Source organism: Elephas maximus, chromosome 1 (assembly GCF_024166365.1).
Source record: "Elephas maximus indicus isolate mEleMax1 chromosome 1, mEleMax1 primary haplotype, whole genome shotgun sequence".
Classification (NCBI taxonomy): domain Eukaryota; kingdom Metazoa; phylum Chordata; class Mammalia; order Proboscidea; family Elephantidae; genus Elephas; species Elephas maximus.
In genome coordinates, this window is record NC_064819.1 from 30,961,542 (window position 1) to 31,248,750 (window position 287,209).

The 287,209-nt window shown below is 44.3% G+C and overlaps 5 protein-coding genes, 1 non-coding gene and 2 pseudogenes across 12 annotated transcripts in view; 3 read left to right on the forward strand and 5 right to left on the reverse strand.

The window, feature by feature from the left end:
• Positions 1 to 10,798: 10,798 nt before the first annotated feature.
• Positions 10,799 to 17,079, reverse strand: LOC126074826 (5-hydroxytryptamine receptor 3C-like; annotated as a pseudogene).
• A 15,010-nt stretch (positions 17,080 to 32,089) lies between these two features.
• HTR3C (5-hydroxytryptamine receptor 3C) lies at positions 32,090 to 37,833 on the reverse strand. The gene is made up of 9 exons (XM_049881469.1): positions 37,767 to 37,833; positions 36,311 to 36,477; positions 35,897 to 35,941; positions 35,298 to 35,407; positions 34,897 to 35,066; positions 33,939 to 34,099; positions 32,845 to 33,049; positions 32,449 to 32,664; positions 32,090 to 32,319 (listed from the first exon to the last, which is right to left on the reverse strand). The coding sequence occupies exons 1-9, from the start codon at positions 37,831 to 37,833 to the stop codon at positions 32,090 to 32,092; spliced, it is 1,371 nt and encodes a 456-aa protein (XP_049737426.1).
• Positions 37,834 to 44,007: 6,174 nt separating this feature from the next.
• LOC126075337 (5-hydroxytryptamine receptor 3D-like) lies at positions 44,008 to 48,970 on the reverse strand (annotated as a pseudogene).
• Positions 48,971 to 61,157: 12,187 nt separating this feature from the next.
• On the forward strand, positions 61,158 to 176,404 carry ABCC5 (ATP binding cassette subfamily C member 5). Of its 4 annotated transcripts, XM_049881471.1 has the most exons (30): positions 61,158 to 61,554; positions 65,208 to 65,389; positions 86,042 to 86,199; positions 93,703 to 93,858; positions 94,538 to 94,685; positions 99,613 to 99,846; positions 100,010 to 100,183; positions 101,429 to 101,576; positions 105,081 to 105,229; positions 105,716 to 105,823; positions 110,159 to 110,515; positions 112,995 to 113,066; positions 115,155 to 115,279; positions 115,402 to 115,474; positions 117,163 to 117,366; positions 118,215 to 118,358; positions 124,772 to 124,874; positions 127,731 to 127,915; positions 128,315 to 128,461; positions 128,740 to 128,869; positions 137,452 to 137,605; positions 137,696 to 137,824; positions 140,041 to 140,227; positions 143,583 to 143,672; positions 146,255 to 146,444; positions 150,698 to 150,857; positions 170,561 to 170,639; positions 172,020 to 172,133; positions 172,877 to 173,041; positions 174,699 to 176,387. In XM_049881471.1, exons 2-30 carry the CDS (start codon positions 65,261 to 65,263, stop codon positions 174,798 to 174,800), a joined length of 4,314 nt encoding a protein of 1,437 aa, XP_049737428.1. In that variant the 5' UTR covers positions 61,158 to 61,554; positions 65,208 to 65,260; the 3' UTR covers positions 174,801 to 176,387. The 4 variants fall into 4 exon arrangements, with proteins under 4 accessions (XP_049737428.1, XP_049737432.1, XP_049737431.1 ...); XM_049881472.1 differs by lacking the exons at positions 61,158 to 61,554; positions 86,042 to 86,199 and having other exon boundaries at positions 65,300 to 65,389; positions 174,699 to 176,404; XM_049881475.1 differs by lacking the exons at positions 99,613 to 99,846; positions 100,010 to 100,183; positions 101,429 to 101,576; ... (20 more) ...; positions 172,877 to 173,041; positions 174,699 to 176,387 and adding exons at positions 97,170 to 97,244; positions 98,543 to 98,866 and having other exon boundaries at positions 61,384 to 61,554.
• A 21,614-nt stretch (positions 176,405 to 198,018) lies between these two features.
• On the forward strand, positions 198,019 to 232,985 carry PARL (presenilin associated rhomboid like). 3 transcript variants are annotated; one of them, XM_049881478.1, is made up of 10 exons: positions 198,019 to 198,191; positions 212,297 to 212,492; positions 213,000 to 213,140; positions 215,585 to 215,633; positions 218,301 to 218,396; positions 218,987 to 219,136; positions 220,797 to 220,867; positions 228,591 to 228,692; positions 228,831 to 228,928; positions 232,665 to 232,985. In XM_049881478.1, the coding sequence occupies exons 1-10, from the start codon at positions 198,067 to 198,069 to the stop codon at positions 232,774 to 232,776; spliced, it is 1,140 nt and encodes a 379-aa protein (XP_049737435.1). In that variant the 5' UTR covers positions 198,019 to 198,066; the 3' UTR covers positions 232,777 to 232,985. The 3 variants fall into 3 exon arrangements, with proteins under 3 accessions (XP_049737435.1, XP_049737434.1, XP_049737433.1); XM_049881477.1 differs by lacking the exon at positions 198,019 to 198,191 and adding an exon at positions 211,021 to 211,295 and having other exon boundaries at positions 219,050 to 219,136; XM_049881476.1 differs by lacking the exon at positions 198,019 to 198,191 and adding an exon at positions 211,027 to 211,295.
• On the reverse strand, positions 211,535 to 211,641 carry LOC126058117 (U6 spliceosomal RNA). The gene has a single exon (XR_007513095.1). It is a non-coding gene; the product is annotated as a U6 spliceosomal RNA (small nuclear RNA).
• Positions 232,986 to 243,326: 10,341 nt separating the features above from the next.
• On the forward strand, positions 243,327 to 254,805 carry MAP6D1 (MAP6 domain containing 1). Its single transcript, XM_049881482.1, has 3 exons — positions 243,327 to 243,697; positions 252,475 to 252,592; positions 253,133 to 254,805. The coding sequence occupies exons 1-3, from the start codon at positions 243,327 to 243,329 to the stop codon at positions 253,211 to 253,213; spliced, it is 570 nt and encodes a 189-aa protein (XP_049737439.1). The 3' UTR covers positions 253,214 to 254,805.
• A 1,347-nt stretch (positions 254,806 to 256,152) lies between these two features.
• The window catches only part of YEATS2 (YEATS domain containing 2), an 84,468-nt gene continuing 53,411 nt past the window's right edge, over positions 256,153 to 287,209 (reverse strand). The window contains exons 17-31 of one of the 2 annotated variants that reach the window (XM_049881493.1): positions 285,380 to 285,541; positions 283,692 to 283,849; positions 282,274 to 282,429; positions 278,658 to 278,834; positions 276,182 to 276,365; positions 273,168 to 273,296; positions 272,603 to 272,701; positions 267,308 to 267,410; positions 266,331 to 266,404; positions 264,131 to 264,210; positions 263,097 to 263,298; positions 261,237 to 261,463; positions 260,254 to 260,328; positions 259,436 to 259,509; positions 256,153 to 257,886 (exon numbers count right to left, since the gene is read on the reverse strand). In XM_049881493.1, coding sequence (XP_049737450.1) covers positions 257,778 to 257,886; positions 259,436 to 259,509; positions 260,254 to 260,328; positions 261,237 to 261,463; positions 263,097 to 263,298; positions 264,131 to 264,210; positions 266,331 to 266,404; positions 267,308 to 267,410; positions 272,603 to 272,701; positions 273,168 to 273,296; positions 276,182 to 276,365; positions 278,658 to 278,834; positions 282,274 to 282,429; positions 283,692 to 283,849; positions 285,380 to 285,541 — 2,009 coding nt within the window. In that variant the 3' untranslated portion in view covers positions 256,153 to 257,777. Of the gene's footprint in view, positions 257,887 to 259,435; positions 259,510 to 260,253; positions 260,329 to 261,236; positions 261,464 to 263,096; positions 263,299 to 264,130; positions 264,211 to 266,330; positions 266,405 to 267,307; positions 267,411 to 272,602; positions 272,702 to 273,167; positions 273,297 to 276,181; positions 276,366 to 278,657; positions 278,835 to 282,273; positions 282,430 to 283,691; positions 283,850 to 285,379; positions 285,542 to 287,209 lie in introns of those variants that run through there. The other variant, XM_049881501.1, reaches the window with a different exon arrangement.

The window sequence follows — 287,209 nt, forward strand, 5'->3', positions numbered from 1 at the left end:
CTGTATACTGAGCAAATAATCCAAGAAGCTGGACTGTATGAAGAACGGGGCATCAGGCTTGGAGGAAGACTTATTAACAACCTGCATTATGCTGATGACCCAACCTTACTTGCTGAAAACAAAGAGGACTTGAAACACTTATTGATGAAGATCAAAGACTGCAGCCTTCAGTATGGATTGCACCTCAACATAGAGAAAACAAAAATCCTCACAACTGGATCAATAAACAATATCATGATAAACGGAGAAAAGATCGAAGTCGTCAAGGATTTCATTTTTTGGATCCACAATCAACAGCCATGGAAGCAGCAGTCAAGAAATCGAGCAATGTATTGTATTGGACAAATTTGCTGCAAAAGATCTCTTTAAAGTGTTGAAAAGCAACGGTGTCACTTTGAGGATGGAAGTGCACCTGACCCAAGCCATGGTGTTTTCAATTACCTCATATGCATGTGAAAGTTGGACAGTAAAAAAGGAAGATGAAGAAGAATTGATGCCTTTGAATTATAGTATTAGTGAAGAATGCTGACTAGAGTCAGAGTGCTCCTTAGAAACAAGAATGGCAGGACTTAGTCTCAGGTACTTTGGACATTCTATCAGAAGGGACCAGTCCCTGGAGAAGGACATGATGCTTGGTAAAGTAGAAGGCCAGGGAAAAAGAGGACGACCCTCAGTGAGATGGATTGACACAGTGGCTGCAACAATGGGCTTAAATATAGCAACAATTGTGAGGATGGCACAGGACCGGGCAGTGTTTCCTTCTGTTGTACACAGGGTCACTATGAGTTGGAGCAGACTCCATGGCGCCTAACAACAACTCTAGGTTATTGTGATAATTAAATAAGATAATCTTCTGAAGCACTTAGGACAGAGCTTGACACAAAGTAAGCAATCAATAAATGTTAGCTGTAGAAAAAAATTTTGTGTTTCAAGGGAAAACTAGTCATTCTCTGTAGTATACCCTTCAGGGCTATCAGATTCTAGCCCTGCTTATTGTCTTTGAGCTATTTCACAATCCGTTGAAAGTTGTGGGTAACTGATAAAAAAAAACTGATAGGTATGTAAATTCTGTCTGGTGTGGTAGAGATTTAAGTAGCTTCCTCTCACCCCTGGAAAATGCAGTTTTGTCTTCATTTGCAATTCTTCTCTGCATTTCTTTATTCCCTATGAACTTTTCTCTTTTCTCTGACTTTTCCTTTTAACTAGTCATAACATTTGACTGCTATTCCCATATCATGAGTAAAATCTTTAATACATCCTTATTTCATATCTTTATGCAAGTCATCTTTTAAAATAGATATTAGTGTTATATTCCTCGAGCTCAGTTTCACCTCTCCAACTTCTCTGTCCCCTTCTCCATACACACACCTATCTGCCATAACCACAACCTAGTGTGATGGGAAAAAATTCGTTTCCCCTCTTGACATCTGGGACAAGTTGGAATTCTTAAAAGTACTTTACTAAGAAAAATTGGAAAATAAGTTTTAAGATAGGAAAAAAACAAGATTGTATAAAGCATGGGTTTCTTGTCATGAGAGAAGCAAATGCTGGTCACAGAATACACTGAACGGTATAACTTCTAGGTAGAAAGACCAAAGAACCTTTGCCTTCTTAGTTTGGGGAATGCCACATCCTGAGGACCCTTAGAGTACCCAGGTGAATCTCCTTCCCTCACTCCACTGACCTCCCCCCTTGTAGGGTTGAATAAGTCTGTTAAACCTGTTGCTGTCTAGTCAATTGTGACTCATAGTGACCCTACAGGGCAGAATAGAACTGCCCCATAAGGTTTCGAAGGAGCACCTGGTAGATTTGAACTGCCCATCTTTTGGTTAGCAGCCAAGCTCTTAACTGCTGTGCCAAATGGAACACTATTTAGGTCTCATTAACATAGCAATGGGCTCTGTGCACTAGTAGATAGATAAGTAGCTGCGTCTGACTCATGGCGACCTTATGTACAACAGAACAAAACTTTGCCCAGTCCTCAAAGTGATTGTGCACCACCCTAACAATTGCCGGCATGTTTGAGTCCATTGTTAAGGATGTTGTGCCCATCCATCTCACTGAGGATCTCTCTCATCCTCGTTGGGCCTCCAATTCACCAAACACTATGTCCTCCTCCAGGGATTGTTCCCTTCTGATGACATGTCCAAAGCAAGTGAGTCAGACAATGTTCTATTGTGATCCACAAGGTTTTTACTGGCTAATTTTCAGAAGTAGATGGTGAGGACTTTCTTCCTAGTCTGTCTTAGTCTAGAAGTTTCACTGAAACCTGTTCCCCATGGGTGACCCTGCTGGTATTTGAAATGTTGGTGGCATAGCTTCCAGCATCACAGCAACATGCAAACCACAGTATGACAAATTGACAGATGGGTTAATTAGGACAACCTATCTCCCAGCTCCCCCACTCCCAGAAATGGTGAGATGGAGGAATATTGCCTTCACTGAGGTCAGCTTCTGACTTTGAATTCATGAATGATCAAGTGGCCTTTACAAATTCCAACTCCCCCGTGGGCACACTGGTTTATTATTTTCCTTTTAATCCCAACTGGAATAATTAGTGGTCACGTTACCCTATTTTCTCCTATGTTATTGGGGTCTTTAGTTAGGAAACCAAATACCGTTTTTCTGAATGTTTTTTGAAATCTGCTTTCCTAATGCATGTTGTCCATGTTTGATTCTGCCAAGTTTTATATTGATTTTGAATGTTTGAAAGCTACAAAGTGAGGGTAATAAAAGTCTCTGATGTCCAGAATGTCTCTGAAGTCCAGAGCTGATCAGTCACCGACAGCCAGGTCATTTTGTCCTCCTGTTGAACATAAACAATTTTATGAAATACCTGCCTCAGACATCAATACCCTGAGGCCATGATAAAATGAGACAAAACAAGTCGCTGCATAATTTTGTGGAAGCACAGACAAAAACAAGGTCACTATGCAATCTGCAAAATACCAAACCTTCCCCTCTTGCTAAATGAATGACAGCTACTTCTTTATCTAATCATCAAATAGACCCTATTTCTTACAGGATTCAGACTAGCACTAACTCCCACTTTCTTAGGCCTTCCCTAAATCACTCAACCAAAGCCCAGCTCCTATAATAGGTTGTTTCTAACCCTCTGTTACTGAGACATAACATAGTTTTGCATGCTGTGTGTTCTCCCTCGCTGCAATGAGTAACAAAGCCAGCTTGTATGACTACAGGTGTGTTCCTGGTAGTCTTTGGCTGAAAAACATTGGCAAATGAAATGGTCACTTTCCCCCAATTTCCTGTCATGGCCGCATCACCAACTAGTGCCGTCTTCTTTGTTGGTCTGCAGTAAGTCCAAACAATTTGAGCATCAAAATAAATACTGATAATAATGGATTGTAACCCTTTGAGTAAAATAGGAATCCACGAATCTGTACTGATATATATGAGCAAATGAATGAATAAAACAGAAGGGAAAGCTCTATCTTACCTTGGAATGCCTATGATAAATGCAGAAGGAAGAGTGGAATTAGAAAATCACCATTTTGTAAAGATCATAGACCACCACTCGTCTGTTTGTCATACTGTAGTGGCTTATGTATTACAGTGATGCCGGAAGCTGTGCTACCAATGTTTCAGATACCGGCAGAGTCCCCCATGGGGGACAGGTTTCAGGGAAACTCCCAGACTAAGACAGATTTGGAAGGAAGTCCTGGCGATCTACTCCTGAAAATTAGCCAATGGAAACTTTGTGAATCACAGCAGAACGTTGTCCAACTCACGTGGTTTGGGTACGTCCATTGCCAGGCGAGGCATCGCGTTTGGTGAGGTGGAGGGCCAGCGAGGGTGAGGGAGACCCTCGGTGAGATGGATTGGCAGAGTAGCCGCAGTGATAGACTTGAGCATGCTGACAGTTGTGAGGATGATGCCGGACAAGGCAATGTTCGTCCTGCTATGCATAAGATCACCATGAGTAAGAGTTAACCTGACAGCAGCCAACAACACAACAAAGATCATAGAATAATTGATTCAAAGATTGTAGAATAATCAATGCCCAAAGCATCAAAAGATGCTAAATCTAGTGGACCAAAGCTCAATGAGGAACAGGATAATTACAAAATCTCAAAGTATCTCTCCACGAAATACTTACTAATTACCTTCACAGTGGTGAAACCTAACAGGCATCATTTTAACCAAGTGATAACAGTTAACATCAATAGTAAAGGGACAGATGGACATTGGGCAGTTCCTGTTGTCCTAGGGTAAAATCACCACAGAGCTGTAGTAAAGCAACAGCCTTGGAAACCCTATGGGGCAGTTCTGCTCTGCCCTAGAGGGTCCCTATGAGCCAGAATTGACTTGATGGCAATGGGTTTAGTTTTGGAAGAAGCCCTGGTGGCAAAGTGGTTAAAGCAATTGGCTGCTGATCGAAAGGCTGGAGTTTGGAACGCACCAGCCACTCTGTGGGGAAAAAGATGTGGCAGTCTGCAAAAAAACAAAACAGTAAAGCAAAAAGAAAGATTTTATTCAGCATATGTTCAAAGAGGCGAAAGTGGGAAATGGACAAGCCCGAGGAATGTTACAGAATCATCAGTATATATTGCCATTAAACCAAACCAAAACCAAACCCAGTGCCATCGAGTTGATTCCGACATAGTGACCCTATAGGATAGAGTAGAACTGCCCCACAGAGTTTCCAAGCAGTGCCTGGCAGATTCGAACTGCTGACCCTTTGGTTAGCAGCCGTAGCACTTAACAACTACACCACCAGGGTTTCCATATTGGCATTACAAATGGGTAAAATCATTGAAAGCTTCACCTTTTCACAGACTGCTAAATCACCGTGAGTCTACGTTTTAAATTGTCTTTCTTAATAATTGTTGGTACAAATTTCAGTCTTCATCGGTCCAACAAATCTTGCTATTCACTAAATAGTAACAGAAAGAGGTAAGAGTGGAAAATAGGTGAGTCTTTTGTGCTTTATCTTAGTATTAGTTTATGTAAAAGTTTATCTAAAAGATGTTTTCCAAGATTACTTTAGCTATTGTTTCTATACCTCAGGGCCCAACTGCTGTGTCCTTGTGAGTGAGTCCGGCTCCAGCTGGGTCACGTTCTTTATACTCAAGGACGGAATAATGACTCCAATTTTAACTCCTAAGTCACCATGATGTACCAAGAAGATCCAGCATCATTTGTGGGGTATTCCTTCCAAAAGTGCATAAATCATGAGTAACAACTGACAGATCCAAATTGAGGGACAGCCTACAAAATAACTGGCCTGTACTCTTAAAAAATGCCAGGGTCATGAAAGACGAGAAAAAACTGAAGATATGCAACAACCAAATGCTTCATGATGACTGGACTGGATCCTGAACCTCTAAGAGACATTACTGGGACAGTGGGCAAAATTTGAGTAAGGTCTGTAGATTGTTGTTGTCAGGTACTGTCGAATCGGTTGTGACTCATAGTGACCCTAGGAACAGCAGAATGAAACACTGCCTGGTCCTGTGCCATCCTCACAGTTGTTGCTATGTTTAAACCCGTTGTTGCAGCCACTGTGTCAATCCATCTCGTTGAGGGCCTTCCTTTTTTTCGCTGATCCTCTAGCTTACCAAGCCCGATGTCCTTCTCCAGGGACTGATCCCTCCTGATAACATGCCCAAAGATTGCAAGACAAAGTCCCACCATCCTTACTTCTAAGAAGCATTCTGGCTGTACTTCTTCCCCCACGTGTCTGTCAGTTTGTTGTACTCAGGGGACTTGCGTGTTGCTGTGATACTGGAAGCTCTGCCACCAGTCACCCATGGTGGACTGATTTCATCTGAGGTTCCAGACTAAGACAGACTGGGAAGAAGGACCTTTTGGTATACTTCTGAAAAAATTTAGCTGGTGAAAACCTTGTGAATAGCAGTGGAACATTGTAGATTAGATGGTAACTTTCTGATTTCGATTGTTGTTCTCTGGTTATACAGGAGAGTGCCCTCGTTTTCAGGAAATATACACTGAATATTAAGGGTTAATATGTCATCAGTTCTGCAATTTAATCTCAAATTATTTGGAAATACAGTTGGGAAAGCTGGTGAAGAACACAGGGGAGCTCTTGTCCAATTTTTCCTACTTTTATGTACATTTTAAAACATTAAAAAAAAGAAAGTAAGCAAGAACAAATGGAAGGAAGAAGAGAAAGAAGGAAGGAAGGGAGGAAGAAAAAAGAGGTTTAGAGGCTTTGTACGTGTTCTCTCTCACCTTTGCTAGAATTCTTATGGGGCACTGGCCTTCCAGGAGAGGACAGCAGAACTCTAGTTGTGTGGTTGGAGCCTTTGGCTGTGATTTCAGTTCTTAAGATTTTTTAACCTTTCGTGCCCAGCGGTACGTATAGCGACCGTGAACTTTTTCAGCCTCTGGGGTTTATTGGGAAGCTGCTGTACCACTGACAGTGCGTGCTGCCACAAGGCAGGGACCTTAATGACTGTTTGAAACTGAAGAAATGGGCATGTGCCTCAGATTACTGTTGTTACAGGGTATCGTATGAAGTGTCTGAATTTTTGGCAAGAAAAATAGAAATTTTGAAAATTTTTATTTGATACACATATACCAATAGACCCCAGTGAGGACTCGGGGGTGTAGTTAGTGTTACTTCATATGAACCGTTAAACACTTAGGGTAGGCTTGTGGAAGAGCGCAAGAAAAAAACTCATACTATCTACGAAAAATTCGAACACAATGATCCAGCATGCTTCCATTTATGAAAACACATGATGTCAACAAAAAGTTCAAAGCAGAAAATAATTGGGTCACCAAAGGGTCAATGTTAACTCAGTTGCATTTTGACTTTAATTTGAATCTAGTATCTACTAGGCCAGTGGTTTTCAACTGGGGATTCACATCATTTACTTATATGGCTTCATTAATATTTACTCATGACTTACTAAATCTCCTTGTGAAATGTTTTACTATTTTTTTTATTATTTTAAAAATTGTACAAGTAACACTTTAAAGTTGCCTTCTTATAAAATATAGAAGCAGTACAGAAATATATGTTGTTGTTAGGTGCAATCGAGTCGATTTTGACTCATAGTGACCCCATGTGACAGACTAGAACTGCCCTATAGGGTTTTCTAGGCTGTAATTTTTTTTTTTTTTAATTATACTGTAGATGAAGGTTTACAGAACAAACTAGCTTCTCATTAAACAATTAGTACACACATTGTTTTGTGACATGGTTACCAACCACACAACGTGTCAACACTCACTCCTTCTCCACCTTGTGTTCCCTCTTATCAGCTTTCCTGTCCCCTCCTGCCTTCTAGTCCTTGCCCCTGGGCTGGTATGCCTTTAGTCTTGTATTGTTTTATGGACATGTCCAATCATTGGCTGAAGGGTGAACCTCAGGAGTGACTTTATTATTGAGTTAAAGAGTGTCCAGGGGCCATACTCTCAGGGTTTCTCCAGTTTTTGCCAGGCCAGTAAGTCTGGTTTGTTTTTTGTTTTTGTTGTTGTTGAGTTAGAATTTTGTTCTACATTTTTCTCCAGCCCTGTCTGGAACCCTCTATTGTGATCCCTGTCAGAGCAGTCAGTGGTGGTAGGCGGGCACCATTTAGTTGTGCTGGACTCAGTCTGGTGGAGGCTGTGGTAGTTGTGGTCCATTAGTTCTTTGGACTAATCTTTCCCTTACATCTTTGGTTTTCTTCATTCTCCCTTGCTCTAGATGGGGCAAGATCAGTGGAGTATCTTAAATAGCCTCTCACAGGCTTTTAAGACCCCAGACGAGAAGCTCTCATTTAAGTATGATGGTATGCTGTGTGTCCAGTAGCTGCACCTGCCAGCCGACCAGCAGCGGTTATTGGCTACCCAGCCCTGTGTTAACACCTTGCAGAGAGTGATGCAGGGCCGCTCTTATCCACTGCACTCCTCCACCCCACAGGTCCATGGGAAATAGTTGAAGGCTCAGAACCACTGTCTCAGGTAAAATGTCTGAATCTCCGTTTCCTATCAGGGAGCCCCAAGCTGGTAAAAGTTTCATATAGTTAGAGATGGTCGAAGCTGACCTGAAGCTGGGGTCATGTCAAAATCGATGAAGTTAGTGAGGCCCAGAGAGTCATCAGATGGTGGGGAGGGCTGGGACAGACACTGAGGAAAGTTGAATACAAGAAGCCAGGGTTCAGACACCTGGGGAGATGGCAGTAGGGGAGCAGCAGAATGAAATTACATGAGCAAGAGGGAAGTGATGGGCAAGGAGAATTTTGTGACGGGATTATCTCTTTTTTTTTTTGTTACTGCTTAGCAGCTTTGTCAAGATACAATTTGCATACCATAAAATTCACCCATTTAAAATATACAATTCAATGGCTTTGAGTGTAGTCACAGATATGTGCAAACATTACCTCAGTCAATTTTAGAACATTTTCATCACCCTAAAAAGAACTAGAAATCCTGGCAGTGTAGTGGTTAAGTGCTACTGCTACTAACCAAAAGGTCGGCAGTTCAAATCTACCAGGTGCTCTTTGGAAGCCCTGTGGAGCAGTTCTACTCTGTCCTTTAGGGTTGCTATGAGTCAGAATGGACTCGATGGCAATGGGTCGGTTGGGTTGTTAAAAAGAACTCTGCTATACCCTTAGCTATTACTCCCCTACTCTCTTACCCCCTCAGCCCTAAGCAACCACCAGTGTACTTTGTATAGATTTCCCTATTCAAGACTTCCATATGAATGGAATAATATAGTGTGTGGTCTTTGGTGACTGGCTTCTTTCACTCAGCATAATGTTTTTAAGGTTCATCCAGGTTGTAGCATGTATCAGGACTCCATTCCTTTTTATGATGGTATTGTACAGATAGACCATGTTTTGTCTAACAGTTCATCTGTTGATGAACATTTGGGTTGTTTCCACTTTTTGGCTCTGATTAAGAGTGGTGCTATGAACATTTATGTACAAGTTTTTGTGTGGACATATGCTTTCATTTCTCTTGGGTAGATACCTAGGAATGGAATTGCTGGATCATATGGTAACTCTGTGTTTAATCTTTTGAGGGGCTGCTGAACTGTTTTCCAAAGTGGCTGCACCATTTTATATCCCACGGTGTAGTTATTTCTGAGAAATTATTTTATGAAATTATCTAGACACTGCCACCTGAGCACCACGAGGCCGAGTGCGTTGTGATTCTACCTAGATATCACCATTGTAACTACTGCTGGAGAAACACCTGCATCCCATGAGGCTGAATCTGCTGTGATTCTGCCTCAACGTCTTTCACCCCAGGGGTGTATTGTGACCAGTCAATCCCAGCAAGCCTCTTGTTCCATTCCTCCATTTGTTCAAATACTAGTCATTCTTCAAAGCCCTAGCCAAACACCACCTCCTCCTCCACAGAAAACTCTCCTACCATCAATGGTTCCAACCCTGGCTGCATATCAATCTCATGAAGAGCTTTCAAATATACCAAAGCTGGGTCCCACACCAAAGACTCCAATTGAATTGGAGTGAGCCCTGGGCATTAGTATTATTTTAGAAGCTCCTCTGATGATTCTAATAATGAGCAACCAGGCTTGAGAACCATTGCTTCAGCTAGAAGCAGCCTTTGCTCCCTGAACTTTATTGCGGTTTCTTTTATGGCATTCAATAAAACTTTAAAAACATGGCTCTATGTTTAATTGAAATTATTTAATAAACATATTTTATTTCTCCAGCTGGGCCATAAGCTCTTGTAGCTTGTGTTGGATTCATCCTCAAGCCTCCCACAGTGCTTAGCCAATGTCATTTGTACAAGCTATCTATAACCTTTGACGATGGCACTGGGTTTCTGGGGTATCTATCACCTGCCTCAGTAGGCATTGGTATTTAAATGTATACCTAAGAAAAAACTAAAAAAAGCTATATGACCTTAGGCAAGTCACCCAACCACTGAGTCTCTTGTGAAACAGTGTTTTACAACAGACTCCACCTCCCAGGTGAGCTGGGGAATAACCATCAGGACCAGCCCCTCAGGCAGTTGTAAGGAGCCCTTCCCTGGCCGCCCTACCAAAACTTGCAACCCCATCCCCCAATTCCCTATTTCCCTCTTCCTCCACTTTTTTTTTTCCACTTCGTCTTTTCTCCTTGGCACTTAGCACATTCTGTGTCCCTGGGTGGTGCAAATTCAAGAGTTATCTTGAATGGGGCACCTTATTGTCAGTCTCTCCATCCCCATTAGAATATAAGTTTCTGGAGGGTAGAGATTCTTGTCAGTTTGGTTCACCGCTATGTTCTCAGCTCCCAGAACAGTGTCCTGCACATGTAGATGCTCAATAATTATACTCAAAAGAATAAATAAATATGCTAAAAAACTTGTTGCCTTGGAGTCGCTTCTAACTCATAGCAACCCTAGAGAAGAGAATAGAACTGCCCCCTAGGGCTTTCAAGGAGCAGCTGGTGGATTTGAACCACTGACCTCTTGGTTAGCAGCCAAACACTTAACCACTGTGCCACCAGGGCCCCAAATAAATATGTTAGCCTATTAAAAAGGAAAAGGTTTATTTTCTTCCCTCTACACCAGTAATATGAACAGTTACTTTTTGAGTTAATGTTTGTAATAATTCATTATAAAGTCTTCCTTTTCCAGCAAAAAATTATATTTTTTAAGTAACTGTGTGTATTCTAAATTAATTTTGGAGCTATAGTCTCATTTCTGGGATACTTGGCAGTGGCTCTATTGAGTACAGGGAAGGCTGGAGCAGGGGGTCATGGGTGTATTTGGGGCTGTGTATGCATGTTGGCGCAAAGGACCAGGTTCACAGGAGGTCAAATGGGGCCAAGAGAAACTGAACCGCAGGGGTGCTCTTGCACAATTAGAACTCCTAAGTGTTCCAGAGGATGATGATCATGATGGTGGATGAGGCCAGGAAGAGCAGGTAGAGGCGGAAGAGCAGGGTGCCCATCATGTGGCTGAACTGCACCTGCAAGTCAACTAGCCGGGCCCTTGTCAATCCCGAGCCCCCAGTGAGCTCTGTCTCTTTGAGTCGCAGCTGCTTCCCTACCAATTTCCCTGGCTCCTTCAGGCCTGTGGAGAGGGCAGAGACTTAGCTGCGAAGTGGCAAGGAGACGAGATTGGAGAAGTAGGGATTTGGGGAGATGGGCTGGGCGTAAAGAGTGTGGGCAGTGCTGACTTCCTTTACGAGGCAGGTGAGTGGACGTGAGGTCCCAGCCCCTGTTCTCTTTCCAGAGCTCAAAGGTGCAGCACTTCTTGGGCTGGTGTAGTGCAGCAGAAGGGAGTGGAGCCACTGAGGCAGGGTGGGGGCTAGGTGGTGGGCACATGCAGCAGGTAGGTGATGAAGATGGTCTTCAGCAGGCTGACTACCATAAGGGACAGACACAGGGCAAAGAAGACACCTGGGGTGAGGGTAAGGCTCACACCTGAGTGAGGCAGGTTCAGAGGCACCACTGAGCCCCACTTTTGTCTGTTGCACACAGAGAGCCCTTTCTAAGAATGCCTTCTTCTCCCTTCTGCCTCAGCTGCCTCTCCAGTTCACCTGCCGCCCCTTCTGCCTCCTTTTTTTTTTTCCCCCAACAGTGGGAAGGGGCGTACTGATGAGTGGGGTGCCACTAGCAGGGAGTAGTTTATCCGTCATGAGCAGGAAGAGATTGTAGCCTATGAGAAGAATAATCTTGAATGGGGTCCGAGTCTCATTCTGTCGGCAGGTAGAAGATGAGGGTGTCGATGGCTATCAGAAAACCACTGGGCACCAGAAAGTTTATGACATAGAGGATGGGCCTGTGCCTGATGGCCACCTGGTAAGGAGGAGAGAGCAGAGAACTAGGGGAAGCTAGGCCTGAAGGGAGACTGAGGGATGGTTCTGGTCCTTTCTTCCTTGTTGTCCTCACCCCACCAGGGTTTTTTTTCCAGGGCTGGGTGAGGAGCAGCTTTCATATAACTAAAAAGACTCCCCCATACCCACCAAAGAAAACCTAGGCCAGAGCTAGCAGACCCAGAAAGAGGAGGATGGTTTGGGAGACTCAGGAGGGAGGAAGCTCTGAGGGCTATGGCACTCATGGTCTTTCTGGTCTTGGGGCAAGAAGCCAGAGGCTCTGGTCCAGGACTCAGGAGGATCTGGAGAAGGAAATGTGGGAGGGTATATGGTCATGCAAAAACCTCTGAGCTCACATAGAACACGATCTGGTCAAAAAGGCTGGAGCCCACGGACATCTTCGGGGTGGCCTTGTTGATGCCCTGGAGGACCCAATCCCCTTGTGTGTAGACAATGTCATGTAAAGTGTCTGCTATCTCCCACATTTCCTTTTCCATGCCCAGCAACATCTTGTCCACTGCAGGGGTGACAGACATTCAGTCAACACATGCTGTCCGCTGCAGGGAAGATAGACATTCATTTAACACATGTCATTTACTGCAGGGGAGACAGACATTCATTCAACACAAGTCGTTCACTGCAGGAAAGCTATTCATTCAACATGTTGTCCACTGAAGAGTACACAGATGTTCATTCAACACATGTCGTCCCCCGCAGGGGCACATTCAGTCAACACACATCTACTGAATATTTACTTTGTGCAGGACTTAGAGCAACCTGATTGGAAAGCTACCTTTTTTCAAATTGCCCGATAAAATGATTTCCTTGCTACTTGATTGCCTCCTTTCTATTCTGTGCTTCCTCAGAAAGCCTTACTCCCTACTCAGCTCAGCTCCCTCTTACTACCGTTCATGCACTCTAGCGAGCAAATACCTCACTGTTCATTTTTATATATTTTTTAAAAAATGACTTTGCCTATGTGTGCTTTTTTGCTGCCCCACTGGTTGATCTCGTTTGCCCTATCCCAAAACCCCACTGCAACTCACCTATGTAGAAGAAAGAGCTAAAGGTAAGTGTGCAGTTCTGCTGGTCAAAGGAAAATAGAAGATGTCCAAGCTATAGGTGCTGGTCACCCCCACTGGTTTGTTGGATATGATGCAACCATCACGGGTCACGTATGTAGAGAGGCCTTCTGGGGTTATGATCCACATCCATGCTAAGTGGCAAAAGGGGAGGGAGGCAAGTACTCTGGATTTCACATCAGTTTGGGTTTTTCCTCTTAAGTCAGGGCTTCCCAATTTTGCTCATGATGGCAACTCTGCCATTTTCTCTGGCCACCATTTCCAATCCCTAGGGGAGAAGTTGGCCAGCTGTGATCTTAATCCTCTCTGCAGTGTTAATTGGTCCCACAGGTTGGGTCTGCTCTGCACTGCCCCTGGCCTGTGCTTTGCAGATGGAGCCTCCCCCCAGCTTTCCCCAGCCCTGATACCCATGTTTCCACAATGAAGATGTCTGGGAGCCATAGGTTCTCAGTTGTCACATTGAGTTTACTGATGTTACCACATTCCTCTGGGTCCCAGCTGATGAATGGGTTATCCCAGATCAAGAGCACAGGGCAGGGAGGGATGAGTGATGGCTGAAACTTGGAGCTAGTTTGCGTCAGCATCTTCTGCCCTTCCATTCCCTTGAATATATTTATGTATGTATGCATTTTTATAAATGTATATACTACACATATATGGTACAACTTTAACCATTCCAGAAAAGTATAGCATAAAAAGTGATATTCTTCCTAAAAATCAAACACCTATGCTCATCCAAAGACTTCATCAAAAGAGTGAAAAGACTACCTACAGACTGGGAAAAAGTTTTTAGCTATGACATTTCTGATCAGCGCCTGATCTCTAAAATCTACGTGACACTGCAAAAACTCAACTGCAAACAGACAAATAACCCAATTAAAAAATGGGCAAAAGATATGAATAGACACTTCACTAAAGAAGACATTCAGGTAGCTAACAGATATATGAGGAAATGTTCATGATCATTAGCCATTAGAGAAGTGCAGATCAAAACTACAATGAGATTTCATCTCACTCCAACAAGGCTGGCATTAATCCAAAAAACACAAAACAATAAATATTGGAGAGGCTGTGGAGAGATTGGAACACTTCTCTACTGCTGGTGGGAATGTCAAATGGTACAACCACTTTGGAAATCGATTTGGCACTTCCTTAAAAAGCTAGAAATAGAACTACCATATGATCCAGCAACCCCACTCCTTGTAATATATCCTAGAGAAATAAGAGCCTTTACACAAACAGATATATGCACACCCATGTTTATTGAAGCACTGTTTACAATAGCAAAAACATGGAAGCAACCAAGGTGCCCATCAACAGATGAATGGATAAATAAATTATGGTATATTCACACAATGGAATACTATGCATCGATAAAGAACAGTGATGAATCTGTGAAACATTGCATAACATGGAGGAACCTGGAAGGCATTATGCTGAGTGAAATTAGTTGCAAAAGGAAAAATATTGTATAAGACCACTATTACAAGAACTTGAGAAGTAAGTTTAAACTGAGAAGAAAACATTCTTTTCTGGTTACGAGAGGGGGGAGGGAGGGAGGGTGGGAGAGGAGCATTCACTAATTAGATAGTAGATAAGAACTACTTTAGGGGAAGGGAAAGACAGCACACAATACAGGGGAGGTCAGCACAATTGGACTAAACCAAAAGCAAAGAAGTTTCCTGAATAAACTGAATGCTTTGAAGGCCAGGGTAGCAGGGACAGGGGTCTGGGGACCATGGTTTCAGGGGACATCTAAGTCAACTGGCATAATAAAATCTATTAAGAAAACATTCTGCATCCCACTTTGAAGAGTGGCGTCTGGGGTCTTAAACGCTAGCAAGCAGCCATCTAAGATGCATCAATTGGTTTCAACCCACCTGGATCAAAGGAGAATGAGGAACACCAAGGACACAAGGTGATTACGAGCCCAAGAGACAGAAAGGGCCACATGAACCAGCGACTACATCATCCTGAGACCAGAAAACTAGATGGTGCCCAGCTACAACTGATGACTACTCAGACAGGGAACACAACAGAGAAGCCCTGAGGGAGCAGGAGAGCAGTGGGATGCAGACCCCAAATTCTCATAAGACTAGACGTAATGGTCTGACTGAGACTGGAAGGACCCCAGTGGTCATGGCCTCCAGACCTTCTGTTGCCCCAGGACAGGAACCATTCCCGAAGCCAACTCTTCAGACGGATTGGACTGGATAATGTGTTGGAGAGGGATGCTGGTGAGGAGTGAGCTTCTTGGATCAGGTGGACACTTGAGACTATGTTGGCATCTCCTGCCTGGAGGGTAGATGAGAGGGTGGAGGGGGTTAGAAGCTGACGAAATGGACATGAAAAGAGAGAGTGGAGGGAGAGAGCGGGCTGTCTCATTAGGGGGAGAGTAATTGGGAGTGTGTAGCAAGGTGTATATGGGTTTTTGTGTGAGAGACTGACTTGATTTGTAAACTTTCACTTAAAGCACAATAAAAATTATATATATAAAAAAGTAATACTCTTCCTTCATGATTCACTCCAATTTAAAAAACCCACTGGCGTTGAGTCGATTCGGACTCATAGCTTTCTATAAGGTGGGCTTTCAGAAAGACACAGTAATAGCAATAATAATAATAAACAAACAAAAAAAAACCAAACCCATTGCCATCGAGTTGATTCCAACTCATAGCGACCCTACAGGATAGAGCAGAACTGCCCCATAAGGCTTCCAAGGAGTGGCTGGTAGCTTTGAACTGCCGGCCTTTTGGTTAGCTGCTGAGCCCTCAACCACTGTGCCACCAGGGCCCCAACTTAGTCCCAGTACTATTAGTTTCTTGTGTACCATTCCAGAAAAAAAAAAAAAAATGCATATTCCAGCATTTGTTTTTATTTATACAGATAGACTCATACTATGCATGTTGCTTTTTGGACCTCATTTCCTTTTAAAACTCTGATTCCTCTTCACTTCTGGTGATAGCTGTCTCTCCTTCTCTAACAAATGAAGTCTTATTGGCCTTCCACTTCCCACTCAAGGGAAATCTTAAGTTTGACCTTAAGTATATATGGGCCATGAAGCTTACTTAGTAGCTTCCAACTGTACCACCTTCCTTCTCCTTGTATTTTCACCCTAAGGTTTTCAAAGTTGATTGGCAGCCCAGAAAGCTATTTGTCACCAGCATTGGCCTCATTCTGGTTTGATTTGTCTGTTCCTCCAAGCGCTGTCAATGTCAACAAATGTGATTTTTACAAGTGAAGCCAGAAAAAAAGGGAAGGAGAGAGAAGAAAGAGGAAGCTGAATCTCACATACCATATTTAGCCACAGAAATGACGTCAGCAGCTGAAGTTGTGCATCCTGACAAAAAAATTCCCATCCAGGATCATAAATGCTGTGAGATTGGGACTTAGTCTACCTCTGGCCTTTATTGTTTGCTAAGTGGCCCTGTGTGACAGTTCAGCTTGTCAATCACAACTTACATGCATAAAAAAGACAAGTCAGGAAAACTCAGGCTGTATGGAAAATGCCAGTGAAAAAACAATATTGTGGATCATTGAGAATGTATTTTTTTTTTACATTTTTAACTAAAAATTTTTTTATTACAAATTATATATACTTATTGCAAAAGATTCAAATGACACAAGATTGTATCAATTAGGAAGTGGAATTTTCCTCTCCCCTGTCAAGATAAACCAGTTGTCATTGAGTCAATTCTGACTCATGGTGACCCCATATGTGTCAGAGTAGAACTGCCCTCCAAGGGGTTTCCAATGGCTGATTTTTCCAAAGTAGATCACCAGGCCTTTCTTCCAAGGGGCCTCTGGGTAGGGGAAGGTATTTTTTTGTAGAATATTTTCATAACATTCTCAAGGACAAATGTTCCCTGCAGAAATGTCACTGCAGCCTCCTCACCTCATAGGATGAACCTTTAACTTGTACAAAATCCATTCAGGGGCCTTGTTTCTCACCATTGGACCATGCCATGTTGGGTTGACAGGGCAGAGGGTTCCTGTTCCCTACTAGAAGCCTTTGGAAAGGATGGGGGAGCCAAGTCTCGCCACTTCTAGGATGGCAGAAAGGATGAAGGAGATGTTGACATAAGTGGGGATGGTGTAGTTGATGACTGGCTGAAAGGCCTTCTGGTTAAACATGTCCTAGAAGGCAGCAGGCTCCACGCAGTGCTGGTCAAACCCTGAGCAGTTGATGGTGAAGTGTTTGCCCTTCCTGTAGAGAGGATAAAACCTGTGAGATGGAAGCTGGGTCAGCATGTTTCCTCTGTGAGAGGAGAGCCAGGGTTGGCGCCTGAGAGCCTCCCAGCAGAGAGAGAAGACCTAGACAACAAGAGAAGCAGGTGAGTCCCCCCTTCTTGTGCCAAGACCTTCCAAAGCCAAAGCCCTTCCTGCCCAGGGTGAGGGAGGATGGGCTGGTCTGGTAGGCAGATGGTGGAAGTTGATGTGGTGTGCTGAGTCAGGGCTCAGACCTTTCTTCCTGTTTTTGCTCCAGTAGAAAGCTTACCCAAATGTGTATGCAAACAGGCACTCCAGGGAGTCCAACTCCTACCAAACTCACAGCCATAAATTTTTGGGCTTCATCTGACCATACTTTTATCTCTCCAGCTCTATTTTAATTCTTCCTTATAGTCGTTGACCAAACTTTACCTCAAAAAAAAAATTTCCCACTCAACTTTCCCTTCTCACTTATAGGTTTTCCCATTTCCTGAAAGGAAGTTTGGAAAGTAGTACCTGGGAGAGTGATATAAACTATATGGTGACTTAAGGAATCTTGTATTCAACATGTATTTACTGACTACCTACTATGTGCTGTGCTCTCTACCCTTCTCAAATCTGGTGATTTCCTTAAAAACCTGTGGGAGCCATTTTCATCATTTCCATCTTGATGAGATCTCATGCATCATCTGCCGTGTGGAGCTACACAAGGATCTAAAAAGAAATGTAAAAATCCTGCTCACAGCCCTAATACAAGGCATAAAAAGAATACAAAACATTACCAAAAATGACAAAGAGAAACCAGATAACTGGGAGCTCCTAAAAATCAAACACCTATGCTCATCTGAAAAAAAGACTTCACCAAAAGAGTAAAAAGACCACCTACAGACTGGGAAAGAATTTTCAGCTATGACATCTCCGACCAGTGCCTGATCTCTAAAATCTATATGATTCTATCAAAACTCAACCACAAAAAGACAAACAACCCAATCAAGGAGTGGGCAAAGGATATGAACACGCACTTCACTAAAGAAGATATTCAGGCAGCTAACAGATACATGAGAAAATGCTCTCGATCATTAGCCATTAGAGAAATGCAAATTAAAACTACGAGGAGATGCCATCTCATTCCAACAAGGCTGGCATTAATCCAAAAAACACAAAATCATAAATGTTGGAGAGGCTGCGGAGGGATTGGAACTCTTATACACTGCTGGTGGGAATGTAAAATGGTACAACCACTTTGGAAATCTATCTGGTGTTATCTTAAACAGTTAGGAATAGAACTACCATACAACCCAGAAATCCCACTCCTCGGAATATATCCTAGAGAAATAAGAGCCTTTACACGAACAGATATATGCACACCCATGTTTATTGCAGCTCTGTTTACAATAGCAAAAAGCTGGAAGCAGCCAAGGTGTCCATCAACGGATGAATGGATAAATAAATTGTGGTATATTCACACAATGGAATACTACGCATCGATAAAGAACAGTGATGAATCTCTGAAACATTTCATAACATGGAGGAAGCTGGAAGGCATTATGCTGAGCGAAATTAATCAGAGGCAAAAGGACAAATATTGTATAAGACCACTATTATAAGATCTTGAGAAATAGTATAAACTGAGAAGCACACATACTTTTGTGGTTACAAGGGGGGAGGGACGGAGGGTGGGAGAGGGTTTTTTTTACTGATTAGTTAGTAGATAAAATCCGCTTTAGGTGAAGGGAAGGACAATACTCAATACACGGAAGGTCAGCTCAACTGGACTGGACCAAAAGCAAAGAAGTTCCCGGGATAAACTGAATGCTTAGAAGGTCAGTGGAGCAAGGGCAGGGGTTTGGGGACCATGGTTTAAGGGGACTTCTAAGTCAATTGGCAAAATAATTCTATTATGAAAACATTCTGCATCCCACTGTGAAATGTGGCGTCTGGGGTCTTAAATGCTAACAAGCGGCCATCTATGAAGCATCGATTGGTCTCAACCCACCTGGATCAAAGGAGAATGAAGAACACCAAGGTCACACGATAACTATGAGCCCAAGAGCCCAAGAGACAGAAAGGGCCACATGAACCAGAGACTTACATCCTCCTGAGACCAGAAGAACTAGTTGGTGCCCGGCCACAATCGATGACTGCCCTGACAGAGAGCACAACAGAGAACCCCTGAGGGAGCAGGAGATCAGTGGGATGCAGACCCCAAATTCTCATAAAAAAACCATACTTAATGGTCTGACTGAGACTAGAGGAATCCTGGCGGTCATGGTCCCCAAACCTTCTGTTAGCCCAGGACAGGAACCATTCCTGAAGACAACTCATCAGACATGGAAGAGACTGGACAGTGGGTAGGAGAGAGATGCTGATGAAGAGTGAGCTATTTGTGTTAGGTGGACACTTGAGACTGCGTTGGCATCTCCTGTCTGGAGGGGGGATGGGAGGATAGAGAGAGTTGGAAGCTGGCAAAATTGTCACGAAAGGAGAGACTGGAAGGGCTGACTCATTAAGGGGGAGCAAGTGGGAGTATGGAGTAAGGTGTATATAAACTTATATGTGACAGTCTGACTTGATTTGTAAACATTTACTTGAAGCTCAATAAAAGTTAAAAAAAAAAAAAGAAATCCTGCTCACACTCCAACCCCAGACAATCGTATGGTTATTTCTGTAATGATAGCTCAGCAAGTTCATTCCTAAGCCTCCTTTAGTATTGTCCCACACTAGTTAGGAGCTCTGGTGGCAAAGTGGTTAAGGGCTATGGCTGTTAACCAAGAGGTTGTCAGTTGGAATCCACCAGCCACTCCTTGGAAACCCTATGTGGCAGTTCCCAGGAGAAGCAAATATTATCCTTTTCCTCCACATCACCTCTATACAGGATTTTCCTAAGTGAATTGTGAAAGGTGATATGTTATAGTCAACAGGATCCAAGCTATCCTGCTCATAGATACCATATCTTGGTGTGCTGTATCTTGGAAAAGTTGGGCATTATCCTGTTGCTGTTGAGTCAATTCTGTCTCATAATGAGCCTATAGGAGAGAGTAGAACTGCCCCCATAGAGTTTCCAAGAAGCGGCTGGTGGATTCGAACTGCCGACCTTTTGGTTAGCAGCCTGAGTTATACAGAAGCGTGGAATTGGAGAAGTGGTAAAATGGAACGGCAGACAATTTGGTAGATGCCTATGCAGACAAATGAGAGAGGGGGTGTGTGTACTGATCAGTAAAATGGGTTTTCATCTGTCCCCAAAAGGAAGCCAAGACATAGATGTTACAGAGAAAGGGAATACTTAGCCCATTTATTTTGGATGCCCTCCAGTTCCAGAGAATGAGACAGTTTCTGGATGTTGTCCAGAACAGCATTTCCATCTTCCCCTGTCCTTGCCTATCTTACCTTGAAGCAGAAGGCTGACAGGGAGGCAGAGGAGGAAGCCCCTCATAAGAGGCTTCTGGACTCTTCTCTGCGGACTCTCAGGAGCCCCCAAATTCTTGAGCTTAAAGGAGCTCGGACCATACCTTAACTTCTGGTTTTGAATACTGCTCCTGTCAGGTGACCACTCCTGAGTGGCCAGAGAGATCAGAGGAGAGTATCTTGCTCTGCCCCTGCCTTCCAGGCTCCAAGCAGGGAGGAAGATGGGCCAAGACTAGTGGAGAAGCACTTGGTTAGCAGCCCTGTCCAGATGAATAGTTTTAAATATGCTCCAGGTACCTTTCAGGAAATGTGGGGAATTTAGGGTGGGGTTCTGGGAGCCCTGATGGCCCAGTGGTTAAGAGATTGGCTGCTAACTAAAAGCTTGGCAGTTTGAATCCACCAGCCACCCCTGGGAAACCCTACAGGGCAGTTCTACTCTGTCTTATAGGGTCGCCATGAGTCGGAATTGACTGGACAGCAACGGTTTTTTTTTTTTTTTTTTTGCAGGGTGGAATGAGTGAGGTCATTAATAAAAGCCTCATCACACCCCTGTGAAACTGTGCCTCAGAGAGAGTACATGGGTCACCAGGAAAGGGATGGTTATGCTCTCTGTGGCAGGAACACCTGCTAATTTTGGAAGACAAGATGATGTAGTTATTTTGTTGTGGACCTAGAAATGTATCTTTTGTCCAACTGCGGACATCAGCGATTGTTGTCCATATTGGATTAAGAAGCTTGATTGAGGATTTAAGCTCCTTTTTTGGTTACATAAACCTGACCAACAGGTCTCCGTCCCCAGTAGCAGCCATATCTCTTGTCTGTACTATTGCAGTAGTCTCTTGATCAGGTTTCCCCCAATCTAATCCTTTCTTCTTTTTTCCACAGAGTCCTCTGCTTACCCTTTCTCTTCTGATGTCTTTAAAAGCCTACAGCCCTGGGACCATCAGGAAGTGTGTGTGTGCAGAAAATTACAAAAACAAGGCTCTAGGAATTGACGGAATACCAACAGAGATGTTTCAACAAAGAGATGCAGAGCTAGAGGTGCTCATCGTCTATGTCAAGAAATTTGGAAGACAGCTTCCTGGCCAACTGACTGGAAGAGATCCATATTTGTACCATTCCAAAGAAAGGTGATCTAACAGAATATGGAAATTATCAAACAATATCATTAATATCACACACAAGTAAAACTTTGCTGAAGATATTTCAAAAGTGGCTGCAGTAGTACATCGACAGGGAACTGCCAGAAGTTCAAGCTGGAGTCAGAAGAAGACATGGAATGAGGGATATCATTGGTGATGTTAGATGGATCTTGGCTGAAAGCAGAGAATACCAGAAAGATGTGTTTTATTGACTATGCAAAGGCATTCGACTGTGTGGATCAAGACAAATTATGGATAACATTGAGGAAAATGGGAATTCCAAAACACTTAATTGTGCTTATGAGGAACCTGTATATAGACCAGGAGGAAGTTGTTTGAAGAGAACAAGGGGGTACTGTGTGGCTTAAAGTTAGGAAAGGTGTGTGTCAGGATTGCATTCTTTCGCCATACTTATTCAATCTGTATGCTAAACCAATAATCCAAGAAACTGGATTCTATAAAGGAGAATGCAGCATCAGGATTGGAGGAAGACTCATTAACAACCTTGGTTATGCAGATGACACAACCTTGCTTGCTGAAAGTGAAGAGGACTTGAAGCACTTAGTGATGAAGATCAAAGACCACAGCCTTGCACCTCAACATAAAACAAAAACCCTCACAATTGGACGAATAAGCAACATTGTGATAAACGGAGAAAATATTGAAGTTGTCGAGGATTTCATTTTACTTGGATCCACAATCAACGCCCATGGAAGCAGCGGTCAGGAAATCAAACAATGTGTTGCATTGGGCAAATCTGCTGTACTTTAAGTGTTGAAAAGCAAAGACGTCACTTTGAGGACTAAAGTGCACCTGACCCCAAACCATGATATTTTCAATTGCCTCATATGTATGTGAAAGCTGGACGATGAATAAGGAAAACCAAAGAAAAATTGATGCCTTTGAATTACGGTGTTCTTGAAGAATATTGAATATACCATGGACTGCCAAAAGCATGAACGAATCTATCTTGGGAGAAGTACAGCCTTCTTGGAAGTGAGGATGGTGGGCCTTCTTCTCACATACTTTGGACATGTTATCAGGAGGGACCAGTCCCTGGAGAAGGACATCATGCTAAGTAAGGTAGAACATCAGTGAAAAAGAAGACCCTCAACGAAATGGATTGACGCAGTGACTGCAACAACGGACTCAAACATAGCAATGACTGTGAGGATGGCACAGTTAGTTCTGTTATACATGAGTTCACTACAAGTCAGAGCCAATTCAGTGGCACCCAACAGCGACAACAACTTTTTATATATTATCCGTAGCTTGGATTTTCTCTGACTTTCATGACTAAAGTCAAAAGTAGGAACAACCCCCCCACCCCCCCCCCAATTTTTTTTTTAGTGATTCTTTTCTGCAATTCACCTGGTGTTCATTCCTTTCTTGCAAGTTTCAAACACACTATTTTACCTTCCAAAATGGCAAAAATCTCAGTTTGTAAACCTGTTGGGAAGCAGGCCCTTTCACACACTGCCTGCCATTTCCTGGACTATTTGGCAATATCTATCAACATTAACAATGATAGCCTCTTTGGCCCAGCATCCCACTTCTGGGAATTTTACAACCTGAATAATGAGGAATTATGATTTTTACAAGATTATTTATTAGAGCATTGTTTGTAATAACAAAAGACAAGGCAACCCGAGAGGCCTTCCGCTGAGCACTGCTTAAATAGACTGTGGCAGAGGGCACCTCATGTGGGCGGCCAAGAGGTCCTGCTGAGGCCAGAGCATAAGCCCTAGGCCACAGCCAAGACTCAGTTCAGCTGTGCTCGACTGCTTGTGGGAGGCCAGGGGACTGCCTCCAGCGAAAAGACAGGGCTGTGCCAGGTGAGGAAGAGTGAGGAAACCCCACCTGGCCTGTTTCTCAATGAACATGGCAGAGCCCAAGCAGACCGGGTGCCAATTTCCGTTTCCGGGTTGCCCAGTCCACGTGGTCATTGCCATTTCCGGGCACAATCCACCATTGTTGTACCTTTTCAAGAAGGTGTGCCGGAAACCGAGAGCTCAAAAAAAAAGGAAAGTATATCCCCCGACAGGCTTTCCTATGGTCTCCACTGACTGTTCTGCCGGGGTATATAGACGTGAACAATTTTTCCCTCATACTTGTGGTTGATTGAAGAAAAAATAAGACTTTTCCACTCCCAAGGTCATGTTCTCACTGATCCTCCATTTCAAGCATGCTGTGGAGTGCTGCGGTTTGGAGTTCCCCCAGTGGGTTTGGACCTTGAGGCATTTATTGTCAGCTTCCGGTTGAGAAGTAAGGTAGTAGATCGTTCCGGAAGGATGCGTGAGCTGATGACCTGTGCTGACCAGCACGTTTCCATCTCCCTGCTAACGAAACGGAAAACTTGGGAGTTGATGTGTCCAATATAGACACCAAATGACCTGGAAAAGGAAGGCCAAATACCTCTACTTCTAAGGTAAATTGCAAAAGATGTTACTGACATCCATTTTAGGAAGACCAGGCATGGTCAGGGGTGAGGGGGAGGAAGTAGCTGTGAGGGAACTTGAAGTAGCCCCCTCAATCTTGTAACTTATTTCAGCTGGAGTCCTCAGGATAAAGAGAAGGCAAGTGCAGATAACTGGGAAAAAAGGTGGTTCTCTTCTAAACCCTCCCTCCTTTGTGTTAAAATTTGGAAAAGAGGAAGGACCACCAGGTGAGTTGCAAGAAAGAGTCGTTAAATTTTTTTTGAGTAGGGGATGAGTTCCAACTTTCAGTGCTAGTAATGAAAGTCAGAGAAAATAGAAAATTAGTGATTTATAATACATAAAAAAGGAGCCTAGGTGGCACAACGGTTGAACACTCAGCTTCTAACCTAAAGGCTGGTGGTTCAAACCCATCCAGTGGCTCCACAGGAGAAAGACCTGGCAATCTGTTTCCATAAAGATTACAGCCAAGAAAACCCTATGGGGCAGTCACTTGGGGTTGCTAAGTCAGAAATCGACTTGACAGCACCCAAAATAACAAGAACAGTATAAAAAGAAAAAAAGTCAGTCTTAGGAAGATGAAGTGTCAATTATAAATAGTTACTACATGTTTCTGTTGTTGTTAGGTGCCATTGAGTTGATTCCGACTCATAGTGACCCTGTGTGCAACAGAACAAAACACTGCCTGGTCCTTCACCATCCTCACAATCATTGCTATGTTTGAGCCCATTGTTGGGGCCAGTATATCAATCCATCTCATTGAGGGTCTTCCTTTTTTTTGCTGACCCTTTACTTTACCAAGCATGATGTCCTTCTCTAGGGACTGGTCTCTCCAGATAACATGTCCAAAGTATGTGAGACGAAGTCTTGCTTCTCATGAGCATTCTGGCTGTACTTCTTCCAAGACAGATTGATTTCCAAACCAGGAAACTCTTGTTTCTTGGAATCTAAACGTCTGGATTACTCAGAGAACTAAATCTTTCCCCAGCATTTTTCGTTTTAGTATTTTTCTGTATTGATATTTTTGTGGTTTTCCTGTCTTAAAAAAAGTAATACATGTTAATTATAGAAAACTTAGAAACTATGGATGAGCAAAACCCATTTATATTTTAAGATTTGAGTCTAAAGAAGGATTAAGTGAACCAAAGCATCAGAAACTGATTCAGAAAATTGATTTTTGTTTTATTGTACTTTAGATGACCATTTACAGAGCAAACTAGTTTCTCATTAAACGATACACGTTTTTTTTTAACATTGGTTGCCAACCCCAGGACATGTCAACACTCTCTGCTTCTTGACCTTGGGTTCCCCATTACCAGCTTTTCTGTCCCCTCATGCCTTCTCATCCTTGCCCCTGGGCTTGTGAGAAAATCTCTTTTTAGATCATGGCACCCATAGAGTCAAGATAGATTCAACCAAGGCTTCTCAATGGTCCTATCCAGTGAGAAGTGGTGACCTGAGACCTGGACCTCCAAAAACAGAAAAAATAATGCAATATGTTGCCTCGGTGCTCAGAAGGCATTATATGTTTTCAGAATTGGTGAATAGGAATGTTTAAAAGTTATTATATATTTTTTCTGTGAACCCCAGTTTAATGATTCAAGATATTGATAAAGAATTATTGAATACTGAAATAAGAAACTGCTTAGGTGACTGAATATCTCAGGTTGGCTCAAATAATTTACGAAAGATGAAACCTGAGTGTAAGGCAAAAATGAGTGAAAGGAGAGTAGTTTGTGAACTCAAGATCTCTGAGACTGGAAATCAAATGAAATTCTTGCCTCAGCAAGTATGAGGAAATAGGTAAGAAGTGTGGTTTTAACTTTTGTCAGAAGGAAGAACTAAGCAAGCAGATAGAATTACTGATCCTTTTGTGTCTGGTGAAGATCATCTTAGAACATGGTACAGCAGGTAGGTAGGGAAACCTGGGCCTGGAAAATGTTGGCTTTGGGTAACTGAATGGAGCTGGAGAAAATGTAGAGCAAAATTCAAACTCACAAAAAAGACCAGACTTACTGGTCTGACAGAGACTGGAAAAACCCTGAAAGTGTGGCTCCCGGACACCCTTTTAACTCATTACTGAAGTCCACTCCTGAGGCTCACCCTTCAGCCAAAAATTAGACAGGCCCATAAAACAGTCAATAATACATGTAGCTCAACGTTGTATATAAGACTAAATGGGCACACCAGCCCAGGGCAAGGACAAGAAGGCAGGAGAGGATAGGAAAGCTGGACAAATGTAAAAAGGGAACCCAAGGTGGAGAATGAGAGAGTGTTGACACTCACGGGGTTGGCAACCAATGTCAGAAAACAATTTGTGTTAATTGTTTAACAAGAAACTAACTTGCTCTGTAAACTTTCACCATAAGCACAATAAAAAAAGGACAAATATTGTATGATATCAGTATTATAAAAGCCCAAGAAAAGGCTTACACAAACATACAAAAAAAAAAAAACTTTGATGGTTACGAGGGAGGGGAGGGGTGAGGAGGAGAAATCACTAACTAGGTAATAGACAAGTGTTAATTTTGGTGAAACGAAAGGCAACACACAGTATAGGGGAAGTCAGCACAACAACTTGACCAAGGCAAAGTGATAGAACCTTCCTAGACACATCCAAACTCCTATAGGGATTGAGTTACTGGGCTGAGGGCTGGGGACCATGGTCTCAGGGGATGTCTAGCTCCATTAGCATAATACAGTTCATAGAGAAAAATGTTCTCCATCCTACTTTGGTGAGTATCATCTGGGATCTTAAAAGCTTGTAAGCTGCCATCTAATATACGTGATCAGTCCCATCATGTTCAGAGCAAAGGAGAATGAAGAAAACCAAAAACACAAGGAAAATATCAGTCCAAAGGATGAATGGACCATGTGAACCACAGCCTCCACCAGCATGAGCCCAGAAGAACTAGATGATGCCTGGGTACCACCACTCATCGCTCTGACAGGGATCACAATAGAGGGTTCCAGACAGAGTGGGAGAAAAATGTAGAGCAAAATTCAGATTTCACAAAACAAGACCAAACTTACTGGTCTGACAGAGACTGGTGGAACCCATGAGACTATGGCCCCCAGACACCCTGCTAACTCAGAACTGAAGCCACTCCCAAAGTCCACCTTTTAGCCAAAGATTAGATAGGCCTATAAAACAACATATGTGAGGAACGTCCTTCTTTGTTCAATCAAGTGTAAGAGACCAAATGGGCAACACCTGCGCAAAAGCAAAGATGAGAAGAAGGAAGGGACAGGAAACCTGGACGAATGAACATGGGGAATCCAGAGTGTAAAGGAAAAGGGGAGAGTGCTGATATATTATGGGAATTGCAACCGATGTCACAAAACAATTTGTGTATAAATTTTTTGGATGAGAAACTAATTTGCACTGTAAACTTTCACCTACAACACAATAAAAATTTTTAAAAGTGCTTATTTTGCATAGATTTCTACAACTATGCTATATAAAAAAAATACACACAGAATAATCAATATTAGGGATATCAACTCTGAATTGTTGAGGATAATGATATAGACCAGTTTTCCTAAATGTTAGATATGGATGAGAGTTTTTCAAGAAAGCTGATAAAAAGATAAAGGAGAAATAATAGTGAGAGATGTTGACATTGGAAAAGGTATAAGAGAAATTATAAGAGAAGTAACAGAAGGTGAGAGAGAATGGTGGTGAAAGAGCAGACGGATGAACTTGATTTTCAGAGAGAGAAGAAGAGAAATAAGAGAGGGGATAAGTATAAAATATATAGTACTGTTGGTATTCTGGATTTCCAGAAGGTGGAAGGAATCAAAGACAGTGATGAGACTAAAACATACAATAAAAATGGTCAGGTATATAGGATACCAAAAAATAAATAGAAATTCTTCTTCCAGAAATTATTTCCAGAATTGTTAAAGAACAAGAAAATAAACAATGAGATGTGAGAACATTGTGGTTATACCCCTGGATACTACTAACGAAAGGAGAGAGTGGGAAGTTAGTAGAAACGACAACCCAAGAAGTTAGAATCATAATCAAACATTTGATGAGGGTAGTATATCCAGAGCCAATGGTCTGGTTTTCACCAAGTGTTCATAAATTCCCAGTGCACACCCTTAATGAAGGTTTGCAATATCAAATGGAGGAAAAGGAAATAAAGTTATTATCACAAGAGTTACTGCCCATGTATTTTCTTTTTTATTATTCATTGAGTGAATTCAAGTAAGTTTCTCATACAAAAACTTAGCATACATTGTTATGTGACCCTAGTTGCTCTCCCTACAATATGATAGCACACTCCTCCTCTCCACCCTGTATTCCCCATGTCCATCCAACCAGCTCCTGTCCCCCTCTGTCTTCTCATCTCGCCTCCGGACAGGAGCAGCCCACACAGTATCATGTGTCTACCTGAGGTAAGAAGCACACTCTTCACCAGTATCATTTTATGTCTTATAGCGCAGTCTAATTTTTGTGTGAAGAGTTAGCTTTGGGAATGGTTTTAGTCTTGGGCTAACAGAGAGTCTGGTGCCATGACCTCTGGGGTCCCTCCAGTCTCAGTCAGACCATTAAGTCTAGTCTTTTTACTATAATTTGAGGTCTGCATCCCACTTTTCTCCTGTTGCATCAGGGATTATCTGTTGTATTCCCTGTCAGGGCAGCCACTGGTGGTAGCTGGACACCATCTAGTTCTTCTGGTCTCAGACTGATGCAGACTCTGGTTTCTGTCTCTTGGGCTCCTATTTTCCTTGTATCTTTGGTGTTCTTCATTCTCCTTTGCTCCAGGTGGGTTGAGACCAGTTGATGCATCTTAGACGGCTGCTTGCTGGCTTTTAAGACCCCAGATGCCACTCATCAAAGTGGGATGCAGAACGTTTTCTTAATACAATTTGTTATGCCAGTTGACCTAAATGTCCCCTGAAACCATGGTCCCCAGACCATTCCCCATGCTACCCTGTCCCTCGAAGTGTTTGGTTGTATTCAGGAAACTTCTTAGCTTTTGGTTTAGTCCAGTTGTGCTGACTTCCTCTGTGTTGTGTGTTTTCCTTCCCTTTACCTAAAATAATTGTTTTTTTATCTAATTGGAAACCCTGGTGGTGTAGTGGTTAAGAGCTGTGGCTGCTAGCCAAAAGGTCAGCAGTTCGAATCCACCAGCCGCTCCTTGGAAACCCTATGGGGCAGTTCTACTCTGTCCTATAGGGTTGCTGTGAGTCAGAATCGACTCGACGGCAATGGGTTTGGTGGGCTTTACTATCTAATTAGTAAATACCCCTCTCCCACCCTCCCCAGCCTCGTAACCATTAAATAATGTTTTATTCTGTGTTTAAACCTTTTTTAAAATTCTTAGAATAGTGGTCTCTTACAATATTTTTTCTTTTGCAACTGACTAATTTCACTCAGCATAACGTCTTCCAGGCTTCTCCATGTTATGAGATACTTCGTCATGTATTTTCTTAAATCAGAAGCTGGAAGCATCCCCTCCCAAATTGTGAAATACCCCTAATTCCTGCTGAGGTTTCTATGCTAGTTCTAGTTGAAAATATTTTTATTGTCAGGTCACAAGGCTCACCTCGGCCCTCACATATCAACAGGATGTTCTTTTGCAAAGGGCAGTGTCAAATGACAGTTTTGGCAAGGAAAACTTAAAGCCACGTATGTTTGAGGTAGAAAAAAATTGCAAGATAAAGCCTAGAGAAAAGTAAATGTGGAAATGAGGGAGGAAAAAGAAATGATGCAAAACTGATCTTTAGAAATTTTGAAATTTCTCATAGGCTTGGTAAACACTCCACATTTTAAGTGGTTAGCAAAACTTAAGGGTGAATTTCTGTCTGAGAGGACATACCCCAAGCAATATGTGGAAAGGAAAAGGAATCAAGAGAATTTGATAGCAGAAATGCCTTTTGCCAATATTTCTAAGAATGCAAAGATAGTTTACACATAAAGATGGGCTGCTAATTTTGATGGTTAACTTCATGTGTCAGCTTGGCTAGGCTGTGGTGCCTAGTTTGGTCAAACACTCAGCCGAATGCTGTTAATGAAGCAGTTATGTGTGATTAAATCAGTTGACCTTAAGGAAAGCAGATGATCCTCCATAATGTAGATGGATTTCATCCAGTCAGCTGAAGGCCTTAAGAGTAAAAAGGAAGTTTTCCCAAGGGTGTGTTCTGTCTCCAGGCTATAAATAGAGATCTTGCCAGAACTCCACTCTTCTTGTTGCCTGATTTTGGGATGCAAGACTGTGGGGTTCTCAAGCCTGTTGCCTAACCTATAGATTTGGACTTGCCAGTCCCTACAATTCTGTAAGCCAGTTCCTTAAAGTCCTTCTCTCTCTCTCTCCACATGCATACCACACACATCTAACTGGTTCTGTTTCTCTAGAGAACCCTGATGAAGACACTGATTTTCCAGCGTAGATAGGAAAAAATAAAACATATAAGGAAGGGATAAAGATACTACAGTTAGAGCTAGTAAAGTACTGCTTCCTCGTTGGCTGGCATTCATTCATACATTTACTCATTCAACAAATCTGTATTAAGCACCTATCATGTGTCAGGCATGGTCCCATGTACTGAGCTATAAAGTGGATGATCTTTAGGGAAGCACACTCTCTTGGGGGGGCAGAAAAGCAAATACATCCCTAAAATGTACTTATCTACTGGAAACATGGAGTCCCCAGGTGGTGCAAACATTTAGCGTGCTTGGCTGCTAACCAAAAGGTTAGAGGTCACAGGTTACTTCTAGGTGGACATGGTGATCAACTTTGGAAAAAGCAGCCATTGAAACTCTATGGAGCACAGTTCTGCTCTGACATGTGGGGTTGCTGTGAGTTGGAATCAACTCAATGGCAACAGTTTTTTAATTGAAATGTAATTTAGAAAGTTGCCTTTAGTATTCTTCCATTTCCCCTTTAAATTTCTGTGTCTCCTCAGGAACTTGATGCCAGCTAACGAACGGGTAGAATCCTCTACATGATGATATCTCCTGATGAAGGCATAATGTATTATTATTAATAGAAAAATCTTTAAAAAATACTTTTATTATTTTTTCTGATAATAAAATTGGCACATGTCCATTGAAAACAATTCAGAAAACACAGGCAAGAATATAAAAAAATAGTAATCATTCATAATCCCATTATCCAGGACAAATTTAGCTAATGTTTTGATGACTAGGCATCTATATGTTTTTCTTTGCATATCTATCTATATATCTTACAGAAATTATGTATATATACTATTTTGTAACTTGTTTTCCATTCTTAACATGTCATGGATCTGCTTCCATAGCATTAACATAGATCTACATCCACACTTTAAATGGCTGCATAGCATTCCATTTATGTGGCTGTATGGCAATTTATTTAACCAGAACCCTTTAACTGGGGTCCTTAACTAATCTTCCTAGCCCTCCTGCAAGCATGCATATTAAGAAGGCCCACTCTGTTTGATGTTGTGAAATCAGAGGAACCTATCAGAATTAAAAAAAAAAAAAGACACTATGTATTATTGAGTTTAAAAAGCAGTTTAAGGAATGAGAGATGAAGAAAAGTGAAAGAGAAATCATTGATGAAGGAAACACCTTGCATTTGTCAGTATTTTGTAGTAATTTCTTGGAGATGAGACTTGATTTTTTTCTTTTAAAACTCTGAAAGTGCCTGAAACACGTCAAATCAAATCAGATCACACCTGTTTAGGGTGAAGTATCAAAGCTTCTACAAGGGGACTTTCTACTCCAGTGTTGATGGATCTATAATAAAACGTATTGAGGAGCCAGTGCTTCCTAGAAAGTCATTTCTTGGGATGATCAATCAAGGAGAGCCTTTACTAACCTGGATCTCCACTGATAAGGGAGTCAGAACTTAGGTGTAGGCTAAGGGACCCTAGATGCTCAGGAATGAGGAGTCTGGTTTATGGAAAGTCTGGAAATTGTCCCAGGCCATTCTGAACCTGCTTGGCAGGGCTATGTTGGAGTTTTTGGAATATAGAAGGGGGCATGGTAGTCACTGGCTGAGATTAGGAAAGGCCTGGCTGTCCCTAAGACTAGAAGAAACTTTAGGCTGTGGTTTGTAGGAAGACATCTGCCTAGGTATTCCAGAGGATGATAACCGTGATGATGGAGGAGGCCAGGAAGAGCAGGTAGAGGCGGAAGAGCAGGGAGTCCATCATGTGGCCGAACTGTATCCACAGATCAAGCAGGTGCTGTTTCTGGGCCTTGGGCTCCTGCTGGGCCCCTGTTGATTCAGGGCGCCCATTTAACTCTGCCTCTTTAGGACTGGGCATCTTCCTCACCAACTCCACTGGTTCCTTCAGGCCTGTGGAGAGGACAGAGACTCATCCATGGGCCGGGAAGATCACCTGGGGAGGGAGGGTGACAGGGAAGGAGGCAGGAGCAGAGGAGTGGAGGAGTTGGAAGAGGGAGTATAGGTGCTGACTTCCCTTACCAGGCAGATGGATGGGGGTGAGACCCGGGCTCTTATTTTCCTTCTGTGGTGCAGTGGGGCAGCACTTCTTGGGGCTGGTGTAGTGCTGCAGAAGGGAGTGGAGCCACTGAGGTATGGGTGGGTGTTGGGTGGTGGCCAGGTGCAGCAGGTAGGTGATGAAAATGGTCTCTAGCAGGCTGACCACCATCAGGGACAGACATAGGGCAAAGTAGACACCTGAGGGCAAAACAAATAATAAATCAACCAGGGCAGATTCATGTCTGAATTTTTCTTTGGCCTCTTTCCCCAAATCCCATCTTTCCTCAGAATCGTTCCCCTCCTCAAGTGGAGCAGCAGCTGGTTTTCCTGGTCCCCTTCCCTGTCCTTAGCTTCTCCAGAAAGTAGGAAAGGCCATACTGATGAGGGGGGTGCCACTGGCGGGGAGTAAGTCATTCATCGTGAGCAGGAAGACGTTGTAGCCCAGCAGAAGTGTCATCTTGAATGGGGCACGGTTCTCACTCTCTGCCGGCAGGTAGAAGCTGAGGGCGTCAATGGCAACCAGAAAGCCACTGGGCACCAAAAGGTTTATGACATAGAGGCTGGGCCTGCGCCTGATGGCCACCTGGTTGGGGAGAGAGAGTAGAGAATTTCGCAGATGAACTGATACCAAAGGGCTCGACTTACATATTTGACTATCTGATCCTTGCTAATGTGCTGTTAGGCTGGTGATGGGACAGTCTTTTTAGGTAACACATGCATTTAATTGTGTGTTTCTACAGAAGTGTCCTGATTTATTATCTAACTTTCATTTACAGTCTGCTGGGAATATAATGCGATTGTAGACTTTTAGGTGTAAGTAGAGTCCTTGGGACCATCAAATAGGTGATGCTGCATTCTGAGCAGTAGTGCTTGTAACAAACCAGCCCCTCCTCCTCTCTAGGGTGGGAAGAGCCCTTGGCAATCCGGCTTCAAAGAAGCTTGCATAGACGTTAAGTTTCCTAAGGTGGGGCAAATAGTTTACTTTCTACTACTAACCTATAGAGCCCTGGCAGTGTAGTGGTTAAGAGCTCAGCCACTAACCAAAAGTTCAACAGTTTGAATCCACCAGTACTCACTGGAAACCCTGTGGGGCAGCTCTACTCTGTTCTATAAAAAAAAAATATAGGGTCGCTATAAGTCAGAACTGACTGGATGGCATGGGTTTACTAACATATAGGTTGATGGCTTGATCCCACCCAGCAGTGCCATTAAAGAAAAGCCTGGTGATCTGCTTCCTTAAAGATTACAACCTAGAAAACCATGTGGAACAGTTCTACTGTGTAACACTTTGGGTTGCCATGAGTTGAACTGGCTTGAAAGCAGTGGGTTTGGTTCTTGGCTTGGGTAGAGGGTGGAGTGGGAAGCAGGTGCTTAACCGCCTGAAGCTTCTTTTTACTGTCCAGAGAGCCTTAGATAGAGGAAAATCACAGAGCAACTGGGACCAGAAGTCAAACAGGGACCCCTGGACTCACATAGAAGATGATCTGGTCATATACGTTGCTGCCCACCGACATCTTTGGGGTGGCTTTGTTGATGCGCAGGAGTTCCCACTCTCCCTGGGTCTGAATGACGTTACGAGATGTGTTTGATATCTCCCACACTTCCTTGTCCATGCCCAGTAGCATTCTGTCCACTGCAAGGGAGTCCCAATTAGCGCAGTCCAGAAGTGCTGCCACACCTCCCACCCATAAAATTTGATTCCTGCCCCCATCGAGCTCCTTCAACAAATTCCCCCCGTCCTTTTAAAGCAGGGCATCCAGATTTTTTCAGAAATGGCCTACAGGGCCAGCAATTCACATGTGTCTGGGCTACAGCATTGATTTTTGTTGTTGTTGAAAACAAGAGTGAATCCAGGTTAATATGGGATACGACTCAAACAAGAGTCAAAAAACATTTGGAGTCATTCCTGTTGGCCTTCTTAATTCCCCAGGTGTGTGAAGATTTTCAGTAGAATCAAACCTGAGCAGCTCGACATTTTTGTAATGACATACATGTCCATTGTAATGCTTAATTTATCCAGACCTGCCACAGGCCACCTGGTGACATTCAGTTACATTAATTTACTGGTTTAAGTTGGCTAGCTACTAAAGTTAAAAGCTTTGAGCTAAAAAGTATAGGTGTGCAGCGGATCGGAGTCAGGTGGACCTCATTTGGCGCAAGGGCCATCCAAGATCTAAAGCAACAGTTCTCAACCCCGGTTGCACATTAACATCAACTGGGGAGATACAAAAAGTCACAGTGCCTGGGCCCCACCCTGGGCCATGTAAATTGGACTCTCTCAGGGCGATATGCAGTTATGGGTGTTTTTTAAAAGATTTAGGGGGCAGCCTGACTGAGAAACTGTGACCTGACGCCCTCCCTAAGAGTGCCTCCACCACTTAAATATCTTCCCCTGAATCTTAAATCGCTACCCAAACATGTCACACTGACCGGTGTAGAGCAAAGAACTGAAGGTGAAGGTACAGTTCTGTTGGTCAAAAGGGAAGTAGAAGATGTCCAGGTTACAGATGCTGGTCACCCGCATTGGCTTGCTGTAGTGTATTTGACCTCCGCTGCTGACATAAGCGGTGAGACCTGGAGGTGTCTGATCCACATCCGTGCTGCTTGTGGAAAGGAGGGAGAGGCGAGTGCTGAGGGTGCCTTAGTCAGCTTCTGTCTGACTCTGCTCTCCCCTTTTTGGGCTCTTATTCCAATGTACTACTCCTTGCCCGTATTTTGTGGAAGTCGATTCATTGAGACCATACCCCTGTCTGAATCTTACAGTACCCCGGTGCCCTGCTGTGTTTTGCAGATGGGGCTTCATGCTGGCTTTCCCCAACCCAGATACGCACGATTCCATGATGAAGATGTCTGGGAGCCACAGGTTTTCAGCTAATAAGGTGAGTTTATTGATGTTGACACATTCTTCTGGGTTCCAGCTGATGAATGGATTGTCCCATATCTGCAGCCAGGGCAGTGAGAAAGGAAGGTGAATGATGGGGGTGCTTGTCTGGTTAGCCTCTCCCGTCCTTTCCATTCTTCTTTACTCTAAGACTCCCACTCTCACTTGTGTCTTTAATGACAACAGCTATCTCCCCCATTTTACCTAACAAGGTGTCATCAGGTAAGTCCCTCTTCATGTTTTTTTTTTTTTTTTCCAGGTAGTTCTTAAATATGGCTTAAACCCACTTGGAACCAGGCTCACCCAATATATTGGCCTGCAACCATTTGGCCTAGGCCATTTTCTTGGATCACACTTCCTCCTTGGCAGCCCAGGGAGATTTGTGTCCCTAGGACCGGTCCAGTTCTAGATGGAGTTATTTTGTCCCAGAAAGGGAGATTTATATATTTAATAAAGGTTTAAACTAAGAAAAGCTTTAAGTTACTTCTAACTCCTCCAATTTAAAATTATCATTGAAAGTGGGAAAGGGGTAGCTTGAGTCTGCCTTACCATATCCAGCCACAGGAATGATGTCAGCAGCTGGAGCTGTGCATCCTGATAAAGAAATTCCCGTCCAGGATTATCAGTGCGGAAAAATTTAGCCCAAGCCTACCTCACATTCTCAGAAACATTACTAATTTATCGAGCCAGATGTATGTCTAGAAGCTGGACTACCTTTTCCGTACTTGTTTCCCCTTGCATTTAAGGGCAATTCAGATAAAAAATTTTTCGGAATATTCTCTTTTGCGGAATATTCCAGAAAGGGAAGGACTAAAGGGTCAAATGTTTCCTGTAAAAAATTACTGCAGTGTTCCTCTTATGTCTCCCCACCCGACTTGGACCAACGTCATTTGGGGTTGACAAGGGAAAGGGTCCTTGTTCCCTATTAGAAGCCTATGGAAAGGATGGGGGGCCAGATCTCACCACTCCTAGGATGGCAGACAGGGCGAAGGAGATGTTGACCTTAGTGGGGATGCTGTAATTGATGACTGGACGGAAGGCCTTTCTGTCAAACACTGCCTGGAAGGCAGCAGGGTCCACCCCATGTTGGTCAAACCCTGAGCAGTTGATGGTGAAAGTGTCCCCTCTTCCTGTGGAGAGCAGAAAGTTTGTGAGATGGGACTGGGGCCTCTGTGTTCCCCTGTGAGAGGGGTGCTGGAATGAAGCCTGGGGAACATTTCTGCAGAGAGAGAAGACAGGAGACACTGGGAGAAGCAGGTAAGTCCCTTCATCCTGGGCCAACACTCTCCAAGGCCAACATCCTTCCTGCCAGGGCCAGGGAGGATGGACTGGGCTGGTAGGCAAATGGTGGAAGTTGATGTGGTGAGCTGAGTCAGTACTCTGTTCACTTCCATTGTTCCATCCTCATGCAAAATCTGCCCAAATCTCTATGCAAACTTGACTTTGGAGCAATGGCATCTGCTTCAAGGAGGCCTTTAATGTGCCCATCATAGAACTCTTGGGCCCGCCCACACTAGTATTGCTTGGGACTGCCCTAAACTTGTAGTCCAGGTCACTGAGAAATCTGCTCTGATGTGTTCCTTTTCTCATTCTCAGAGACCCTCATCCACTGAAAGCAAGAACTGACTTATCAAGAGAATAAGAGAAGAAAACAACTATACTTACTAGGTAGATATGGGAAGGATGTAGTAGGCGTTCTGCATGGGTGCCTACCTCGGCGCTATGCATTTATTTTGCTCTTCTCAGATTTCGTGACCTCAGATATCTTGGGGGTTACTTTCAGCATCAGGATCAAGCAGTGATAGCACTGAGCGTGGTGTTGGAATATTCTTTTTTTCTGGAATATTCCAGAAAGGGAAGGACCTGAGGGTTACCTGAGCAGATTCTTTGCTTCCTTACCATCTTTGTCTGTTTTTTCCCTTTGTTTCTTCCTCTACCTCCCCATCTCTTTCCATAATATTTAAGGTATGTACCCAGATTAGGAGCAGATATTTCATCATAGAAGCTAAGCACCCACTCCTTTCTATTTCAGACTGATCCCCAAACTATCTCAGTATTTTACTTAATCCTTTAAAGTTAGTGACTGCTCTTCTTACAGATACCATATTGATGGAAAATAGAGAGGGTTTGGTAAGGGGTGTGGTTGACGTGACATAGGAAGTCAACGACAAGATGGAATTGGAGAGGTGATGAAATGGAAGGACAGTTTGGTAGACTCCATATGCAGGCAGCAATAGAGAAGGGCTGTGTGTACTGATCAGTAAAATACCTTTCTGTCACCAAAAGGAAGTCAAGGCACAGACATTATGGAAGCAATATTTACCATAGTTATCCTGAATGCCCTTCAGGTGCTAGAGGGAAGTCCCTGGATGTCTTCCAGAACAGCATTTCCATCTTGCCCTGTTCTTGCCCATCTTACCTTGAAGCAGAAGGCTGACAGGGAGGCAGAGGAGGAAGCCCCTCATAAGAGGCCACCCCCCTTCCATCTTCCTCTTCTGGGCCCTTCTCTGGGGACTCACCAGGAGCCCCCAAACTCTTGAGCTTAAAGGAGCTCAGACCACACCTTAGCTCCTAGTTTTGAATACTCCTCTTGTCAGGTGACCACTCCTGAGTGAGAGGCTGTGGCCTGAGAGGTCAGAGGAGACTGTCCTGCTTTGCCCCGCCCAGGCATGTCTTCCGGGCTCCATGCAGGGAGGAAGACAGGCTAAGACTGAGGCGCAGAAGCATCCTGTTTGGCAGCTCGGTGCCGAGATCGATAACAAAGTAACGCCTCTTAATGAGGGTATATGGACTGGGGAAATAAGAATTATGCTCTTCCAAGGCCAGGGAATCTGCAGATTTAGAAAGGTGACCATATTTGCTTATTTGGTTATGAACACTGAAATATCTTATAGCTTGTTGACATTGGGGATTATTGAAAGAACAAATCATAAAGCTTGGTTCATACCTTCATTGTCTATTACCTATTTTTTTCCAATAGCCCCTAACAAGGTTTCCTATTTCCAGTCTCTCTTCCATTTTGATTCTTTCTCCCCAAACCAATGTTCTGCGCACATCTTTTACGATATGCATTGATTATGTGCTAATAGAAAGCCTAAGATTAGTGTAGCAGAACTGTCTTTAAGATCTTCATGTTGTCCATAGTATTATAAATTGTCCCAAACGAGTAATCTCAGCTAACATCAATATTAATCACATGTGTCAATATTATGTCCTACATCACATCTCTATGAAAAAACACAATTGAACCAAATGAGTGAATTGGAGCGTTGTTAGATTAAGTATCTTACATTTCCAGAAAGACTTGGTAATTTTCTTTTTGTAGAACAAGTGAAGTCAGGCCGAGAGTACAAAAGAAACTTTGTTCAGAAAAGAAAGTCCTGCCGGCCCTAAATAGAAAGTGCTGAGAAAGACAGGAGTGACTTAGGGACCCAGAGCAGGAAAGTAGAGGAGAGAGAGTTGCATTGCATTCCATTTGAGGTTTGCCATATTTGTAGTCCTTCAGCTCTACCAGCTCTGTAAGTAATTTCTTTGGGAACTTGGCCCGCCAGAGGCAGAGGTTGAAGGAAGTGAAAGAAAGAAGACCAGGAGAAGAAGAAGGAAGGGAACTAGAAGTACTGGGGTGGAGGGAGCAAGAAAGGGAGAAAGAGCAGGGCAAAAGGGGGTTGTTAGAAAATCTGTTTAAGGTTTAGAGCTCTCTGTTGTGTCACTATGAGTCGGATTGACTCACTGGCAATGGCTCTGGTTTTTTGTGACTTGAGGAACCCTGGCAGCGCAGTGGTTAACAGCTCGGGCTGCTAACCAAAAGGTCGGCAGTTTGAATCCACCAACCGCTCCTTGGAAACCTTATGGGCAGTTTTACTCTGTCCTATAGAGTCATTATGAGTTGGAATCAACTCAACGGCAATGGTTTTTCTTTTTTTATTGTTACTTGAAAAGGTTCAGTTGGGAGGCAAGTTAGGTTCTGGCAACATTAGGTACTAGCTAGTGCAAGGAGGAAGCTGTTGGCATGAGGACCCAGGTAACTGACCAGACTACAGGTGTTCTTCTAAGCTTGGAGGCCAAGTGGCTGGGTTGTCTTACACATACTGTACCCTAAAGCAGAGCAAACACGGGTGTGATCCAGGACAGATCTGGAAAGCCAGGCATGGCCGTGGCCTACCTAGAAAGTGGATATCCATTTGGAAGTCAGGCCAACAGCAAATGAGATCCTAGGAACTGCACTTTTGGGCTGGAATACAAGTCAGTGATTTAGGGGACAGGCCCCATAGGAAAATGGGTTATCGTTCAAGGTGGCTCTCTGCTTCAGAGGAAATGACCAAGTATAACTGAACAATCAGGCAGAAATTGAGCAGGAAGCACGACCTTTTGATTGTACCCATCATGGCATGTTGAACCAAAGTACTGTGTCTTTAGCTGCTTGAACACCCCTTTGGGACACTGAACTCCTGGTTAAGAGTGAAGGACTTTCAAGGGAGTAACACAAGTTCTGCATGTAGGCTGGGCTATCAGATCTTGGACCTAGGAAAGGAAGGTTAACTTCAAGCCCTGCTGAAGGGTGGCCGAAGGCAGTTGATGTATCTCTTGTTTTTATTGAGGTTGACTGAAAAACTGGAGTGAATCTCATTCTAGAGATTGAACTCAAAAGTAGATTCAGCTGCTAAGAGATACAGTGATGGTGGCAGGAGAAATAAGGCAACGTGATACTGGCTCACACCCTTCCTGGGGAGTCAGGGTCTCAATGCTGTGATCTGGAAATCTCAAGTGCTGTTGTGGTTGCTGCTGTTACACAGGAGCTACTGCTGCTAGTGATAGCTAACATATTGAGCACTTTACCATATCCCAGGCATTGGGATAAGCTTTCTACCTACCTTATTTTATTTCATTCTCTTCCAAATCCTAAAATACAGATATTGGATAGGAGCATGTAGAAAAAAAGAAATGGAGCCAAGAGCAGAGCATGTCCTTTGGACCCAGGGCTCCTGTGCTACACAGAAGAACCAGTGCCAACGAATCATCAAATAAAAGGTTATCAGAGGGAGAATCAGAGGTTGGAGAGAGAAAAAGACAGGCTTGAGATGGAGTCTGTGAGTTAACATCCTAGAGTGGACCCAAAGGAAGAGGAGGGGGATGCAAAGATGGCAAGGAAATAAAAATATATTAATGTCAGGTTAATAGGAGTCTCTGGGTGGCGCACACAGTTAAGTGCTTGGCTACTAAACAGAAGATCAGCTGTTTGAACCAACCCAAAGGTACTTCCGAAGAAAGGCCTGGCAGTCTGCTTCTGCAAGATCACAGCCATTGAAAACCCAATGAAGCAATGTTCTACTCTAAAACACATGGGGTCGCCATGAGTCAGAATCAACTCAACGGCAACTGGTTTGGTTTAATGCGGAGCCAAGAGAAAATGTAGAAAACACGCAGAAATACTTTTAGTGATGTTTCAAAGAACAATAAAGTGAACAAAAATATGCTTGGGCACTGCAGGATAGCACTGCAGGTGAATGCAGGTGAGGAGCTGTCAGGTGGAAACAGGCCATCAGATGCAAGGTGGCACAGGCAGGACCAGTCATCCGTCAGCGGATTTCTCTAAAGAGGGAGTAGGTTACCCTGCAAAGCCTCGCAGAGTGTTGCCACGTAACAAGAGTGATGTCATCAGCACAAAGTGATTCTCTTGTAGATGGAACAAAAATCAGCTTTCTGGGTGAGCTCCAATTTCAAAGGTTCTGTATGATTGTCAATTACGTGTTATGATCACATGCTAAGGTTTTGCTGATGGAGGAAATAAAATCACTATAATTATATCAAGTCTTTTCTTGCTAAACAGAGATATGGAATCTTAATCCATGTGCCCAAAAAGATAAATCGCAGATGCTCTATTCAAATAAGTCTAAAGGTTACATGTAAAAAAAACATGTGAAGGAAATAGGCAGAGAAGTATGTACATGGAGATGGGTAGAGAAAACCAAATGAGGCAAACTGATCTTAAATAATTCTAGAACCCCCAAAAGCTGGGTGAACGAGCTACTCAGCAAAAGCCAAGGGTGAGTTTCCAGATGAGAAGACTGTTGCAGGGTAGGGTAGAGGAGAGGAAGATTGGAAAGCATCTGAGAGTAGAATATATATCAGCGGATATGTAGGTGAATGTCAGGGCTTGTGATCTGAGCCTAGATTGTGTATACACTAGGTGGTGAACATGCCCGGAGCCCTTGAGGTGGGCAGGGAAGTGCCTGACAGAGTTCTGGAAACTGAGGAGCCCAAGAAAAACTGCATTCTGAAAGGAGAGTGGAGGAACACAAGTTTAGTTCAAAGACCCTGGGCCTGAGTGAAAGGAGTGATTCAGAGCAGAGCAGGGTAATTCTGGCCTCAATACCCCAGATTCCTGTGGACCCTTGTCTGAGTTCCAGAGCAAGTAACTGCTGATCCTGGTGACTCAGCATGTAGCTGGGAACACCTACCGCTATAGCATCCAGCCCTCCAGTGGCAGTGAACGTGGTAGATAGGACCTTTGGCAGGCACTAACAGGGAGTCCTGGTGGCATAAAGGTTAAGAGCTTGGTTGCTAACTGAAACGTTGGTGCACCATGGGAGAAAAGACCTGGTGATCTGCTCCCATAAAGATTACAGCCTTAGAAACTCAATGGGACAGTTCTGCTCTGTCCTATAGGTTCTCTGTGAATCTGAATCAACTTGATGGCACACAACAGCAGCAACACCTCTAGTGGACATTGGCAACTATATTGGATGCAGGCCACTCGCATCCAATTCGAAACTCCATTTCGACTGATTGGCTGCTCATAGCAGATCTCATCAAGGAGGAGATTTTAATTATATCAGATTTCATCATGGAGGTGATTACATCATTAAATAACTGCTAAACTTTATCATAACTGCCAAACCACTGAGAGTCATGGCCCTGCCAAGTTGACTCCCAACCTAAACTATCGCAGCAACTTTGCCACCCTTTGGGCATCTACTGTGACTGGAGGGGGCCAGAGGAGATTGAGGAAGAGCAGTGAGGAGGAGGAGCCAGAGAAATATTGCTTATTGAACAACATTGTGACTCTTTATCCCTAACCTGTTATGACATTGGAGATTTAGGTTTCAGGTAGAAAGTAGCAGAATAAACGAAAGGAAGGGAAAGAAATCGTTGCTAAAAGATTATGTTTGAGTTGTAATTCAATTGCTCTCAAATCTGGGCTTCTCTGAACCTGGTACATCCCACAAATCATGCCATATCTCCCATGTACAAAGATACTGTGGAGCCTCTGTTTGCCCCAGGCAGCTAGTTTGAGAGATGGGCCAGTAGACAAAGACTTTTAAAATAATAAGGCAAGTGCTAGGAAGGGGAATTTTCCAGTTCATATGTGGGCATTTGTGTTTCTTCCAAGTAAAGCAGATGCCATTTTCAAATGTGCTTCCCTAATTGTTTTTTTCTTAGCATGATTAAGGGTAGATTAACTCAAATTGCTATACAGACACTGTTAGTGGTAATACAGGGTTATGTTAACACTCTAAGTGTTTAATATTGAATGAGTCATATGTCAGGCTTCACTGTGACAAAAGGCTTCACTCTGTCAGCAAGAGAGGTCTAGTTCTGGCATATTACTAATTTCTGAAGCTTAAATCCAGGGTAGTTAGATTTATGAGGTTAACTCTTTAGTTACTATTGGTTTAACAGTATACTAGCCACTTTTTATGCCTCTGGAATGCGTAGGTAGTAAGTTATTCCAGTTGTAATGTATTTAACCTCAAGGTGGTTCCCTTTTGAAATACGTGAAGCTCAGCAGATTAGAGTTGGAACCTTATTATTCTGTAGGTTGAGCATTCTATTAGACGATGCTTCCTGGATGCGTTAATTTTGTAAGCTTTTGCCTTTTTCCCCTTTATTTCTGTGAGATAACATGTGCGATAGTTAGAGAGATCTGATGGGTTCGTTTTGGCTTTTCTGTGTCATATTTGGAAAACCTGAGTTTCCCCATGTAACCTGATGGAAAGGCACCCACGATAAATTCTCTATTTAGCTCTTCTTGGTATATTGTTGTACCACAGATTGGTGGTGCCAGAGTGCCACTCGCCTTTTTGGTGGCTTCTGTTACCTGATAATGTTTCTCAAAATCCATATCACCAACCAAAAGTTTAAACACACTCGATTAGTAAGCATGCATTCCAATACTGAAAACACATGCCATCAAAAAAAAATTTTTTTTTTAAATAAAAATTTGGTAATGAAAAGCTATTAATCTCTGTTTTATAATTCCTTCCACATAATAGATTTTGGTCCCTTCTCTCTCCTCCCCGCACTTACCTATATTGTCTCATAGACCTAAACAAGACAAAACCAAGGAAATCCTTCTTTGGATAATGATAAATTTCTACAATCAGACTCTCAATCCCAAGATTTTTGACTCTTATGTAATGCATGAAAGAGCCAGTGCTTTCTTCAAAGTGGTTTATTGGGTGTGATTCAATCAAGGAAGTATTCGAGTAACCTGAATCCTGACGAGTCAGGGAGGAGGACTCATGGAAGGGCTGAGGGGAGCTGATGGAATGCAGGAGTAAGATCCTAACCTTTGAAGGGCCTATGAAAATATCCAGGTCTGCTCTGAAACTGCACAAAGGGTCTGGGTTAAAAAGTAGATTGTTGCTAGGGCCCTGAGACTGAGATTTAGACAGGTGTGAGAACCTGGGTGGTCCCTGGAGGTCAGGAGAAGCTCCAGGTGGTTTGCAGGTCGGCATCTGCCTAGGTGTTCCAGAGGATGATGACAGTGATGATGGAGGAGGCCATGAAGAGCAGGTAGAGGCCGAAGAGCAGGGAGTCCATCATGTGGCTGAACTGCACCCACAGGTCAACCAGGTGCTTCTTCTGGGCCTCGGCTTCCTGCGGGGCCCTTGCTGATTCAGGGCACCCATTTAACTCTGTTTCTCCAGGGCTGGGCATCTTCCTTGCCAACACCTCTGGCTCCTTCAGGTCTGTGGGGGGGCAGAGAGTCATCCATGGGCCGGAAAGGTCACCTGGGAGGGGAGGTGACAGAGAAGGAGGCAGGAGCAGAGGAGTGGAGGTATTGGAAGAGGGAGTGTGGGTGCTGACTTCCCTTACCAGGCAGATGGGAGGGGGTGAGATCCAGGCCCTTATTTCCCTTCTGGGGTGCAGTGGGGCAGCACTTCCTGGGGCTGGTGTAGTGCAGCAGAAGGGAGTGGAGCCACAGAGGCATGGGTGGGGGCTCGGTGGTGGCTAGGTGCAGCAGGTAGGTGATGAAGACAGTCTCTAACAGGCTAACCACCATCAGGGACAGACACAGGGCAAAGAAGACACCTGGAGGGAAGGCAGGCCTGTGTGAGGGCTAGAGTGACTTCTGAGACCTTCTTGTTCCTTCTTTTCTCAGAGGACCCTTTTCCAGGATCCTTTATCACTCTGACCTGGTTCCACTGGTCCGGCTCCCCACCCTCCCACCTTGCTTTTGTTCTCCTGATGGAGGGAGGGGCCGTACTGATGAGGGGGGTTCCATTGACAGGGAGTAAGTCATTCATCATGAGCAGGAAGACATTGTAGCCCAGCAGAAGTGTCATCTTGAATGGGGCACGATTCCCACTCTCTGCGGGCAGGTAGAAGCTGAGGGCATCAATGGCAACCAGAAAGCCACTGGGCAGCAGAAGGTTTATCACATAAAGGCTGGGCCTGCGCCTGATGGCCACCTGGTGGGGGGAGAAAGCAACAAGTGAGGAGTAGATGGGAGGCTGACCAGGCAGGTAAGAGCAAGGGTTAGGATTTGTTCCAGACCAAATTGTGTAGTAAGGAAACACCACCTCTTGTCCCTTTCCCTGTCCTGTCTCTCCATCCAAAGGCATCCTACTCGCCACAGTCTGCCTTTCCTGGTTTGATTCTGCTGTGCTCTTTACCATGAAAATGTATCTTATTCCTTCTTGGCTCAAGGTGTCAACTTCTTCCACTTTAATTTTTATCTCTACCAATGTGCTCTTAATAGGACTATGGGTATCATGTGCATGCCATTCTTGTATTTCTGCAGACAAGAGCTTGCTTTCTGGCCTACATTTTGGGGTTAGAAGGGTTTGCACTCATAACACCCTTCAGACAGCATTTCAGAACTTTTTCCACCACTTTTTTTTTTTTTTTTTTTTAATAAACGTAGAAACTCCTGTCCTCTAAAAGTTCTTATAGCCCTTAGGGGATAGGAAGCTTACCCTCACTGTGAATCACTGGCATGGGATCTTTGTCTCTTCCTCAAGAGACGATTTATTCAACAAAACTTGGTGCAAACAATGTGCCAGGTACTATTCTAGGTACTGGAGATTATCAATGGGGGAAAAAAGTGAATAAAATCTCTGCCTTCATGGAACTTACTTTCTAGTGGGAGAGCTTAAATTCTAACGGAAGCCATAGCCATGAATCTTAGAGGGAAGATCACAACCAGGGCCCCTGAGCTCACATAAAAAATGATCTGGTCATACTGGCTGGTGCCCATAGTCATCTGCTGCGCACTTTGGTGGATACTTAGAAGTACCCATTCTCCTTTGCTCCGAATGAGGCTCAGTGACGTGTTTGAAATTTCCTGCGCTTCTTTCTCCATGCCCAGGACCATGTCCTCCACTGCAAAGGAGACCCAGACAACTCAGCCTCTCCCATGTTCCCAACTCCCTTGCCCAGCTGTTGGATTCCTCACCACTAGTGAGAGTTCCTCACTATTTCCATTTTCTGGCCTCTTCACACTCGAAATTCTTTTTCTGCCTCGCAACAGGCAACTATAATGAGCCTCACTCACCCGTGTAGATGAAAGAACCAAAGGTAAGCGTGCAGTTCTGTTGGTCAAAGGGGAAATAGAAGATGTCCAGATTACAGATGCTGACCACCTGCATTGGTTTATCATAGCTGATGCGACCTTCACTGTTGACATAAGCCATGAGACCTGTAGGTGTCTGATCCACATCCATGCTGTATGTGAGAAGGAAAGGGAGGTGGGTCCTGTGGGTTTCCCATCAGACTTGGCCTTCCTTCTCAGGTCACTGCGCTCCTGTGCTTTAGCTCTACTTGACTTGCCCTGTCCACCTATCATCGTATTCTAGGAGTTTTCTAAGCTAGTTAAGTCAGACCTTGCTCTTTTCTGAGTCTTTGTGTGGCCTCTGTTGGTTTCATCATGCCCTTCCCTGATGGGGTTTGCTTCTTGCTTTTTTGAGCCCTGATACTCACAACTCTTGGATGTAGATATCTGGAATCCATAGGTTCTCAGTTGTCATGCTGAGCTTCCCGATGCCCCCACATTCCTCTGGGTTCCATCTGATGAATGGGTTGTACCAGATCTAGAGGAGACCATGGCATGGAAGAAACAGAGGGAAGGAGGGAACTAGTTTTGGTCTTGCTCTGTTTCTTGCACTTCCCTAATTTTTTCCCCTTTTTTCACTCATTTCTTCATTCTTCCACTCCCTCTCTAGGGACAACTGTCACAATATCACTAACAAGATCTTACCTGCCTCCACTTCTGTCTCAGTGTTCTCAAGGGAGACCTTGAACTTGGCTTTGAATTCTTTGGAAAGGAGCCATTTGAGTATTGGCTTCCATGACCTTGGTTTATTCACCTTCTTGCTATTCCATCTCTGCCCCCCTAAGCTAGTAGCATATTCAGGAATTATTGTGTTCTCAATGTTGGCCTGACTCTGTTTGAACTTCTCTAATTTGTGGGTATTCTCAGCTTTATCCAATGTAATCTGCAAAATTGGACTCAGGAGTGGAAAAGGGAAGGCACCATAAATGAAGGAGAAACTGAGTCTATCATACCACATTTAGCCACAGGAATGATGTCATCAGCTGAAGTTGTGCATCCTGGAAAAACAATTTCCATCCAGGATCATTAACTCCATAAAGGCAGATCTGGTGCTCCCACCCTTACTCATTCCATATGACAATTATGACTTTCAATCATTAGCCACTGAAAAATGTAGGTCAAAACAATCCGAGGTACATGGAAAATGTAAATGAAAAACCAGTATGAGGGTACCCTGGGAATAGGTTTCTTGTGCTGTATTCCAAAAAAGGGCCAGATTTTACCTGTAGAAATGTCACTGCAGCATTCCTCTTCATGTCATCCTTTTCCATAGAATGAACCTCTAATTTTGCGAAATCCATTCAGGTGACCCACTGCTCATCACTAGACCATTGCAATGTTGGGTCAGGACTTACCACTTTTAGGATGGCAGACAGGGTGAAAGAGATGTTGACCTCAGTGGGGATGTTGTTGTTGATGACTGGACGGAAGGCCTTTCTGTCAAACACTGCCTGGAAGGCAGCAGGGTCCACCCCATGCTGGTCAAACCCTGAGCAGTTGATGGTGAAAGTGTCCCCTCTTCCTGTGGAGAGCAGAAAGCTTGTGAGATGGGACTGGGGCCTCTTTTTCCTCTGTGAGAGGGATGCTGGGGTGGAGCCTGGGGAATGTTTCTGCAGAGAGAGAAGACCAGGGCACTGGAAGAGGCATTTGAGCCCCTCCCTTCTGCCCCAGCGAGGATGGACTGGTCTGGTAGGCAAATGGTGGAAGTTGATGAGGTGAGCTGTGTCAGGGCTCTGTCCTCAAGTCCATTGTTTCTGTCTCCATGCAAAACATGTTCAAATGTGTATGCAAACTCAGCTCTGATCACCACTTTACATTGTCCTGTTGTGTTTCTAACAAGCTCACCACAAACCTCTCCACCTTCACTCAGTGTCCTTCCATTGCTCACCTCTTTCCTTGAGCCATCTGGGTGATGTCACTGACAAATTTTGTAATCACATTTCTCCTCGCTGTATTAATAAGTCATAAAAGATGATCATAAATTCATGAGAAGGGAAGTAATCAAGGAGGTAGTATGCAGTTTGCAGGACCCTAAGGAAGAAGTTCGGTTTTGCTATTTCATGTGTATTTACTGTGTCTCCACGATGTGCTATGACTATGTTCTTCTAAAGCTCAGTAGTATCGCCCTGGCGCTATTTTAAATAGAGTTCCTTGATACACATCTTCTATGTAACCCTTTTCTAGTCACACTTTTTTGGAGCAGAAACAGAGAATTAAGTGGTAACATCTGGTAGAGTCTCATTTTTATCTATTCTGGTCTTGTACTATCCCTCTTTGCTCATTTTCAATAATATACAAGAAAAATGCTGTGGATTGAGAAAATGATACTGGAAAAGTTTCTGTCTTTCACTATATTCTCATCCACCTCCTTCCCCTTAGTATCTTTACTGGCCATCTCATTTGGCCTCAAGAGAACTGAGAAAAAATTATTTTCCTCTTCTTAACATCGGTTGATACTCAGAAACTACAGAGATAGACTATATGCCTGGAAAGAGAGAGATGAGGGCAAGGAGAAGAGGCCAATAGAAGCACGGGAAGTGAAGAAGTAGATAAAGAGAATGGACTAGTTGTTAGATTCCTGGGAAGAGGTACAGTAATGACAGTGCCATGGAACATCTGTTTTTACTGAAAAAAGCATCCAGTCATTGGCAGTCTAGGAATAACACAACTTGGCCCAAATTTACATGGTTGCTTTGCTCTTGCTTTTGTCCCATCTTACCTTGAAGCAAAAGGTGAAGAATGAGGCAAAGGAGGAATCCTTCCTCATGAGGCCCACGTCTTTCCATCTTCCTCTCCTTGGCCCTTCTCTGGGGACTTAGTGATGCTGTTGACCTTAAAAGACCACAGGCCACACCCTAGCTTTGAATAATACAGGTGTCGGGTGGCATTACCCACCCCTCTGAAAAGCACCGCTGGTGACAAGACAATGTCACAGGAGGAATACCCCCACCCTATGCCCTGACTGGAAACTCTGGTGGCATAGTGGTTAAGTACTACGGCTACTAACCAAAAGGTTGGCAGTTTGAATTCACCAGGTGCTCCTTGGAAACTCTATGTGGCAGTTCTAGTCTGTCTGATAGGGTCGCTGTGAGTCCAAATTGACTCGATGGCAGTGGGTTTGTTTTTTTTTTTTTGTTTGTCTTATACCCTGACTAGGCCTGAAGCTAGTCTCCAAAGGGAACCTGGCAAATCCATTTGGAGAGGAGGAAGCAGAAATATTTATCACTGGAGCAGTGCTAATGGCCTCCTCATACTTTTAAAGTCACTGTGGCGTATAGTGCATCATTGAAAAGGCGCATAGTGATTGCCGTTCCCTCTAGCGGGCATGCACACTTATTTTAACCCTGCTGCCATCTTTCAAAAAAAAATCTAGGGGTCTCCTTTTTTATGATCAACTTAAGACACGGAGGTTTTAAAAAATGATTTCAATACTGGCAAGTCTTTACCCTCTTTTTTTTTCTTAATAAAAATCTAATTTTTTATCTTTTCGTGTTGTTGTTGTGTGCCATTGAGTTGATTCTGACTCATAGCCACTCCATGTGACAGAGTAGAACTCCCCCATAGGGTTTTTTTGGCTGTAATCTTTATGGAAGCACATTGCCAGGTCTTTCTCCCATACCACTGCATGTTTATATATTACAAACTGATTACTATACATCTTACGGTATGCTTTTCTAAGAAATAGACTTTATTTTTTAGAGGAGTTTTAGATTTACAGAAAAATTGAGCAGGAAGTATAGAGAATTCCCTTTTACCCGCTTACTTCAAGTTTTCACCTTTTGATGTTTTGCGCGTGTCAGAAACAATTGGAGCCGTTTCCTGAATGAAGGAAATGAATAGTGGGGTAGGAGGGACCCGTGGCAGAGGGAATACTGGTCTTAGAAGAAGTTGACATAGGATTTTAAAGAAGAGGTCACGAGCTGTTGGCCTACAAGTTTATGTTGTTTTGGGCCCTACTAATTTTTTTTTTCTTTTTAAAGGAGCCCTGGTGGCGCAAGTGGTTAAGTGCTCAGCTGCTAACTGAAAGGTCAGCAGTTCGAACCCACCACTGCTCCTCAGGAGAAAGATGTGGCAGCCTGTTTCCATAAAGATTACAGCAGCCTTGGAGACTCTATGGAGCAGTTCCTTGGAATTCACTCAACGTGAGTGGGCTTGGTTTTGATTTTGTGTTTTTAAGAAATTCGTTGGTCAACATTTAAAAATTGGGAGATTTCACATTAAAACCGTGTTTCTGGCTTCATCTGAAGAAATAAGATCTAGCAACAATGGAGCTGCATTTCTGCTTGACAGCAATCTGCCCTATTGCCTTAGACCTGACCAGCTTCCCTAATGCATGCTTCCTGCTTGGCCTTTGTAGAATTTGAGTTTGCCTTTGTATGCTAAGACTCACTTCTTGTGTGATTCTTAACCAGCCTTGGGAAGTAATTTTAAAATACCATGCCTCGCTCCAGGCAATCACAGATCTTGACAGACTCAGGGTGCACAATCATTTGCTTTGTGGTGGAAACCAGACTGGGTATGGTTAAGTGGGCCAGGGTCATCTGTGGTTTAACCTGCTTTATTCTAGAATTATTTCTGGCAAGGAAGGCTTCAGGGAGGGTGATCATGGCTTGGAGAAAGAAGACAGACCAGCTGCTTCAATGAAGAAGCTTACAGATTGCTGTGGCCTGATACAGTAAGAAACCAAAATGCTGTTTATACAAGAATCTTGTCACTGCTTACAACCTCTGTTTCCTCATCTCTAAAACCAGGAGGCTGAAACCTCACTTGCAAGGGTTTTAGTGGTTTAGAGATAGTGTACATGCAGTGCCTTGCTCATCACAAGCCATTATGTAATAAATTGCAGCAGAAATAACTGTAAAAGTGGCAGTAATCTTAGTTGTTCTTGTACTCTGGCTAGCCTCAAGTTGTCTAGGTTGCTTCAGCCTGAAAGGAATCTTCTGAACTTAATATGTCTGTGTCGAAGTCTAGCACAACTAGATGGTGCCCAGCTACCACCACTGACTGCTCTGACAGGATCACAATAGAGGGTCCCAGACAGAGCTGAAGAAAAATGTAGAACAAAATTTTAATGCGCATGTGTGCGCGCGCACACACATACACACACACACACACAAAAGACCAGACTTACTGGTCTGACAGAGACTGGAGAAACCCTGAGGGTATGGACCCTGGACACATTTATAGCTCAATAATGAAGTTACTCCTGAGGCTCACCCTTCAGCCAGAGATTAGACAGGCCCATAAAACAAAATGAGACTAAATGGGCACACCAGCCCAGGGGCAGGATGAGAAGGCAGGAGAGGACAGGAAAGCTGAAATGGGGAACTAAAGGTCAAGAAGGGGAGAGTGTTGACATGTCCTGCGGTTGGCGACCAATGTCACAAAACACTATATGTATTAATTGTTTAATGAGAAACTAGTTTGCTCTGTAAACCTTCACCTAAAGTACAATAAATAAATAAAATGTCTGGGTTGAACAAAGCAACCTCAGTTCCTGTGAGCATAAACAAGAGAAAAAAAAAAAATCGTCGCCATCAAGTCAATTCTGACTCATAGCGACCCTATAGGACAGAGTAGAACTGCTCCATAGGGTTTCCAAGGAGGGATTGGTGGATTCCAACTGCCAACCTGTTGGTTAGCAGCTGAATTCTTAACCAGAGGGCACTGGGTTTTTAGGCTACCAGGGGACCTCACGTGAGCATAAGAGCCCTTTTTCCTCAGCCTTGCTCAGCTAGGTACTGATTGGGTTAATCCCTCTACTCAGAATTACTCTTTCTCATTTGAGGATCCCTTCCTCTTTAGAAAGTTTTAGACTTTAGATGAACATTTAGACTTTAGATCAAAATTTCCCAAAGCAATTTCTGCAGAACGCTCACATTGCTGTTTCTAAAAAAATATTTTATTATTTCTGTTCAAATAAGCCTGGGAAATGCTGAATTAAAAAGGCTAAACAGGTTTCTTATTATTGTATTATTTCTCAAAGCCTTCATTAAAATGCTAATGTGATTTTTGAATATCATATACATCATTTCCCAAACTTAGGTGACCTTGGAGTCCTCCCCCACCCCTCTCCCTTCCCCGCTATCTTGCAGGACTAGAAGTCCATGGATTATATTTTGGGAAATACTGCTTTAGGTAAATAGAATGAATCTAGAAGGAAAAAAAAACTTTTTTTTTTTTTTGGAATTTGTCTGGAATTTGCTATAGATAGAATACAGAATGCACATAGTATGTGTATAAATAAACCAACAAGTTTAAAAAAAGAAACTGGATAAATATTTTACAACATAATAGAAAGTAAAATGGATATGAATTCAAGCTGTCTCTGGATCCCTTAGCAATCTACACCTTGACTGACTCAAGGAGGAATCTTTTTTCTCTCCTTTAGATCAGTGATGACCTGCCAGCTGCAGGCCATATGTCATCCACCTAGATCTAATTTTAGAATGAGAGTTTAAAAAAGATGCTTTGATCTTGCTACTTCTCAAATAAGCACAGGCAGCAACATTTTAGTAGCTGAAAAAGAATGCAGATTTTTCTCATTGGTAGTCTCATATTCAATAAAATGTATTATTTGTATTTTAAGAATTTTTTTTTCCCCTTGGGACTGAATAAAATTTTATTTTGAATGAAAAATAAATGTAACCTGCATATATTTTTAAATTTTCCTGAAATGACATTCATGCGGAAAAGATTATTATCGTAAGTGTAGACCAAAGTTATTTATATCCTCTACTGATAAAAAATTCATATTTACAAAGCAAAACACTTGAGAACTTTTGAGGGATGAATGACTGGGGGTGTCCATTCTTCTAGTCTGCCTAGCCCAGTGTTGACAATAAGGCTCCCTCTTGGCTGGGGTATGGATTCTGTCTTCTCTGGTTTAATGGGACCCTGTTGACTTCCATGCCATGGCCTGACAGATGCACAGCCAATACTTCATGATAATGTGGCAGAATTCCTCATACACACTGTCATGGATTGAATTCTGTCCCCCCAAAATGTGTGTCAACTTGGTTAGGCCATGATTCCCAGTATTGTGTGGTTGTCCTTCATTTTGTGGTTGTAATTTTATGTTAAAGAGGATTAGGGTGGGATTCTAACACCCATACTAAGGTCACATCCTTGATCCAATGTAAAGGGAGTTTCCCTGGGGTGTGGCCTGCATCACCTTTTTATCTTACAGGAGATAAAAGGACAGGGAAGCAAGCAGAGAGTGGGGACCCCATACCACCAAGGAAGCAGTGCCTGGAGCAGAGTGTGTCCAGGGGAAGATTGATGACAAGGACCTTCTTCCAGAGCAGACAGAGAAAGCCTTCCCTTGGAGCTGACGCCCTAAATTGGGACTTCTATCCTACTAGACTGTGAGAGGATAAATTTCTCTTTGTCGAAGCTATCCACTTGTGGTAGTTCTGTTATAGCAGCACTAGATAACTAACACACACATTTTCATTAGAAAACAAACAAACAAACCAAACCTGTTGTCCTTGAGTTGATTCAGACTCATAGTGACCCTATAGGACAGAGTAGAAATGCCCCTTAGGGTTTCCAAGGAGTGGCTGGTGGATTTGAACTGCCAGCCTTTGGGTTAGCAGCCAAGCTCTGAACCACTGTACCACCAGGGCCCTTTATCATTAAGAGACGTTAGAAATACTGTACCAATAACATCAATAAAATGTTATTCAATCGATCAAATAATTTCCTAATTATCATTTTGGGAGGATTAAATTCTGAAATCTGCCAATGGGCCTGGATGTTTGTTTTAGCTGAGTAGACTTAGAAGGTTGTTCTGTAAAAACATGGAAATTACAGTGCTGTTGGGACCTCAGATTTGAGTAGGAGAGTTACAGGAAGTGAAATGGGGTATTATGTGGGGCCAGGTCACGGAGGACCTTGTATATCAAGCTAAGGTTTGGTTTTATTCTATAGCCCAGTGTTCCCAAACTAAATAAGGCTCCACCCTCTTTTAAGGTAAACAATTCTCTCAAACCCCTGATGTTGACTTAATTTACATTGTTCTTGTTGTTAGGTGTGGCTGAGTCAGTTGCCTGGTCCTGCACCATTCTCACAATCCTTGCTATGCTTGAGCCCATTGTTGCAGCCACTGTGTCAGTCCACTTTGTTGAGGGTCTTCCTCTCTTTTGCTGACCCTCTACCTTACCAAGCATGATGTCCTTCTCCAGGGATTGGTCCCTCTTGATAATATGTCCAAAGTAATTGAGACAAACTTTAATAGTTTAATGTTCATCCTCACTTCTAAGGAGCATTCTGGGTGTACTTCTTCCAAGACAGTTTTGTTCATTCTTCTGACAGTCCATGGTATTCTTCACCAATACCCCAATTCAAGTATGTCAGTTTTCTTTGGTCTTGCTTATTCATTGTCCAGATTTTGCATGAATATGAGGCGATTGAAAATATCATGGCTTGAGTCAGGCACACCTTAGTCCTCAAAGTGACATCTTTGCTTTTTAATACTTTAAAGGGGTCTTTTGCAGCAGATTTGCCCAACGGAGTACATCAGATTTCTTGACTGCTGCTTTCACGGGTGTTGATTGTGGATCCAAGTAAAATGAAATCCTTGACAACTTCACTCTTTTCTCCATTTATCATGATGTTGCTTATTGGTCCAGTTGTGAGGATTTTTGTTTTATTTATTTTGAGGTATAATCCATATTGAAGGCTGTAGTCTTTCATCTTCATCAGTAAGTACTTCAAGACCTCTTCACTTTCGGCAAGCAAGGTTGTGTCATCTGCATAATGTGGATTGTTAATGAGTCTTCCTTCAATCTTCATGTTGTGTTCTTCATACAGTCCAGCTTCTCAGATCATTTGCTCAGCATACAGCTTGAATAAATATGGTTGAAAGGATATTATATATTACTTAAATATGTGTATTCATAAAGTCATGTACAAAGTCCTTATAGGTACAGCTCTCACACCAGTATAAAATTAAAATAAATTTGCAAATTATACACAAGCAAGACTATAAAATGAATGCAACACTAATGTGGTAAATAGTATTGGTTTGCTAAAATTAGATCACTGCTGCCATTCCCCCCTCTCTTTTTTAACAAGGAGCTAGTTTTTGACCACTTATCAGTTATTCTGAAGAACCAATCAAGTTGATTGTGCATCTCAAGATACAGTACTTAGAAACTTAAAAAAGACAATTGTTTATTGCATACTAACTACTACTCTTATTGCTAGTGAACACTGGCAAGTTGTTTCTACAGAAGTAGGAACTGCATAATACTTCCCTTCATAATGTGAATATGGGACGTGACTCATCATAACATGCCTGGACTTCTGTGTGCCCTTTGCAGACTCAGCTTCCCGTCACAGTTCTCTATTTCAAGTACTGTGAAACCTGTGTTATATAACATGTCATTGTGTCATTTGGGCCCTGGGGGTTGCAAATAGTTTGCACTTGACTACAAACTTAAAGGTTGTCAGTTCAAACCCACCCAGCGGCACCTTGGAAGAAAGAGCTGGTGATCCGCTTCCGTAAACAGTACGGCCACGCAAACACTATGGAGCAGTTCTCCTGGCAAACAGGTTTTGTTTTTCTGTGTTGTCATATGACTTTCATTTGGCATTGTTTACATATTAAATCATCTCCCCTTCTTTTCAAATTTGCCTGAGACCATTAAAGACATGGTTTACTCTGCCACACTATTCTGTTTCCATGATGTCAGGTAAAAAATTAGATTTATTAACCCAGTTTTAAAAAACGAAGTCTCATTCCATGAAAATGGCTTTCATTGCAAAATTGATCTGCAAAAGAGAAATTTTGTCTTTATTACTGTCTTGGAAGAAGTACAGCCACAATGCTCCTTAGAAGCAAGGATGACAAGACTTCGTCTCACATATTTTGGACATGTTATCAGGAAAGACCAGTCCCTGGAGAAGGACATCATGCTTGGTAAAGTACAGGGTCAGCAAGAAAGAGGAAGACCCTCAACGAGATGGATTGACACAGCGGCTGCAACAATGGGCTCAAGCATAACAACAACTGTGAGGATGGTGCAGGCCAGGCAGTGTTTCCTCCTGTTGTATACGGATAGGGTCCCTATGAGTTGGAACCGACTCCATGGCACCTAACAACACCACCAACTGACAGAAGTGTTCAGTGCGAGTGCTACAGTGGAGTGATCATTAACATTTCCATTAGTTCCTGACAAGCTGGGTAGGGGACGGTGTCGGGAGGCTATTTCAGTAGAGCACTTTTCTTGTTGATGAATGGTACCACCAACTATCTACGCCTTCAACCAGGAACCCAGGCACTGCCCTTGACACCTCTTTCTCTCACCCTGATATCTAATTGGTCACCAAGTTCTATGGATTTTACCTCTTACAGTTCTCTCAAGTTCATCCACTTCTCTTCATCCCTGCCACCACAACCCACATCCCAGCCACCGTCATCTGTTCCCTGGACTGCAGTGGTCACTCCCAGCTGGACTCTTCTCTTCCATTCTGGCTGATTCTAATTCTTTCTCCATATTGCCAGCCACAGCGCAGTTTTCAAAGGCAAATTTGATCATCTCAACCCTTAGCCCAGTCACCCTTTAAGACCTTTCAATGGCAGGTATTATGGATTGAATCCCCAACCCCAGTGCCGTGGAGTCGATTCCGACTCATAATGTCCCCCCCAAAACGTATGTTGTAAATCCTAACCTGTATGCCTATGGTTATAATCCCATTTAGGAATGGGTTGCCTTAGTGGCATCACTAGGGGGATATGGACTGCACCCCCGACACTGTCAGAAAGGATGACACCAAAATGACCCTAGGGCCTGCAGGGGTGGGGCCAGCGCTGCTGTGGGAGGGGCTGCCAAGGTAGTGGTGTCACTAGGGTTGGTGTCACCCATCACCCAGTGTGGTAACTCATCAACACCACACCCAACCCCCCACTGTCACCTGCTCGTCAGGTTGCTGGTGGGGTTGAAGCGCCCACCATTGGGCAGAGAGGAGGGTCTCCACCTTGGCTAGTGGGAGAGGGGAGGAGCTGTGGCGAGTGGTGGTGGGCGGGCCTAGGAGCAGCAGGCTGCGTGATGCCAGGCTGCTCTGCCCGTGGTGGGGGGGTTCCTGCTGGCCAGCCCTGCCCACTATGGGGGGGTGACACCATGAGTTACCACACTGAGTGACACCAACCCTAATGATGCAACTGGGTTGTCTTTGTTGTGTTAACGAGAAAGGATTAGTGTAGGGTGTATCTTGAGTCAATCTCTTTTGAGATATAAAAGAGATTAAACAAGCAAGCAGAGCAGAGTTGGGGGAAGACAGATGCCAAGGCACATAAAGATTGCCCAGGAGTAGGAGGTCAGAAGAGACAAGGACCTCACTACCTGCCAAGTTTCCTATCTAACCTTTGGAATAGCTGTTGTCAGTTTGATCCCATATAGACAGTTCTTTAAAAGAGCATAATGCTTAAGACAGTCTTTACTAATTAAGTTAAACTATCATTTGTTTTGGAAACTCTGGTGGCACAGGGGTTAAGTGTTATGGCTGCTAACCAAAGGGACGGCAGTTCAGATCTACCAGGCGCTCCTTGGAAACTCTATGGGGCAGTTCTATTCTGTCCTGTAGGGTCGCTGTGAGTTGGAATTGACTTGATGGCACTGGTTTTTTTTTTTTTTTTTATTGTTTGTTTTAAAGAAAACTTCAGGGGGATATTTTTGGTTTAAGGTTTAGAGATCATCTCAGGGCAGTAGTTTCCGGGGTTCATCCAGGCTCAGTGGCTCCAGAAAGTCTGAATTCCCTGAGAATTTGAAATTCTATTCTGCATTTCCCCCACTTTTGATCAGGGTTCTTTTATAGAATCTTTGATCAAAACGTTCAGTAATGGTAGCTGGGCACCATCCAGTTCTTCTGGTCTCGTGGCAAAGGAGGCAATGGAGGCAATTAACCAAACATTCCATTTCCTCCTCCTATTCCTGACTCCTTCTTCCTCTGTTGCTCTAGGCTAATAGAGACCAATTGTTGTACCTTGGATGGCTGCTGGCAAACTTTTAAGACCCCAGACACTACATGCAATGAACTAGGAAGTGGAACAGAAGCAATAGGACGTTAGGCCAATCAACTGGGATGACACATAAAACCATGACCCTAAACCTCCAAACCAAGAAAACATGTTCCATGACGTGTTTGGTTATACATAAGCAGCATCAGCAGCTGCTCCTCTTTTGCTGATGATGTTGTTGTAGAAATATACATCACAAAACAATTGCCAATTCAACTTTTTACAGATGTACAGCTTGGTGATATTAATTACATTAATTGTAAGCCACTGAATTTTAGGGGTCTATTTGAGGTTTAGGAGCTATGGTGGTACATTGGTTAAGCATTTGGCTGCTAACTGTAAGGTCAGTGGTTCAAACCAACCCAGCGGCTCCATGGGAGAAGAGACCTGGCGATCTGCTCCTGTAAAGATTTCAGCCTAGGAAATACTGTGGGCGCAGTGCTACTCTGTCCTATAGGGTCGCTATGAGTCAGAATTGACTCAATGGGACACAACAACACTATTGGAGGTCTAACAAGACAGCCTATTTTCGACGCACAAATTTGGCCAAATTGCTCTTTAATGTGATTTTATCAATTTATACTCACTCTACCAGCAATGTATGAGGCATCCTGTTTCTCCCAATCTTTGACATGGTATCCTAGTAACCAAAAAAAAAAAAAAAAAACCCATTGCCATCAAAGTCAATTCTGGCTCATAGCAACGTTGTAGGACAGAGTAGAGCTGCCCCATAGATATCCAAGGAGCGGCTGGTGGATTTGAACTGCCGACCTTTTGGTTAGCAGCTGAGCTCTTAACCACTGTGCCACCAGGGCTCCCATTAGGTGAGTATAAAATGACACTTATTTGCTTATTGCTGTTTTCATATTCATTTCCATGGTTATTAGTGACATTGAGTGACTTTTCATAATTAAGTGGCTTTTCAGAGTTCCTTTTCTGTGAACTGTTTATATCATTTTCCTATTGGGTTATTTTCCATTTTCTTACTGAGTTGTGTTGTGAATTTGGGAGTGATATATTCCAACTCTCAGGCAAAGAGCTAGAGAATTTATTTTGTAATACAGAATTGTATGCATTTAAAGTAATATTTATGTTTTATAATGTTTTTAAAATTGTGCTTTAGGTGAAAGTTTACAGAGTAAATTAGTTTCTCATTAAACAATTAATATACAAATTGCTCTGACAGGGATCACAGTAGAGGGTCCCAGAGAGAGTTGGAGAAAAATGTAGAACAAAATTTTTACTCACACACACAGACACACACACACATACACACACACACACACACAAAGAGACCAGACTTACTGGTCTGACAGAGACTGGAGAAACTCCAAGAGTATGGCCCCAGGACACCCTTTTAGGTCAGTAATGAAGTCACTCCTGAAGCTCACCCTTCAGCCAAAGAGTAGACAGGCACATAAAACAAGACTAAATGGACACACCAGCCCAGGGGCAAGGAGGAGAAGGCAGGAGGGGACAGGAAAGCTGGTAATGGGAAACCCAAGGTCGAGAAGGGGAGAGTGTTGACATATCATGGGATTGGCAACCAATGTCACAAAACAATATGCATATTAATTGTTTAATGAGAAACTAGTTTGGTCTGTAAACCTTCATCTAAAGTACAATAAAAAAATTAAAATTAAAAAGCAAATAAATATAAGCAAAATTTATCTTTATTATTTGTTCCTGTATCTTGTTTAAGAAGTTCTTCCCTACTTCCAAGCTCATAACTAAAAGTTTCAAAGTTTTCCCTTCCACAGTGAGGCTTTTGATCTACCTGGAATTGATGTTTCTGTGTAGTATGAAGTAGGAATCTCTGAGTTTTTTTTTTTCCCATATGAATAACCAATTTTCCCAGCACTATTTGTTGAATCGTTTTCCCTTCCCTACTGATTTGTTAGGATTTGTCATAAATCAAGTTTACATATATATGTGTTTTTAGGTTTTTTTCAATTGCATTGGTCTATTAATCCATCCTTGAGCAAGAGTGGAGCCCTGGTGGCGCAGCAGTTAAGAGCTCAGCTACTAACCAAGAGGTCGGCAGTTGGAATCCACCAGCTGTTTCTTGGAAACCCTACAGGGCAGTTCTACTCTGTCCTATAGGGGTGGTATGAGTCGGAATCAACTTGGGGGCAGTGGGTTTGGTTTATAATTGGTTTTGTGCAAGAGAACAGTGAGTTAACTAACTACTTCACCCTTCTGACAGGTTAGTGTCTTCACACTAACTCGTTCTCTCTCTTTTCATCTCTGAAATGGATAACCATAATACCTGCCCACAGAGTTGTTATGGAGATTAAATGAAACTAGAAACGTATGGAAAGCACCAGGCACACGGTAGGTCAAGACCCTGCGTGGTGCAAAGGGTTAATTCACTCTCACTCTCAGCTCCGCTGCTAACAGAAAGGTTGGATGTTTGAGTCCCACCCAGAAGCACCTTGGAAGAAAGGCCTGGTGATCCACTTCTGAAAAATAAGCCACTGAAAACCCTGTGCAGTACAGTTCTAGTCTGACACACATGGGGCTGCCATTAGAATCAACTCAAGGGCAACGGGATTTTACTGGTACATCGTAACTGTGGTAATGTTTTGATGTTGAAGGCACAGATGAAGGACAGAGAGAAATAGGGTAACTTCTCTGGGTACCTCCGATTCATTTACAAAAAAAAAAAAAGGATGGGTTAGCAAGCATACCATTTCTAAGGCTCTTGCCACTTCTAAGCCTGTGATCCTAACATTTCATTATCCAGAAACCAGGCAGCACAATGTTACAGGACGGGCAGTTGCGATAAAGTGAGAGAGGCAGTATCTGCCTAGAACGCAGGGTCTAACCACCAGCAAGCGAAACGTTAACAGCAGGTGAGATCTGGGGCTGGCCGGTCGTGTTGACGACTCTGCAAGGCAGACGCAGATGCAGCTGCAATGACCTTCACGGCGTTTTCCGCTGCATAAGCGCCGCGCACCGCCAGGGCGGCTCTGCCCAAGATCACAGGGCTACAGTCCACCCTCCCGGGTGCGCACTGGGGCACTCGTCCTCACAGAAGGTTCCAGACCCAGTCGCAGAGGCACCGGGAAGGACAGCGCACGGCCGGGAGCGCGGTGGAAAGGAGAAACAGTCTGCACCTCCTCCAGGGCCCCATCAGCGCTTCCGGGAAATGTAGTCCTCTGTCGCGCGCAGAGCCGCGGACGCCTGGAAGGCGAACTACAATTCCCATTCGCCTTGGGGAGTCTTTGTGTTGCGCGCCTGCGCGCTGTGGCGCCCATGCTGCTATAAAGGCTTGTTTTGCTCAGGGGCTGATGCTCGGGAGCGTGGTTGAGTGGCCGGCGCGGCCTTGCAGGAGCTGGGGCGCAGGTAGGTGGAGGCCTCCGCAGCACCCCTTCCTTCCCTCTCGGCTGTCACTGGGGTCACCTCCGCGTGTATCCTGGGGATGTGCTCGGGGCTCTGATCTGCTCGGGGGAGCTAGGGATCTGAGAAGTGGAGCTTGGCCTCGCTCTGCTCTTGGTCCTCCCTCTGGTCTCCCGACGCCTCCTCCTCGGGATGCAACCCCGGGGGCTCGTGGCGAGCTTCTTGCGTGGAAGGCAGCGGGCTCGGCTGAGACAAGCGGTCAGGGGTGCTGGCTCCATCCCCGGATCCGGCCACCAGGGGGTGCTGCGCCCGCGCCCGGCTGTGTGGGTCGGCATCGCCTGGCCAGGCTCCAGCTGGCCGTGGGAACGCCCTAGGAGCGGGTCATCCCGGGCTAAGCGGGCCCTCGAGAAGCCCCCATCCTCCAGGTTCCGGGGAGGGAGACCCGGAGCGCCCCTGCTCAAGCCGCAGGCCGGAGACTCTGAGCTGCCATCGACCTGAGAAGTCATCCTCCTGTTGTCGCAGATGCGTAAATGGTTGTGCGTGACATAAACACGCACCGCAAACTCGCGGCAGAGCCGGGAACCGAACCTACACGTACTGTCCCCCAATGCCCTTCCCACATTCATCACGCAACTGCATGCTGCTCTGTGTTCGTTATAAGCGGTCATTAGGTTTCTGCACAGACGGCAGGGGGCGGATGGGCTCAGGAATGACTTCTCAATTCCAGAAGGTTTTGAAGGTGATACAGGGGTCCTCAGCGAGAGTAAATGAAAGGTGCAGAAGCCGGGAGGGCGCAACAAGTGGGTTACAGGAGGAGTGGTAAATAGGACCGAGTCCCTCGTGTTACGGTGTGATCTTTTAGTTCCAGGATCCCGTGCAGCTCAGGGCCCAGGGCGAGATTCCTGAGGTCTCAGAAACCTACTGAGGAATGCTGTCATGAAGGCAATTTGGAAACACCAGTCTGGCCAGTTGCAGTTCTTGGAATCCTGTGCGCCCTCTGCCCGGTGCAGTTTTGTCTGCATTACCGTGCAGGGAGAATATGTGTGCTCTTATCACTGGGTGGTTAAGTGCTACGGCTGCTAACCAAAGGGTCAGCAGTTCGAATCCGCCAGGCGCTCCTTGGAAACTCTATGGGGCAGTTCTACTCTGTCCTATAGGGTCGCTATGAGTTGGAATCGACTCGATGGCACTGGGTTTTTTTTTTTTTTTTTTTGATTTATCGCTGGAAAGAGTCTTGATAAAAAGGTGGCTAAGCCGGTGGCCTCAACTCTCAATTTCAGAGCACTTCATTGAGAGTTCTCCTACTTTGATTATTCTTGATAGCTGGGGCAATCTAGCATTTTTAAGAGACTTTTTTTTTTTTTTTTTTAAACAACTTTAAGGGAGAACAGAAGAAAATAGGAAAATACAAATAGAATCCAAAAAAGTCTGGCTTGTTTCAGATTTGGGCCTTGTGTCTGTTCAAGTCCTAATTCTTCGCTGGTCTCTGTGTGGGGTGTCCTGTCTTATACCCCTGATACACAAGAAGATGGTATCCTTATGTTCAAAGCCAAGAGACAGTTCTTTTGTACCTACTCAGGTCCGGGAACCCTCATGGCTTTGCCTCTTTCCCCAGGAAATTAAAGAGACAGGGTGTTAGAGACAAAGGAAAACTGTCCCCTATACCTATACCTTTCATACGTGGACTAGCTTGGTCTCTTGGGCCCAAATGTTTAGCACTATCTTACCGTAGCAGCCACAACGGGCACAAACCAGTGATTATTTGTATCCTAACAGGGAAGTCATTTCATCCCTGGTGCTCTGCTCATAGGCTGTTCTGATACTGCTTTATCCTTTGACATAAAGTGATTGAAAGAAACCATGGTTATCAAAGGGTCTTAGATGACTGGGACAGTGTCCATCTTTTTCCTGATGTGGCATTTGGTATTGTGATCTCGCTTCCTCTCTTGCAAACCCCCTCCCCCACATTTTTTTAAAGTAGGACTAGTCTTTTCCTCTTCCAGAAAACCAGCTAGGCTAGAGAACTTTTGGAGAGGAAGGTCAGGCTTTCCTGATCCCTGTAACAAGAAGGGTTACGCAGGGTGTTTGGGGACACTGGCAGATGCCAGATCTGTTTATAGTTGGGGCTTAACGAGGTCTCACTGATGTGGTTGCTCTGCTCTGGCTTGGTAAGCTGCTGTTCTTTATGGTGCAGTTTGTCATTGGACAAGGTGACCTTTTTTTTTTTTTTTGAGATAAGTAACTTAGCTATATCCACTTACCATACTTGAAGCAGACTTCTGAAAGACAAGACACCAAGCTTTCTTTGTGCTGGAAATACGTCTCTTGTGGAGGAGATTTAGTCCTTTTTATTTTGTAGTCAGTGTTCTTTTTTTTCTTTTGATACCTTAAAGAATAAATTGTAGCTGTCAGGATTCTGTGCTGCAGAAGTAGTGCTTTTAAGTCAGTGACAGGGATTCGTGGGATCCGAAAGGCAGGGCAGCTACACTTCTTTAATTTCCAGTGAGGCTGGTGTGAAAGTGGATCTGTTTTATCTGGGAAGCTTTGCCCCATCTTAGAGTGCAGGGAGGTGGGGAATGTTTTAGAGAGGTATGGAGCCCTGGTGGTATAGTGGTTAAGAGCCTGACTGCTAACCAAAAAGTCGGCAGTTTGAATCCACCAGCCCTTCTTGGAAGCCCTAGGGGGCAGTTCTATTCTGTCCTGTAGGGTCGCTATGAGCTGGAATTGGCAATGGGTTTTTTTTTTTTTGTGTGTGTGCGTATTTTTTAAAAGCGACCAGTATTGATACAGGATAGGGATTAGAGTTAGCTAGGCAGGCACTGGGCTAGGCAGGCAGTGGTTTAGAGCAAGAGTTTCAAGTAGACACTAAGTAAGACATGGGAACTTAGGGTGGAAACTATTTAGTTTTTGTTTTCAAGTAACAACTTGATTGAGTTATAATTTACATACCATAAAAGTCACCCCTTTAAACAGTGTAGGATTCAGTGTTTTTCTGGACATCCTCAGAGTTGTGCAAACCCTCACTGCTATCTAGTTTTAGGACATCTTCAGCGGGGAAATTTAATTTTAATGCTAAGATACAACCCTTTTTTTGTATTTTAGCTTCGTAACTTTGTGGAGGCGGAATCACCTCGATGGCAGTGGGTTTTTTTTAACTTCACGGAGCTAATTGTAAAAATGCAGAAAATGTATATATCTTTGGTAGAATAAGTGTTTTGTAAGTAAGTTTTCATTTAATAAAATTGAGTGGGGGAAATGGTGTCCATTTTAAAATTGTGGTGTTTGTAATGTTGGGAACAAATTTAAATTGTTTCCAGGAAGCCTTTTCTTTTTTTTAAACACCTGTCTAAATGCTGTGTACACTGAATTTGAGCATAGTTTTTTAAAGAGGATGGCTGCCCATTCATTTTTTCTAATCTTTTTTTTTTTTCCTTTAGAGATTGTTGAAGGTAATTCTTCTTTACTGTATTGTACTGAATGTTTTTTTCTTTAAAAAAATGGTACTGAAGTTTTTTTTTTTTTGGGGAAAAATTACAATTTTATGGATACAGCAGTGGAAAATTTTAGATATTTTTACCTTTTTTTCCTACTTTAAAACACGTTAGCATATGACTAAGCAGTTTAGGTAATACCTGGTCTTAATGAATTTTTAATTTCAGAAATTCTGACGTGAAACCAAGAGTCTGAACCCTGGCCCCTTCACTCCGAGAAGATGAAGGATATTGACATTGGAAAAGAGTATATCATCCCCAGCCCTGGGTTTAGAAATGTGAGTGAAAGGACCGGCGCTTCCGGGCAGCAGAGAGAACGGGAGGAATCCAAGTTCAAGAGAACTCGTCCGGTCAGTTTTCCCTTTTCTAAGAGTCCCTTTTCTTATCTGCTTGTTGTACTAGGCCACACCTCTTATTTTTTGTATGATGTGCAATTCAAAAAGGAATTTATTTTTCCTGAGCGACTTTATTGTATTGCTGTGTGCCGTGGAGTCTCTTCTGACTCATAGCAACCCTATAGGACAGAGTAGAACGGCCCCATAGAGTTTCCAGGGAGCAGCTGGTGGATTTGAACTACTGAGCTTTTGGTTAGCAGCCTGAGCTCTTAACCACTTTGCCACCAGGGCTCCTTAGCGAATTTTGATCATCACTTTTATGAATTTATGGTAACTCATGAACGAGTCACTGGTTCATCAAAAACCCCAAACAAAACTTGATTCCAACTTGTAGTGACCCTGTCGAACAGAGTAGAACTTCCCCGTAGGGTCTCCAAGGAGTGGCTGGTGGATTTGAACTGCCGACCTTTTGGTTAGCAGCCAGGCTCTTAACCACTGCACCACCAGGGCTCCACTGGTTCATAGTAAACAATAAATGAAAGGAGAAGGTGGCTGAGCCTCCCATGTATCGCTTCCTTTGCATTCTCCATTTTTCCGTTTTTACCCCTCTTTGGTGCCTTCAGAGCCCTGGTTCAGAGCTAGGGCTGCTAACCAAAAGGTCGGCAGTTCAAATCCGCCAGCCACTCTTTGGAAACCCTACAGGGCAGTTCTGCTCTGTCCCATAGTGTTGCTATGAGTTGGAATTGATTGAACAGCAGTGGGTTGTACGATTTGGTGCCTTCAGGAGCCCTGGTGGTGCAGTGGTTAAGTGCTCAGCTGCTAATAGAAAGTTCAGTGATTCAAACCCACCAGCTGCTCCTCCAGAGAATTGTGGTTGTCTGCTTCTGTAAAGATTTACAGCCTTAAGAGCTGGAGAAAAATGTGGAACAAAATAGTAACTCAAAAAAAAAAGACCAGACTTGCTGTCCTGACAGAGACTGGACAAACCCTGAGAGAATGGATCCTGGATACCCTTTTAGCTCAGTGATGATGTCACTCCTGAGGTTCACCCTTCAGCCAAAGATTAGACAGGCCCATAAAATAAAACAAGACTAAATGGGCACACCAGGCCAAGGCAGGAGGGGACAAGAAAGCTGGTGATAGGAAACCCAAGGTCGAGAAGGGAGAGTGTTGACATGTCATGGGGTTGTTAACCAATGTCATAAAACGATATGTGTACTAACTCTTTAATGAGAAGCTGGTTTGTTCTGTAAACCATCTAAAATACAATTAAAAAAAAAAATGTTGTAAAAAAAAAAAAGAAAAGATTTACAGCCTTAGAAACCCTATTGGGCAGTTCTGCTCTGTCCTATAGGGTTGCTATGAGTTGGGATCAACTCAATGGCAACGGTACAAGTTGGTGCCTTCTGAAAAGGCTTTATGTAAGAGAAGACAAGTTAGGGCATGGGGAAGAGAGGACGTATAAGCCATTAAGCTTTGTTTGTGTACTTAAACAAAACTGTCTTTTTCCTCTGCCTCTCTTGTCTGTGTTTACAGTGTCAATCCTTTGAAGAGATTCATTTATATTTCAGATGGTTCTTGGAGCAATTTTAGATAGTTGTAAGATAATCAAGTTTTTTTCAGGTAAATCCGTGAATGTAAAGGGGTCTTTAAATAATGATCTAGTTTCCACCAGGGGAAATAAAAAGAAACCCGAGCCTGTTGCTGTAGAGTTGATTCTGGCTCATAGTGACCCTATAGGACAGAGTAGAATTGCCCCACGGGGTTTCCAAGGAGTGGCTGGTGGATTGGAACTGCCGACCTTTTGGTTAGCAGCTGGGCACTTAACCGCTGCGCCACCAGGGCTCCAGGGGACGTAATAGAGGTGCATTTTAAACTGGAGGAAATATTTTTATTTATTTTTTTATTGTACTTTAGATGAAGGTTTACAGAACAAACTAGCTTCTCATTAAACAGTTAGTATGCATATTGTTTTATGACATTGGTTAACAACCCCATGACATGTCAACACTCTCCCTTCTCAAACTTGCATTCCCTATTACCAGTTTTCCTGTCCCCTCCTGCCTTCTAGTCCTTGCCCCTGAGCTGGTGTGCCCCTTTAGTCTCATTTTGTTTTATACCCACTACCACTGCCATCGAGTCAATTCTGACTCATAGCGACCCTATAGGACAGAGTAGAACTGCCTGATAGAGTTCCCAAGGAGTGCCTGGTGGATTCGAACTGCCGACCTCTAGGTTAGCAGCCGTAGCACTTAACCACTATGCCACCAGGTCTTCCGTGGGCCTGTTAAATCTTTGACTGAAGGATGAACCTCAGGAGTGACTACATTACTGAGCTGAAAGCGTGCCCACAGACCATACTCTCAGGGTTAATCCAGTCTCTGTCAGGCCAGCAAGTCTGGTCTTTCTTTATGAGTTAGAATTTTGCACATTTTTCTTCAGCTCTGTCCGGGACCCTCTATTATGATCTCTGTCAGAGCAGTCAGTGGTGGTAGCTGGGCACCATCTAGTTGTTCTGGACTCAGACTGGTGGAGGCTGTGGTAGATGTGGTCCGTTAGCCCTTTGGACTAATCTTTCCTTTGTATCCTTAGTTTTCTTCATTTGTCCTTGCTCCTGAAGGGGTGAGACCCATGGAGTATCCTAGATGGCTGCTCACAGGCTTTTAAGACCCCAGATGCTGCTCACCAAAGTAGAATGTAAAACATTTTCCTTATAAACTACGTTATGCCAGTTGAGCTAGGTGTTCCCCGAGACAGACCATGGTTCCCACAGCCCTCAGCCCAGCAATTCAGTGCCTCAGGGAGAAAATATTTTTCTTTTGAGGAAAAGAAAAATGTACCTTTTCTTGAAATGCAAAGATAACTAAAAAGACAGAATGGGGGGCTGGGTAACTGGGTTTAGGAGGTTGAGGTTTGTGTTCATGTATTTGTTATGTGAAAACTGGAAAAAGATACGGACTTCGCAGCTGACACTGGCCCTGATGTTACGTGTCCATCTTTGGTGTGTGAAAGCTGTTTGCTTACTGATCGCCATCTTCTCACTGCTGGGTCTTTTCTGCTCCCACTGTATCGTGGAATACTTTCTCACTCTGGCTTACCTTTGAAGAAAGATTTGTTGTGATCAGCGTCAGATCCTTCTTCGCTGTCAGTTTTACACTTTTCTTCATGTCCTTCGGACTAAACCTGAAGTTAGTTGAACTTTCATTTACATTTCAGATTCTGAGTGTAACAGTTAAATCTGGAAAAAGTCACAAGGTAACATTGGAGCCAGGCCTTGAAGGATGATTAAACGTTCACTGTTAGGAGGTTTAGCATGAGGAGATTTTCCAGGCATTAGAAGTAAAGGCCCAGAAGTACAGGGAAAGTATATGAGCATGTTTAGGCCTAGGGTAGTTACTTAACCTCATCTTTGCCTAAGTGATTTTTTGGTAAACTGGTGATCGTACTAGTACCTAAGCCGTGGGGTCACTGAGGATTGAGTGAGGGAATACATACGAAGCATTCAGAATGGTGCCTAGCACATAACCAGCGCTCAGTTAATATTAGCTCTTAGAGTAACTAATATATATGAAGGGTGTGGTTAGGGTGTATTCTGCACACCTTGCTAAGGATTTTTTACTATGGGTGTTGGAGACCTGTTTGAAATTATTGAGGAGGGGTTTTGTTTTTAACTTTTTATTTAGAGATAATTGTAGATTCACATGCAGTTGTAAAAAATAATACAGAGACATGCCATATACCCTCCCTCAGTCCTCCCCCCGCCCCGTGGTGACATCTTGTAAAAGTCTAGGACAGTGTCACATCCGGGGTACTGACATCAGTACCATCCTTTGGCCTTGTTGAGATTTCACCAGTTTTTTTTAAATAATTTTTATTGTGCTTTAAGTGAAAGTTTACGAATCAAGTCAGTCTCTCACGTATAAACTTACATACACCTTACTACATACTCCCATTTCCTCTCCCCTAATGAGTCAGCCCACTCCCTCCTTCCAGCATCTCCTTTCGTGACCGTTTTGCCAGATTCTAACCCTCTGTACCCTCCCCTCTCCCTTCTAGACAGGAGATGCCACACAGTCTCAAGTGTCTACCTGATACAAGTAGCTCATTCCTCATCGGCATCTCTCTCCAACCCATTTCCAGTCCAATCCATATCTGATGAGTTGTCTTCGGGAATGGTTCCTGTCCTGGGCCAACAGAAGGTTTGGGAACCGTGACCGCCGGGATTCTTCTAGTCTCAGTCAGACTATTAAGTCTGGTCTTTTTATGAGAATTTGGGGTCTGCATCCCACTGATCTCCTGCTCCCTCAGGGGTTCTCTGTTGTGCTCCCTGTCAGGGCAGTCATCGGTTGTGGCCGGGCACCATCTAGTTCTTCTGGTCTCAGGATGATGTAAGTCTCTAGTTCATGTGGCCCTTTCTGTTTCTTGGGCTCATAATTATCTTGTGACCTTGATGTTCTTCATTCTCCTTTGATCCAGGTGGGTTGAGACTAATTGATGCACCTTAGATGGCCGCTTGTTAGCATTTAAGACCCCAGATGCCACACTTCAAAGTGGGATGCAGAATGTTTTCTTAATAGAATTTATTTTGCCAATTGACTTAGATGTCCCCTGAAGCCGTAGTCCCCAAACCCCTGCCCTTGCTCTGCTGACCTTCGAAGCATTCAGTTTATTCAGGAAACTTCTTTGCTTTTGGTCCATTCCAGTTGAGCTGACCTTCCATGTATTGAGTGTTGTCCTTCCCTTCACCTAAAGTAGTTCTTATTTACTATCTAATCAGTAAATAACCCTCTCCCACCCTCCCTCCTTTTGTAACCACAAAAGAATGTGTTCTTCTCAGTTTAAACTATTTCTCAAGATCTTACAATAGTGGTCTTATACAATATTTGTCCTTTTGCCTCTGACTAATTTCACTCAGCATAATGCCTTCCAGGTTCCTCCATGCTATGAAATGTTTCACAGATTCATCACTGTTCTTTATCGATGCATAGTATTCCATTGTGTGAATATACCATAATTTATCCAACCGTGGTTGCTTCCATGTTTTTGCTATTGTAAACAGTGCTACAGTAAACATGGGTGTGCATATATCTGTTTGTGTAAAGGCTCTTATTTCTCTAGGATATATTCCAAGGAGTGGGATTTCTGGGTTGTATGGTAGTTCTATTTTTAACTTTTTAAGGAAATGCCAGGTAGATTTCCAAAGTGGTTGTACCATTTTACATTCCCACCAGCAGTATATAAGAGTTCCAATCTCTCCACGGCCTCTCCAACATTTATTACTCTGTGTTTTTTGGATTAATGCCAGCCTTGTTGGAGTGAGATGGAATCTCATCGTAGTTTTAATTTGCATTTCTCTAATGGCTAATGATAGAGAGCATTTTCTCATGTATCTGTTAGCTGCCTGAATATCTTCTTTAGTGAAGTGTGTGTTCATATCCTTTGCTCAATTTTTAATTGGGTTGTTTGTCTTTTTGTGGTTGAGTTTTAACAGAATCATATAGATTTTAGAGATCAGGTGCTGGTTGGAGATGTCATAGCTGAAAATTTTTTCCCAATCTGTAGGTGGTCTTTTTATTCTTTTGGTGAAGTCTTTAGATGAGCATAGGTGTTTGATTTTTAGGAGCTCCCAGTTATCTGGTTTCTCTTTGTCATTTTTAGTAATGTTTTGTATTCTGTTTATGCCTTGTATTAGGGCTCCTAACATTGTCCCTATTTTTTCTTCCATGATCTTTATCGTTTTAGTCTTTATGTTTAGGTCTTTGGTCCACTTGGAGTTAGTTTTTGTGCACGATGTGAGGTATGGGTCCTGTTTCATTTTTTTGCAAATGGATATCCAGTTATGCCAGCACCATTTGTTAAAAAGACTATCTTTTCCCCAATTAACTGACACTGGGCCTTTGTCAAATATCAGCCGCTTATGGGTTTATATCTGAGATTTCACCAGTTTTACAGGCATTTTTGTGTGTGTGTGTGTGTGTGTGTATTCTATGCAACTTTTTAACATGTGTAGATTTATGTCTTAGTCACTTAGTGCTGCTAAAACAGAAATACGAGAAGTGGATGGCTTTAACAAAGAGAAGTTTATTTCCTCCCAGTCAAATAGGCTAAACGTCCACATTCAGGGCATCAGCTCCAGGGGAAGGCTTTCTCTGTCAGCTTTCTCATCAGTCTTCCCCCCAACTAGGAACTTCTCCATGTAAGAACCCTGGGCCCAAAGGACATGCTCTGCTCCTGGCACTGCTTTCTTGTTGGTATGAGATCTCCCCTCTCTGCTCTCTACCCTTTCCTTTTTATCTCTTGAGAAATAAAAGATGGTTTAGGCCACACCCCAGGGAAACTCCCTTTACATTGGATCAGGGATGTGACCTGGGTAAGGGTCTTAACAATCCCACCCTAATCCTCTTTAACATAAAATTACAATCACAAAATGGAGGACAAGCACACAAACTGGGAATCATGGCCTAACCAAATTGACACATATTTTTGGGGGACACAAGCCAATCCATGACAATTCATATGACCACTGCCACACTCAGCGTACAGAACTGTTCCATCACAAAAATCTCCCCTTTTATGGAGACAGCCACCTTCCTCCCCACCTTCACACCCACTAATCTGTTCTCCCTCTCTGTAATTTTGTCATTTTAAGAGTGCTACATATATGGACGCTATGCTTGTTAGTCTAGTGGTGAGTATCCCTGCCTGTCACGCGGGAAATCAGGGTTCAATTCCCCAGTGATGCCCTTTTAACTGGAGTCCTGGTGGTGCAGTGGTTAAGAACTCAGCTGCTAACCAAAAGGCTGGCAGTTAAAATCCACCAGCTGCTCCTTGGAAACCCTGTGGGGCATTTCTGCTCCATCCTGTAGGGTAACTATGAGTTGGAATTGACTCAACAGCAATGGGTTATATATATGGAATCATACAGTGTCCCACCTTTTGAGATTGGCTCTTTTCACTCCACATAATTCCCTTGAAATCCATCCAATTTGTTGCATGTACCAATAGTTCACTTTTTTTTATTGCTGAGTAGATCTATTCCATGTTTCAGATGTACCAGTTTCATTTAACCATTTGTCCATGAAGGACATTTGGGTTATTTCCAGTTTTGGGCTGTTACAAATAAAGCTGCTTTGAATATTCAGGTACAGGATTTTGTGTGGACGTAAGTTTTCTTTTCTCTGATATGGATACCCAAGAGAGCAATTGCTGGGTTGTATGGTAAGTGCCTTTAGGGCAACCCTATGGGGCAGGTCTACTCTGTCCTATAGCGTTGCTATGGGTTGGAATCAACTTGATGGCAACTTTTTTTTTTTTTGTGGTAAGTGCATGTTGAGTTTTCTAAGAAACTGCAGTGTTTTTTCCAGAGGGGCTGTACCATTTTCCAGCCCTGCCAGCCATGTGTGAGTGACCCAGTTTCTCCACATCGTCACCAGCATTGGGCCTTGTCACTGTGTTTTACTGCAGCAGCTCTGATTGGTTTGTGGCGCTGTCTTAGTTTGCATTTCTCAGATGGCTAACTTCTCAGATGGCTAACAGAGGAGGAATTTTTAAGACTAGATTCTTATCTTAGAAAGATTAGTCTTGAAGCAATGGAGTACAATCTGGAAGCAGGGAGGTGGTAAGCAAGCTGCAGTGCCTGTCCAGAAGGGAGAGGCCAGGGGTCTGTTTCAGAGCACAGTAGTGGGGCGGAGGGGGAGAGGGAAAGGATCAAGGGGCATCTCTGGAAGGGGAGGGAGACATTAGGGGCCTAGCATGGGTGGTAATGATTTTAAACTATTAGTGGGCATATGGGAAGAGAAGGAGAAGGTTTGGGAGGTAAGAATGAGTTTGATTTTAAATATGTTGAATTTGAAGTACATCCAGGTAAAATTATTAGTGGATAGATAGAGTGTTGGTGAGAATTATGAAGGGAAACATTTTTGGAGGCGTTGCTGAGTCCATGTAGATGAATGAAGTCTTGAGAGCAAGCAAGCTTGCCCAAGGATGGCTGTAGAGCAGGAAGGGGTTGGAACCTGGCCAGCTAGAGTGTGCTCCTGTTAAATTTCAGGGGACAGGGTCCCTGTCCCGTTGGTTAGAGCAGACTTGGCATTCAAATGTGCAGCGGCCGCAGCAAGCTTTTCCTGCATAGGCGGAGAAGGACTGGAAATAGTCATAGCTGTGGCTTTTGTACCCTAAATTATGAGGTCTGCCACCACGACAGGTTTCCTCCATGTAATGGAATCCTTATCCCGAAGAAACAGGATGGCTAATACCAGTTGTATAAAATTTCAGGAGTCCACTTGAATTTTATTTTCATTACTCATTTATATTTCTGACACTTTTAAATTTACACACCATTTTTCTTGACTCCTGCTGTATCCTTGTACCCTCTGTACTTTTTTTTACTTAAAATATTGACTTTAATCTAGTCACTTTTTTTTTTTTTTGCTCAGCGTTCACCTAAGCAATAAAATCACAGGTTTATGTAACGTATTTTTATACACATTGAAGTGAACGCATAGATGTGAAAATTTTTTTTTTTAAATCCACATACCACCTAGAATCTTCTTGCATCCAAGCTGCCAAAAAACAAAATTTCTTGAATAAATTTATCTTAAACTTGGGTCAGATGTTTTCAGTGTGCTGACAAAGGGAACTAATAGGGTAGGGATTGCAATCACATATCACATGATCATAACCATCATTTCTGTATCAGTTGTCGTAGAGGAAGTCTCTCAGTACAGGGCCTCCCAGATGCCAGGTATGCCTGTTATCTACCAGAGATTAAAAAAACAGTATCTCCAAGGAACAAAAGGTAAGGATACATCTGTAGCTCTTAACTGAAAAACAAGATTTCATTCACCACCGTTCGTATCCCTGTACCTGTTGCCATCAGTGGATTCCCACTCACAGCAACCACTCTGCAGTTAGATGAAACTGTGTAAGACAGAAGTCAGAAGCAAAGCACCAAGAGCAAGTTCTGATTTTAGACAGACTAAGCTAGTACTTCCTTTCCTACCCCTCACCCCCTGAAAGTTGTAAGCAAAGATGCCCAGTACACGGTTTGCCCATTACTTAGTATTGGGACAAATTTTTTCTTCTGACATACTCTTTGAAAAACATGTTTTTACCAGTCAGGTTTTCAAATATTTGTAGTACCCAAAACCCTGGTGTCTCAGTGGTTAAGAGCTACAGCTGGTAACCAAAAGGTCAGCAGTTTGAATCCACCAGGCGCTCCTTGGAAACTCTGTGGGGCAGTTCTATTCTGTACTATAGGGTCGCTATAAGTCGGAATCGACTTGGCAACAATGCGTTTTCTTTTTTACATCTGCTTGGAGTCAATTAGGGTTAAACTTATGCATTTGCACATCCACCCCTTGGGTCTTTTAATTTAATGCTTATAGCCACACACAGTTTGATGCTTAGCAGGTATTCTGTAATCCTGAAGTGCTAACAGGGGTGCCTTCTGTTGCTGTTAGTTCTTTGAGCCTGAGGTCTAAGCCTGGCAGGAATTAGGCTGGCGTTGTGTCAGTGAACATGAAGATTTACGTCTCTGACTGTGCCTGAGGCATGATTGTCCAGGCACAGCTCCCCAGCTTCTCACTGCATTGGTATCAGTTCATATCAGCACGTGGAGATCCTGTGACTCTGCCAAGCCTGTTTGTTTGTTTTCAAAGATGCAAACTTTATTTATTTATTCAGCAGTCATTTTAGCATTTTTTTATTTTTAAGATGCAACATTTATTGATTTTAGCATTCTCTGCGGAGCATTCTTCACCAGCATGAGAAGCACCAAGCTAAGTGGTCTGGGGCAATAAAGATAAACTGAGGCTAGGCCTGCCCGCCCTACCACCCCTACCCCAACAGAAGCTTAAACTCATGTATACAGATTCTGCAATTAAGGTATAATGGAAATTAATAAGAAGGAGAGAGTGCTCACATCTTTGGGATCAGGCAAGACCTTAGGAGGAGGTAGTAGTTGACTGGAGACTTGAAGAATGGGTAATTTGGAGAGCTGAAGAACGTGCTAGGCAGAAGAGTTGTGATACAGACAAGTAGGCCCTGTTGGCTTTGAGCATAACCAGCCAGCCAACCAACCAACCCTGCTGTCAAGTCGATTCCAACTCATAGCCACCCTATAGGAAGAGCAGAACTGCCCCATAGTGTTTCCAAGGAGTGGCTGGTGTATTCAAACTGCTGACCTTTTGGTTAGCAGCTGTAGCTCTTAACCACTGTGCCACCAGGGCTTTGAGCGTAAAGGATGTAAAATCGGAGCTATAAGGGGATAGGTAAGTGAGTTGTAGATGATGCGTGTTTTTGGGTAATAGGCTAAGGAGTTTGGATTTTAGTCGCTTTAAATTAATATTTTATAAAAAAAGACAAAGCTATCTGATGATTTTATAAGCTTTTTCATTGTGATGACTTGTTTTCTGCGTGTTGTTGGTAGGTGCCATCGAGTCGGTTTGACTCATGGCGTCCTGCTCTATCCTCACAGTTGTTGCTATGCTTGAGCCTATTGTTGCAGCCAGTGTGTCAATCTGTATCACTGAGGGTCTTCCTCTCTTTCACTGACCGTCTACTTTACCAAGGATGATGTCCTTCTCCAGGGACTGGTCCCTCCTGAAAACATGTCCGAAGTACATGAGACGAAATCTCACCATCTTCACTTCTGAGGAGCACTCTGGCTGTACTTCTTCCACTGGCATGCCTGGCCTAGTGCGCAGCAAAGGAGGAAGAATGAACAATAAGCAGAAGTCAGCTGAAGTTCATGTGTCGTTATATCCGCTCTTGCTTTTTTCCCGTCTCTCAGAAGTGTACCATTGGGGGAATTTTCTTTCTACCCAGTTAGACCATTTTGCCTCCAGGAAAGGTAACAAAGCAAGTGTTCATAAAACTCAGTGACCTTTACTTAGTGTTTAGTATTCTGTGTTAGACTGACCATTGAACCTTGGTTGGAGTTTTCCTCATTATTGACTTGAGCTGTTTTGGTGAGCGGAGGCATATAGCATATGTATCCTACCTAGCCATCAAGGGTGTGGGTCTCATCTCTTACCAGGATATAGGATTCTAAGGTATGTTATTATTATGAAGGAAATGTGGGCTTATTATAGAAAATTTACAGAATGCAGAAGATGAGAGCTGGAAAAAAAAAAAATCATCCTTAAAATGATCCCTTCTACCCAGAGACAACTATGTTATAGAAAATAATTTTGCCTAGTACATTGCACTGCTAGAGAATTTGACTCTAAAAGTATTTCTTTAAGGACTAAGGGTATGTGGTATGTCTGTGCCCCTGTGTTTCCAAAGTCAAAAATACGAACCTGGGTTGGCCATGCTGTTAGGAAGGAGAGCCGATGAAGGAGACTCATATTTGCAGCCTCTGCATTATTTTTCTCTTGATTGGTGCTCAGTGACTCAGCAGATTTTCTGGACAGTCAGTGTAAGGCTGAGTAAGAACACCTACCTATTTTTTTTTCTCTGTAGGCATCCATAAAGCTTTATAGGGCTCAGCCCGTCTGTTAGGCGGTGCTGGGTGTGATGCAGCACCTGGCCCGGCACCAGGTATTGGGCTCCAATAGCAGCCCCGTACTTTCTGGCAGAACCGACAACAGTGCTGCCATTGGTGCAGTGCCCAGGTGGTTTTCCTGCCTGGCGATGCACTCCCCCGAGGGATGGGTCTCCTGAGGTTGGCTGCTGCCTTGGCCATGAGCCCTCACGCTGTCAGCAGCAAGGTTGCTGCCATCTTCCTGGGAAATGCTACTTCAGGGAAATAAATGTCTGTTGGCACAAGTTGCAGGGGCTTTCTGTCAAAAGGGAAGCAAAGTGTTGGAACTAGCTTCCTATTTTTTAAGCAGTTTTAAGTATGTCTTTGGAAACTCTATGGGGCAGTTCTGCTCTGTCCTGTAGGGTCACTATGAATTGGAATTGACTTGACGGCAGTGGGTTTGATTTATTTCATTAGGGTATGTAACTTGGAAGTTACACATGGTTTCTTGGTACCACTTTAGGTAGCCTTGTGCTAGTGCATTCTTTAATCTCACCGTTCTTCCCTTCTCCCCTGATCAGAAATAAACAGGTAAATGCCAGGGACAGAAAGCGGGGCCTCTGGAAGTCTTTGCAAAGGCTAAAACTATCAGTATCAAAATTACAGATTAATGTGAAGTTAATTTGGTCCACTGAAGTCCACTAATTAGCAGAATTAAGTTGTCTGTCCCTTCCTTCCCTGCCCCCCTTTTAGAGTTAGCCTAATTGGATAGTTAGACGCTATATATACTTTAATTATTTTATTTTCTGTAATAGCTGTTCACAGAATCCAAGTTAACTCAGTTATGAGATATCAGAAGAAAACTTTAGTTTTGTCCTGGCAAAGCCTGCTTATAGAGGCAAAAAAGCAAAACAGATTCATACATGTGTGTACTTTAAAAGATGGGTGGGAGCTTGCAGGCCATGCTGCTGGGTTCCCATAGTCTCACCTCCCTGTAGGTGAGGCTGAGAGAGAAGTTTATTCAACAGGCTGGGATAGGCTGACACTCTTCCCAGGGATTTATTTCTAGAGTTAGGGGGCTCATAATAAAGCTCTTGACTTCCCTTGGAAGCATCATGGCTCTGTTGCCCACTATCCTGGCTTTCTCAGTAATCTAGTGCTGCTGTAACAGAAATACCTCAAGTGGATGGCTTTAACAAACAGAAATTTATTCCCTCAGAGTCTAGGAGGCTAGTCCAAATTCAGAGCACCAGCTCCAGGGGAAGGCTTTCTCTGTCGGCTCTAGGGGAAGGTCCTTGTTATCAATCTTCCCCTGGGCCTAGGAGCTTCTCAGCCCAGGGACACTGGATCCAAAGGATGCACCCAGCTCCTGGTTCTTCTTGCTTGGTGGTATGAAGTCCCTCTCCTCTTCGCTCACTGCTCTCTTTTATATCTTAAAAGAGATTGAAAGTACAACCTAATCCTGCAGATTACGCCCTGCATTGTTAACATAACAGCTTCTAATCCTGCCTCAATAACATCACAGAGGTTAGGATTTATAACACTTGGAAAATCACATCAGATCACAAAAGAGCAGACAGCCACATAGTACTGGCAATCATGGCCTAGCCAAGTTGACACATATTTTCAGGGGACATAATTCAGTCCATGGCACCGGCCCAGTGTGTTGGGCTGCAGAAAGACGCATGCACCAGCCGTCAGACATAAACAGTACTGACTAGTGTAGAGCTGTTGTTTGTACCCAACCTTGGGTTCAGGATATGGTTAGATTGTTTTCAGCAGTGAAACGTGCCCAAAACAATTCATGTGTTGTTGTTAGGAAGTCTATTATATATCATACAAATAGACACGCTTAGGCTTTTAGAGATAAATGCCACAGAATGGGTTAGAATAAGTGGTTATGATTGCTTGGCTTTTTTAAAAATCCCAGGAGCCTTACAATCTTCTGTTTGCTTTTGGTATTAGATAAGTATGGTGCTGAGATGCCACTTCGTTTTCTTAAGTGTTGCGTTCTCATAGTAGAAAAACAGCTAAACTGCCCAACCGTTTGTGTTTGCTTCTCGCTGTTGTCAGTGGTTCCAGCCCGTTGTCCGGTGGAGGGGGCGCATGGTGGAACCACTATGTCTTGTACTGATGCTGTGGCTATAGCCATTGGTTTTGTGTATTTTCCCCACGTGAATTGTGTCAGTAGCTGATCCTCGGCATGAGGGAAACTAAACAGCACAGCTACAGATGTGTGGTGAGATCCACATGTTCATTCACCTGCCCAAGGTGAACTCCAGATGAGTGATGGGCTCCACAAACTCATTCACCTGGCCAAGGTAAACTCCAGATGAGTGATGGGCTCCACGAACTCATTCACCTGCCCAGGGTAAACTCCAGATGAGTGATGGGCTCCACAGACTCATTCACCTGCCCAGGGTAAACTCCAGATGAGTGATGGGCTCCACAGACTCATTCACCTGCCCAGGGTAAACTCCAGATGAGTGATGGGCTCCACAGACTCATTCACCTGCCCAGGGTAAACTCCAGATGAGTGATGGGCTCCACAGACTCATTCACCTGCCCAGGGTAAACTCCAGATGAGTGATGGGCTCCACAGACTCATTCACTTGCCCAGGGTAGCAGAACTACCGCATGGTAGGGCTGAGATTAGCTGCCTCCCTGACTCCGAATAGTGGGTTCTTTTTACTGTGTTCTGTTTCCTCCCCATGACAGTTACACTCTACAATCTTGCTGACCATCTTGACTGACATGGCCACCCTTTGAAAGTTCTTAGGGAAGAGTTTGAGAAGGTTGGGATTATGTTAATAACCCTTTGGGGTCTAAGAATGTGGTGTGGACTTGGAGAGGAAATGTCCTTAATTTAATGGGGGAAAGGGCCTTGGAAGATTTTGATGTCAACTGGTCTTGGGAGGGCATAAGCTTTTAAATTTCTTTTTTAATTTAAAAGTAAATTCTAACTTCTTTTTCACTTAATTTTTAATATCTCAAGTTTCTTGAGACCTGCATCTGCTTATACAACCAGTTACCAATTGCTGTTGAGTCAATCATACAACCAAAAAAAAAAAAACAAAACCAAACCTATTTCCGACCCATAGCAACCCTAGAAGGTAGAGTAGAACTGCCCCCATCGAGTTTCCAAGGAGCAGCTGGTGGATTTAATCTGCCGACCTTTTGGTTAGCAGCCTGATCACTTAACCACTGTGCCATCAGGGCTCCGATTTTACAACAGTTCTCTTAAAAAATTTGTCTTTCTAGATGTTTGCAGAAGAGGTTTTACTTGGGCCAGAGGGGTTTCTAAGAAGAGGCTGCCTGTTCTGTATTTGCTTTAAGGTCTTGTGAAGTAGGCAGAGGGGAGGCAGAATACACCACAGGATCTGAGGCCTGTCAGTTCTGATTATGCCCCGGATGTGGCTCCCTTTGAGGGGAGCGCCAGACAGGAGAACTGCACCTTTAATCCCCTTGGAAGCTGAGAAAGACACCTCTGTTGCCAGTGGATGTCTGCTACCTCTGCGCTCAGGAACAACTTGGATGGGTCCTCAGCCCTGAGGCTTAGGGAGGCTACCCTGCTATAGCGTTTCTACCAGGGAGGGAGTGTTCAGCCTTGGGAGTGGTTTCTGGCACCTGGTATCTTGTCCCAGTGGCCTGCGGTCGCCTGATCAGCAAACATTCCCCTCTGGCAGCCTGTTAGAATGAGATAGGGCAAACTGGGGAAACAGGGACCAGCCAGTGTGGTAGGTATACAGATCCCCACCTACGGGAGGAGGATGTTAGTTAGCATGCTCGGCGGAAGGAGTACCCTCACAGGAAGTCTCTTGTGAAAGAATCCCTGTTTGCTTGTGGATTGAATATTCTCTGTTTTCCTCATTGGGTGACACATGCGTGAGTGTGTATGTGTTCCCTCACCCTCATTGGAAACTTTCTTGACAGAATCTGAATTTAATTGTCCCATATAGCTCCCCAGTGCACCCCCCCCCCACCCCGCCTCAATTGCCAGCCTCTTGGTAGGAAAAAAAAGGCTCATGTCTCTTAGCCACATAGTCCTGGGAAGGTATCAACAGCAGTGGTGTCTCATTGCTTAATGTTTTCTCAGCTCCTGAATCACACCAGTCTTTCTGCCTTGGGAATGAATCAGCTGCCACAGTGCCTTCCTGTGTGGCCATAGCTGTCTGGCCCTGGGGAGCCTTCCAGGTCACCGTGTCCTGAAAGAGCTGTAGTACGGAGACATGTATGTTCTCAGCCTGTCTCGGGAGATGCTTTATTTAAAAAGTTATTTATAAAACAGATTTGAAGCATCACAGAGTGCAAAACAATAGGGTTAGGGCATTTGGCCTCCTCAAACACATCCCCCTAGGTCAGCATATGTGAATTACTATGCTGATAACTATTTAGCTCTCTAGGGCCACCTCAGCATTATTGACATTTGGGGGCAGTTAATTCTTTGTTGTGGGGCTGTCCTGTGTGTTGAAGGATGTTTAGCAGTGTCCTTGGCCTCGCCCCTAGAAGCACCCCTTCAGTAGTGGCAACCAAAAATGTTTCCAAACATTGCCAGGTGTCCCCTAGGGGGACAGAATCACTCCCAGTTGAGAACCACTGAACTACACTTTGCAGCCTGGCAGCCACTAGCCACATGTACCTATTGAGCATTTGAAACATGGACTGTTGGTAAAGAATATTGAATATACCGTAGACTGCCAAAGAATGATCAAATAAGTCTTAGAAGAAATACAACCAGAGTGCTCCTTAGAAGCATGGATGGTAACACTTTGTCATGTTTGGTTAAGTAGAGGGGTCGGCAAAAACAAAGGAAACCCTCAATGAGATGGATTGACACAATAGCTACAACAATGGACTCAAACATACTAATGATCATGAAGGTGGCACAGGACCAGGCAATATTTCATCTGTTATACATAAGGTCACTACGAGTTGGAGCTGACTCAGTGGCAACTGTGATGGTTAAGGTTGTGTGTCATCTTGGCTGGGCCATGAGTCTCAGTGGTTTGGAAGTTGTGATGTAATTTGGCAGTTATGTAATGATATAGTCATCCTCCATTTTGTGATCTGATGTAGTCATCCCCCATTTTGTGATCTGATGTAGTCATCCTCCATTTTGTGATCTGATGTAGTCATCCCCCATTTTGTGATCTGATGTAGTCATCCCCCATTTTGTGATCTGATGTAGTCATCCCCCATTTTGTGATCTGATGTAAGCAGCCCATCAGTTGAAAACGGATTTTCCTTGCAGGGGGGGTGGCCTGCATCCAGTATGTATACAGATACATATCTTAAGGACGCATAGCATTGTGATGAGGAGCATAAACTTTTGAGCCTGGATTTAAATCCCTGCTCCTTACTCAATATTTCTTTGATTCAGTTTCCTCAGCTGTAAAATTGAGATAATAGCAGTAACTACCTCATAGGGTTGTTTTCAGGATTAAATGAGTTCACATCTGTAACACATTTGAAACAGTGCCTGGCACATAGTAAGTGCTATGTAAGTTTGCTTATAAAATTAATTTGCACAAATGTTTGTCTTACAGATAATTCTAGTTATGAGATTTGGCTATAAACAAGGAAGATTGTCCCAGCTCCCTCTGTTTATTGCTAACATCACAGGGTAGCCAGATAGAGGCGGCTTAGGTCAACAAAATAGAACTGAACTACTAAAGCTAATAGAAGTTCTCTTTTGCAACGATACTGGAGTACATATTCTATATTAAAGGTTTATTGCGCCAACTGGTGGGTATTGACTTGCTAGGAGCTTGTTGTTAGTTGTCGAATTGGCCGTGACTCATGGTGACCTTATATATAACAGATTGAAACAGTGTCTGGTCCTGTGCCATCTTCATGATTGTTGATGTTTGAGTCCGTAGCTAGGAGCTATACTTCTTAATTCCGTAATTCCAATGATAGGAATTTATCTTCAATAATCCAGAAAGTGCAGGAAAAGCCCTCTAATTGTTTATTATACTATTATTAATAAGCAAGACAACTGCAGCATCTAAACAGAGGTAGAATAGTTAAGAAGGCTCCTCAGTGGTTCATCTTGAAGCGTCTATGTGATAATGATGCAGATTGTGAGATGACATGAAGGTATTTTAGTTGACATTTAAATAATAGGTGCCAAGCCCTATAATATGCTAGGGACCAAGGATGTAAACAAGGGTAAGTCACCCTGCCCTCCAGGAGCCCTTACCAGAAGCATCCCACTGCAGTGTACAGGTGTAGGGGAACATAAACTAAACAAAACCCGTTGCCGTCCAGTCGATTCTGACTCATAGCAAACCTAGAGGGCAGAGTAAAACTGCCCCATGGGTTTTCAAGGCTGTAATCTTTACAGAAACAGACTGCCACATCTTTTTCCCTTGGAGCAGCTAGTGGGTTCGAACCGCCAACCTTTCAGTTAGCAGCTGAGCTCTTAACCACTGTGGTGAAAATATATATACCAAAATATTTGCCAGCACAATAGCTTCCACATTTACAATTCGGTGATATTGATTATATTTTTCATGTTCTGCCACCATTATCATTATCCTTTTCTGAAATATTCCACCACCATTAACATAAACTCAATGCCCCAGACAAAACTTCCCCCTTCCCCCCTCTCTCCCATGCCGGTAACTATTAATAATCTCTGGTTTCTGTACATTTGCTTATTTCATATATGTGAGATCATACGGTATTTCCCGTTTGTGATTGGCTTATTTTGTTCACATAATGATTTCAGTGTTCATCCATGTCGTGACATGCATCAAAGATTCATTTCTCTTTAAAACCGTATAATTTTCAGTCGTATGGGTATACTGTATGTTGTTATCCATTCCTCTGTTGATGGGCGTTTTGGTTGTTTCCACCTTTCGGCTATGGTGAGAAGTACTGCAGTGAACGGCGGTGTACAAGTTTCTGTGTGTGCCCCTGCCTTCACTTGCTCTGGGTGTACGCCTTTACCTCGGCTTGCTGGGTCATAGGGTAGGTCTGTGTTCAACTTTTTGAGGGGCTGCTGAGTTGTTTTCATCCACGGCTGAACCAGTTTCCATTCCCACCAGTAATGGATGAGGATTCTAGTAGAGACAACGTGTCCAATACTTGTTATTTCCTGTTTTTTTGATTATTGCCCTTCTAACTGGGGTGAGTTGATACCTCACTGTGATTTTGATTTGTTGTTAGGTGCTGTTGAATAGCTTCCAACTTACAGCTACCCAGTGTACAATAGAACAAAACACTGCTCAGTCCTCCGCCATCCTCACAATTGTTGCTATGTTTGAGCCCATTGTTGCGGCCACTGTGTCAGTCTGTCTTGTTAAGAGTCTTCCTCTTTTTTGATGATCTTCTACTTTACTAAGCATGATGTCCTTCTCCAGGGACTGGTCCCTCCTGATAATATGTCTAAAGTATGTGAGACGAAGTCTCACCATTCTTGTTTCTAAGGAGCATTCTGGCTGTACTTCTTCCAAGGCAGATTTGCTCATTTTTCTGGCAGTCCGTGGCATATTGGTTTTGATTTACGTCTCCCTCACGACTAATGAGGAAACCCTGGTGGCACAGCAGTCAGATACTAAGGCTGCTAACCAAAAGGTGGTCAGTTCGAATCCACCAGGCACTCGTTGAAAACTCTATAGGGCAGTTCTAGTCTGTCCTATAGGGTTGCTATGAAGTAGTAGGTTTAATGACTAATGAAGGAACCTTGGTGGCGCAGTGGTTAAGTTCCTGCCTGCTAACCGAAAGCTTGGCAGTTCAAACCTACTAGCCGCTCCAAGGAAGAAAGATGTGGCTGTCTGCTTTCTCTAAAGTTTTACAGCTAAATGAATAATGAAAAGATTTACAGCCTTGGAAACCCTATGGGGCAGTTCTGCTCGGTTCTATAGGATCTCTATGAGTCTGAATTGACTTGATGGCAATGGTATTATTATTATTATTTTAACGGCTAATGATGTTGAGCATCTTTTCATCTGCTTTTTGGCCATTTGGATGTCCCTGTTTGGGTATTCAAGTCTGTTTAGGTCCTTTGCCCATTTTTTGATTGGGTTATTTGTCTTTTTGTTGTTAAGTGGTAGAGGTTTTGTGTCTATTTTAGATATTAGGCCGTTATCAGATATATGATTCCCTAAAACTATTTCCCAATTTATAGGTTCTTTTCACTTTGTTGATAGAAATAACTAGTTTTTAATGTTTTATTCTGAACTCAGGAACAGTACAAAGAATTCCCGTCTACCTTTCACCCAGATTTCCCAGTTAACATTTTGCCTCATTCACTCTACCACTCTCTCTCAATGTAGGCATATATAAACCTTTTTTTTCCCCAACCCTTTGCTAGTAGGTTGGAGATACGATGCCCCTTTGCTCCTAAAGGCTTATGTGTGTTTTTCTGTGTGTTATGTACTGCACCACTTAGCTTTTCCTTGATTTGGAGATCTATTTTTTCTTGCTCTTTCACAATAATTGCTGGAAGTATTTGTGACCATGTAAATGTCACAAAGGTAATGAATGCACTTATCATTCTTACTTGAGGGAAATGAAGCTTCTGCTGCTTCTCCAACAGGAAGGCATAAACTCTGAGTTACTTTTGGAATAAACAGGGGTAGATGTGTCCAGAGTCTTGGGCCACCCTCCTTCGCCACGGTAAACCTCAAATTGCATGAGTTTTTTGTTAATTTAATTGACATTTGTGAGCTTCATAGTAAATATGTGTGACTGTGCTTCAACTAACTCATGAGCCCCTCTGCTTCAAACTGCAGGGAATTCTGGGTGTTGGAGCACTTTAGCCGGCAGCCAGGGGGAGGACCCATGTTCCTCTCTCCCAATTACTGCTAAGGCAGAGAGACAGGAACTGTGTGTACATCTTGGCTCTCTCTGCATAACCCGGCTGTTTAGCTGGGGGTGGTTGTGAACTCTTTGTCACAGAAAACAGGGAATAGAATTTGCAGTTGGCAGCAAAGTAATTGACTCTCAGTCCACACTGGGAAATCAAAGCTAAAACACATTGGTGATAAAAATATAAATTTTAAATATCTTGTTTAATGTTCCTTAGCAAGTTCCTGGTATACGAAGCTAGTGTTTCACCTCCTGACCCCTGAGAGTTCTCAGTTAAGATGAACCTGCTTTGCAGTCTGAGCTGTTCTGTCATTTAGACTCATCTCTCCCCTGTTTTTCTAACGTTCATTCACTGTTTTTGCCTCTGTTCCTATCCGTTAAAACAGTTGGAATGCCAGGATGCCTTGGAAACAGCGGCCCGAGCCGAGGGTCTTTCTCTGGATGTCTCTGTGCATTCTCAGCTGAGAATCTTGGATGAGGAACACCCCAAGGGAAAGTACCATCATGGCTTAAGTACGCTGAAGCCCATCCGGACCACCTCCAAGTAAGAGGCTCTGCTGGCTCACAACTCATCTGTGAAGCATCAAAAGCATTTTCTTTTTTTTAAATTGAACTTTAGATGAAGATTTACAGAACAAACTATTTTCTTATCGAACAGGTAGTACACACATTGTTCTATGACATTGGTTCACAACCCCACAACATGTCAACACTCTCCCTTCTCAACCCTGGGTTCCCTATTACCAGCTTTTCTGTTCCCTCCTGCCTTGTGCGCCCCTTTAGTCTTGTTTCATTCCATGCCTGTTCAGTCTTTGGCTGAAGGATGAACCTCAGAAGTGACCTCATTACTGAGCTGAAAGTGTGTCTGGGGGCCATGCTCTCAGGGTTTCTCCAGTCAGTCTCTGTCAGGCCAGCAAGTCTGGTCTTCCCTTTTGAGTTAGAATTTTGTTCTACATTTTTCTCCAGCTCCATCTGGGACCCTCTATTGTGATCCCTGTCAGAACAGTCAGTGGTGGTAGCCGGGCACCATCTCATTGTACTGGACTCAGTCTGGTGGAGTAGATGTGGTCTGTTAGTCCTTTGGACTGATCTTTCCCTTGTATCTTTACTTCTCTTGATTTTTTCTTGCTCCCTCAGCAGTCTCCCTGCAGCCTCTCCCACATTTGTTACTTCCTGTTTTATTGATTTGTGCCAGTAATGCCAGGGTGAGATGGTATCTCCTTGTGGTTTTAATTTGTATTTCTCTAATGGCTAGAGATAAGTGAGAGCATTTCCTCATGTGTCTGTTGGCCAGTTGAATGTCTTCTTTGGTGAAGGATCTGTTCATTTCCTTTGCAAATTTTTTAATTGGATTATTTGTCTTTTTGTTGTAGAGATGTTGGATTTTCTTGTAGATTTTAGAGATTAGACCTCTGTCTGATTTGTAACAGCCAAAACTTTTTTCCCAGTCTGTATGTTCTTTTTTTACTCTTTTGGTGAAGTCTTTTGATGAGCTAAGTGTTTAATTTTTAGAAGATCCCGGTTATCTAGCTTATCCTCTGGAGCTTGTGTGTTGTTGGTTGCCCTTTGTATCCTGTTAATGCTGTGTATTAGGGCCTCTAGCATTGACCCTATTTTTTCTTCTATGAACTTCATGGTTTTTGGCTTTATATTTAGGTCTTTCATTCATTTTCAGTTAGTTTTTGCACATGGTGTGAGGTATGGGTCCTGTTTCATTTTTTTGCAAATGGACATCCAGTTTTGCCAGCACCATTTGTTAAAAAGACTGCCTTTTCCCCATTTGATGGACTTTGGGCCCTTGTCGAAGATCAGGTGACCATAGGTGGATGGATTTACATCTGGGTTCTCAATTCTGTTCTGTTGGTCAATGTATCTGTTGTTGTACCAGCACCAGGCTGTTTTGACTACCGTAGCTGTATAGTAGGTTCTGAGGTTAGATAGTGCAAGTCCTCCTATTTTATTCTTTTTCTTTAACAGTGCTTTACTTATCCAGGGCTTCTTCCCTTTCCATATAAAGTTAATGATAAGTTTTTCCATCTCTTTAAAGGATGTTGTTGGTATTTGGATTGGTACTTCATTGTATTTGTAAATTGCTTTAGGTAGAATTGTCATTTTCACAATGTTAAGTCTACCTATCCACGAGCATGGTATGTTTTTCCATTTATGTAGATCTCTTTTGGTTTCTTGCAGTAGCATTTTGTAGTTTTCTTTGTATAGATCTTTTATATCCCTGGTTAGATTTATTCCCAAGTATTTTATTTTTTTAGGGGCTATTATAAATGGTATTGTTTTCTTGATTTCCTTTTCATCGTTCTCTTTATTGATGTAGAGGAATCCAACTGATTTTTGTATGTTGCTCTTGAATCCTGCTACTCTGCTGAATCTTTCTATTAGTTCCAGTGGTTTTCTTGTGGAATCTTTTGGATTTTCTGTGTACAGTATCATTTCATCTGCAAATAGTGACAGTTTAACTTCTCCATTACCAATTTGGATGCCCTTTATTTCTGTTTCTTGCCTTATTGCTGTAGCTAGGACATCCAGCACAACGTTAAATAGGAGTGGTGATAAAGGACATCCTTGTTCCTGCTCTCAAGGGTAATGTTTTCAGCCTCTCTCCGTTAAGAATGATGTTGGCTATTGGTTTTGCATAGATGCCCTTAATTATGTTGAGAAATTTTCCTTCTATACCTATTTTATTGAGAGTTTTTATCATGAATGGGTATTGGACTTTGTCAAATGCCTTTTCTACGTCAATTGAGGTGATCATGTGATTCTTTTCTTTCTTTTTATTTATGTGATGGATTACGTTGATTGATTTTCTAATGTTGAACCATCCTTGCATACCTGGTATGAATCCGACTTGGTCGTGGTGTTTTGTTTTTTTTTTTTTTTTGAGATGATGCTGAATTCTACTGGCTAGAATTTTGTTGAGAGTTTTTGCATCTATATTCATGAGAGATATTGGTCTGTAATTTTCTTTTTTGTGTGTATCTTTGCCTGGTTTTGGTATCAGGCTTACGCTGGCTTCATAGAATGAATTTGGAAGTATTGATTCCTTTTCTATGTTCTGAATTAGCTTGAGTAGTACTGGTGTAAACTCTTCTCCAAATGTTTGGTAGAGTTCTCCAGTAAAGCCACCTGGGCCAGGGTTTTTTTTGTTGGGAATTTTTTTTTATTACCTCTTCAATTTCTGTTCAGATTTTCAACAGCATTTTGTGTTAGTTTGTGTAAGTAGTATGTTTCTAGGAATTTGGTCCATTTCCTCTAGGTTTTTCAAATTTGTTGGAGTATAGTTTTTCATAATACTCTGTTATGATCGTTTTTATCTCAGTTGGGTCTATTGTAACATCTCCCATTTCATTTCTTATTTGGGTTATTTGCGTTCTCTCCTGTTTTTCTTTTGTCAGTTTCGCCAGTGGTTTGTCGATTTCGTTGATCTTTTCAATGAACGAACTTTTGGTTTTGTTGATTCTTTCTATTATTTTTCTATTCTCTGTTTCATTTATTTCTGCACTGATCGTTATTATTTTCTTTCTTCTGTTGGCTGTGGGCTTCTTTTGCTGTTGTTTTTGGTTTGTTCAAGTTGTGTAGCTAATGTTTTGATTTTGTCCCTTTCTTTTTTGATGTGTGCATCTATTGCTATAAATTGACCTCTGAGGATGGCCTTTACTGTGTCCCAAAGGTTTTGGTATGATGTGTTTTCATTCTCGTTTGATTCTAGGAATTTTTTGATTCTATCTCTGATTTCTTCTCCTACCCAGTGGTTTTTAAGCAGGGTGTTATTCAGTTTCCATGTAATTGATTTTTTTTTCCTTACTCTTCCTGTTGTTAATTTCTACTTTGATGGCATGTGGTCAGAGAAGATACTTTGTATTATCTCAGTGTTTTGGATTTTGTTGAGGGTTGCTCTGTGGCCTAAGATGTCTATACTGGAGAATGTTCCATGTGCTTTGGAAAAGAATGTGTACTTTGCATCTGTTGGGTGGAGTGTTCTATATATGTCTATGAGGTCAATTTGGCTGATGGTGCTCTTTAGCTCTTCTGTGTCTTTATAGATATTGTCCTTTACCAAGAGTGATGTGTTGAAGTCTCCTACTATTATTGTGGAACTGTCATTTTCTGTTTTCAGTGCTGTCAGGGTTTGTTTTATGTATTTTGGAGTCCTGTCATTGGGTGTGTAGATGTTTACTATGGTTAAGTCTTCATGATGGATTGTCTCTTTAATGATATACTGCCCTTCTTTGTCTTTTATGGTGGATTTTGCTTTAAAGTCTTTTTTTTCTGAGATTAGTATTGCCACTCTACCGTTTTGTGGTAGTTATTTGCTTGATATATTTTTTCTATCCTTTGATTTTTAATAAATTTACATCTTTGTTTCTAAGGCATGTCTCTTGTAGACAGCATATTGATGGATCCTGTTTTTCCATCCATTCTGTCACTCTGTGTCTCTTTATGGGTGCATTTAGGGCATTTACATTCAGTGCAATTATTGGCAGGTGTGAGTTTATTGCTGTCGTTTTGTGGTGCTTTTTCTTGTGGTGCTAATGTTTTCTTTGTTCCTCTTACTCTCCTGTGGTGACTTCCTTTTGTTTGTGGATTTCTTTTGTTTTTGTAGATTTTGTTTTTACTGAGACTTTGTTTTTCTTTATTTTGATAAGTAGGTTTGTTAACTTTCTTTGTGGTTACCTTGAAATTTACCCTTATCTTCCTAGGTTTGAACCAGTGTGTTATTACTTGGTATCACCTTGCCTTCCTCCCCATTAGAAAGTTCTGTACCTACACCGTTTATTCTTTCTTTTATTGTTCTGACATTGTTGTCATTTACAGATTAACCTCTCTGTTTCTCTGTTGCGATTCTTTTGGTTTTGGATACTCCTTGAGAGTTTATTTCCTATGTTGGTATCTGGCTGGTACAATCGTGCATCCTAGATTCAGGCTGTAGTCTGATGTTGTTTGTTCTCAGACCAAGGGACTCTGTTTAATAATTCTTGTAGGTTTGGTTTGGTTATTAGATATTTCCTTAATTCCTGATTATCTGGAAATGTCCTAATTTCACTATCATATTGGAATGAAAGTTTTTCAGGATATATTATTTGTGGTTGGCAGTGATTTTCTTTCAAGGTTTTATATATATTGTTCCATTGCCTTCTTGCCTGCATGGTTTCTGTCGAATAATCAGAGCTTAGTCTTAATTTTTAGTCTTATTGTTTCTCCTCTGTATGTGACTTTTTATTTTTCTTGAGCTGCTTGCAGGATTTTTTGTCTTTGGTTTTAGCTAGTGTGATTATGATATGCCTTGGTATTTTTTATTTTGGGGGTTTGTTGAGCCTCTTGGATGATCAGCTTTTCATTATTCATGATATTAGGGAAGTTTTCTATCAGCAATTCTTCAGTTATTCTCTGTTTTCCATTTTCTCTCCCTGTTCTCAAACTTCAATCACTCGCAGATTTTTGCTTTTGATTGTATTCCACGTAATTCTCAGGGTTTCCTCATTGTTCTGTGTTCTTTTTTCTGATTTTTTCTCAGAGTTGTATCCAAGTGTTTGTCTTCAATTTCACGATCTCGTCTTCTTGCTCCTCAGTCCTTCTTTGACACTGTCCATTTCTGAAATCTTGTTTATCTTTTGGATTTCTAATTGTTGTTTTTGTATATTTCTAGTTGTGAATTTATTTTGGTATTTTGTTCCTGTATTATTTTCCCGAATTCTTCCATTTTCTTTGTCTGTATTTTCCACGAACTTGTCTGCCTTTTCCATAAATTAATCTATTTTTTCCTCATTTTTGTCTGCTTTTTGGTTCAACTCTTGGACAGCTCTTGGACAGATTTGAATTCCCCATCAGGTAGTTCTAGTGCCTTTTCTACTGTTTGTTGGAAAGTCATCTAGTGTTTTATTTTAGACACCTACTGGAACCATCCTCTCCTGTTTTTTATGTTTTGATATTGTCTGCTGTCTTTGGGACATTCAGTAGTTATTTTTTTCATTTCTTGATTATAGATTTGTTTGTTTCATCCTGCTTTTTTTGGTTTATTTGGTTATGTCTGCGCAGGTAGGCTGTGTATTCTTTGTTGTTTGCTCATCTGTAGTCGTGATACTTTTCACCTCCTTGTCCTATGGGCAGGGCCAGTTACTCAACTATGGTGCAGCAGGGCAGGTCCAGCTGAAGGGGAGGGCCTGGGATGGGTTGTTTGTGGCGTGTACTAGGGCTGACAGGGCAGGCCAGGAATCAGCACCAGGCAGATTCCAGTAGACTGTGCCCATGCTGCTCAGAGGTGTGATGTTCAGTGCACAGTGCAGGTAGGCAGGAAAGAGGGGGGATGTTGTGATGTATGGAGCTAGTATGGTATGGGAAAGGGGAAAGAGAAACAGGAGCCAAAAACAAACAAAGGGGAAAAAAAAAAAAAGACAAAGGGAGCTTGCTATTGGAGCGGAGAGATGAGAACCCGAGAAATGGAGAGAAGTAAAAAGAAAAAAAAAAAGAAGATAAAAATTTGGAAAAGAAAAAGCCCCAGGGGTCCCACCAGTGTAAGACCTGGGAAGTCTCCCAGCTTGTGCAGTATAGCCTGGCTAGAGTGGGTGTAGATGTCACACAGCACCAGGTATTCAGGAGACAGGAAAAGAATGTAAATATAGACAGACAAGAACTGGGAAATGAAGAAAGACAGAAAGGGAAAAAGAAAGAAGAAAAAAATTCCCCCGGGGATCCCACCTACGTGGCTGTGCAGATTGGAGGAGTGGCTCCCAGGCTGTGCAGTGCAGCCTGGCTAGAAGGGGCTCCCAAGTGAGAAAGGAGAAAGAAAACAAACAAAACAGAACAAAGCAAAACAAAACAAGCAAAAAAAAAAAAAAAGCCCCTGGGATCTGACCAGCGTATTGTCATGGGCCTCCAGTCAAGCAGAGCTTCACGGCCTTTCAAGAAGAAGCAAAGATGGCACACAGAGCCAGGTGTTCAAGAGAAAGGAGGAGGAGGTGGTGGGAGGCACAGAAGAAACCAAAAGAGATGGAAAGAAGCAACACTAGCTCAAGGACATAGCCAGTGTGGACTGGGCGAATCCAAGCGGCCCCGGGGCAGAAGTGGTTGCCTCCTGGCCGAGAGACTGTGGCTCGCTGGAAGCAGAGGAGGCCAAAGCGGGAGGGGAAAAAGGGTGGGGTTTAGGAAAGCATATATTGCTCATTACTGGGTGCTCTGTCTCCCTGCTGGGAACTTTGTGAAGCTGCTTTCCCGTACTCCTTGTCCACCGATCGGCGATGTGAATGGGGCGAATCCAAGTGGCACGGACGCTGTACGTTCCCGCCGTCCGGGCCACTGCAGCCAGCCAGGAAGCTCGGAGGTAGGGCAGCGGGGAGAAGATGGGGGATGGGAAAGCATGTATCGCTGGTTACCGGGTGCTCTGTCTCCCACTGGGAACTTCACGAAGCTGCTTTCCCGTACTCCCTGTCCGCCGATCTGTGATGTGGGTGGGACAAATCCAAACGGCATGGATGCTGCACTTCCTGGCTGGCTGAGCCACCGCAGCCAGCCAGGAAGCTCAGAGGTAGAGCAGCAGAGAGAAGATGGGGTGTGGGAAAGCGTGTATTGCTGGTTACTAGGTGCTCTGTCTCCTGCTGGGAGCTCCGTGAAGCTGCTTTCCCATGCTCCCTGTCAGCCCATCTCCAACAGGAGTCCAAGATGGCGAATCCTTGCTGCGTTAGCTGATAAAGAACCTCGGCACATATCTCTCCTCGCTCTCAGTTCTCTGCAGTTTCTTATTCCATTCGGTGTATGGCCGAGTTCTTTATCTCTTTATTTGACACTTTGGGTTCCAGGAACATTGTTTGTCTCTGTTTTACTTAGTTTTTTGGGTCTTTGCTGTGGAGGGATGGTGTGGTGCTTCTGTGTATGGCTCCATGTTGGCCGAAAGTCAGTCAAAAGCCTTTCTGAAACTTTGGGGCTAAGATGAGACCACTTGGGGAGACCTGTTTTTATTCAGGAGCTCTGTTTTCTAAATAATATAAATACTGGGCAGCCTGTGTGTTGAAAGTTTCATAATTGGGTTTTCTCTCCTTAGGCATCAGCACCCAGTGGACAATGCTGGGCTCTTCTCCTGTATGACTTTCTCTTGGCTAACTCCTCTGGCCCGCATAGCCTACAAGAAGGGGGAGCTCTTAATGGAGGACGTGTGGCCTCTGTCCAAGCATGAGTCTTCCGATGTGAACTACAGAAGGTAGGCGTCTCCGATCCACCCTCTCCTACTACTGGATACGTAGGGCCTAAGCTAGGCATGTGGGTCCAGCAGTGTGAAGTCCACAGCTCAGTGTCCTTTTAAGATCTGAGCTATCCTGTGGAGGGAGGGATGCCTGGGGATGATTTTCTCTTTGCTCTTCTTGATCTCCTATATCCGCTTTAATCCTGTTTTAACCACGGGCTTTCTCTCTCTCTCTCAGCCCCGCTTCTCTTCCTGAGTCTGCAGGGAGATTATGTTGCTGCCTTGTGACAGAATACATTTTTGTGGTAGCTAAATGTCATGATTAAGCTCTAGTTTACAACCTATGTTTTACTGCAGGATCCTTCAGAAAGGGTTGGGGACCCTTGAGAAAGGAAGTTCTTATCCACAAACAAATTTTATTGAGAGACAGTTTTTCTGGGTGGAATAAAAGACCTTTGCTCTTACCCATTTCCAAATCCTGAGAGGCTCCCTATTTATCCAGAGTAAATACCCAGCTATCCAAGAAAGGCATTTGTTTCCAGGCCTGTGGAGGTGGTGACTGTGTATGTAATTTTAGAGGAGAGACTTGTATGAATGGCTTCAAAGCCTGGAGACCAAAAGCAATGGCAGGAGGGAAGCTAGGGCATGCCTTTTCACCTGTGGAGATGTATAATGGAGGACATATGCCCTTGTTAAGACTAGAGAGACTGTGGCAAGAAGAACTGAATGAAGTTGGGCCAGACGCTGCTTCCCTCCGGAGGGTTGTGTGGAACTTCTGTCGAACCAGGCTGATCCTGTCCATCGTGTGCCTGATGATCACGCAGCTGGCTGGCTTCAGTGGACCAGTAAGTTCTAACCATCCTTTCCGACAGTCTCCAGGGGCCCGGCCATGGCCAGCTCTAATACTCTTGTTTTGTTGCAGGGGTTTTGTGCTCACCTTTGGGCTAGTTAGCAGCCTTAGCGATGCCTCTGGGTCTGTTGAAAGGGAACAATTGACTTTGGAGTTTTGGTGGTTTGCCAACAGCTAGAAGGAGATTTTTAGAAGGAGAAGGGGGCCGCGTTGCCAGTGGAGAAATGGAACTGGCTTGCTTTTCCGGGGCGGAGGTGAAACTGAGCTGATTCTGGTTCTGAGCAGGATTGTGCTTCTTCCTGGTGTGTTGACGTGAGACGACAGTCTCGGTTGGGGACAGCTGCGTCTCGGCAGTGCCGTGAGTGGGCAAGAGCAGCGTTGTACGGCAAGGGTGGCAGGCTGGCTGTGGCCATGTACGGAATGACAGCGTGGCCCATGGAGGCAGAGTGACCGCATGTTGTTTGATGGTTCTGCGGCGAGTGAGCCCTGAAGAATTTAGAGGGCTGTTGAGGGTTTTAGAGCCTGACCTGAAGTCAGTTAAGTTTTGGTTTATAGTGTAAACTGTGTGGTGAGAGTGGGAGTGGCGGTGTGGTTTTTTCCTAGTCTGTGCTGAAGCAGAGTAGGTAAGAGAGTCTTTGACATTCATGCTGCTTTCTGGGCACTTGTTTCTCACACCTGCTGTGCTGCCTCACACTCGAGACTTTGATTAAACCTGTTGTCTACACATTTGCCTTGAGGCATTGGAGCAGTAGCACAACTTACACTGTGCATTTTTCTTGTGTGGGTAAGCTGGAGGTACATGGTTTTGGTAAGTATATACCTAAGAGGCATGGTAATGAGGTTAAACTAATGTACAGGGTTTTATTTTTTGTTGTCTTTTTTTTGTGTGTTTTTTCGAGGTTTGATGCCTTTTCAAAGTTTTTATCTTTTTTTCTGAAGCAGAGAACACTACTTACTTTTCTGGTATTGGGTTTCTATATTAATTGACTAACTAACATACTTTTATATAACTTTTAAGCAAGAGGGACCTTGTAACAGTGCTATGTAATGTTATGTTATTGTCCAAAATAGCAAATGTTTTCATAGGATCAGCTTCCCCCAAGAAGAGCTTCTGTCATTGTTTCACTACAGGGCTGGTGGCTGCTCTGATCATCCATAGAATTCTTTCAGCTGGGTAGCAAGGTAGAAGGCTTTCTTGATATGGTGATCAGGGGCTTTCTTGATTCCATTTGGTCAGTGCAAGAAATTCACTGACTCCTTCCCCCCTTCAAAAAAAGTCTATGGATTGTTGGGATTTTGATTTTTTTCTTGGGGAAAAAAAAAAGTTAGCTATGCATGTTCAGCTTGGTGGCTTTCCAGTCACTCCCTTGAGCATCTCCATATTCCTTACTGACTCTTTTAAGGTGCAATACACTGGGATACTAATCTCTAGGAAGTTCCTCTAGATTCCAGGGAAAGCTGAGAGCCTTCCTTTAACAGGAAAACAGCAGCATGCTTTTGCTTCTCTTGCCCTTGGGGGAAGAGCACCTTAAGGCCAGTGTTCTTTCATGAGATCCTGTCCTAGAACAATCACGAAGGCGATGAAAGCAATGAGCCTGTCCACAGTCTCTTTTTATTGATAAAAGCCTTAACAGTGTAACCAGTGCAGACTTTTTTTTTTTTTTGGGAGCTCTGAATCTAATGAATTTCATCTTAACTGGAAATTGAAGAGCCAGTCTGGTTTAGAGATTAGTACTGGCAATGAATGATCATACCTTCTATCTCTGATTTGAATCTTTTAGAGGGACATCCATCTTAGATTTTTGCACATTTTCTCACCTGGCTTAGTCCGTTCTTACAGAAATGTACGAAAGGACGGAGACTCCCCAGAAATGGGCTCCCCAAAAATGGCATCAATTTTCTTATCCCTTCTCAGAACTCACTGAACTTTGGTAGCCATACCCACAACAAATGAAACACAATCAAGTTATTGTTTTGGTTTTTTGTTTGTTTTTTAAACTGTCCAGCTGAGGCTGAGCATTGAAGCATCAAAGTGATCCCAAGGTTGCTCTGATGCCAGAGGACCAAGCCCTCTGTTTAGGGCACCCAGGGGTCACGGTAACGTTCACAGAGCACCAGAATGAATGGGTATGGTCCCAACCCAAGATGAGCAGCCAAATGGCTAAACTTGCAGAGAGGTGCTTTGGAACCTTCTTGGATTAAGACAGTTTTAAAGGACCAGGCCTGACCTCTGATTTGTGTGTAGAAAATTAGCACCTGCCTGTAGCTCTGCAAGAGAGGGCTGCCCCTGCGGTGCTCTCTCTTGGTGAATGCTAACTTTCCCAGAGGGCCTTTTGGGGAAAGGACAGTGAAAAGCCCTTTAGAGAGGTAAGTTTCCCACCCTTCCGACCTCTCTCCAGCTGCAGCTTGCTTGTGCTGTCAGGATCTGGATTTGGGGGGAGTCTCTGTAGTGGAACCAGTGACAGAAGCTGTTCTTTAGAATTTTCAGGATGGCTGTATTCTGCGGTCAGAATGAGAGAGTCAAGCTGGGCAGAATCTCTCGCCAAGAGTTCAGGTAAGGTAAAGTTTCTTCACTGGGAATGCATTCCACAGCCAGACAGATATGCTGACGGTCTCAAGTTTTCTCCCAGTTTGTTTACATTGAAATGGTTAAACTTGTAACTTTTTAAAAACTAAGTTTTGGTTGGATTTTTTATGCAAACCTCTTTTTTTTCCCCCCTTCTTTTCTTTCTCCCAGACAAAATGGTTTGAAATGTGATTGTTTTCTTAAAACCCTGTGTGTTGGAAATTCTTTAATCTGCTGTTTGCTCTTTCCCCCCTTTGAAAGTTTTACCTAGTATAAGCATTCATTCTGTTTGTCACCTCCCCGGCCTGCTCCTCCTGTCTGGGAGGGGCTAACGCCATTACCCCGTGCTGAAAAAATGGCACTATAAAGAAAGGTCTGGGAAGGAAGGAACCCAAACCAACAACCTGCTGTCCTTTCACGCCTTCCTTTGGAGACTGGTCCATCAGAGCCGTGGTGTGTGAGAAAATGCTTTACTGCACCTCCATCTTACTGAGTTGCTTCACGTGAGGAAAAGAGGGCTTTGACCCTGCCGTTCAGTGACTCAGTGCCACATTTTGGATTGCATACTGGAAAAGAAGCCAACCTTCTTGCTAGTAGACAACAACCCAGCTGCATACAGTTGTGACCCACACAATGGATACACACCTAAAAGTCTGAGGCGGGGGGAAAGGTGGAATGCGATAGTTCTTTAAGTCGGAAATCTGTTCAATCAGGTTATTTACTGGGACTTGACATAAATCTGATTGGTGGGGGTCTCCTAGAATCCAGTGGACATCTGGTATTACTTTACTCTCAGGAAAAAGGAGAATAGGCAAAGCAACCCAGAGAGAATCTGTGTTCTGGAATGCAGCGTTAGCTACCTCAGGACACTTGGCATCTGGCCACCAGTTTTGTCTGTCATTCAGCACTGGCTTACAGCTGCGGTAACCTTTGCTATACGGAACCGGGGTAGATGGGATGGATGGGTTTCTTACTGAGTTAATTTTTTTTTTTTTTCCTTCCTTCAGGGTGGGGGATCAGTTTGGCTTTCTTTTGTTGTGGTTTGTTTTGTTTTATTTTTGGCGGAATCAATCTTAGCTGCAAGGACTTGCAAAGACTGTGAAGGATGCTGCAAGTTTTTCCTTGGGGGCTAGATTTTTGTATTCTGTCCGGAGCAGAGGCAACTCCTCACAGCCTAGCAAACCCCTAGAGCCAGTGATTTTAAACCGAGTACTTCTTTGCGGGGGGGGTTTCCGTTTTGTTTTATTTTTTTTTATAATTCTCTTTCTTTTATACTACTTCTTTAGCTCGAGGTCTTTATTCCTAGAGAATATCGACTCCATTGCAGAATCGTTGCGACTCCAGGAACCCTAAACCGATTAAGTGCTCTCAGCTTGATGTACTACTTCGGACTCTGGAAATAGATGTTGGCTCTGTTCTGTATTTCCACTGTGTGTAGTTAAAACGGAGGCCAGATGACCTGTTAGATGGCCGGCCGTGTATAACTCGACTCTGTACGATTCCATTGTATGTTAACCACAATGCTCCTGCTCTTGTATAGTGTTTGTGAGATGCTCTTTGAAGATGGTATTTTATTTTTTTGATTTTCAATAAAACTACGTTACCGCCCACCTCCTGGTATTTAATGCTGTTGCTGAATGTGCCTTGTGTGAGTGTCTGCCCTGGCGTTGCAGGACCTCAGAGCTGGAGGTGCCACTTGGTGGTTCTTGGGGGCTGGCTGCCTCCCCTCTCTGCAGGTGGTGGTAGACCTATGAGGTAAAATGTTTTTGTTTTGGGGAGGGAGCGGGGGGTGGGGTGGGCCCATGGGGAGGGTGTCTGTATTCCTGATAGTCTGCTTTGTTTGCTGTCTTCTGTGCCATTAAACTGCCGATGTTTATTTTCAGGAATATTTTGCAAATGCACTTCTCACCCTTCCCCAGTACAACTGTAGGTACACTGTTCGTTTTTCTCAAATAAGCACGTTTGAAACGATCTGAAAAAAAAAGGTCTTAATTTCACTTAAAGAAATGTATCAGTGTGTGGACATACCGAAATATGTCAGATATAGACTTTTGATGACCAAGCGTTTAAAATTAACCTCAGCTCACGGACAGGTTTATGTTACGTTAGAAAGAGTCATGGTCTTGACAGTGTCCTTCAGGAATAGAGGCTCAGATAAGCCCCACCTCCTGCGAAATGCCCTAAGTAAACCACAGCAGGCAGGTTGTCAGTACTGTCTGGTCCTCCAAGGAGGCTTTGCTTGCACGCTTATCACTGTACAGTGGAGCGGCCTGCTCTTTCTAACTTAACACAAAACTGTGGCGCTGTGTGTGGGTGCTGTGGAGATGTTGACAGTGGTGTGTGTTTCTCCCTGTAGGCCTTCGTGGTGAAACACCTCTTGGAGTACACCCAGGCAACAGAATCTAACCTGCGGTACAGCTTGCTGTTAGTCCTGGGCCTCTTTCTGACAGAAATTGTGCGGTCTTGGTCGCTTGCTCTGACCTGGGCGTTGAATTACCGAACTGGTGTCCGTTTGCGGGGGGCCATCCTAACCATGGCATTTAAGAAGATCCTTAAGTTAAAGAACATTAAAGAGAAGTCTGTGGGAGAGGTGAGTGAGGGAGGAATGTTTGCTTTAGAGCAAAAAGCAAGTTGCCAGCTTGAGCTCCTTCTTTCCTTTGGTGGGTGGGAGGGCCCTGCTTTGTCCTTCATCCTCTTGAGACAAGTGACCTGCATCCTTGCAGGGCCGACTCACTGCGTTTTGTGTCCCGCAGCTCATCAACATTTGCTCCAACGATGGGCAGAGGATGTTTGAAGCAGCCGCTGTTGGCAGCTTGCTGGCTGGAGGACCTGTTGTTGCCATCTTAGGCATGATTTATAATGTAATTATTCTGGGACCAACAGGCTTCCTGGGATCAGCTGTTTTTATCCTCTTTTATCCAGCAATGGTAAGTAAGCCTCCTGTCTTTATCTTGGCAGCTTCTCTTGGGAGATGAGTTCCTTCCATTGAGTTCTAGTAGGCATCACTGAGGTATCACATCTCTGATTGGAAATTTCCTCAAAGCAGGTACCAGGTTTGGAAAAGTCTGGAAAGAGGACTCAGTGCTCAGTTCATACAGGCAGAAGTTTGACTTGAGAGGAAGTGAGTAAATAAAAGCGGTGGCTCCTAATGAGATGAAAAAAGAGAGTCCACATGAGGGAGAAGGCCACCAAGTACTCCCAAGTAGCACAGGAGTGTTTGAGTTACTCCATCTTGATATTATTATTTTTTAATTTTTTTTTATCATACTTTAGATGAAGGTTTACAGAGCAAACTAGTTTCTCATTAAACAGTTAATACACATATTGTTTTGTGACATTGGCTGCTAACCCATGACATGTCAATACTCTCCCTTCTCGACCTTGGGTTCCCCATTACCAGCTTTCCTGTCCCCTCCTGCCTTTTCGTCCTTGCCCCTGGGCTTGTGTTCCTGTTTAGTGTTGTTTTGTTTTATGGCGCTGTCTGATCTTTGGCTGAAGGGTAAACCTCAGAAGGGGCTTCATTACTGAGTTATAATGGTGCCCAAGGGCCTACTCTTGGGGTTTTTCCAGTCTTTGTCCAACAAGTAAGTCTAGTTTTTTTTTTTTTTTAAGTTAGAATTTTGTTCTACATTTTTCTCCAGCCCTGTCCAGGATCCTCTATTGTGATCCCTGTCAGAGCAGTCGGTGGTGATAGCTGGGCACCACCTAGTTGTGCTGGACTCAGTCTAGTGGAGGTTGTGGTAGTTGTGGTCCATTAGTCCTTTGGGCTAATCTTTCCCTTGTGCCTTTGGTTTTCTTCATTGAGTTACTCCGTCTTGAGTTGATGATGCTAACCAATATGGCCCTGCCGCATCCCCTTTGGGAACACTCAATATCTGCAATTAATATGACAACAAACATTTATTTGTTTTAATTACCTTACAAGGGGTTTTGAATTAAATAATCTTTGACTATTTCGGTTACTGGGTTTTTGACTTTTTATTAAAAAAGCAGCACAATTTTATTTAAAAAAAAAAAAAAAAACAGCACGGTTACATGAAACCTGGCCTGACCCAGAAAACAGGATTATATGCTCAATTTATTTAGAGTAACCAATGTATTTCCTAGAAAGGCTAGGCAGTTCATAAGTCTGAATGAGCTCTAATTTGGCAGGACTTCGCTTTTCTTTTCAGATGTTTGCATCACGGCTCACTGCATATTTCAGGAGAAAATGCGTGGCCGCCACAGATGATCGTGTCCAGAAGATGAATGAAGTCCTCACCTACATTAAGTTTATTAAAATGTATGCCTGGGTCAAAGCATTTTCTCAGAGCGTTCAAAGTGAGTGTCAAGATTTCATATGTGCATGCGGTGAAGGTTTTGGGATTCTTTGGGTCTGATCATCCATCCACACATTTTGATTTCTGGGCACATTAGATCCTAGGAATCCTAATGTCCTGGGATCATAATATCATAGAATGTTTGATTTCTGGGCACATTAGATCCTAGGAATCCTAATGTCCTGGGATCATAATATCATAGAATATTTACATTGAAAGGGAACTTAGAGATTTGAACCCATATCCTCTTTTCACAAATGACCTAAGACAGTCCCGAGATAACACAACTTAGGAGTAGTTCATTAGGTTTCAAAACCCTAACTATCTATGCTGTAATTCTGCCCATGATTTTCCAGTCCAGCTGCAAGGACATCACAGAACATGGTATCAAATGACTCAAGGGGGTCAACCTTTGCCCCCAGTCCTCCATGGTTATGTTGCCCCCAGTCCTCCATGGTTATGTTGCCCCCAGTCCTCCATGGTTGTGTTGCCCCCAGTCCTCCATGGTTGTGTTGCCCCCAGTCCTCCATGGTTGTGTTGCCCCCAGTCCTCCATGGTTGTGTTGCCCCCAGTCCTCCATGGTTGTGTTGCCCCCAGTCCTCCATGGTTGTGTTGCCCCCAGTCCTCCATGGTTGTGTTGCCCCCAGTCCTCCATGGTTGTGTTGCCCCCAGTCCTCCATGGTTGTGTTGCCCCCAGTCCTCCATGGTTGTGTATGCACAAAAGGTAGTTCTGTTGCCTGACTGGGCTGTGTGCTGGAAGAAGCACCAGACAGTTGGACCGTGGTCCCAGCTCTGCTGCCCATTAGGGGCTGTTGTTCGTTTGCTTAAGTAACTGATTTCCGCTGAGTCACGAGGCTCTCAGTACCTGGCCCTGTTCTGATGAGTAAATTTGATGCAGATGTAGACATGTCAAATGTGTAAGCGCCACAAAACCGGCAGGAATAACTAGCATGGATTGGACATTTGAAAAGATCTCAATAAAGATGGGCCTGAAAAAAAGGTAAAGTTTAGATTAAGAAGGGCATATTTAAAGGAACTTTAGAGTTAAAAAAAAATACATATATACTTTTTACCTTAACCATAGAACCAAACCCACTGCTGTCGAGTTGATTCTGACTCACAGTGACCCTGAAGGACACAGTGGAACTGCCCCGTAGGATTTCCAAGGCTGTAAACCTTTACAGAAGCAGACTGCCATAGCTTTGTCTTGCGGAGCAGCTGGTGGGTTTGAACCACCAAGCTTTTGGTTAGCAGCCGAGGCCTTAACCACTGTTCCACCAGGGCTCTTTCATTTGACCTTAATTTAGATAAAAAACATCTCGGCTGTTAATTGACCGTAACCTCATAGTGAGCCAACCAGATACATTGCCGTTAAAAAGTTCATGCACAGAATGTGGAAAACAGCCAAGTGTCCATCAGCAGATGAATGGATAAACAAAATGTGGTATGTCTATGCAGTGGAATATTAGCCAGCCCTTAAAAGGAATGAAGTTCTGATACATGCTATGACATGAATGATCTTTGAAAACAAACCCATTGCCGTCGGGTTGATTCTGACTTACAGTGACCCTATAGGACAGAGTAAAGCTGCCCCATAGGGTTTCCAAGGAGCATCTGGTGGGTTCAAACTGCTGTCCTTTTGGTTTGCAGCCATAGCTCTTAATCCCTGTGCCACCAGGGCTCCTCAAAAACATTAGGCTAGGTGAAATAAGTCAGACACAGAAGGAAAAATATCGCATGGTTCCATTCATATGATAGATCCTAGAACAAGCAGATTCATGGAGGCTACCAAGGGCTGGGGGGAGAGTTTTTGTTTAACGGATACGGAATTTCTGTCTGGAGTGACGACAAAGTTTTGAAACTAGATGGAGGTAATGGTTGCACAGCTTTGCGAACATAATTCAAGCCACTGAAATGTATACTTAAAAATGGTTCAAGTGGTAAATGTTATATGTATTTTACCATGATAAAACTAAAGAAACAAGTTATTGCAACCTGAGGTTGCATAGAAATACAATATTTGGATCAAGGATGCTGTTTCTGTTTCCCTGCTTGTTTTGCTGATTAAACCTTCAGGAGCATCATGTCCAGTTTTAGGCTGTTTGTCAGGGCTGTGGAGCTTAGGTTGTTTGTCAAGGCTTTGGAGGTAAGGCTGTTTGTCAAGGCTGTTTGTCAGGGCTGTGGAGCTAAGACTGTTTGTCAGGGCTGTGGAGCTAAGGCTGTTTGTCAGGGCCGTGGAGCTAAGACTGTCAGGGCTGTGGAGCTAAGGCTGTTTGTCAGGGCCATAGAGCTAATGCTGTTTGTCAGGGCCGTGGAGCTAAGACTGTCAGGGCTGTGGAGCTAAGACTGTCAGGGCCATGGAGCTAAGACTGTCAAGGCCGTGGAGCTAAGGCACATCCGGAGGGGGTGACCTGCAGATGTCCAAGCGTGCATAGGGCTGCTTCCGAGGGAGTGACTGAGTTGCCGCTATGGTGGAACAGATGGTTGCTAAATGGGCTTTTGCCAAGAGTGCTGTTGACAGGGTGACTGCGGATGGTCCCTTCTGGCTCTCAGAGTCTGTGGTTTTATGACCTTTCTGAGATTCTACTCATCCTTCAGCCCCTGACTTTGGCATCTTTACCTGTGTGTGTAAATTTGAAAAGAGTATCCTTGCTCCTTGTAGACATGAATGTGTAGGATGCATTTTAAATCAATGAGTTCGTTTTTATATATATATATATATATATATGACTTAGAAACTAGCTCTGAAGAGAGTTCCCAGTGTCCTGGGCAGTGGCAGTACACGCAAGGGCAGTGCATAGCCTCTCAGAAGAATTACTTTTAGGTTTAAAAATGTGTTGGAAAATACCTCCCCATGTTAATGGTTGTGCCTCCCACTTCATGGTGTTTAGTACTCTGTTGTTGCTGTTAGTAAGGGTGTCAGGTTTGCAAATGTTTAACATCGTTCTGCCTACTGAAATTGTATTTCACCCACCTTTTCCCAAACACCCTTACCGCTTTTTGTGTGAAAGCCTCCACCCTGGTGCCATCCTACAGTAGATGTTCCAGGAAACGCGAGCTCCTCCTTTGTCCTCCGTTGCTCTTGTGTAGTCTATCCTAGAATCCCCCAGGTGGAAAATAAGCAACAACCAGGTAAACAAACAAACTGCCAATTGTAGTTAGAATCAATGTGCTTTAATAAAAAAAAAAATTGCGAGAGGAATTAGAAAGAGTCAAATGACCATTGTGTTGATATGGAGTGACTGCTTTTTGTTAGTGTCTGCCTTGATTCATTTAAAGCCCCAGGCTTGTGTACTTCTTTCATGTGTGTATTTCATGTTAGTGTGTATTTCTTTCATGGTAGACGTTAATAGTCATATTGCCCTGGTTTTTGCATCACAGGTGTTCAAGGGTTGTTTTAGAACTTCTCTGTGGCTGAAGACCTACAGAGTCCTCTTTGGTGGCAAGAGCAGCAATGTCCCAACGTTTCATTTGACTTGCTTTGAAATTGTCTTGCTTTTCTTAGAAATCCGGGAGGAGGAGCGTCGGATACTGGAAAAGGCTGGGTACTTTCAGAGCATCACTGTTGGTGTGGCTCCCATAGTGGTGGTGATCGCCAGTGTGGTGACCTTCTCAGTCCACATGACCCTTGGCTTCGATCTGACGGCAGCACAGGTCAGTGAGTCCTCAGGGCTGGGGTATGTGTTAGAAATACCACTCACGGAGATGCCCTGTCTGTCCTCTTCGCAATGAATTTGGAGGTTCCCCCAAGAATTAGAAGGGTTTTTTTTTTTTTTTTCATTCATGTGATTGAGCCAAAGAATGGAAGAGGGGGATTCAGTCCTTATGTACAGTGTACAAATTGTTTTTAGTCAGAGTTTAGATTTAATTCTGGAAATACAGATCACCTTTCAGTTTAGATTTACTAAGAATTTTAATCGAAGGTCTCATATAAACTCTGGAAGCCCTCGTGGCACAGTGGTTAAGAGCTTGACTGCTAACCAAAAGGTCAGCAGTTTGAATCCACCAGCCACCCCCTGGAAACCCTATGGGACAGTTCTACTCTGTCCTATACAGTCGCTGTGAGTTGGAATTGACAGCGATGGGTTTTGTGTTTTTAGCCTAATCAGACTCAATTTCCTCCTTTTTCCTTATTTCCAGGCTTTCACAGTGGTGACTGTCTTCAATTCCATGACTTTTGCTTTGAAAGTGACACCGTTCTCAGTAAAATCCCTCTCGGAAGCATCTATTGCTATTGATAGATTTAAGGTAAGTGGCTCCTTCCCCCTCCCCAGTGTCAGGAGTGTCCCTAGCAGAACTCATCCTGCCTCTGTCCCAGTGGCCCCCTCAAGACTGGCTGCCCTTTGGTTTGTTTGCCCTTAAACTTTCGGCAAGTTGGTGAGAAAAAGAGGGCAGTGGAGGAGGCAGAATTAAGGAACAAGCCTGGTTACCTTTTTAATAAATATACACGTTTACCCTTGGTAGATGGCCTGGGTCTGGGCTCCCAGGGGTTCAGTGGTCCCCACTAGTGGCAGCCCCTTCAGCCTGGGTCTGATGTGGACACACATCTGAACTTACTGGCCCTTTACGTGCTTTGAACCTAGCTGATCAGAACTATCAGGTGACTATCAGCTTCCCCTCCCCTTGATCTCTGTGACTGTCATTTGATTGGTCTCTATGCTAAGTCCTTTTTGACACTTTCTTTTTCCTGCCCTGTGGTTGCCACTCATGATGCAGTGACATGGGGATAGTCATAAATCTAGATCTTGTTGAGGAGTGCAGTTAAGTAAGTATCAGTTTTTTTTTTTTCTTTGCAGGTGGTTAGTTGATTATATACCTCCAGAAAAACACAAATCCGTGATACAAGAGGGAGATATATTTGGGAGGGTGGAGGGAGACAGATATTTAAAAAATGGTTAATACTTTAAAAAAAAAAAAAAACAAAATGACAAAGGAGCACTACCTGTGTGGGCCGGAATTTCCACTGCTCAGATTTGCTTCTGCTAACCCTTCTGTCTTTAGCCAATAAAACCAAGACAAAAGCACTTTGGTCACCTGCAGCTTTGAAACTCAGGTGTTTGAGGGATTAATGTCATCACCTTAGAGATTCAGAAAAAAACGAATTGGGTTTTCCTTTTAAGATGAATGGAGAATCGCTTCCGGGAATTTATTTACATTCTGCTTGTGTTACCTTGGAGCCCTGGTGGCACAGTGCTTTAAGCGTTTGGCTGCTAACCAAAATGTCAGCAGTTCAAATCCACCAGCTGCTCCTTGGAAACCCTATAGGGCAGTTCTACTCTGTCCTGTAGTGTCTCTATAAGTTGGAATCGACTTGACGGCAATGAGTTTGGTGTTTTGTTTTGTTTTTGTTTACAGTTCGCCAGTTGAATTTTGGTCAAGAAAGTTAATCAATAATCTTCCATACCCACCACCCCCCTCCCGTCCCCTAAGTTCCTGGCTGCTAGGAGGCCAAGAACCAGAGTCATTTGAAAAGAAATGCTAATTGGAATCAAAGCTTTGTTCTGACTCTCAGTATCCTGTTGTAGAAGTAAGAAAGCCGTGAGTCCCCTCCACCCCCTGGTGTTAGCCTGTTTGTTTCTCTGTCCTTGTTAGTGAATGGAGTTGGTGTTTTGGATGAAACAGTAAGAGTGAATAGTATAGGTCTGTTCTGTCTTGTTTCTTGAGGATGCTTCGCTTCACTTCTCAGAACAGTCTTGAGGACTTGTTCTAGCAGGTGAACAGTTCACATCATAGCTCCTCCATCCAGGGAGCTTCAGAGGTAACAACAGAAGAAAAATCACCCAAGGCTCTATTACACGCCCCATGAGACTTCACGCCCTTTCTATCATATTCCTCTTGGCACCCTTTTTTTTTTAAAAGTAGGTGCTTAGCCCAACACAACAAGTGTTATCACTCAGTCCTTCCCCAACTCTAAGCATTTGTTCTCATTATCTTTAGGTGTTTATTAACTAGAATTATATTGGCTTTGTTAGATTTTGGGGGGACTGTTTATTATGAAGGTTTCTGAGTTCATTAAAAGCAATCGGCCTCAGTCCTGGGGGATCATCTAAGGAAAGATAGCCTTTTGGGGGAGGAAAAAAACCATCCTCAAGATTGTATGTCCTAGGAGGTGGGTGAGAGACTAACAAGGATAGGGAATTGCTTCTTTGATTTATTTTACGGACCTTGAAATTCAGTGAAAATGCTGTGGAACCTCACATTTTACCCCTTGCCGTCTCGTTGTGTGCAAGTTCCTTTCTGTTTTTTAACTGGAGTTGGGGATCTGATAGATAACGCAAGTAAAGTCTTTCTTCTATTTGACCTACCCTGGAAGTGTGTCTTGCAGAAGAACTTGATGCTTCCTGTAGTATCTTATGGATCAAGGGTAGAAAAGGGAATATAAAATTACTAAGAAGATGATAACCTGCAGATGGGCAGTAAGAAGCTACGTCTAACGCAGAGTTGCCCAATTTAGCAAACAAAAGCACAGGATGCCCAGTTAAATCCCTTGTGGGACATGCTTATACTAAAGAGTCACTCATTTATCTGGAATTCAGATTTAACTGGGCCTCCTGTATTTCACCTGTCAACCCTTGTCTGCTCAGCAAATCCATTCTGATTTGATTCTTCTAGTGAATGAGTGGAGCGTTTGGATCACCAGTGTCCTGTAGTAAAAGTTGAGGTTGATGGCCAATGGACCTCCAAGATTCTATTGTCCTGGCACGTGCAAATCCACGTAGATATAAATTCAAGTGTTTTGGGGCCTTGTCTGCCTCAGCATCTCAGGGCAGTGCTACCTGAAGCTAAAATCCTTCTGGGAGGAGTGCAGGGCTGTAGGGAGCCAGTGAGAAGGAAACGCGGAGAAAGAGCCTTGCAAACTAGTAGGCATGAGCACATTTTTTAAGGGTGTTGAGAACTAGAAGATCTCGGTCCTTTTACTGATGCTTTAAGGGGGAGAGAAATGATGGGAACCCTGTCGGGATATGGTTTTACTCTGTGATATACACATCGCCGTTGAGTCGATTCTGACTCACAGAGTAGAACTACCCGACAGGGTTTCCAAGGAGCACCTGGTGGATTTGAACTGCCAGCCTTTTGGTTAGCAGCTGTAGCTCTTAACCATTACGCCACCGGTGTTTCCATAGACTCTGTGAAGGTGGTCAAAATATTTGGCATGTTATTCTCAGCTCAGTCTCCCAGGAGGGCTCAGAGCAAATGAAACCAACAACTGTTTTCAAAAGCAGGAACTAAACCTAGGGTTTATCAGTAGTGGAGATTATCTAGGAAACTGAGAAATATGCCACTTCTGAGAAGTCTGAGGATTAGGAATGGATAGGATGTGGTGACTTAATTGAGGAAAAGAGCAAGCTTAGAAATGTAGAATCCAGGAGGTAGGGCTTGCTCTTAGGGAAAAAAAAGGGATTATTTTTTCTTGTTCATAATTACATTTAATAGCACCTGAAAACTTTAGAATAATTGGAGGTTCTTGGTAAATAAGCAAAAAAATCCTGACTTTCTAATCGAGGTGGTACAGTGGTTAAGAGCTCAGCTGATAACTAAAAGGTTTGAATCCACCAACCACTTTTTGGAAAGCCTATGAGATCACTGAGTCGGAATTGACTCGACAGCAATGAGTTAATGTTTGCAATTTTGTATTAAAAAAATTTTTTTTTTTAAATCATCTTGAGATACCATCTGGGATAGCAGTGTGTGGAGAAGATCACTAGTTGGAGAGAGCTGTTAGATGTGGGTTCAAAGTCTTCATGGGAGAGTTGTGGGCTGTGATTTGTTGTGGCTGACGTTTCAGAGCTGATTTTAGAAATACTTACCTCTTCAAGCGTTCCATGTTTTGTCCCCTGACATAACTCAGCAGGGCTCTAGGAGTGAGTGGGAGGAAACAGTCTTGTTCTCTTCCTGAGGGATGTTTCTCAGGGAGATACCATTCACTCTTACACAAGTTGGTTCCCATGGTGGTTTGAATTCTCACAAGTTCCAAGGCAGGACTTTGAAGGCATGAGGATTTGTTGGAAAGGTGTACTCTAGTGTAGATAAAACCTTAGATACTCTTTTTGAATCCTAGCTCATCCTAGCAATCTAAGCCTGGTTACATTTCAGGTCAGCCTCTCCCCAACCCAGACACATACTGTAGTGTGGGTGAGGGATGTGGACAGGCTTTGGGGTTCTGCAGGAGTGGCCTGGAAGGAAAACGGGGTGATGAGGGTCTGCAGGAGCTCAGCATGCCATGTTTTTTTACCCCCTGCTACTCAGCAACTCAGAAGTGGAAATAGGGGCCATGTACCATTAGTTCAGCATCCATTGGCCCATTTTAGGCTGGTAACCCAACCGAAAAAAACCCAGTGCGTAGGAAAGGAAAATATAATTGAGTGTGTAGTTTGTAGTGTGGAGTGTTGGGCATGTGTTGACAAGGCCCCTGTAGTCGATGGGCCTGAGGCCAGGCTGCACTAATGTCCTCCCTTTTGCCCTTCAGCTTCCTTCCACTGTATAGCCTGATGTGTTTTGCTTCGTGAGTGTACGCCCTAGGCTTGTCTTCCCTGGTCTTGATCCAGTGTCTCATCTTTGCACCTCTCTCACAACTCCTATCAGAGTTTGTTTCTAATGGAAGAGGTTCACATGATAAAGAAAAAACCAGCCAGCCCTCACATCAAGATAGAGATGAAAAATGCCACCTTGGCATGGGACTCCTCCCACTCCAGTATCCTCAACTCGCCCAAGCTGACCCCCAAAGTGAAAAAAGACAAGAGGGCCGCCAGGGCCAAGAAAGAGAAGGTGAGGCAGCTGCAGCGCATCGAACACCAGACAGTGCTGGCGGAGCAGAAGGGCCACCTCCTGCTGGATAGTGAGGAACGGCCGAGTCCTGAGGAGGAAGAGGGCAGGCACATCCACCTGGGCTACCTCCGCTTACAGAGGACTCTGTACAACATCGACCTGGACGTCGAAGAGGTAATGTGTCCCCTGCACCCCAGCCTCACCCCGTCTACTGTGCTCCCCCACCCTGATCCTGCACCCTCGTGGTGAGACTAGGCAGGTGCTGACCTTTTTCCCAGAGTTCCTTGGGACCATGAGTGATATTGAACTCCACAGCCAATCTGGCCAGCTGCAACTCTAAAAGGAGTAGTTAAGCATTTAACAAGGGAAATTAATAGACTGATCTCACGGGGTGCTCATTTGACAAGCAGGGAAATGAAGCATTTGAGAGAGGTTTCCGAGATTTTGACCTGAATCGGGTTCTGATGGTTACGGTTGTGTGCAGTGTGCCCAGGCGTGGACCTGGCACGTAAATAGGTGCTCACCATGCTGCTGGTACCAACAGTTGTGTTGTCATTATCTATTTTTAATATAATTAAGGATCATCGCGGAACATGATGTCACAACCCAGGTAGCACAGAACCAGAGTCTCTCAGAGGACCTGTCAGAGAAGCTGTTGGAGGGTTTTGAGCAGAATAACATGAGCTGACTTCCGTTTGCAGAGATTTGGTCTAGCTGCTGGTTTCAGACTAGTGCATAGGGAGACAAGAAGGACAGCAAGAATAGTTCAGAGTCTGTTACTGAGGTAACCTAGGCGAAATAAGAGTGTCTTGGACCAAGGTGGTAGTGGTAGAGGTGGGAAGAAATGTCTCTCTCCGTAACTAGAAGGAGGAAATAGGAAGCTCTAATTCAGTACGCATCAAAGGCAGGAGCTGGCTAGAGGCAGGTGAGGTGGATGCAGAGCTTGACTGAAGAGAGAACACAAAGGTTCCAGCTATTGAAAGCTGTACACAAGCAGGAGACCTGACTTTGTAAAGTCAGTCCTCAGACCATCGGAAGTGATGCACGTAGTGTGTCGTTTGAAGGGCACTCAAGTCAGTGTTTTACTCTAGTTCACTCTGAATAGGCTTCTGATTTAACAACTACTGTCTTGATTATTGGAGCCTTGGGGGCACAGTGGTTGAGAGCTCAGCTGGAACTAAAAGGTCAGCAATTGGAATTCGCCAGCTGTTCCTTGGAAACCCTATGGGGCAGTTCCACTCTGTCCTCTAGGGTCTCTGTGAGCCAGAATCGACTCCACAGCAACGAGTTTGGTTTGGTTTTGGTCTTGATTATGGTGGCATAGTGGTTAAGAGCTCAGCTGCTAACCAAAAGGTGGGCAGTTCAAATCCACCAGCCGCTCCTTAGAAGCCCTATTGGGCAGTTCTACTCTTTCCAGAAGGGTTGCCGTGGGTTGGTGTCAACTCAGTGGCAACGGGTTTGGTTTTTTGGTTTTAGTGGAATTGGAGAAGCCCTGGTGGCACAGTGGTTAAAGTGCCCAGCTGCTAACTATTAAGGTTGGCAATTTGAACCCACCAGAGGCTCTGTGGGCGACAGATGTGGCCATTTGCTTCTGTAAAGATTACAGCCTTGGAAACCCTATGGGGGCAGTTCTACTCTGTTCTGAACGGTTGCTATGAGAATTGACTCAAAGACGATGGGGCAGCAGAGATGGAATTCTGACTCCAGACTCCATGCTCTTGCTACGACCTCACCCTTCCTTCCTTCCTTCCTTCCTTCCTTCCTTCCTTCCTTCCTTCCTTCCTTCCTTCCTTCCTTCCTTCCTTCCTTCCTTCCTTCCTTCCTTCCTTCCTTCCTTCCTTCCTTCCTTCCTTCCTTCCTCCCTCCCTCCCTCCCTCCCTCCCTCCCTCCCTCCCTCCCTCCCTCCCTCCCTCCCTCCCTCCCTCCCTCCCTCCCTCCCTCCCTCCCTCCCTCTCCCCCTTCCCCCTCCCCCTCCCCCTCCCTCCCTCCCTTCCTTCCTTCCTTGCCTGGAACCAGCACAGGGTTGGTAAACAGGGGGCTGTTGTTAAATCATCTAGTATGCCCTTGAAAACTTTTAACATTACCTGTTTGAGCATTCACGATCTTGCCTGAGGATACTCAGTTAATCACAGGCTTGGTTTTGTACTTTCATGTGGGATTGAGGGTATAAATATTCCTCAGACTCTTTGAAATATTTTGTAGAAGAGTGGAGGCAACGGTGCACATGGTTTTTATTGAAAACTTCATTAAAGTTTATTTTAAAAACCTGGAGAAAAAGCATAAAATAATTTTCAAGAGTCCTGCCCTCCCTTCCAAAACACAACAAAAATAAACAAAGAAACATGGGTTGCCAACGAGGTAGGAAAGGGGCTGGGCCTTTCTATAAGTGATTGGGGAATACCTTATACCTTAGTGTGTGTGGCAAAGGGCTTACACATCTTTTACCTCAGAGTGTCCTCACTGAAACCCTCTGAAGTAAAGCAGGTGGTAACCAGTGAGAAAACCGAGGTAAGTGATTTGTTGGGTCATCAGGATGATGGTTCCCATGTTGATGGATTGTGGTTAATGTGTTTTACCTCAAAGAAATCAGATGCATCTAGAGCTGAGCAGTCAATATTAGCCGGATGATCTTCTCTCTCTGTGCTTTGTCCAGGGTAAACTGGTTGGAATCTGTGGCAGTGTGGGAAGTGGAAAAACCTCTCTCATTTCAGCCATTTTAGGCCAGGTAAGATTTTGTTATTACCTGCTTCTTTTTCTGGACTCTGGTTAGCAAAAGTCTCAGGCAAGATGATCCCATTTCTAGAAGAGAGTCAGGACAGGTGGAAATAGAATGAACCCTTGGTCTCATCAGGTTCCCTCCTCCACGCTTCTACCCCGTTAACAGCACTGTGTCTGAAGGGGCTCAGTGAACCCCTGATGAAAGCTGGAGCTGTTTGCTCCCTGTGCCTTCTTTTACTCAGCATGTATTTATTGAGCACTATATGTGTTCTAGACAGTGTGTTGAGAGGGGATGAAGCAGAGTGTGCTCCGGGAGTTATGCTCTAGTTGGGGAGCTCGGCCTTCTAGATACCCAAGCACAGCTCCAGGCAGTGAGTGAAAAGTGCACAGAGGGGCCCAGCAGAGGGGTCTGAGTGTAGAGTTGGGGGGCAGGGACGAGGAATATCCAGCTAAGATAGATTATTTTTAACTATGTTTTTGGCCTAAATAACCAGAAAAAAAAAAATAATAAGACACTTCCAGCTGCTTTTAAACGTGACTTAAACCAGCTTGACTTAGATGGTTGAGGTGAGGATAAATGTGAGATTGTTCCTACCTCCTGACGGATGGAGTCCTTAGAATCTTTTATCCATATTGAGAAAATTAAAATGGGGAGGTGGGGGGTTAGGAAGGTACTTCTAGATCGTTCATGCTATGGAATATTTGCTTGTCTTGTTTTATATCAGCTGTCACATTGATAGAGTTGCAGCTCTCCTTGAGAGCAGTGGTGACTGAGGTGGTCTGAGGAGGCTGCATCCGGTCATCTGGGGGGCAGGCCCCACCACCTACTTCATGAGACTCAGCAGTGGTGGGGCCCAGGCACTGACTGGTCTTTTTAAAAAAGCAAGAATCTTGGTGATTTCTGACCATCAGCCAGATTCCAGAACCAGTGATAAGGCAGAAAGAGAGAGAAAGAGACTAGGGGGAGGGGAGGAGAAGAAAAAAGTCTATTTTTAAGTGCTACTCAGCTCAGCTATCTAGCAGGATGCTCCTTTTTTTCAAGGGTTGACTGGGAAATGGGTGGGTTGAAAACTGAAAACCGAGTGGGGCTTTGCTTCTGTTTCCAATCATGACAAGGAGCTGCTGGTCCATCTGCTTCTTCAGAGTTTAACTCTTTGTGGGCAGTGCTACAGGATGTGGAGTTTGTGCAGCAGCTGCCAGGAGAGTTGGATTTCCGCCATAGGCCCTCTATGAATACTTTGAAATGCATCACCAGAGGGCTGACCAGGTTGTGGGTGGGTCAGTACTGCTGAGTTATGGCCTGCGCCGCGGCAGGTATTACTGTGTGTGTGTACACCGTGTGTTATGCTGTTTGAGAGGACAAGCTTGTACATGCAAGTACTACACAAGCTGGTTAATGAAACCTTGTTTCAAAGCTGTAGATCACTTCCCTAACCCAAGACAAATGTCTACTGTTGGTCCCAGATGGAACCATGAAAGAGGATAACAGGGATAACTCAGTTCATATCAATTGCAGGGACTGAAAAGCCAACTCAAAGCTCATCAGTCATGAAGTCCTTTGTGTTAGAGTGGGGGCCCATCATCATTACATGGATACTGTAAAATACTAGTTGATGTTTAACCTGGCGTTTTTTTTCCCCCTTTGGTCCTCATTTTACAGAAGCCAACAGCCTGGATTAATTCTGTAGATGAGTTGGCCTGCCCTCATCTTGAGGCCGTGGCTAGCTCTAAATCCTTACAGCATCCTCTCCAAGGGGATCCTGAAAGGGTCTTCTTGTTTGTGGTTTCCTTAGTTAAAACAGTTTGCCGTTAGGAAGAAAGGATGTCAGCTAGCAAATGGGCCACTGAATAAAGTGTTCATTCATTCTTGTGTAGGTCGATCTGGCTCCCACCACACAAGAACCAGGAGAATTTTGATTTTCTCTGTACCTGCTATAGCTCTCTTCGGAACAAAAGTAGGGTCTGGATTTGGGTCCAAAAAGTATCCAAGGAAATTGCCAAAACTCTAGACTCCATTGTGGAATGCGGAGGGCTGTGTTGGCTTAGGGCAATGGTTGTGAGTTCTGATACCATTGGATGGTGTCTGTCTCCCTAGATGACACTTCTAGAGGGCAGCATTGCAGTCAGTGGAACCTTCGCTTATGTGGCCCAGCAGGCCTGGATCCTCAATGCCACTCTGAGAGACAACATCCTCTTTGGGAAGGAATTTGATGAAGAAAGGCAAGGAATGTTTGGTTTCTATCATGCTTCCCATCTTGGCCGTGTGAGACGCAAGGCAGCCCAAGTCAGCAGGCTCTGCTCCCACCATGTCCCTGACACTGAGTCTCTTTGTGTCCTTCCAGATACAACGCTGTGCTGAACAGCTGCTGCCTGAGGCCTGACCTGGCCATTCTTCCCAACAGCGACCTGACCGAGGTACAGGCCTTCCACCCCAGGTGGGGCAATGCGTTTAGCAGAGAGGGTTCTGGGAGGTGGGTGGCAGGACTGTGCCTGAGCGCCTCCTCGGAGCACCTTAAATGCTTTGAAGAAGAATCCATACAGGGGATTTTACTTTCATTGGGACTTTATGTTAGAAATGCATTTGTTCCTCAGGGCAGGAATAGTAACACTGCCTGTTTTATGCATATAAAAAAAATATGTTATTTGTCTAGTGAGTTTAAATAAAATCCCACTGTTGGTTCAGAGCTGATACTTCACTATCTTCATTTTTCAAACCATTGCATCAAGCATGCGCACGTTGAGCTTCTTCCCTGGATTTCTTTCTGCTGGCCTCCAGGTTTGGTAGGAGCACTCTTCATTAGAAAGAAAGAAGCCTTAGAACAGAACCATCTCTCTTTAGTTCTCGCCGTGCTGCAGTTTCCAGGGGCGTGTCTTTGGAACTAGTTTGTGCTCTTCAATGTTGAGGCTTGTCTCCCTCGAGGTCCCCTTGGGGTCTCTGAGGCTGGCATTTTTTTAGCTGACTTAGGTTAAATCCCTCACCAAATTTGGTGAATGCTTTAATTAGCTCAGAGGCTCTCAAACTGTAGTCCCCAGATCAGCGGTGTCACCATCACCTGGGAACTTGTTAGAAATGCAGATTCTTAGGCCCTATCCCAGGTGTATTGAATCGGGAACTCTAGGGGCGAGAGGGGAAGCAGCAGCCTGTTTTAACAAGCCCTGGAGGTAATTCTGCTGCCCATAAAGTTTGAAAATTAATTGAATAGATTTTAAGGACAAGATTTTTTTTTTTTTTTATTGTGCTGTAAGTGAAAGTTTACAAATCAAGTCAGTCTCTCACACAAAAAACTTACATACACCTTGCTTTGTACTCCCAATTACTCTCCCCCTAATGAGAGGACACGATTTAAAAAAAAATACAGAGCCGGTTTCCATTTGACGATTAACTTATTCCTTCATTTAGTAAACATTTATCAGGTGTTTACTCCATGCCAGAAACTGCCTGGCCCTGGGAATATAAAGAATGGGGGATTAGTATACACCCTCAAGAAGCTTACAGTGAAGAGGAGGAAACACCCAAACAAATAGGCACAAAATAATGGCATGAAAAAGAGTCCTTTTTCCCTTGAATGGTGAGGGCTTCACAGAGGAGATGGTGCCAGAACTGAGCAGACATGGGGCAGGAAGTGGCAAGGCAGGCGGTGGTGTGTGTTCCGTGGTATACACACAGTTTTACATGGCGTAGATCCCAGGGTGTGAAGGGGCCGTGCAATGGAGGCTGAGAACTGCTGGGGAGACCAAGTGGGAAAGGGGTGCCTTGTTGGCTGTGTTTGGGTGTTTGGGTTCCAGCCTTTAGGGGACTCTTGAACCAGAGTTTTAAGCAAGGGTGGCACACAGTCAGCTTTGTGCTTTGGAAAGTTCTTTCTGCTGTGTGGAGAATGGGTTGGAGGGAAGCACCAAGGGTTACTGGCAAGGCCAAATGTAGGATTGCTTGGTAACTAGATGGTTGAGTGGGGGAGAGTCTGGACTGGCTACCACAGTTCTGGAGTGGGCCCTGGAAGGGTCATAGTGGCAGAATGCCCAGGCTGAGAATCCTGTTTGGGTTGGGGAGGGGAGAGTTTCAGATGTGAGCTGGCAGCTTCACTGTGCTTTCTGGGCTCCTGTAGATTGGTGAGCGAGGAGCCAACCTGAGTGGTGGGCAGCGCCAAAGAATCAGCCTTGCCAGGGCCTTGTACAGCGACAGGAACATCTACATCCTGGATGACCCCCTCAGTGCCTTAGATGCCCACGTGGGCAACCACATCTTCAACAGTGCTATCCGGAAGCACCTCAAGTCCAAGACGGTTCTGTTTGTTACCCACCAATTACAGGTATGGTGCTTTCTTCTCCAGGTTACCCACCGTGGCTTGGAAAGTCAGAAAGAGGAAGGTGGGCTTGGTCCAGGTACCTACCTTCTTGGGACTCCTAGAGGTACCTGGATTCATGAGTTTCATTTCCTCAGCACATAGCCTCCTGGCTCATTGTGTCAGTATACCAGATGGCCATCTGAATCAGAGATTCATGGAGCCTGCTAGCTTCTGCACATGAGTCTGCAAGTAGAAGGGCTGAGAAGAGTAGGCTGAAAATGGAGTTTGGGTTTGAAGTAATTTGGAAAGCATTGTGTTAATATCTGAGTAAGCGGGAACTGTTTTGAGAAAACAATCTCTTCTCCCTTCTGTCACTCCATGTCAAGCAGCTCAAGGAGGGTACTATCTGTCTGTGTATGTTGTCAAGTTTGGGGGACTAACCCCCCATTCTGCCACAGAAAGTCTGTAATTTCGTGCACTTCTGAGTGTGAAAGGATGTGACGTTTGATGCAAGGCCAGTGTGGCTTCATGAGTGGATTCATCTGAGACTCTGGAGGAACTGCCCTTTGAACCACCATCACAGGCGCAGTCAACTAAAGCAGGCGTTCTGTCTCGGCACTACTGACAATGTGGGCTGGCTAATTCTCTGTCAAAGGGGGCTGTCCTGTGCATTGTTAGGATGGTTAGCACCCCTGGCCTCCTCCCAGCAGTGTCCACTCCCAAGTTGCAACAACCAAGAATGTTTCCAGATTTTGCCAGATGTCCCCGTAGGCTCAGTCGCCCCAGTTGGGAACAGCTGAGCTAACTAAGGGGTAAGTGTTTGAACGTGTCTGCATAGACGACAACACTGTTGTCCCTGCCTTTGTCTCTAGTACCTGGTGGATTGCGATAAAGTGATCTTCATGAAGGAGGGCTGTATTACAGAAAGAGGCACCCATGATGAACTGATGAATTTAAATGGTGACTATGCTACCATTTTTAATAACCTGTTGCTGGGAGAGACACCCCCGGTTGAGGTAAGATTTAAGTGGTGTTTGTGTTTGTCTCCCCTTTCTAAGCGCAGGACACATGCCCGGAGTGAGTGGTAGAGAGAGACGAGTTTTCCTTCTTGCTCTCCTGCCCAGTGTTTAACGCTTTACCCTGTGGTCACCTGAGGTCCTGGGAGTGCATCCAGGCCAGGCTAAATGCCATTTTCATGGCTATCAGGGCATTTTGGAAACTGAAAGGGATGAAAGCAGAACGTTATTGGGACCTTTTCTGGAACTCTTACTTCAGTCTATGGGTGTCATCCTGTTTGATTTCAGGTAGAGTACAACTAACTGTCCCACTACTGATGTGTCTTAGGCCTTTTGCTAGAACTCAAACATTCCACGTGTCCTCAAGAACTTCTGCAGATTCACCCTGATCTCTGTTTAGGACCTCTCCCTAGGATTCTCAGGGTACTTTGGACTCTTCAGGAGGGAGAAATGAGAGGTATGCGAGGAACAAAAGAATACAAAGAGTCAGTGTGTGGTAGTGAAGGGAGCTGGCTTTCAGGATGTCCCTTAATTTTTCTGAGCTTGGTTTCCTCATCTTAAAAATGGGGGTGGTTTTGATCAAATTGACAACAGCAACTTGAAAGATCAGGAAAGGAAACTTGGGGGGCAGTGACTTTATGTTAATGGGAGAGGAACAATTTGGATAAAGAGGGTGAGAATGGCACTGAGTTGCACATGTGAAAGCAGGTGTATGTGCTCCTATGTATTTTCTCAGCAACAATAACAAAATAAACTTTTAAAAAATGGGGGTGGTTTCTTGAAAGACAAAAACAACATTATCTTAATAAGTGTGCATAACCTATAAAAAAAACAAGGTATCGCGCCTGCCTCTGTATAATTTTCTTACTCTAATAAGTGGTCAAAAAACGGTAATTTTCCCTTTAATGGTGCATTTATTTCCACAAAGCAGTAAATAATATAAACATTAGAGCCCTTTCATGTATCCCAGATGCGACTTTAAATTCTATGATTTTCTTTTTTTTTTTTACTGTCAATTAAAATTACTGTTGGGGGGCTGCAAAGTATAATTTTTTTTTCTAGAGCACATGGAACATTCTCTAGAATAAACCACATATTAGGTCATAAAACAAACCTTTGCAGAATCCAAAACATCGAAATATTACAAAGCATCTTCCCAGACCACAAGGCCTTTAAAGTGGAAATCAATAACAGAAAAATCAGGGAAAAGAAATCAAATACTTGGAAACTGAACAATACCCTACTCAAAAAAGACTGGGTTATAGAAGGCATTAAGGAGGGAATACAGAAATTCATAGAATGCAACGAGAATGAAAACACTTCCTATCAAAACCTCTGATACACAGCAAAAGCAGTGCTCAGAGGTCAATTTATATCGATAAATGCACACATACATAAAGAAGAGCCAAAATCAGAGAACTGTCCCTACAACTTGAACAAATAGAAAGCGAGCAACAAAAGAATCCATCAGGCACCAGAAGAAAACAAATAATAAAAATTAGAGCTGAACTAAATGAATTAGAGAACAGAAAAACAATTGAAAGAATTAACAAAGCCAAAAGCTGGTTCTTTGAAAAGATTAACAAAATTGATAAACCATTGGCCAGACTGACTAAAGAAATACAGGAAAGGAAACAAATAACCGGAATAAGAAACGAGATGGGCCACATCACAACAGACCCAACTGAAATTAAAAGAATCATATCAGATTATTATGAAAAATTGTACTCTAACAAATTTGCAAGCCTAGAAGAAATGGATGAATTCCTAGAAAAACACTACCTACCTAAACTAACACAATCAGAAGTAGAACAACTAAATAGACCCATAACAAAAAAAAAGAGATTGAAAAGGTAATCAAAAAACTCCCAACAAAAAAAAGCCCTGGCCCAGACGGCTTCACTGCAGAGTTCTACCAAACTTTCAGAGAAGAGTTAACACCGCTACTACTAAAGGTATTTCAAAGCATAGAAAATGATGGAATACTACCTAACTCATTCTATGAAGCCACCATATCCCTGATACCAAAACCAGGTAAAGACACCCCAAAAAAAGAAAATTACAGACCTATATCCCTCATGAACATAGATGCAAAAATCCTCAACAAAATTCTAGCCAATAGAATTCAACAACATATCAAAAAAAATAATCCACCACGACCAAGTGGGATTTATACCAGGTATGCAAGGCTGGTTTAATATTGGAAAAGCCATTAATGTAATCCACCATATAAATCAAACAAAAGACAAAAACCACATGATCTTATCAATTGATGCAGAAAAGGCATTTGACAAAGTGCAACCCCCATTCATGATAAAAACTCTCAGCCAAATAGGAATTGAAGGAAAATTCCTCAACATAATAAAGGGCATCTACACAAAGCCAACAGCCAACATCACTCTAAATGGAGAGAGCCTGAAAGCATTTCCCTTGAGAACGGGAACCAGACAAGGATGCCCTTTATCACCGCTCTTCTTCAACATTGTGCTAGAGGTCCTAGCCAGAGCAATTAGGCTAGACAAAGAAATAAAGCGCATCCGGACTGGCAAGGAAGAAGTCAAATTATCTCTATTTGCAGATGACATGATCTTATACACAGAAAACCCTAAGGAATCCTCCAGAAAACTACTGAAACTAATAGAAGGGTTTGGCAGAGTCTCAGGTTGTAAGATAAACATACAAAAATCACTTGGATTCCTCTACATCAACAAAAAGAACATCGAAGAGGAAATCACCAAATCAATACCATTCACAGTAGCCCCCAAGAAGACAAAATACTTAGGAATAAATCTTACCAAAGATGTAAAAGACCTATACAAAGAAAACTACAAAGTACTAGTGCAAGAAACTAAAAAGGACCTACATAAGTGGAAAAACATACCTTGCTCATGGATAGGAAGACTTAACATAGTAAAAATGTCTATTCTACCAAAAGCCATCTATACATACAATGCACTTCTGATCCAAATTCCAATGAGATTTTTTAACATGATGGAGAAACAAATCACCAACTTCACATGGAAGGGAAAGAAGCCCCGGATAAGTAAAGCATTACCGAAAAAGGAGAAGAAAATGGGAGACCTCACTCTACCTGATTTTAGAATCTATTATACAGCCACAGTAGTCAAAATAGCCTGGTACTGGTACAACAACAGGCACATAGACCAATGGAACAGAATTGAGAACCCAGATATAAATCCATCCACATATGAGCAGCTGATATTTAACAAAGGCCCAGTGTCAGTTAATTGGGGAAAAGATAGTCTTTTTAACAAATGGTGCTGGCATAACTGGATATCCATTTGCAAAAAAATGAAACAGGACCCATACCTCACACCGTGCACAAAAACTAACTCCAAGTGGATCAAAGACCTAAGCATAAAGACTAAAACGATAAAGATCATGGAAGAAAAAATAGGGACAACGTTAGGAGCCCTAATACAAGGCATAAACACAATACAAAACATTACCAAAAATGATGAAGAGAAACCAGATAACTGGGAGCTCCTAAAAATCAAACACCTATGCTCATCTAAAGACTTCACCAAAAGAATAAAAAGACCACCTACAGATTGGGAAAGAATTTTCAGCTATGACATCTCTGACCAGCGCCTGGTCTCTAAAATCTATATGATTCTGTTAAAACTCAACCACAAAAGGACAAAAAACCCAATCAAAAAGTGGGCAAAGGATATGAACACGCACTTCACTAAAGAAGATACTCAGGCAGGTAACAGATAATGAGAAAATGCTCTCGGTCATTAGCCATTAGAGAAATGCAAATTAAAACTACGATGAGATTCCATCTCACTCCAACAAGGCTGGCATTAATCCAAAAAACACAAAGTAATAAATGTTGGAGAGGCTGCGGAGAGATTGGAACTCTTATACACTGCTGGTGGGAATGTAAAATGGTACAACCACTTTGGAAATCTATCTGGCGTTTTCTTAAAAAGTTAGAAATAGAACTACCATGCAACCCAGAAATCCCACTCCTCGGAATATATCCTAGAGAAGTAAGAGCCTTGACACGAACAGATACATGCACACCCATGTTTATTGCAGCTCTGTTTACAATAGCAAAAAGCTGGAAGCAACCGAGGTGTCCATCAACGGATGAATGGTTAAATAAATTATGGTATATTCACACAATGGAATACTACGCACTGATAAAGAACAGTGATGAATCTGTGAAACATTTCATAACATGGAGGAACCTGGAAGGCATTATGCTGAGTGAAATTAGTCAGATGCAAAAGGACAAATATTGTATAAGACCACTATTATAAGATCTTGAGAAATAGTATAAACTGAGAAGCACACGTACTTGAGGGAGGGAGGGTGGGAGAGGGTTATTTACTGATTAGTTAGTAGATAAGAACTACTTTAGGTGAAGGGAAAGACAATACTCAATACACGGAAGGTCAGCTCAACTGGACTGGACCAAAAGCAAAGAAGTTTTCAGGATAAACTGAAAGCTTCGAAGGTCAGCAGAGCAAGGGCAGGGGTTTGGGGACTATGGCTTAAGGGGACTTCTAAGTCAATTGGCAAAATAATTCTATTATGAAAACATTCTGCATCCCACTTTGAAGTGTGGTGTCTGGGGTCTTAAACGCTAACAAGCAGCCATCTAAGATGCATCAGTTGGCCTCAATCCACCTGGATCAAAGGAGAACGAAGAACACCAAGGTCACACGATAACTATGAGCCCAAGAGACAGAAAGGGCCACATGAACCAGAGACTACATCATTCTGAGACCAGAAGAACTAGATGGTGCCCGGCCACAACCGATGACTGCCCTGACAGGGAGCACAACAGAGAACCCCTGAGGGAGCAGGAGAACAGTGGGATGCAGATCCCAAATTCTCATAAAAAGACCAGACTTAATGGTCTGATTGAGACTAGAAGAATCCTGGCGGTCATGGTCCCGAAACCTTCTGTTGGCCCAGGACAGGAACCATTCCCGAAGACAACTCATCAGACAGGGAAGGAACTGGACAATGGGTTGGAGAGAGATGCTGACGAAGAGTGAGCTACTTGTATCAGGTGGACACTTGAGACTGTGTTGGCATCTCCCGTCTGGAGGGGAGATAGGAGGGTAGAGAGGGTTAGAAACTGGCAAAATTGTCACGAAAGGAGAGACTGGAAAGAGGGAGCAGGCTGACTCATTAGGGGGAGAGTAAGTGGGAGTATGGGGTAGGGTGTATATAAGCTTATATGTAACAGGCTGATTTGATTTGTAAACTTTCACTTAAAGCACAATAAAAATTATTAAAAAAAAAAATTACTGTTGGGGGGAAGGAGTCTTATTTGGAAAGCCCAATGGGAGCCTGAGGCTGGCTATGATGCAGAGTTAAACGTAGTGAACACTCTTAAGGGAATTTACCATTATAAAGATGTAAGGGGAAACTTGGCAAGGACAGCATTAGGTAGTTTCTGTCATCTCAGGTTCAATTTGATGACTGCTGGGATCAAGTCCCTGTTGCAGGCAGCTCTCCGTGCTAGACCCTGTGTGGGTTATAGCCAGGAGTGAGAGTTCACCCTGCCCTTGAGGGGCTCTCAGCCTTCTAGAGGAGATGATGCTCCTACAGGTAAGTGTACCCCAGGCCGTATGTATAGCTGTGTGCTGTGGTAGAGGCTCTAACAAAGTGCCGTGGAAGCAGAGAGGAGTGAGCTTTACTCTAGGGCAGTCTAAGTCACCTCACAGAGACTGTAAGATATGAATCCATCTGAATGGTGGCAATCGCCACTGAGATTGGGATGATACTGAGATTGAGATGACTGAGATTGAGATGCACGGAGCGAAGCTGAGAAGTGGGAGGTTGCCAGGTGCAAGGAATGGTGTGAAAGGCAGCGTGGCTGGAGAGTAGGAGCTGGGAGTGACAGTAAAGTCAGAGAAACTTGCAGAGTTAGGGTAGGGCCAGGACGTGGGAGTCCTGCAAAACCAAGCTGAGAAGTTTAGGTTTATCCTGGGGTAGCACTGGGACATGATCAGCTCTGTGGATTAGTGATGTGGGGGATCAGGGCCGGGGAGAATGGCAATGACCCAACCCTCATGGTTTGGACCAGTTACAGTGGATGAGAACAGAATAAAGGCCACTGTATTTGGGTATAGAAAGTCTTTAGCAACTTTGTGGGAGAACAGTGTCAGTGGAATAGGGGTAGGAACTCAGGTCTCAAAGATTTAAGGAAGTATAGGGTCGCTATGAGTCTGAATTGACTTGATGGCAGTGGGTTTTTTGGTTTGGGGGAAGTAGAAGGAATGAGTATAGGTGGCGCTTTGAGGAAGTAGGATGTGCATCTCTTCGATAACAGCGGCAGCATCTATTGCTGGTTCTCTAATTCATCCTGTGGACCTTCACTCGATGACTGTGTCGTGATGGGATGCACTTTGTTTTTCTTTTTTTATTAGATTAACTCAAAAAAGGAAACTAGTGGTTCACAGAAGAAATCACAAGAAAAGGGTCCTAAAACAGGATCAGTAAAGAAGGAGAAAGCAGTGAAGGCAGAGGAAGGTAATGACCATTAAATTTTATCAGCAACCATGCTGCATGGTAACTCACGGTGTTCCGTATGTAGCCTTATGTCTTCTAGAGTCCGTGGCCTGATATTTCTGGAATAACAGAATTCTTCCATAATATCGGGAGACCAGGAGGCACCTTCTGTTTGCTTAGACTGACCAGGCCCACAAGAATGACCTTTAATCCTAGGCTCTTTGGATCCCACGGGGTGGGGTGGGGTCCTGGGTAGTTCTGGCTGAGTCATCTTGAGTAAGAAAAGACTGAATGGTGGTGAACGTTATACCTTCCCTTCCTATGACTCACCTTTGCTCTTTAAAAGTCTGCCCAAAGCAAAGCACAGGTGTTACAGCTCCAAGAGTGCCCCTGTGACAGAATCCTACAGGCGTGGGCTTGTCCTGATGAGACTGGAGCCAGGACTGTAACCAAGACTTATAGCAGGCTGTTTCCTGCTTGGCCTCCCACATCAGAGTCCTTGGTCCTGTTTCTCAATCCCTTTATCTTATCAGCAGAAACAAATCTTAGAAGTTAGAGAAGCTATTTGAATCACCTTGGGCATTTCCACCTTTAAGAAGGTTAAGCTGCAGGTCAGTTTACCAAAAACAAAGGAATGTAGTCCTGCTCACAAACCTTCCTTTCTATTGAGTTACTTCCTTGTTGGACTGTTTTTTTTTTTTCCTGTCCAGAGCCTTGCTTGGGTGTGCGGGTGCTGTGGGGTGGGCCTGTTTTCACTTCCTTGTTCTGCAAACAGACACTTAGCGCTAGGGGTAGACCATTCCCCTTGACCACTGCCTGTCTCTTTTCTTTCTTTAAAAAAAAAAAAGGTGATATTTTTAATTCAGGTGTGATTTAAGAAAACTTACTCCAGCAGCAAAGGCAGACACAGCGCAGGTGGAGACACCTGTCAGTTCCTGCTGCAGGCAGCATAAAGAATAGAATGTCACTAGGAAAACATTTGTTCTTATCTGTATAGCAAGGAGCCCTGTGGAACAATTGTTAAGAGGCCAGCTGTTAACCAGAAGGTCAGCAGTTCCAGCCTGCCTGTAGTGCCTGGGAGATAAGACCTGGGGATCTGCTCCACAGCCTTGGAAACCCTATGGGGCATTTCTACTCTGTGCTATAGAGTCACTCTGTGTCTAAATCGACTTCAGTGGCACACAACAACATCTGTGTAGCCATGAACCTGGATACTCACAATTCTTAAAATGCTCAAGGTGTGTGTGGCTTATTCCAAGATTGTTGTTGTGTGCTGTCAAATCAGTTCCGATTCATAGTGACCCTGTAGGACAGAGTAGAACTGCCCCATAGGGCTTCCCAGTCTGTATTCTTTACCGGAGCAGATTGCCAGGTCTTTTCTCCCATAGAGCAGCTGGTGGGTTCGAACCCCTGACCTCCCAGTTAGCAGCCAAGCACTTAACCATTGTGCCACCAGGGCCCATTATTCCAAGATGATTAAACATCATCTGTGAGGGAGAGACAGAGGCTCTCTCTGCTGCTGTTTCTCTGTCTTGTCATGTCAGCACCAATCACCTGGCCACACCCGGGACACCCTGGCAGATACCTTGAACCTGGAGCCCAAGTGGCACAATAGTTAAAAGCTCGGCTGCTAACCAAAAGGTTGGCAGTTCAAATCCACCACCTACTCCTTGGAAATCCTATGGGACAGTTCTACTCTGTCCTGTAGGGTCACTACCAGTCAGAATCAACTTGACGGCAGTGGGTTTGGTCTGGTTAGCTAGTTACTCACCACGTCCTGCTACATTTATGTCTTGACTGCTCCTCTAACCTGTCACCTTTTAAATCTGTCCTCCGCACAGGGAGCTGAGAGAGCTAGTTAAAGACAGACCATCCACCTCACTCTCCCATACGAAACCTTTCTGATTTTCAAAGCCAGGCTTTCTTGTCTTTTCCTAATACAGCACACATACAAAATGCTGCTGAGTATGTGGGACCCTGGGGTAAATGCAAGAGGCTGCACGCAGAGGCACTTGGTGTGGGCATTCTGGCCATCCCAGGTCACCTTGTCCAGCAGGGCTGAGAGAGATGGATCTCGACACCCCGTCACCTGTTCTCTTGAGACATTCTCATGTGGAGGACGGACTTCAAGTGCTTTTCTACTGACCGCAGCCTGTTTATCCCCCTTGTCCCTTGCCACACCCTGCACTCACATAACTCACCTTGAGCTCAGCAGTGCTAAGGTGCTGTGTTTACCTGTACATACCTTCCTGTTTCCCCACCTCTGGGCCTGAGCTCATGTTAGTCTCCTGCCTATTGTTGCTCCACCTGGCCAACTCTGACTTACCTCTCACAGTACAATGCAGACTACACAGAAAAGCTCCCTTGAAACCTCGCCGCTAATGGCTACTCACCTCCCCCAGGTGGGTCAGGTGCTCTTCCTGGATGTTCCCACGCTGCCCTGCTTATACTGTATCATCACATTTAGCCCGTTTCATTGTAATAATACGTGTATTCATCCGCCTGCCCTACTAGACTCTGAGCTGCCCCAGGCAGGGACCTGGTCCTCCTCCTCCTCTTACTGCTCTAGGGCCTCATTCTGGACCTGGCGCTCAGTAAATATTGAATGAATGCTTCTGATAAAGAGGAAATGATTCTAATCTAGAGCCTCCTAAACTGTAGGTTCTCTTCCATTCTGTTGCTTGATAAAACCTATTGCCCCAGAGTCTATTCCAACTCATAGCGACCCTACAGGACAGAGAAGAACTGCCCCATAGGTTTCCAAGGAGCATCTGGTGGATTCGAACTGCTGACCAGGGCCGCTGTTATCTGTAGATGGTTTAATTTGTGGAGAGTAGCTTTTCTCTTCTGAGTTCGTGTTTCTCTCTTCCTACCTAGGGCAGCTGGTACAAGTGGAAGAGAAGGGGCAGGGCTCCGTGCCCTGGTCAGTGTATGGTGTCTACATCCAGGCCGCTGGGGGCCCCTTGGCGTTCCTGGTCATTATGGCCCTTTTCATGCTGAATGTGGGCAGCACTGCCTTCAGCACCTGGTGGTTGAGTTACTGGATCAAGCAAGGAAGTGGGGTAAGCTACTCCTTAATGAGAAAATTGTTTGTCTGAGCATGTGGCCATGTCGCCATATTGTCTGGTGATTTTTAGGGAAACTGCTCTAGTTTTCAAAGAAAAGGAGCAATGCCCAAGGATGACCCAGGATGGAAAAGATGAGTCCCTGATGTAACATCACGAGACAAGAAAACCCTTGGCCAACTCATGGGGTGGTAGAGCTTGTCACTAGGGCATCAGCAGACTGTCTGCCCTTGTCCATGAGAAAAGAGAGGAGGAGGTAGGCAAAGCCAGCCTTGTGTTTGCCACAGCCAGGTCCTGGGGCCATTATCCTGACACCCCTGGAGCTGAGCGTGGCACAGGCAGGGGCTGCTGGCGCTCCTTCAGAGCCCTGCCTCAGAGTGCCTTACCTTCCAATAGAACACCACAGTGACCCGAGGGAACAGGACTGTGGTGAGTGACAGCATGAAGGACAACCCCTCCATGCAGTACTACGCCAGCATCTACGCCCTGTCCATGGCCGTCATCCTCTTCCTGAAAGCTGTCCGAGGAGTCGTCTTTGTCAAGGTGTGTGGTGCGGCCTCCACTCCCATCTCCCTGCGTGCTTTCTCCTGGGCTGATTCTGAATCTGGGGACTCCCTGGGAGCACAGTGGCCCTAGCTGAAATGACTTGTATCTGTTTGCCTCAGACTTCCCTGTCAGCTACCTCCTTCCTCCCTGAGGGTTTACTGTGAGGCCAGGCCTGCTGCCCTCCCGCAGCGTTGGGAGTGGCCTGGACGAGTAAGGGCTGAGCTGCCCGACTCTGTAGGTCTCTGGCCCTGATCCCTGTGTGCTCCGCTCCTCAGGGGACCCTGCGAGCCTCATCCCGGCTTCACGACGAGCTGTTTCGAAGGATTCTTCGAAGCCCCATGAAGTTCTTCGACACTACCCCCACGGGGAGGATTCTCAACAGGTTTTCCAAAGACATGGATGAAGGTACTTCTGACTCATCCTTTCTTTTACGCTTTGGAAGGCACACTGGACCTCACTCTTTGCTCTAGATGACTCCCCAAATGTGCAGGCTTCCATATCCTTAGATTCTGAGAACACACTGCCTATAGGTTTCCTCACAGGAGCATTTTAGTTTTAGCATCTTCTCCATGCTTCAGCGTATACCAGGCTAAAGACCTGTCTGATTTTTTACCTTTCATTTAAGTTCCCATTCAGTCTTATTGGACCTGAAAACAAATTCAGAGGGTTGAGTTGGCATAAAGGCTCTGGAGAGGGGCCTCTGGAATTCCACAGCACATACTTGCTTTGAGGTAATGCTTTGGTTCCTGGAGACCCACAGCCTCTGACAAGTTCTGTAGTTTCCCTGATGTTGCATGGGCAGTGCCCGGCACCAGAACTTACATATTCCCATAACCCAGAATTAGAGTAATGCCACCTGATATTTATTAAGGGCTTACTGTGTCAAAAGTGGTATGCTGAGTGTTTTACAAGCATTATCCTAATCCTCAGAGTCCCAGTGGCTCGGTCATTAAGAACTACAGCTGCTAACCAAAAGGTCAGCAGTTCAAGTCCACCAGCCACTCCTTGGAAACCCTATGAGACAGGTTAACTCTGTCTTGTAGGGTCACTATGAGTCAGAATCTACTCAAAGGCAGCGGATTTTTGGTCTTAATCCTCACAGCAACCTTATGAAGTGGGTATTGTTTCACCCATTAAATACATGAGGAAGCTGATGTCTGGAGAGGTTAAGTAACTTGCCCAAGGTCACACAGCTATTAGGTAACAAAGCTGGGTGTTGAGCCCATCTTTTTGTCTACAAAGCTGATGTTTTTAACTACTGCACTATGCTGCCTCCATAAAAGGCGTTTTTTTTTCCAGACATTGATAGGTTAATGTAAAGCCATGCTGGAAGTAAGGAGGGATCAAAACAAACCATCACTGATAGGCACAATCAGTGTATAATAGCATGATCCCACTTATGTTAAACACAAGTACACACACATATACGTACACACAAGAATGGAAAAAAAGACTCCACTCAACAATTAAACAAGTAACCCAGTTACAAAATGGGCAAAAGATCTGAACAGACACCTCACCAGGGAGGATACACAGTTGGTAAATAAGCATACGAAAAAATGCTCCACATCATATGTCTTTGCAAATCAAAACAACAGTTGGATTCCACTGTTAAACAAAAACCAAACCAGTTGCCATCCAAATAATTCCAACTCATGGCAGGCGACCCCATGTGGATCAGAGAAGAACTCTGCTCTATAGGATTTCCAATGGCTGATGTATCAGAAGTACATCACCAGGCCTTTTTTTTGAGGTGCCTCTCGGTGGACTCGAACCACCAACCTTTCAGTTAGCAGCCAAGTAATTAACCATTCATGCCACCCAGAAACTCCACATACCTGTTGGAATGGCTGAAATCCAAAGCACTGACAATACCAAATGCTGGTGAGTCTGTAGGGCAACAGAAACCCTCATTCATTGCTGGGGGGAATACAAAGTGGTACAGCGCTTTGGCAAGACAGTCTGGTAGTTTCTTATTAAGCTAAACACAGGCTTGCCATATGATCCGGCAACCATGCTCCTAGATATTTACCCAAATGAGATGAAGACATGCCCAGATAAAAACCTGTACATGGATATTTATTGCAGTTTTATTCATAATTGCCAAAAATTGTGGAAGGACCCAAGATGTCCTTCAATAAAACCAAACCAGTGAGTTGATTCCGACTCATAATGACCCTATAGGACAGAGTAGAACTGCCCCATAGAGTTTCCAAGGAGCAACTGGTGGATTTGAACTGCTGACCTTTTGGTTAGCAGCCAAACGCTTGATCATTGTGCAATCAGGACCTGTCCTTCAAACTGTGGTGCGTTCATACACGGGAGCATTATTCATTGCATTATTCCTTGATAAATGATCTATGAAACTACAAAAAGACATAGAGGGATTGGAATAGAAGGGAGGTTCCTCAGTATGTTTCAGGGCATATGTGAAAAGCCAACTGCCAACATTATACTTAATGGAGACAGACTGAGAGCTTTCCCTTGAAATTGGAAACAAGAAAAGGGTGCGCACTCTTAGCACTTCTATTCAATATTGTATTAGAAGTCCTACCCGTAGTAATAAAACAAGAAAAAGAAATAAAAAGTATCCAGATTGAAAAAGAAAAAGTAAGATTATCTCTATTCATGGATGGTATGATCCTATGTATAGAAAATCCCAAAAAGTCCACAAGAAAACTTGTAGAGCTAATAGAGAAATTTGGCAAAGTTGTAGGGTACAAGGTCAACAAACAAAAATCAGTTGGGTTTTTATATACCAACATTGAGAAATCTGAAAGAGAAATTAGGGGAACAATTCCATTTACATTAGCATATGAGGTAATAAAATACCAGAAGTCTCACCAGGGCTGTGAAGGACTTATACAATGAAAACTATAAAACACTGCTGAAACCAAGAGACAGAAAGGGCCACATGAACCAGCGACTACATCATCCTGAGATCAGAAGAACTAGATGGTGCCTGGCTACAACCAATGACTGCCCTGACAGGGAACACAACACAGAACCCCTGAGGGAGCAGGAGAGCAGTAGGATGCAGACCCCAAATTCTCATAAGACCAGACTTAATGGTCTGACTGAGACTAGAAGGACCCCGGTGGTTATGGCCCCCGGACCTTCTGATGGCCCAGAACAGGAACCATTCCCGAAGCCAACTCTTCAGACAGGGATTGGACTGGACAATGGGTTGGAGAGGGATGCTGGTGAGGAGTGAGCTTCTTGTATCAGGTGGACACTTGAGACTACGTTGGCATCTCCTGCCTGGAAAGGAGATGAGAGGGTGGAGGGGGTTAGAAGCTGGCGAAAAGGACATGAAAAGAGAGAGTGGAGGGAGAGAGCAGGCTGTCTCATTAGGGGGAGAGTAATTGGGAGTGTGTAGCAAGGTGTATATGGGTTTTTGTGTAAGAGACTGACTTGATTTGTAAACTTTCACTTAAAGCACAATAAAAATTATTTTAAAAAAAGAAAACACTGCTGAAAGAGATTAAAGAAGACATAAATAAATTGAAAGATGTTCAATGTTCATGGATTGGAAGACTTAATATTGTTAGGATGTTCACCCAGTGCCCTCGAATCGATTCCTTAGGATGTTATTACTGCCCAGATTGACCTGGAGTATTAAAAGCTTGGAAGCAGACATGCAAGGCACAATAATTGGTCTGTATTCTCCTGGAACAACACAGGAAAAAGGAGAGGGAGGATATGGAATGTATGGCTAATTGCCTTCATGAACAACTGCTCCTTTGCCATAAGACCAGAAGAACTGGATGGTGCCTGGCTACCATTACTGAACATTTTGATCAAGGATTCCATAGAAAAATCCTGATCAAAAGGGAGAAATTACAGAACAGGATTTCAAATTCTGAGGGACTCCAGACTTCCTGGAACCATAAAGTTTGAATGAACTCCTGAAACTATTGCCTTGAGATAATCTTTAAACCTTAAACCCAGAAGTATCCCCTGAAGTCTTCTTAAAACCAAACAATAGTTTAGCTTAACTTGTAAAAAATGTCTATCTTGAACATTAATGCTCTTTTAAGAGCTATCTATATGGAATCAGGGAACCTAGTGACATAGGGGTTAAGTGCTACAGCTGCAAATCAAGAGGTCGGCAGTTTGAATCCACCAGGCGCTCCTTGGAAAGTCTATGGAGCAGTTCTACTCTGCCCTATAGGGTCACTATGAGTCAGAATCAACTCGATGGCAACGGGTTTGGTTTTTTTTTTTAATATGGGATCAAGTTGACAGCAGCAACTTGAAAGATGACATAGGAATCTCAGGGGGCAGTAAATTTAATGGGGGAGGAACAACTTAGAAAGGAAGGTGAGAATGGTTGCACAACTTGAAGAATGTAATCACTGTCACTAAATGGTACATGTAGAACCTGTTGAATTGGTGTATGGTTTGCTGTGTATATTCTCAGCAACAGCAACATTTTTTTTTTAAATCATCTTTTTATATGAGATAGCACTATAAAAAAAAAAATATGAGACCAAATGGTCAACGTTTACTCTAAAGCAAAGATGAAAGGGCAAAGGAACAGGAATACTAGATTACTGGAATTGAAACATCCAGAATGGAAATAATGAGAGTGTTAACACGTTGTTAAAAATGTAATCAATGTCTCTGAACAATTTGCATAGTAATTGTTAAATGGGAACCAAATTTGCTGTGTAAACTTTCACCAAAAACAGTGAAATATTATATAAAAGGGGGGAAAAAAGGATATTACTCAGAACAAATCAATGAATGGAAAGGTATTTACAATATTATATTAAGTCAAAAAGCAGGCTGCAAAAATGTAAATATGTATAGGGACTTTGTTTTTAAAAATTATTTAAAGCTGGAAAGAACACCAAAATGTTTACAGTAGAATTATGGATGCTTTCCATTTATTTCTGTCTTTATACTTCTCTGCATTTTCTGACATTCTACAATGAAGCACAAAGAATAATACAATAAAAAACCATGTACTTTCCCCCTTAAAAAAGTGGCAGAACCTTGAGTTCATATTACTGAGTGAAAGAAGGAATGCCAAAGATGAGGAAATTGAAGATTTTTATCAACTTCTGCAGTCTGAAAGTGATCAAACATGCAATCAAAATGCATCACTGGTGATCACTGGTGATCGGAATGCAAAAGTTGGAAACAAAGAAAGAAGGATCGGTAGTTGGAAAATAATGGCTTTGGTATTAGAAGCAATGCCAGAGATTGCATGATACAATTTTGCAAGACCAACAATTTATTCATTGCAAATACCCTTTTTCAACAACATAAATGATGACTATACACGTGAATCTTGCAGGATCAACTATGTCTGTGGAAAAAATGTAGGAAAGCTCAGTATCATCTGTCAGAACAAGGCCAGGGGCCAACTGCAGAACAGGTCATCAATTACTTGTATGCAAGTTCAAGTTGAAGCCGATGAAAATTAAAGCAAATCCATGAGAGCCAGAGTAGGACCTTGAGTATATCCCACCTGAATTTAGAGACCATCTCAAGAATAGATTTGATGGGTTGAACACTAATGATCAAAGACCAGATGAGTTGTGAGGTGAAATGAAGGACATCGTACATGAAGAAAGCAAAAAACGTCATTAAAAATACAGGAAAGAAAGGAAAGACTAAAGCGGAAGTCAGAAGAGACTCTGAAAATTGCTCTTAAATGTAGAGTAGCTAAAGCAAAAGGAAGAAATGCTGAAGTAAAAGAGCCAAACAGAAGATTTCAAAGGGCAACTCAAGAAGAGAGAGTAACGTATTATAATGAAATGTGCAAAGACGTGGAGTTAGAAAACCAAAAGGTAAGAACATGGTTGGCATTTCTCAAGCTGAAAGAACTGAGGAGAAAATTCAAGCCTCGGGTTGTAATATTGAAGGATTCTACGAGGAAAGTATTTAATGACACAGGAAGCATCAGAAGAAGATGAAAGGAATACACAGAGTCACTGTACCAAAAAGAATTGGTCAATGTTCAGCCATTTCAGAAGGTAACACATGATCAGGAACCACTGGTACTGAAGGAAGGAGTCCAAGCTGCACTGAACGCACTGGTGAAAAACAAGGCTCCAGGAACTGACGAAATACTGATTGAGATGTTTCAACAAGCAGATGCAATGCTGGAAGCACTCACTTGTCTACCTATGCCAAGAAATTTGGAAGACAGTTTCCTGGCCAACTGACTGGAAGAGATTCATATTTGTCCCCATTCCAAAGAAAGGTGATCCAACAGAACGCGGAAGTTATCAAACAATGTCATTAATATCACACCCAAGTAAAATTTTCTGAAGATAATTCAAAAACAGTTGTAGCAGCACATTGACAGGGAACTGCCAGAAATTTAAGCTGTATTCAAAAGAGAACATGGAACGAGGGATATCATCGCTGATGTCGGGTGGATCTGGGCTGAAAGCAGAGAATGCCGGAAAGATGTTTACCTGTGTTTTATTGACTATGCAAAGGCATTCAGTTATATGGATAGCAAATTATGGACAGCATTGTGATGAATGGGAATTCCACTGGGATGGGAATTCCAAGGGAATGTGCTCTTGAGGGGCCTGTACATAGACCAAGTGGCAGTTGTGCTAACAGGTTTAAAATCAGGAAAGGTGTGCATGAGGGCTGTATCCTTTCACCATACTTATTCAATCTGTATGCTGAGCAAATAATTCAAGAAGCTGGACTTTATGAAGAAGAACACAGCATCAGGATTGGAGAAAGACTCATTAACAACCTGCGTTATGCAGATGACACAACCTTGCTCGCTGAAAGTGAAGAGGGCTTGAAGCACTTACTGATGGAGGTCAAAGCCTTCAGTATGTATGATTACACCTCAACATAAACAAAAATCCTCACAACTGGTACAATAAGCAACATCATGATAGATGGAGAAAAGATTGAAGTTGTCAAGAATTTCATTTTACTTGGATCTACAAGCAGCAATCAAAAAATCAAACATGTTGTATTGGGCAAATTTTCTGCAAAAAGACCTCTTTAAAGTGCTAAAGAGCAAAGGTGTCACTTTGAGAACTGAGGTGTCCCTGATCTAAGCCATAGTATTTTCAGTCGCTTCATATGCAGGCAAAAGCTGGACAATGGATAAGGAAGACAGAAGAAGAACTGATACCTTTGAATTATGGTGTTGGCGAAGAATATTGAGTATACTATGGACTGCCAGAAGAACAAACAAATCTGTCCTGGAAAGAGCACAGCCCAAATCTTCGGCAAGGACGATGAGACTGTCTCAGGTACTTTGGACATGTCAGGAGGGAGCAGTCCCTGGAGAAGGACATCATGCTTAGAGGGTCAGCAAAAAAGAGGAACACCCTCAACGAGGTGGATCGACACAGTAGCTGCAACAGTGGGCTCAAGCATAGCAATGATTGCGAGGATGGTGCAGAACCGGGCAGTGTTTCGTTCTGTTGTACACAGGGTCACTCTGAGTCGGAACCGACTTTATGGCACCTAACAACAAGTGAATGAAGCCACTCTGAAAAAGCTACATACTGTATAATTACAACTATATTAAATTCTGGAAAAGGCAAAAATATAGAGACAGTGGAAAGATCCGGGGTTGCCAGGGATTCGGGGGAAGAGAGGAAGGATGTGCAGTTGGAGCAAGGGCGTGTTAGGGCAGTGAACTATTCTATATGATACTGTAATGCATTTGTTAAAACCCACAGGACTGTACAGCACAAACAGTGAACCCTAGTGTAAACTATGGGCTGTACTTAATGATAATATATCAACATTAGTTCATTTGTAGCAAACATACCACAGGAGTACAAGTTGCTAGTATGAGGAGACATAGCTGGCAAAGAGGAGGGAGTTAGACACCAAGTCTCTGTACTTTCTGCACCATTTTTCTGTAAACCTAAAACTGCTGTAAAAAATAAAGCTTATTAAAAGGATTTTTTTTAAAAATCAGTGTTATCAGCACGTGTGGAATTTGCGTGAAAATATCTCAGCCAAAAAGGGGGGCGGGCGTGAGAGGGAAGGTTGTAGAAAGGAGATGAAGAAAAAGTCAATAACTGGAAGGTTCTGTCTTCTTGTTTCATCGTTTGTATCTGTTTAAAAATTTCCAGGAAGAAAGCTTCTTAAATCAGTTCATCGGGATTGGCAATCGTATAGGTGATTTTTGTCTTTTTTGCACATTTATTTCCCAGGTATTTGATAACAACCATAGGTTACTTTGTAAAAGAAGAAAACATTAAAAGAGGGCTTACGGGATAGTGAGCCAAAAGAGTCGGGGTCAAGATTACTTGGGTTTTTATTGGGATAACAAAAGTGAGACTAACCAGGATTCCAGATTTGCCTTTGATCCAACTGTTCAAAGTACAAAATCATCAACTTCAGGTAGGGATTTTGGTAGAGTCTCTCTTTTTTTCTAATATTTAATTTAATTTATTTTTTGTCGTTGAAAATATACACAGCAGAACATACACCAATTCAACAATTTTTACATGTACAATTCAGTGACATTGATTGTATTCTTCAGGTTGTGCAACCGTTCTCACCGTCCTTTTCTGAGTTGTTCCTCCTCCATTAGCATAAAGTCATTGTGCCCTCAGCTTCCTGTCTGTCCTTTCAAGTTGCTATTGTCAATTTGATCCCCTATAGATAGTTTTTTTTAAAAAAGCACAATGCTCAAGGCAGACATGCTTTACTAATTAAACTGAACTATTGTTGGGTTGAAAGAAGACTTCAGGGAATATTTTTGGTTTAAAGTTTAAAGATTACCTTAGGGCAATAAATAGTTTTGGGTGGGTCATGTAGCCTCAGTGGCTCCAGAAAGTCTGACTTCCATCGGAATTTGAAATTCTGTTTTGCATTTTTCCCCTTTTGGTCAGGATTTTTCTAGAAAGCCTTTGATCAAAATGTTCTGTAATAATAGTAGCCACGGTGGAGCCTCTTTTTTGTTTTAGCTTTTGGTTCCGTTTTCCTTGTTTGTGGATCCCAGTAGTCTAACACTTATCCTTTATGGTCCCCAGTTGATGTACGCCTGCCATTCCAGGCTGAGATGTTCATCCAAAACGTCATCCTGGTGTTCTTCTGTCTTGGGATGATCGCAGGTGTTTTTCCTTGGTTCCTTGTGGCAGTGGGGCCCCTCGTCATCCTCTTCGCCATTCTCCACGTTGTCTCCAGGTAAACAGGAAGTTTCCACATCTGTAAGGCAGAAGATGAAGCCAGAGTTGCTAGTCGACCACTCTGACACAGAACTCATTTCCTCTCCAGGGTTTTAATTCGAGAACTGAAGCGTCTGGACAATATCACACAGTCACCTTTCCTGTCCCACATCACATCCAGCATTCAGGGCCTGGCCACCATCCATGCCTACGACAAAGGGCAGGAATTTCTGCACAGGTCAGTGCTGATGGGGGCCGGAAGGCAAAAACGGGAGCCAGCATTCCAGGCATTTAGTAAGAGTCTGTAAGTCCCTGCAAAGCCAGAGTTGGAGATTCTACAGGTTGTTACTCAGGGTACTAGTGATTTAAGGGGGAATGGTCTCTGGTAAAAATTTATTTGCTTGGTGGGACTCCCTTCTGAGCAAATGGGAAGACAGAAACATAGGTTTGGAGTCTGTTGCCTCTTGGTCTTGAATGGCTATATTTGATGAAGTTTTGCTCTTTTTGAATAGTAAAAGGTAGGCATTGGCACTAGACTGGCATTTTATTTAGCCATTGAATATTATTTGTAACATGTACATACACAGATAGTCCTTTGGAGATTTTGTATTAACAAGAGATTGAAAATAACCCCAATGTCCTTCAGTAGAGGACTGGTTAGGTAAACTGGTATGCCCATGCAGTGGTATTCTCTGTGGCCTTTAAAACATTGAGTCCGCTCTAGGGGTACAAAAACTCATTGCCATCAAGTCAGTTTTGACTCATAGCGACCCTGAGAGCATAATCTCCGCAGTGGAGTAGTGGAAGCGCAAGGTACAGATGGGTGTGTGTGGCATGTTGCCCTTGAAGTCTGTGTCACATGTGTAACCTTCAGACCATCTCTGAAAGGAGACACAAGGAACTAGCTAAGCGTTGCCTTGTGTAGGGGGGAACGGAGAGCTCAAGAGTGGGTGGGAGAGAGACTGAGTTTCATGATAAAACCCTCTGAGCCTTTAAGTAATGTTTTGTATTCTGTGTATGCCTTGTATTAGGGCTCCTAACGTAGTCCCTATTTTTTCTTCCATGATCTTTATCGTTTTAGTCTTTATGTTTAGATCTTTGATCCACTTGGAGTTAGTTTTTGTGCACGGTGTGAGGTATGGGTCCTGTTTCATTTTTTGCAAATGGATATCCAGTTATGCCAGCACCATTTGTTAAAAAGACTATCTTTTCCCCAATTAACTGACACTGGGCCTTTGTTAAATATCAGCTGCTCATATGTGGATGGATTTATATCTGGGTTCTCCTCTGAACCTTTTAAATTTTCTGTTCTGTGCATATGTCAGCTGTGCCAAAAATTGATTAATTTAAAAAGAAAACATAGACTAGGAAGGCTAGGAAAAAAAAATAGTTTTATAGAAAGTGTTAAACCACTCAGTAAGATACATTTTTACTTTAAGGGAAACTAAGTGAAGCCCCTCCTTGAAAACCCTATGAGGCAGTTCTGCTCTGTCCTGTAGGGTCGCTATGAGTTGGAATCGACTCAACAGCAACAGGATTTTAGGTGCAGTATGCTGTGTGATAGGTGTGTTACATATATACACAGGAAATACAAGTGCGTTGAAGAAACAGTGCTGGAAGAAAATGGTTTTAACTGGGTGATGAGATTACTGGAATTTTACATTTTTTAAATCTTTTTTAGTGCATTTTCTATTTCTAAATTTTCTCTAAAGGACACACATTTTCTTTTAAGAAGAAAAGATGGGTTTTTTTTTTTTTTAAAAAAAAAAAAAAACAAAGAACATTTGCTTGTCAGGACTTCCTGCTCGGGGAATTCCATTTGCGCATGGTGCCCTGAGCCTTCAGATGGTCTGCTCTCCTGTCCAGGGCCCCTGGTGACAGCGGGGTCCCCTTCTCAGAAGGCCTCTCTGGTGCCTTGTCTCAGCCTCTTCAGCTCTGGTTTAGCTCACGGCTCCTAGTTCTGTGCCCCACGGCCCCAGGAAACAAGTACCATTCTGCCCAGCTGTGGTGTGTCAGCAGATCCTTTCAGCTCTCTCACGTTCAGCCTAAAAGAGTTTTTTCCTCTAGACCTGGACCTTTTCTGCTGTTTGCCTACATGACTTCTCTTTCTCAGGGAAAATAACCCCCTGACCTAAGACATTTTTCTAAAGCTTAGCTTTTTGGTCACCTTTCCCATACTCCCCTTACATTGTTAAATTAAACATTTTTCCCAAATACCTTTAATGTGTTTCTTTGGGTAAAACTAGGAAACCCCATGTGTGAGGAGAAAGCCTCCTGTAGGTGGGACCTGGAATAACCTACCCTCCTGAAGTTGCCTGTTGTATTCCCATTTCAAGCAGGAAGTACTTAAATATCTGCCCTCCACTCCAAAATCCGCTGAAGCCTGGACATCATTCTCCACGAGAGGGTTGTGTGGTGCCATGTTGGCCTATCAGGTGCCTGTCTTCCTCATAGGTACCAGGAGCTACTGGATAACAACCAAGCCCCTTTCTTCTTGTTCACGTGTGCCATGAGATGGCTGGCTGTGCGGCTGGACCTGATCAGCATTGCCCTGATCACCACCACTGGGCTGATGATTGTCCTCATGCACGGACAGATCCCCCCGGCCTACGCGGGGCTCGCCATCTCTTACGCTGTCCAGGTCAGTGTCTGGGATCAGAGCATCACCCCTGCTCCCCTGAGCCCTTCCTGTGTTGCCCTAGAAGACTGAGATGGGGGCCCCACCCTAAGGCATCGCTTTACCTCCGGACCTCTGGAGCACCTCTTGCTCTCATTTGGCCATGCAGTCTGTATTTGCTTGGGGCAGGGAGGGATGAGCGAGAGGCAGGGGTGGTGTCTAGGAAAGAAGGGATTTAATTCAGTTGCTTGTGCTTAAGAAACAGGGGCTGTTTTCTTCATAAAGAAACATGACATTGAAAGTTGTTCCTTAACTATGAGTGTTTGCTAACCTCTCATCTCTGGCCTCTTCCTAGCCCCTGATTTTCCCAGTACTGTTAAATATATGGAAACCCTGGTGGTGTAGTGGTTAAGAGTTACAGCTTTAAGCAAAAGGCCAGCAGTTCACATCCACCAGGTGCTACTTGGAAACCCTATGGGGCAGTTCTACTTCGTCCTATAAGGTCGCTATGAGCCGGAATCAACTCAGCAGCAATCGGTTGGGTTTTGGTTTGGATTAAATATATAAACCCTTCTAGGGATTACAGATGGAGTCCTGGTGGCACAGTGGTTAAGAGCTCAGCTGCTAACCAAGGGGTCGGCAGTTTGAATCCACCAGCCGTTCCTTGGAAACCCTATAGGGCAGTTCTACTCTGTCCTATAGGGTCGCTATGAGTTGGCATCAACTTAACGACAACAGATTTGGGGTTTTTTTTTGGTTTGTGGTTGCTTGAAGTTCTTGAAATAGCTTAGACAATAATTGAGAACTGAAACACTGACTACTTATTTGAAGATAAGATTTTAAGGAGTTTTTTGTTTTTTTTTTAGGTGTGCTAACATTATTGAATTGTATTTTTATAGAGTCTTTATACTTTAGGGAATCCTGGGGATACAGTGGTTAAGAGCTCAGCTGCTAACCAAAAGGTCGGCAGTTTGAATCCACCAGCTGCTCCTTGCAAACGCTGTGGGGCAGTTCTCCTCCGTCCTATAGGGTCACTATGAGTCAGAATCAACTTGACGGCAATGAGTTTGGGGTTTTTTTTTGGTTAGGGTTGCTTGAAGGTCTTCAAATAGCTTAGACAATAATTGGGAACTCAAACAATGATTACTTATTTGAAGATAAGATTTTAAGGAATTACTATTATTTTTAGGCATGCTAACATTATTACATTATATTTTTAAAGAGTCTTTAATATACTTGAGGGAATCCTGGTGACACAGTGATTAAGAGCTCAGCTGCTAACCAAAAGGTCAGCAGTTCAAATCCACTAGCCGCTCCTTGCGAATCCTAGGGGGCAGTTCTACTCTGTCCTATAGAGTTGCTATGAGTCAGAATCCATGGCAATGGTTTTGGTTTGTACTTTAGAGAGATACAAGCTGAAATATTCATGGATGAAATGATAGGATATCAGGAGTTTGCTTCCAAACAGTACAGGAGAGGGGAAGCGAGTAAGGGTGTAGATGAAATAGTACTGGCTATAAGTGGATAACTTTTTAAACTGAGGGATTGGCACGTGGGGGTTCATTATACTATTCTCTCTACTCTTGTGTATATTTGATGTGTTTCTATGTTAAAAAGATAAAAATAAGTAGCCAGAGGAACCCTTGAGATGTGTGTCTTCACAGATACTCAGAGACGTCTGTCCAGGTTACACAGACTTCCTTATGGGTTGGGGAAGACTACGTGCTGTATATGCTGTGTTCCAGAATCTTCCGTCTGGGGTACACAGGGTTTGCTCAGCCCCAGGTTGAGTATGACCTTCCTGGAAGCACCCTCACTAGTTGCTCATAGGTTGTTGTCTCCATTTGTTGTGACTGCGCAGCAGGTACAGGTCCCGGTATGAACCCCAGAAGTTACTGCACGTGTGTGTTATTGAAAATGGAAAGATGGATAGAGAGCCTTTGGACACAGGAAAGTTGGTGCCGGCAGTACCACGGTGCTACCTGTGTTCGTTGGGAACTACAGTTGATTGGGGGTGATAGGCATTGTCTTAAATGTTAAGGGAACTACACGGTCCCTAAAACCAGCTACTGCATGTGCCCAGTGAGTTCCTGTACCAATAACTCCAAATATAAGAATCGGCACAAAGCCAGTTTCTGTGAGGTGGAGATCAAGTATATCGCAGATTTCCACATTCTCCAGGCTGCTGCACCACTCCATCTCTGACACCAGCTACTCTCCGCTCCCTCAGCACTCTTCTCTTCCCCATTTGGATTCAACATTTCACTGAACTCATGAAGTGTACTTACAGTTAATCGGTTTATTAAGGAACCGGGTACCACTTGGGATCAGGATCAACAGACAACAACTCAGGATCAGGAAGCATGCAGGCAAAGTCTGAAAGGCTCCCCCAAAGTGAAATTCACGTCCTTCCCTTGTTCAGCACAGGACAGCTCTCTCAGCTTCTCTTGGCTGCGCGGGCCTCCTCTTGGCCCTCTGAGGACAGGCTCCTCTCGGCCCCCTCAGGACAGGCTCCTCTTGGCTCTGCTGTCTGTCACTGCTTGCTCTGCCACTGGGCCCCTTCCAGGCTTCTCGCTTCATCAGTGTTACAGCCCTTAACCCGTGTTATAGTTCTTTTAGGAGGTTCCTTGCCTCCTGTCTGTCTCTCATTGCTTCTTCTCTTTTCTTTCTTCCTTCTGCTTCTTTTCCTGCTTCTGCCTCTAAAACACCTCTGTGGGGTTGGCTGCTTATGTACACAACTCCTTGTCAATTTCAAGCCATGGTATCTCCCAGCGAGGAAACCACAAACTGACCAAACCTTTCTCAGTAGGCCACAAACACTTCATTTGCATCGTAGGCTACAGCTCACCTCATTTGCATAGTCTACTGACCATTCCCCACAAGCTGCATACCAATCACAGGGCAGCCCAGGACCAGACAAAAAGTTTCAAACCAAATTGTTTACATTTACCCAGGAAATGTCAATCAACTTGGATGAAAGTCACAAACCTTCAGAGTAGAAACTAGGGCAAAGGTAACTCCTCAGGGCCTGGAGGAAATCTCTCAAGTTGTTTTTCCAAAGAACCAAGGCAAAAGGACACATGAAAGAACTCATTTCACTGCCAAAAAACTGAAAACCAAACCCATTTCCATCGAATAGATTCTGACTCATAGTGACCCCATAAGACAGAGTATGGTTTCTGAGGAATGGCTGGTAGATTCGAACTGCTGACTTTTTGGTTAGCAGCTAAGCTCTTAACCACTGCGCCACCAGGACTTCTCATGTCACCACAGTTCCTATAATCGAGTTATGGTTCCCTAGAAGAAGGAAGTTCTCTAGCATTGACCTGGCACGTATTCATAATGAATTCGCTCTTGGATTTTCACTTTCCGTTGTCAGTTAACGGGGTTGTTCCAGTTCACTGTTAGACTGGCATCTGAGACGGAAGCTCGATTCACTTCGGTGGAGAGGATCAACCACTACATTAAGGTCAGTCTGCGCACAGTCCCGTGACTCATCGGCCCTCACGGGGTCGTTTTTACCCTCAGTGGCTCCAGTGGATGTGCAAGGAGGAGACCCATCGTCTCTGCCTTATCTCACCCCATGGTCTCTCGAGCATGCATGGGCTGGAGAAGAGACCATCATTAGGGTTTCTGGATGTATTTGTGAATTGTGTCTGGTTGAGAGTTTACGTTCATTGGCTTCATATCCAGTGTTGAGGAGCTTGTCTGTTCACTTCAGTTGACTAAGGTGCCATTTTCCTTACATGATTTAAGACCACGGACTGCCTTCTTTCTTTGTATAGTTCAGTTGTTATTAATTGGGGGTGGCCTTCAGAGTCCCCTACTGTGCATTAGACAAAAGCACAAACGTGAGCCTCATCTCTGGGAAGTCTGATTTGGGAGGTTGGGGGGCGGGGTGACGGAGATGATGAGAAAGAGGAGGGGCGGGCTTCCATGTTCCGAAATGACCCACGCTCCATAGCTAATTCTAAACTGCATCCACAGCTCAGAAACTGGTTAACTTAGTTGATACCGAGGTTGTCTGGCCCGTCCCACCTTCCTCCAGGAGCCTCTGCAGCCTTGCTGTGAGCAGCGTCTTGCTAGTGTCGTAGTTGGGACCCTGAAAGCAATTTTCTGCAGGAAGAAGCAGAGTCTTTTTTTTTTTTTTTTTGTGCTTTAAGTGAAAGTTTACAAATCAAGTCAGTCTCTCACACAAAAACCCATATACACCTTGCTACACACTCCCAATTACTCTCTCCCTAATGAGACAACCCGCCCTCTCCCTCCACTCTCTCTTTTCGTGTCCATTTCGCCAGCTTCTAACCCCCTCCACCCTCTCCTCTGCCCTCCAGGCAGGAGATGCCAACATAGTCTCAAGTGTCTACCTGATCCAAGAAGCTCACTCCTCACCAGCATCCCTCTCCAACCCATTGTCCAGTCCAATCCCTGTCTGAAGAGTTGGCTTCGGGAATGGTTCCTGTCCTGGGCCATCAGAAGGTCTGGGGGCCATGACCACCCGGGTCCTTCTATACAGTCTCAGCCAGACCATTAAGTCTGGTCTTATGAGAATTTGGGTTCTGCATCCCACTGCTCTCCTGCTCCCTCAGGGGTTCTGTGTTGTGTTCCCTGTCAGGGCAGTCATTGGTTGTAGCCGGGCACCATCTAGTTCTTCTGGTCTCAGGATGATGTAGTCTCTGGTTCGTGTGGCCCTTTCTGTCTCTTGGGCTTGTAATCACCTTGTGTCAAGAAGCAGAGTCTTCAGTAGTTAGGATTTTCAAGTTGAACTCCGTTCTCAGGAGTTATGTATTTTGTGAACTGCCCTGAGACTTGGCCAGCATTCATAACATTGTTTACATGGGAAGAATACATCCCAAGTAATTGACTTACAAACATAGCTTTGACAAACTGCTCTTTCAGTTGAGAGCTAAGTGTATGTAAACTGTTTTCTGGCAGAGACCTGCTTCACTGAACATTTGGTTTTGACAAAGAACATCATTAGTTGTAGGATATATCTTAAACTTACAAGTGATTCCTTTCAGAAAGAATGGCAGCTAGCTGTCCAATGTATCTGCTAATAGCTATTCTTTATGTTTGTATATTAGCCTTGCTGCCCACTGGTCTGGTCTGTGGAAGATAAGTGTGTGAACATGTGTTCGTAGAGTGTTTAGTGTCGCCATTGGTGAGCGTGTCAGGGTGATGTCAGAGGTGCTGTAAAGTAGATCCTGCAAACCAGTCACATCTCCAAGGACTAGCTTCCTGCTCCCTGTCCCCAACCTGGATGCCTGTCCCAGCACAGAGTCCTTCCAGCTTGGAGTCCTAGCCTTTTATACCACCCCCAGAGCACTGCAGTCTTTGGCCCTTACTCCTTTGTGAGGCTATGAGCCCTGTAGCTCGTTGCCAGAGAGTTTTAAAACCTTGTTAGGTGTGACCATCGGTGACAGAAATTACCCAAGCAGTTATATAATGTCAGTATTTTAAAGCTGGAATGATTTCCAAGATTATCTAACCCAGTCCCCACAGTTTACAGCTGAGATGTTAAGTCCCAGAGAGGGAAAATCACTTGTCCAGGTCACACAGCTCCTAGTGGCAGAGCTGAGGTGGGAGTCTGTGTCTCCTGAATGGACGGAGATGTCAGAATGCCAGGATCCGATTAGGTGTTCAGTCAATGTCTGTTTCCTTCCTTCTGGCCTAGGCCAGTGTTTTCAAACGGTGGGATCCCATTTCGAGTGGAATGTTTCCGAGGAATCTCAATAAAAACTGCCACTCTTTAGGTTTTCCCTCGGCCACCAAGGCTGTGACACAGAAGGATTCCTGAGGACAAAAGGCAGTGTGAAAACCACCGCACGGCCCCAAGCTGCTGCTTAGTAGCCATTGGTACTTAGTAGCCACTGTACTCTGTCTCTGTCTAGTTTAGTGGTGATGAGGTCACTGCAAACGGGACTTTCCATAGCAAAGGACAGGGTGGCCGCTGCCTCTGTGATTGTCCTGCCATTACTCCTCCGTGACAAAGTCTTGCCGGCTCCCTCAGAATCTATGTGGTCAGTCTGAACCAGCCTCTTATGTCCCCAGACTCTCTCCTTGGAAGCACCTGCCAGAATCAAGAACAAGGCTCCCTCTCCTGACTGGCCCCAGCAAGGAGAGGTGACCTTCGAGAATGCAGAGATGAGATACAGAGAAAATCTCCCTCTGGTCCTGAAGAAAGTGTCCTTCACCATCAAACCTAAGGAGAAGATAGGCATCGTGGGGCGGACGGGATCCGGTAAGGACCGGTGGAGTCCTCTTCGGGGAAACATTTGGACCTGTGTGAATGTAGTTTGAGGTTCATGATTTGCTCTTCACTTCATACCTCTTTTATCCCTTTCAGCCAGATCTTTGTTAGATGAGTGGTGAGTACTTCAGACCCCTCTGAAGCCAATTGTCTAGGTTTGTTGTTAACCCTGTTTTTATAACCTGTCAAGCTTTTTCTAATTATAAAAGTTCCAGAATACTTGGAACATATAGGAAATCACAAAGTGGAAAAGTCACCCAAAGTTCCAGCACTCAGAGGTAACAGCTGTTAACATCTGAGTGAGTATTTTCTTAGACTTTTCCTATTAGCACATGTTTTTACAAAAATAAGATTATTTTACACACAGTTTCTTGGCCTGCTGTCTATCATTAATATTTCTCCACTCCAATTAATATTCTGTGACATGATTTTTATGTGGCATCATTTCATACTCTATTTTGTGGACGTACTGTAATTTGTATTTAACCCATCCCCAATTGGAGGGCGCTGAGGTTGTTGACAGTTTTTACAAGTACAGAGCCGTGCAGCGAACATCCTTGTTTATGTTCAGTCAAGACTCACGAACATTTTTCAGTACTTTGCGATGTGTTCCCAGTTCAGCCCATATTTGTCAGAAGCTGGGAAAAAAAAAAAAAAAAAAAAACCCACTGCCGTCGAGTCAATTCCAACTCGCAGCAACTCTATAGATCACAGTGGAACTGCCCCATAAAGTTTCCAAGGAGTACCTGGTGGATTTGAACTGCCGACCTTTTGGTTAGCAGCGATGGCTCTTAACCACTATGCCACCAGGGTTTGCTGACACAGCTCTAAATAAGGAGCTTCTGTTCCTTTGAAGGCAGAAATCATTTTATTGGGTTGACATCAGTTGCGAACAGAGAATTGACCTTTGTATCACTTCATTCGTATTCATAGAAATGTGTTACTATATGCCCTTTAGATTTCTAGGGTCTGGGCTTGAGTAATTCCTTTCTTTCTCTCTTTCTTCCCAGAATAGCATTTCAAAGATGGAATCTTCTTTTACTATCCTGTTTAACCTAGTGTGAACGAGAGATCTCCCTGGTTCCATTGTCATTAGCTTTCTGGGCTCTGAGCTTCCTCGGTATCAGAGCTCCTGCTTTTTTTCTTCCTGTAAAAAGAAAAGAGGAGGGAAAAAAAAAACGGCCTTTTTTTTTCTGGGTAATTTACTTTAAAGAAACTGCTAAGAAGGAAAAGGCCATTTCCTGTTTCTTTCCTGCGTTATTTCATGCGAAGACAAGACTACCTCCAGGTTTTTCATGCTGGAAAGAGAATCTTAGCCAAGGGGGGTGGCTGTCCCAGCTCTTACTTTGCTCCCTCAAATTTTCTCCATGACGTTGGCTTCCATGAATTCAGTGTTCTCTTGAAGGACCTGGCTGTGTCCCTTCCTAGGATTTCCCCTTAACATGGGTAAGACAGTCCAGAGCATTTGCCAAGACTTTATTAAACCCTGAGCAGTGACAGAAGAAAAATAAAGTACTTATAAATAGCCTGCCTTACAAAATCTAAATTCTAATCCTAACACAGCTTCTTCCAAGGCTCACAGGCCCTGGCTCTGCCATGGTCATGGTCAAAGACATCACCATGAGGATGTTCTTGCCATTTTTGCCAGCACATTCCATCAGTTCAAAGGTCTTTCAGTCCAGACGACCCAAACCTGGGCATCTTTTGTTAAAGTGGAACAACTTGGCCAATCAAGTCCAGTACCATTCCTTCCTTAGCTTGGATCTTAAAACACAGAATGCCTTGATGCTGAGGGAGTGTCACCCTCAGATTGAATTGAGTCCCCCCAAAGACGTATGTCAACTTGGCTAGGCCATGATTCCCAGTGTTGTGTGGTTGTCTGCAGTTTTGTCATCTGACGTAATTACTGATGTGTTGTAAATCCTAACCTCTGTGATGTTAATGAGCCAGGATTAGAGGCAGTCATGTTAATGAGGAAGGACTCAATCTACAGTATTAGGTTGTATCTTGAGTCAATCTCTTTTGAGATATAAAAGAGAGAAGCCAGCAGAGAGGAAAGGGACCTCATACCACCATGAAAGAAGCGCCAGGAGTGGATCACATCCTTTGGACGCAGGGTCCCTGGGCTGAGAACCTCCTAGACCAAGGGAGGATTAATGACAAGAACCTTCCCCCAGAGCTGACAGAGAGAGAAAGCCTTCCCCCGGAGCTGGCACCCCAAATTCGAACTTCTAGCCTCCCAAACAGATAAATCTCTTGTTTGTTAAAGCCATCCGCTTGAGGTATTTCTGTTATAGTAGCACTAGATGATTGAGAGGGGACGAAGAACAAACCCCGAATCCCGAATGAAGTCACTTGCTTCTAGGAGGAGAAGGCCTCATTTACGAACAGTCCTGATACATGGACTCAGGTTTCCCAACTCTTTTCTGGTAGATAGACTTGAGGATTGCTGCAGTAGGAGATAAGATGCTTCCAGATTCTCGTTAGTTGTTTGGCACAAGTATGTCCAGGGGACAAATCTCAACAGCTGGGAGATGGCTGCAGACACTGGGACAAGGCAGGGTGTTTGCACCCTTAGTGACCACTGAATAGATGACATCATGGTGATCTCAGTGAGGCACTCGTGAGAGATCTTTCAGAAATGGTGGCAGGAGGTTAGTAGGAGGGTCAAGAACCAGGCATCTGTGATCAAAAGGGGAAAATGTGGAAGAGAATTTCAAATTCTCATGAAACCCAGATTTTCTGAGGCTGGATGAACCCCCACAACTATTGTCCTGGGGTAATCTTTAACCCTTAAATCTTAAACAAAAATACCCCTGAAGTCTTCTTATACAAAAATTATAGTTTAGCTTAACTAGTAAAGAATGTCTGCCTTGAGCATCGTGCCCTTTTAAGAGCTGTCTCTATGGGATCAAATTGACAACAGCAACTTGAAAGAATGGATGGGAAGCTTAAGGGTCAGTGAGTTTATGTTAATGAGGAAGGAACAACTCAGTAAAGGAGGGTGAGAATGGTTGCACAACCTGAATGTAATCAGTGTCACTGAATTGTACATGTAGCAACAGTTGAATCAGTGTGTGTTTTGCTGTGTATATTCTCAACAACAACAAAAAGAAAAGAAAATAACCAGGCATCAGGCTAAGACAAAGAACTGCAGTTCTAAATCTAAACCATGAATCCAGTTTACAGAAAGGTAGACAAGACTATGTCAGACCTTTTCCTTTTTTTTTTTTTTTTTTTATTAATTTGACACTGTAGAGAGAAACATGTTTTAAATGTCTGTACCCTTTGACTCAGTAATTTCATTTCTGGGAATCTATCCTAAGGAAGCCATCTGAGGTAGGAGAAAAATCTGAGCGCTGAGATATGTTACAACTTTATGATAATAAGTTTTAAGTAAACCACATGTCCAGCATCAAGGTGCCTGTCTAATGGTTAAGAAGAGTACACCCACATGATAAAATACATTGCAACCACTAAAATTTTATCTTAAAAAATTTTTTAATAGGGTTGGGCACTTGTTACATAATGTTAAGTGAAAAGGAAAGTAATTACAATGTTGTATCTGGTATGATCTCAGCTGGGGCGGGCTAAGACTGAAAGAAAATATGTTAAAAAATAACAGTGGTAAGATGATGGGAGATTGATACTGTGTTCTTGTATATGTTAAAAAAATAACAGTAATAAGATGATGGGAGATTGATACTGTCTTCTTGTATTACATAGATAACTTTTAAAATGAAGGTTCCATTAAGAAACACTGTTCTACTTATCACCATACTACTGAAAGTATTATTTGCAATCCCCAAACCCACTTCAGTGAGATGCCTTCTCTTAGTTCTCTCTCAGCTACAATGAGAGGACAGAAGAGAGGAGAGACCTTGTCCTGTGGTTTGCCCCTAGCTCCCTCCTGTAAGATCTTTCCTCTTAATTGCCTGAGAGGCATTAACCCCTGGGTACCTGCTCCTAAGGTGAGAAGCAGGTATTTTTCTGTTTTACTGTCATGCCGGTGTGACTGTCCCTTGCACTCCTCAGGCTGAAGCTGTGTGATATAAACACATATGCTTGATAGCTGAGGAAAGGCCCTCACTTTCTTCTCTTTCTGGCTATCTTACGCATTATCTCAGTTAAGCAGCTGAATCAATGGTTGAACAGAAATAGAAAAATAGAAGATTTTGGCCTGAGAGTAAACTGGTTTTTTCTTTGCTGGTTAAACTACTTTTCTGCATCTTCTGCCCGGTCAGGGAAGTCCTCTCTGGGGATGGCCCTCTTCCGCCTGGTGGAGCTGTCTGGAGGCTGCATCAGAATTGATGGAGTACGAATCAGCGACATTGGCCTTGCTGACCTACGAAGCAAGCTCTCCATTATCCCTCAGGAGCCGGTGCTGTTCAGTGGCACTGTCAGGTGAGGCTGTGGGCACCAGGTGGCACATGCCTTCATCCGGAGGCCTGGTGGGACCACGATGGTGGAGCCTCCCTCTCCGACTAAGACCGAGTGGTGTCTAGGGCAGGGTTTTCCTACTGCTCCGCATGCTTCCCTCAACAGAAGTGAGCAGCCGCTCCACTGCCCACACCGCCTTGTTAGCTAACCGGGGCAGGTGGGCTTTGCAGCCAGGTGGTAAAGAAGTCACCTAGATTTGGGCTCAGATCTCTGCTCTGTGACTTGGGACAGCTACTTAACCACTCTAAGCCTATTTCCTCATCTGTAAAATGGGGATAATATTGAATCTAGATCCAGCCCCAGAGCTGAATGCAAAGAGGTTCAGCCCTTTCTTCTTCTTCTTCTTTTTTTTAACTGTGCCTTAGGTGAAAGTTAATAGCTTAAGTTAATTTCTCATACAAAAATTTATACACATATTGTTATGTGACACTCTTTGCAATCGCTATAATATGTCAGCACACTCCTCCTTTCCACCCTGCATTTCCCATGTCCATCCAATCAGTCCCTGTCCCTTCCTGCCTTCTCATCCTGCCTCCAGACAGGAGCTGCCCGTTTGGTCTCGTGTATCTGCTTGAACTAAAAAGTACACTATTCACGTGTATTATTTTTTGTTCTATAGCCTTGTCTAATCTTTGTCTGAAGAGTGGGCTTCAGGAATGGTTTTAGTTCTGGGTTAACAGAGCATATGGGAGCCAGGGCTTCGGGAGTTCCTCCAGTCAATCAGACCATTAAGTCTGGTCTTTTTATGTGAGTGTGTATTCTTCTGATCTCAAGCTGATGGAGCCTCTGGTTTATGTGCCCTTTTGTCTCCTGAGCTAATATTTTCCTTGTGTCTTTAGTGTTCTTCATTCTCCTTTGCTCCAGGTGGGTTCGGACCAGTTGATGCATTTTAGATCCCTTCCTCTTCTTAACAAAGTTGATAAGAATTAAAAAAAGAAAAGCATGTCCATACAAACAGAATCTTGGGTGAGTCCTTGTGAAGACCGAATTGAATAAGCTGATATAAGTGATACAAGCATAAGCCCAAACACTAAACTTGTTGCCATTGAGTCAAATCCATTCTGACTCAGGACGACCCCATGTTTCAGAGCTAGAAACCGTGCTCCATAGGGTTTTCAATGGCAGTGATCTTACGGAAGCAGATCACCAGGCCTTTCTTCCATGGTGCCACGGGGTGGATTTGAACCACCAACCTTTCAGTGTAATAACAGACCACAAACTGTACCATATACAAGCGCAGAGCCTGACAACGAGTAACCATTCAGTAAACGGTAGCTGCTCTCATCATCTTCATCACCCATTCTCCATCTTCCTTCTGCCCCATGCTCTTCTCTCTCCTAAAAAACAAAAACCAAACCCTATAGGACAGTGTAGAACTGCCCCATAGGGTTTCCAAGGAGCGACTGGTGAATTTGAACAGCCAAACTTTTAGTTTTCAACATGATTACGGCTTGTGTTTTTTTTTTTTTTTTTTTTCATTTTCCAGCATCTTCCCCTACCTTTGATATTTAATCTGGCATGATTCCTTTTTCTGAAAGTATGCCAAGGACAAAATTCCTCTTCTTGGCCTGTTAAAATAGTAACTAAGAAGGAAACATATTTAATCTTATTATCTTTCCTATACCTTAACCTACCTTTAGGACTCCCTGGGTGATGCAGATGCTTAATAGCCTGACTACCAGCTGACAGGTTTGTGGTTTGAACCCACCCAGAGGCACCTTGGAAGACAGGTCTGGTGATCTACTTTAAAAAATCAGCTATTGAAAACCCTATAAAACACAGTTCTACTCTGCACACACGAGGTCACCATGAGTTGGAATTGACTTGTGGGCAACTGGCTTGATGGGGGTTTATCCCACCTTTAGTCTACCTTTAGACCAGTCCCGGGATATGGACATGACGCTTGGTAAAGTAGAGCATTAGTGAAAAATAGGAAGACCCTCAACAAGATGGATTGACATAGTGGCTGCAACAGTGGGCTTATGCATAAAAAGGATTGCGAGAAGGCGTGGGACTGGGCAGTGTCTCGTTCTGTTGTACATAGGGTCACCATAAATCGGAACCAGAAGCGACTCAACAGCACCTAACAACAGCACAACGGCCTTTAGCCTGAAGCCTCTGCCTCCTAGAAACAACGGATTTCCATACTTGGTGTCCATGTCTATTCAAGCTGCCTCCCTATGACAGTAAAAGCAGCTTTAACTATGTCCAAATGAAACCAAACCCACTGCCCTTGAGTTGATTCTGACTCATAGCGACCCTATAGGACACAGTAGAACTGCCCTGTAGAGTTTCCAGCTTTTTGGTTAGCAGCCATAGCTCTTAACCACTACGCCACCAGGGTTTCCCTTTAACTATGTAGTTTACCTAAGTAGGACTTTTTATTTTTTTAATCACTCTAAAAGTAGTATTGTCATTTCTTCTGTATTTTTTGTAGGGGTTTCCAAAAAATACTGGTGCCAACATAATTTCAAATAACCATAAGCAGTGCTCAAACGAATCTTTAAAACTAGCCCCCCGTCCCCTTTTCTTAGGAAATAGCGTTTGAGCTCATTGATTCAAGGAGGTTTGTAGATAAACAGAATTCTCACCTACATTCATTCTCGAAGGCTCAGCGCTCTTGGGTGTGTTTATTTTGGCATTTCTCTAAAGCACCAATGGGTTTGGACAGCACAGACTAGATCCGCCCATGATAACACGTTATTCCCTCTGGGTACTGAAGTAACACGGTCAGACAAGTGGCAACAGAAGAGAATTACAATTAACTGAAGGCTCAGGTCTAAAATTAAGAAATTACTACATGTTGCCAAATCTGCTCTTCTTCCCATAAATTGCCCTATTTTTAGATTCCACAGAAATGCCTTTGAGAATAAAATCCGCTTTGTAATTCTTAACTTGAGACAAAAGAATGATACATATTTTTTGTTTGTTTGTTTTTAATCATCATTTGGAGGAGAATCAAGAAATAAGTCATGCCGAACTTTAGAATGCCCTTGGAAACGCTGCCATTAGAAAGCCTCAATTTTAAGGTTAAAATTCTCAGAGGGCTTCTTTTGGGTTTGTGAATCAGGGACTTTCAGAGGAAGTGGTTAAGAATTGACCAGCAGGCATATGCAGACGGTGTTTGTAGAACATCACAGAAGTGAAGCTTCCATGGGCATAGGGACCATTTGTTCTCACCTCCAGAGAAGTCTGCTGCTTTGTGGACAAGCTGTGTAGGTGATGGGCCACCGGCCTTGGCTCTCACGTACTGGGCACAGAGTGCTGTACGGGCAGACGCTATGCAAGCTTAGGGAATCACACCAGTGTAATTTTCTGCCAGCTGCAATTTTGGCTTCTTCAGTCAGTAGTAGACATTGATTTACTAAATACTAAATCCCAGACCTTCTACCCTCCTTCTCCCTTTGTCCTGGAAGGGTTCTTACAGATGCCAAAGAACAATCAACTTTGGGTGTTCTTTTGCTTTTCTTAGGAAATTAGAAAATCTGTAATGAATTTCCTAAGGCAAGAGCAGGATAGATGGGCTGTATTCAGCTACCTCCTGCAGACTCTTAAGTGTGGAACTTAATCTCCACAGCCATTAACCAGTATTCGGAGTGGGCAGTCTTCTCCTTGAGATACTAACAAACAATGAAAACTTGAGAGAAACTCTCAGAGGGAAAGCAGGTTAAGCCAAAATCAACCAAAACTCAGAGAAAGTTACAAGATACGGATTTCTGAATTATTCTGCGTACACATATAATCTAAATCACATTGTTGTTAGGTGCAGTGAAGTCAGATTTGACTCACAGCAACCCTGTGTACAACAGAACAAAACACTGCCCAGTCTTGTACCAGCTTCACAACCCTTGCTATGTTTGAGCCCATCTCATTGAGGGTCTTCCTCATTTTTGCTGACATTGTACTTTACCAAGCATGATGTCCTTCTCTGGGCACTGGTCCCTCCTGATAACACGTCCAAAGTATGTGAGACAAAGCCTCACTATCCGTGCTTCTAAGGACGTACTTCTTCCAAGACAGATTTGTTGGTTCTCCTGTCAGTACACAGTATATTCAGTATGCGTCACCAACGCCCTGATACAAAGTCATCAGTTCTTCTTCAGTCTTCCTTACTCGTTGCCCAGCCTTTGTGTGCATGTGAAGCAATTGAAAATGGAGTCAGTTGGACATTTTTCCTCAAAATGACATCTTTGCCTTTTCATACTTTGAAAGGGGTCCTTTCCAGCAGATTTACCCAATGCAATGCGTCCTTTGATTTCTTGACTGCTGCTTCCATGGGCGTTGATTGTGGATCCAAGTAAAATGAAATCCTTTACAACTTTAATCGTTTCTCCATTTATCATGATGTTGCTTATTGGTCCAGTTGTAAGGATTTTTGTTTCCTCTCTGTTGAGGTGTAATCCATACTGAAGGCTGTGGTCTGTGATCTTCATCAGTAAGTGCTTCAAGTCCTCTTCACTTTCAGCAAGCAACGTTGTGTCATCTGCATAATGCAGGTTATTATGAGTCTTCCTCCAATCCTGATGCCATGTTCTTTTTCAGTCCAGCTTCTTGGATTAGTTGCTCAGCATATACACTGAATACATTTGGTGAAAGGATACAACCCTGATGCACACTTTTCCTCTTTTTTTTTATTTTAAATAATTTTTATTGTGCTTTAAGTGAAAGTTTACAAATCAAGTCAGTCTGTCACGTATAAGCTTATATACACCTTACTCCATACGCCCACTTACTCTCCCCATAATGAGTCAGCCTGCTCCCTCCTTCAAGTCTCTCCTTTTGTGACGATTTTGCCAGCTTCTAACCCTCTCTACCCTCCCATCTCCCCTCCAGACAGGAGATGCCAACACAGTCTCAAGTGTCCACCTGATACAAGTGGCTCACTCTTCATCAGCATCTCTCTCCAACCCATTTCCAGTCCAATCCATGTCTGATGAGTTGTCTTTGGGAATGGTTCCTGTCCTGGGCCAACAGAAGGTTTGGGGACCATGACCGCCAGGATTCTTCTAGTCTCAATCAGACCATTAAGTCTGGTCTTTTTATGAGAATTTGGGATCTGCATCCCACTGTTCTCCTGCTCCCTCAGGGGTTCTCTGTTGTGCTCCCTGTCAGGGCAGTCATCGGTTGTGGCCGGGCACCATCTAGTTCTTCTGGTCTCAAGATGATGTAGTGTCTCCGGTTCGTGTGGCCCTTTCTGTCTCTTGGGCTCATAGTTACTGTGTGACCTTGGTGTTCTTCATTCTCCTTTGATCCAGGTGGGTTGAAACCAATTGATGCATCTTAGATGGCCGCTTGTTAGCATTTAAGACCCCAGATGCCACAATTCAAAGTGGGATGCAGAATGTTTCCTTAATAGAATTATTTTGCCAATTGACTTAGAAGTCCCCTTAAGCCATAGTCCCCAAACCCCTGACCTTGCTCCGCTGACCTTCGAAGCATTCAGTTTATCCCAGAAACTTCTTTGCTTTTGGTCCAGTCCAGTTGAGCTGACCTTCCGTGTATTGAGTATTGTCCTTCCCTTCACCTAAAGTAGTTCTTATCTACTAACTAATCAGTAAATAACCCTCTCCCACCCTCCCTCCCTCGTAACCACAAAAGTATGTGTTCTCAGTTTATACTATTTCTCAAGATCTTATAATAGTGGTCTTATACAATATTTGTCCTTTTGCATCTGACTAATTTCACTCAGCATAATGCCTTCCAGGTTCCTCCACATTATGAAATGTTTCACAGATTCGTCACTGTTCTTTATCGATGCGTAGTATTCCATTGTGTGAATATGCCATAATTTATTTAACCATTCCTCCATTGATGGACACCTTGGTTGCTTCCAGCTTTTTGCTATTGTAAACAGTGCTGCAATAAACATGGGTGTGCATATAGCTGTTCGTGTAAAGGCTCTTATTTCTCTAGGGTGTATTCCAAGGAGTGGGATTTCTGAGTTCTATGGTAGTTCTATTTCTCACTTTTTAAGAAAACGCCAGATAGATTTCCAAAGTGGTTGTACCATTTTACATTCCCACCAGCAGTATATAAGAGTTCCAATCTATCTGCAGCATCTCCAACATTTATTGTTTTGTGTTTTTTGGATTAGTGCCAGCCTTGTTGGAGTGAGATGGAATCTCATCGTAGTTTTAGTTTGCATTTCTCTAATGGCTAATGATCGAGAGCATTTTCTCATGTATCTGTTAGCTGCCTGAATATCTTCTTTAGTGAAGTGTGTGTTCATATCCTTTGCTCACTTTTTGATTGGGTTGTTTGTCTTTTTGTGGTTGAGTTTTAATAGAATCATATACATTTTAGAGATCAGGTGCTGGTAGAAGATGTCATAGCTGAAATTTTTTTCCCAATCTGTAGGTGGTCTTTTTACTCTTCTGGTGAAGAGTATAGGTGTTTGATTTTTAGGAGCTCCCAGTTATCTGGTTTCTCTTCATCATTTTTGGTAATGTTTTGTATTGTGTTTATGCCTTGTATTAGGGCTCCTAACATTGTCCCTATTTTTTCTTCCATGATCTTTATTGTTTTAGTCTTTATGTTTAGATCTTTGATCCACTTGGAGTTAGTTTTTGTGCACGGTGTGAGGTATGGGTCCTGTTTCATTTTTTTGCAAATGGATATCCAGTTATGCCAGCACCATTTGTTAAAAAGACTATCTTTTCCCCAATTAACTGACACTGGGCCTTTGTTAAATATCAGCTGCTCATATGTGGATGGATTTATATCTGGGTTCTCAATTCTGTTCCATTGGTCTGTGTGCCTGTTGTTGTACCAGTACCAGGCTATTTTGACTACTGTGGCTGTATAATAGATTCTAAAATCAGGTAGAGTGAGGTCTCCCATTTTCTTCTCCTTTTTCAGTAATGCTTTACTTATCCGGGGCTTCTTTCCCTTCCATGTGAAGTTGGTGATTTGTTTCTCCATCACGTTAAAAAATCTCATTGGAATTTGGATCAGAAGTGCATTGTATGTATAGATGGCTTTTGGTAGAATAGACATTTTTACTATGTTAAGTCTTCCTATCCATGAGCAAGGTATGTTTTTCCACTTATGTAGGTCCTTTTTAGTTTCTTGCACTAGTACTTTGTAGTTTTCTTTGTATAGGTCTTTTACATCTTTGATAAGATTTATTCCTAAGTATTTTGTCTTCTTGGGGGCTACTGTGAATGGTATTGATTTGGTGATTTCCTCTTCGATGTTCTTTTTGTTGATGTAGAGGAATCCAAGTGATTTTTGTATGTTTATCTTACAACCTGAGACTCTGCCAAACCCTTCTATTAGTTTCAGTAGTTTTCTGGAGGATTCCTTAGGGTTTTCTGTGTATAAGATCATGTCATCTGCAAATAGAGATAATTTGACTTCTTCCTTGCCAGTCCGGATGCGCTTTATTTCTTTGTCTAGCCTAATTGCTCTGGCTAGGACCTCTAGCACAATGTTGAAGAAGAGCGGTGATAAAGGGCATCCTTGTCTGGTTCCCGTTCTCAAGGGAAATGCTTTCAGGCTCTCTCCATTTAGAGTGATGTTGGCTGTTGGCTTTGTATAGATGCCCTTTATTATGTTGAGGAATTTTCCTTCAATTCCTATTTGGCTGAGAGTTTTTATCATGAATGGGGGTTGCACTTTGTCAAATGCCTTTTCTGCATCAATTGATAAGATCATGTGGTTTTTGTCTTTTGTTTGATTTATATGGTGGATTACATTAATGGCTTTTCCAATATTAAACCAGCCTTGCATACCTGGTATAAATCCCACTTGGTCGTGGTGGATTATTTTTTTTGATATGTTGTTGAATTCTATTGGCTAGAATTTTGTTGAGGATTTTTGCATCTATGTTCATGAGGGATATAGGTCTGTAATTTTCTTTTTTTGGGGTGTCTTTACCTGGTTTTGGTATCAGGGATATGGTGGCTTCATAGAATGAGTTAGGTAGTATTCCATCATTTTCTATGCTTTGAAATACCTTTAGTAGTAGTGGTGGTAACTCTTCTCTGAAAGTTTGGTAGAACTCTGCAGTGAAGCCGTCTGGGCCAGGGCTTTTTTTTGTTGGGAGTTTTTTGATTACCTTTTCAATCTCTTTTTTTTTGTTATGGGTCTATTTAGTTGTTCTACTTCTGATTGTGTTAGTTTAGGTAGGTAGTGTTTTTCTAGGAATTCATCCATTTCTTCTAGGCTTGCAAATTTGTTAGAGTACAATTTTTCATAATAATCTGATATGATTCTTTTAATTTCAGTTGGGTCTGTTGTGATGTGGCCCATCTCGTTTCTTATTCCGGTTATTTGTTTCCTTTCCTGTATTTCTTTAGTCAGTCTGGCCAATGGTTTATCAATTTTGTTAATCTTTTCAAAGAACCAGCTTTTGGCTTTGTTAATTCTTTCAATTGTTTTTCTGTTCTCTAATTCATTTAGTTCAGCTCTAATTTTTATTATTTGTTTTCTTCTGGTGCCTGATGGATTCTTTTGTTGCTCGCTTTCTATTTGTTCAAGTTGTAGGGACAGTTCTCTGATTTTGGCTCTTTCTTCTTTATGTATGTGTGCATTTATCGATATAAATTGACCTCTGAGCACTGCTTTTGCTGTGTCTCAGAGGTTTTGATAGGAAGTGTTTTCATTCTCGTTGCATTCTATGAATTTCTGTATTCCCTCCTTAATGTCTTCTATAACCCAGTCTTTTTTGAGTAGGGTATTGTTCAGTTTCCAAGTATTTGATTTCTTTTCCCTGATTTTTCTGTTATTGATTTCCACTTTAAAGGCCTTGTGGTCTGGGAAGATGCTTTGTAATATTTCGATATTTTGGATTCTGCAAAGGTTTGTTTTATGACCTAATATGTGGTCTATTCTAGAGAATGTTCCATGTGCCCTAGAAGAAAAAGTATACTTTGCAGCAGTTGGGTGGAGTGTTCTGTATAAGTCTATGAGGTCAATTTGGTTGATTGTAGCAATTAGGTCTTCTGTGTCTCTATTGAGCTTCTTTCTGGAAGTCCTGTCCGTCTCCGAAAGTGGTGTGTTGAAGTCTCCTGCTATAATTGTGGAGGTGTCTATCTCACTTTTCAGTTCTGTTAAAGTTTGTTTTATGTATCTTGCAGCCCTGTCACTGGGTGCATAAATATTTAATATGGTTATATCTTCCTGGTCAATTGTCCCTTTAATCATTATGTAGTGTCCTTCTTTATCCTTTTTGGTGGATTTAACTTTAAAGTCTGTTTTGTCAGAAATTAATATTGCTACTCCTGCTCTTTTTTGCTTGTTGTTTGCTTGATATATTTTTTTCCATCCTTTGAGTTTTGGTTTGTTTGTGTCTCTAAGTCTAAGGTGTGTCTCTTGTAGGCAGCATATAGACTGATCGTGTTTCTTTATCCAGCCTGAGACTCCCTGTCTCTTTATTGGTGCATTTAGTCCATTTACATTCAGCATAATTATCGATAAGTATGTGTTTAGTGCTGTCATTTTGATGCCTTTTGTGTGTGTTGACAATTTCATTTTTCCACTTACTTTTTTGTGCTGAGACGTTTTTCTTTGTAAATTGTGTGTTCCTCATTTTTATAGTAGTTGAATTTATGTTTGCTGAGTCATTATGTTTCTCTTGGTTTTTGTTTTGAGTTGTGGAATTGTTAGACCTCTTTGTGGTTACTTTAATATTTACCCCTATTTTTCTAAGTAAAAACCTGACTTGAATTGTCCTATATCGCCTTGATTTCCTCTCCATATGGCAGTTCTATGCCTCCTGTATTTAGTCCCTCTTTTTGATTATTGTGATCTTTTACATATTGACTTCAATGATTCCCTATTTTGAGCATTTTTTTTTTCTTTTTAAAATTAATCTTAATTTGTTTTTGTGATTTCCCTGAGTTGATATCAGGATGTTCTGTTCTGTGACTTGTGTTGTGCTGGTATCTGATGTTATTGGTTTTCTGACCAAACAATTTCCTTTAGTATTTCTTGTAGCTTTGGTTTGGTTTTTGCAAATTCTCTAAACTTGTGTTTATCTGCAAATGTTTTAATTTCACCTTCATATTTGAGAGAGAGTTTTGCTGGGTATATGATTCTTGGCTGGCAGTTTTTCTCCTTCAGTGCTCTGTATATGTCATCCCATTCCCTTCTTGACTGCATGGTTTCTGCTGAGTAGTCTGAACTTTTTCTTATTCATTCCCCTTTGTAGGAGACCTTTCTTTTCTCCCTGGCTGCTTTTAAAATTTTCTCTTTATGTTTGGTTTTGGCAAGTTTGATGATAATATATCTTGGTGATTTTCTTTTTGGATCAATGTTATATGGGGTTCGATGAGCATCTTGGATAGATATCCTTTTGTCTTTCATGATGTCAGGGAAGTTTTCTGCCAGCAGATCTTCAACTATTCTCTCTGTATTTTCTGTTATCCCTCCCTGTTCTGGAACTCCAATCACATGCAAGTTATTCGTCTTGATAGAGTCCCACATGATTCTTAGGGTTTCTTCATTTTTTTAAATTCTTTTATCTGATTTTTTTTCAGCTATATTGGTGTCGATTCCCTTATCCTCCACCTCCCCTACTCTGCATTCCAGTTGCTCGATTCTGCTCCTCTGACTTCCTACTGAGTTGTCTAATTCTGTAATTTTACTGTTAATCTTTTGGATTTCTGAATGCTGTCTCTCTATGGATTCTTGCAGCTTATTAATTTTTCCACTATATTCTTGAATGATCTTTTTGATTTCTTCAACTGCTTTATCAGTGTGTTCCTTGGCTTTTTCTGTGGATTGCCGTATTTCATTTCTGAGGTCATCCCTGATGTCTTGAAGCATTCTGTAAATTAGTTTTTTATATTCTGCATCTGGCAATTCCAGGATTGTATCTTCATCTGGGAACGATTTTGATTCTTTAATTTGGGGAGTTGTAGACGCAATCATGGTCTGCTTCTTTATGTGGTTTGAGATCGACTGCTATCTCTGAGCCGTCTATAAGATATTGTAATGATTTATTTTATATTTGCTCACTGAGTCTTATCTTGTTTTGTTTTCTTTCAATATACATAGATGGGCTACTAGATTGCGCTGTCTTGATTGTTGTAGCCCTTGAATCACTTATGTCCTCTTACCAGCTGGTTTGGGCTGTTACCAGATATATAAGCCTAAGAGTCCATTCACTATTCTTGAGTAGAATCTGATTTTGGGTCACCGAGTATGTGGTGCAGACTGTCACCTATCCACCTAGAGAAGCAGTGGTGATGGTTGTGCGCACCAGATTCTAGTAGCATCAGGGTTTCACACTCGGGGGGGTGGGGGCAGGATGCTGACAGGCTTCCCCCAAGTGCCAGTGAGGTAGGTGTGTCTCTATTCCTAAAGCACTTCGGTGGGTGTGCTCTGCAGCTGTACCTTAGGCACCGAATGCATGTACCTCTATAGATTGGTAGGTGTCACTATCCTCAGACCCCTAAGGCAGGAGCCTAGGTGGTCTGGGGGTAGCTTCAGCCCTCAGTGCCCCGTTGCGGGTCAGTGAGCACTCTGTTTAATACGCAGAGATATCAGACCTGGGAAACTTATCTTTCCAGTAATCCGCTAAAACAATTACAGTCAGATCACTATCAGAATTGCCTTTGCATTATAATAGCCACCTTGTTCCCTGTAGGGATGAAAGCCCAAGACTGTGGATCTCATATGCTTGGCTGGAGCTGGTTCTGTATTTTCAGTCCAATTTCAGGAAGTCAGGGAAGGATTTTTGGTCCCTGGGTTTTTTGTAGCTGCTTCTCTCAGGCCAAGAGAATGGGTTAGGAAAAGACAAAAAAAAAAAAACTGCAGAGCACTTCACCCTCTGGCTCAGGAAATTCTAATGTTAATGAAGCTGGGAAGGGGAGGGGAGGGATCAGATAGATAGGAGAGTGTAGCACCCCGGGATATAGACAAAGTTACTTATCTTGCTTGGTGATGACTGTTTTATCTGAGATTTCTGAGGGGTGTGTAGCCTGTGTGCTGTTGGCTGGCTCTAGATTGCCCCTGAGGGTCAGGCCCGCGTCCTGTGCTTGTGCTGTCTCAGAAGCCGTGGTCAGTTCCTCCGCTCCCAGTCCAAAGCCCAGCGCCAAGGTTCCCCGGCTGGGACGCTGCACTCCAGGCTCCAAAACCAGTCGCTGCCTCCCGATGACTTCCACTCTTGTCAGCCGCTGCGTCGCTGCGCTGCCTGCGTGCATTGGCCGGACTTCCCCTGAGGTCACTTCTGGGGGCTAGGACTGCATGCCGTGTTTGCGCCATCTCAGGGTTCGGTGCTCAGCTCCCCTGCGCCCAGTCCAAAGCCCAGTGCCAAGGTTTTCTGACTGGGATGCTTGCTCCAGGCTCTGAAAACAGTTGCTGCTTCCCCGTGGTTGCTCGTTCTCAGGTCGACTCTTTAGATCTGTGTTTCATGGTCAGGGTTCACAGATTGTCATGTATGTGATCGATTCACTTGTTTTTCCGAGTCTTTGTTAAGAGGGATCCGAGGTAGCTTCTACCTAGTCAGCCATCTTGGCTCCCACTTTTCCTCTTTTTAATCCACGCAGTATCCCCTTGTTCTGTTCAAACGACTGCATCTTGAACTATCTACAGGCTCCTCATGAGCACAATTAAGCGTTCTGGAATTCCCATTCTTCTCAAAGTTCTCCATAAGTTGTTATGATCCACACAGTTGAATGTCTTTGCATAGTCAATAAAACACAGGTAAACATCTTTCTGGTATTCTTTTCTTTTTGCCAGGATCCATCTGAGATTAGCAATAATATCACTTGTTCCATGTCCTCTTCTGAATCCAAATTGAATTTTTGGCAGTTCACTGTTGATGTACCACTGTAACTGTTTTTCAGTGCTGTTCAGTAAAATTTTACTTGCATGTGATATTAATGATGTTGTTGTTGTTGTGAGGTGCTGTCGAGTCATTTCCAACTCATAGCGACCCTGTGCACAACAGAATGAAACACTGCCCGGTCCTGCGCCATCCTTACAATTGTTGTTATGCTTGAGTTCATCGTTGCGGCCACTGTGTCAATCCACCTCGTTGAGGGTCTTCCTCTTTTCCGCTGACCTTGTATTCTGCCAAGCATGATGTCCTTCTCCAGGGACTGATCCCTCCTGACAACATGTCCAAAGTATGTAAGATGTAGTCTCGCCATCCTTGCCTCTAAGGAGCCTTCTGGCCACACTTCTTCCAAGACAGATTTGTTCGTTCTTTTGGCAGTCCATGATACATTCAATATTCTTCACCAATTCAAAAGCGTCAACTCTTCTTCGGTCTTTCTTATTCATTGTCCAGCTTTCACATGCATATGATGTGATTGAAAATACCATGGCTTGGGTCAGGCGCACCTTAGTCTTCAGGGTCACATCTTAGCTCTTCAACACTTTGAAGAGGTCCTTTGCAGTAGATTTGCCCAATGCAATGCATCTTTTGATTTCTTGACTGCTGCTTCCATGGCTGTTGATTGTGGATCCAAGGAAAATGAAATGCTTGACAACTTCAATCTTTTCTCCATTTATCATGATGTTGCTCATTGGTCCAGTTGTGAGGATTTTTGTTTTCTTTATGTTGAGGTGCGGTCCATACTGAAGGCTGTGGTCTTTGATCTTCATTAGTAAGTGCTTCAGGTCCTCTTCACTTTCAGAAAGCAAGGTTGTATCATCTGCACAACGCAGGTTATTAATGAGCCTTCCTCTAATCCTGATGCCCCGTTCTTCTTCCTATAGTCCAGCTTCTTGTATTATTTGTTCAGCATACAGATTAAATAGGTATGGTGAAAGAATACAACCCTGACGCACACCTTTCCTGACTTTGAACCAATCAGTATCCCCTTGTTCTGTCCGAATAACTGCCTCTTGATGTATGTAAAGGTTCCTCATGAGCACAATTAATTGTTCTGGAATTCCCGTTCTTCGAAGTGTTATCCATAGTTCGTCATGATCCACACAGTCAAATGCCTTTGCATAGTGAATAAAACACAGGAAAACATCCTTCTGGTATTTTCTGCTTTCAGCCAGGATCCATCTGACATCAGCAATGATATCCCTGGTTCCACATCCTCTTCTGAAACCGGCCTGAATTTCTGGCAGTTCCCTGTTGATATACTGCTGCAGCCACTTTTGAATGATCTTCAAAAGAATTTTGCTTGCATGTGATATTAATGATATTGTTCTATAATTTCCACATTCGGTTGGATCACCTTTTTTGGGAATAGGCATCAATACGGATCTCTTCTAGTCAGTTGGCCAGGAAGCTATCTTCCATATTTCTTGGCATAGACGAGTGAGCACCTCCAGTGCTGCATCTGTTTGCTGAAACATCTCAGTTGATATTCCATCAATTCCTGGAGCCTTCTTTTTCACCAATGCCTTCAGAGCAGCTTGGACTTCTTCCTTCAGTACCATTGGTTCCTAATCATATGCCACTTCTTGAAATGGTTGAATATCGACTAATTCTTTTTGATATAATGACTCTGCGTATTCCTTCCGTCTTCTTTTGATGCATCCTGCATCGTTTAATATTTTCCCCATGGATTCCTTCACTATTGCAACTCAAGGCTTGAATTTTTTCTTCAGTTCTTTCAGCTTGAGAAATGCCAAGCGTGTTCTTCCCTTTTGGTTTTCCATCTCCAGCTCTTTGCATATGTCATTATAATACTTTACTTTGTCTTCTCGAGAATCCCTTTGAAATCTTCTGTTCAGTTCTTTTACTTCATCAATTCTTCCTTTTGCTTTAGCTGCTCGACGCTCAAGAGCAAGTCTCAGAGTCTCCTCTGACATCCATCTTGGTCCTTTCTTTCTTTCCTGTCTTTTCAGTGACCTCTGGCTTTCTTCATGGATGACGTCCTTGATGTCATTCCACAACTCGTCTGGTCTGCGGTCACTAGTGTTCAGTGTGTCAAATCTATTCTTCAGTGGTTGGTAAATTCAGGTGGGATATACTCAAGGTCATATTTTGGCTCTTGTGGACTTGCTCTGGTTTTCTTCAGTTTCAAGTTGAACTTGCATATGAGCAATTGATGGTCTGTTCCACAGTTGGCCCCTGGCCTTGTTCTGACTGATGTTGAGCTTTTCCATCGTCTCTTTCCACAGATGTAGGCAATTTGATTTCTGTGCATTCCATCTGGCGAGGTCCATGTGTACAGTCACCATTTATGTTGGTGAAAGAAGGTATTTGCAATGAAGAAGTCATTGGTCTTGCAAAATTCTATCATTCAATCTCCGGCATTGTTTCTATCACCAAGGCCATATTTTCCATCTAGTGATCCTTCTTCTTTGTTTCCAACTTTTGCATTCCAGTCACAAGTAATTATCGATGCATCTTGGTTACATGTTCCATCAATTTCAGACTGCAGCAGCTGGTAAAAATCTTCTATTTCTTCATCTTTGGCCCTAGTGGTTGGTGTATAAATTTGAATAATAGTCGTATTAACTGGTCTTGCTTGTAGGCGTATGGATGTTATCCTATCACTGACAGCGTTGTACTTCAGGATAGATCTCGAAACGTTCTTTTTGACAATGAACGCGACACCATTCCTCTTTGAGTTGTCATTCCCAGCATAGTAGACTATATGATTGTCCAATTCAAAATGGCCAATACCAGTCCATTTCAGCTCACTAATGCCTAGGATATCGATGTTTGTGTGTTCCATTTCATTTTTGACAATTTCCAATTTTCCTAGATTCATACTTCGTACGTTCCAGGTTCCAATTATTAATGGATTTTTGTAGCTGTTTCTTCTCATTTTGAGTTGTGCCACATCAGCAAATGAAGGTCCCAAAAGCTTTACTCCATCCACGTCATTAAGGCCGACTCTACTTTGAGGAGGCAGCTCTTCCCCAGTCATCTTTTGAGTGCCTTCCAACCTGGGTGACTCATCTTCCAGCAGTATATCAGACAATGTTCTGCTGCTATTCATAAGGTTTTCACTGACTAATGCTTTTCAGAAGTAGACTGCCGGGTCCTTCTCCTAGTCTGTCTTAGTCTGGAAGCTCAGCTGAAACCTGTCCTCCATGGGTGACCCTGCTGGTATCTGAATACCGGTGGCATAGCTTCCAGCATCACAGCAACACACAAGCCCCCACAGTACGACAAACTGACAGACATGTGGGGGGATATTAATGATATTGTTCAATAATTTCCATATTCGGTTGGATCACCTTTCTTGGGAATAAGCATAAATGTGGATCTCTTCCAGTCAGTCGGCCAGAAAGCTGTCTTCTAAATTCCTGGCGTATTAGATCATATGATTGTCTGATTTAAAATGACCAATATCAGTTTTTTTTTTTTTTTCAGCTCACTAATGGCTAGGCTATCTATCTTTAAAATTATATATAAAAAAAAAAACATAATTTGGGGCCACTACCTGCCTTTGTCTGAGTCCATTCCAGTGCCTCCCCATTTGTCTACCTGCATCTGAGCTCTAGGGCCTGCGGGCCTGGGGCCAGTCCCTCCCCTCTGTCTTTTGCCGTGAAAGTTAGCCTCAAGAAGAGAGCCCCTTCCTCATCCAGAGCTTAAACACTGGCAGAACTTTCCCTTTCCCCAGAGGTCCAGGGAAATCCACCCCTTGCCTCTTCCCTAACCAGCCCCCTGCTGGAGTGAGTCCGGTCCTGTGGATTATCTGAAGCCTGGCATGGCTGGGGGTCACTCTGCTCCTCAGTGAGACTGGTCACCCTCACCTGTCACTCAGTAGTCTGTCTCTGATTCTAGATCTCCCTATGAATGATGGGTACCTTCTCCCCACTGGGGGGTTTCCGCTTGGCATCTGCTTACTAGCCAGAAGCAGTGTTCTCTTTCCTTCCTATTCAGAAGCTCTCTCTCTCTTTGGATCTGCCCATAAAAATTCTTCTCTTTCACTTGAGAACTATTTCTAACTTTCAACTCCCAGTCACAGCAAAAATGACCAAGTCTACATGCTGCCTTATACTGTTTGGTTCGTTCTGGGCCTGAAGTACTGTCAGATGGAAGCAGCTAGCACTCTAAAAAAAAAAAATGGGACATAATTGCAGAAGCCGGCTCTTAGAATCTCAAGCTCTGAATTATTCTATCGTTCATTTCCTTTTTTGAAAGTTTTAGTCCCTATGGAATTTGGGAATCCCCAAAACTTCTAGTTTCTATGTCGGAAAGTAATCCTAAGCCTAGACTTAACTGTATAAAGAGCTCTAGATAGAAACTAGCATTTGTTGAAAATCACTCTAGATAGAAACTAGCATTTGTTGAAAATCACTCATGCCAGACACTAGTGCTCTAGAAAGTAACAACAGCAACAACGATAATAGAAGCTAAGCTTAAGGGGCCCTGGGGGTGCAGTGGTTGAGTGCTTGGCTGCTAACTGAAAGGCTGATGGTTCTAACCCACCCAGCTGCTTCGGGGGAAAAAGCCCTGTGAATGTGCTCCCATTAAGATGACAGTCTAGAACATCCCACAGGGCCGTTCTGCTGTCACATGGGGTCACTACGAGTTGGAATCGACTTGAGGGCACCTAACAACAGCAACAACCTTATTGGGAATTTACTGTGTGCCAGGTACTGATCTAAGCATTTTACATGTGTTAATCCATCAAGTATTCAGAACCACATGTGGATTGGTCCTACTATGATGCCTGCCTTGTAGATGAAGTGACCGAAGCACAGAGAGGTTAAGTAGAATACAGTGCTGGAATGTAAGCCTGGCCGGCTGGCTGCAAAGTATAGGCTCTTAGTCACTGCACTCAGTACATCGCCCCCGGGAGCCTGTATCACAACACCGCTGCCAACAGCCTCAAGAGATACTCCGTCTCCAGAAACCAGAGTTCCACCTGCCGCCTGAAGTCTTTTCTTTTTCTAACTTCTTCACAACTTCTCCTGTGCTTTCAGATTTGTGCAGGCCTCTGCCATCTTAAAAGAAGTCTCACACCCTCAATGCTGCTCTTTAGCCTTTTGCATTTACTCTTTTTTCACTTCTAACTTTTGTGTTTGTTTTTGCCAATTTTGCTCTTAACAGCTAAGGCCAAATATCGGTCTTTATTTTTGAATAACTATTTTGAGCCTTCCCTTATCTTCCTGAGTCCCAAAGCCTCCTACTCTCAGGACCTAGGCCTCTAGGGAGGTGCCCACCGTGGATGAGAGACAGCGTGAACAGCTGCTTCATGTTACTCCAGGAGCTGTTCTTGGCCTCATTTAGCAATGACCAACAGGCTTAAAAAAAAAAAAAAAAGAAGCAAAGGTGAAAATGTATTTTTGGCGATGGTAGGACCCCAAAAGCTCTGACTATTAGAAAACAAGTGCCCTCAAGTTCAGGGCTCAGACATCTTTCCCCCCCATCCTACCGGCTGACGGCTTCTGATGCGGTGGATGCGTGACTTTGCTTTCAGTTCCGTCTGTGGGTCAGACCCAGGGCCATCTGGCTTCTCTAATGAGGGCTTATTTTTTCTATTCCAGATTGAGCTCCCTGCTGAGACCAGTCTCCTCTGCCTTAATGTATATGTTTACCACCTGCTGGTGATCATAAGGCACTCTGGTGGCTCAGTGGTTAAGAGCTACAGTGAGCTACAACTGCTAACCAAGAGGTGGGCAGTTCGAATCCACCAGCCCCTCCTTGGAAACCCTTTGGGGCAGGTCTGTTTTGCCATGCCCAGAATGAGTAACTCCAGACATGGAACACATGTGGCTCCAGTGATTCTGTTAGCTGGGCCCCCGAGTGCCGTCCCAGTCTCCCAGCCCCCGGGGTCGTCCCCTGACAGAGCAGGTCACCAACCCCTTATGCAGCTCCAGTTTTCACACATGACCTCAGCAGCACTTTTGAGTTCAAATTTACGTTGTATTTCTTAAAGCTCATGTTTCTCCCAAAGAGTTTCCTTTTTCACAGATACCAAGCATAATTGTGTGAACCAAGCAAATTATACCTAATGGCTTTCCAATTACTAGACCTACAAATGTTATGTTTAGATGAAACAACACGCACACAAAAAGACTATAATATTCCCATTTTCCACCAGAAAATCTGTCTCCCCACCACCCTTCACCCTCACCCTCGTGACAGATACGTTTTCCTCCTGTCTTTGAACATTTGCAGAAATGTCTCATCTTGCTCTTTTGGTATGAGCAGCAGTGGTCTCCAGATTGGTCCTCTGTACCAGGAAAATCCCTTCCTCTCGAGGCGCCCCTCACTGTCTCCTTTCTCCCCTGCAGATCCGTTCCTTCCCTGAGCAGGCTAGCTGCCACCGAGCCCCTGCTCAGGGCCAGGGCTTGCACCCAGTGCGTTAAGAACAGAGAGGTCGCTTTTGTAAGTTTGTGGTATATCTACAGAGATGTATTTTAACCTCTATATGCATAGAAAAATCTAGAAGGCTAATATGACAAAATGCTAACAGAGCTTATTTCTAGGGGTATGATTGTAGGTGATTTAATATGTTTCGAGTTTTGTGGTTTGCTTGTTTGTATTTCCTAATTTTTCTATAACTAACTTTTATTACCCACATAATAAACATGAAATAAAGCTTTGTAGAGAAGAAAGGGGGCCGGATCCTGTCCTCAGAGATATTCCTGTGAGGAGCAGACACCAGCACCTCCACCTCAGCTTCCACCCGTGGCTGGCTGGGGATTGAACCATCTGTGACAACCTTACGGGTTTTGAGTCCTCCTTGTCCCTGAATGTTTGAACTTTTACCAAAGACAGCTAGCGCCACACAGTTGCTTAAATGCTGGGCCTCTGAGAGGTTCCTGTTATGTTTTCCTCTCCCCAGATCAAACCTGGATCCCTTCAACCAGTACACAGAGGACCAGATTTGGGATGCCTTAGAAAGGACACACATGAAGGAATGTGTAAGTGAAGCCTGGAGGAGGGCTGTGCTGGGCACTCAAAGGCAGCCTGTCCCTCCACCCCAAGGATGTCCATGGAAGAGCCCTGTAGAGAGGCATTTCAGATATGTCGGAGAAGTTGATGTCACCCAACCCCCACACCACGACCACCATGGTCATTTTGGCCTTCTAATATCCACTGGAGGTCCCTGGGTTGTACAGGTTCTTTGTGCTCAATTACTACCCTGAAGGTTGATGGTTTGAACCCACTCAGTGGCATCATGGAAGAAAGGCCTGGTGATCTACTTTTGTAAAGATTACAGCCTTGAAAACCCTATAGAACAGTTCTGCTGTAACACATGGGGGGGGCCACCATGAGTCAGAACTGACTTGACACAACAGGTTTTAATACCTATTGATTGAGAAGGTGTTAATGACAATTTCTCAGAATTCAATAATGCTCTTAATTCTGTTTTATTAATCATAGTATAACAAACTGTTGAAACTTTCATAAATGTGCAAAAGATATATAACGTATTAAGTCTGCAGGCAACGTGCACCCATAGATCCGCTCTTAGGGAAGCCCAGCAGGCCCTAGACAGCCCACAGGGTGCAGATTGATGCCATTGGTCTGCAGGGACAATCTGTGAGCCGTGGACCTGCAGCTTTGAACTTAAAGAGAAGAGGAATTTTGATCACCCTGTCTCCTATTGCATGGTCATAATTTCAGAACTAAAACCTGACACAAGTTTTGGAGATGCCATTTTGGTGGCATGAGGCTAACCAAACCCACTGCCAGGCAGTCAATTCTGACTCATAGTGACCCTATAGGACAGAGTAGAACTACCCTATAGGGTTTCCAAGGCTGAAGTCTTTACGGAAGCAGACTGCCACAGCTTTCTCCTGCAGAGCAGCTGATGAGTTCCCACCACTCACCTTTAGGTTAGCAGCCAAGTGCTTAACCACTGCACCACCAGGGCTCCTATGAGGCTAACGGGACAGTATATTTGAAATAGGGACTCTCTTATAAAATGTGGGTCCCAGGACAGAGTCAGGATCCCTGGGTGGCGCAAATGGTTAAGCACTGGACTACTAGTCAAAAGACTGATGGTTCGAACTCACCCAGAGGCACCTGGGAAGACAGGCCTAGCAGTCTGCTTCCAAAAGGTCACAGCCTTGGAAGCCATATGGAGCACAATTCTACTCTGCACACATGGGGCCACCATGATTCAGAATTAACCTGACAGCAACTAACAACAACAGTGCACAGCTGTCACCTCTGTGCCTTCTTTCTGTTTGAGCCAGGGTCTTAGCTGGGAATTCAGTCATCTGTTTAAGAGTAATTCATTTATGCCCCAAAATTCAGTTCTGTGTCCTTCTAATCTCTGCTCTCCCCCTCCCTAGATTGTTCAGCTACCTCTGAAACTCGAATCTGAAGTGATGGAGAACGGGGATAACTTCTCTGTGGGGGAACGGCAGCTGTTGTGCGTCGCGAGGGCCTTGCTGCGGCACTGTAAGGTGAGGTGGACAGGGGTGAACAGAGGAACGGAAGCGTAGCCTGCCCTGTGGTACTGGGTCCATGGGTATACCTGGCTCTGAGCCAGGCGGCACTTGCTGAGAACAGGCCCGGGACATGCTAAGTTGGCTCCAACAGGATTTGGGTGTAAGGGTTTTCTTTTTTTGTTTTTAACTTCCTGGAGCCGTTGGTTTCCAGGGACTTCCTTTGTTTCTCGAGAGTGAACAGTTATACTGGAGACCACAGACTTAGGAGATCTTAAAATGGTTAGAGACATCCAGGTCATCTACACCAATCTCCTTACTGTACAGACAGGAAAAGAGACATCCAGAAAGATTAGCATACATGTTCAGAGTTTCGGAGCAAATAGGGGCAAGTATTTTAATACATCAGTATTATACGTGGACTTTTTTTTTTTTTTGTAGAAATCAAGGCAAACATGGGTTTAAAGCTGTATCAATTCTAAGCACAACAGTATTTTTACATATGTGTGTATTTATGTAGAAAAAAACAACATGCAGTATTAAAATCTAAGTAATGAAATACCTAGTAAGACCTAGAGTAACCAGAATGCTTAAGGAACTTATTGGATCCCTCCTCCTTTTCTGAGTATTGTCTGACTAACCTCAAATGTGAAATGGTGTAAGACCTGGCAGCGTTTCATTCTGTTACATATAGGGTCGCCGTGAGCTAGAGCCGACTCCTTGGCAGCTAACAGCAACTTTCTCCTCTGCTTTCCTGGCAGATACTGATTCTAGATGAGGCCACAGCGGCCATGGACACAGAGACAGACTTACTGATTCAGGAGACCATCCGAGAGGCATTTGCAGATTGTACCATGCTGACAATTGCTCACCGCCTGCACACGGTGCTCGGCTCTGACAGGATCATGGTGCTGGCCCAGGGACAGGTACTGAGCCCGTCAGGGACCATGGCTCAGCATGTACAGGCCTTGTACAGGAGGATAGCTGGCCCTGACAGGGACAAGCTGATTGCCATCTTAACGCCATTTCTGAACATTCAGATAAGTGCCCACAGCGGCTGTGCTCCTGACAGGAGATTAGGTCAGAGGTGCTCACACCAGCTCCTCATTTTGCTTTACTACTTGTCCATTCATCGCCTGTAAACAATGACACTGTGATTTCTGTCTGAGATCACACATACTCAGTGATCCATTCTCTCACAAGACCAGCCCGCGGCGGCTCGGAGACCAGCCACCCTGTGTTTGCTGTCCGCAATCATGCCGTGGTGCTGAACTTCCCAGCCTACAGCTCCAGGCTGTCCATACTCTGGCCCTAGCCCAGTCTTCTTGATTTCCCACTCCGCCCTTGCAGGTGCTGTTGGCTGTAGACAGTCTTGCATCCTCTAACCTTGATCTGAAGTGCTTTCTTGTAGCACGTCTGTCTCATCTGATAGAATTGGTGTACGTACCCTAGCTCTCCTATCTGACTATAAACTCCCTGCAGGCTGGCGTCATAGCTCAGTCATCTTTGGATCTTCGGCAGTGGTCAGTACTACAGTTTTTCACACATAATAGACATTAAGTAAATATATGTGGAATAACTTCTTTGTGTGTCTCTGGGATGGAAGTAAATTAAGGAATATGTGGAACTAACAAGTTGTTTATAACAAATAACTTGTCTTCTGTTATTAAAAATAACGGCTACCATAATACCCACTAGTGTCAAGTCAATTCCAACTCATAGCGACCCTATAGGACAGAGTAGAACTGCCCCATAGGGTTTCTAAGGAGCGGCTGGTGGATTTGAACTGCCGACTTTGGTTAGCAGTCAAGTTCTTAACCACTGTGTCACCAGGGCTCTGACTACCATACTAGTAGTTATTATTGAATGTTTATTATGTGCCAGACACTGTGCCAACTGCTATACATATAATCAATCATCACAACAGCTGAGAAAGATAACAGTCACCTTTAGCTTTGCTTTACAGATGGAAAGAAAAGGGATTTCTCCCCTGCAGTTTATAGAACCTTTTTGATTGATTCCTTTACAGTGAAAATGCTCAAGGCTGACCTTTCCCTTAGATCCTGGTTTGCTCGTTGCCGTCTAGTCCATTCCAACTCCTGGTGACCCTATAGGACAGAGTAGAACTGCCCCATAGGGTTTCCAAGGAGTGCCTGGTGGATTCCAACTGCCGACCTTTGAGTTAGCAGCTAAACACTTAACCACTGTTTCCCCAGAGTTTCCAGATCCTGGTTCCCACCAAAACCCAGTGCCGTTGAGTCGATTCCGATCCTGGTTAGTGGGAAGAAAAATTTAAAAAAGGGAAATCATTTGGGCATGGCAGGGTCAATTGACTTGTCACCCTGATTCTGTCCTCAGGGGCTTTGGGGGTGCCCTCCTTTCTTGGATAGAGGACCCTCCAAGACTCCCCAGTACCCTAGAACCTCGCCCTCACAGAAGCCAGGACCCCAGGTGGGAGCCACGCCCCCACACAGGCACCATGCCCCCAGGTGGTAGCCACGCCCTCACGTGGGCACCACTCACCCACGCGAGCCATGCCTCCATGTGGGAACCACACCCTCACGTGGTCACCTTCTCTTACAGGTAGTGGAGTTTGACACCCCATCGGTCCTTCTGTCCAACGACAGCTCCCGGTTCTATGCCATGTTCGCAGCTGCAGAGAACAAGGTTGCCGTAAAGGGCTAAGTTGTCCCCCACGATGGTCTTCTTTCTCTGGAGCATCGCCATTCCCTGCCTGGGGCGGGCCCCTCACCTCCTCCTGCGGAAACCTGGCCTTTCCCGAGCCTATCTTTCGCACGGCAGTTCAGGATTGGCTTGTGTGTTTCGCTTTTAGGAAGAGTCCTATTTTGATTATTGTATTTATTCCATATTCATGTAGACGGAATTTAGTTTTTGTTCTTAATTGCACTCTAAACGGTTCAGGGAACCATTATTATAAATGTATCAGAGGCCTCTAATGAAGCTTTATACGTGTAGCTGTATCTATATATAAGTCTGTACATAGGCTGTATTTACAGTGAAAAATGTCAGCCGTTTATTTTATATTAAAATGGGCACTGTGCTGATAGCAGTGCATATTCCTTTTATCATCGTTGTACAGTTTGCTGTACCGGAGATCTGGTTTTGCTATTAGACCATAGGGAGGGTAGCATTTGTTCTTCTCTAGGTGGTGGTTTTCACGGTGCCAGGTGGGTGCTCTGGGTGTCCAAAAGGAAGGTGTGTGGCCCTAGCTGGCCCCTCAGCAGCCCCCTCTGCTGCCTCCTCACAGCCCCTCTGGGGCCGGGGCCAGCAAAGACCATGCAGAGCACCATGAATTCTCAGGGCCCCTGCCTTCTGTCCTGGGCCACTTCACTGTTTGCCAGGAGAGCAGCGGGGCGAGGCCGCAGACCCCTCCTCTCTCCCTCCGTCGGGAATGAGAAGCACAAAAACATTCCTGGGAGACGGAGTTCCCTCCCTGCCTTCCTCCTCTTGCTATCGTTTCTGAACAAGAATCAGTGTGTCCACAGTGTCCCACTGCCTCAGGTCCTCACGCTGGCCACTGCACAGAGCTCTCCGGCTCCTAGACCTTGGGCTCCAAAGCCTGGAGCCAGCCGCTGCTTTTGTCGGTGGTACTTCTTCATTTGCCTGCGCCCACCCCTCCATAGTCCAGGACAGGGCTCAGGACTTTGTGGGTCTGTCTGTCCTTCTCACTGCGGTGTCGTACAGTCTGTCTCTCTCTCTCCCCAAAGTCTGTGACTTCAAGTAGCCCTTGCTGATCAGTGTCTCACACTGGTGTGGAAGTTTTTACTGTAAAGAGACCTACCTCAGGTTGCTGATTGCCGTGTGGTTCCCTGTGTTCCCGCAACCCTGCTCGTGCTGTGGGGCCAGTAGCTGAGGTGGGCGTGGTTGCTGCTGTCATCAGTCCAGTGGTCAGTGTTGCATGTGGTGACCAACTAGACATTTTGTCGCCTTAGCATGTTTGCTAAACACCTTGTAGAAGTGAAAATCTGAAGAAGTGAATAAAATTATTTTGGATTTTGTAAAACTCTCGGTGTGTAAGATAGTTCTCTGGGAGGGGAGCCACGTGTCTGAATGGCTGGGGAAGACCCAAGCCTTGGATTTGAACATCCAACAACGGCATTCCAGCTGTGAGGAGCAGCAGCAGAGCTGGGTGGTGGCAAGGAGCATGGGGCCCAGAATGCCTTGGAACGTCATGTTGGGCCTTAGTGCCCACGGCCTGTGTTCCAGGCATGGCCACCAGGAGAGGTCTTGTGCTACATCAGAGTGGGAGTGGGAAAGGGGGGTGGCTGCAGCGAGGTGGGTGGTCGTGGTGAAATATATTTAAAACGAATAGTTTGTTAAGGGTTCTTAGCAATTCAAACAATATAACTATCCTTTCTGGTGCAGATGATTAAGTGCTCAGCTATTACTGAAAGGCTGGCATTTGAATTCACCCAGAGGCGCCTCAGAAGAAAGGATTGGCAATCTACTTCCTAAAGAGCACAGCCATTGAAAACCCTGTGGAACAGTTCTACCCTGAAACACATGGGGTCAGACTGACAAGAGCAACTCGGAAGGTTAGATAGGAAACTTAGGAGGCAGTGAGTTTACACTGATGGAGGAGGAACAGTTTGGAAAAGGAGGGTGAGAATGATTGTAACAACTTGAAGAATGTCATCAACATAATTACTCAGATTAACCCATTGAAAACTAAGTACCCGTTCAAAAAGATCTTCATTCTAAAGTTTCTTACCTATTCAAAAAGATCTGCATTCTAAAATTTCTGAATATATTGTGTTGCATGTAGCCAGGAAAGCTTTTAAATTTTGATATCGGCTCTACTGACCAGCAGCGGAAATCGCCTTTTAAGCCCAGCCTTTTTGTAAACTGCTGTCTTGAAAATTCAGAAGACTTCTCTCTGAAGTGAAAAATTCAGTTCCTCAAATGTTGATTTCAACTGCTCAGTGAGCACACGTGGCCTGTGGCTACTGTATTGGACAGCACAGATGCAGAACGTTACCACCATTAAAGGAACCTCTGCTGGCCAGCACCGATCCAAACAAAGAATGCCTTTTACTGATGCACTGGGTCCACCTGCCAAGAAGGGTACCAAGGTCATAGGAGGAGCTGCTTCTCAGTCTAACTGTTCAAGCTCTATTGCAGGTGACACCAATGTCCCCTTTTTTCAGTTCTGTTTTCTCATATCTGTTGGCCCCTCTCTTAGTTATCTAGCGCTGCAATAACAAATACCACAAGTGGATGGCTTTAACAACAAAAAAAAAAATTTATCCTCTCACAGTCCACAAGGCTAGAAGTCTAAATTCAGGGTGCCAGCTCCAGAGAAAGGCTCTCTTTCTGTGTTAGCTCTGGGGGAAAGTTCCTGTCATCAGTCTTCCTCTGGTCTAGAGTTTCTCAGCGCAGGAACCCTGGGTCCAAAGGACGTGCTCCGCTCCTGGCTCTTCTTGCTTGGTGGTAATAAGGTCCCTCTCCTCTCTGCTGGCTTCTCTCTTTTATATCTCAAAAGAGATTGACTCAAGATACAACATAATCCTATAGTTTGAGTCCTACCTCATTAACATAACTGCCTCTAATCCTGCCTCATTAACATCATAGAGGTTAGGGTTTATAACACATAGGATAATTACATTAGATCACAAAATGGAGGATAACCACACAATACCAGGAATCATAGCCTAGCCAAGTTGACACGTATTTTGGGTGGGACATAATTCAACCCATGATATTCCCCCTACCACCTCTCTCAACCTGCCATGCCCCCTTAAAAGAAAATGTTTCCCTCCCTTTTCTCTCCCTGATTGGGTCTTTCACTCCCACCTGCACAGCGACAATGTGGGCTGGGCCTCTCAGCACCAGCCCCCACCTGATGCAAACATTGGGCATCTTCTAGGTGCCTCGAACACGGCCTCGAAAATCAACCTCTGCTCCTTGTCTTCGTTGACAGTGACACTGACCTCCTAGTCTTACAGGCTAGAACGTTGAATTCATCTGCCCCTCCCCACAAATTCAATGCATCACCGTCCTCCGTACTCTGCCTTCTCTCTCCTCTGCCCTCTTTCAGGCCCACTTCCTTCTTTTTGATACTGTAGTTACAGCCTCTTAACCTGCCTTCCCGCCTCATTGTTCATCTCTGATCCATTGTACATAGTTCTGCAAAATGCAGAGCAAAAATGCAAGTTGGGTCAAGTACTTCACCCTCCAAAAGTCTTTAGGACACGGTTGCATTTAGATAGTCTGTATTCCTTAGCTTCTTTGCTATGCAATATTCTAAAAACGGACCATGTATTTGCACAGCTTGGAATTCTTTGACTCTTGTCAAACAAAGCCGCGCTTTTTCTGGGTTCCTGCAATGCTTTGGTTACACCTCTAGTTTAATGTTTATTTCCTTTGACTTTGTGTATGACAGTTATTTTCCTGTTTCTCACCATGAAGATAACCTTCCTGAAGGCAGTAAACCACCTAAATTTTGTATATCGCATAATCCCCGGCATAAGTATTAGGCTCAACACATAAGGTGCTTAGTAAGTATCACACTATTCAGCTGACTCTTGAATAAAACCCAAGCCCATTGCTGTGAAGTTGATTCCAGGTCACAGCAACCCTATAGGACAGAGTAGAAGCTTCCAAGGAGCGGCTGGTGGATTAGAACTGCAGACCTTTTGGTTAGCAGCTGAACACTTAACCACTGCACCACCAGGGCTCCCAGCTTGAATAGTGCCTTATAAATAGATGTTCAGTGAATATTTGTTAATATAAATCAATGTTGTAAACTTTCATGATGGCCCATGGCAAAAAGAAGTTTGGTTGCTTTAAAGAAACACAAAAAAAGTGACATTGAGGAAAAAAGCCCTTTGCATGGAGTGACTTCAGGAAAGCCAGAGAATGAGGGTGCCAGGTATTTGGGGAGCAGCTTAGTGATGTGACAGCTTCTTTCCTGTCCCTTTTCTGTCTGATCACCTAGAAACAGTGCATAGCATTGAAAGTAATTAAGCCACAAAAAGGCTCAACTAACTGGAACAATATATATATATTTTTTAGTTTATTTTTGTTGTCACCATTGAATATATATACACAGCAGAACCTACACCAACTAATTCAACAGCTTCTACACGTAAAATTCAGTGACATTGATTACATTCTTCAAGTTGTGCAACCATTCTCATTCTCCTTTTCCTGATTGTTCTTCCCCCACTAACATACACTCACTGCCCCCATCTTCCTGTCTAACCTTTGAAGTTGCTGTTGTCAGTTTGATCCCATAGAGATGGTTCTTTTAAAAAGCACAATGCTCAAGGCAGACATTCTTTACTAATTAAGCTAAATTGTTTTAAAGATGACTTCAGGGAATATTTTGGGTTTGAGGTTTAAAGATTACCTCAGGGCAATAATTTCGAGTTTCATCTAGCCTCAATGGCTCCAGAAAGTCTGGATTCTGTGAGAATTTGGAATTCTGTGGAACCATAATCTTACACTGATGGCTATCTGTACTGTTGCATACCATATTCTTGTCTTTTTTTTTTTTTTTAATTGTGCTTTAGGTGAAAGTTTACAGAGCAAATTAGTTTCTCATTAAACAGTCAATACACAAATTGTTTTGTGACAAGGGTTGCCAACCCCATGACATGTCAACACCCTCCCGTTCTCGACCTTGGGTTCACCATTACCAGCTTTCCTGTCTGCTCCTGCCTTCTCTTTCTTGCTCCTGGGCTGGTGTGCCTGTTCAGTCTCATATACATGGTTGAGCTATGTGTATTATCGTATGTTTTATGGGCCTGTCTAATCTTTGGCTGAAGGGTGAGCCTCGGGAGTGACTTCAGCACTGAGTTAAAAGGGTGTCTGGGGGGGGGTCCATACTCTCAGGGTTTCTCCAGTCTCTGTCAGAGCAGCAAGCCTGGTACCACATTTCTTTTAATAACTTTTTTCTGATGATAAAAGTAATGTATGCTTATGTACAAATTTTGGAAAATGCAGAAAAGTGCAAATAAACCAAAACTGCCTGTACCCCTGCTGTGGCGGAGCATATTTTCCAAAGATGGCTGAAACTCTGTCTTCCATCTCACATGCTCTTCTGCATTATGACCTTGCCACTCTCCCATCAAAACGTGGAGTCTATTTCTATACCACACCCCTTAAGTCTGGGTGGGCCCTGTGACTACTTTGACCAATAGAATATGGTGGAAGTGATACTTGGCAGTTCTATGCAAAGCCTTCATGTGGCCTGGCAGCTCACACTTTCTGCCTCTTGGAAGCCAGCACCATGTACGAATGCAAGTATCCTGAGAACACCATACTGTGAGACATACAAAGCACATGGGGAGACCCTGGAATATGACGTAACATGGAGATAGGATAAGGCTAAAGAGTACCAGGGCATCAAACATAGGAGTGAAGAAGCCATTTTGGAAGTAGAACCTCCAGCCATCCCAGCTGATGCCACATAGATCAGAGATGAACCACCCAGCGGAGCCCTTCCTAAATCTCTGAACAAAATAAAAGATTCAGGCACTATATTTTGAATACATCTTTGGAGTCCCTGGGTGGTGCAAATGGAACATAACAGGCTGCAAACTGAAAGGTTGGCAGTTCAAATCCACCCAGGGGGCCTCGGAAGAAAGGCCTGGTGGTCTACTCCTGAAAAATCAGCCACTGAAAACCTTACGGAGCACAGTTCTACTCCGACACACAGGAGTCACCGTGAGTGGGAGTCAGCTCAGTGGCAGCTGGTACACAGAACCACTGAAACACACATTGGCTACGAAGAGCCAGTGTTATATCATTGTATTTTTATAGCCTTTCTTAAGCATATGTATTTTGCTTTGCATTGTATGTTTTCATTATCAAAGTTAACACTTCCTTGTAGGGACTCATTTATTTGTTTCATTCAGCAACTATTTATTGAATATCTAGTGTGTGACTGGCCCTGTGCGGTGAACTGACAGGTTGGAGGTTCCAGTCCACCAGAGGCACCTAAGAAGAAGGGCCTGGCAATCTACTCCCAATAAACCAGCCATTGAAAACCTTATGGAGCACAGTTCTACTCTGACATACATGGGGTCACCATGTGTCAGGGTTGACTCGATGGCAACTGGTTTATTGGTTGGTTCTAGCAACTGATATTACAGTAGTGAATAGAAGAGCGAAACATCGCTGTCCTCACGAAGCTTACGGTCTAGTGGGAGAACAGGCAATATGCAAGACACGTTGTAAGATACACAGTATGTTAGATTGTGAGAAGTGCCAGGAGGAAAAAAAAAAAGCAGAGAAGAGGGTATGAGATGTTGGGGGCTAGAGGCTGAAATTTTAGCAGCTGGCCAGGGAAAGCCTCATTGAGAACATGATTTTTGATGTACTATTTATATGAACAATCCACTTTTTTTTTTTTAACAATCCACTCTTGATGGACGTTTAAGTTGTTTCTGTTTTTCTTTTTTGCACGTTGTCATTACATTTAATTTTTTTTTAAGGCACTTTCCTCATCACCCACATTTCTGTGCTCTTCCCAGCTCTTAGTACTGTATGTCCAAGTAGATAAAGTAGGCTGACTGCTGTAACAAACAGCCCCAACCTCCCTTTCTGCAGTTTATCACAATAACCCCCTTCTATCACAGCAAGAGCCCTGGTGGTGCTATGGTTAAGAGCTATGGCTGCTAACCAAAAGGTCAGCAGTTTGAATCCACCAGCTGCTCCTTGGAAACCCTATGGGGCAGTTCTGCCCTGTCCCATAGAGTCACTATGAGTCGATTCTCGACAGCAACAAGTTTGCTTTTTTTTTTTTTTGGTTTTTATCACAGAGCAATGCAGTATGGGGCCCTTCTTCTGCAGTCATTCAGGAGCCTGGGCTCTCCCCCGCTGGATGCTCTGACAACCTCTAGATTTGAGGTCCTTCACTGAGTCCCCTGCATTGGGAAGAGACAGGGTGGGGTGTTAAACGGGTAGTACTTATGAGCCAGGCCCAAAGATGGGCTACATGGCTTCCATCCAAATTCTCTCAGCTAGAACTCAGTAAGTGGCAGCAGCTAACTCTAGCTGTGTGCCCAGGAAGAAAACCAAATGGCTTTGGAGAACATCCAGCCATCTGTGCCACAAGTCATTAGTGACTTCTTGGAGTCTGTTTAGAGGTGTAGGAAATAGATATTAGCCTCATAAAATCCTCATGCCTATTTTATGCTGATTTGTTGCATTTTAATTAAAATTTCAAACATAATAAGCTTTATAACCTACCAGTGGTTCCACCTTCAACTAGGAAAGAGAGTATTCATTTTCTGAGTCCTTGTGTGCTGGTACTGTGCTAGGCATTTTTAACACGACCTTATTTAATTTTCTCGTTACACAAGGTAAACCACTGCTGTCGAGTCAAAGCGACCCTATAGGACAGAGTAGAGCTGCACCATAGAGCTTCCAAGCAGCACCTGGTGGATTCAAACTGCCCACCTCTTGGTTAGCAGCTGTAGCCCTTAACCACTATGCCACCAGGGTTTCCATTACACAAGGTAGATATTATTAAACACATTCTGCTGATGAGGAGATAGTTTCATGGGGGGTCATACATCTAAATCTGAGGTAGATCATACAGAATTCAAACCCAGACAGTCTGATTCCAGAGTTCAAGAGGTTTGTGTCACATCTCACACCTTATCTCCAGTTTCTTCAGGAATACACCCACGTGCTGGACCAGATGGTCTTCAGGCATTTTTCCAGCTCCAATTCTAGGAGGAGTAACGTGAATCTATAAATATGTCTTGAAAAACCTGGATCTTGACAACCTCATTTGGAACCTAGATCCAGATGTATGCCCGTTCTTCATTGGGAGAGGGTCACCTCTCTTCCTGGAATCCTCTCCCTGCCTCACTGCTGTCTCTGGCCTGAGTTCAGCATTCTTCCTTGGCTCAGGCAAGCTCCCCCTACCCCTCAGGGTACTTAGCTCAGGGGACCACAACAGCTGCTGCCTGAGGGAGAACCATTAGACCAACTCATTGGCCTCCTACAGCCCTGTCCAGCCATCTTCCTTCAGGGAAGCCCATCACCTGGCTGGGACTGGCCACCGCTGCCAGGCGAGACCCTTTGGGGCAAACACTGACCTCACCCAGAGAGGTTGGGTCCCAGGGACCTTCTGTGTCCTTGACAAAGAACTGGTGGTGTCTGCCATGAGGAAAAAGCTGTGGTCATGGGCCAGCCTGACCACTGGTGACAGAAAATGAGCCAACAGGCCCCCCACAGGGTCCTCCCTGACCTCATCCCCATGGGCTACGAGAGTGGTCGTTCCTCTCAGCCCCCTCCTTTAGCCACCCATTTCTTCTTCCAGTCTTGCTGACCCAACCAGTCTCTTCCCTTCCCTTCAACAAATCCTTGTTAAGCATCAATCAGTTAACGTGCCCAGCGACTATCCTGGGCACTGGAAACCAAAAGCAGACACATGGAGCTTACGGCCCAAGAAGGGAGACTTTGAATAATCTATTTTCTGTCTCTGCCTCTTCTTCTGTCCCTTGCTCCTTCTCCATGTCTCTGTCTCTTGTTCCACTCAACCAGCATGCTAAGATCTTTCCTCCTGACCCACAAGGGGTGGGATGGTGGCCTGGACCAGTTCTTGTCCTTAGTGTTCCCTACCTGGGGCTCACCCCTCCTTCTGGTGTGGTAAGATCTAAGGGTCAAGGGGCCCAGGGACTGTTGCCAAGGAGCTCTTGGCCCTGGTCCTCTGCCAGCCCACCACAGGAGCCTTCAGGCCCAGGCTGTCCAGACTAGCCCACCAAGCTGCCTCACGGGGCATGGGTCAAGGCCTTGAAGTAATAAACAGAAGGGTTTTGTCTTGAGTAGCCTCTGCTTGCATTTGGGGGCAGGGGCGCTCAGCAGCTGGTCAAGAACGCAGGTGCTTACACCAGCCAACACCAGGTGAGGCAGAGACAGGCCATCCCCACTGAGTTCTGCCTGGACTCCTGGCCCATGAGATCCTGAGTAATAAACATGGCCGCTGTTTTAACAAGCCACTGTTTTAGCACCATTTGCAACAATAGCAATATATAACTAGAAGAGTGCTCCAAATTGCTCCTAAAAGAGCAGAGAATAGGGATGCTGAGAACTCTGAAATGGGCCACCTGGAACCACTTTACAAAAAACTGCTACAAAATTTACATCTGAAGTAAAGTACATTTTGTATTAACACATTTAAAAGGATAAGCACAAAAAAGTTTCAGATAAAACGGGATCAGACCTCCCAGTATTTCTTGTCTAAACTTGAATATGTGGCTACAAATTTTGTTCACTTTAACATTGTTAGAAAAAAGTCAGCAAGATGCCAGAGCATTTTAAACATCGTGTGATACAAATGATATACTGTATGTACATTGTATATTCTAATTTTAAAAGTTTCTACTTTTATATAAACAATCTTTGTACCATTAAAAAAAAAAATGCAGGTACTGTATAGCTGCACTTTTTTATTTTTAATTTTCTGTGAATTCTATTATGGTTTATTATTGCATGATTCATATTAACCTGCTTATACTCATGAATAAGTAATTCTATTCTTTGTAAGATTCAAAATAAAGCCAGGGAAATTTGAAAAAAAAGAATGCAGGTGCTGGGTCTTGGCCACACACCATTTACCCTGACATACCCTTGATCCATGTTTAGATGAGCAAACATGATGCCATGCTGAGAGAAGTGACACCTCAGGAAGATACATGCTATCCACCCATGTGTAGGTACGATAGGGTTCTGCTTCAAATCACCCCCAACTCAACTGAGCCATGTTGTACTTACGGAAAGGCCACCACCCCCCTGGTTTCAGTACTTTGTCCTTGGCCGTACTAGAGTGACTCTCAGATATGGATGCTGTGTCTTTCCTAAAATCTCTGCTGACGACCCACACGACTGCTCCGGTTCAGAATGTGTTACCAGGAAAATGCTTCTCAAAGAAGATTCTAGAACACATGCTTCTCTCTTCTTGCTTTGGCTGACAGGAAGCCAAGGACTATAAGTAGGTTTGTCTTGGTTTTTTCCCGTATCCTTCCTAAGAGAGGGGACCTTTCCTTTTGACCATCTTGAATGTATGTAATATTTTCAGTAAAAACTACCACAGATCATTGCTGGGTGAGAAGGCTGTACCGTGCCTCACAGAGACGTAATTCTGGTCTGATGGATAATTCTGCTTCCCCTGGAGCTCTTCGAAGGCAGAATGCATGGGGTGTGGGTGTGTCTGGGTGTGAGGGTGTTTGCTGCCCATTGCCACACTCTGTCATAGTCTTTTCAGACACCAAGACTTTTCCTGAGCCCTGAGATAAAACTCTTCAGGCACAGCAACTTCAGGGGACCGTCTTGCTGCCTCATCCCTCCTCAGCAACACTGAGGTAGAGAGAAAACGCCTCTTTATGGGAACCCTACCAGGGCACACAGCAGAATTCTAGATGCAGAGATCATTGTCAATGGTCAGGCTTCCCATCGTCATTTTCCCATCAACAAAACCTGGATACTACAGAGATGCTGGCACAGAGCGGTCACAGGGAATCCAGGGGCTGTATCATTCATTAGCCAACCTGGGATACTTCAGAGAGTGAAACCAGCACCAGTTACCGTGGAGTCAGCTCTCATGGCGCCCCCATGTGTATCAGAGTGGAACTGTGCTCCACAGGGTTTTCAATGGCTGATTTTTCAAAAGTAGCTCACACCAGTCCTTACTTCTGAGGCACCTCTGGGTGGACTTGAACCTCTAACCTTTTGGTCAGCAGCCAAGTGTGTTAACTGCACCACTCAGGGACTCCTTTGAGAGTGAAAAAAACAAAAACCAAACCTGTTGCCATTCCAATCGATTCCAACTCAGCATGAAAAGGGACACTTAATAATGTTGTTGTTAGGTGCTAAAACGTCCTCTAGAGCTGGCCCTTGTCCTGGCTGCCTGTCAGAGACCCCTGGGTCTCCCAGTCCTTTGGGGACTTCACCCAACTGCCCAGGGGCTGTCAGGCCACCTATGCTCATTCCTACCCACCTCATGAGGCGCTGAGGTACACAATGCAGATAAGACACAAATATAAACAGGTGTATGGGATGGGTTTGGGATCCATCTTGACTCACCTGTCCTCATTTCTTCCTTATTTACTTGTCCCTTATTTTTACCTCCTCTCCCTCTGTAGTAGAGGGTGATGTCTCTGTTCCAGGACCTGTGTCCCACCCTCAGCAGCTGGAAATCTGTGACCCTTGGGCAAGTGTTGGCAGAGGGAGTTTGTCAAAGCTCAGCACCCTTGGTAATGTTGAGCAGGCAAGTCTCCCACTAAATCTAAACCAAACCCATTGCTGACGAGTTGATTCTGACTCATAGCCACCCTATAGGTCAGAGTAGAACTGCCCTGTAAGGTTTCCAAACAGCAGGAGGTGGATATGAACTACTGACCTTTTGGTTAGCAGCTGAACTCTTAACCACTGTGCCACCAGGGATCCAGTCTCCCACTAGGGTAATCAATTTCTCTTCCTTAAAGAATGGCCTTAAATGCTGTGTCTGATTTGAGGAGGCTCTGAGAAACATCCCTGGCCAAGGGACCCAGTTGACAGTGGGCCACAAAGCAGATGACAGGCTCCTTTTTCTATCTGACCACCATCATCAGAACTGCCAGCAATAACATCAAACCTAATAGCCTCAAACCCACCTCTACCACCAACCCCCATAAAAGCAACAATTATTCTTACCAACGCTAACAATGTCAAACGTCCGCTGCCAAAATTGCAAACTCAAAACCACGATCATCAAAATCATCACCCTCACTGCCACTGCCCAACTACCTTCCATCATGCTAAACCCAAAAACCGCCTCCATTAAAACCCGCATTACCACGAGAACCACCCCATCAAAACCACCCTCAAGACTACCATCCTCAAATGCCAAAACCGCTACTGCCTGAATTAAATTGGATACCACAAGGATGTTCTGGGTTAAAAAAAAAAAAAATGTTGCTGTCTAGTGAGTTCTGACGGCGACCCCATGTGTGTCAGAGTAGAACTGTGCTCTGTAGGGTTTTCAATGACTGATTTTTCATAAGTAGATAGCCAGGCCTTTCTTCCAAGGCACCTCTGGGTGGACTCCAACTGCCAACCTTTCAGTTAGCATTGGAGCATGTTAACCACTGGACTGAGCAGCTCACATTGTGGTCGGGAGAGAAGGAGGTCTAAGAAGACTCTGGTCATGGATTGCTATAGTGTCGCTATGAGTTGGAATCGACTCGATAGCAGTGGGTTTGGTTTTTTTTGGGGGGGTCGTGGATGAAAGGAGCACCATGAAATGGCTCTTAGAAGGTGGTCACTGGTGTGTTCAGACAGTGGAACCTCGAGCACCGTGGGGCAGGGACTTGTCAGTGAGTCTACAACATGAAGTAGCAACTCAGGGTTCCAAGAAATTGGTGGATGCCGTGGGAAAACTCAAAGAAAGGGAGGCCTGGCGCCTGCCCCGGGGAGCTGGGCATGTGGAGAAGATCAGGCCACACACAACTTAGTTAACAGAGTCAGTGACTCGACCCCGAGTAAGGCAAGCAGGGCCTCTGTGGAAGGTGGGTGGCTTGTTTGGAGGTAACGGTCAGAGGTTTTCAGAGGTGGGTAGTCTCTTACGTAATGTTTTGAGAAGGAGGAACATGACTTGGAAAGAAGGCAATTGAAAAGTGAAGTCGTGATGAAGTTGACTTCTATGTAATGAGCCTTTTAATATATCCAGACTATTCTATGCCAGTAGTTCTCAAACTTCAAGGTATATCAGACTCACCTGGAGGGACTGTATCCATGAGAAGGGAATCACCAGATGCAGCCCACACTCAAGGGAAGGAAATTACACAAGAACATGAACATCAGGAGTCAAGGATCATCCCAGAGTTTGGCCCTGATAGAGGTAGCCTGCCACAGGTGTATAGGTGTTGAGGTTGCCATTTTAATGGGAATGAAGCAGAATCACTCATCTTGGTGTGCAGGGGCAGGACGATCCCACTGTACACAGAGGTAGTGGCCGGGGCCCCAAGGCTCCTCCGAAAGGGGCCTTGGCTCTTCACTGATGCTCCAGCTCGTAATTGGTGGATGCCATGATGACACCATGTCCACTCTGAATACCTTGTGGAGAGAAAATGTGGGGGTCCTGTCTCCTCCACCAGGACAGTCTTGGTTCAGCACTTACAGATCCTGGTGTGGGGCAGACTTGACCCCAAGGGCCTGCCAGGAAGTGATTATTAATTTAATGATCAGACTTAAGACCCCACCTCCATGCATTTCTTCCTCACAACAACCCTATCCTATAGGTGGTGTCGTTGTTACTCCTTTTTTACAGGCAGGGAAACTTTGATTTAGAGAGCTCAAGTAACTACCCCCAAACACACAAATACTGTGGTAAATGAGTTTCAGATTCATGTCCTCCTGACTCCAGAGTTCTTGCTCTTTCCACCAACTCCCAGCCTCTCATACCGCTCCAAAAGGGCCTCTCTAGGTAAATAAATGAGCTGGCATGTAAAGCAGAGATGTTTTGCATTGTTCACTGACATGCTGGGTTGGCTGGGCATTCACTTGGAAGTGAATGACCAGCAGGGCCATAACTCAGTCAAGAAAGTGTGGGCAGGACCATGTCATTAGCTCATCTTGCTGTTGGCAGTGGCAGGAGGGCCTGGGTCCAGGTCTTCTAAAAGCTTTGCCAAATTATGTCAAGTTAAACAAGAAGGGAACCAGAGTTCAGCTCTGTCTTACACCGTTTAGAATTAGAAATTTCCCTGTTATGAGCCCATTTCCGCCAATCTGCTTCTAGGAATTGCTGTGTGGTATGGGCTCTGGGGAACCACTAACAGCCTGGAATCAATATTGAACTCTTGCAGCTTGGGCAAGAGATGCCTCCTGAAATGAGAATCACGATCTGACGGTAGATCATTAAATACTGCAAATAAAACTGTGCCTTAACCATGTCCCCAGCTGAGTGATAGCAACAACAGCAATGGTCCCTCAGACAGCTGTTGGGCATCAAGCCTCTCTCTTCAGATGGGCTGTTCCATTATGCACCCCAAGCCTGCCATTTACTGAGAATGTGTCCTAGAGTCTTCAGGGGGCACCCAGCAGGCAGACTGCTCTGTAATTTGGAGAGGGGGAGAGTTGTCCTTTTTGTATACCGGACAGGCTGTGTTCTGAGCCTACTCCAGGAATTAAGACCAGTCCGTCACTTCGTGAGAAGTCCAGGACATCACCCAGGGCAGGATATAAACATTTTTGGGAGGAAAAGAGCTTCTTGCCAGGAACCTCTTCATCTGAAGGTGATTGTTAAGGGCAGTTGTAATGCACAGGGTTACTCAACCCCAGTAGGGAAGACGGGGAAGTTTCCAGGGCTGTAACTGGGGAATGTAGCTCACTCGGGCAAGAATGCAAGCCTCCTCAATGCCTCTGCTTAAAGCCACAGAATGACCAGGTCGGTGTACCTTGTTGGTCCAGGTGGCTAGGGTCAGACCCCTCCTGTAAGCCTGCAGTTCTGCAACTAAGAAAAAAAAAAGTGCCTTCTGAAAGTATTGACATTGGCTGAATTTCTGCATTTTTTTTTTAACAATGATTCGTTTTATTTTTGTTGTTGTTGTTGAGAATATGCACAGAACATACGCCAATTCAACAATTTCTACATGTATGATTCGGTGACATTGCTTACATTCTTTGAGTTGTGCAACAAGTCTCACCCTCCTTTTCTGAGTCGTTCCTCCCCCATTAACATAAACTCACTGCCCACTAAGTTTCCTGTTTAACCTTCCGAGTTGCTGTTGTTAATTTGATTGCATATAGCCGTTGACGTTGAGTGGTAGATTTGAACTGCTGACCTTTTGGTTAGCTGCCGAACTCCTAACCACTTTGCCACCAGGTCTCCTGATCCCATATAGATAGATCTTAAAAGAGCACAGTGGTCAAGGCAGACATTCTTAACTAGCTAAGCTAAACTATTGTGAATTTACACATTCTTTATTGTCTTCTGGAAACCCAGGTGGTGTAGTGGTTAAGTGCTACGGCTGCTAACAGTTTGAATCCGCCAGGCGCTCCTTGGAAACTCCACGGGGCAGTTGTACTCTGTCCTATAGGCTCGCTGTGAGTCGGAATCGACTCGAAGGCACTGGGTTTGGTTTGGTTTTGGTTTTATTGTCTCCTGGTTGGGATGCAGTCTTTTAACTCTGCTGGGCTTGTTTGGGATTTCCAGCTACCTTTGTTAAAATCAGGGAAGCCTGGTGGCCTAGTGGTTAAGAGCTACAGCTGCTAACCAAAAGGTCAGCAGCTTGAATCTACCTGATGCTCCATGGAAACCCTATGGGGGCAGTTCTACTCTGTCCTATAGGGTTGCTATAAGTCGGAATCAACTGATTCCATGACAATGTGTTTTGTCAAAATCAAGAATCCTTGGCCAGCCCTCTGGCCCCCACAGGAGTGGCTGGTTTAATTCTGTGGCATTTGGTAAGTGAGCCATGGGGTATGAGGCCTTCTCCAGGATGCCCGAAGCTGAGTGTCTGGAACCTTGACAAACTGCATCCTTGCTCCACTTGTCTTCCTTCTGCTGTTTCTGGCCAGCCCAGGGCCCATGTGGAAAGGGGTAGAAGTTATCCTGACAGGTGACTGCCTTTGACACCTTTCCTCTCCCATCTGATCAGTCTGATTCCAGTTCCTCATTTCTCCTTTGAGGTAAAGTAAGGCGTAGATTAGGGTTAGGGTTAGAGTCAGGGTTAGGGTCAGGGTCAGAGTCAGGGTCAGGGTCAGGGTCAGGGTTAGGGTTTATGCTTTCCTCTCCCCAACCCTAAAGCTCCCTATCTCTCTCTCTCACACACACACACATACATACACACAGTTTTTGTTGCCCGGTGCAGTACTTGGTCCCCTTCATTCATGCCCAACAGCCTTGTATCTTCTTCACATGAGGCAGTGACTCTGTGTTTCTAGACCTGGGTTGGGAGTCTTCAGGGCAAAGTTGGGTCACCTTTAGCCAAGAAGGTGTAATACTCAGCCCCTTCACTGATGTGAGCCTGGAGGGAGGGAACCCAGGGAAAGCCTGGGGATCCCTGGCTTATCCCACCAGCACACTGGGTGTTCTCCGAGCTCCTTTTGGCCCCTGAGCCACACCAGCTACTCTTCTGCAGGCACCATCATCTTGCCCAGCCTGGCCTCCGTGCTCTGGGACCCCAGGTGCTGGGAGATGCCCCGACAGCTCCACCCTGGTCCCTTTCTGGGCAAGGAAGGAAACTTCATGGTCAATGAGGCCTTCCTGCCATTCTCTGCAGGTACTGGGAACTGAGCTGGGTTCTGGATGGTGGGTGGAGGGCATGGTGGGGCAGACACAGGAACAGCCTCCACCCTCTGATCTTTCCCTCTGTTTCCTGGCTCCCGGATGTGCCTGGGAACCAGCTGGCCCGGATGGAGCTCTTCCTGACATTTGTCACCCTGCTTAGGGTCTTTGAGTTTTGAATGCCAGGGAAGCCCGGGGCTCAGGCTGGATTATATCTTTGGGGGCACTCTGCAGCCCCAGCCCCAGAAGACCCCTGTGGCGCCCTGCCCAGTTAGCCCCAGTTGGGATTCCAGGGAGGATGGCCTGAAGCCAGCTAGGTCAGGAGGCCTGTTCCCCATGAGGTCCTTCCTCAGTCTCCCTTGGCTCCTGCAAAGTTGGGGAAGAGGGGAAATAGGGGTTCACCCAGCTCAGCTACTCATGGCTCCCCTAACGCAAGCATGGTGGCACGGAGGGCAGACTTATTAAGGATTCTACAAAAGTTGCTTAGTTTGGGCTGCTCAGCTTTGGCAGGGAAGGATTTTACAAGTTAAGATTTGGCATTAGGTCATTTCACAAGGTTAATTTGAGGCAGAAGGTTTCCAGCAGGTTTTGTGCTGTTGATGATGGTTCTGGATACACCAAAGATGGCAGCTTATTTCCTGCCCTCTCCTGCCCTCTTCTGACCAGAGGGAAGAAGTGCAGCCCTTGCAGGCCTCTGACAGGGAAAGAGCCCCTGCAGAGTTTCCCAACAAATTCTCCATCAAGGACTCCTTTTGCCTGTCCCCAGAGGTCCCCAAGTTTTGAACCATTTGTCTCCAGACAACCCTTGTTTATTTAAACAATTCACGACTTACATTAGGGAAACACAATGAAAATAAAAACGAGATACCACTGTACACCTTGCAGTCAAGTCAATTCCAACTCATAGTGACCCTATAGGACAGAGTAGAACTGCCCCATAGGGTTTCCAAGGGGTGGCTCGTGGATTCAAACTGCTGACGTTTTGGTTAGCAGCCATAGCTCTTAACCACTGTGCCACCAGGGCTCCATACACCTGTTTGAACTTCTAAAAACCAACCAACCAACCCTGACAACCCCAAGTACTGGCAAGGAAGCAGAGCAGCTGAAACTCTCATATACCGCTGGTGGGAATAGAAAATGATACATCTGTGTTGGAGAATGTTTTGGCAATTTCTTATGACATTAAACATATATACCACATGACCCAGCAATCCCACTTCAAGAGAAATGAATATATGTTTGCACAAAAGCATACTGTATGGTTCCATTTTTATGACATTCTTGAAAAGGCAAAGCTATAGGAACAGAAAACAGGTGGTTGCCAGGGGCTGGGAGTGGGGGCAAGGGCTGAGTATAAAGGAACTTTCTGGGGTAATATAAATCTTTTGTATCTTGGTTGTGGTGATGATTGTATGTGTTTGTCAAAACTCATAAAACTGTACACTTAAAAAGGGAAAATACTACTGTATATAAGTCGTATCTCAACAAATCTGATTTTTAAAGAATTACTTTCTCCTTTGTGTTTTTTTAAAAAATATACATAACAAGAAAACAAATGTTTCTAATTAGTAGAATTATCAGTCATTATTGCTGGGCTGGGAGAATTCCAGCCAGAAGTAAGGAGACTTGACATATCAGTTGGAGCCCTGGTGGCACAGTGGTTAAGAGCTCAGCTGCTAACCAAAGGTCGGCAGTTCCAATTCACCACCTGCTCCTTGGAAACCCTATGGGACAGTTCTACTCTATCCTATACAGGTTGCTATGAGCTGGAGTTGATTCAACGGCAATGGGTTTGGTTTATTTGGTCTGACATGTTAATTAGCCTCTGACCTGTCTGCAGGCAAATATACAAATTCCTCTAGGTTTTTTGAAATCTTGAAGCTTATTCACAGATACTCTTACTTTTTTTCTGTGGAATCCTTCCCAGGGCCTGGGGAGTCCAAAACAGGACCCAATGGATTAATGGGGCCCTGGAAGGGCAGTAGAAATCCTAGGACTCTCTTGATTGATTGGTCCCCATACCAGGCCTGTAGCTGAGCTGTTTGTGCCCCAGGCAGGCCCTGGGGTGGAGAAAACAAAGCCAGGCCCTAACTCAAGGGCTTCCTGCCTCACCCTCTGTTGTAGATTGAATTGTGTCCCCACAAAACGGGTATCAATTTGGCTAGGCCCTGACTCCCAGTATTGTATGGTTGTCTGCCATTTCGTAATCTGATTTGATTTTCCAATGTGTTGTAAATTATAACCTCTATGATGTCGATGCTGGGGTCCTGGTGGTGCAGTGGTTAAGAGCTCAGCTGGTAACCAAAAGTTCCGCAGTTTAAATCCACCAGCCACTCCTTGGAAACTCTAGGGCACAGGTCATTATGAGTCAGAATGGAAGGTTTGGTTTATGATGTTAATGAGGCAGGATTAGAGGCAGTTTTTTTTTTTTATGTTAATGAGGCAGGGCTCAGTCTACAAGATTAGGTTGTTTTGGGTCAATCTCTTTTGAAATATAAAACAGAGAAGCTAGCAGAAAGGAGAGGAGCCTCATGCCACCAAGAAAGAAGCACCAGGAGTGGAGCATGTCCTTTGGACCCAGGGCCCCTGTGTTGAGAAGCTCCTAGACCAGGGGAGGATTGATGACAAGGACTTTCTCCAAGAGCCGACAGAGAGAGAGAGAGCCTTCCCTTGGAGCTGGCACCCTGAATTTGGACTTCTAGCATCCTAGACTGTGAGAGAGTAAATTTCTGTTTGTTAAAGCCATCCACTTGAGGTATTTCTGTTGTAGCAGCACTAGATAACTGAGACACACTCCTAGCCCTCTCCGTTAGAGCCCCTGTCTGGCACCTGCAGTATGCTCTTATCCGCCGCTCTACCACCATCCGGCACCCTGTCTTTGATCCTGCCTGGCCTTCAGCATGTTACTAGGAATCGACTGGACGACAATGGGTTTAATGACAATGACCACAGCAGCCATGTGTTGAGTGCGAGCAACCGAACTGGGTACTTGACACACATGAAGTCATTTAATCACCAGAGTGACAAGGTAGGTACCATCATCTGCCTTTATAGGAATAAGAGTCTTGCCCATGAACAATGAGTTAGAAAGTATTAGAATATCAATAAACCTCAGTTTCTTCAACTGCAAATTGGGGCTAATAATGGTAATTCATTTGATCGGTATGAAGACTAAATACCTAGTACAGTATCTGGCACATATTAAGTGCTCAATAAATAGCAAATAATAATAACAACAAATACTTCTATATCTGGAGCATTACCAGCACACCCTCATAGATCCTTCCCCTCATTGTTTCAGCTGACTGAGCCCTGGCTGTTCCCTGAGGACTCTGCTTCTCCTGTAGCCTCTGAATAGAGGCTGCTTGTCCTTCCTATGTCGGTTCAGGGTCTGGTAGGAAACGGCACCCTCGCTCAAACTGAGCAATGAGGAGGGCTTACTAACAGAGAACACAGAAGCCAACCCGTGTGGATGGAGGAGGAATGGAGCCGGGGATTGTTGTTATTGAGTGCCGTTGAGTCGATTGTGACTCACAGAGACCTGTTTGTGACAGAGTAGAATTCGCCAGGTCTTTCACAGTGGGGAAAATAATAATAAACCCACTGCCCTTCATTTGATTCTGACTCATAGCAACCCTATGGGACAGAGTAGAACTGCCTCATAGGGTCTCCAGGGAGCGGCTGGTAGATTCAAACTGCTGACCTGTGGTTAGCAGCTGAGCTCTTAACCACTGCACCGCCAGGGCTCCATTGGGGGGAATAAGTGCCCTAAACTCATTCTCCTCCCACCCTCCAATCTCCTGTTGGTGCCTGCAATTGGCTGGGCTCAGCTGGAAGCCAGAGGGCAAAGGAGCCCATTGACTTGCTCCACAAAAGTCAGCCTCAAGAGGGCTGGAGCAGCATAGGAGAGGAATCTGGAGGGGATGCAGAGAACACCCAGCACATCCCAGCCCTAGATCCCCTGGGTTCTGGAGGTGGGCCACATCCTCTCCTTGCCCTAATGATTCCTCCAGACACTTGTCTGCAGATCACCGTGAGTATGCAGTTCTGTTTTGTTGAGACTTTATCCTTGATCTCTAGCACTTCTTCAGAACTATTACCCACCTTCCCCTTCTTCACTGAAGTCTTGGGATTCCATTCAAATCCTACCATCATCCTGGTGACTCCAGGTCCATATGAGCAACCCAGCCCACACTCAGGGTGCTCAGTTTCTGGGCTTCCTTATCTTTGGTGGCCCCCAGCTTCATTCCTCTCTGGCCATCAGTCCTATGACCACACCTAAGTTCTCATCAGCACCTAGAGAAGCCCTCCCTCTGAAACGGTAAATTCATAGGTCCCGGTTAAGAACTGTGCTCACCAAGTCTCCCTATCAGGAATTCACTGACCATCTTGTAAAGACCCACATCAGAGTCCCCATGCAGAGAACCCAGGCTCCAGCTGTGGCAGTTTTTATACAAGAAAAATAAAGTGAATTAGTTAAGCCTGAAAAAACAAAAAAGGCAGTAGATTCCCTGAGCTTAGTATTCTTCAGTTGAGATGCAAACCACCACATGTAACACATCCACCTGGCCTGTGGCATTGCTACTGTGGCACTTAGGGGTGAAGGGGAACCCACAGAATCATGATGCTAATGCTGCTTGCTGTGTTCTGGCATCTTAGCTTCCTAGTGCTGCTGTAATAAAAATACCACAAAGTGGATGGTTTGAAAGTACAGAAATTTATTTTCTTACAGCTCAGGAAGCTAGAAGTCCAAATTCAGGGCATCAACTCTCTTTCAACTTCTAGTAGTTGCCAACAACCCTTGGGATCCTTGGTGTTTCTGGGTAGATGCATCTGCTTCCATCATCATCCATTGTCATGTGGCGTCTCTCTTTTGCCTGTGTCTGTTTTCCTTTTTTATAAAACACACTTCTCAGAAGGGATTAGGTCTAGGACTCACCCTACCCCAATATGACCTCATTTGACCCAGTGATAACAAAAGAAAACTGTATTTCTGCAAACAAGATCACATTCACAGAGACAGGGTTAGGACTTCAACATAACTTTTTAGGGGACACAATTCAGTCTATAACATGTGGGTAATAAAGTCTTTGTCTCTGACCCAGGAGTCTCCTGTTTTCTGCTATCATCCATGAAACAATCACAGTGTTACTTAATAGCTTATAAGTAGAGGAAAACCGAATCCCAGATTTAATAACTATGTCATAGCCAAAGTGAACTCACTTTTATTTCTCGAATAAGTTGTGCCCTGGTGGACATCACAAATGTTATTCTCTCTGCCTAGAACATTCCAGCCCTTTTCTTCTTTTGGTAACCTCTATCAGTTTCTCTGGGAAGCCTTCTCTCCTGCCTGCCAGCCCTGTCCCCCGACTGGGTTATGTCTCCCTTCTCTGAAGTCTCACAGCTTCCTACGCTTCTCTGATCACAGCACATCTCACAATTGTAATCACCTGGTTATTATCTTGCTCCCCTCTCCCCCCTCAGTAGGAGATCAGAGATGGTGTCTATCAAAATTATACTCCTAGATTTAACACATTGCCTGGCCTACTGTAGGTGCTTAATGAGTATTTATGAATGAGATGCTGTTATAGAGCTACGCATAAAACCAAACCCAACCTGTTTCTGTTGAGTCGGTTCTGACTCAGTGACCCTACAGGGACCGTACAGTACAGAACAGAACTGCCCCATAGGGTTTCCAAGAGCAGCTGGTGGATCTGAACTGCTGATCTTGAGCTCTTAACCACTGTGCCACCAGGGCTCTGAGCTATGCATAAAGTAGTATAGAAGCACGTAGGAAGGGCATCTAAATCAGAGTGGAGGTCTGCGGAAGGCCTCCTAGAAAAGGTGACGCTTGAAGTTGTCCCGAAGGACATGTTGGTTAGGCAAGTGGAGAGGGAGAGAAGGGAATGCATTTAGGGCAGTGAGAGTGATATATGAATGCACAGATGGGAACTAGCCTGGTGCCTTTGAGAAACTGCAAGCGATTTAATATGGCTGGGGGTAGGGGTGGAAGGGGAAACCCTGGTGGTGTAGTGGTTAACTGCTACAGCTGCTAACCATAAGGGTTGGCAGTTCAAATCCACCAGACGCTCCTTGGAAACGACATGGAACGGTTCTACTCTGTCCTATAGACTCGCTATGAATCGGAATGGACAGGATGGCAGCAGGTTTGGTTTTTGGTTTAGGAATGGAGGGATGGAGTGGCAGGAAATAAGGCTGCCTGACAGGCAAGGGCTGAATCACGAAGTTTGAATTTTATCTAGAAAGCCGAATTTTCATTTCCAGCTTGGGTTTCTTGTTAAAGGTATGAGGCATCATATCCTCTTAAGCTTCACAGCCTAACATGAAATGGTAGGATTCAGTAGAGAGAGCAGTAATTTAAGAAAATTCTGTATCTTTGGCCAAGTCTCTTCACCCCTCTGAGCCTCTGAGCCACTGTAACTCAGTGACGATAGTATCTACCTCAAGGGGTGTTTTGTATTCAATGCCATAACTTAGATAAAATGCCTGGTACACGGATTTACTCAATAAATATTCTTTTTCCCTTCTCTTTCTTCTTTCAGCTTCCTGATAGGCCCAGTCCTCCGCTCGGCCGCACGGGGGCGCTCCAGGCCGCTCTTTAGCGCTCCATGGTCCTTCCTGCGCCCCGGAAGTGGTTCCGTGGCGGGGCTGGCCGGGTCGGGCCATGGTGGAGCCGAAGAGGGGAAGATGGCGTGGCGAGGCTGGGCGCAGAGAGGCTGGGGCTGCGGTCAGGCGTGGGCTGCGCTCGTGGGCAGCCGTAGCTGCGAGGAGCTCAGTGCGGCCCTGACCCCGCCACGGCTGCTCGGACGCAGGTAATGGGCGCCGCGCTCGGCTTCTGGCCGCGCATCCTCAGGACGGAGGCCGCCCGGCGTTCGCCGGTGGCTCCCGGCTTTCCGGCTTCTCGGCCGCCCCGAGCCTTCTCTTCCTCACCTTTCGCTGCGTCCGTCCCGGTCAGGGCACAGTGAGCGGCCCAGCTCCCCGCGAGCCCTTTCCCTGGGGAGGGACGTGATCGGAGGGGAACGGCGTCTGGGGGTTAAGTGCGTGCCAGGCCTCCTTATCCTCAGAGGAAAATACTGAACTCGTTTTTCAGAAATGGTGTTTTAGGTGCAAGTTTACAGCGCGAATTATTTCCCTTTCAGAAATTTATACACACATTGTTTTGTGGCATTGACCGCAGTCCCCGCAGTGTGTCAGCACTCTCCCCCGTTCCCTTTATACCCCGGGTCCCGGTGTCCCCTCGCCCAGGTTTCCTGGCCTGCCGTCTTGTCGTCGCTTTTGGGCAGGTGTTGCCCGTCTGGTCTCCTAGACTTCACTGAAGCACGTCCCTCAGGTGTGTTTTATAGTCTAATCTTTGGCTGGAAGGAGTGGCTTCAGTTCTGAGTTAGGGTGTCCGGGGGCCACTCAGGTTTTTTTTTTTTTAAGTCAAGCACCTGAGCTTTCCTTGAAGTTGCACAGCTGGTAAAACGGGAGAGCTGAGATTTTTTTTTTTACTCTTACGGCCTAGTCAGTTATAAAGCCTGTTTCCCTTTGGCAAGTTACCTTCTTTAGCTAAGGTATGCAGGGTGGGAAGAGGACAGCACTTTGCCTCTTGCTGGTATCACTGTCGTAGGAAAGGCTTTTCTTGAAGAATTGAGACAGTGGAATATTTGGTTTCCAGATGATTTGGAAAGAAGACTTGTACTTGCATCTTCCCCCGTAGAAGATGGGTGAGGGGTTCAGTGTATCAGTATTTGCAGCTTTTGCATTAGAATAATGCCATTCTAAATATCACACTGAGGAGTGAAATCTCTCAGTTGTCTACACATCTTAGGTATATCTGACTGCACATTTGTTCCTCATCATTCATCCAGAGTACCCACCCTCCCACTTTTTCACTGAGGGTAGCAAGGACCAGGAGGTGTTTATTAACAGGTGGGCTAGGCTGCAGTAAATTGAGCCTTCAGTATAGAGGAGCCATTGCCTGATCTTAATCACCTGGAGTGCTTGTAGACTATGTTATTTCCTAGATCTGTGCCAGTCCTACCAAATGAGAATCACCAGGGAAGAGTGGAAGAACCTGTATTTCTAACAGGCATTCCAGATGACTCATATCAGGGAATTTGTGAAAAGCTGGGGTGAGCTGTATCTTTAATTTAGTGATGCATCGTAACCTGGGGCTTCCAGCACAATTCTTAAACCCCTGGGGAGGTGGAGAATGAGGAGATTCAAGGTTAACTGTGGAGGTGGTGATAGATTTCAGTGGTCTTAATTCCCTAGTACTCTAAACTGCAAGGTTTGAAGGAGGTGAAAAGCTGAATGTTTATTAGGAAGCAATAGGTGTGTTAAATATTTTTAAGACTTGAGTATACCTCACTGTATTTGATTAATGAAGAGCCGCCAGTAAAAACTGGGGTTGAAGATCACTTGAAAGAACAAATGGAGAATAAAACACCAGCCATTGTATAGCTACTGTGTGACATACGTGCTTCTTACCTGTGGAGGGAAGCCAGAGCAAATAAGTGGTCTCAAAAGAAAATGACTCGTTTCAGGATGACTTCTTGGAGACAGTGAGTTTTGAATACCATCTCAGTTTCTCAGGTATCTGGGTAGAAGAGAAGGGATGGTGTGGCGGTAGGAAATGGAGCCATGGGATGTTGAATAAACAACAGCAAAAAACATTCCTGTCGAGTTGATTCTGACTTGTGGTGACCCTGTGTGTCACAGAATGGAACTGCTCCATAGGCTTTTCTTGGGTGTAATCTTTACAGAAGCAGATGGCTAGGCCTTCCGCAGAGTCGCTGGGTGGGTATGAACCACCAACCTTTAGGTTAGCAGCCAGGTGCAAACTGCCTGCGTCATTTTAAAAAGTTTACCATGGATACTGGAAGTTTGAAAATGACATTTCTGTGATTAAACAGGAAAATGTGCATTACACAAGAATTTAGGTAAGCTTGAAATAGTGCATCTGCCGCCTTCTCTCTGAAGAGAAGCACCTGCAGTTATAGGAAGCAGGAGGTATGTCTTGTACGTAACCTTTATTAGGTCTGTTTTGACTTCCTATAGCTCTTAAAATTAGTACGCAGAAGAGCGATATCAGAGATGCAGTAAAAAGCAGAAGTCTGGCCTAGTCTATCCAATTCTGGTGTAATAGGTCTGAAGTGGGACCAGGAATTTGCATATTTAACAAGCACTGTAGATGGTAGTACAGGGGTCTGCAAACTAGGACCCACTAGCCAAGAATGGTTTTTACTTTTTTTTATTCTTTTAAAGGGTTGTGGGGGAAAAAGAACCCAGTAATATATGACAGAGATGTTAAGTGGGTCCACAAAGTCTGAATATTTACTGTCTGTCCCTTTTACAGGAAAAGGAGAAAGTGTAGGTTCTTCAAAAATTTCACTGTTATCAGATTTCTGGCAACACTTCTGAAGGACGCGGTGTAGGACTGAAAGTAGGAATCCGCCCAGTCTGTCAGGTGTGTGGGACTATCCAAAGGAAGAAAATAGCACTTACACGGCTTAGTTTTCTGGATTGAGGTGACAGTCTTAATATATCTTTAGGCAAACACTTGAAAACTAAGCAAACCAAGCATATTAAGTTATTTTCTCTGTATAACTCACTGTCTGTTAACTCCAGGTGAATTTTAAGAGAATAATTTTGAAGTACGTAATTTTGCATAGTTTATGTAGACCCCCCCCCCCCACCGCATACATCTGTTTTCTTTTCCGTGGCATGAATCTTTGTGTTCTTGGACACGTCTTGTGTCCGTGTGAACAGGAGACCATTTCTGCTCCTAAGCTGTTGTATGTCCGTCCGTTCACACAGGTCCTTAGTGATATAGACGTTAGTGCTGGCCTGTTTGTACTCCTTTCCAAGTTGCATTGTCTTTCTCCTCATACTCTGAAGACAATTCACTTCATGAGACCATGTGTTACCTCACTTTGCATTAAGCCAACAAATATTGGGATATGACTTTTTCTTTTAAAAGTTATGGGATCACATTTAAAAGACTGAGCTGTAACAGTTGTGTGGCAAGTTTAGTAAGTCAGGTGTTCATGAGCTCGTCCCGCTCAGTGTGTTAAACTGCTTCCACTCCCCTAGTTACTGCCCGAGGAACCGAAGCAGCAAAGCTGAAATGCAGGCCTGCCTTCGTGAAGTTATTTCTAAGCTTCAGGGGACCCTCTGGTCTCCCTGTGTCTGTTTATTTGTGTTGCTTCACTTTGTTTTCCAAAGTTTTCTTAGGTAAGTCACAAGTCATGTATCGTTCCATCTTATATGTCCATCTGAAATGGGTAGAGCTAAAGAACCTAAACCTGTGAATAAGATCTCAAAATTTGCTACTAGAGACATTTATGCTTTTCCAGGTTTGCTCTGCGTTTTAAGAACTTTAAAACAGGAGAGAGAACGTGTCTTATCACAAAATGTGTGACCAGTGTACTATTACCTTTAAAATAGAAGGAGAGAGAACGTGTCTCATCACAAAATGTGTAACCACTGTACTCTAACCTTTAAAACAGGAGAGAGAGTGTCCTTCATCACAAAATGTGTGACCATTGTACTTATTACCTTTAAAACAGAAGGAGAGAGAATGTGCCTCGTTGCAAAATGTGTGACCAGTATACTATTACCTTTAAAAGTGCTTTGGAAAAAAAAATTTTTTTAAATTTTATTTTGTTGAGAATATACACAGCAAAACATACAGCAGTTCAACAGTTCCTTTATGTACCATTTAGTGACATTGATATTCTCACCCCCTTTTTTGAGTTGTTCCTCCCCATTGACAAATTCACTGCCCCCAAGGTTCCTATCTAATCTTTTCGGTTTGATCCTATATAGACCTTAAAAGAGCATAATGGTCAAGGCAGACATTTTTTGATAGCTAAGATAAACCGTTATTTGGTTTTAAGAAGACTTCAGGGGATTTTTTTTTTTTTACGGTTTAAAGATGGTCTCGGCAATAATTTCAGGGGTTTGTCCAACCTTCATATCTCCAGGAAGTCTGGAGCCTGTAAGAATTTGAAATTCTGTTTTGCATTTTTCCTTTTTTGATCAGGATTTTTCTATAGAATCTTGGCTCAAAATGTTCAGTAATGGCAGTTCTTCTGATCTCATAGCAAAGGAGGCAGTTGTCGATGGAGGCAGTGAGCCACACATTCCATAGCCTCGTGCTATCCCTGATTGTCCTTCCTCTTGCTCCAGGGGAATAGAGACCAGTTGTATTAGTCAGAATCGACTCAATGGCAATGGGCTTTTTGATTGTGCCTTGGATGGCCACTTGCAGACTGTCTAAAACTGTTCTTAAGCCAACAGAAAACCCAATTCAGACCAACCTAAGCAGTTAAGGGAATTTATTAGTTTGTACAGTAGAAAAGTCCAGAGGTAGTACTGGCTTCCGGTGAGGTAAGATCCCATGTCTCAAATTGTCACCAGGATCCCATTTTTCTCCAGGGCTTGGTTCTGCTTCCTAAATGTTGACTTTATTCTCTCAGCATGCTGCTGCCTCCTTGTGGTTGTAGGATAGCTGCCAGCAGCATGTGGGGCTATGTATTTCTATGTTCAAATCCAGCAGAAAAACTTGTCTTCTCCAATATCACAAACAAAATCTTGAATTTTCAGCAGATCTGATTGGCTGACATTGGACACACCCACCCTTGAATCCCTTGAAGTTGCCAGGGCATGGGATGTGCAGGTTGGTTTAAGCCTGTCAGGAGCTTTGCCGGAATGGCTGGAAATTCCAGGGTACTGTTAGGAAGGGAAAGGAGACCTGTGGCACAGTGGTTAAAGCGCTCGGCTGCTAACCAGAAGGTTGGCCATTTGAACCTACTAGCCACTCTGGGAGAAAGATGTGGCAGTCTACTTCCATAAAGATTAGAAATAAAGATTACAGCCCTGGAAACACTGAGGCATTTCCACTCTGTCCCACAGGGTTGCTATGAGTCAGAATCGACTCGATAGCAATGGGTTCGGTTTGGGGTTGGTTAGGAAGGAGAGAAGGAGCTGCTAACAGAAAGATCAGCTATTTGAACCCACCAGCTGCTCCGTGGGAGAAAGATGTGGCAGTCAGCTTCCCTAAAGATTTACAGCCTTGGAAACCCTATGGGGCAGTTCTGCTCTGGCCTATAGTGTTGCGATGAGTTGGAATTGACTTGGCAGCAATGGGTTCGGTTTGGGGTTGGTTAGGAAGGGGAGAGAGAGCATGGATGCTGGGAGTCAGCCAGTAAATGCTCAGCAGAGTCTGCCCCAGTGCAGCTTTTGTACTGGAGCTTTTTGCTTTGTTACCTAGTTGAACAAGATTAATTTGCAGATAACAAACTTTTCTAGTTCAAGTAGAAATTGAGTGGATTGCAAACTTGTTTGACTATGGGGGGGCGGGGTTCAGCTTCTAGCTCCCCATTAAAAATGTAAAAACCATTCTTAGCTGGAGGGCCTTCAGGCCATAGTTTGTCAACCTCTAATCTAGGAGTTTGTTAGAAAAGCACAATCTCAGACCTACTGAATTAAAATCTGGTTTAACAAGATCTTCAGGTAATTTGTATGTAGATTAAAGTTTTTCCCAGACCTGTGGTGAGAATCACCTGGGAGCTCTTGAATTACTGCTGTTTAGGCCCCACCCTGGGGTTTAGAATTTATTGGTATGAGTGGCACTGTGGTGTGGTGTTCTTAAGAGCTCACCAGGGAATTCTGATGTGTAGCCAGGGTGGAGAAATAACTGCCACAACTGGTGTGGTAGGTTAAAGCCATGGCCACAGTATTTTGCAGCTCTTCTCATCCAGAATGGAGTCTGTTTCCCACCCACTGAAGCTGCGTTGCCCTTGTGACTGCCTTTGACCAGTAGCATGTGGCAGAAGTAATGTGTGAACTCCAGAGCCTGGGCCTCACGAGGCCTTGCAGCCTTTGCCTTTGCCTTCTTGGAACACTCCCGCTGCGTGGTAGGAAGTCCCCGCCAGACTACTGAATGCCCAGAGGCCATGTGCAGGGAGATGTCCAGCCCAGCCGACAGCCAGCAGCACAAAGGCTGCAGATCCGTGAAGCCATCTACACTCCAGCTCCAGTCGAGCAGTCAGATGACAGTGGCTGCATGAGTGAGTCCAGCAGAAGAGCCCAGCTGAGTGCAGATAATCTACAGGATACATTCATGTGCCACATAATGTCCTTTCGGGCAGCACCCGACCTCACGTATGTCCTTGGTACCATAATGTTATAATAGAGTTCAGAAGCCCTGACCAAAGAATGGGACAAATATCGGAGAAGGACCTGTAAAAATGACAGAGGGCGGCATCTGACCCCTCTGACTCACAAGGGGGAGGGAGAATCGATCAGCAGCCCAAGGTTGATTCCTATGAGAGGAGCCCTGGTGGTGCAGTGGTGAAAGCGATTGCTAACTGAAAGTTCAGTGGTGGAAACCACCAGCGGCTTTGCTGGGGATAGACGTGGCAATCTGCTAACGTGGACGTTTACAGCGTTGGAAACTCTATGGGGCGCTGTGAGTCGGAATCAGATGGCAGTGGGTTTGGTTTTTTGGGTTATCAGCAATAAATGAGATAACCGGGAAACTGCTGCCAAATCAGGATCTGCTGAGCCAAGAAGGAACGGAGCTACCTCCACTGTTCTTGTTAGAAAACTGAGGCACCACTCCCGCCTTCCCCTCTCAAACTTGGGTCTCAATTCATGGCCTTGCGCCATTGTATCCGGTTAGCTGATTGATCACCTAACTGCACGGAGACCTGGGAAAAAAGTTTTTAGCTTTTCACTCCCTGCAGCGCATGAATGCTCACTAGGTAATGGATTTAGATGTTCGATGAGCCAGTACAGTATCTAATTCTGTCCAACAAGGTCTGTATGCCTAACTGTTGTTAGGTGCCTTCTCAGTATATATACTGTATCTGATAGTTCTGAACTTGACTTGGGGCCAACTTGATATTTAACATGCTGTCAGTGTCCCCCACACTTAATCTCTGGTGCAATTTTCAAGGTAGATAATTATCCTAGGCAAAAGGTCAGGCCTTGCTTCAAAGCCAGACTCTCCACCTGGTGTGGTTTGTGTTCCTTTTCAGGCATTGTGCTTCAGAACTTAGAGTTGATTAGATGTGGAAGAAAGAGTCTTTGATTAGAACCTGATAGTATTAAGCTGTTGGAAATATAAAGGAGTCTCATCCTTCATATTTCTCAGCCTAACAGGAAAGAAGTAAAGGTAGAAACGATACTGGATTATAACTTGTGGTCTTTATAGTAAATGTATTCCCATTACTTTATATCACACCTTTGTTTTGGCCTTTATAAAGTGGTGTCTTGATTACCTGTTACTTTTATTTAGCAGATGTAGCTTGAAGTTACTTTGGAATATTTAATAAAAAATCAATTTCTGTTGTGCAGGATTAACATCTGTTACTTTAAGGATTATATCAGTTGGGAATGCCTTTGGCTGTAAGTAAACTGATGGTTGTTTAAATAAATGGGGGGGTATTTATTCACAGTGGTTAAGAGCTTAGCTGTTAACCAAAAGGTCGGCAGTTCTAATCCACTGGCTGCTTCTTGGAAACCCTATGGGACGCTTCTACTCTGTCTTGTAGGGTTGCCATGAGTTGGAATCAACTCGGCTGCATTAGGTAGGTAGGGTAGGAAGATGATTGGAGGTAGGTGGCTACTGTCTTTGGCTTAGTGGCTCAAACATGTCAAGGCTAGTATCTAAAGCCTTCGTCTCTTGGCATTTGAGATGACTGCCTCAGCTCTGGGGATTACATTCATATTTGAGGCAGAATGAGGAGGGTTGACATCATTTTTATCAGGTAAACAAAACCTTTCCAGGAGGCTCCCTGGAGTCTCATTTGGCCAGAACTGTGTGACATGGCCAACTCGGGCCATAAGGGAGACTGGAAAAGTGAATATGTTTATTTTTCCCAACCTCTACAGAAAAAAGCAGGCAAGGAAAAGGGATTGGAAATAGATTTGGAATTAGCTATTCAACAGTGTTTGCCAAAGGACATTCAGAAAGCTGTTAACAGTGAGTTCAGAGTCATTTAGGGCAACGTTAGCATTGTTTGAATAAGTACATAGTTTCCAAATAGATTATTTTAAAAGGAGTAGAACTTATTTGAAAGTATAAATTCTGGATTATTAAAAGTGTCAGGTCAAATTACTTTATCGCCCTCCAGCCCCATGGAGTTTCTGAGAAGTTGAGCAGAGGAATGGAGTTGGTTTTAAAGAGAGAGCAGGATTCTAGGCAAATAATAGTAATAATGGTTACATGATTTTTCTGAGCTACATTTGTTTCCAAATGCCTACTAGAAAATTCCATGTGCATATTCTCCAAGCATCTTTTTTAATGCTAAAAATAGTTTATTGAGGTATAATTTACATATGGTAAAACGTATAGGTCTTAAGTACACCATCTCTTCACTTATCGACTGTCTCATCTGACATCTTTTATTTACGACAATAGTAAGAAGTCTACTGTTCGACTATTCTGTACATTAACGACATACATCTGGCAGTGACAAATGCTGAGGTACAAGGCAAGAGTAGCGAGAGTAATGCTGGCTGTGATGGTTAAGGTTATGTGTCAGCCTGGCTGGGCCATGATTTCAGTGGTTTGGCAGTTATGTAAGGATGTAGTCATCTTCCATTCTGTGATCTGATGTGGTCATCCTCCATTTTTGCGTAACGACCTGGTCTTTGGAACCTAACCGTGTTAATATGTGAGGAGTGGGTGTATGTTGTTGTGTGCCTTTGAATTGATTCCAACTCATAGTTGGACCCTATATGACAGAATAGAACTGCCCCATAGGGTTTCCTACACTGAAATCTTTTTTTAAACATGTTTGAATGTATCTGAGGAGAATCAGGAGACAGGTTAAAGATTGAGAAGAAAGAAAGAATAATTGATACAGTTAAGTCCCAGTGGAAAGTGATTGGCTTTAGACAGAAGGGAGCCCCCTTCTGGTTTAACAGTGAAGGGGCAAAAAAAAAAAAAAAAGAAAAACCTGTTGCCATAGAGTTGATTCCAACTCATAGCATCCTACAGGACAGAGTAGAACTACCCCCGTAGGGTTTTCAGGGAGCTGCTGGTGGGTTTGAACTGCTGACCTTTAGGTTAGCAGCTCTAGCTCCTAACCACTGTGCCACCAGGGCTAACAATGGAGAAAGTTGAGTGTTAATAAAACCAGAAGTTGAAGAAGTTCCTGTTGATAGCTTCCATTTCCTTTGGGAAGCAGAAGGCAGGATCATTCCAAAGAGAAAAAGAGTTCAGGGAAGGGGTAGAGTTGAGGGCTTGAAGTATTGAAGATTGACATTAGCTCTTGGGCCCTTTCCTAGAGAGCTTCCTAGGGGAATGTGTAAGGAAGCCCTGAAAACTCACTGAAGGTTGAGATGATGCATTTGTAGCAGCACCATTCCATGCAGTTGTGTAATAAAAACCAAACGCGTTGATGTCGAGTCAATTCCGACCCCATAGGGCAGAGCAGAACTGCTCCGTGGGGTTTCCAAGGAGTGGCTGGTGGAGTAGAACTGCTGATCTTTTGGTTAGCAGCTGTAGGGTTTCCAAGGAGCGGCTGGTGGATTGGAACTGCTGATCTTTTGGTTAGCAGCCAAGCTCTTAACCACTGTGCCACCAGGGCTCCAAACAAAGATCTAAGGCTGTAGTATTCCCTTAAAACTTTTCAGTGGTTCCTAGCGCCTGGTGAAAAAGTCCAAAACTCATTAAAATGATATAGGTAGTGTTGGCGCTAGCTAACCTACCTTTAAGGAGTTGTCTGTACTCAATCTTTTCCTCCCCTTCATGACACAGACACCATGTTGCCCAGCCATACTGGGCTATTGGCTGTTTTAACCTTCTGCCTGCATGTGGGGGCCTGCTCTGGCCCACTGGAGGGTCTGCATAGAAAAGTATAAAACAATATGAGCTTCTTGTAACCAGGAAGAGAGCATTTGAGATGATGAGAGGTTCTTGCAGCCTCTAAGAGGGCACTTGGGGACTACTGAGTGAGAGAGCTGCAGCTTATTAAAACAAAGTGCTCGAAGTTAAGTAAACTGTTGTTGTAACCCAGACACGAGGAAAAGGACCAGACCAGGAAGGAAAAAGGTTTTTGCAGGGTTGGTTTTTCATAGCGTGAGAAGAATAAAGGAGAGAGCTCCGATGACCACTTCTGGGTTTTCAACCTCAGTGACAGAACTGTCAGACCACTGATAGAATGAAGTCAGAATAGAACTGTTTGTAGAGAAGGATGAGTTAGTTCCTTTTTTTTTTTTTGTTTAAATAGGTTTGAAATAATTTGGAACCTATCCAAACGGAAACTCTCAATATATAGTTGGAAATATAGCGCTAGAAAACCGAGGTTAGGAACGAAGACATATATTTTGAATCATTTACCTGCTTAGAAGTCATTCAAGCCACGAAAACGAATTTATTCTTTTATTCAGTGAAAACGTAAGCAGCATCTTTTTTCAGGGACTGGGTCATAAAGATGAAAAGGCCTGGTGAAGCTCTGCTTTCCAGGAGCTTTGAGTCTAGTGGAAGAATAGTATGTTCAGGATATAGTGCAAACAAACAGGAAGGGGCCTCTACGTGATTGATCTAGGAAGCTAGTTTTACAAAAGAAAAATAAAAATGCTTCAAGAATTTATGTGAGTCGAGTGTGAAGGAGAGTGCATAAAGGAACTCTTGGAACCTCTGAGGCATCAGGTGAATTAAAGATCAATTCAAAGATGAAGAGGAGGGATTGCCATCTTACAGAATCTAAGCTAGGAGTTGTGATCAGTAGTTTCAAAATTTTTTTTTTAATTGTGCTTTAAGTGAAAGTTTACAAATCAAGTCAGTCTCACACAAAAACCCATCGCACCTTGCTACACACTCCCAATTACTCTCCCCCTAATGAGACAGCCTGCTCTCTCCCTCCACTCTCACTTTTTGTGTCCTTATCGCCAGCTTCTAACCCCCTCCACCCGCTCATGTCCCCTTCAGGCAGGAGATGCCAACATAGTCTCAAGTGTCCACCTGATCCAAGAAGCTCACTCCTTACCAGCATCCCTCTCCAACCCATTGTCCAGCCCAATCCATGTCTGAAGAGTTGGCTTTGGGAATGGTTCCTGTCCTGGGCCAACAGAAGGTCTGGGGGCCATGATCACCGGGGTCCTTCCAGTCTCAGACCATTACGTCTGGTCTTATGAGAATTTGGGGTCTGCAACCCACTGCTCTCCTGTTCCCTCAGGGGCTTTCTGTTGTGTTCCCTGTCAGGGCAGTCATCGGTTGTAGCTGGGCACCATCTAGTTCTTCTGGTCTCAGGATGATGTAGTCCCTGGTTCATGTGGCCCCTTCTGTCTCTTGGGCTCGTAATTGCCTTGTGTCCTTGGGTGTTCTTCATTCTCCTTTGATCCAGGTGGGTTGAGACCAATTGGTGCATCTTAGATGGCTGCTTGCTAGCGTTTAAGACCCCAGACGCCACTCTTCAAAGTGGGATGCACAATGTTTTCTTAAAAGATTTTATTATGCCAATTGACTTAGATATCCCCTGAAACCGTGGTCCCCAGACCCCTGCCTCTGCTACGCTGGCCTTCGAAGCATTCAGTTTATTCAGGAAATCTTTGCTTTTGGTTTAGTCCAATTGTGCTGACCTCCCCTGTATTGTGTGCTGTCTTTCCCTTCACCTAAAATAGTTCTTATCTACTATCTAATTAGTGAATACCCCTCTCCCACCCTCCCTCCCTCCCCCCCTTGTAACCACAAAAGAATATTTTCTTCTCAGTTTAAACTATTTCTCAAGTTCTCATAATAGTGGTCTTATACAATATTTGTCATTTTGCAACTGACTGATTTCACTCAGCATAATGCCTTCCAGGTTCCTTCATGTTATGAAATGTTTCACAGATTCCTCACTGTTTGTCAATGCGTAGTATTCCATTGTGTGAATATACCATAATTTATTTATCCATTCATCCGTTGATGGGCACCTTGGTTGCTTCCATGTTTTTGCTGTTGTAAACAGTGCTGCAGTAAACATGGGTGTGCATATATCTGTTCATGTAAAGGCTCTTATTTTTCTAGCATATATTCCAAGGAGTGGGATTGCTGGATCGTATGGTAGTTCTATTTCTAACTTTTTAAGGAAGCGCCAAATCGATTTCCAAAGTGGTTGTACCATTTGACATTCCCACCAGCAATGTAGAAGTGTTCCAACCTCTCCACAGCCTCTCCAACATTTATTCTTTTGTGTTTTTTGGATTAATGCCAGCCTTGTTGGAGTGAGATGAAATCTCATTGTGGTTTTGATCTGCATTTCTCTAATGGCTAATGATTGTGAACATTTCCTCATATATCTGTTAGCTACCTGAATGTCTTCTTTAGTGAAGTGTCTATTCATACCTTTTGCCCATTTTTTAATTGGGTTGTCTTTTTGCAGTTGAGTTTTTGCAGTATCATGTAGATCTTAGAGATCAGGTGCTGATCAGAAATGTCATAGCTAAAAACTTTTTCCCAGTCTGTAGGTAGTCTTTTTACTCTTTTGGTGAAGTCTTTGGATGAGCAAAAGTATTTGATTTTTAGGAGCTCCCAGTTATCTAGTTTTTCTTCTACATTCTTTATAATGTTTTGTATACTGTTTATTCCATGTATTAGGGCTCCCTATTTTTTCTTCCATGATCTTTATTGTTTTGGATTTTATGTTAATGTTTTTGATCCATTTTGAGTTAGTTTTTGTGCATGGAGTTGAGGTATGGGTCTTGTTTCATTTTTTTGCAGATGGATATCCAGTTATGCCAGCACCATTTGTTAAAAAGACTGTCTTTTCCCCATTTAACTGTTTTGGGGCTTTTGTCAAATATCAACTGCTCACATGTGGACGGATTTATGTCTGGATTCTCAATTCTGTTCCATTGGGCCATGTATCTGTTGTTGTACCGGTACCAGGCTGTTTTGACTACTGTGGCGGTATAATAGGTTCTAAAATCAGGTAAAGTAAGGCCTCCCACTTTGTAGTTCTTTTTCAGTAATGTCTTGTTTATCCGGGGCCTCTTTCCCTTCCATATGAAATTGGTGATTTGTTTCTCCATCTCATTAAAGAATGTCGTTGGGATTTGGATCGGAATTGCGTTAAATGTATAGATCGCTTTTGGTAGAATAGACATTTTTATAACGTTAAGTCTTCGTATCCATGAGCAAGGTATGTTCTTCCACTTATGTAAGTGTCTTAAAAATATGGAACGCTTCACGCATTTGCGTGTGATCCTTGCACAGGGGCCATGCTAATCTTCTCTGTATCATTCCAATTTTAGTATATGTGCTGCCGAAGCAAGCACAGTTTCAAATGTTTTGAGGAGGTCAAGCTATAAGGACTCAAACAAGAAAGCCTCTTACAGATAGATTTGGTGAATGGCCCCCAAAACTGGTAGTGAAATAAATGGGAAGTGAGGTGGGAGGAATCCATCAATTTATAATGATCAGGACTTACAAAAGGGAATACTTATTTGAATTTGGGATAGGGTCAAGGATAGTACTTACACTTAAATTTTTTTTTCCTGGAAATTGACCAAACTTCAAACAGTAACAAAGCCATTCAGTGCTGAATCAAACTGACAAGAGTTCTTCAGCTTATTTTAGGGGACTGCTTTGATTCTTTCTGTGTGGAGGGTGGGTACAAATTATTTAGTTGATGGATGCAGAGTAACAGCCTGAGCGCTCCTCCATGGCTGTAGATGGTGTTGCACCTTTTCCAGAAAAGTACAGTTGGATGTTTTGTCTTTGGCTCCTACCCGGGATGGGGGCTCCTGGGCAGCTCCTACCCAGGACGGGGGCTCCTGGGCGGCTCCTACCCGGGACCGGGCTCCTGGCTCTTTTGGGGGCACAGAGTGAGAAGACACTGAGAGGGTGGAGATGCAGACCAAGTGGGGAGGCTCATGGAGGCTGATACTTGGAGGATGCAGCTCTATTTCTAATCTGTTATTTCCTCCATAGGTTTAACCTCTTTATTCAGCAAAAATGTGGATTCAGAAAAGCACCCAGGAGGGTTGAACCTCGAAGATCAGACACAGGGACAAGTGGGGAAGCGTACAAGAGAAGTTCTTTGATTCCTCCTGTAGAAGAAACAGTCTTTTCTCCGTCTCCCTATTCTATAAGGACTCTTGTAAAGCCTTTATTTTTTACTGTTGGGGTAAGAGCTTATGTCACTGAGACTTACCTACCTTGCTACAGGTGCGGTGTTAAAGTACCATTTGCCCTAATAGGATCCCTTAAAGTAAGGACGCATGGGATCAAAAGGGTCTAGGCAGCCAGGGTCATGAATTCTGATTATAGGAGAACATGAATTTAATAATTGCTATTAGAATCCAGCTAAGTTATGTACACCCTAGAGAAACAACTTACTGGTCCCTTATTTGGTATAACATCTGAAGTAATACTAAGTTGGTATTTTGAATTTTATCTGGAAACCCCTAGCTTTAAACAGGCCCGGAGGGTATTGTGAGGTTAGTAAATGGGAAGTGGCTAAATGTCCTTTTCACCTGATAGGTGGTGGTTGACACATGCCTGATACACATCAGTGCTGTGCTGGGTGCTGCTGTTCTCGGTTGTTCAACGTCGTGAAAATGAAATGTTGTCCTTGGAAACATGTAGAGATCTACTTGTAAATTTATTTTGTAATGTGTGTAATTTTATATAGTTCACAGGCTGCGCATTTGGGTCAGCTGCTATCTGGCAATATGAATCCCTGAAATCCAGGGTCCAGAGCTATTTTGATGGTTTAAAAGCTGATTGGTTGGACAGCATAAGACCACAGAAGGAAGGGGACTTCAGAAAGGAGGTAAAGATAAATATGCCTTTCTTCTCGTTGATCACATTTTTATTTTTTATGTTTAACTCTGTGTGTGTGTGTGTGTGTGTGTGTGTGTGTGTGAGTTTTAGGTGAAAGTTTTACAGCTCAGGTTAATTTCTCATTCAAAAATTTATACCCATTGTTTTGTGACAGATCAGTGTTTGAAGTCTGATTCTTTTTGAAGAGTTTTAAGTTAATAGCAACATTAGATGCTATTATTCACAGCGGTAGGTAGGAAGTCAGGCACTTAATACTGCCCTCCAGAATCATTTGATCACAAAACCCAAACCAAACCCACCGCAGTTGAGTCAACTCCAACTCATAGTGGCCCTATAGGACAGAGCAGAACTGCCCCAAGGAGTGGCTGGTGGATTGGAACCACTGAATTTTTGGTGAGCAGCCGAGCTCTTAACCACTGTGCCACCAGGGCTCAAATTTGATCACAGTGTTTATTTGCTGTTTTGTATGTTTGGTAGTGTGGTACTCGACCAAAAACCACTAGGGATAATTATTAAAAATCAGTATTCTGAGATCCCATGCCAGCCCTACTCAAGCATAAGGAGCCATTGTTTGACTTAACATCTTCTTGCTGGGTTATTTTAGAGTACATATTGAGAACCAGAGAGAGACTTTCCCAAAAACTTTATGCCTAAGGGTGGGGTTATGCTGTTGATTTTAAAGAGCTTCTCAGTGGCATGATGTCTGTGTCTCCACACACCACTGTTCCTGTATTTCTGACTGTGCCCCAGGAACGGGCGTGCAGAAACAGGGACAAGTATAGTTAGAGCTTTTCACTTAACTCAGATGCAAGTTATGTCCCCCCTTCTTCTGAACTGACTTCTTAAAAGTGTTGCTTTTTAGATGAAATATGTAAGTATTTTATTCATTTCACTTGGCAGTATGTATTGAGCACTGAGATCATAAGCTAATATTTGGATCCAGTTCCATTTGGTTTTCAAGTACCTTTGTTTGTTTGTCTTTAAAGCGCTTTTTTGGAATTGAGTATTTTTTACAGCAGTTTTAGGTTTGCAGAAAATCCTGGAGTTCCATGTACCCCCTCCAGTCCTATAAGCTGTCCCTCCTCTTATTATCAGCTTTCATTTGTGTGGTAGATTTGTTACAGTTGGACAAACATTGATACGTTATCAAGTACAGTCCATAGTTGACCTTAGGGTTAATTCTTTGTGCGCTACGGCCCTGTGGGTTTTGACAAATGCATACGGTCACGTGTCTACCATTACAGTATCCTGTAGAGCAGCTCACTGCCCTGAAAGGCCCCGTGCTCCACCTGTTCATCCTTCCTCCCTTCCCGCTGAGGCCCTGGCAACTGCCAATCTTCCCACTGTCTCTGGATCAGCCCTTTCCCCATTGTCGTCATCGCTGGAATCATAACAGTATGGAGCTTTTTCAGACTGACTTCTCTCACCTAACAGTATGCATTTAAGGTTCCTCCATGTCCTCCTAGCTTGAGAGCCGGTTTCTTTTTATTGCTGAGTAACACTCTGTCATGTAGACATACCACAGCCCTCTCTGTACCTCCGAGCTGTAGAGAGGGTTGTAAATATAAAAACATAACCACATACATACTGTTCTGCAGCTTTTTTTCTTAACTTTGGATTTTTCTCCATGTCAGTATGCAAAATCTGGTTCAATTCTATAATTAGAGTTTTTTCTTTTTTTTTTTTTTTAATTTAAAACCTTAATCGTGGAAAATTTCAAGCAGATACAGAAGTAGAGAGAACAGTGTAAATGAGCTCCCTGGACATGTGGCCTGTGGTGTTTTCTGTGCCTCCCCAGCTCTCCTCCCACCACCGGGCGCGTCTCATCCATGGGAATTTCAGCATGTATCCCTGAAAGATTAGACTCCCCTTCTCTCTTCCCTTGAATAGTTTTTTCCTAAACCTCAGTACTTATTATTACACCTAAAAAATTTAACAATTTTAGTAGAAAATATCATCAGAATTTTAAAACCAGATTGAACTTTGGTGAACGTGGTGTGGTTGGTACCTGTATATATCTGATAATAGTGATATGGTTATGACAACACTGCTACCAAAAAATCCATGGCTGTCGAGTCGATTCCAACTCACAGTCACCCTACAGGACAAAGTAAAACTGTCCCACGGGGTTTCCTAGGCTGTAATCTTTATGGAAGCAAATTGCCACATCTTTCTCCCCATTTCACAGATCAGGAAACTGAAGTTTAGAAATAGCTTGTGCGAGGTCCCAGAGCTGCTTGTTGACTCCGTGTGGAGAACGTAGGTCTGCGTGACTCTGAAGCACACATTTCCTCTCTACCACATGTTTATGATGCCTGTTGTTCACCGTGATTTTACAGACGCAGAGTCCCGCTTTTACACACAAGGTGTTTTCCCTTTTCTAGCCTGAAAGTGTTTCACATAGGGTGATGTGCAATTTTCCTTTTGTTTTAGATTAACAAGTGGTGGAATAACCTAAGTGATGGCCAGCGGACTGTGACAGGTTTGTGTTAGCTTACACGTTTTAGCCATTCAAGGGAAGAGAAATCAAACCAAAAGGTACAGTATGTCATAGGCAATGGCTTTTGTACTGTGTTCACTGGTGGTTTAGAAGACAGCCTTTGTATCTACAGGCTGATGTAATACAATAAAAGCAGTGTGGTGTAAAGTTGACATGACGCTCTGGGTCAGTGATTGTCTAACTTTTATCTAGTATGTTGCTGACCAAGTGGTCTGTCTTTGTTTTAGAATCCCAGCTTGTGAAATAGGTTAGAGGTAATTATTATTTCCCTTATTGAAGAAACTAAAGACAACATTGATTTAAGTACCCTCTGTGTAACCAAAGAAAAACCCAACCTGTTTCCGTCGAGTCAGTTCCAACTCATAGCAACCCTAGAGCACAGAGTAGAATTGCTCCATAGGGTTTTCAAGGTTGTAATCTTTATGGAAGTGGACTGCCACATCTTCCTCCTGCAGAGCCGCTGGTGGGTTCAAACCCCTGACCTTTCGGTTAGCAGCCCAGTGCTTAACCATTGCGCCACGAGGGCTCCTTGGTAAAATGTATATAATATAAAATTTCCCATTTTAAGTGTACAATTGAATGCTGTTGGTTACATTCATAGTGTTCTACAACCATAAAAAATAGCTGTTATCTATTTCCAGACCTTTTCATCACCCCAAACAGAAACTCTGTACCCATTAGTATTAACTCCCCCACCCCCCCGCCCCCCCGGCACTCTAAATTTGCCTCTTCTAGGTACTTCATGTAAGTGGAGTCCTACAGTAATTACTTTCTGTGTCTAGCTCATTTCACTTAACAGAATGTCTTCAGGATTCATCCATGTTGTAGCGTTTATCAGGACTTCATTTCTTTTTCTGGCTGAGTAGTATTCCATTGTATGTACGTACCACATTTTATGTGTCCGTTCATTTGTTGATGGGCATTTAGGCTGTTTTCTACCTTTTGACTGTTGTGAATAGTGCTACAGTGAACACTGGTGTACAAGTACGCATAACACTTTAGACGTAGGGGTGGGAAAGGATGGTTATTTCTCCCAAAAGAAGGTAAAGAACCCCAGGCAACACCAGTTGCTGGTCACTTCCTTTGGGTAAACACCCTGAGGTTCTGTTCTCCTTCTGGTCAGCAAGCTCTGCCCTTCCTCTGTCCACATCCCGTCCCCGAGTTCCAGGCTCCTCACTGGGAGGACAGCAGTGCTTTTACTTGCCTTGCTTGTGACCTCTTTTCTAATCCTTTTGTAAATACTGTGACTCTGACTGTCTTTGAGAGATACCTAGTTAGCTCTGGTTAATTATTTACCAAAGATAGTATAACATCTGTCAAACTCTCCACTAGTCTGATACAGTCGATGGAATCAATTCAATGAAATGCAGTAAACCACCGTTTAGTGTGCCGTGGAGAAGGAAAAGACCCGTTACACCCACCAATCATAAGATACATCCAGATCTCAGATATTAATGGGAAAAATATCTTAGGATCTGTGAAAAATGGTAGCTTCCTTTTCTACCTAACCCTCAAGTGGGAGAGAAAAACTATAGACAGACTGAGGATGCCGGGAGATGGCTGAGAGCCTTACGGAAGAAGGGGAGCCCCAAGCTACAGCAGCTAGCAGGGACTGTGTAACGTGTTTCTCCTTAAACAAATCCTCTTAGCAGAATATTGCTGGAATCAGTCTTTATTGTCATTGAAGAAGGGAAAGTACTAGTTGCCTGTTGCCTAAAGAGACTGGGAAGGATGAATACATTCCTTTAATTTAACAAGTAAGATGAGTGTCTACCGTCTGCAAATACAAATAATGGAATTTTTAAAGATTGTTTTCAAGAACAACTTAATTTTTTCTTAAATGTGACTAGCTAATTCTATTAATTAATAAAACGACTCACTTTAGTAGTAGTACTAACAATGTCAGCTCGAGAAAAGTGAAAAAGCCATAAATATATTTTCAAAAACAATTGCAAAATTCTTCTAAATTTTTCCTGAATTCTTATCAAATGAGTATTTTTCTCAAGCATGTGGACCTTCATCTGCTCAGATGGTCCATAGATGTTTCCATTAGCTTTCCATAAGTTTCAGAAGCATACCATACCCCCCCGAAAAAGAAGTGCTCAGTTTTACAGCTTTTATACTCTTGGCCAGAAGACCTAATTCTGTAAATTACTTCTATCTTGGGGTCCTGACTACTGTTTATTGGGAAGAATAAACTTTTTACAGAGCAGACTATGAACCTGGGTGAAGGAAGCTCTTGGAGCATTTGCCCTTTGTCCAGTGAATTCTCTGACTTTACCAACTAGTGGCTGTTTGATTCTTTCAAAGTATTGATTTCAGTTACTTTCCTCAGCTCATTTGAATACTTTCCCACCTCCGCAAGTACTTGTTGCTGTTAGGTGCCGTTGAGTCGATTCCAACTCATAGCAACCCTATAGGACAGAGTAGAATTGCCCCATAGGGTTCCCAAGAAGCAGCTGGTGGATTTGAACTGCCGACCTTTTGGTTAGCAGCCGAGTTCTTAACCACTGCGCCACCAAGGCTCCAATCCCAGGTACTTAATACTCTTACATAAATGTGGTAGAAACTCTTTCCAGGTGGACTTTAGACCAGACTTTCTCTGCCCTCACGTTTAACCTCCTTAAATTGTAAATATTTATTTTGTAGGTATCATAGCTGCAAATGTCATTGTATTCTGTTTATGGAGAGTACCTTCCCTCCAGCGGACAATGATCAGATATTTCACATCCAATCCAGCATCCAGTAAGTCTAAACCACTGTGATTTTATTTTAAGGTAGAGGTAACACTATGCTATATGTTAATTCATGTGCTGTAGAAAAAAGACGAGTTCCTTGTCCACAGTTACAAGCAACATCCAGAGGCCAGGCTGTGAGCTCCAGAATGACAGGCACCTCATTCTCTGACTGCTGTGTCTCAGGTGCCTAAAGTAGTGCCTCCTGCATAGTAGGCGTGTACACGTTAATGAATTGAGATCTGTGGTCACTGCGGATTTGGAGAATATTATATGTAACTTCATGTCCGTAACTGAAATAAATTTCACTTACTCTTTTTTTCTAACTAATTTTTGCCCTAAGGACAAGTAGCTTTCACTGAATTGAGAACTTTTATTGGTTGGTTAGTATGTTTTTTTTTATACGCATTAGAAAAGAAATTTAAGATTGTTTTGACCCCTTTGAAAAATGCCATCTTTTATTTGGCCTTTGACTGACTGTTTTTATTTCCTCTGTTTGATTTGTTGTATTAATAATAATGAAAAGACACTAAAACAAATAGTGATTTTTACTGGCTTGGCCATGTGTTCTGCCATCACCAGATTGTTTTTCTCTCGTAGAGGTCCTTTGCTCTCCAATGTTGCTGTCAACGTTCAGTCATTTCTCCTTGTTTCACATGGCAGCCAACATGTATGTTTTGTGGAGCTTCTCCTCCAGCATAGTAAACATCCTCGGTCAAGAGCAGTTCATGGCAGTGTACCTGTCGGCAGGTAAGGTCGCTTTACCTCGGGGACCTTTCAGAGTACAAGCCCTCTCACCTATCTGGAGAAGGGCCAGAGGGAATGACCACAGCTTGGTCTGCACACAGTACGTGCTCAACATGTACTTGTTTCTCAGGTTGCATGTAGAGAAGCGTACCATAGGCTGGTGGGGCTCTTGTCTTTCCTGCTTCTCATTTTGCTGAGTTCCTTATGGATTATTTGAGTGTGCCCAGTTTTCAGTTAGTCGGGATAGACGGGGGTTAAGAGTTAGTGTGGGATTTAAGCACACCCTTTTTATCTCCCTGGGCCTTGGTTTCTTCAGTCCAGTCCCACTGTTTTACAGATTGATGATTCCCAGACTTCCCAACTCTCTCAGACATCTGGGTCTTTGTTAAACAACCTTAATTTAAGCACGCTCGTTTCCCCCATGAGCTGAGTTTCCAGGAGGGTTTAACACAGAGCTGACCAAGGTATTGTCAGGAATGAGTTTACTCTGCCATTTCTGCAAGCATGTATGACTGGCACAGACCACTCCTCGGTCTTGGTCCTAGAGATGGCTTCATTTCTTTATTTCAAGTAGAGTGCACAATTCCAGGTCCTTACATGCTGCCAAATGAGTTAACTGGTCAATTTTTACTTACTTATGTAAGTAAAGTAAATCCTAGCATTTTTAACCTGAGATCCTTCAGGTAAAAGGTGCATACAGACGTACTTTAATACAAAAGGAAAACTTCAGGTGCCTTGACGAATCACCGATTCAGATAATCTGTTTGCAAAGTGACTTACAGCAGAAAACTATAAAAACTTATCCCTGAAACCTCTGCATTTAAAAACAGCATGTCTGGCATCATGTTGTTGAGAAGTAAGTCTGAGCTTGGAGACGGCAGACCTAGGTCAGAGCCTGTTTCTGCACCCGCTGTTTGTTGTGGCAGAAGAGAGCAGACCCCTCTGGGTAATGGTATCTACCTCCTCATGATGAGGGGTTATAGAAGGGACTGAATGAAAGCCTCACACACAGGCCCAGAGTGGGTACTCAGTGTTCATGGACACCCTTGAGTAGTGCCTCACAAGCAGGAGCTGAACAGTATCTTTGGCCTGTAAGCTGAGTGTGGAATTCCGTCCCAAGCATTGTTAAATGTTTTTTTGGGTACAAAGTGTCTGTTCTCCAATGTCATTAGCCCTGAAACACAGGAAGTTGTTTTTTTAAAATGAGCCGCTTTAGGTGGAGGTCCAGCTCTAATGACACCGGTGCTGAGGGGGCATGTCAGGGCTCACCTAGTGCAGCTTCTCACAGAACGGTCAGCTGGGAGCTGGGCAAAATATAGATTCCCAGGTCCCACCCAGAGATTCCAGTTTAGTGTGTCAGGAGTGTAGCCTGGAGCATTTGGAGACAGCTGGCACGTTTGGGAACAGGTCTCCTTTCTTCATCTTATAGATGAGAGAAGTGGTACCTGAGAGACAGTGAATGACCTCCGTCACCCAGCAGGTCATGCCGTGCCAGGCTTTCCTTTCTCTGTAAGATAACTGAGGCGGCAGCAGGATGAGTGTTGGTGCCTGCACCTCGTGGTGACCAGATAGCAGCCTGACACTGTTGGTCTGTGGGGGTGGAGATCAGGAGTGGAAATCATCTTAAACCTCACTGCTCACTGACATGCGACTTCCTTCTCAGGTGTTATTTCCAATTTTGTCAGCTACATGTGTAAAGTTGCCACAGGAAGATACGGACCATCACTTGGTGCGGTAAGTATATGTTGTTCAAATTTTTTAATTTAATTTTTAACTTGGTTTTGAAATAATTTCAGATTTACAAAAAAAGTTGGAGAAATAGAGTTCCCGTATGCCCTTCACGTAACTTCTCCGACTGCTAACCAGCATCTCATAGGACCACGTTGCAGTGATCAAAACCAGCGAGTTCGCACTGAAACCATACCACTAAGTAATCTACACCAAATTTAGAATTTATGTTTGTAAAGCTTTGTAAATTTCAGGCTTTAGCTTTTTTTTTTAGTTAAACATATATTCACTCATTTTTATTTAAAATATTAACATTAAACCCATTACTCATTAACATAAATGTATTTATAAGCCAGGAATAACCACGGGAAGGGCCAGCATTGTTTTACATTTTTGCAGATCTTTTCAATGTTCAGTTTGTAGAAGACAGCTAGATTCTTGTGTCTGCTTCTGTATTCAGTCTGTTTTAGTTTGTTGTTTCGGTGTGAAGAAAATCTGTCCTTACACAGCAGGCTGTATCCTTTCATAGCTGGTCATTTGTAATCACTTCCCGAACAGAGCACACATCGAGAAGATGAACTCAGATCAGTGACTTTCCAATCCCCTAGCGAGCCTAACCCGGCTTTGGTAAATTCTAATCTTGGATTTGAATGTTTGTCAACCCTGTGCCAGGCACTATGCAGGGAACTGGGGATGCAGCCAGAGAGCAAGTTGGCCAAGATTTCTGCCCTCAAGGGTTTATGTTTTGGATGCTTTAAAAAAGGAGGCTTTTGAGTTTAATGGCAGATTTCTATGCACATGGAAATCCTTATGTACTATTTTTTTAAAGACACTCTACATTCCATTTGTGCATATTTAAATACTGGAATACTTAATTGCTTTCAAATAGGGGATTTCATATTTAAAGAAACTCAAAAGGTTTGTTTTGGAAAAACAATCCTTATGTAAGAGCTTGGCTGCTAACCGGAAGGTCAGCGAGGTGAACCCACCAGTGAGTGGCTCTTCGGAAGAAAAGACCCGACAGTCTGTTCCCATAAAGATTACAACCTAGGAAACCCAGTGGAGCAGTTCCACTCTGTCCTAGGGGTCACTATGAGCTGACCTGGTGGCACATAGCAGTTTTCCTGCAGTGGCCTGTATCTTGTCCTGTGACCTACATTCTTTCTTAAACTTTTTTTTCCTTCATGGAATGTGTTTTCTCTTTATTTCATTCACCAACTAAGTGCCTGTTATATGAAGGCAGCGGCCACTAGGGTAAAGCAGAAGTGGACTCTGCCTTCAAGTTGAGTTGGGGAGAAAACCTTGTACCCACATCTAGCACACACTGAAAGGATGAGCGTTCTTGAGAGGCCTTGAGGGGCTCTGAGGACAGGGAGATTTTAGTCATAAGCTGAGAGGATCTGAGGAAACCCTGGTGGCATGGTGGTTAAGTGCTATGGCTGCTAACGAAAGGGTCAGCAGTTCGAATCCACCGGGTGCTCCTTGGAAGCTCTATGGGGCAGTTCTACTCTGTCCTGTAGGGTCACTGTGAGTCAGAATCAACTGGACAGCAACGGGTTTGTTTTTGTTTCATTTGTGAGAAGATCTGCGAGGACGTTTTGATGTGTCCCAGGACACCTGCTGTTTCCATTGTACGGGGTAACGAAGCTGAAGTGCATAGTGAGTAGAGCATGGTGGTTGTATGGTATTGGGAATTAGGCTGGGTTTGAATCCCAGCTCTGCTGCTTTCCTGTGATTTCCAGGACATCCTGTTTAACATCTCTGAGCCTCCGTTTCCTGTATAAAACGGGGATAACACCTGTTTCTGCTTTGCCACTCAAGCACTCTATAGATTGCTCGTACAGTGAGGAGCATGCCGTAAGAAAAGTGGAAATGGTAGTTACTCTTCATCATCAACATAGTCTCGTATGTTTGTTTGATGGGTCATGTCCAAGGTCTTAGCTGTAGGTAGCTTCTGGGAGCAGGAGGTCTCCTAGAGCGGAGTCACTTAAAGTCACAATGGAGGAGAGCTTTTGCGTCTGGGGCACTGAGCTTATGTTAACAGTGCTGGAATCATTTGGAAAAGGGTAGTGGTGACAGTTAACATGGCATGGAGAGTCATCGGTCTGAATTATACATGTGGAAACTGTTGAAAAAAATCACCCTGGAAGAATATCTCAATTAAACAGCATTAATACTATTGATAAGAAGATTATGGAAATTGTTTATAAAATAAGTAAACAATTATATGTGCATATTGACGTCAAGTTTATAGTCAATGTACGTGAACAGATTATTGATGGAGAACAGTGGGTCTTCACCAAGGATCTGGGCTTCTTGGGTCTACACGTGTCATACCCTGAAACTATATGTAAAATACCTATAAATGTGACATTTTCCTGAGGAGAGGGCCCATTTTCACAAGATTCTTAAGAGCCTCTGACTAGACAAAATGAAGAATTTCTCTGCATGGGGGAGGGCCCAGACATTTCTCAAAAAAGCAAGTTCTGATTTATTCAGACACAAATATGTTTGAATTTGTGTGGATAAAGGTCACATTAGGAAAATTCTGGAAGGATAATGGAACTGCCTCCTATCTTTAAAATAATGTACACTGAGTACCACAGCCTGCAGTCACAAAGAAACCGGCTTTGCATAGACATGCACAGCTCATGAGAATTTTCTTGAAATACCTGTAGTGAGTTTTAGATGGAGAATATGATCATCTATGGAAAAGTAACTTAGGGGAAATTCACAGAACTTGAATGCCCTTTTTCATATCTAATATAAAATTTGTTTTATTTGGGGAAAAGACTCTTTTTATAGTGCTTTTTCTTCTCAGCAAATAAGGCTTCAACTTGAATTCTGTTGGGCTTCGTTAGGTATTGTTTAAAAATAAACCTAGGGTATTAACGTTTGATACATGCCGTAAAGCCCGGAGGATGATGGGCTGCTGCTCACTCTTACTTCCAGATTCTTAGTGACATTGACGTGTGCTCTGCTTAACACAGTGTATGCTGATAGATTTGGGGGCAGATGTTGAAGTACCAGCCAGAACAGATCTTCAGAATTAATATCAACATGGCCAGTGTTACATGTTGTACCCCAGGGCAACATGACCCAGCAAGTTTTGTAGGGAAACAGGCCAGCCACCTTCTGAGATGGGTCTGAGGTCCTTTCAAGGGAAAGTTGCTGTGACCCATTCAGGGCATACAGAACTGGGAGAAAGTTGAACTAATCATGGAGGTGGTGTGTGTGTGTGTTCCCACACAAGCAGTGATCACCCTGTTAGGGGCCATCAGGATTTCCAAAGAGCGGTGTGTGTTACAAGTTTAGACTCTCGCATGGAAGCCACCTTGGCCACCATATAGGTGCAGACAATTGCTCTTCATGTAGAATATAGAATTTATTTTCACTCGTAATCCCCAGTCCAAAGCTGGCAGGTACGACCACCCCCTTTGATGTAGCAGAGGTTATCCTTGCCATGTTGTTCTACCTTCTCAGCCTAGGCACTGGGCTGTCTTTGTCCACTTAGCTTACTGTACTTCCGGGCGGGTATTTGTGCTGTCCATCCAGTGTACAGTCACCTGACCCATCCCTAGGAATGCAGCTTGAACCGGTGTCAGGTCAGCTGACAACTGTGTTATGTGCTGGGGACACCTGGGATCCCTGGGACTTTGTTTGAAGTATTAGTAATTCCTGAAACATAAGATAATTCTATATTCTGAAACAATCTTTCATGTAGAAGACACTAAGAGAACCATTGGTGATTAAGGGATGTATGTGCCATTTTCCAGGAATATCTTTAAATTACAAACCTAAAACCAAACCTGTTGATGTCGGGTCAGTTCTGACTCATGGTGATCCTACAGGACAGTAGAACTGCCCCATAGGATTTCCAAGGAGCGGCTGACCTTTTGGTTAGCAGCCAAACTCTTAACCCCTGTGTCAACAGGGCTCCTTTTAATTCTCGGAGCTTCTTTTAAAAATCACTTTGTTCTTTAGTGCCTTTTTTTAAATATACTATTTGGAAATTACAGGAAAGTAGTAGGAATAGTACAAAGGACTCCCCATAAAAATGACCTAAATAACCCAAAACGAGGTTTACTGAGGTATAGTTGACATACAAAAAACTACATATTTAAAGTTCACACTCTGGTCAGTTTTGATGTGCGGACACCCACGGAGCCCTCACTCCACTTCAGATAGTGAACAGATTCCTCATCCCCCACAGTTCCCTGGTGCTCCCTGATCCACTCTCCTGCCCTTCTTCCCACCTCCTACTTTCCAACAAGAAAGAGGAGTTTGTATTTCTTTTCTAGAGTTTCATATTAATGGGATCATATAGCATATACTCTTTTCTTTTTTTGGTTCTGGTTTCATTTACTTTACATAATTATTTTGAGATTTTATCCATGTTGTTGTATCAGTAATTTTATTCCTTTATATTGCTGAATAGTATTCCACTGTGTGGATATACCACAGTGTTTATCCATTCACCTGTTGATGGGCATTTGGGTAGTTGCAGTTCTGGCTATTAACACAAAAAGCTGCTGTGAACGTTAGTGTACAAATCTTTGTGTGGACGTATGCATTCACACCTGGAGTGGAAAGCTGTATCATATGGTAGACGGGTGTTTCACCTCTAAGGACCTACCAAACTATTCTCCAGAGTGGTTTACACACTGTTTATTTTCTCACCAGGAGTAGGTGACAGTTCCAGCTGCTCCACATCCTTGCCAGCACTTAGCATGGTCAGTTCTTTGAATTGCAGGTATTCTAACAGGTGTGTAAGGAGCCCTGGTGACTCAGATGGTTAAGTGCTTGGCTGCTAACCAAAAGGTCGGCAGTTTGAACCCACCCAGCAGCTCCGAGGGAGACGGACCTGGGATCTACTCCTGTAATGATTACAGCCTAGAAAACCATACGGGCCAGTTCTACTCTGTCACATGGGGTCGCTTTGAGTTACAATCACCTTGATGGCGCACAACAGCAACAATAGGTGTGTAATGACGTCTTGATGCAGTTTGCATTTTCATTTCCCTAATGCCTAGTGATTTTGAGCATCTTTTTGTGTGCCTGTTGCTCTTCATATATCTTCTTTGAAGTATCTGTTCAATCTTTTGCACATTTTTAGGAAATTGTTTATTTTCTTAGTGAGTTTGAAGAGTTCTTTATATATTCTGGATCCAAGTCCTTCCTCAGAGTTATGATATGCAAATATTTTCTCAGCCTATGGCTTACCTTCTCTCATTGTCTTTCAAAGAGTATAACTTTTTAATTTGGAGAAAGTCCAGTGTATTTTTTTTATGGATCATGTTTCTGGTGTCATTAGCTGGGAAATGTTTGCCTAACCCAGACTCACAAAGACTTTTCTCCTGTGTTTTCTTGTATGTGTCATGCCCTTTTCCCCTAAATACTTTCAGTGTGTTATTTCCTAAGAGCGTGGATATCCCTACATGTCTCATTGTACAGTTATTAAATTCTGGAAATTTAGCACTTTACATATTTATTTAATCTACAGTCCACATTCTGTCAGTTGTCCCAATAATGCCATTGATAACTGTTTTCTCCCCAGTCTAGTATCATGTATTACATTTTACTTGCCATGTCTCTCTGGTCTCCTTTAAGCTGGAATGTTTTCGTAGCCTGCCTTTGTTTTTCACGCCATCTACAGTGTTGACAGTGCAGGCCAGTGATTTCATAGAGTGTCTATCAATTGGGTTTGTGTATTCCTCACAATTAGATTTGTTTTTGGTTGGAATCCTCCATGAGTGATGTTGTGGACTTCATTTTTCCTTCTGTGTTTGTCAGCATTATACTTCTGCCTCATTTATTTATTATCAGGATGGCCTCATGGAAGTTTAATTTTTTATCTTTATTTTGAGATGATTTTAGATTTTCAGAAAAATCGCGAGGATTGTACAGTTTCTGTGCACCCTTCCCCCAGCTTTCCCTCCCATTCACATCTTCCATAACCACGTTCTTACTCTCAGCAAGACTAGGTAGTTAAGATTGGTACCACACTACCAACTACAGACTTCATTTGGATTTCCCTGTTTCTCCATGGTGCCCCTTTTTTGTTCCCAGATACCATAATGTGTTTGGTTGTCATGTCTCCTTAGTCTCTTCCAGTCTGTGACAGCTTCACGGTCCCTTGTCATCTTTCATGGCCTTGATGCTTTTGAAGACCAGTGGGCAGGCATTTTATAGACGTATGTTGTGGGAGTTTCATTATTTTAGTAAGTCACTAAGATTTGTCTCTACTAAGAAGATTGTTGACAACAAACTTAAGTGCCTGCCTCTGGAGCCGCCTCCTGCCTCCCTTTGCTCTCCGCCCGTTCTCTACCCCCATCTAGTCAGCCACACAGCTGCTCCTCACTCCACCGTGCTGTGCCCCCTGGCCTCCAGGCTTGGCTCCTGCTGTCTTCTGCCTAGAACATTCTTCTCACTCTTCCTCTTTTACAGGCCAACACCTGGCCAGCCCTCAGCACAAAGCTTCCTACCACATTCTTCACCCTGAGCCTGCACCAGCTCCCCCTTCCACGTGCTGCCATAGGGTGCTGTTTCCCCAGCAAAGCCCAGCTTGTTGTTTTTCCCCGTCTGTCTGTCTGTCTCCCTGCCATGCTGTAGCTCCATTCAGGCAGCACTCTTAAGTGTTACTCACCTCTGTACTCCTAGTAGCTACCACAGCACCTGGTACATAGAGGATTGGCGTATCTGAGTAATTAGCCTGAGATTTCATGTAAACTGGAGACTGGGATCCACATCCACAAGTATTCTGCCAGTTAGAGGAATGGGGAACATTTCTGACATAAGCGCGATTAGTTACTTTAACATGATTTATCCAGCAGATACGTTACAGCAGTTACCCGTTGAAATTATGAAGACTATTTTTTATATAAAACTAGCAAACACATGTCCATAAGAAGAAACTAAACATCTACGTAATGATTGTAACTGCTCAAATACAGTATGAAATGATTGATTTATGGGTCAAGGGTTTTAGATTTTTCGTCTGTAATACAGAGATTTTTGGGGCAAGTGCTTCCCAAACAGGCGTGTGCATGCGTGTCCTGTGCGTGTGTGTCCCTGGGAGGTGCTGTGAGGGGTGGGACACGAGGCGCCACGGAGAGCGAGCCTGGTATTTGCTCAGAGGCTTTAAGGAAAACGTTTAGTTTTATTATGAAATGGGATGCAAATACCACATGAATTTGTAAGATACACTGGGAAGAAATTCCATGCCTGTGGGCTTCTTTGGGCGAATTCGTGCTGTCTGTGGCTGAGGGAACATTGTTGGGGAAGTTTGAGGAAGTGCTTTCTCAGGCCTTAGGGGAAATGGTGAACGTCCCTGATGGGCACTCAACACTTACATGCTGGTGGCTGCACATTTTACTGTCTCGTGAAACCTCCTGAGTGATCCCTGTGTGACAGGCCTGGGCACCTTTGCTTGATACCAGGTGGCACAGTGGTTAAGAGCTCGACTGCTGACCAAAAGGTCGGCAGTTTGAATCCATCAGCTGCTCCTTGGAAACCCTATGGGCCAATTCTACTCTGTCCTATAGGGCCGCTTATGAGTCAGTCGACTCAGTGGCAGTGAGTTCGCTTGCTACTTTGTACATTGCTAAATGAAAGTTTTTAAGCTTTGTGCTCAGCTGGAAGTTTGTGGCATATAAACGTTCTGTATTTTCGTCACTGAGTAGTAGCACACCCAGAGGATTCACGTTTTCACCCATGTGTTCACTTGCAGTCGGGTGCCATCATGACTGTCCTGGCAGCCGTCTGCACCAAGATCCCAGAAGGCAGGCTGGCCATTATCCTCCTCCCGATGTTCACATTCACGGCAGGGAACGTGAGTATTTTCACGAGGCCAAGTTCTGGGAATGTGGGGGTGTGTTTACATTGATTGATCTACTGCCATTATGTTAGAAAGGTCAGTGCTGCAGGAATCAAGGCCGTACCAGTGCTGTTCTTTCTTGTTGACTTTAAGGCCCTGAAAGCCATTATTGCCATGGATACCGCAGGACTGATCCTGGGATGGAGGTTCTTTGACCACGCAGCACATCTCGGGGGAGCGCTCTTTGGAATGTAAGTCTCCGTGTACTGATTGCTGAAACTGCCTCCTCAAGTTACCGTCTCCCTGTCCTGGCCCCCAAAGATGGCTGAGGGAGGCCTGAGCTCTGTGAGGGAAGCAGAGCAGGCGCGGTAGGGTTGGGAGGGCGGGCATGCTGTGACACACTTTGCTTTGGCCTTCCCCAGTTTGACCAAGTGCGGTGGAATGTGAGCAGTCAGCGCTGCCCTCATTGCAGAGTCTGTGCCTTTACCTTCCCCTGACCCTCGCCACCCAGCTCCTGACCATTGTCTGGTCCAGCCCCGTCGGGACTGCTCTCCAGCCCCATTGGGACTTATCCCCAGCCTGTCTGCTGCTGTCCTCCTTTCCCCACTCTTGGGTCTCCCTGCCCTCATCCCCCCGTCCAGCTCCTGCCTGCTATCGCTGACCTCCACCTGACCAGTGCTGGGCAGGCCTGCTGAGCTGGCAGAGCACTTCCTACCTGCAGTAAGTGTGCAGTGAGCAGAAAACAACACTGACAGCTTACTGAGCTGTTACGTGGCCCACACTGAGCTAGTTACCGTATGTTACACTATTATTATCTCCATTTTATGATGGGAAACTGAGGCTCAGAAGTGACCATCCCCAGGTCAGACAGCGCTTCAGGAGCAGAGCAGAGACCAAGCCCTTCCTGCCTCTCACACCGTATGCATTACAGCTGGCATTGTGGCTGCAGCATGTTCTACCTGTGCCTCAGATACTGGGCTTCTGCCTAAAACAGAGTTCGTTAACAGCCCTGTCACGGAAACTTCCTTACAGGAAGCTCGGGATGCCCCTGGCCTTTCCTTTCAGCAGAGTAGTCTTCTGAGGTTCTGGGTCCCCTGATGGCCTGTCCTTTCTTGCATAAATGTTGCTTTTGGCCCCAATTTGGATTTTACTTTGTTTCACGACAGTGGAAAACATAAGGTTTTTTTTCATTAAAGAAAAATCGATTCTAAGTGGAACAGTTTAGCCCAGTAGGCGGTGGAACTAAGTGCCATTATGCCATTTATAATCCTCGGTGATGATTAACGAATAGCACATGTGTGCTCTAGCTTTAAAAGCATCACGTTATAAATAGTAGAAACTGATCTGGTATTACAGTATGAAACACACAATAGCTTATGGAAAAGGGTTATGTTTAGTGAGCGTTAAATCTGCATCCTTCCATGATTACTTAAAGGGGCTTCATCCCAGCAGGTTTTATTCGTCTGAACTGTAATCAGATGGCCTTTTTCTTCCATCCTGAAAATAACCAGATCAAATGCATTTTAAACTCCAAGATCTGAAAGGCAGAGGACCCCTTTCTCTGTGCTGTTTCTAATTTCAACAGCTCTTCATTTATTAGATCTCAGTCATATCTGGAATTCATCTTTTGTAACCTCTTTAGATTTAGAAACCTAAATTTTTTAAAGTTAAACCTCTCTGTTTTGTTGATGGAAAAGATTCCATTAGTATCCAGCCACACACTTCCTTGCCATCCTTTGCCTAGTGAGATGCTCTAGTCAGGTCCTGCTGCTGCAATAATAATACATGCTGAGTATCTGCTGTGTGCCTCAGCTAGGGAGCTGGTTCTCAAAGAATCCTGAGCTGAGGGCTAGCCAGTACTCTTAAAATCCTGCAAGGTCTTCATTCACAGATAAGGGAGCTGCTTGAGGACGAAAGGCACCAGCTGCGCCCAGGCCAGGATGCTGGTCACTGCAGGAGTTCCCCCACCAAGCATACCTGTTAGAAAGGACACCTCAGAAATCAGCTTTTCTTCCAGTATTTCTCTAATTTTATTTTAGCCATATGACTAATTACATTTGGTCTTGAGTGTCATCAGAAACAGTGTACCTGTAAGATGACAGCATTTGACTCTCTGAAGTAATTAGGTTAAAAAGGTTAAAAATAGTACATAAAATGTGCTTTATTAATCAATTAATCAAGAGCTTCTGACAAGTGACTCCTTTCAAGGGTTTACAGTTCCATCTGAAGCAGAGGGTGATCCTTACTCTCGCGTTCTAAGTTCACAGAATTTGACTTTAAGCCCCCCCAAATTTTTGATACACACGTATTTTGTAAATGCCCTTTTTTCTTTCTGTAGATTTAACCAGTTATTCTCTTTGGGCTTGTCTCTATTTTCCAAAATTTTAATGGTAACTAGTTTCATAATCAGACTTTATTGAGTATTAAGTATACATTATAGCTACTGATTACTGTAAAAATAAGATTTAGGTATAATTCAAGCCCTTTAAAAAATACGTGCTAAGAACAATAAAAAATGATAAAACATTAACGGCTTTATTTCTGATTAAAGTTAAATTCTGAGTCCAGTTGGAGTTAAAAGGACATTTTACAATCAGGTGTTTGGGAGATACAGGCATCAGTAAATTCTGGTCTCTGCCTCAGGGAACATGGAATCTTTTGGGGAAACCAGGGCAAAAACAAGGCCTTAGTAGTCAAAGCTTTCATTAACATCCATTCCATCGACCCCATCCAGCCCCGGAGGGGAGCGAGGGACCTCCCTGACACTGGGCCTGTGCTGCCCTCTCAGGCCGTCTGCACCTGCTCGGCACTGAGTTCCTCAGCTCCTGGTCAGTGCTCACCAGGTGCTGCGGTGCCACCCAGTAGTTAGGAGCATGGGCTCCAGGGTCAGCTTTGAGCTCCGGCCTGGGTTCTGGTGATGGCTAGTTGTGGAGCCTGAGCAAGCCAAGTCACGAAGCCTCAGTGCTTCAGCTTCTCAGCCACCTGCTGCAGACAGGTTTTAACAGGCACTGGAACTGTACCCTAAAGGGTGGACAGAGAGGGAAAGAGGGCCTTCTGGGTGCTGCTAGCACCTTGGGTAAATTACTTTTCTCTCAGACTTGTTCTACAGCCCCTAGGTGGAACAAATAGCTAACACAGCTGTTAACTGAAAGGTGGAAGGTTTGAGTTCACCCTGAGGTACCCCAGAAGAAAGGCCTGGTGATCTGAAAAATCAGCCACTGAAAACCCTATGGAGCACAGCTGTACTGTGACACACATGGGGTCACCATGAGAACTGACAGCAACCGGTAGACTTGGTGCCCTCGTGTCTGAAATGGGGAAATGGCACTTAACCTAACTTGCAGGGCTGTGGTGACCATAAGTAGTGTATGTGAACTGCTCGTACTCTGCAGAGCGTTCACACATACTCCCGTCCTACTGTGACCTTTCAGCATACTCTAAGGTGCCTGGTGGCACAGTGGTGAAGCACTTGGCTGCTCACTGAAAGCTCAGTGGTTTGAACCCAACAGCTACTCTGCGGGAGAAAGATGTGGCCGTCGGCTTCTGTAAAGACTACAGCCTTGGAAACCCTATGGTGGGGCAGTTCTACTCTGTCCTACAGGGTCACTGTCAGTAGGAACCCACCCAACGGTACTGGGTATATACTGAGCTAAATCACTAAAATCAAACCAAACCCAGTGCCGTCGAGTCGATTCCGACTCATAGTGACCCTATAGGACAGACTAGAACTGCCCCATAGAGTTTCCAAGGGGCGCCTGGCGGATTCGAACTACCGACCCTTTGGTTAGCAGCCATAGCACCTAACCACTACGCCACCAGGGTTTCCACTAAATCACTACATTAAATAATCAGTTGTTTTAATAAACTAGATGGTAAACAACAGTGGCGTTAGGTTTAAAAAAATGCCAACTTGGTAACTTCATGCTGCTTACCAGCTGTATGTCATACCGTTTGAATGCTGGACCTGGTTTGTTTTCTTTTCTCCAGATGGTATATTACTTATGGTCATGAACTCATTTGGAAGAACAGGGAGCCTCTGGTGAAAATTTGGCATGAAATGAGAACTAACGGCCCCAAAAAAGGAGGTGGCTCTAAGTAAGACCAGGGGCACAAGACTGCATCTTGTGGGTGCTGCCTGAGACCCAGGATCGTGCCAGCCCTGGAGTCCCCACGTCTCTGGTCCTGCTGGGAAGACACCCAGCATCTCGCATTCCCAGGGTTTTAAGTGATGTCCCCAGTACGTGTCTTTATTAAAAAGTGAATTATTACAGAGTTGGTGAAATAAAGGTTTATATCTCTAGTTTGTAATCAGAGGCTGTGTGTTCTCTTTTTAAGACCACTCAGCTGCTCTGGAAATTTTGCTTTCAGTTGTTGTACTTGACATGGGTTGGTGAGCCAGAAACCTGGGTAGAGTGCACGTTTTCAAGACTGGATGTAGACTTGCGCCTTCTAGCCCCTCGCTATGCATTTAATCTTACCTGCCCCTTCCCTGGTCAGTTGACAAAGGTTAAGAGTCTCTTCTCTCTGGCATGGTCAGAAATAACAGCTACAGTATTTTGTGTGTATGTGTGTGCTTTATGTGACATCTTAGCAAATCTTCTCATTCAAAAATTTATAAATTGTTTCATGACATGGGTTGCAATCCCTGTAATGTGTCAGCATTTTCCCCCTTTCCACCCCCCAGTTCCTCGTTTCCATTTGTCCAGTTTTCCTGTGCCTTCCTACCTTCTCATCTTTGCTTTTGGGCAGGTGTTACCCATTTGTTCTTGTATATTTGATTGATCTAAGCAGTAGTTCCTCACGTGTGTTTGTTTCACAGGCCTGTTTAATTTTTGGCTGAAAGCTAATCTTTGGGAGTGGCTTCAGTTCTGAGTTAGAAGGATATCTGGCAGCCATAGTCTTGGGGATTCCTCCAGTCTGTCAGAGCAGTGAGTCTGGTCTTATGAAATTTGAATGTTGTTCTGCATTTTCTCCTGCTTTGTCGAGGACCCTCTATCGTGATCCCTATCAGAGCAGTCGCTGGTGGTAGTCAAGCACCATCTAGTTCTTCTGGGCTCAGGTTTATGATGGTCATAGTCCTCTCAACTAACATTTTCCTTGTGACATTGGTTTTCTTCATTCTCCTTTGCTCTGGGTGGAATAGGACCAATAGGTGTATCTCAGATGGCTGCTCATAAGCTTTTAAGACCTCAGACGCTATTTACCCAAGTAGGATGTAGAACATTTTCTTTATGAACTACGTTATGCCAGTTGACCTAGATGTCTCCTGAGACTGTGATCCCCAGCCCTCAGCGCCATTAACTTGATCCCTCAAGGTGCTTGATGTGTCCAGGAGGCATCTATGACTCTGCCCCCTTTGGGCTCTCATATATATATATATATATATATATATATATATATATATATATATGAATATACATGTTGTACATACAAATACATATATAAAAATATCCATAGCCTAACCTATATATGTGTGTACGTATATTCCTATATGCCCTCCTTCCTCTGTTCAGCATATGTATGTGCTTGAGACTCAATATATTATCCTTATTATGTATGGAAGGACAATACTGAATATACATACCATGGACTGCCAAAAGAATGAACAAATCTGTCTTGGAAGAAACACAATCAGAATGCTCCTCAGAAGGATGGCGAGACTACATCTCACATACTTTGGACATGTTATATCAGGAGGGACCAGTCCTTGGAGAAGGACATCATGCTTGGTAAAGTAGAAGGTCAGCGAAAAAGAGGAAGACCTTCAACGAGATGGATTGACACAGTGGCTGCAACAAGGGACTCAAACGTAGCAACGACTGTGAGGATGGCATAGGATGGGGTGCTGTTTCGTTCTGTTGTACATAAGGTCGCTATGAGTCAGAACCAACTTGATTACACCTAACAAACAACAACTTAGAGATATTGTTCGGCAGCTTAATTGTGATGAAATCATTGAATTCGTAAGAACAAAGGATAGATGTTTTTATAACGTTTTAGAGATGAAGGATCCATGTAAAAATAAAATACAGTAATTTGTTCTAATATTTGTTTTCTGGTCATTAAATTTTCTTACAACATCTTTTAATTTGTTCATTTATAATTATAGCATTTGTTACAAACCAAGCATCAAAACTGAAGTATGAGCTGTTTAAAGCAAAACTGATAAATTTTTTTTGTTCTGGGAGATCAACACAATTTTACACTGATTGTTGAAACAACTAAGTTCACTGACTCATTTTCTTGTTGAATACGTGGAATACTCTTTGTAGAAAATGTGATATACAGTAAATATATTCTTTTTTGTTAAAAATGTAGTATATAGTAAATAAAATCTTAGTACCTTGCATCCGCTAAAAATTTTATAATCCAGTTCATCTCATTCTGCTAAGATGGAATATGCTACTTTGGCGTTCAATTTCTAATATAGTCGCCATTAAAAAGTTACATCAGTGATAGCTAAGACAAACACATACATATACAGCTCACATATTCTGTTCAAATGCATGAGTAAGCACAGGAGGGAGCACCACAGGTTGTCAGTGTTTAGGGCCTTCACATGCCTTAATCCGGCCTGCCTGTGTGACTATGACAAACTTAAAACTCCTCAGTGTGGCAACCAAGTCCCTCTGCAGTCAGTCTCTGCTACTTCCGGCTGAGCCCTTATCCCCCATATCTGCCATTTCTGCCCCACCTGCTTGCCTGCCCTCACTACAGGAGCAAGTCTAGACTTCCATGTCCCTCTTTACGCTATTCCTGACATTGTCTCATTCTCTTGTGCTTTCCACCACTCTTCTGTCAGTTTGTCATACTGTGGTGGCTTGCATGTGCTGTGATGCTGGAAGCTATGCCACTTGTATTTCAAATACCAGCAGGGTCACCCATGGTGGACAGGTTTCGACGGAGCTTCCGGGTTTAGACAGAATAGGAAGAAGGACCTGGTGGTTTCTTTCTGAAAAACTGGCCAGTGAAGACATTATGAATAGCAGCAAAACACTGTCTGAAACGGTGCCAGAAGAGCCCCACATGTTGGAAGGCACTCAAAATACACCAGGGGAAGAGCTACCTCCTTAGAATTAACCTTAATGACATGGATGGAATAAAGCTTTCAAGGCCCTCATTTGCTGATGTGGCATAACTCAAAATGAGAACAGCTGTAAATATCCATTGGTAATTAGAACGTGGAATGTACAAAGTATGAAGCTAGGAAAACTGAAGTCCTCAAAAATGATATGAAACACAAAGATTGATATCCTAGGCATTAGTGAGCTGAAATGAACTAGAATTGGCCACTCTCACTCAGACAATCATGGTTTACTATGCCGGGAATGGACAAATTGAAGAGGAACAACATTGCATTCATCAAAAAGAACATTTTGAATGGCCCCCAGACACACTTTTAACTCAGTACTGAAGTCACTCCTGAGGATCACCCTTCAGCTAAAGATTAGACAGGACCATAAAACAAAACTAAATGGGCACACCAGCCCAGGGGCAAGGCCAAGAAGGCAAGAGGGGACAGGAAAGCTGGTAATGGGGAACCCAGAGTCAAGAAGGAGTGTTGACATGTTGCAGGGTTGACAGTGTCACAAAACAATATGTGTATAAATTGTTTAATGAGTAACTAATTTGCTCTGTAAACCTTCACCTAAAGCACAATTAAAAAAACAACATTTCAAGATCTATCCTGAAATACAGTGCTGCCAATGATAGGATAATACCCATACGCCTACAAGGAAAACCAGTTAATTGAACTATTATTCAAATTTATGCACCAACCGCTGAGGCCAAAGATGAAGAAACTGAAGATTTTTACCAACTTCTGCAGTCTGAAATTGATCAAACATGCAATCAAGATGCATCGATAATTACTGGTGACTGGAATGTGAAAGATGGAAACGAAGAAGAATCAGTAGCTGGAAAATACGGCCTTGGTGATAGAAATGACACTGGAAATTGCAGGACAGAATTTCGCAAGATCAGCGACATTAATTGCAAATACCTTTTTCAACAACAGTGACTATACACATGGGCCTCACCAGATGAAATACACAGGAATCAACTACATGTGTGGAAAAAGACAATGGAGAAGCTCAATATCATCAGAATAAGGCCAGGGGCTGACTGTGGAATAGACTGTCAATTGCTCATATGCACGCTCAAGTTGAAGCTGAAGGAAATTACAGCAAGTCCACGAGAGCCAAAATACGACCTTGAATATATCCCACCTGAATTTAGAGACCATTTCAAGAACAGATTTGATGCATCAAACACTAATGACCAAAGACCAGACATCAAGGACATTCATACATGAAGAAAGCAAAAAGTCATTAAAAAGACACGAAAGAAAGAAGACCAAAAGGATGTCAGTCAAAAGAGACTCTGAAACTTGCTCTTGTAGAGCAGCTAAAGAAAGTGGAAGAAATGATGAAGTAAAAAGAGCTGAACAGAAGATTTTAAAGGGTGACTTGAGAGGACAAAGTGTTTGTCATGGATTGAATTGTGTCCCCCCAAAAATCTGTCAACTTAACTAGGCCATGATTCCCGATATTGTGTGACTCCACCATTTTGCCATCTGATGTGATTTTTCTGTGTGTTGTAAATCCTATCTCTAGGATTTGAAAAAGCTGAAAACACAACAAATATGGCCAAATATTATCAAACAGTTCAGCATCGCAGAACCTTTAGATGATTCTAGACGGCAGTTATGTTAATGGGCAGGACTCAATCTACAAGATTAGGTTGTGTTTTAAGTCAACATCTTTTTGAAATATAAAAGAAGTGAGCAGAGAGACATGGAGACCTCATACTACCAAGAAATGAGAGCCAGGAGAATAGTGTGTCCTTTGAACCCAGGGTCCCTGTGCTGAGAACCTTCTTGACTGGGGAAGACTTATGACAAAGACCTTTTCCCAGAGTGGACAGAGAAAACCTTCCCCTGGAGCTGACACCCTGAACCCGGACTTCTAGCCTACTAGATTGTGAGAGAATAAATGTCTGTTGAAACCATCCACTTGTGGTATTTCTGTTATAGCAGCCCTAGGTAACTAAGAATTTGGTACCGAGAGAGTGGGGTGCTGCTCTAACAAAAAAAAAAAAAAAAAAATTTTTTTTTCTTTTTTTTTTTTTTTTTTGCTCTAACAGATACCCAAAATGTGGAAGCGGTTTTGAAACTGAATGGGTAGAGGGTAGAAGAGTTCTAAGATTGTCTTGAGACTGTTAGTCGAATTATGGACATCAAAGACAATTCTGGTGAGGACTCAAAAGGACGTGAGGGGAGTTGTTACACTGGAGATGGTGCAGACAGCAAGAAGTGGCAGCAGCAGAACCCAGGAGAGTGGGAGGTGGTGCTGGAGCCGACTCATGGAGCGAGAGAGCTGAGTGCCTTTGGCAGGAGGATTCCTGGAGGAGTAGGGTGCTCTGGGTGCTTATCCTTGGAGCTACAGAGCCTTGGAACACTTGCTCCAGCAGGGCAGACCTGGCAGAGAGGCCCAAGAGGCCAAGTAACCAGGAAGCAGGAGCTGAAGAGACAAGGAACACAGGAAGCTGAGATGCCTCAGTCTCAAAGGGTATGGCCACAATCTCTGAGGCCAAAAAGGGTGCAGTCTCCACTCAGATGGACTAGGAGAATGGGGTTGCCCAAAGCCAAAGGAGGATAGTTGCTGTCCCAGTGGGCCTGGGTGGCAGAACTGAAGCCCAGGGCCAAGAGGCCTCTACTCAGAATCTGTAGAGTGTGGCCAATACCTACAGTCTGGAGGACAGGGCCATTGCCTAAATGTTCTCAGAGAACAGAGGATTATTTTCAAGTCTTGAGGATTAATGTAATATGTTCTGTTGACTTGCTTGGTGCCTGTTATCCCTTTTTTACCCTCCAATTTCTCCCATTTGTAAGGGAAATGTCTAGCTTGCACCTGCATGTTGCACTATTGTACTTTGGAAGCAGATAACTTGTATTCTAGATTTCACAGATGAAAAGGAATTTTTGGATTTTGGACTTGGAGTTGAATTAAGACTTTTGCTATGATATGATAGGGTGAATGTGTTTTACATGCGGCAAGAATATTTTGGGGGGCTAAAATGTGGGATGTCATGGGTTGAATTGTGTCCCCCCATAGTATCTGTCAACTAGACTAGGCCACGATTCCCAGTATTGTGTGACTGTCCAACATTTCCTCACCTGATTTGATTTTCCTATGTGTTGTAAATCCTATCTCTGCGATGTTAATGAGATGGGATTAGGGGCAGTTATGTTAATGAGGCAGTACTCAATCTACAAGACTGTCTCTTAAACCAATCTCTTTTGAGATACAAAAGAGTGAAGCCAGCAGAGACATGGGGACCTCAAACCACCAAGAAACGAGCCAGGAGAACAGCATGTCCTCTGGACCCAGGGTCCCTGTGCTGAGAAGCTCCTCGACCGGGAAGATTGATGACAAGGATCTTCTTCCAGAACCAACAGAGAAAGCAAGCCTTCCTCTGGATCTGGCACCCTGAATTGGACTTCTAGCTTACTAGATTGTGAGAGAATATGTTTGTTAAAGCCATCCACTTGTGGTATTTCTGTTATAGCAGCCATAGATAATACAAAATTATAATAAAATTTACAGACCTGGAGTTAGAAAACGAGAAAGGAACGACACACTCGGCATTTCTCAAGCTGAGAGAACTGAAGAAAATATTTAAGCCTCCAGTTGCAGTACTGAAAGATTCTATAGGCTAAATGTTTTGAATGATGCAGGAAACATCAAAAGAAGATTGAAGGAATAGACAGAATCACTGTACCAAAAAGAATCAGTCGCCATTCAACCATTTGAGAAGGTGGTTTATGATCAAGAACTGATGGTACTGAAGGAAGTAGTCCAAGATACACTGAAGGCATTGGCGAAAACAGAACTCCAGGAATCAAAGGAATACCAGGTAAGGTGTTTCGGCAAAACTGGTACAGTGTTGGAGGTGCTTACTCTTCTACTATTTCAAGAAATTTGGAAGACAGTTACCTGGCCAACTGACTGGAAGAGATCCATATTTGTGCCCATTCCAAAGAAAGGTGATCCAACAGAATGTGGAAATTATCATTAGTATCACATACGAGGAAAACTTTGCTAAAAATAATTGAAAAGCAATTCCAGCAGTACATCAATGGAGAACTGCCAGAAATTCAAGCTGGATTCAGAAGAGGATACGGAAGGAGGCCTGTCATTGCTGATGTTAGATGGATCTTGGCTGAACGCAGAGAATACCAAAAAGATGTTTACATGTGTTTTCCTTACTATGCAAAGGCATTCAACTGTGTGGATCATAACAAATTATGGATAAGATTGCAAAGAATGGGAATTCCAGAACACTTAGTTGTGCTTGTGCGGAACCTGTACATAGACAAAGAGGCAGTTGTTTGAACACAAAAAGGGGATACTATGTGGATTGCACCTCAACATAAAACAAAAATGCTCACAACTGGACCAATGAGCAACATCATGATAAACGGAGAAAAGACTGAAGTTGTCAAGGATTTCATTTTACTTGGATCCACAATCAACGGCCATGGAAGCTGCAGTCAGGAAATCAAAAGACGCATTGCATTGGGTAAATCTGCAAAGGACCTCTTCAAAGTGTTGAAGAGCTAAGATGTCACCCTGAAGACTAAGGTGCGCCTGATCCAAGCCATGGTATTTTCAGTCACGTCATATGCATGTGAAAGCTAGACAATGAAAAAGGAAGACTGAAGAAGAGTTGACGCCTTCGAATTGTGGTGTTGGCGAAGAATATTGAATATACCATGGACTGCCAAAAGAACGAACAAATCTGCCTTGGAAGAAGTGCGGCCAGAATGCTCCTTAGAGGCAAGGATGGCGAGACTGCGTCTTACATACTTTGGACATGTTGTCAGGAGGGATCAGTCTCTGGAGAGGGACATCATGCTTGGCAGAGTACAGGGTCAGGGGAAAAGAGGAAGACCCTCAACGAGGTGGATTGACACAGTGGCTGCAACAATGAGCTCAAGCATAACAACGATTGTAAGGATGGCTCAGGACTGGGCAGTGTTCCGTTCCGTTGTGCATAGGGTCGCTATGAGTCGGAACCGACTCGAAGGCACCTAACAACAACAACATGGCTTACCATCAGGAAAGGTGTGCATTAGGGTTGTATCTTTTCACCATACCTGTTCAATCTGTATGCTGAGCAAATAATCCAAGAAGGTGGACTGTATGAAGAAAAATGCAGCATCAGAACTGGAGAAAGACTCCTTAACAACCTCTGACATGGAGATGAAACAACCTTGCTTTTGGAAAGTGAAGAGAACTGAAGCACTTACTGATGAAGATCAACAACTACAGCCTAAGCTATGGATTACACCTCAACATAAAAATCCTGACAACTGGACCAATAAGCAACATGATAATAAATGGAGAAGAGATTGAAAGTGTCAGGGCTTTCGTTTTACTTGAATCCACAATCAACGCCAGTGGAAGCAGCAGTCAAGAAATCAAACAACATATTGTTTTGGGCAAATCTGCAGCAAACGACCACTTTAAAGTGTTAAAAGTACTAAAGTGCACCTGATCCAAGCCGTAGTATTTTCAAGTACCGCATATGCATGTGAAAGCTGAACAATGAATAAGGAAGACTTGAGAAAAATTGATGCCTCTGAATTATGGTGTTGGCGGAGAATACCGACTATACCTTGGACTGCCAGGAAAACAAACAAATCTGTCTTGGAAGAAGTACAGCCAGAGTGCTCCTTGGAAGCGAGGATGGTGAGACTTCCTCTCACATACTTTGGCCATGTTATCGAGGAGGAACCAGTCCCTGGAGAAGAACATCATGCTTGATAAAGCATAAAACCCAAACCAAACCCACTGCCGTTGAGTCAATTCCAACTCATAGCGACCCTATAGAACAGAGTAGAACTGCCTTATAGAGTTTCCAAGGAGCACCTGGCAGATTCAAACTGCAGACCTTTTGGTTAGCAGCCGTAGCGCTTAACCACTACGCCACCAGGGTTTCCTGATAAAAGGCCACTGAAAAAGAGGAAGATGCTTAACAAGATGGACTGACTCAGTAGCTGCAACGATGGGCTCAGGTATAGCAACAGTTATGAGCATGGCACAAGGCCAGTGCTTTGTTCTGTTGTACAAAGGGTCGCTGTGAGTCGGACTGTCTTCACAGCACCTAAGAGCGATGACAATATTGTGCTGTACACTTTTGTTATCTACTACACTGTCAACTTGTTGAAGACTCCCAGCATTATTCCTACCAGATAAATGAGTGCTCTTTAGCTGTTGTTTGATGAATGAAAAAATAAAAAACAAAAGCTTCTTTTTCTACAGGGGGGAGTATTTCAGTCACCAAACAATCTCCTAGGGTACCTAACCCAGAGTCCTGGCACACTGACTCCACAGACAGGCAGCCTGCTCTGATTCTGAGATGGTGTGTAGCCTTCCAGTACCTTTACTGCAGCAAGAGCAGCCAGTGGGCTTTGACATGGTCTGCTCAGCTTAACTGCCACTTAAGAGCAGCTGTTTTGTTACCTTGCTGTGACTTCAGTCTAAGGCAGTGATTTGGGAGATGAATCTATATTCTGACCGGCCAGGGCTGCACTGCAGGCGTCTCCCCTGAGATGCAGACTGGATGCCTTCCAAGTACAGCCCTGAGATGTAGCTCTGGGTAATCAGTGCTGTTTCAGTAGTGTTGTTAGTAACAGGTCTGCAGTGCACACCCAGAGCGTATGTAAAACATTCAAGAAGCCTTTTGAGTGTGACCAGGAAGTTGCTTCTGATACACTCTTCTGAATCCAACAGTGACCTTATCTGGGACAATTACCCAAACTCAGCCTGACAAAAAAATAATGCAAGGGAGTGTGTGTGTGTGTGTGTATGGGGGGGGGGTTAATAAGACAATAACCCAAGTTTTGTGACAGCTTTATAAATCTAAAGCCTTTGTGGGGTGCTTTGAAATTGCGGGTTTTAGAACCCCAAGAAAAGTCACTGGATGGCTAATGCCAGTTTTTCATGAAACTGGATAGGTTGTTGGTGCCTTAGCCAAGCCTAAAGGCACACACGCAGTGCCTCACAGGATGATTCAAACACGTTCTCTGGGAAGCATGGCCCCAAGCCCTCCCTTGACCGCCTCGTTATTGGACCTCCCTCTGCGTGTGAGCCCAGGGGTGCTGCTCACCCCAAATGCGGCAGCAGACCTGTGTCTGAGACCAAATGTAGATACGTTGCGCCTGGAGCTGCCAAGGGGCATCAGCAAGGAAGTGCCGCCACCCGGCCCTCGGTTTTTGCGAAGCTAGGTCCCATTTATAAAATAACATTTAGAAAACTTTGGATTAAATTACTAGACATTCTTCAAATGGGACACTTGTGAATGACTCCAGGAGGTTTCAGGTGCCTCCCTGCCCCCTGCTCGGCGCCTCCCAACCGCACTCGCTGGCTCCGCACCCCCATGGGGGGGGGGTCCGGGCAGTGCTGTGGTGGGGCGTGACAGGAGTGGGGGTCCCACAGGGGAGGTGAACGCAGACTGCGGTATGGGGCAGGAGGGGAGGGAGGAAAGCCATGAGGCAGGAGGGAGAGGAGCGTGGGGCGGGGAACCCGCGCACACGCTGGGGCGTGGAGCGGGGCGCGGGGACCGAGCTGCGCGCCGGGCGGCATGGCGTGGCCCTGCATCAGCCGCCTGTGCTGCCTGGCACGGCGCTGGAACCAGCTGGACCGCTCCGACGTGGCGGTGCCGCTGACCCTGCACAGCTACTCGGACCTCGAGGGCGAGGAGCCGGGTCCTGGCGGCGCTGCCTTGCGCAGGGGCCCAAGCGCCCGGGAGCCGAGCCGGGACGTTCCGCTCACGCAGTACCAGTGGGACTTTGGCGTGCGGACAGCGCCTGCGGGGCCCAGCGAGGGGCCGCAGGGGCGCAGGGCGGGGGCTGGCAGCCGCAGGGACAAGCCCCCGGCTCCTGGCGACCGGTCGGTCTACGTGCTCCCCATCGGCGACACGGACGGTACCGCAGCAGTGACCACGTCGTACAGGTATTAGGCGGGGACAGGGGAAAGAATCTTGTCCAGCCCCCCTGGTCGGGGGAAACCGAGGCACGGAGCCGAAAGGGCGGCGGGTGGGTGGGGAGCGAGAAGGCTGCAAGCGACCTCGGAGGTTATTCCCTTTGGTCCCCGGGCACTGCAGCCGTCGCTCTCACTGCCCCCTGACCAGACTCAGTGAACGGGCACTAGCACGGATGCGGAGTTCACTACCTCCACTGGGCAGGCCTCTCCCCTCCCGGGCAGGCCTCTCCCCTCCCGGGCAGCCCGGGCAGCCCAGCCAGCGATTACCGAGTTGGAATCTGCTTGCCTGGGAGAGGTGGGCGCAGGCCAGCTGCCGAGCTCCCGTGGATCAGCGCGCGGGGGGGGGGGGGGCGGGGAACCGCTGGTGTTGAGAACTAAGCATAGGATCCCGAGTGGGTGGTCCCCACGTGGGTCCTCCCACCCCTCAGCTCTGCACCCGAACCACAGAGAGCTTTCTCTTACTACAAAATACTAGCTAGAAAAATCGAAAACTACAGAAATTACAAATACCCCCTAGCCCCAAAGCAAACTGGCATTTCTAATCCCAACGTGCATTTGAGTACACACCCACTGACACATTCTTAGATGATTCTTACTGCACACATTTTTTCACCTGTTGTGGATGTCTGTCCCTGTTACAAGGTGTTCTTCTACAACAGGAATTCTAACAGATGTGTGTATCAGGTATATAGACAGTTCATCTACTCTCTTACAGAATATTCCCAGCTCTGGTATCACAGTGGTTAAGCACTTGGCTGCTAATTGAAAGGTTGGCAGTTAGAACCCAGCAGCTGCTCTGCAGGAGAAAGATGTGGCAGTTTGCTTCCATAAAGCTTACAGCCTTGGAAACCCTGTGGGGAAGTTCTGTAGGGCTGGTATGAGTCAGGATTTGATTCGACAGCAATGGGTGGTCTTATGGAATATTTAGGGTGTTTTAATTTGAGGCTATTAAGAAACTACTGTTCCTTTGACTCAGCTATCTGACTTCTAGGAACGTTTCCCTCAGCACCCTTGAGCATTGGGTGGGGTGTAAGGGGCCCAGGGTACACTGCCACTGTGTACACAAGATGGACACACCTCAGTGTCCTGCTGATGTGGGGCATGGCCAAGGCCAATTAGATGACAGCGTATCCACGGGACACGATGAAGCCCTCTGTGACGGAGCTTCACTCTGTGTCCAAACGAGGTGCAGGGCAGCAGGTACAATACGCCACTGTCTGTTTTCAAAGGGGACGTTAATATCCATGTAAGTGCCAAAGCAGCCTAGAGCTTTTCTGAACGGACATGTGAGAAAATGCCCACCTCTGAGGGGCGGGAGGAGGGGTGGGTCTGCTAGGGATGCAAGGGAGACTGCTCTTTTCAACTGTTTCCTTTTTTAAAAAACACGTACACGTGTCATCTATTTAAAAAAAGAAAACAGCAAATTAAAAAAGTAACTTCAGTGATGAACATCCTTGTAGCTAAATCTCTGGCCAGGTCATCATTTCTTTGGGCTAAATCCCCACCTGTGGAATTTAAGGGCCAAAAGGTATGAACTCCCCCTCCCCCAATTTGTTGTTTAAAAATCAACTATGTTGAGGCATAATTTCCAGACGATAAAATCTGCCCATGACAAATGTATAGATGGATGACTTCTGAAAAATGTATGCACCCAAGTAACAGCAGCATTATCAGGACATGTAGAACATTCTCAGGCCCCAGAAGGTTCCTAGGGAGGCCTGCATTTCTTAAGAAGCTTGCAGGGAGTGTTGCAGGGTGGGTCTTGTGCTCACTAACCACGTACTCAACCCCATGGGAATGTGGGTGGCAGGCAGACCCTGAGCAGTGGAACTGTGGCTGGTCTGACTGCTGCACAAAGGGGCCCTGGACCAGCTAGAGAGGCCAGGTGAGTGGTCTGGAAAAGACACCTCTTGGTGGCCAGGGGTCTGGGTGTCTGCAGCGGACCTCAGAGAGCTGAGAGGAGGAGGAAGGAGCAGGGCGTTCCAGGCACTAGGACCAGGGGCGAGGGGTGGAGCTTGCAGGGAGGTAACTCCAGCTTGGGGAGGGAAGGGCTTTCTAATAATGAGAACTGTCTACAGTGGAGGCACCAGGCTCAGGACTGTCCATGGATCATTTCCCTGAGGCCTCAAGAGCCCAGTGGGTCTGGTTCCATCATCACTGTCCCCATCTTATGGGTGAGGAACCTCAGCAACTGGCACAAGGTCACAGAGCTCCTCACAGCAGGGCAAGGAGCAGACCCGAAGTCTGCCAGCCTCAGAGCCCAAAATTTGTATGCTTCACAAGTTGTCAGAAAAAATACCGACGCTATCATGGATTTCATTTTACTTGGATCCAAAATCAACACCCATGGAAGCAGCAGCCAAGAAATTAAACAACACATTGCATTGGGCAAATCTGCTGCAAAAGACCTCTTTAAAGTGTTAAAAAGCAAAGATGTCACCTTGAGGACTAAGGTGCGCCTGACCCAAGCCATGGTATTTTCAATTGCCTTATATGCATGTGAAAGCTGGACAATGGGATAAGGAAGACCATAGAAAAACCGGTGCATTTGAATTATGGTGTTGGCAAAAAATACTAAATATACTATGGATGGATATCAGAAGAGACTCTGAAACTTGCTCTCCAACATTGAGCAGCTAAAGCCAATGGAAGAAATGATGAAGTAAAAGAACTGGACAGAAGATTTCAAAGGGCGGCTCGAGAAGAAAAAGTATTACGATGACATGTGCAAAGAGCTGGAGATGGAAAACCAAAAGGGAAGAACATGCTCAGCATTTCTCAAGCTGAAAGAACTGAAGAAAAAATTCAGGCCTCAAGTTGCAATAGTGAAGGATTCTATGGGGAAAATACTATATGATGCAAGAAGCATCAAAAGAAGATGGAAGGAATACAGAGTGTCATTATACCAAAAAGAATTAGTTGATGTTCAACCATTTCAAGAGGTGGCATATGACCAGGAACCAATGGTACTGAAGGAAGAAGTCCAAGCCGCTCTGAAGGCATTGGCAAAAAACAAGGCTCTAGGAGCTGATGGAGTATCAATTGAGATGCTTCAACAAACAGATGCAGCACTGGAGGTGCTCACTCGTCTATGCCAAGAAATATAGAAGACAGCTTCCTGGCCAACTGACTGGAAGAGATCCATATTTATGCTTATTCCCAAGAAAGGTGATCCAACTGAATGTGGAAATTATAGAACAATATCGTTAATGTCACTCGCAAGCAAAATTTTGCTGAAGATCATTCAAAAACGGCTGCAGCAGTATATCGACAGGGAACTGCCAGAAATTCAGGCCGGTTTCAGAAGAGGACGTGGAACCAGGGATATCATTGCTGATGTCAGATGGATCCTGGCTGAGAGCAGAGAATACCAGAGGGATGTTTACCTGTGTTTTACTGACTATGCAAAGGCATTCGACAAATTATGGATAACATTGCGAAGAATGGGAATTCCAGAACACTAAATTGTGCTCATGAGGAACCTATACGTAGATCGAGAGACAGTTGTTCGAACAGAACGAGGTGATGCTGAGTGGTTTAAAGTCAGGCGTGTGTCAGGGTTGTATCCTTTCACCATGCCTATTCAGTCTGTATGCTGATAAGTAATCTGAGAAGCTGGACTATTTGAAGAAGAACGGGGCAGGCATCAGGATTGGAGGAAGACTCATTAACAACCTGTGCTATGCAGATGACACAACCTTGCTTGCTGAAAGCAAAGAGGACTTGAAGTACTTACTGATGAAGATCAAAGACCACAGCCTTCAGTATGGATTACACCTCAACATAAAACAAAAATCCTCCCAAGTGGACCAATGGGCAACATGGTAAATGAAGAAACGACTGAAGTTGTCAAGGATTTCATTTTACTTGGATCCACAATCAACAGCCATGGAAGCAGCAGTCAGAAGATCAAAAGACGCATTGCATTGGGCAAATCTGCTGCAAAGGACCTCTTTAAGTGTTGAAAAGCAAAGATGTCACTTTGAAGACTAAGGTATAACTGACCCAAGCCATGGTACTGTCAATTGCATCATATGCATGTGAAAGCTGGACAATGAATAAGGAAGACCAAAGAAGAATTGACGCCTTCGAATTGTGGTGCTGGTGAATACCGAATATACCATGGACTGCCAGAAAGAACAAATCTCTCTTGGAAGAAATACAACCAGAATGCTCCTTAGAAGCAAGGATGGCGAGCCTGCATCTTACATACTTTGGACATGTTGTCAGGAGGGATCAGTCCCTGGAGAAGGACATTATGATTGGTAGAGTACAGGGTCAGCCAAAAAAAGGAAGACCCTCAACAATGTGGGCTGACACAGTGGCTGCAACAGTGGGCTCAAGCGTAACAACGATTTTAAGGATGGTGCAGGACCAGGCAGTGTTTCGTTCTGCTGTACACAAGGTCACTATGAGTCGGAAACAACCTGACAGCACCTAACAGCAACAAGAACCGTGGACTGCCATAAGAACAAACAAATCTGTCTTGGAGGAAGTACAGCCAGAATGCTCCTTAGAATCGAGGATGTCGAGACTTCGTCTCACGTGCTTTGGACACATTATCAGGAGAGACCAGTCCCTGGAGAAGGACATCATGGCTGAGGAAGACCCTCAAGGAGATGGGCTGACACAGTGGCTGCAACAACGGGGTCAAACATAGCAACAACTGTGAGAATGGCACGGGACAGGGCAGTGTTTCGTTCTGTTGTATATGGGGTCGCTATGAGCTGGAACTGACTCAATGGCACCTAACAACAACATGTTGTCCCCCCTAAGCCACCACCTCCCCTCTATCACTTAGCTTTTGCACGCTCTGCTGTGGCAGAAAAGGACCCACAGACCCGAATGGGAACTCACGGTGCTGCTCACTGCCTGGTGTGTAAACGTGGTGGGTCCCTGGGCCTCGACCACGTCCTCACTGTACAACAGAACAGTAAGAGCTTGGCTGTGCGGACTCCACACTCCGCCCCTGGGAGAGACACAGGATCACTGCTCAAACCTGGCTCCCCACCATTATGCTGCCAGCCCCGGGGCCCCCGCCTCTACAGCCTGGCACGAGCAGTCCCATCCTGCCTGCCTTCTCGCAAGATGCCCACCATCTGAGCCAACTGTTCAAAGGAACCCAAAAAACAGAAGTAACAGACCCAGGGAACCCAAGGCCATCATAGACACGTGGCCACTTCTACCCCAGGGCCCCTGAGTGGCTGCCCAGAGACCCCTGGGCCTCAACCTCCCCACCCAGCAGGTCCAGCCTTGCCTGGCCTCTGGTTGCACATGAGAACTAGCCTGCCTCACCTGCCTGGCCAGCCTGGGCTCCTCCACCTGTCAGGCCTCCCCCCTGCACTCTGCTCTGGGCTGTTCAGCACCTTTGGCCAAGCTCTGCCCCCTCCTGAAGAACAGTCCTGACTCCGTCCTCAGTCATTCCTTCTTCCTTCCTGGGGGGTCAGCTAAAGGCCAAGCACTAAGTCCATGATAACTGACCCCACCTTTCCAAGTGCCCATCACCAAGGCTCACGGTAACCCCGCAAACACACAGGTGCGGGGGGGTTATGGCCCCATTTCTCAGCAGAGGAAACCCAGGCTCAGAGAGGTTAAGGAATTTGTCTGAAGCCGCTTTGGGCTGAACCCAGGCAGCCCCTGTCCTGCAGGGAGGAACTGTACCCTCAGGGCCCCCTGGCGCAGACAAGGTGGACGTGGCTAGAGCACCGTAAGGGGAGGCACACAGTGGGCGCTGTTAAAAACCCAAGAACCCACTGCCATCCATTCCAACTCTTATCGACCCTATAGGACAGAGTAGAACTGCCCCATAGGGTTTCCAAGGAGCAGCTAGTAGATTCAAACAGTCGATCTTTTGGTTAGCATGCTTAACCACAGTGCCACCAGGGCCCCCCTATAGGCGCGGTCAGTCCTGTGTCTGGCTGTTTTCTCTCCTGGGTGGTCACCAGGCCCTGCTGGCTGCATCTTTGCCCTCCTTTCTCCATCCCCCTGCAGCCCTCTCTGACCTCTGACCTGGGCTCCAGCACTAGTCCCTCCTCCAAGGGCTCCCCCAGCTGCCAGGCTGCCAAAGGGATGCTGTAGCCGAGGCTCTGGGGCCCTGTAGCCACTTGGGGTGGCGGGCTCATGCTGCCAAGCCTGAGACTCAGCTCAGGCTCGGGAAGCAGTTTGGGGACAGAAGGGCAGTGCCCAGGAGAGGACCTGCTTCCCCAGGAGAAACAGAGCAGCAGATGGTGTGGGCAGCTGGCCTTTGGAACCTCACAGCTTCAGAAGGAAAAATTCTCTGATAGAGCCTTGGCCCTACTCACCTCCTGGCACCCCCAGCATCCGAGCGCTGCCTGTGGACAGACAGCGCCCCTGTCACCTGGCCTGCCCGGCTGTGTTGCCACCCAGGAGGACAGCGGCTCTGTTGAGCTGGGGTCTGGAACACAGCAAGGCCACATCCACCCTGGGATCCCAGCCTGCATGTGGGTATCGCATCCGGCCAGCTGGCCCCTTTTCCACAGAACATGGCCTCGGCCAGGCTCCTGGGGTCAGAGGGCTCTCTGCCTCCCTGAGCTCACCGTCTAAAAGGGGCCTGAGAGAGTCAGGTTAAAATAAACAGGTCTTCTTGGTTCGGAAGAATTGGGGAATTAAATCTTTTCTTCGAGAAAGCTACTCCCTGGGGGTGAGGAAGGCGGTGCCGGCCTTGCTCCTTCCCTCCCAGAAGTCAGCTTTCTCCAAGCAGAAACCTCCCCTCCCAGCTCACGCTGGCACATGTGCAGTGCCACATGCACAGGGTCACACACTGGCACACACATAGTGTCACTCTGGCACACACGCAGTGTCACACACTGGCACACACCCAGTGCCACATGCAGTGCCACACGCACAACGCAGTATCACGCTGGCAGAGTGTCACACACTGGCACAGTGTCACACGCTGGCACAGTGTCACGCCGGCACACACGCTGTGTCATGCTGGCACACGCAGTGTTACATGCTGGCACACATGCAGTGTCATGCTGGTGCACAGTGTCATGCTGGCACACGCAGTGTCATGCTGGCACACATGCAGTGTCACGCTGGCACATGCTGGCAGTGTTATACACACACAGTGTCACATGCTGGCAGTGTCACACCGGCACACACGTAGTGTCACACGCTGGCACAGTGTCACACACTGGCACACATGCAGTGTCACACGCTGGCACATCATATCACTGGCACACGCAGTGTCACATTGGCACATGCAGTGTCACGTTGGCACATGGTGTCACGCTGGCACACAGTGTCACACGGTGTCACATGCAGTGCCACATGGATATGCTCCTTCCACATACACCAACCAAGAAACCAAACCAGCTGCCACTGAGCTGCCACTGACTCAGGGTGACCCCATGTGTGTTTGTCAGAGTAAAACTGCGCTCCTGTTTCCAATGGCTGGTCTTTGGAAGTAGATTGCTAGACCTTTCTTCAGAGGTGCCGCTGGGTGGACTAGAACCCCCAACCTTTCAGCAGCTGACTTGCCAACTGTTTGCACCAAGCAGGGGCTCCTTACCCCCACATGCATTTAAAACACCAAACTCCCTGCTGTCACGTTGATTCCAACTCATAGTGACCCTGTATAACAGAGCAGAACCGCCCTATAGAGTCTCCAAGGCTGTAAATCTTTATGGAAACAGCCTACCACATCTTTCTCCAGCGGAGCAGCTCGAAGATTTCAACCACCCACCTTTTGGTCAGCAGTCTACCGCTATAACGATTGCACCACCAGGGCTCCATATGCATAAACCAAAAAACCAACTCTGCTGTCGTTGATTCCAACTCGTAGCGACACTATAGGACAGAGTAGAACTGCCCCATACAGTTTCCAAGGAGCGCATGGTGGATTCGAACTGCCGACCTTTTGGTTAGCAGCTGTAGCACTTAACCACTACACCAACCAGGGTTCCCTCCATATGCATACAGCCATGTAAAATCCAGACTCTCTTAGGTTTTTAAAACAGTCATTAACAGTTAGCTCTCTTTGCAGGTGTTAACAAAGAAATTATAGTGCTTATATCAGATTAAAAAAAAAAAGATACTATTTAACATTCTTTTTTCCTTGTTATTCGTAACCATGGCTACCAGGTGTGGGTGGCCGGTGCTACCTCTGGACATAAATGGCCACCATTAACCTGGGCTGGAGGCCACTGGCCTTCATCGGTTCTGGACCTCTTGAAGTGACCGGTTTCTGGACAGGCAGGAGAGCTCCCAGACAGGAGACAAGAGCCCTGGCGGGAAGGGCTGGGCCTTGCTGTCTCCGAAGCCTAGTGCGCTCCAGGTGCTCGTATTTGCTGGATGAGTAACAGCCAAGTGCTAACTAAGCTCTGCTCCTAACTCCCTGAGCTCCAGAACCGTCTGTCATGAACGTGGCAATAGCAGTTTCTGCTCCTGCTTCCTCAGGGGACCAGGTTGACAGTCAGGTGGAAGTCATTGTCAAACATGGAGCCTCTAAGTTGCTGACAGCAGGTGGCCAGTTCTCGGTGGAGCAGAGGTGAAGGGCGGCCAGGTCAGGTCTGCTTTCCCCCAGAATGGGTCTGACCGGGGAGTTGTTTTGCAGGTTATGCCTCTGTAAGGGGCGGGTGGTGCTAAAGGCCCATCTGGAGCTGAGGCAGTAGAGAGAACTGGGGTGTTCCAGGAAGAACGGGGACACAGCAGGGGCTCCTGGGGGGTCCTGGGGAGGGATGGCGGGCCCTGTGCAAAGTTGTAAACTGTGCTCTGTGTTTCAGACAGGAATTCCAGGCCTGGACGGGAGTGAAGCCTTCAAGAGTTACAAAGGCAAAACCAACCACGGTCATCAGCACTCACAGCTCTGGGTGGGACAGCGGCCCTGGGACCAGCTTCCAGGTCAGCCTGAAGCGGTTCCGCAGGGGACCAGGCTCCTGGCTGCCGGGCTGTGAGAGCAGGCGTTTTCTGGCTTAGGGACCAGAAATCAGGTGCTGCTGCTGTGAGATGGCAGTACAGCCACCGTCAGCAGTGGCGGAGTCCCCAACCTGCTGTCCCTTGACATACAGAAAGCCAGGGAGGTTTGTCATTAGCCAGGGGTACCCTCAGTGCTGGCCTTTCTGGTGAGCAAGACTTTCCCTCCTTAACCCCAGTCTCGCCCTTGGTGACCACTGAGGGCTAGCGCTGAGCCCTGGGGTACCTGAGCATGTGTGTAAGAGGGAAGAGACTGTGCGGGGAGGTGGCCACACTTCAGCTTCCTGACTTCCTGACTCTGCCTGAGCAGAAGGGAAGGCCATGGCCTATGTGAGCCTGCCTGCTGAGGGTGTTTCCCCGTCTGGACAGGGGGAGGCTGGGAAGAGGGATACTTCCCTACTCCTCCCTGGAGCTGGTGGGTTGGGGGAAGTGGAGGAAAAGGCCTGCTGACCCCATCTCATTTTTCAGGATCCAGAGGTGAGGAGGAAGTTCATCCCCAACCCCTCGGCCATCTTCCAGGCTCCAGCGCCACGGATCCTCAATGTGTGACTGGCCATGCCCTGGAGGTCAGCAGCAGCTGTGCTTTCTTCAGGCCACCGGAGGACTGCGTGGACCCTGGCTTGGTCCTCCTGCCTTCAGAGGGAATGGGCCCGGCTCACTCTACAGACCCCTCTCAGGCTGCCCCTGGGCTGCTGGGCCGGGCTCGGGGCTGACAAGAGACAGATGGAATCAGTACCCCAGTTCAACTCTGGGCCCCAACCACTCCTCCCTTGAGGATTTTGTGGAAGGCGTCACATCTTTTAATAGCTCTTTTTGACCACCCTTCAGTTTTTAAATCTGAAGAACATGGTGGCAGCGTCACAGAACTTGAAGATCAATTCTGTTGTGACCTGAACTGGCCCACGGGGGCTGAAGAATATTGACTTAGGAGGTCCTTGAAGAACCAGCAGTGTGTACTTCTAGTTGTTTTCCAGGATGCATGATGATTTATTAATTTTATAACCTGTGGTAGTCCAAGGTGATGTCCTTGGACGGTCCTACAAATGGCTCCACAATGTAGAAGCAGGTCAGGTTATCACTTGCACGTGGTTCATGGTGATGCTGCGAGACGGGGAAAGGCTTTCAAAAGAAACAATGTCAATCAAAGACATTTCTTTATGGCCACGATGATCCTTGTTTTAACAAAGGTTTCTTGGGACGAATTCCTGAAGCCCTGCACGAATGACGGACACCTTGTGGGAGGTTTCTAATGACTGGGCCCCCCATTTTACTACCAGTTTCTGTTTTTCCCCTAACACAGCAATGATTAGAATGGGAATACCAAACACACTAAGAATTGGGACCTCCTTTTCTGGAAGGTGGCACTTGCCTCAGTCCCTGAAAGACCTTAAAACATCACATGAAACCAACCCCACCACCCACCCCTGCCCTGCTCTCTCACTGTTGGTGGCTGAGGCTCACGGCTTCCTCTGGAGGCTGTTCATGTGTCTGGAAAGCAAACGGAGGGAAATCTCCAATTTTCTCCATAAATCCCAGCCACTATGGCCATGTGGGCATGCTGGTTTACATCTCAGAGACTGGAGGCTTGGGGTTTTTTAGATCAGGACACGTGAAGATTTTCCTTTGGGTCTTTGCAGGCTCTCGTATGTGAGCCTTTGCTGTCAACCATGGGCCGTGCCATCAGACTTTACAAGCACCCAAGATGGGGCAGAGGCACGTGCTCCCAGCTCAGGCCACAAAGGGAGCTGCCCTCAGCTGTGGCCTTCACCCTCCAGCTGTGACAGGCACGGCCCCTCCCTCCAGCTGAGGAACCGCCCTCTCCTTTACAGAGAGAACCAAACCCGTACAAAGGATTCTTTCATTTCAGACTTAATCGGTTTGCATGTTAGATGTCTCTGAGAAGAGCCTGCCTGCTGGGCACTCTGTAGGAAATAAACAGATTAACCACACAATCTGAGATTTTACTAAAATGAAAAAATATAGTTTCAGTTTCTTTAAATTAATTATAAACACAGGTGATTTCTCATACTTCTTGTCTCTTGATAACAGGGATTTTAATGTGCCGTGGTTACTACCAGGGTCCCTGGGAACCCAGTGATCCTGAGGAGTATCCACCTCGGGGGCTGCAGGGTATACACCGGTGTTGTGTGCGCTGCTTGAGTCTGCCAACCTCCCCTTTCATGTCTGTCCCTCCCTCCACCCCCAGCCCCCATCGGGGACCCTAGGGCAAAAGGAGTCTTTGAAGCTAGTCTTGGGCTCAGACCCTGGCTTCTCCACTGGCTGTAAGCAACGTGTAAGGTGATAGTAACCCTAGCACCTTGCTAAGAGAATGTGTCCCGTGTGGGGTGTTTGGGGCAGCGCCTGGCACTCAGCGAATGGCTGGTAAGCACAGCTGTGCAATTCCTTCCTGCCGAAGCACCCCTCCCCACCCTGGAAGCCAGCTCTACTTCCATCTGACGCCACTAACATGCTACAATGTACGCCCTGGGGTGCTTGCACCCCCTTACGGACACTGCTTGTGTCACGCTGCACAGCTCACAGCTTCCCCCACCCAGACCTGGCTGGAAAGCCCACTCATGCCCCTCACAGGCCTTCAGTCCCACCTCTCTGTGTGCCGGGGTGCAATGCCAGGACCTTAGGCCAAATTCCATACAGCAGTGCTTAAGCAACACTTGGCCCTGCTGTAGAGTGCCCCCCACCCCGGCCCCAGGCAGAAGAAAGAACATGCCTGCTCAGCAAGGTCCACGCTGAAGAGGCCTCAGCACCGACTCTGCCAGCTCCATTCCCACAGGGAGGCCATCCTCACTCAGGCCCTGCCTGCGACGCTGATCCGTCTGCTCGGGGCTCCTGGCTGAGGCCGTTCACTTTCAGGAAGGCAAGCCCAGGGATCACCCCAAATCCCAATTCTCCAGGTGAGGCGGCCCCTCAGTCCTGACCCTAAAAGAAGTCTGGTCCCAAGAAAGCTGCCTTCTTGGGATGTTACACAGGCCTCCCTGCCAGAAGTCTTGCTTTTCAAGAACCAAATCTTTCAAAGCCTTTTAGCTCATTCAAGGGTTGACATGAAAGTGGACATTTTTGAAATCTTACTGCAAATTTTGTCATTTTAGCCATTATGATACAAGATGGTTACAGCCTAAGGACTCCTGGGAGAAGGTCCTTTCGATCTCAGCAGAGACCAATTTTACCGCGCCAGGTAAACCAGGCGTTTCTGTTTGACAACAGGAGCTGCCTCCCCCTTTGCCTGGCCAGAGGAGGCTCTGAGTTCTAACAGGCAGTCTTCCTTAGCCCCATGCTGTCAGAAATGATTACTCCCAGGGTCAACACGTCCCTTCCATTTTTTGCTTTTAGACTTTTACGCAACTGTAATCTTTTACCTTGCCAGGCTACAAGTTCTTTTTGGAAAGGAATTAAACACAAATAAATACCTACTCTTTCCCCGACCCCAGCTCTTTCTGACATAATCCAACAAGATTACAGACGTCAACATAGTGATTCAAACTCAGAAAAACTCATCAAACACTAGAAGATTTATTGCAGACATTTTTGTTACACAATTATGTTACATATGATACACTACAATGGAAACATTAACATGCATGGGGGTTGTTGAATTATTTAATATTTCTTTTGCAAAAAGGTTAACTTCGTTAGGCTGTCACACCTGTAATAAACGAGTCTGTTCTCATCTGATTCAAACCTTCCGTCCTATAGACCTGACAGTCCAATGAATGAATCTACACACCTGCCTACCTTGCCTGGGGTAGTTCAGACATACAGTACTTGAGCCTTTACATCCTAAACAACTTGTTATTAGGTCAGGGCACGTCCTAGAGCCTACTGAATACATCCCTTCTGCACCTGCAATGCTTAGATGCTGGATAATCACCCGGTCACCTTCCCGCCTTATTTTCCAGGCTCAAACATCTAACTCATGAAAACCACAACGATGTTGCTCAGACAAATTTCTCTGATTCGAAGTTTCAAATTTTCTTCAAGCAGAATAAGAGCCGATTGTTGAGTATAAATTCTTGTCCTTAACTTCCACACAGGGCACGTCAGAAAGGCCGGGACACCTTCAGTGGCCTGGGCCATCACACAGTGGCCCTGCTGACTTTTGTGCTTGTGGACACTATCGCACTCCTGGCCCTGCTGACTTTTGTGCTTGTGGACACTATCGCACTCCTGCCGAGCACTGCTGTCTGTCTGCTGGCTGGGCGGCTACCTCTCTGTCTCTAAGGCACTGACTGGTGTTTCCTTTAAACACCTTTCTTCTCAGCAAACACCCCCTTGACAGAGAAGATGAGGACACTGGGTCCCAGCAGAGCCGGTGCCCAGGGCTGCTCACTCACGGCCACTCCTATGGATTAGGCAGAATGTCCTGCAGGCCACGAAGACGGTGCCAGCCAGTGACCTGCCCAACACACAGGTGCTCAAAGCCGTTAACGACTCTGCTGAGGCTCGGGATCTGTGGATGCTGCCTGTTACAGCAAGTTTAGAGCTTCTTGGGTTATAGCCGAACCTTCGCTCATCTAGGCTGGGCCCTGCAGCCCTGGATGTTGCCACAGTGACGCTCCTGCGCTCCATGAAGACAGAATTCTGCTTGGTCTGCAGCCTGTGGCACTCTGCACAGCGTTACCTCCTCCCGTAGCTGACTGGCCTGGGCTGACAGGGTGGGCCCTCCACACCAAGGCCGGCCAGGAGCAGCGCTGAGTGCGGAAGCTGATCCGTCTTTAGAGGTTACCAGAGTAGTTGTGGGGGCTGCCTGTAACCCCAGTGGGTGAGACCTCGAGCACATCAGGCTCCCTGGAGGGCACCCAGACAGAGAAGGACCTGACCCCACGGCCTGGTCCAGCTCCGAGATCCTCTTGTGGAGCCTTTAGAGCAAGTGGACAGATGCGAGCTGACAGGGCTTCACTCCAGAACCGGGAAACAAGCTTCCATCCTAAAGGGATTTTATCTGGTGTTACACTGGATCAGGTGGAGGCGGTCGTCTGGCAGCCATGCTGCTCTGATGCTCACGGAAAGTCGCCTTTCCCCCACAGAAGAGGCATCACAGTTCCGCACGTTTCGGATTGGCGCCAGAGCCTGCTTTTCCGGGGCGGCTTCAGCCTGTTCACTGATCCTCATTCAGTATCCCCATGTGTTTGTTCGTAAGGAAGTCCAAGAAAGGGTTGTTGCAAATGGCCTGGTGAATATTACTCACTGTGATTTCTTTGGGAATCCTGGTCCAAAAAACAAAGGGTGTTATCAGGTGTAACTATCAGGCATCTAATAATTTAATCAACTCACCAAAGGGATCACCCCTGAATGGAAGAGACAATGATGAATGGGAAGACATGGCTTAGGGTCACCCAGGAAGGGGCGGGGTAGATGAGTGCCTTCTTTCTCTCTTCTCCATTAAATCCTTTCAACGTGGGTGGAAGATCTGACCTGCTTTCAACCATGGTCAGCCCCACTTGGGGCTCAGATATGACTGCCTGGTCACAGGCATGAAAAGGGTTTCTAGAAGTTGGCTGAATGGTTAGGAAAAGATTGACGAATGAGAAAAGAACAGAATGATATTTTTGTAATTTCAGTCTCAGCAGATGGAAAGCTGAGTCAAGGCACCACAGAACTCCGGGTTCGTACGTCCTGTCTCGTGAAAAGACGGGAAGTGGAGCTATGCCAAGTGTCCTGTTAAATGTTTTCACTGAAGCACCCCATCACCCGACCCAGGGTCAGGACCACGAGGTGAGCAGCCCCAGATGGCAGTCAGCTCACTCTGGATTTCAAGCAGGACAAGCAGTAGCGTTACCCAACCTCTTCCCCTCCCACTTCCTTTTCCTTAAGCCTCTTGTGCTTTGAGGATGTATCGTATTTCTCTAAGTCTGACCTAATGTTGCTGTTTTAGGCCTCTTCATGTCTTCAGGCGCTTTTTTCTGATTTTATAAATTTATGACGGCCCTTACCAGAGTGGGATAAAATATGTTTCCTCTGAAAGCAATGCCAAGTTATGGAAAACAGGCCTACCTATCATTCTTTCAGGGCCTAGGGAAAGAGCAAAATCCAGTGTCCCAAACAATTATACGGAGGGAGCAGCCAAGAGTAAGTGGTAGGCAGTGTGCTTTAGAGCCAATGAGACCTGGGTTTGAATCTAGATTCTGTTGTATATTTGCTTGGAAAACCAGATAAAATTACCTTCCACCACTTGGTTTCCTCATTTCTAAAAGGAGTAACAGTTGAGCAATGAAAAATAAATTGGGTAATACAGTAAAACCCGTGGAAGGCCAGAACCTGTGTAAGGCGGAAACCTGTCAGAGAAGGAAAACTCAAATATTTTTCACTAACAGAGAACAGAAAAGTGGTTAAGACCGTATCCTGTCAAAGACGGAAAACTTGCAAGACCCAGAAAAACAAGGCAGTCCCACTGAGTTCCGGCTCCCACAGGTGTCACTGTATGTGTTGTGCCTGTCCCCAACGTCTGACACATAACGGGTGCTACTGTCAGCTTTTATTCCACACAGCTCAATCTTGTAACATAAAAGCCTGCAGGGTCTACGGAGTCATGACTAGGAAGACACACACCTCTAGGCAAAGCTGAGCGTGTACAACCAAGAGAGCCTCTCAACAAGACAGAGCAGACCCTGGGTCTACTTGTCTCTGAGAATGCCCCAAGAGCTCACAGTGTCATCTCTTACTGGCTGGATCTGAATATAAAACATTTTGGAGGGGGGAGCAAGTGAACTCCCAAGAGATGTAAGCCTGAAACCACGGACTAAGAGAGGACGGTACCTGTTGGGAGCTGCCGTCTGGTATCCAACTGCCAGAGCCTGCCGCAGGATATCACTCGCCAGCTGCTCTGTAGCCTGCGATGGAAGACACGTTACTCTTCAAACCCACCAACTGCCTGCTGCTCGACAGGACGAATCTGACCCCAGACTTGAAACACCTGCGTCTAAGGGTCAGCAAGTCCTCAGGGAAAAAGTAAAGGTCTGGATGATAGATTACAAGTGATAGAGGCCATGATTCTGAGAAACCACCAGCAGGGAGACTGTCACTCATCAGATGCTGTTTTTAGGGAAAACAGAGAGGCAACGGCTGCTGGGAGGTATCACTGTAATGGAGGGGGTCCACCTGGAAGGAACTCCCAAGCTAGGATCAGACAGGCAAGGAAATGGGTTAATTATCTCCTTGCGCAAGGACAGGACAGGTGTGGCTGTCTCGCTGCAGCTGTGATATGCAGGGAAAACCCGAGGTCTTGCCTCTGCCACCTCCCTGAAGCAGTGAGAGCACTGGCTGTCACCCCAGGACCCTTCTTAAAAGGCACTTGAAACGGCACGAAACAGAACGTCTTCAGAGTGGCGTCAGCACAGAAGCCCCTGTAGATGCTTCAACGCTCAGATGGGGCCATGATTTACTTCATTTAAAAGTCAGAAGGAAAAATAGAAAGAACTCAGCCCAAGGTGAGAAGTCGGAAGTCCGGCCATCTGTTCCTTCTCTGCCCGCCCCTCGCTGAAAACCGCCAACTGTGACTGCCCGCCCAGCCGGCTGCCCCCAGTGCTTCCTCCCCAGCAGCACTCACGGCCTCACTGCCACCAACAGTCACCCACCTTTAAAATCATGTCCTCCACGACCGACGCGTACACGTTCCTGTGGAGTGCCACAGGCTGCAGCGTGATTCCAATCTGGGGGAAAAAAAAAAGGTCTTTGTCCCTATTTCTACATTAAAAACGTTTCTCTCTAAACAAGCAGTGTTCTGACTGCAATGGCAAGCCTGGTGGGAAGAAGGGCGAGACAAACACTCTGGGCAAACGCACGGGAGGTGACACACAATACAGCAACTGAAGAATGTTTTATCTTATTTTTCCATTTTCTGGCTGATGGTTAAAAATGCTATCATAACCCTGTTTTGACCCCCAAATCTTCTTCGTGGGAGAACACGATCAGGGTGTGTCTTGAATTCCACCGTGGAGGCTTGAAATCAGATCCTAAGGCCCTGTTTACAAGAGGTGAGGAAGATATACTTGGAGAAGCCATCTTGCCCCATTTTTCATTTCTTCCTGTAAGCGGAAGCAAACACTGTCTTTCACCTTGGTCGTAGACAGCTGTGCCATGGCAGATGCTAAGAAGCAGTTAGGTTTCATCCAGGGTGGAGAAATAATTCTCTCCTGTACAATGAGGGTGGGGTGTGCCATAGGCACCACAAGCAGGGCCCTTGGGAGCTAGAAAACTGTCAAGAAAAGGTTACCCCCGAAAGATAACTTGGAAACATCATGACATGCCTCATGAGAGACAGGTGCTTTTCCTGAGGCAGATGAGAAAAGAGGAAAAGTAAAAAATCACCTTTATCTAGCTGCCTTTGCCCCAATTCCATGCTCAACAAGCAACTTATTCACATGTAATTAATTTTCCAGCCCAAAGGCCCTGAGGTAGGAGGGAGGGCATTCAGACAGTTGCTGGGATTTACCAGGCCTAAGTAATCACACATTTACTGACCAGAAGAGTCTGGAGCCTACGTGAGAGGGCTGTCTCTGACCACCTCGTACCTGGCCTGGTTGGCGACCTACCACCACCACAAGCCGCAGCCGCCTACCTTCTGTGTGACGTCCCCGATGAATTCAGACCCTGGTGTTGGTGGCAAGTAGAATTTCCTCTCCTCCTGCTTCTCCTCCTGCTCTTTTTTGACGCTTATCTTTAAGGGCTCTGTGAGGCTGAGGATGTCCACCTCCTCCTCATTCTCGGGTTCTCTCTTCTGAAACTGCTGAAGGTCCTCCAGCTTCCGGCAGAGGTTGTCCGCAGAGGTCAAGGACGACAGGCACTCTAAACGAGAGGTAATCAGTCTGAGGACACCTGTGGTGGCCAAGTAAGAGGACTTTCAGCCTCCACAAAACCAAGAGCCTGAGACCCGGAGAGAAAGGGGGATGAGTCCCCAGGCAGCTGACCTTCTTTCTAGCTCTAAGTCTACGAATCTATAATTAATTCTGAGAACCAATAACTCATGAGGGAGAAAGGCAGACAGAGAGACATCCTTCATTAAGATACGTGTGATGTAACTGCAATCTGAGACAAAACAGATGGTACGTAATTCTGACTTCTGTCACCGAAATCTAGGCCATCCCTTCGCCCTACCCCCAGGTCATGACTAAACCAAATTCTTCTCATATTTTAAAAGTAATCTTTCTGATTATAAAGATATTGTTCAATGCAGAACATCTGGAAAATGTAGAAAATAGCAGTGACGGCAATAAAAATCACCCACATCCTCACCACTTGGAGATAAGAACTGTTAACACCATAGTGTAGACCGAGCACACCGTCTTCAATGAGTCAACTGATACAAAGCCTAACAAAGAGCCTTAGAACTTTAAAGCCCTGGGAATCTTCCGGTCCATCCCTGTCATCGTGCAGATGCATAAGTGAAGTCTGGCCCAGGTACATGATGGATTTAAGGATACCTAGAAGACCAGAGAGCATCCAGTCCCGGCCTCTTCTGTTATTGACTGGGCTCTCACAAATTAACCAGTCATCTGGACAGGACATACACCACCAGGAAACACAGAACTAGTCTGTAGTCTATTCTCCAAAAACTCAGCTGTAAGACGGCAGGTCAGACAAGCTCTCCAGGCACCAACAGTAAAAGTGCTGCAGGAAAGCAGAGAAAGGCAGCCAGCCAGGTCAGAGCTCTCAGGAAAGCTTCCTGGAGGAGGTGGCTGTGCGGTCTCAAAGGCCCCTCTGTGCCCAGGTTCCCTCAGACTGGGAGGTGGAGCTCCTGTTTTCCATACAAATGAGGGTGGGGCTAGGAAACAACCCTTCTTACTCTTTAAGGTGAAACCCCAAAAACTTCTCTTCAAATACCCTTTATGCCCTGTCCCTAGGCTGCCACCATACAGCACAGTCTGCATGTCTGTTATAAAACCCTTGATTCATTTCACCTGCAACAAGACTAACTGTTTACATCTGAGCCTCCAACAATGAGCACACTTCCTAGCCAGGTGTTGGAGATAAAATAAGACATAAGACACAGTCCCACCCTTCTTCAAAGAGACAGGTAAGATTTGTAACTGGGGAGTTTCATAAGGTCACAGGGGAAGAAGTTACTTCTACCTGGAGGTAAAAAGGTGGATGAGGAAATGATGTAAGGAGGGGCTCCTGAGGAACTAGTGGGCCTGTGGGGTGGCTCGGTCAGGAGCATGACCAGCTGGGGCACCAAAGGAGCAGAGCTCAAAGCCTGAGGCACAGACAGGTCTGTAGGGGCTACGGGGCACTTGGGGCTTGGGGTATGGCAAGGGCTAAGCAGAGGCTCTTTCATCTCTTCATGTCCCTTCATAGTTACAGGGAGAGCACAGAAACTCGCTGGGGCAAGGTGGTCCGAGGACTGTGGGTGCCGAGCGCAGGCAGGACGAAATGCCTCTTGGCTGTCCACGAGGCTCGGTGCAGTTCCACCGAGGGCTACCTGGCTCGCTGTCGATCTGGGTCAGCACGTCCTCGATCGTGTCCCCATCATTCCTCAGGCTCTCGGGGTCCGGGGGGGTGTAGCCATGGCAGCGACACCAGTGAGCAACGTGCTTGGTTTTCAGGGGCGTCAGGTGGTGAAACCTGGGGTTCTTCTCCAGGATTTCTTGTAAGACTTTTCGTATTGTCATTGCTCTTTGCCACTTAAAAAAAGACATTTTTTTTGAGCCATAATCAAATCCTTCAACTTAACAGCAGTCTGCTGAAACCAATCACCCGCTCGTAACTACCCATGCTAACTTGTTACTCATTTTTTTCTAAAGAAAAAAATCTGATTGTGATACTCCTCAGTATTTTGTTTTTTAAAGTAAACCGGTGTCTACTGGCTCCCTAATGCTTATAAAACTGAAATTCCTAGGTTTGGCCTCGAAGGCTTTTCACTGGGTGCTAACCTGTAATCTCCCACTTCCCCTCCGTCCCCAGCTTCCCCCATATACACCGACTGTCTCACAGCTTCTTAAACACACCTCTGTACACGCCGTTGTCACTTCTTACTGCCCCACTGTAACTGACAGAGTAGTCGGCACACTGCGCACACTCAATAGATGCTAAATTGCCAGGTTCATATGAAATTTTAGAAAATGTAATACTTCTACCAATGCAGGAAGATAAAGTAGGCCTTTCAAAGGCTAGCTACACGTCTTTGAAGAATGAGACTTTTAACTGGGAAAAAACGTTGTGATTATTATATTAAGAAAACATGCTAAGCATTTTATCACTTCACGTTCCGTAGGACAAGGATTAAGCAGGCGGCCCTGGTGGCACAACAGTTAAACACTCGGCTGCTAACTGAAAGGTTTGCAGTTAGAGCCCACCCGGCGTCTCCACAGGAGAAAGGCCTGGGATCTGCTTCCATATAAGATTACAGCCCAGGAAACCTGACGGGGCAGTTCTCTGTCACATGGGGTCACTATGAGTCAAAATTGACTTGATGGCACAGCAGCCTGCGTATCAAACAGGCAGACGTGGGATTACCTCAGCGGCTCTGCGTTTCCCAATATTCCAGCCGTAATACTGCGCCACAGACTTCGCAGAAAAACAGCTGGCATCTTCACCTAGAACGCACACAGCCAGCAAACTCTGAATAAGGTGCTATGACTCACACCAAATCTTATCTGCTGGAGATGCGTTCAGTGGTTTCTCCAGATCTCTTTACTGGACACGTGTTCCTTGTGGAGCAAGCTCAGATGCAGCGTAACAGCAGGGTTAAGTCGATTTCTTTGGCAGAGAAAAGTAATCTCCTGCCATGAAGCTATTAAAATGCGGGGAAATGGCACTACACTAGCGGCAAGGAGACCTGACACCTAGACCTGGCCTTGCCATGAACTCACTGGGCCGCCTTGGACAACCCACATCACCTCTCTGAGCTTTGGTTTCCTTATCTGTAAAAGGAGAAAGCTGGGGAAGACAGTTTCTCAAGTCTCTTCCAGCACTAAGATTCTGCATTTGTAGCTAAATTAAAAAAAAAAAAAGGTGGCGGCGGTGGTGGGGCGGGGGGGGGAGCGCTTCTGAATCTTAGTTTGCAATGCCGGGGTTAAAGCGGTCCAAGGACTGTTGCTGCTGAGGGTGTGCAAGTATACTCAACAGAAGACGCCTCTCAGCCGTCAACCAGGCTCAGGGCATACACAACCACCTCAGAATGGTCCCTTGAGGTTAGTTTTCTTGATTCAAAGGTTTAGGGTCATGGTTTTGTGTATCTGTCCAATCTGGCCTAATACTTTTTTGGAGCTTCTGCTCTACCTCTTAGCTCAGTGAGTAGCACCCTGGGGTCTTAAAAGCTTGCCAGCAGCCATTCGAGATACAGCAACTGTTCTCTATTTGCCTGGAGCAACAGAGGAAGAAGGAGACCCAGGAATCAGAGAAGGAAATGGACTGTAGGTCTAATTGCTTCCATGAACTACAGTCTCCTTTGCTACGAGACCAGAAGAAATGGATGGTGCCTGGCAACCATTACTTAACGGAAACATGTAGAACAGAACTTCAAATTCTTATGAAAACCAGACGTACTGGGTACACTGCGACTGGAGGAACCCCTGAATCTACTGCCTGTAACCAACTTTTAAACCTTGAACTGAAACTACCTCACGAAGTCATCGTTAAACAACAGTTTAGCTCAGTTAAAGAATGTTTGCCTTCAGCATTGCTCTCTTTTAAGGAATGTGACAACAGTAACCGTAAAGCATGGATGAGAACTCCAAGGGGCAGAGGGCCTACATGAAACAATAAGGGCAGAGACACTGAGAATGGTGACACCTTGTAACCGCTGTCACTGAACTGTTCCTGCAAAAACTGTTGGATGTGGTTTGTGTTTTGCTGTGTATATTTTCACACGCACAAAGATCCCTTGACCTTCAACTAAGGTAAACAAAGATGACTGCTTTTACAGCTGGTCTGTACCTCTCCTACCCCTCTCATTTTTCCATAAATATAGGTGATATGACGATCTGCTTCATCCCTTCTGTCTCAATGTCCAGGCGATCCTGCCCGCCTGTGGGCTTAAATCTGAGTACCCAGTGTGTCTGCTCCCCAGTAAGGGCTGCTTGTTCTGTCGGGACAGCCGGGGCTGGGAAGGAAGCAAACTGTGCAGCAAACTGCACCTCTGGAGGTCTCGGAAATCATGTATTTCTACAAAGTGAGTGACAGTGAGTGTTTGAGGCAAGATTACGGGGTTGTCTGCTGCCTCTCTGCCCACAGCTATGTGAGTTTGAGCAAGTTACTGAACCTGGCTTCATCTTCAGGTTTCTTGTCTGTAAACTGGAGAGGATGCCGGCTACCGAGCAGACTGTAATTAAGTGAGACGGTAAATGTAACCAACTGCATGGGGTCTGGCACACTGCAGGCAAATGATCATCTTTCCTTACTAATAAACATCAGAAACGCTGGAGTTTTAATTATATACACAACAGGTGTATGACCTGTATATACAGCAATAAATGTAAAAAATTCCTTTTTCAGATCAAACACAGTGAAAACAATAAAAGACTAACTAGTTGGCCAAGATCCTGTGAATTCTAAAACTCTCGAAAATGAGCTATCTATAGATCTAAAATCTCAGCAGATAGTAACTACTGTATTCATATGAATTTATAATACCAAGTGGTTTCAAGTTGAATCAGTATCATTAGCTCACGGTTTTAAAAAAAGCTCATCCACAGATTCAGTACAACTGTCTTACTTTTTGCAGTGATTAACGGGATCTTCTTTACCACTGCTGTTAAGAGTTGCTGGATCGTTTCTAAATGGTCTATCCTGGGAAGAATAAAAGAAAATTACAGTAAATGCACATGGCAGCGTCTAGCCACATGTATGTGTAGTTATGTACGTGTTTCCCATTCCAGGGAATTACACAACTTTAACCAATTCTACCATGTGTCCTTCCTTTCACAGGCAGTCTTCTTTATAAACGAAGAGCATTCTAAGCTTAAAATGAAACGCCACAACTTAACAGACTGACTCTAGGAATGAATGACAGACTACCCAAACTTCACAGGCATTTTATCTGTATTTTCAAATTAAACAGCCACGTGAACTTCTCACAGAGTGACTGTAACTGGAGCAGAAAATTCTATCACACAAATGCCTATTTTAGGGTCACTCCGGCTCATGCCTCCATCTAACACGCTCAAGTGGCTGAGTGTCTACTGTTCCCAGCAGTCTGAGAAGTCCGTGGTCAGAGGGGAGTTCTCTATTTGGAAATTAGAAAACGTCAGGAGGCATTTCTCATAAGAAGCAATGAGTGTGCATGCCCAATGAAAAGGCAGCTGTGTAAGGTTAGGCAGGTGTGGATGATCAGACACAAATGTGTACACACATGAGGATGTACAGTGGGAGAAATTCCATACCTGAGGATTCAGCACAGGAAGTGCGTGCTGGCACCTTCACCTGGAGGGAGGCCTGTCATCTCACCTGAGGCTCCAAGGTAAGGCGACATATCAAGGCCACCCCTAAGTCACATCAGCGTTTAAATGAAGACTCATCCACCATCATCAGGTGGTAACAGCTGATCACTGCACACAAACGGGAGGTCTCCACCCACGGGGCTTACCTCTAGACACAACTCTACACACACCCGGCTGTCACAGGTGTGGTGTTTAAATCGCATCATAAAAACACCCAAAGCAGACCTCCTTTAGAAAGGGCTGAAATAATTACTTAATGACATAGCTGCCCAGCTCAGAGCTTTCCTCCGCTTTCACTGCTGTCTGGCCCTCCTGAGCAAGGCAGCTCGGCGTAGGTGTCTCCGGTTCAGTCTTCACTACAAGGGAAGAGCAACAAAGAGAGGGCTGTCAGGGATCAGTGACGGAAGAACATGCACAGGCAAAAACAATGCTCTCCACTGAAATCCCAGAAGAAACTGCCACTCAGCTGCAGCAGGGTGGCAGCGGGAGTCTGAGACAGCGCCAGTCGCCACAGGGTGGGCAGACAAGGCAAGAGCTGTTGGCTGGGGTCTCCAGGTGAGCAACTCCCTACTCTTGAAAAGGCTGGGGCAATAAAACAGCTTCTTAGGAATTTCTTAAAGAGCCAACCACACTATTCCGTAAGAGTCTGCGTGCTTCTGTGTGCACACGCAACAGTGATTGAACAATGCCACGTTCAAATACAAAGGCAGCCTGTTCTAAGTTCTGATTTTATAATCTTTTGGATATCCTCTCCCCAGTTAAGCTTATCAACTTTCAACATTATCTGAAGTGCTCTGGGACACAAGGCATAAAGCAAAAATCACATCTGCTGTGCTTGGAAATTTCCATGCTAATCATATTAGTTAGGCTTTTAATATTACCAAACGCCAGATCCTCCTCTCCTCCTACAGTCACCTTCCAGCAGAAAGCCAGGACCACGCGTCCGCTGCTCCTGCAGCAGCTGCCCCGCCTCCACTCTGTCCCCCAGACAGTGCCAGGACAATATTCCTGAAGGACCTCTACAGGGTCATTCCTTACCCAGTATCCTCAGTGACTCCTTATGAATGGGGTCTCCAAATGAGATCTAACACATCTTCCCACCTCCACCCTTTTTACTGATGTATAATGTGCCCACAGAAAAACGCACAATTGGTAGCTAGATATATTTTACGTATAAGCCCCAGTGGTGCAGTGGTTAAGAGCGACGGCTGCTAACCAAAAAGCCAGCAGTTCGAATCCATCAGCCGCTCCTTGGAAACCCTACTCTGTCCTATAGGGTTGCTATGAGTCGAAAGTGACTTGACGGCAACAGGTTTTTCTAATACACCCCTGTAACCATCACCACTCAGATCAGTTCCAGCACCCAAGGCTCCCCAGGCTTCCTCCCCACCCCTCTCTACCAAAGACACCCACCATTTTGCCTTTTCCCTGTTGTGAATTTCATGCTCTTGTGTCAGCACCTTTTTAGCTACTTGTAAACAACATTTTTGTATATTTTTTTGGGTGGGCACATGTACTCATTTACTAGAAGCAGGTTTTCTGGAACATGGGGCAGATGTAGATTTCCCTTAATGAGAAGCTACAAACTGGTTCCCTAAGTCAGTCTACCACTGTAAGGTCCCACCAGGAGTACGTCCAAATTCCAGCTGCTTCGCAGCCCTGCCAACACTTGGCACTGTTGAGCCTTTTAATCCTGGTGTTTCTGGTGGGTACAACTGTATCTCACTACTTATCTAACCTCTGTGTCCTTAATGACTCATGAGGCTGAAAAACTTCTCACATGAGCTCATGAGGTATCTGGATTTCCTCTTCTTTTTAAAGTGCTAGTTCACTTCTTTTGCCCATTAAAAAAAAAAATTTACTTGTCTTTTTTGCCAATTTTTAGATTTATGTATATTCTGGACATAAGTCCTTTGTTAGATATCTGCATTTTAAGTATCTTCTATTCTGTGGCTTGAATTTTGTGCTTTTAATGCCTTCTTGATGAAGTGAGGAAACGCTGGTGGCACAGTGGTTAAGTGCTACTATGGCTGCTAATCAAAAGGTCGGCAGTTCAAATCCACCAGATGCTCCTTGGAAACTCTATGGGGAAGTTCTCCTCTGTCCTATAGGGTCACTATGAGTCAGAATCGACTCGATGGCAGTGGGTTTTGGTTTGATGAATTGAGGCTCCTAAAGCTAAAAAAGTTCAATTTATCAATCTTTTCTTTTATGGTTAGTTTCCATGTCTCCTGTCTAAAAAATCTTTTTCCAAGGTCACAAAAACATTCTCACGTTAATACAGGCATTCGTGTTTCTGTATTAGCTCAAATTAATTTTTGTTAATGGTATGAGGTAGGGGGCCAAGGTTCACTGTCTTCCCATATGGCCACATCCAATTAATCCAGTGCTATTTAGGCCTGTCAACTGATGGGGCTTGCATACAAAAATTCCTGTTATTTGTGTTGTATACTGACCTATGGAAACCGTGGTGGCATAATGGTTAAGTGCTACGGCTGCTAACCAAAGGGTTGGCAGTTCAAATCCGCCTGGTGCTCCTTGGAAACTATGGGGCAGTTCTACTCTGTCCTATAGGGTCGCTATGAATCAGAATTGACTCGACTGCAGTGGGTTTGGTTTTTTGGTTTAACTGACCTCTGTTGCACGACCTTGCTAAATTCACTTACATTAATTCTAGTATTTTAAGGAAGTTCACTTCCAAGGCCTGATTTGCTGGGAATTTTTTTTTATCATGAATGGGTGCTAAATTTGATCAAATGCTTTTTCTGCATCTACTGAGATGATTATATGGCTATTCTGCTATTGTATATTATATTGATTTTTCAAACATTAAACCAACCTTGCATTCCTATACTAAACCCCACTTTGCTATACTGTATTATCCTTTTTTTTTTTTAATCACTGAATTTGATTTTCCAGTATTTATATTTTTGAAAGATACTGGCTTTTAAGTTTTCTTCCTCATAATGTCCACTTTAGGTTCTGGTATCAGGATTATGTTGGCTTCATAAAAACCTGGGATTTGCTCCTTCTATTTTCTGGGTCTGAAATTTTCTTTGTGGGAAGGTTTTAAATTATGAATTCCATTTCTTTAACAGATAAAAGACTATTCAACCATTTCCATTTTTTTCTAGTGTCAGTTTTGGTTGAGTTTTTCAAAAACTTAATTCCTCTATCTAAATTTTCAAGTTGACCAGCACAGAGCGGTTTGCAGTATCTTCAACACCTTTTCCATGTCTGCCGAATCTGGTGACGTTTTCATTCCTGATGGTAATTTGTGTCTCACTGCTCCAATCTTTGCCCCTGAGCAGTTTTTCCACAGGATCATACGTTTTTACTAATCTTTTTTTAACAACAGCCTTTTGCCTTTGGAATTTTCTCTACTGTACATTTTCTGAGTGCTGATTTAGATGACACCTACAGGTTTTGGTTGTGTTTGCACTATCATTCAGCTCAAAATATTTTCCCATTTCCCCTGTGATTTCTTCATTGACCCATGGTTTATTCATAAGTATGTTACTTTATTTCCAACTATTTAGGAGATTTTGTAGTTTATCTTGCTGTTACTGATTTCAAGCTTATTCCACTATGCTCAGAGGGCACACTGGGTATGCTTTCAATCCTCTTACATTTTCTAACACTCGCTCGTGACCCAGCAGAAGTTCTTTTTTTTTTTTGGGAAAATGTTCCATGAGCCGTGGGTGGGAGTACAAAATGGCACAACCATTTTGAAAAACTGTTTAGCAATTCCTTGCAGTTATACATATACCCAGAGCCCTGGTGGTAGAGTTGTTAAGTGCCTGGGTTTAACTGAAAGGGCAGCAGTTCAAACCCACCAGCCACTCTGCTTCCGTAAAGATTACAGCCTTGGAAACTCTGTGGGGCAGTTCTACTCTGTCCTGCAGAGTCACTATGAGTTGGAATCGACTTGACGGCAATGGGTATACATATACCTGCCCTTTAACTCAGCTATTCAACTAGAGAAATGAATACATATGTCCTCAAAGATTTGCATGTAATAGCCCTAAAGTGGAAACAACCCTGATGCCCACCAACTGGAGACTGAATGTACTGTCTCACAATGTGGAATACCACTCAACAGTAAAAAGAATGAACCACTAACACATGCAATGACGCACAAGAACATTACTTGGCGTGAAAAGTCAAACACAGAAGAATACACGTGCTTCTGTTTACATAAGGCTGAAAAACCGACACAACTAATCTATGCTAAGAGAAAGCAGAACAGTGGTGGCCTACAGTGGGTGGGTGTTAACTGGAAGGGGCACAAGGTGATGGAAATTTCTATTATCTTGAGTGGGGTACTGGTTACATGGATTTATACATTTGTATACTCATCAAACGGTATACTTAATCTCTTTGCATTTTGCTGTACAAAATTTTACTGCAATTAAACAAACAAAGCAACAGAGACACTCTGGCCCCAGTCCAAAGTTAACTGGCTAAGAATCTGTGTGATGCAAGCTTATCCTATGTGCCTCCCCCTGAGAAGCACTGGTCCAGACGCACAAGGCTCTCACAGCTCTCTTTATAACAAGGGTGGGCTCACTTTTCGAATAAAGCGCCAAACAGTATTTCAGGCTCTGTGGGTTGTATGAGCTCTGTCTGAGCTGCTCCACTCTGCGGTGGTAGCACATAAACAGGCAGAGACGACATGGAAGTGAACAGGCGTGGCTGTGTGCACTAAGACTCTAGTTACAAAAACAAGCATCGGGCTCTGATTTCCTAGCCTGCAAAAGGAGCGCAGCCACCATCTTTGAGTACTGCAGTAAGAATCAGTGACACACGGAAGGCAGCCAGCAAGGTGCTGGGGACACAGTCGCCATCCTGGAGTACTACAGTAAGAATCAGTGACATACGGAAAGCAGCCAGCAAGGTGCTGGCGACACAGCCGCCATCCTGGAGTACTGCAGTAAGAAATCAGTGACATATGGAAAGCAGCCACCAAGGTGCTGGGACATGGCAGCCACGGGACACATGGGGTCATTGCTGCTGGGGACACTGCAGATGTCCTGTGTGTCCACTGCACTGTACAACTCACTCTCGAGGTCAGGAATGTCCTTACTGCCCCTATCTGGGCCTCATCCCCAGATGAGCCCTCTAACTGGTCTAGGTCCCCACACAAGCCTTTGTTTCTACTGTTCCCGTGTCTGTGCGCCCTGACTCTCCACTGCTACAAATGCTCCAGTCTTTAAAGTCCGGTGATCACCACGCCCCATACAAAGCACCCTGGCCCCAGCCAACTCCTGGACTAAAACATTTCAGCCATCATTTTCCAGATCGCTTATCTTGCCTTTTGCAATCATTCCCTGCTGTCTCTGCAGCTCTCTCAAACCTGATTATAAGTCTTGGAGGCCAGAATGACACCTTACACGTCTCTCTGCTTCCCTCAAGGTCAAGTCTGCTCCATGAGTGCTCAGTATCCATCTGCCATTTAATTTCATGGATGCTGAAAATTCAAGGGACTCAGACTATACACTGTCCTGCATGAACCTTCTGGGCAAAAACACGGTGAGAGCCTACATACCTTTTGCAACAGTGGCTGGAGTGGAGCTGGGGACAACTGGAGTCGAGGCACCTACGGACAGGATGGCAGGTGACTTGGTGGCAGAAAATGACTGGACCACTGCGGGGCAAGAAGGTGGGGGAACAACAAACATAAAAATGATTGTAAAGAGAACAATCTAGCGCCCAGCTGATGGCCCACACGTTAGACTGAGCACACAGAAACAGTTCCAGGACAAAAGGAAGGGTAGTGTCCTTTTCTAATGCAGTGACATGCCAAGGCAGGCTTTCTTTTTACTGTTAGTACCAGGGTAATCAAGCTACATCCTCAATAGTGGAAACGGTGGCTTGTCACTAAATTAAGAAAATAAAAATACAATTAATCTAAATGCTCCTAAGTGCTCAAAATGATCCCCCTGTGACTCAACTATTTAGAAGCCAAGGGGTTATCTGGGTTTTCCCTTCAGTCCCAGGGTGGTCCTCCACTGTTCAAGGTGTCAGGGAGCACCATGCTAGCTACAGACACGGGCTGCTTCCCCAACACAGGCCTGGACCAGCACAGTCAAGCCCATCGGCAAAGGACTTACCTTTGTTCACAGGCATCAGTATAGTCTGCATGCCTCCGGAAGTGTTTACACTGAGTGGTTTGAGCTGGCTGGGAATTGTCAGGACAGCCTGCTGGGCGTTGGACTGACTGGAGTGAATCTTCAACAATCCTAAAGTAAGTTGGAAGATAAGGTCAAGCTGAAGCTCGGATGCTTCCCAAAAGTTCCCTGCCCTCTCCACCATTCATGTTTTCTCACAGGAGGGGTTCTTAGGACATTTACCCTTTCAATAAATAAAGAGCTGGAAGCATAAGGAGAATGGTGCTACCGATTTCACAATGATACACTGACGTAATGATGACAATTTATTGTTTAAGGTGTCTTCTTCACCCACAATCACAAAGCAATACAGAAATTTTTAGAAAAGTAGATCAGAAAGGAGTGAAAGTCACCCAAAGTCCAGCTGTAGAGACAACCAGTACTGACATTTTGAGATCATTCTTTTCCATGTTTGTTTTCTACGATAATTTATCTGTTGTGTATCTAGCCGTAAGAGCTGGATATAATATGCCGTATTTTCATTTGGTCTTTCATTTACTGTGCTTGACACGGTGTCTTTTGAACTTGAAAGTTCACGATGCCCTTTAATCCTGGGACAAACTCTTACTTTTTAGATACTTCCTTCTGGCTATTTTCTCTGTTTTCATTCTGGAACTCCTTTTAGTCAGCTGTTGGCCCTTCTTGATACATCACTGGGTTTTCTTTCCCAGTGTCCACTTGTCTGTCCGTTCTCAGCTTCCACCTGTGCCCTCCAGCTTACTCTCAATGCTGCATCCAGGGTGGTCCCTGTAAGGCTGATCACATTATTCCTTAGCCTAAAATCCTTCAGTGGTTTGCTTCCCCTGGAGTCAAAGCCAAAGTTCTTACCATCACCTACAAAGGCCCTAGGTGATACTGTCCCCATCACGCTGACCCCACTGCCTCGTGCCCTTTCCCTCGCACGCTCTGCTTCAGTCACAATGACCACACTGTTCAAAATAGTTTGACGCACACAAAATAGTTTATGACACACACAATTGAAAACTGAGGGTAGGCAGGAAGTAATTTAATCCTTATATGAAGGTGTTACACAGAAAGTTGTATCAGCAACCTTTCAGGAAGGAAGCTAGGACTGACAGTAGGAGAATTGTTCACTGCATGCTAATGCTTGGTCAGGAAAGGAGAGCGGAAAAGACACTCATGTCTTATAATAATAACAGTTTTTCCCGTTTCTACAATTTCTACTCTAGGACCTGACACAGGGCCTCAAATAAAACATTCAGGTAGTAGAGAACAAGCATACCCTATACTAGAACTTGGTTAATTTTAATTGGGAGGTGAAAATCATAGGAAAAACACACCTGCCTTCATCTTTTGGTCTCTAGCTAACCAAAAAGCAGACAGGACACAGGGGCCTGGTTTGGAACCATGCACGGAATAGTGGTGAAAACGTTAACACCACCACCCACAACCTCGTATCCAAAGTAATAAGGTGTGAATGTGTGTGTGTGTGTGTATATATGTATGTACACACACATACATGTATCAAGTAACACTGGAGTTTCTTCTATAGACCAGTGCTGGTTAGTATACTATTTGTTATCAATCTACAACAAGAGAATATAGAAATGGCGCATTCAGAAACTTTTATAAGGGTTTGACACTGCTGTGACATTTTAATTATATTTTACAGAAACATGCATTTGCACTGGATCATAAGCCCATTGCCATTGAGTCGATTCCTACTCATAGTGACCTCACAAAGCACAGGAGAACTGCCCCATAATGTTTCCAAGGAGCAGTAGGTGGATTCGAACTGCCCACCTTCTGGTGAGCAGCCGAGCTCATAACACTGTGCCACCAGGGCTCTCCATGCTGGGTTACAGAAAAACAGACATAAAATGGATTCTTCAAGTGTGAAGAGCAGTCCTTTATACCACAGATCAGTTCTCTACACCTGGGACAACACGGTGTGGTCAAACAGATGACTATTTTTGTGGCAAGACACACAAACATTCACTTAAGTATAAATAGCATGTCAATGAAGGTCAAGTTGTGCCCTAAATTTGCTATTCACAGCTTTCTGAATTTTACAATTGCAGATAAGGGACTATGGACTAACAATAACAACAGCCCTGATGGTTACCGGCAGTAAGTATTTACATGCCTAGTAGATGGCAAACACTATGCCAAGCATTTACATTTTAACTTAATTAATCCTCTTCAAAACCAAAAACCAAACCCGCTGCTGTTGAGTCCACAGGGTAGAACTGCTCCACAGGGTTTCCAAGGAGCAGCTGATGGATTTGAACTGCCACCCTTTTGATGAGCAGCCAAGCTCTTAGCCGCTGCACCACCAGTTAATCCTCTCAGGTAGGAATTACTATCAGCCTCATTTTAAAGCTGAGAAAACTGAAGCAAAGTACTTCAACCAAGGCAACCTGGTTCTAGAATCTGTGCTCTATGTTACCGAACAAGTAAAAGGCATACCCTTCTGGGGCCGTTCAGCATGGGCACAAAGATAGCACACAACTTAAAGGCTTCAATCACATCACTCCTAACATCACCGACGTGATAACTAACGTTTAACATCATGACCCAGAATCATCAAAGCTAATTTACATTTTATATACTCTTTAAGAAAAGCAAAGAGATGTATGATATGCTTTATAAAGTCTTTTATTCAAAATGATCGTTTAAAAAAAAGAAATTAGTACTTTAAGGAGAATAAACCCTCAGCTCTCCAAAAAATTATGAAAAAAGCTGAAATATTCAATAGGACAGGTGGCTGAGGTTTTAATAGATCATCTTACGTACATCTCTACTTCTTCTTAGTTGCCATCAAGTTGGTTCCAACTCATGTGTGCAGAGTGCAACTACTCCGTTATATCATTTAAATTATATAAACGAAATTAAAATTTATTATTTTATCTGTAGAGGCTTCTCAGACTTTTAAGACCTTCCAAAATATTCCAGCACAAAGAGAGAAATAGAGAGACCGTTATGATTCAACTTACCTGACACTGTGGCTTTTCCAGAGACAGGGGCTGGTGTGGACACCAGGGATGAGGCACTGACGCCACCAGGGGCAGCAGCTTTGCAGGTTCCCACTGCTGTCTGGCTCACACACACTTGCTGCTGCCCAGAAGTTTTCATCACAGAACCTATAGTAGATGAGGAGCCAAGGGCTGTCCCTTCAGACTACTCATCCACAGGGCCAGAATTATGAGAAGTTAGAAGAAAACAACGTAAATTTCTTAGAACAGGGACTACCATATAACACACACTCAATAACAACTAAATGTCAAGACATTTTAAAAAGATCTGTTCTCTAATTCAGTGGTTCCCACACTTCTAGATTTCATGGACCAGGACAATTAAAAAATAAAAAAGGAGCCATGTAGGGTGACTGCATTAAAAAAATCCACCACCTATTAACCCTATCACTTTATAAAAGAGTATGTCAACACAAAAAAGGACATAATGTCAGAATGTAAAAATGCAATGAGTGTTATTAAACATTCACTACAGTGATTTAAAGTTTGTCAAATTCATTCAACAAACATCTAATGTCTGGCAGGCACAGTGTTAAAATGCTAGGGCTCAGAGTTAAAAGCCCTCAGTCATGTGATCAATGCTTTAGCAGGCAGAGGTACGAGGCACCATTACAGCTGAGAGGAAAAGTTACTACCCTTTGCCCAGGGCTGGAGGGCGGCGAGGGTTAACTTGAAAAGCCTCAGATAGAACACATGACACATTAGAAGAATCTTCGAAATTCAAGACAAAGGAAGGGAGAGATGAAAGGGTGTTGTTTCCTGAGGATAGAAGGTAGAAAGTCAGAAAGGCTGAAAGACTACAGCATGTTCAAGGAGCTGTAGAATATTATGACTAGAGAATAGGCATACGGTGAGACCTAGTTTTAGGAGGTGAATCTGAGAAGTAAGCAATGGTCAGATCACAAAAGTCTTTGAGGTGTCAAGACAATTCACTGGGAGAATCAGTGTTTTCAACAAATGGTGCTGGGGCAACTGGATACCTAGATGAAAATGAATGAAACTGAACCCCTACTTCACGCCATATACAGAAATTAACTCAAAATGGATCAAAAATCTAAGCGTAAGAGCTAAAACTATGAAGCTCTTAGAAGAAAATATAGGCTTAAATTTTTGTGGCCACGGCTTCTTAAATGCAGCATTAAAAGTAATAAAAGATACATAAATTGGACTTCATCAAAATTAAAAACTTTTTGGGTTCAAAGTACACCATCAAGAAAGTGAAATGAAAAGACAACCCAAAGAATAAAAATTTTTGCAAATCACATATTTGATAAGGGACTTACATCCACATTATATAAAGAACTCCTACCATCTCAATAAACAGACAAATGACCCAATTAAAAAATGGGCAAAGGATCTTAACAGGAATCCCTTCAAATACATACAAGTGGCCAATAAGCTCCGGAAAAGATGTTCAACATTATTAGCCATCAGCGACATGCAAATTAAAACCATGAGATGCCACTTCATACCCACTATGATTATGATAAGATTAAAAAAAAAAAAACAGACAAGAACAAGAGTTAGCAAGGACGTGGAGAGACTGGCACCCTGTGCACTGATGTGAGAATGTAAAAATGTTACAGTTGCTCTGGAAAACAGCTTGGCAGTTGCCCAAAAAATTACCATATGACCCAACAACTGTACTCTTAGGCACACACCTAAGAGAACTGAAAACATATGTCCACCCAAAAATCTGTTCACAGCAGCATTATTCATAATAGACAAAAAGTGGAAACAACTTAAATGTTCATGAATGGATAAACATAATGTGGTATATCCATACAGTGAAATATTACTCAGCTATAAAAAGAAATGAAGTACTGATACATACTACAACCTAGAAGAACCAGGAAAATATTATGCCAAGTGAAAGAAACAGGCACTAAAGATCACACATTCTATGACTTCATTTATATGAAATGTATAGAATAGGCAAACCCATACAGAAAGAAGGAAAGAAAGATTAGTGGTTATTTGGAGCCCTGATGGTGCAGTGGTTAAGCGTTTGGCTGCTAACCAAAAGATGGGCAGTTTGAATCTACCAGCTGCTCCCTGGAAACCCTATGGGGCAGTTCAACTCAGTCCTGTAGGGTTGCTATGAGTTGGAATCGCTATGAGTCGCAATCGACTCAATGGCAATGGGTTTGGTTTTTAGGGCTGGGGGAGGAGGGGATAGGAGTGACTACCAATGAGTACAGGGTTTCTTTGTGGGGTGATGGAAATGTTTTGGAATTAGTGATGATGGTTGCTCAACCTTGTGCATATAGTGAAAACCACTGAACTGTATACTTTAAAACGGTAAATTTTATGGTGTGTTAATTAGATCTACAAGCATAGACAATACGACCCATTAGGGTGCCTGTGGGATATCTTATTTGTGTTTATGCTTCTTTTCCGTTTCATTATGATATTCTAGGGGCAGGCTACCTCTTACCTGTTGGGCGGGGCTGTTTGCCGAGAGGGCCACGGCTGTGGAGGTGGCTGTTGTGATAAGCCCCCCTGCTACTCTCAGCATTGTGGCCCCAGGCTTTGAGAGCTGTGAGGTGGCTGGCAAGGACTTCAACGAGCTATCAGACACTTTCATTATGGACGCTTGTCCTCCAGTGGCTGCCTGCAGAAACAAAATGAATTGAGGTAGCAATGTTACCCTGGCTAGCGGGCACAATTTATCCCTTACCTACATTTGAGACACACTCCAAGAATTAGGGCATGTCCGAGAAAGTTCTGCTAATTCAAACTATCTGAGGAATTTATGCGCCTTTCTAACAAGCTCTAAACTGTAGCATTTTTACCTACAAATATTCCTTTACCCTTAATGCACAAGTAAATGAATGCATCTGCAGGGTCTTAAAAATATCAGGCCATTTGTTTTCGAAACAATTGAGTCCAAAGTGCTCTTAAACGTACATCTGACTTTAAACACGAAAATCTAACCCCAACAGGGCCAGATTTAAATGCGTAAATTAACGGTGCTCTAGGCTAGGTACAGGCTTACCATTTTAGTACTGGAGAACCATCCAACAAATTGGATTCAGTGCTCTAAATCAGGGCTCAGCAAACTTTGTCTGTAAATGGCCAGAGAGTAAGAGTTCTTACCTCTGCAAGCCACACGACCTTTGCTGTAACTGCTTGACTCTGCTGCTGTGGCATGAGTGAGGCTATGTTCTAATAAAATGCTATTTACAAAAGTAAGCAGCCTTGGACGTAGTTTGCTGACCCCTTGGTCTAAATGACTGTTCAGCGCTCAAGGTGAATGCCCTCCATAAGTGGGTGCCATTTGCCAGTCTTTGAGGGCTTACTATGTGCCAGGAGTAGCAGAAAGCATTTCTTTATATCTCATGTCATTCCATCTTTTCAATAACTTATAGGGTTGGTATTATTAGTCCCATTTTACAGACGAGGAAATTAAGCTAGGAACTGGAGGAGCCACGGTTAGAACCCAGGAATGATGGCATAATAAGCTATCGCCTCACTCACGAGAATGGCTCAGATTAAGCAGAATGACGATCCTCAGTGTTGCTGAGGACGTGCGGCAACTGAACTTTCTTCCCTCATTACTTACAGGAGAGTCAAATGATACGACGACTTTGGAAAACCATCTGCTAGAGTCTTACGAAGTTAAACATACATGACCCAGCTATTCTACCGCACAAAAAAGATCCATATGAGTATTCACAGCAGTTTTATTCCTAACAGTCAAAAACTGGAAATAATCCACATGTCCATCAACAGGAGAATAGAGTCATGCAACAAAATACTATGCAAGAATGAAAACAACAAACGACTGATAGACACACGGATAAATCTCAAAGACGTTATGTTGAATAACAGAAGCTAGACTAAAACAGTATATAGTATACGACTCCACTGATAAGAAGATCAAGAACAGACTGAAACTAACCTATGAGTACAGAAACAGAGAAATGGTGGCGGGAAAAACTTGCAAGGGAAGTGAGAATGTTTTGCGCTGGTGGTTACATTCGTCAAAACTCACTGAGCCACATGAACCAGAGACTACGTCATCCTGAGACCAGAAGAACTAGATGGTGCCCGGCTATTACCAATGACTACCTCACAGGGAACACAACAGAGAGCCCCTGAGGGAGCAGGAGAGCAGTGGGATGCAGACCCCAAATTCTCATAAAAAGATCAGACTTAATGGTCTGACTGAGACTAGAAGGACCCCGGTGGTCATGGCCCCCAGACCTTCTGTTGGCCCAGGACAGGAACCATTCCCGAAGCCAACTCTTCAGACATGGATTGGACTGGACAATGGGTTGGAGAGGGATGGTGGTGAGGAGTGAGCTTCTTGGATCAGGTGGACACTTGAGACTGTGTTGGCATCTCCTGCCTGGAGGGTAGATGAGAGGGTGGAGGGGGTTAGAAGCTGGAGAAATGGACACGGAAAGAGAGTGGAGGGAGAGAGCGGGCTGTCTCATTAGGGGGAGAGTAATCAGGAGTGTGTAGCAAGGTGTATATAGGTTCTGGTGTGAGAGACTGACTTGATTGGTAAACTTTCACTTAAAGCACAATAAAAATTATTGAAAAAAAAACTCACTGAGCAATATATTTATAACCTGTGTATTATTTTATGTAAATTATACTTCAATAAAAGGGATGTGAGGTTGAATGGGAAAAGCATTTAAAAGCTTTAAATTTTCTTGACTGTGGCTCTGGGTAGCTTCCATAGGTTTTAATACGAAGTACTGTCATTTGTATTAAAATATAAATAATCCATAAATCATTTTGATTTTTTCTTGATCTAGGGTTTTGGAAGAATGTTTTAATTTCAAAGCATTTTCAGGTTATTGTTTTGGGCATTTACTGGGTTAGCGTCAGAGAACGTGGCCCACTGAAGGCCACCTCTGGAACATGCTACGATTTTCTTTGTGGCCAAGTATGTAACCAGCTTGTTAATGTTTCACAGGCACGAAAATAAAATGTGTACTTCGTGGTTGAAAGATAAATTACTAAGCCTGTCAATCACACTATTCTAGTTCACATCCTTTACACCAGGGCTTGTCCACTTGATCAGCCACATTCTGAGGGACACGTTAAAATCTTCCCCTATGACTGCGGTTTCATCAAATTATCTTTATATTCCTAATATACCTTATGTCTTTTGCTGCCATATAGTTCAACGTATAAAGATTTATGACCTTTTATCTTCATTGTGGATCTCACTTTAGACAAGTAAGAGAGAATTCTCTGTTCCAGGTTGAGAATGACGTACTAAGTACTAGGTTATTACAGTGAAATAACAGCGAAGATGCAAAGAAGTAAATGTATTTTATCTGGCTGTGCTCAAAACCTAGTAGAGAAAGCCACGGTGGACAAGCAACTTAAAAAAAAAAAAAGAGGCTGCAGAGGAAAGTCTTAACAAAAGACAGAAGCCCTGTGCAAGACACACTGGGAGACCCTGGCAGAAACGTGAAAAAGCACCAAACGTGCGCTTCACCCATAGACGGTTGAAGCTCAGAGCAGGAAACAATCCCACAGCAAACAGGAGTGGCTACCTGGCCAACACACTAACCGTCATCAATTCTGGTTAGTCGCCTACGCTCCCTGGACCATGGCTCCCCCACTTCCTTCTTCCTATTGTGCTACGCTGTCCTGAATTATACGAAGAAAATCCAACCTACACAGATACGTAGTTGGAAAAGGGGAGGTATTTTAACACCTCCCCTTTTACACTCTGTCCTATGGGCTATGAGTTGGGATCCACGCGACGGCAGTGGCTTTGGGTTTTTTTTTGGTTGGTCCTCTCAGGGTGTGAACTTTATGGCTGATCGTGCTTCTCACTTTGCTCTGGCTGCCAAATTTACACACTTTATTAACTGTACAGAATCTTACTGTTTGCATATCTAAATAGCCCTAGGATCTTCTCATTCTACCTATAATTTCCCAAACCTCGAGATTTTCTTGTTTTTCTATGATGTCTTATTGTTGATTTTCTTATGTCACTTTAATTTCTGTGGAGGAAGAGATAAGCAGTAAATATGTAAATAAACAGACGCCACAATCCATGTGTGCAGGGTGCGTGTACTTACCTGCGTAAACAAGGTGGTTTTCTGCCCAGAGATGACTTTCAAGGTTTGCTGTCCTTGTGCAGGTGTGCTTACTCCCAGTGATCCTTGGACCACTGACCCAGCACCCAGCTGTTTTCCAGGTGTCTGTGGGGATGGCTGGCCAACTAAAAATGTGCCCTACGTTAGAAAAAAAAAATAAACTCATCAAGGATTTGTTAACTACAAATGCCCTGCTCTCCTCCTTTAAATCACAAGGTCCCATGTTACAAGCTCCAAGGCTCTCTTTCAATTCTGCAACTCGGTTAAAACAATGGAAAAGAATAAATAGCTCAAGTGACATGTCTCAAAGTCTGCACAGCAGTTACAGAGCAGGCTGATGGAAACTCAAGCTCTGCAATCTAGTTCAAGTCCTCACAGCTGGATCAAATCCTTCACGGGGATGACTATTTCTCAGTAAGAACTTCTGGAACCAAAATTTCATGATCTTCCTTAGAAAGTTTGGTGACAAGGGGAAAGAAGTTAGCGTCTACTACTCACCGTAAATCTAACCTAACTTTAAATACCATAACTTGACACTATCACTCTGGCTCCTCCCTTCCAGGAGCACATTTTCAACTGCACATTAATACTGCCTATTACCTCAGGGATTTGGGAGGCCATTCCAAAACTAAAACCAAACCTAGTGCCGTCGAATCGATTCTGACTCATAGTGACCCTATAGGACAGAGCAGAACTGCCTCATAGAGTTTCCAAGGAGCACCTGGCAGATTCGAACTGCCGACCCTTTAGTTAGCAGCCGTAGCACTTAACCACTACGCCACCAGGGTTTCCGGGAGGCCATCAGCACAGTGAAAAGCTATTCCTTCCCAGTGGTTTGTTCTGACCCTGAGTCACAAAGATCTGGGTTTAAATCCACATTCCACCACGAGTTCAGCGAGGATATCCTGGATACATATTAAATCTCTCTGAATATCTATTTCCTCTTCTATAAAATGAATAGATGACAGACCTGCCATGGTTGTTCAGAGGGTTAAATTAAACGAGATGACCAAAACACAGCAAGCACTCAGTAACTGCCGATAGTATTATTTGGAAACTTCATGTTCTAAATGTGAACTCTCAAAACATAAAAAGTTCAAAATAACATTTATAATACATCAAAAATGTTAGTACTGACCCCTGGCCCCAGAGCTGTAAAGACATCATTAGCTGCCTTGTAATTAAAACCAAAACCAAAATAAACCCACTGCCATCGAGGCGATCCCGACCCACAGCGACCCTACAGGACAGAGCAGAACTGCCCCATAGGGATTCCAAGGAGTACCTGGTAGATTCCAACTGCTGACCTTTTGGTTGGCAGCCACAGCTCTGAATCAGGACTTCAAGACAACATTAAAGAATGAAATGATTTAAAAGACACCAGTCACAAATGACCAGACCTGGGGAGTTTGCTTGAGGATGTAGGACGTGTAAGTCAGGTGCTGGGATATCCCTCCAGGGCCAGTGGTGCTTTGGGTTCCTCCACCTCCCCCTCCTCCACCTCCTGTGCCGACGCCCCCTCCTCCTGCACCAGCAGCAGCTGAGCCAGACTGGAGGTCTGAAAATGCAAATGATGAGAGTAACGTCATGGTAAAAAGTATGGAGCAAAGGCTTAACCAAGAACAGGTGAGCCCAGAGGGGTGTCCCCTCTATGGCACACTCCTCCTCCTCTCCTGGTTTCCTCTTCCTTTCCTGTAACACGTGTATCCTTAGACAAGAGTGAGGAGAACTTCTGGGATTTGAAGACTGAAACCTGTTTACTTCCACTGGATGGCAGCTGTCTCAGCTCTGAGCAATGAAGAACTTACCTTTCACAAGTGTGGCCTCAGCTGTGAGACACCAGTGGAGCCACCTGACACCAGGCAGTGATTTGAATTTGCTCAGATAGGTGCTTCCTAACTTTTCTGGCATTTGTTTCAATTTCAAGAAAACAATTGGAATTTAGTGTGATTTTACAGTCCTCTTTATTTTCTGTTTTCCTCCACATTACGATGACTCCAGGTCCCTATCCTTCTCCAGTTTTCAAACTCAACTCTAATGGCTCTGGACCCTCTTTACTTCCCTTCCTGTGGGGTAATGTATATAAACCACCCGGAATAAAAACATCCATTCAGTAAATATTAGAGGTCAACTGCCTTCCCTACCCCTAATTCCAGTGATTATTACTGGAGCAGACTCCTTCCCAATGGTTCATCTAGACCCTGAGAATCTTACAAAAACTAAGTAACTCTCTGGATGAATGTGGGAACATTTAAATTGCTTTTTTCTTAGATTTCTAACTTCTTGATATACCACTGCTTAAATAACGAGGAAGAAATATCAACGAGGAAGAAATATCAAGGTTAAGAGACTGGAAATCACTCATGAGTCAATAAAATGATGACTAGCTTGTACACAGCTTTTGGGAAGGGGAAGTTAATTTCTAATGTTCCGGACTGCTGGACCAATTCGGATTCTGATTTGGGGCAATAATTCCTTTTACTCTCTCAACATACCCAAATCCTTCTATATATGCCAAAGCAGAAGTTTATGCAGGTCTGAATAAACTTCGTTTCCACAGGGCTTTATAAGAGTTACACACCAAAGGCTGAGCTTGTAGTTCTCTTTCCAACTCCAACCCCAGCAAACAATGTAGATGTAAATAATGCCACACACAAGACCCCCTGACACCATTCTCATTCCCATGCCTGTTAAAATGAAGACAGATTTTCAGCTACCGGAAGCAGATGGACCTTTCCAGGCGTCACCAGACAGTTTTTGGAGACCATCCCACCCAACTCCCTGTTCACAGTGCACGCAGCTTCCTCCCAGCACAGACTCAACAGCCCCCTCCCCGCTGTGACTGGTCCCTGACCCCAAACTCTGAATTGGGGAACCCAAAATGACATGCCACCTCTAAGACTGATCATTTAAATCCGCTTCTAGTTAAGCCCCGTGTATATTTTAAACCCACTGTTGGCAAATGCTGTCATTACACCCCTGACCAGAGCCATGGGATGCTTCCTGATGCAGGCCTAGAACTAGCCCTCAGGGGAGAGATGAACACACCCAGAGACCCTAGAACCAAAGGATGTAACGGCGGACTAACTAGCGCTGTTGGTAGCTCGCAGGATGGCTCCTTGTGGGATCAGCAGCAATTTTCCTTTTCCTGAAGGGTTCTTGCTGTTGGTGGTCAGGTACAGTTTGGTGCCAGGAGGCAAATTTGCCAAGTTAGCCAAATTAGTGGCTGGTAGCTGCAACGTTGCCATCACTAAAATGGTAAAGGGGGGAGGGGGAAGAGGAGGAAAAACAGTAAAATAAACTGAAACGCAGGACACTGCCATCTCTAAAATGAAAACACAGAGTAATACAATACTTAATGAAAACACTATGAACAGTCAACTAGTTTAGGTTCCCTACATGCACAAGGCCTCAAAGGCTGACATTCTGAAATATCTGGCTAATTAATAAAATAACATACAGGCTAAAATAAATGGTCTGCCACAACCTAATTCACATCTGTCTGTCCTGGTTTCCCCAGAACAATCCCAGTTTACACCTCTGTCCCATTGTAATGGTTAATAATTGCTTATTAGTCCCCACAGCAATGCAGTTCAGGCAATCAAAGAAACCACCACCTATCTATGGATGAATATACATTTCTGTCCTGTTTGTGTAACGCCTCTTTAGTCAATTTCTAGTAATAAATCAGTCTTCTGGCCCCCTCACTTTCTAAGAACTAAGATATGCTAGTCAGCAGCAGGCTATGATTGAACTATAACTAAGCTTTTCTAAATTTTACCCAAGTCAGAAAGCTCTCAGTTACTCCCTTAGAATTAACTTGTGTACGCACATGACTGCAAAGCTTCTGAACGTGAGTCTAAAAGGGACTGAAATATCAACTTTTCTGCAGTCACTTTACACTAAAATCTCCCTGAAATGAAGCCTGCTGACCTGCACCAATCAGCCACAGGAAAGGACTGTCACCACCTCCTGCAGCCTCTGCTGGACAGTCACTGTCCTCATGGTAAAGTCTTGGCGAGCAGGAACTCTGGAAGCTGCCCCGAAATATCAGAGACTATAGCACTAAAGGAGGCCTGGTGGCACAGTGGTTAAGTGCTCAGCTGCTAACCAAAAGGCTGGTGGTTCGAATCCCCCAGCTGCTCTGTGGGAGAAAGATATGGCGGTCTGCATCTCTAAAGATTTACAGCCTTGGAAACCCTACAAAGCAGTTCTACTCTGTCCTCTAGGGTCACAGGAAAACTTGAGTGCCACTGTCTCCATTACTACCAGAGCTGATCCCATCCTATCTTACATCACTTGGTCTCCACCACTGTGAGCTGAGACCACCCTCTCCATGACTACCAGGACTGACCTCATCCTCCCCTGAATCACTTAGTCTCCACACTGCAAGCACAGACCACCCTCTCCATGACTACCAGGGCTGACCCCATCCTAACTTATATCACTTAGTCGCCACACTGTGAGCACTGATCACCCTCTCCATGACTGCCAGGGCTGACCCCATCCTAATCCACATCACTTAGTTCCCCACACTGTGAGCACAGACCACCCTCTCCATGACTACCAGGGCTGACCCCATCCTCCCCTGTATCACTTAGTCTCAGCCACTGGGAGCATAGACCCATCTGGCCACCACCTTCACCTAGACTCCCATGTCTGCACTGCTCACATTTCCTGATCTGAACTGACCTCCCCGCTCCCTCTCCTCCTCAAACTCTTCATGGTGGAATTGTTGCTGGGATCATTTTACTCCTTGACAACCTCAACCTTTCGGAGCATTATCTCTTCTTGTCACGAGGAAACCCGCAGGCCTCTGAAGACCCTACTTCCCCAGGGACACCTTAGTAGCGGCTATTTTTGATCTTAGAAGCACACACCTTATTTTCTGAAGGACAGGACTGGGAGAGGGGCCTCT

Excerpts from the sequence above, each read along its gene's own strand:
- HTR3C (XM_049881469.1), bottom strand. The coding sequence starts at position 37,833 with ATGGAAGGGGGGTGGCCTCTTATGAGGGGCTTCCTCCTCTGCCTCCCT. Across the intron at positions 36,478-37,766 it reads TGTCAGCCTTCTGCTTCAAG|GAAGAGGGGACACTTTCACC; the intron begins GTAAGATGGGCA and ends TGCTCTCCACAG. Across the intron at positions 32,665-32,844 it reads CAGTGGCACCCCCCTCATCA|GTGTCTACTTTGCCCTATGT; the intron begins GTATGGCCTTTC and ends TTTTGCCCTCAG.
- ABCC5 (XM_049881471.1), top strand. The coding sequence starts at position 65,261 with ATGAAGGATATTGACATTGGAAAAGAGTATATCATCCCCAGCCCTGGG. Across the intron at positions 170,640-172,019 it reads GGACACACATGAAGGAATGT|ATTGTTCAGCTACCTCTGAA; the intron begins GTAAGTGAAGCC and ends CCCCCTCCCTAG. Across the intron at positions 172,134-172,876 it reads CCTTGCTGCGGCACTGTAAG|ATACTGATTCTAGATGAGGC; the intron begins GTGAGGTGGACA and ends CTTTCCTGGCAG.
- PARL (XM_049881476.1), top strand. The coding sequence starts at position 211,099 with ATGCCAGCACCATTTGTTAAAAAGACTGTCTTTTCCCCATTTAACTGT. Across the intron at positions 212,493-212,999 it reads CTTTATTTTTTACTGTTGGG|TTCACAGGCTGCGCATTTGG; the intron begins GTAAGAGCTTAT and ends AATTTTATATAG. Across the intron at positions 220,868-228,590 it reads ACGGACCATCACTTGGTGCG|TCGGGTGCCATCATGACTGT; the intron begins GTAAGTATATGT and ends GTTCACTTGCAG.
- MAP6D1 (XM_049881482.1), top strand. The coding sequence starts at position 243,327 with ATGGCGTGGCCCTGCATCAGCCGCCTGTGCTGCCTGGCACGGCGCTGG. Across the intron at positions 243,698-252,474 it reads GCAGTGACCACGTCGTACAG|ACAGGAATTCCAGGCCTGGA; the intron begins GTATTAGGCGGG and ends TCTGTGTTTCAG. Across the intron at positions 252,593-253,132 it reads GCCCTGGGACCAGCTTCCAG|GATCCAGAGGTGAGGAGGAA; the intron begins GTCAGCCTGAAG and ends CTCATTTTTCAG.